Here is a 288,358-nt window from a genome sequence, read left to right as displayed (position 1 = left end):
TAACACTTGGTTCAAGAATCATAAAAGAAGGTTGAATACATGGAATAATCCTGGAGATACTAGAAGGTATCATGGTAAGAAAGAGATTTAGGAACCAGTTTTTAAATTGTAAGACATTTCCAGGGGCAGATGCGGACTGTGACCACAATTATTGGGTTATGAACTGTAGATTAAAACTGAAGAAACTGCAAAAAGGTAGGAATTTAAGGAGATGGGACCTGGATAAACTGACTAAACCAGAGGTTGCACAGAGTTTCAGAGAGAGCATAAGGGAACAATTGACAGGAATGGGGGAAAGAAATACACTAGAAGAAGAATGGGTAGCTCTGAGGGATGAAGTAGTGAAGGCGGCAGCGGATCAAGTAGGTAAAAAGACGAGGGCTAGTAGAAATCCTTGGGTAACAAAGTAAATATGGAATTTAATTGATGAAAGCAGAAAATATAAAAATGTAGTAAATGAAGCAGGCAAAAAGGAATGCAAACGTCTCGAAAATGAGATCGACAGGAAGTGCAAAATGGCTAAGCAGGGATGGCTAGAGGACAAATGTAAGGATGTGGAGGCTTATCTCACTAGGGGCAAGATAGATACTGCTTACAGGAAAATTAAAGAGACCTTTGGAGAAAAGAGAGCCACTTGTATGAATATCAAGAGCTCAGATGGAAACCCAGTTCTAAGCAAAGAAGGGAAAGCAGAAAGGTGGAAGGAGTATATAGAGGGTCTATACAAGGGCGATGTACTTGAGGACAATATTATGGAAATGGAAGAGGATGTAGATGAAGATGAAATGGGAGATACGATACTGCGTGAAGATTTTGACAGAGCACTGAAAGACCTGAGTCGAAATAAGGCCCCAGGAGTAGACAACACTCCATTAGAACTACTGACGGCCTTGGGAGAGGCAGTCCTGACAAAACTCTACCATCTGGTGAGCAAGATGTATGAGACAGGTGAAATACCTTCAGACTTCAAGAAGAATATAATAATTCCAATCCCAAAGAAAGCAGGTGTTGACAGTTGTGAAAATTACCGAACTATCAGTTTAATAAGTCACAGCTGCAAAATACTAACGCGAATTCTTTACAGACGAATGGAAAAACTGGTAGAAGCGGACCTCGGGGAAGATCAGTTTGGATTCCGTAGAAATGTTGGAACACGAGAGGCAATACTAACCTTACGACTTATCTTAGAAGAAAGATTAAGAGAAGGCAAACCTACGTTTCTAGCATTTGTAGACTTAGAGGAAGCTTTTGACGATGTGAACTGGAATACTCTCTTTCAAATTCTGAAGATGGCAAGGGTAAAATACAGGGAGCGAAAGGCTATTTACAATTTGTACAGAAACCAGATGGCAGTTATAAGTCGAGGGGCATGAAAGGGAAGCAGTGGTTGGGAAAGGAGTGAGACAGGGTTGTAGCCTCTCCCCGATGTTATTCAATCTGTATATTGAGCAAGCAGTAAAGGAAAGAAAAGAAAAATTCGGAGTAGGTATTAAAATTCATGGAGAAGAAGTAAAAACTTTGAGGTTCGCCGATGACATTGTAATTCTACCAGAGACAGCAAAGGACTTGGAAGAAAAGGTGAACGGAATGGACAGTGTCTTGAAAGGAGGATATAAGATGAACATCAACAAAAGCAAAACGAGGATAATGGAATGTAGTCGAGTTAAGTCGGGTGATGCGGAGGGAATTAGATTAGGAAATGAGACACTTAAAGTAGTAAAGGAGTTTTGCAATTTGGGGAGCAAAATAACTGATGATGGTCGAAGTAGAGAGGATATAAAATGTAGACTAGCAATGGCAAGTAAAGCGTTTCTAAAGAAGAGAAATTTGTTAACATCGAGTATAGATTTAAGTGTCAGGAAGTTGTTTCTGAAAGTATTTGTATGGAGTGTAGCCATGTACGGAAGTGAAACATGGACGATAAATAGTTTGCACAAGAAGAGAATAGAAGCTTTCGAAATGTGGTGCTACAGAAGAATGCTGAAGATCAGATGGGTAGATCACATAACTAATGAGGAGGTATTGAATAGAATTGGGGAGAAGAGGAGTTTGTGGCACAACTTGACAAGAAGAAGGGACCGGTTGGTAGGACATGTTCTGAGGAATCAGGGGATCACTAATTTAGCATTGGAGGACAGCGTGGAGGGTAAAGATCGTAGAGGGAGACCAAGAGATGAATACACTAAGCAGATTCAGAAGGATGTAGGCTGCAGTAAGTACTGAGAGATGAAGAAGCTTGCACAGGATAGAGTAGAATGGAGAGCTGCATCAAACCAGTCTCAGGACTGAAGACCACAACAATAACAGAAGTGGAAAGAGATTGCAAATACGAATTACAGCCTTTGCACATATCATGCCTATATCATGGATATGGCCAATTACTGTGAAAATGGTTAATGTCTTAAAGAAAGATCCCCGGAAAAGCAAGAACGAACACCAATACTCTCGCCAAAGTGCACGATGGGTGCAGTTAGCTGGCTGTGAATGTTAAATGTGCACAATGAAGCACTGATGCTGATTAAGTAGCTTCGTGTCCCCTTGCCTCAGTGGCAGGATATACGGTACATGCTTACTACTCTTGAACAGTTCGAGTGCAAAAGATGGCTCAATAGCGGCCGGAAACTCTGAGCCCAGCTCATCCTCTGTATTTTGTTCTAAGTTGGAGAAATCCGTCTATGCGAATGTCTTCTACAGTTGCCCATTGAGAAGCGCATTCTCGACAGTGTCCTTGAAGCAAGTGCTTCTGACTTAATTTTTATGAAACGTGGACGATTCTGCCAGCATCAGAATCTCGTCTGCCAAACGCAGGACATCTTGTAAATTCCAGCCAATAATAATGTTATAAATTAGTTTCCCAGTTTCCTACTCTCGCGGATTTTGTCATGGTTAACCAATGATGGTATGGTTTGGGACACAAGGCAGAAAATCTCTTCAACTACGTAACAGATTTGCAACCACGATCAACAAAAAGCTGTAGGTATGCAGAGGTAATCCCCCTACTACCAAAATACTTGTTGTGAGCCATTCAGAGGATTTGAACAAACATTCCTGCACAGCACAGCAGCGTCTAATGACTGGTCCTGTGATCCGAAGTCGATGTTTTCATCTGGCCTTCAGATCTTATCTAGCTAAAAAGTATTCTTTTTTGTTTCTCAAACAATGCAGTTTTTATGGAATGCATTACAGCCTCTACTACACTCGTGTGCAGACACAGTAGACTGCCGTTTCTTTGGTCTATATCTTCTTGGAGACAACTTTCAGCAACAAACAAGTTTATGATACTACAGTCCTTCTAATATAACTTCCCTGTCATGAGCTAGCTGATGAAATCTCCCAATACTGCAAAAATAGCGGGTCTCTCGTATCATATTAAAACAAAAGAGAAGAAGAAGTAGTCAGCAGTGCAATCACTGGCAGCAGTAAATACTAGCTGCAGTTTTCTTGCAGTGTTAAGGAGCTGACAATACCGACTGCTCGTAACCGCGTAATACATTACAAAAATAACCTACATGGCAGTTTGGCATAAACTCATCCTCAACCCTACTAGCAGGCGTGGTTGTGGTGTGCTAGTCCCGTAGAATCTTTTTTTATAGCTAGTTATATGTACACCGAAATTGATTACAGATGGCGTCCAACTCTCAGTATTTTTTGTCTTTTTGTTTTTGTTTTTTCAAAATGGCAAATTGCAAGTGCGTCAAATGTGATTGAAATTACCCCAGATGTTCCAAAATATATAGGTTTACATATTTTGCTCCGTTGCAACCCCTTTCCTACCCTCAGGGGATCTTGCGAAACACAACTTGCTCTGTTCTTCCATGAGATCCACATTGCTGTAGGCATCGGGGCTCAGGTTGATGCCGTGTTTCCTGATTTCAGGAAGGCTTTTGACATTGTCCCGCAGAGTCGTTTAATGAAAAATATACGATCACAGCGAGTATAGGACCAGATTTGTGACTGGATTCAAGTGTTCCTTGGAGACAGAATTCAACACGTCACTTTTAACGAGGCAAAATCGACGGATGTGAAGGTAACTTCAGGAGTACCTCTAGGACGTGCGATAGGATCATTGCTGTTTACAGTGTATATTAATGATATAGTAGAAAATGGCGGAATCTCCATGAGGCTATTCGTAGAGTATGCGGTCGTCTATAAGAAAGTATTAATGCCAGAAGACTGTAACAATTAGGACCTACAGAGGACTGGTGAATAGGCAGGGAATGGCAGGGGACTCTGAACGTAAATAAATGTAACACTGTGAATACTTTATTATATTTCTTAATTAATTTATTTATTTAAGGAGATTCTCTGCTTCTTATCTGTTTTTGGTATTTTTAGTTATGAATTCCAGTGGTTTTATTTAGGATTTAGCTTCAGTCTTTTAAAAGCTAAAGAATATAAGACTTTGGTTTTAAATACCACAGGAGAGCCAGATATATGTCCCGCAGCGTCGATCTCGCTAATACTCCTCGTCGGAATTGCTCCACCTGAAATCTCTAAAATGTTTATTTCGCTACGAAAATCGTTCGGCACAACTAGGTGCTGTGTTGTATGATGCGTATGGATTGATGTGTCTAACGTTTTTTATCAACGAAACGTTTATTGCTTCTGAGACATTCTCTCGAAGAATATTGAACGTGAAAAGATACAGGCTCGCACCATCATTCCACACTGCACCTCCGATTGATCTACGTCTCGTGATATCTGAAGAATAGTTGTCAAATCTTTTATAATTTGATAAATACTCACCTTGAATGCGTATTATTTTCTTGAATTTGTTTATTGTGCCATCGACTAACTAAACATTCACAATGGAGCTTAATGGCATCTCATAACAATAGCAAAATCTTTCCAACATAAAACACGTCTGATCTCTGTAATCGCTTAACACCGAGTCCTCAAATATACATCTTTGGTTACTTATTCTAGAGAGATGCGTCCGTAGCACGGTACGTCCAATTCTCGCAGGCAGTTCATACTACTCTTGGGATTAATAATTCGCCGCAGCTGAGTCAAGATGCAAAAACGCCGGTACGGGACTAAAAGTCCCACCGCCACACCTTCACCTGCCCATGTTAGGCAAAATTTTTCTGCCTGACTCATGTAGTACTATCACCGTGAGAGGGTGGTACGGGACTACAAGTCCCACCGCCACACCTCCAAAGTGAATTGCAGTGACGCAGTCACTGCCCTGTGGAAATTTACTGCCTCACCAACACAGTTAGACCGCAATAGACCGGTGATGCTGTACTGTAACATATCACCCCGGACTACAAGTCCATTTTAAAAGAGTCAAGATACGGGACTACAAGTCCCACCGCCACACCTCCAAAGTGAATTGCAGTGACGCAGTCACTGCCCTGCGGAAATTTACTGCCTCACCAAGACAGTTAGACCAGAATAGACCGGTGATGCTGTATTGTAACATATCACCCCGGACTACAAGTCCATTACAAGTCCCACCGCCACACCTCCAAAGTGAATTGCAGTGACGCAGTCACTGCCCTGCGGAAATTTACTGCCTCACCAAGACAGTTAGACCAGAATAGACCGGTGATGCTGTATTGTAACATATCACCCCGGACTACAAGTCCATTAAAAAAATAATTAAAAGAGAGTGAAACTGTGAATCTAGTTCCGATCTATTACAACACGAAGGGATAGGTATCCAGTATTATACAACTACACTGTTGAACAAATGAAACAGTGCAATGTAATGTTTCGATACGTTGTTTCGAAACAGTGAAACAATTTGTGTTTTGTAATCCAATAATCCTACACAATTTATCATCTTGAATGTCTACTGCATAAGTATGTCCATATAAACACAAATGAAGTGCGAGAGCGTTAATCATATGGCAGAAAGTATGAAACTATCACTTTGGCGTCTTGGCAGTTTCGTATTTCCTGCAGCAAATGCACTGCTTTCGTGTCGTGTGACTTTCATACTTTTCATTTGGCTGAGGACAGCCATAGCTGAAGACAGAAGAACCACCACGAACGGAACTGGAGGTGGTAGCTAACTGCAGAAACAACGGATATGCTACTGGGATTCCCACATTCCGTTAGTATGGATAATATACCCATCCTGCTAATTTCCATGCACACAAAGGAAATCATTGTGGATAATAGGCACAGTGACTATAGACTCACAAATAACGCTAAATACTTCGAATAAATAATAAAATATAACAAAAAAATTTTGTCTTTCAAGGTGTTTCGAACCGTTACTATAAATTCACCATGCTTCCCAACCATTCCCGTTCACCATTACTCTATCAGTGATACGTCAAACAGATTCCTTGCAATTATACCTACATCAAATTTATGTATATGTCTAATAACTGTCACTCTACGCCTTTTTTTATTCAAAATGTTGTAGGCTTACTTGCATTTCTTAATATGATTATTGCACATGAACAGAGAAGCGCATGTTATAAAAAAAGTGTAATTTAACTAAATGATTTTCACATATTTATTATTTTCAGTGTGAATAGTATGCGTTGTTTTATTGTTTTGTTAGTGTTTCTAAAGCAGATGTTACGCCATTTCGGAATAGGACAGTCAGCTAGAAACGAAGCTTTATTTTCGGATATCTTAAGCTTGATGCTATTTGTTGTCAAAAAGATTTCGACACTCTTGAAAGTGTTTCATGAAGTGGTATGTTGTGTTTCAGTACCTGTGCCGAGCCCGAATGTCGTCCGACACAGAGCGGAATGAAACATCCCTGTTTCGATACAATTAGTCCGTTCCAAGCACAGGTGGACTGAAACAGCCTTATTTTGAAACAACGATACAGTTTCTGTCTGGCTCAGATCGAATCTGGTCCGGTTATCCGACTCAGGGGCGGAATGGAACACCACTGTTTCAAAACAGTGAACCACAGCCGTTCCGAGACACTGAAACAGTTCCACGTATCGATACACTGTATCGAAACATAGAAACAGTGGCCAAGTCTATTCAGTACTATACAACTACACTATTGGTGACATATTTGTGTATAATATTAAATATATTTAGGAATGTGTACCTGGAGCGGCTTTAAGTGTAAGTAAATTAGTTGAATATTCGGGAGTGTTTACATGGAGCGGCCTTAAGGGTAATAAAATTAGTTGTAGGACTGAGATTCGTATGTAGAATCTGAAGGAAATGTAAATCATCCACTAAATACTGGCTAACAATGCGCTTGTTCGACCAATTCTTGAAAATAGTTCGTAATTCTGGGGTCCTTACCAGGTAGGACTGAGAGAATACATAAAGCAGAGCAAATGAACAGCGGCGCGCTTCCTCACGGGATAGTTAGTCGGCGCGAGAACGTTGCAGAGATACTCAACGAACTCCAGTGGCCTTGCGCATCACGGGGAGGTTCATTATCGAAATTCCCAGAGAGTACGTTCCGCGAGGAGTCGTACAACGTATTACTTCCTCCCACATACATCTCGCGAAATGACCACAACGAGAAATACGGAGAAATTATAACTAATACAGAGGTTTACCAATAATAATTGTTCCCACTCATCATCTGCGAATGAATCAGGGACAGTGGGACCAGTTAGTGGTATCTGAAGTACCCTCTGCCACACACCTCCAAGTGGCTTGCGGTGTATTGATGCAGATGTAGGGCTGTGTTATCATCACGGTACATTTCGCAGTTAGCAAGTGCTCAAATGGATGACTTCACACTTTTCATGATTTATAATCAATTTCCAATTTTTGCATCATACGGATATTCGTCTACATCATTTTGAAATTCGTTTTGATCATCTGATGACTTTAAATGACGATGGATGACAGCATCATCTGCAAACAATCTGGCCGGCCGCTGTGGCTGAGCGTTTCTAGACGCTTCAGTCCGGAATCCGCTGCTGCTACGGTCGCAGGTTCGAATCATACCTCGGACATGGATGTGTGTGACGTCCTTAGGTTAATTAGGTTTAAGTAGTTCTAAGTTCTAGGGGACTGATGACCTCAGGTGTTAAGTCCCATAGTGATCAGAGCCATTTGAACCATTTTTGATACCAGTTGATTGACGATGGGAACGAGAAAACTCTGTGCATTCATGTTAATAGGAAACTACTGATCATTTGGAGGAGTTGAGTTACTACTGGTATGTTACGTCAGTCACTTTGCTTCTATTGCTATTTTTACTATTTTAGATTATATATAGTTATTTAAAACGAAGAAGATTGCGCCTGTTTTGTTCCAAGAATAAGATTTTCCGGACACCTCTGACCTGGTGTGCGCTATATATGTAATGAACGTATGTTCACTTATCTAAACATAATTCGAGTCTAAATCTGGGGCATGACAACTATGCACTCGTATTTTCCCTTTCTTCGACTATACTAATCTATATCGAAATCAATATCTTGTGCTCTTGCTGATCATATGCCTTCTATGGTCGCAGCTTCCATCCTAAATCTCAAAATGGACTCGACTCTCCGTTTCAAAAGTAAGTCAACATCTTGGCAGGAAAATTAGAAAATTTATTGAAATTCACACTTAAATAGTTCATACATTAAATATTCAGATCGAACAATACAAATCTTAGAAACAACATGCTCAGGTGAAGCTAGTCTGTCATTTTTGTTTCATTTTTCTGTTCCGATCTAAAGCAGTGTACCAGCAAAGTTGCAGGTATGTGCTATACGCTACTAACATTGTGTCTTCCATGTTAACATGCCGAGCCCATGAAAATGCGGGATAGAGAGCAGGAGAAAGGAGAAAGAAAATGATCGCTAAATAAGTAGAGCAGCGACTTCTTAATGCCGTTGCTAGCAACTACTTTTAGCTTTTGGATAAGTGGTGAGAACGTTTATTGTGACTAATCGCTACGTATTATTGTCATGATGGTTTTCTGTCCGCTTTGTGCATGTTGCCATCGATGTTCTGGATTTTGGACACATCTTCTGTAGGATTAATGTAGTTGTATAAGAACCGTGTAAACTGTCACCAGTTTGTGAATTTTGAGGTAGCTCTGGAGGACAGGTACCTTTAGTAATGTAGGCTAAAATAGGAGGACGATAAGAAGACAAGTTATATGTTGAGTCAGTTTTGGTTATAAGTACAGGGTTCTGAGTATCACAATGTTGACAGCATTTCATCTTTGGTTCCTAGGCCTAGAAATGTGTATCATGTTGTATGGGACACATGGAGCAAGTTGTGTTATGCCTATGATGTCCATTAGAAGAAAACTTTTTAGATTTTGTCAATATTGGAGTTCTACATTTGCAGTTTGGAGTTCAAGTCCCTGTTGAGAACGACTTTTCGATATGCCGAATATTTTCTCAATGTTTTCTTGATCAACTGTCTGTTTCAACTTAAGTATGTAGTTATAAGCTGTATATACCTTATGTTTTGTTTATTGTTAGAGCAGTGGCAATATACACACATCAAAAAAAGTTTTGCATCAACTCGGTTCCGAGAGTTCCGGAACCTGTACACAAAATTGGAATAGAGATCAACATAAATATCATTTCCACCCTCTTTATTGCTCATGAAAACAACACATTGCAGGCTGTACCACCATACAGCGAGACCTTCAGAGGTGGTGCTCCAGATTGCTGTACACACCGGTACCTCTAATACCTAGTAACACGTCCCCTTGCATTGATGCATGCCTGTATTCGTCGTGGCATACTATCCACAAGTTCATCAAGGCATTGTTGGTCCAGATTGTCCCATCCTCAACGGCGATTCGGCGTAGATCCCTCAGATGGTTGGTGGGTCACGTCGTCCATAAACGGCCCTTTTCAATCCGTCCCAGGCATGTCGATAGGGTTCATGACTGGAGAATATGCTGGCCACTCTAGTTGAGCGATGTCGTTATCCTGAACGAAGTCATTCACAAGATGTGCGCGATGGGGGCGCGAATTGTCGTCCATGAAGAAGAATGCCTCGCCAATATGCTGCCGACATAGTTGCACTATCGGTCGGAGGATGGCATTCACGTATCGTACAGCCGTTACGGCGCCTTCCATGACCACCAGCGGCGTACGACAGCCCCAAATAATGCCACCCCAAAACATCTGGGATTCGTCCTTGCTAAGGCGTTCAGCCTGACTGGGTTGCCTCCAAACACGTCTCCGACGGCCGTGCGGTTCTAGGCGCTTCAGTATGGAACCGCGTGACCGCTACGGTCGCAGGTTCGAATCCTGCCTCGGGCATGGATGTGTGTGATGTCCTTAGGTTAGTTAGGTTTAAGTAGTTCTAAGTTCTAGGGGACTGATGACCACAGATGTTAAGTCCCATAGTTTTCAGAGCCATTTGAACCATTTGAGTCATCTCCGACGATTGTCTGGTTGAAGGCATATCCGGCACTCATCCGTGAAGAGAACGTGATGCCAATCCTGAGCGGTTCATTCGACATGTTGTTGGGCCCATCTGTACCGCACTGTATGCTGTTGTGGTTGCAAAGATGAACCTCGCCATGGACGTCGGAAATAAAGGTGGGCATCATGCAGCCTATTGCGCACAGTTTGAGTCGTAACACGACTTCCTGTGGCTGCACGAAAAGCATTATCCAACATGGCGTTACTGTCAGGCTTCCTGCGAGCCATTATCCGCAGGTAGCAGTCATCCGCTGCAGTAGTAGCTCTTGGGCGGCCTGAGCGAGGCATGTCATGGACAGTTCCTGTCTCTCTGTATCCCCTCCATGTCCGAACAACATCGGTTTGGTTCACTCCGAGACGCCTGGACACTTCCCTTGTTGAGAGCCCGTAATGCCCCAAAATTGAAAAGTAGTGTGAGTGGTATATGTATGTGTCATTACGTGCGTAAGTCGCCTCAATTTATTATCAAAGTGTCAATTTCGATATATAAAAATGGGTTGCTAATTTTATTTGTATTTGATTCTGAAAATGTTGTCAAAATTATGTTGTAGAAAGAGCATATGCAGCCGAGCGTGTCGCGGCCAGAGATGTCACACAACCGCAACGATAGCAGCAGCGTGGCGCGCGGCAAAGATATCGACTGATGCGCAGCTGGCCGCTATTGAAGAGGAACGAAAGCATCTAATAATGAAAGCTGTGGAAAAGAGACAATTAACGTGACATGTTTGTTTGTTCAAAAATTCTGGTTCTTGGTTTTGTCCCTTGTTTCAAGAGGAGTTACCGTTGAGATCTTGTGTATAGAGTTACATTTGAGACATCGGGGAGTTCGTCACCATTGAGGTCACGGGGTTTTGGAGTTGGCGCTCGAATGATTTAATGTCGGATTTGGGCTTCTAAAGTTATTAGGAACTAGTAATGGGATTATGGCCTATATGGGAAGTTATATGTAATTATTGCGCGAGGTGTATTGTTCGCAATCGGTAGTGGGATGTGCGATGATATTTGGAGTTTTCTTTAAAAGAGTAACGCGTTGTGAGACACTCTAAGAGATTAGTTTTTCTCGCATTTTCATGTGATTAGTGATAGTGTAAAGTTTGGTCAAGCTAACCTTGGAGTTACTCGCAATCAGGCGTTACGTATCTCGTGCTAAGGGGAGGTTCTTTTCAGTCTTGATTGTGTGTATTTGGTATCGCCTTCACGCGAAGACTTTGTGTGTGATTGGTTTAATAAGGGTAAGCACAAAGGTACATGTGCCGTTGCCGCTTGTGTAATAAGGATTTGCTAAAGCCTTGGCGTGAGTGTGCGACTGTATTCGTTGTAATTGTGGGGAAGTCCTAAGGCAATAGAATCTCCAGCTGAAAGAACTCTCAAATTGAAGTGCGGTCTGTGATTGTCGTGTAATTATTGTGAGAACGGACGTCCTAGTTTGATTAATGTAAACGAGAGAACCAATCTGTGACAGATACTTTGTGACACACGAGAATTGGTGTAATAGTAATTTTCCATTCGACGAAACTGACAGAACCAAGACCTATTAACTGAGTAGAGCACGATAAATGGTTCAAATGGCTCTGAGCACTATGGGACTCAACTGCTGAGGTCATTAGTCCCCTAGAACTTAGAACTAGTTAAACCTAACTAACCTAAGGACATCAAAAACATCCATGCCCGAGGCAGGATTCGAACCTGCGACCGTAGCGGTCTTGCGGTTCCAGACTGCAGCGCCTTTAACCGCACGGCCACTTCGGCCGGCAGAGCACGAAATTGTCTCTTTGAAATTGTGAGTGCTGAGTGTTTTAAATTTGGTATGAGGGTCCGCGTATGTCAACGCCGGAATCGGGAGAGATTTGCTTTGATTTGTGTGAATATTAATGATACTTTAAAATGGCGGTGACGCTTAGGTTTTTTGTTTCTTTTTTTTACTAGCTTCCGCTTAGTGGGGAAGTAGTTTACCACCAGCACTCACGCCTGACGCAACTTAGTGGAGACATTGAAAATTAGGAAAATGGCTCAATAAAATGATGCTCAGGCCCTGTGCATGATAAAGGAAAAAATTGGTGTCTTGTGTTATCATTCCCCCCCTCCCCCATATAACATAACTTGAAAATACGATAACAGAATCTTTGAATCTCAAGAAGTAAAAAGGTTAAAGATTATGCAGTGAATCAAAACGGTAAAGTACAAGCAGGACAAAGGATATTAAAGTGAAAGGTAAGTCACACTGAGAGTTTGTTACGATAATTACGTTAAGTTCGGCTTAAAGTATATGAAAGAGGTTTTTGTCTGACTGTTTAAATGATGTTGTTGTTGTTGTTGTGGTCTTCAGTCCTGAGACTGGTTTGATGCAGCTCTCCATGCTACTCTATCCTGTGCAAGCTTTTTCATCTCCCAGTACCTACTGCAACCTACATCCTTCTGAATCTGCTTACTGTATTCATCTCGTGGTCTCCCTCTACGATTTTTACCCTCCACGCTGCCCTCCAATACTAAATTGGTGATCCCCTGATGCCTCAGAACATGGCAATCCTATTCAATACTTCCTCATGATAAAAAGTGGAAAAGCTAAGTTATGGGGAATTAATAAACTATGAAGGTTGTGGCATAAACCATTATCATTGATAGAGTGCAAATAGCGTTACCAATTGTGTGTGTTCGTAAAAAGAAATAAGCAAGGATAGAGCTGCAGTGCAGTGACTGTATAGGATTAATAATCTCTGACTAGCAACGCTCAGTCAACACGTAAAATTACATCGCTGGGGTACTCTTACGAAAATTAAACTAACTGAAACTGGTAGCTAAGAAAGTTCAGTCTAGATTGGGTGCTTCAGTGGGGTTCTATTAAAAGGAACGCTTAAACTCCACGTTGGATAGTCTTCAAGCTGAGAGAAAGATAAGATAAATCCAAGGTATCAGCGTTGGAGTGTTGGATTACGTAAGCGAGGTTTCCGATCACTTTGCTGTGAAGTGTGGCACACCGCAGTGAGTTGGGTTTAACTGACTTAAGTAACACATCCTAATCAGACTTGTAGTTTCTGCTTGATTCCATCGACTAGTAGATTACTTTTGGTGTTAGCTTGCTGTTCGAACCTGTAAAATCTTGTGATAGTCGGATGCGTTAATTTAAATTTACAGTCGGGAGCTAACACTAGCCGATAAAACCAGAACCCGTTTGTACTAGTGGTGGTCCAGTTGCATCTTCGGCGGTAGCTATTGTGCGAGTGGCAAGCATTTGGTTAAACTTTCCACCCTCACAACTACTTGCAGATAGCTGATATAGTACACGGCGTTGCGGAACTCTATGAGTCTATGGTGTCGCTACGCTTTTTAATACACTTGATATCTCTGTGTATCAGTGCCATCCCACCCAGGTTTGACACTCTGGTAAATAGTAGTCACTTTAGCAGATGTTGTTGGCTAGCGCAGTAAATACAGAGTGATTCAAAAAGAATACCACAACTTTAAAAATGTGTATTTAATGAAAGAAACATAATATAACTTTCTGTTATACATCATTACAAAGAGTATTTAAAAAGGTTTTTTTTTCACTCAAAAACAAGTTCAGAGATGTTCAATACGGCCCCCTCCAGACACTCGATCAATATCAACCTGATACTCCAACTCGTTCCACACTCTCTGTACCATATCAGGCGTAACAGTTTGGATAGCTGCTGTTATTTCTCGTTTCAAATCATCAATGGTGGCTGGGAGAGGTGGCCGAAACACCATATCCTTAACAAAAGAAAAAATCGCAGGTGGTAAGATCAGGGCTTCTTGGAGGCCAGTGATGAAGTGCTCTGTCACGGGCTGCCTGGCGGCCGATCCATCGCCTCGGGTAGTTGACGTTCAGGTAGTTATGGACAGATAAGTGCCAATGTGGTGGCGCTCCATCCTGCTGAAATATGAATTGTTGTGCTTCTTGTTCGAGCTGAGGGAACAGCCAATTCTCTAACATCTCCAGATACTATAGTCCAGTTACAGTAGCACCTTCGAAGAAAAAGGGACAAAAAACTTTATTGGCTGAAAAGGCACAGAAAACGTTCACCTTAGGCGAGTCACGTTCATACTGAGTTGTTTCCCGCGTATTCTCAGTGCCCCATATACAGACATTGTGGCGGTTGACTTTCCCGTTAGTGTGGAAAGTTGCTTCATCACTAAACACAATCTTTGAAACGAAAGATTCATCTGTTTCCATTTGAGCAAGGATAAAATCACAGAAATCGATTCTTTTAATCTTAACAGCTGCAGACAGTGCTTGAACCAATTTCAGACGATAAGGTTTCATAACTAACCTTTTTCGTAGGACTCTCCATACAGTTGATTGTGGAATTTGCAGCTCTCTGCTAGCTCTGCGAGTCGATTTTCCTAGGCTGCGAACAAATGCTTGCTGGATGCGTGCTACATTTTCATCACTCGTCCTCGGCCGTCCAGAACTTTTCCCTTTGCACAAACACCCATTCTCTGTGAACTGTTTATACCGACGTTTAATACACCACCTATCAGGAGGTTTAACACCATACTTCGTTCGAAATGCACGCTGAATAACTGTCGTCGGTTCACTTCTGCCGTACTCAATAACACAAAAAGCTTTCTCTTGAGCGGTCGCCATCTTAGCATCAACTGACGCTGACGCCTAGTCAACAGCGCCTCAAGCGAAGAAATGTACAACTAAATGAAACTTTATAGCTCCCTTAATTCGCCGACAGTGATTAGCTCTGCCTTTTGTCGTTGCAGAGTTTTAAATTCCTAAAGTTGTGGTATTCTTTTTGAATCACCCTGTATAATTTAACAGACACACCACCACCGAGGAGCAGTACAAGCCCTTCCTGGCACAAAGTAACAATGAGGACGCGATCGAACCGCGGTATTGACCGTCTAGTCATGGTTGAACTACACACAACACGAATTGTGTACCTCCTTCCTGGTGGAAAGACTGGAACTGAGCGACTGTCGGACCCTCTCCGTCTAATAAGCGATGCCCATGCATGGCTGTTTACATCTTTGGGAGGGTTTAGTGACATCTCTGAACAGTCAAAGGGACTGTGTCTGCGGTAAAAATCCACAGTCAACGTCTGTCTTCAGGAGTTCTGGGGACCGGGGTGATGTAAAACGTTTTTTAATGTGTGTACATCACATTCAATATTACGACTCATTACTTCATACAAGTACATCTCATTGGCGAGTACGTAAATGATTAAAGCTTCAATTCTCTGTGACAAGTAGAACGACCACCATAGTGCATTAGTGGTATTCGTACTTAGAGCTGTTCCCAGGCCTGGAAAGATATAAAAGTGGCGTGAACAGCGTCACATGTTGAGGGAACTTAGTGAAGGACATGGAGATGCCGCGCACTCGTATAAAACAGCGTTATCAGCGCGTGACGCAGCTTGAAAAGGACCTCCTTGCGGGTCTCCATCTGACTGGCTGGTCTAATCGTCCAGTATCAAGATTTCTGGGGAATACAGCTGTGTCAGCGGCCCGACGCTGGACTGCATGGGAACGTGAGGGCAGGTATATCAACCACATCTTACCACCACAAGGGAGGTTCAACGTACTGTGTACCAAGATCATCGTCACCCTTCACACCTGCGCCTGCCATCCGAGAACAGGTAATGAACGCCCGGCAACAGTCTCTGTCATCCGACACCATCTGTCGGAGACTAGCAGCGGCTGGAGTAGCGAATTAACATCCCAAGCGTGGGCTGCCATTAATAGCACAAGACCAAACGGCTGCATTTGGAGTGGTGTCATGATCGGGAAGCATGGGCGTTGAAGAATGTTGGCGCATTGTGTTCAGTGCTGTATTGCGGTTCTGCACTACCCAAAATGACCATCATCATTGAGTATGGCGGTGACCTAAGGAGAGGTCCCATTCTTCCAATGTTTTGGAGAGGCACTTGGTGTTATGATGTGGGGAGCGATCGGGCGCGATGCAGGTTACTGTTCGTAGTGACTGAAGGAACTCTGGCAGCACAACCGTACGTCATGGACATACTGCGTCCTCATGTGTTACCTCTCATGCGACAACATCGTGCTGCCATTTTTCAGCAGAACTATGCTCATTCACAGGTGGCAAATGTCTCTACGAACTGGCTGGCTGATGCTGAATTACTGCCTTTGATGGCAAAGTCCCTGGATCTGTCCCCGAAAGAATATTTATGGGACCAGCTGGAACGTCGACTCCGTCCTAGTGCCAGCATTCAGAATATCAAGGACAAGTTACAACAGTTGTGAGCCAGTTTGCCTCAGGAGAGGATCCAATCTACATCTACATCTACATCCATACTCCTCAAGCCCCCTGACGGTGTGTGGCGGAGGGTACCTTGAGTACCTCAATCGGTTCTCCCTTCTATTCCAGTCTCTTGTTCGTGGAAAGAAGGACTGTCGGTATGCCTCTGTGTGGGCTCTAATCTCTCTGATTTTATCCTCATGGTCTCTTCGCGACAGGAAGGAGCAATATACTGCTTGACTCCTCGGTGAAGGTATGTTCTCGAAACTTCAGCAGAAGCCCGTACCGAGCACTGAGCGTCTCTCCTGCAGAGTCTTCCACTGGAGTTTATCTATCATCTACGTAACGCTTTCGCGATTACTAAATGATCCAATGGTTTTAGGATGTCCTTCCCAACCAAATCAGTTCGTGCATCCATTCCAAAGTGGATGCAACGTTATACCGATAAGTGGACTCGTACTGCCAAGTTCTTTGTAAATATGATTCAATTTTGAAGCCACTGAAGTAACATCACATATCCTCTCAACCCATGAAGTTTCATTCCGTTTCCTCCTCCCCTTTCTGGTGCTTCACTTTTTTTGTCAGACGGTGGATTTTTTTTTCCTACACCGCGACGAGAACACCCTACTTCTTATCAGTGGCGTAGCGTGGTTGTAAAGGTTGGGGAGACTCTGCAGTTATTACAGGGAGACAAATGGTACAATAAACAATAATTTAAACAAATGAAACAAAATGCATCAAATAAAACAACAACAACTACTACTACTACTTCTACCACTACCACCGCCACTAATAATAATAATAATAATAATAACTAACTGTTTCAAGAAATGATGACAAATTTGTAGAACTCCAGCAGCAAGAGAAGAAGCACACAAGTGCAATTCGTCTGTCTTTTCTTTCCACGAGTAAATCTATAACTCGGTCTACAAAGATCTGATCACTGGATAGCTCTCCAAACAGTGTCTTTTATATTGCTAACGTGCTCAATCACGACTACCGGATGTTGGACATTGAATTCTTTAAATACTTTTTCACTCGTTTAAGAGTACTTATGATTCGTTCAATGCTTGCTGTAGTTGCGGGTAGGGTCAAAAGCAAACGCAGGAACTTAGTTGTTTCTTCATAAACGGAGTCTAAATCATTGTTGACAATGTACCTTAAGAGGATTCTTGGAGATGTTTTTTCTCATCAATATATATGTTACACAGTTCGTTTTCAAGTTGTTCTGAATTTGGGGAATGTCTTGAAACCTTCTTTCCATCTGAACAATTTGCAAATGCAGTGTCTCGTAAGTTAGTGCCCTGAGAGATGTCTTTTTGACTGTCAGAATGATAAGTTGCCATTCAAACACAAGCTGCATTTAATGCATTCATCAACGAATGTTTCCGTTCTTAATTGTCGTAAGTTTCTCAAAACAGTTCTTATTTCGTCGTGCAAGCAGTTATACTGACAGATTTTGACTGAAGAACATTAAAGAGATGATCAACATAAACAAAGCACCCTCGGTAGAAGCGAAGCAAGTAGACAAACGTAGGATCATCCATCCGTCGTTTCATTCACACAGCACAGCTCAAAGATTCTGGGTCGCACTGAGAGTCTGTATCATCAAATAGATAATTAAAAACACTATATAGCCCTGAGAAATGACTAAATGTTGCTGAAACTGCCCTGGAACGAAAGTTCCAGCGAGTGCTGCTTGCATATGGCAGTTTAAATCCTTTCTCAATTAGCAATACAGTCCGTTTTGATGATCTGCTGAAAAACGAATGAAATGCAGTAAGATCACTTACAAACATGCGTACATGTCGTATGAGTTTGGAGGCATGCAACAGTACCAAATTCAGCTGGTGTGCGTAACAAAGAATAAACAGCGCATAGTGACAGAACTGCTTCACCAATTGTACCGTAGTCATCTTTCTCCGCCCGCCATTGCTGAAGCGCCATCATATGTTTGACTAACCACTTTTCCTTCCACATTCCATTCTTTCAATACTGCATGAATAATGTTTGACAAACCTTCAGCAGTTTTATCTCCAGAAACATAGTAAAATCCAACGAATCTTCCCCCAATTTTGTCTGCAATACAGCACCTGAATATTACACCCATTTGACTCTTGCATGACACGTCTAATGTTTCATCAGACTGAGTCGAAATGAAATTGCAGTTCTGAATTTCAGATTTTATTTTCTCATTAACTGCGAGAGTTATCATTTCTATTACATCATTCTGTATATCTGAAGAAGTTCCTTTAAAGGTTGAAGATTATGATAGATGGTCTCGGATTACCTGCTCTCCTTGAGCTAGTAAATCCAACAATTCCAGATAGTTACATTTTGCTGGAGGATTTGTCTTCTCGATGACCGCGAAAGGCTAGTTCTTCTTTACAAAGAAATATTATTGCCGGAATAAGACGAGCCAATACTCTCCTGCTGGATGCAACTTGTTCGTTGTATTTTATTGCTGTCAGACGAGCGGTTTCAGAAAGGGCGTGCTCAATTCTACTTTTGCCTAATAACTGAAATGATTCTTTGCTCTACAGGTGACGTTTTGATATTTGATGCTTTTGTGCTTTTCTGTCAAATTTCTTTATTGTAAAAATGCCCTCAATTCATCATTCCTTTTCACCACCAAACAGAAGATACGTATAACAATAAGATCTGTTATTAACTGCATTCGCAGTCAGCCAAGCATACTTTTCATACCAGGCTGTCTGAAAAGTGCGTTTTTGTTTGGCTTCACTTAAAACTACAGGAGGTCGTTTGTTCTTCAATTCACACTTTTTTCGTGCATTAATGTAGAAAAAGGCGTTTTTAATAAAAGTTCTATAAGGTGTTCAGTTGCTGGCTCACTCATGTTGGCGACACAACGCAAATATGCACTAAAATCACTCAAGAATGACTGTGAACACAAATCGCGCGACTGTTCACTTCCGTGTTAAAAAGCCAGCATAAAAGCGGCATAGACTAGTCTCGACACCTGCTAGCAAGTGCAGCGCACCGGCCTTCGTTGGAGACGGGAAGTGGAGGGGAGGGGGCGCACACAGCCAGGTAAAGGAAGGGAGGCAGTCTAGTCTCAAGCAGGCAAATACACCAATATTCAGGGCGGGCTACAAAACTGATGTCTTCGCACATTTAGTGCTCTTAGTAGAAAGTTGTTAATATTTTTGTTATGAATTACTGTTGCATCTTTTTTAAGCACGAATACAGGGGAGACTAAGTCTCAAAGTCTCCTCTCACGCTACGCCACTGCTTCTTATTTACATAGATATTTCAGTTAGGAATACTACTCGTAAATGTTCTTCGTTTTCGGTGATAAAGTACTAATACATTGTTTTTTTGTTAGTGTAAAGCCATTTGCATTATAAATGCAGGTACTTCAGCTCTGTTTCCGTCAGGATGTGATGGTCCTCCCAGGTCTGAGATACCTTAGAGCAGATCCTTCAGGAGTGCAAAAATTTTGTCTTGTGATCAATTGCTTGTAGTATCTTTGTTGCTGTTTTTTCTGTAACTTTCATTATATTCGGTTTTGCGGTAAATTTAGCAGCATTTGCGACGCTGTTGCCTCAGTTTTGCTGCTTTCAGATTTTTTACCCTTTCCACACCGTTATTTCGGATTTCAAAGTGCGACGTGACTACGCTCTCGTATGATTACACCCTACTGGTTATCTGCTGTTTGCTAGCGCCCGTTTTTCCAGCTGTCGGTTGCAGTAGAACTCCTGCAGGTCTGTTCCTTATTTAGATAAGCTCTATGAAGTGGTATGTTTGGAGAATCCTCTCCGAAATAAATTATTGTTTCATTTGCTTAAATATGTTTTGATGTGCAGTGCGTCCTTTTCATGACGGGGTAACTGACTTTCCTGTAGGAATGCAGGCACGTTAAACGTTTGTATGGCTATGTCAGAAAGTAATACGACGTTGAGTAGTTTGCCCACAATAAACACTTTTGTAAGAAAAAGAAGAAAAATTGAATCACCTCATGTTAACCTCCATATTCTCAAACTTGTAGTTTAATAGCATCATTTTGTGGTATCTGATATCTTCCTTACTGCTAAATAAATTGGTCCTGTGTAACATTTGACTTATGGAACAGTGCACTGTTCACACAGTTCGACTTTGACAGCGGGAAAGATAAACCAGAGAGTATTTGGGAACATGCCACTGTATAATGTCCCGGAATAAAAGGGCATGCTAATTAGGCACAGTCAGGCAACTCTGATCCACCAGGTCTTCTATAAGGGTTCATTACCTATAATTTTTCTCCGCTAATGATGGCGGCTTATTCGACTGGCTAGGTTATGATACAGTATTATACTAAGAGTCTTTGGGATCGCTATTTACTACTTAATTCAAGTCACAAGTTGCAAACTTTCAGCGCCAAATTAATGACACATATGGAGAGCTATCCAGACACTGCTAATGATCCATCTTCCAGGAACCTGTTTTTGATTTTGTTTCAGTACCATAAATAAAGAAGATAGATAATCAAAGATCTGACACTTTAAATAAAATGCAATGACTATCAGTCAGTTTAACTACAGCAGATCTTTAGCGAAGGTTAACAACAAACAATTCTGGAGGCTAAACATTTTTATTAAACGTAAACGTGAGCGAAGAAAGTTGAATACTTCTATTCACAAATTTAAAAATGTACCTCAGTCCACCAGTTACTTGTAATCGTACTTTGCAGTCAGTCACTTCTTGTTCTTCCATCCGCTATGAGGGCAACTTACATTGTTCAGTAACAGGATCTTCAATGAGAAACGTTCCTACTCTGTAAGAGGAGCCTAACTTATCAGAGAATGGTGGCTCCATCAGTGTATTCTTCCAGACATATTTCGGGCTGATCGTGATTTTATTTTTATTATTTATTTATTTATTTATTTATTGTTCCGTGGGACCAAATTAAGGAGAAGTCTCCATAGTCATGGAACGAGTCAATACATGAAATTATAACACGATATTAGAAACAGGTAAAATGAATATAAAAAAACATATTCAGGTGACAAGTCGTAAGTTTAAATGAAGAAAATCAACAATGTAACACTGGAATTTGCTTAATTTTTTAGCTCTTCCAGGAGCTCCTCGACAGAATAGAAGGAGTGAGCCATGAGGAAACTCTTCAGTTTAGAGTTAAAAGAGTTTGGGCTACTGCTAAGATTTTTGAGTTCTTGTGGTAGTTTATTGAAAATGGATGCAGCAGAATACTGCACTCCTTTTTGCACAAGAGTCAAGGAAGTGCATTCTACATGCAGATTTGATTTCTGCCTAGTATTAACTGAGTGAAAGCTGCTAACTCTTGGGAATAGGCTAATATTGCTAACAAGAAACGACATTAAAGAAAATATATGCTGTGAGGGCAATGTCAGAATTCCCAGATTTTTGAATAGGGGTCGACAAGACGTTCTCGAACTTACACCACATATAGCTCGAACAGCCCGTTTTTGAGCCAAAAATACCCTTTTTGAATCAGAAGAATTACCCCAAAAAATAATACCATACGACATAAGCATATGAAAATATGCGAAGTAGACTACTTTTCGTGTTGAAGTGTCACTTTATTAAACGTAAACGTGAGCGAAGAAAGTTGAATACTTCTATTCACAAATTTAAAAATGTACCTCAGTCCACCAGTTACTTGTAATCGTACTTTGCAGTCAGTCACTTCTTGTTCTTCCATCCGCACGCTATGAGGGTAACTTACGTTGTTCAGTAACAGGATCTTCAATGAGAAACGTTCCTACTCTGTAAGAGGAGCCTAACTTATCAGAGAATGGTGGCTCCATCAGTGTATTCTTCCAGACATATTTCGGGCTGATAGTGAAATACGCGTGCAATTTCTATCACTGCTGCAAAGACGACACTTTGTCTCAAAGTGAACTGATTATGAAAATGAGTCTTTCATTCCGTTGCGCTGTTCGCGTTGTTTTGAAACTTCTTGACAAATTTAGTCAGTGATCTGCATCAGTATTCGTATCAGAAATTGTATTCGTGCCGTCTTTGCTCTGATTTTGACTGAGTTGTAGCAGATCACAAGGACAAAGTAAAAATGTCTCGTGCTGAAAATGGAAAATTATGTGCGTTACTACGAAAATATTTTTATTTTTCGACACAGTAGCCTTCTACCTAAATGTAATTTATCCAAGATTACAGTTCTATTCTGAAGAGCAATTTTGGAATAATCGCAGAATACAGTACCCACCTTTGTCTTCAGTAGAATCAAAACTTTTTGCAGCCACTGATTTCATTAGATAAGTTAACTGTATGGAGGGGCGTGGGAGAGAGAGCGTCTCACTTCAAATCACTCAGTTTTCTTTTAATCGAAGTACCTTTGTGGTCAGGTTGTCGTCTTGACAGAATTTTACAATTCAGATCTTATATCACCTATTTTACATCCAGAGGAATCGTATTTCCCAGTTATTCCAAACTGTTTTCATCCTTTGCAAAGCAATGAATAAGAACAATTTTCTTTGTATCCCAGAGTATACTGGCCATGACTCTTATAACGGATGAAATCTACTTCACGTTTCTCGTGAAGCGCTACGGTTTTTCTGCTACTGCTTTGATTGCAGTTTCGTTCTGGACGTGAAATGGTGCTCCCTGGTCTAATTCGCACGACAAGACATCGCCGTGCAAACTCGATTGAATTCCTTTTGAAGCGCTGTAAACATTGCTGAAAAATTTAGTTTTGCACTTAAACAGCAATCAACAAAATGCAGCGTCCATCATGTACAAAGGTCTCTCGCAACTATTTCTTCATGTTAAACCTGCCGTATTCTTTCTATAACCGTATGGTTTCAGCTGTTTCATGTATCCATAACCTATCTCTAATTACTGATCTACCTACGCCGTCTTGGTAAATTAGACCTACAATTACACAGTTTTGCACTGTCTCCTAGTCAACAAAATACGAACCTACAGAATATCAGATCTGCTGTGTGATTTGATAGAACAGTTTCTGTCAAACAGAACACAGCATGTGATACACAACGGACAGAATTATTCAAACGTAAAAGTAACTTCTGTTGCAGATGAAGGGAATGTTACAGGGCTATTACTTTTCACAACACACGTAAATAACCTAGTGGATAAAGTCGGCAGCACCATGAGGCTTTCCGCGGACGAAGCTATTGGATACAAAGAAATCGCAACGCTAGAAAATAGTAGCGAAATGCAGGAAGACGTGCAGGGGTTAGACGCTTGGTGTATGGATTGGCAAGTGACCATCAACACAAACAAATGTAACGTACTGCTCATATATGAACATAAAAACTCTTTGTTGTATGGTTACACGATTGCAGAACAATCACTGGAAACAGTCACACCCGTAAAACACTCGTATGTAGGAGTATGAATACCGAACAGTTTAAAGTAGAGAGACCACATAAAATTACTGGCAGGTGCAACAGAAGCCAGACTGAAATTATTTGGAAGAATCCTCAGGAAATGTAGCCCATCCACAAAGAAGGTAGCTTAGTATGCGGAAGCTTGGTTTGGTTTAGCGACGAAGCCTACTTTCATTTGGATGGATTCGTCAATAAACAAAATTGGCGCATTTGGGGGACTGAGAATCCGCTTTTCGCGATCGAGAAGTCTCTTCACACTCAACGGGCGACTGTATGGTGAGGGGCTATATTAAAGACAAGGTTTACAGCAATTACCTCAAAACAATTGCCGAGCTGAAAACAGCCAATGAGGAGGTCATCGACAGAATCGACGTTACGACACTTCAGCGAGTCATGCAGAATTTCCCTATTCGTGTGCGCTACATCATCGCCAATTATAGCAGGCATATCGAACATATCATATCCGAATATCTGCAGTGACGTTTACATGTTGAATAAAGTGTGTGCATGCCGTAATTTGTATCTAATTTACGTTTTTTTTCATATAGCTGAATAATTGTGACCCTGTATATAAATAAGCCAATGGCCTTGCCGCGGTAGTACCACCGGTTCCCGTCAGATCACCGAAGTTAAGCGCTGTCGGGCTAGCACTTGGATGGGTGACCATCCGGTCTGACGAGAGCTGTTGGCAAGCGGGGTGCACTCAGCCCTTGTGAGGCAAACTGAGGAGCTACTTGATTGTGAAGTAGTGGCTTCGGTCTCGTAAACTGACACGTGTCCGGGAGAGCGGTGTGCTGACCACATGCCCCTCCCTATCAGCATCCAGTGACGCATGTGGCTGAGGATGACACGGTGGCCGGTCGGTACCATTGAGCCTTCCAAGGCCGGAGTATATAACTAGGTATAGTTAGTTTGTAGGTCGTTGGTTTGTACACAGCTGTATGTATTCGTAGATCGTTGTTGTTTATAGCTGTATATATTCATATATAGTTGTATATATCTTGTAGCTTAACAGAATGGTATCCATTTAACATATCCTAAAATAGAGCACACAATTAACACCATGTGATCAAAAGTATCCGGACAACTGGCAGAAAATGACTTACAAGTTAGTGGCGCCCTCCATCGGTATTGCTGGAATTCAATGTGGTGTTGGCCCACCGTTAGCCTTGATGACAGCTTCCACTCTCGCAGGCATACGTTCAATCAGGTGCTGGAAGCTCTCTTGGGGAATGGCAGCCCATTCTTCACGGAGTGCTGCACTGAGGAGAGGTATCGATGTCGGTCGGTGACACCTGGCACGATGTCGGCGTTCCAAAACGTCCCAAAGGTGTTCTATAGGATTCAGGTCAGGACCCTGTGCAGACCAGTCCATTACAGGGATATTATTGTCGTATAACCACTCCTACACAGGCCGTGGATTATGAACAGGTGCTCGATCGTATTGAAATATGCAATCGCCTTCCCCAATTTTCTCTTCAACAGCGGGAAGCAAGAAGCTGCTTAAAACATCAATGTAGGCCTGTGCTGTGATAGAGCCACGCAAAACAACAACGGGTGCAAGCCCCCTCCACGACCACAGCATAACACCACCACCTCTGAATTTTACTGTTGGCACTACACTCGCTGGCAGATGACCTTCACCTTCACCTTCACCTTTTATCCCAGGCATCATGAAGTCACATGTTAACTGAATAATTTCTTCATATCTTTGTCTGTGTACATTCCTTTGAACTATCCAGATTTAGGTTATGCTAACAAATAGGATCCTGAATGTGGAATTTCCGTTATCAGGAGAGGTCCTGAATGTAATATTTTCCACTTCTTGTTTATTTTTTTAACTACTAGATTTTGGATGCGTTCACAGCAGCATCTGATCTCCTACCTGGAATTCGCCATACCCACACCCGCCATCGGATCGCCACACACCGTGATTCGTCACTCCACACGAAGTTTTTCCACTGTTCAATCGTCCAATGTTTACGTTCCTGACACCAAGCGGAACGTCGTTTGGCATTTACCGGCGTGATGTGTGACTTATGAGCAGCCGCTCGACCATGAAATCCAAGTTTTCTCATCTCCCCCTAACTGTCATAATACTTACAGTGGCTCCTGATGCAGTTTGGAATTCCTGTGTGATGGTCCGGATAGATGTCTGCCTATAACACATCTTCAACTCCCGGCGGTCTCTGTCAGTCAACAGACGAGGTAGGCCTGTACGCTTTTTTGCTGTACGTGCCCCTTCACGTTTCCACTTCACTATGTCATCGGAAACAGTGGATCCAGGGATGTTTAGGAGTGTACAGACGTATGACACAAGTGGCATCCAGTCACCTGACCACATTCAAAGTCCGTGAGTTCTGCGGATCACCCCATTCTGCTCTCTCACGATGTCTAATGACTTCTGAGGTCGCTGATATGGAGTACCTGGCAGTAGGTGGCAGCACAATGCACCTAATACGACAAATGTATGTATTTGGTGGTGTCCGGATATTTTTATCACATAGTGTATGTACTTCAATTGGCTCTCATAAAGTATTGCTATCATCATCTCACAACGTAATAGTGTCCTCTATGTACATGTTTTTTATTTAGCACTCGCCCCCCGGTAATGTAAGGTCATAGCAAAGTTATATACTACGTACATAATTTTCAGGTATGTCCCCTAGTTGTCATGCGAAATGGATCTTTATTCACGTGGCTTCCTTTAGGACAATGCTCGTAAGTTAAACTTTTTACTAACTATATTTAAACTTATTATTAACTATTTACATATTTACAATCTTCTACCTTTTATCCCAGGCATCATGAAGTCACATGTTAACTGAATAATTTCTTCATATCTTTGTCTGTGTACATTCCTTTGAACTATCCAGATTTAGGTTATGCTAACAAATAGGATCCTGAATGTGGAATTTCCGTTATCAGGAGAGGTCCTGAATGTAATATTTTCCACTTCTTGTTTATTTTTTTAACTACTAGATTTTGGATGCGTTCACAGCAGCATCTTATCTCCTACCTGGAATGTGAAAATCCAGTCTAAATTCTTGTCATACGTGGCCTTCCTTTATTTGTACTTGTTCACTCAAAATAATCACAGCTCGTGTTAGTTTCTCTTTAAGTGAAATTTCACGCGCTGTTTACGTGACAAAGGTTTTGATCATTTGTCAAGTTCATTTTTCGCTAACCTTAGTTTATTGCGTGTAAATCCTGTAGATGGGTGTGATAATGGAGCAATGTACTATATAAAGCGATGAAACTCTTTGGATATAGATTCAACTGGACTTGTTTCTGAGTGAAACAGGGCTACTAAAATGTGTTTTACTTGTTGTGCTACGAGGAAGGTTTTCCATTTAGGATTTGTAGAATATGATGCATTATCAGTTAGTATGGCCTTAAGTGTACCTCTAGAAAAATATTCCTCTACTGTATTCCTAATAATTGTATCTGTTACAATGGTTTTCGTAGCATAAGCACAGCAGATGTTGTGAAGACAATGTACTTAGGAATCAAATATTTGACAGCTTCTCTCCTTCAAGAACATGGTCCAGCTGTCAGGTGACACTAATTCTAGTGATTTCGTTGCAACGATAGGATGTAATTTATTCAGGCGATACCGATTGCAGTGTCTGACCTACTGTCATATCATACATGTTTTTATTGCTCTTTGCATCTTCTGGAGCAAATTTGGAGAGTAACAAATGGTTCAAATGGCTCTGAGCACTATGCGACTCAACTTCTGAGGTCATCAGTCCCCTAGAACTTAGAACTACTTAAACCGAACTAACCTAAGGACATCACACACATCCATGCCCGAGGCAGGATTCGAACCTGCGACCTTAGCGGTCTCGTGGCTCCAGATAGCGCCTAGAACCGCACGGCCACTCCGGACGGCTGGAGAGTAATAGTATGACATAATTTTTCTCATTACACTTTTGTACTCGACAATGGCCCCATGTTTGGTGTGTAAACTTAACATAATCTTTTACATAAACCTCAGGTACACAAATGTATACAGATGCACCAACAGTTCGATTCTGGCGCTCACCAATGAAGTAGCACTCCTTTGTATACTGTTTAATCTTAACTGGATTTCCATCTTCCTTGTTATTCAGTTTCTCTTTTACCTACCCCTCTAGAGGATCTTTTCCTTATAAATTTCCGATTTCTTGACACAGTTTAAAGTAAAAGGGTCTATAATTTTCGTCTTGTACTAATTAGATTTTGAAAGCTGAGGTCTGTTCATTTGGTGCTATAAATTCATTTAATCCTTGTGGGTGTCTATAAAGTGTATCGGTTATAATGTTTCATTCGTCTTTTATACATATATTATTTCAAAACTGAATTCCTGTATTAATAAGGACCAACAAGCAATTCGCTTATGTAATAACTTGCAAGTCAACAAGTCAACATAATAATTTTTGTTTGTCTTACACACAAAGAGTATTCAGACTACCGAAAGCCTCACACTATGGCTAATGCTTCGAGTTTGGAAGACGAGTGTGATCTTTCACACTCGGTGGTCTTCGGCTAGCAAAACTAATTATACATCTTGTGCTCTTTCCATCTACTTCTCTAGTATGAAACAGACAAGCACCGAGACACTGAAACGATACATCTGTGCTTAAGAAAAACTCTTGTGTCATGTCTGGATGATGTAATGTATTTGCATTTACTAAAATTTAGTTTATGGCCTGGAAGTTTCTTTGGCTTCATCAGTCCATAATCATGTATTATTTTTCTTAACAGGTTCAGGAGGGGATCACTATTTAACAATTGTTTAGGTACGAATTTCCTAAGGAATGAAGTTAGTCCCAGAAAAGCCTTCAATTGTTTTCTGTTCTGTGTTATAGAAAAGTGTTTAATAGGATCAGGTGAAATGCCTGACTTTCCTATAATTGTAAAAATTAAATGCAAATATGCCTAGTATGATTCAGTTGATGTTAACTGAATTTTTACCCACGTGTTCCAAAGACGAGTACGTTCGTGAATGTCGTTCCCTGTAAATGTCTTGTTATATTTTTTAACTATTTATACTTTTACAAGATTCTTCTAATCACAATAAATATTTTCCGCTTATATATAGAACCGTTTTTCCATGAAATGAAAAATTGTTGGCATTAATACATCTACATTTGGACAATTGTGGAAATTTATATTCACACAATGTTCATAGTTCTGTCTGTAAGAGGTCAAAACTCTCGCGTGATTAGAATAAAAGTTAAATAATTAGAAATTTATGTAGGTCCTGTGACGTACAAGCACCACTATACTGAAATTATTCAGTATAGATAATGATACACTGATGTGACTGACCTAGGAAAATTAGACGTATGTTACAAAAATCATTATAATTGATTCCTGAGTCAATTTTGGAAGCTGTGTATTTCATTAAGGTGTTTAAAGCATCTTGTATTTTCTTACGAATGTCTTGCGCAGTGATTTTACTGACGCGCATTAGGACAATTCTTCTGACGTCTTTTTGTAGCCAAGATGTAGTACCTCTTCTTTTTTGACCGCGTCGCCTGGAATTTGAAATAATGAACATTTCTTGTTAACAATGTTTAATGAGAAAACCGAACTTAATTTTCTTTCATTTGCAACTGAACTATTGCTATAAGTATAGTTGTGATATATTACAGCTGATGTCTTTATCATTTCCGTGATACAATAACTTTTGTTTATTTTTCAGAAATGACTTTTGGTGTTGCAACATCACTATTACTCACGAAAATAGCTAAATACTGTAATATAGAATTCATAATACTTCATCCACTAACATCTTTAAGCGACTACAGCGTAATATATTTTCTCTAAATAATTGTTCTCAGACATAGAACGTTTCCCCTCAAGGTACAGCAATTTTTTTTATTTTATAAAAGTAAAGGATAAAATACTTATTTGTTTTTGTTTCTCATTTGGGATCTTTTAGCCTTTGTTAGGATAAATTTCATAAATTTAAACATCAGCCTACAACAGGTGTCGTATACTGAAATAATACATTATAAGTGGCGAGTGCACATAAAGTAACCCTAATGATGCTTTTTTTCTCCAAGTAATGTGTGCATCCGCCATATGGATGACAATGCAGCCTTGGCTAATAAATATTGAAAACTGAGAAGAAGCACATACCGCCTATGGGAAGAGATGCTATAAATTCAATGAACGTAAACGTCAAAGCAAGTAATGGCAGGAGAGAAACTCGGGGTAATGACACGGGAGTATGGAAACGAAGGTCCTAAGATAAGGAAAATCATCTGATATTGGTTGTTGTCTACTACGTGGCTGGTCAGGCTGCTATGCGAATTTGATTGACACCTACACCTGGATCCATGAAGAAAACTGAAAAGAAAGATGGAAAATGGATTGTAGTAGAAGGGAGAACAAGAACAAGGAAATGGATACGAGAATTGCTTGCCATTTTTAATAACGTTTAGCAATATATGGCTAGAGTCTGCATTTTCTGCTTCCTTTTTTTCTTTGGTTTGTTTTTGTGATTTGGGTTGCTAGCCGAGGTTGTAGTTTGTATACATTGTAAATGACCACTAACGAATCTCCTGCAAACAGATGGGTACCTGAATGAGATTTTCACTCTGCAGCGGAGTGTGCGCTGATATGAAACTTCCTGGCAGATTAAAACTGTGTGCCGGACCGAGACTCGAACTCGGGACCTTTGCCTTTCGCGGGCAAGTGCTCTACCGGCTGAGCTACCCAAGCACGACTCACGCCCCGTCCTCACAGCTCTACTTCTGCCAGTACCTCGCCTCCTACGTTCCAAACTTTACAGAAGCTCTCTCCTGCGAGAGAGTAAAGTTTGGAACGTAGGAGACGTAGGAGACGAGGTACTGGCAGAAGTAGAGCTGTGAGGACGGGGCGTGAGTCGCGCTTGGGTAGCTCATTCGGTAGAGCACTTGCCCGCGAAAGGCAAAGGTCCCGAGTTCGAGTCTCGGTCCAGCACACAGTTTTAATCTGCCAAGAAGTTTCAGATGGGTACGTATTCTAAGTCTTGGCACTTTTTTGCCATGGCCACTCAAACATAATGATATTTCTTGGTCAGAATCCAAAATTGTAACGCCCAGTGTTTACGTCATTGTGTATCAACTGCTTAGATCCATAAGAAGGCGAGACGAGTGGATTGATGACAGGGCTATGAGTTTGCTTCTCATTTTTATTCAGAAATTATTTCTTATGTGTACATAGACCTCGTTATGGACTGTTGTGTACTGCAAGTTGATCTTTATTTGACCACGATTTACCTTCACCAGTAAGAAATTTTTTAGAGTTAATTGTTATCTTAGCATTGTCATAAAGATTGTTGAGTTGATACCACAGTTAAGTTCAATGTGACTCCATGGGGAATCTGACTTTTTAGTTTCAATATGTAAAGTATCAGGTGTTAGTGACCAGTAAGTTAAGTTCTTTGCAGACAATGGAACATGGGCGATATGCACTGATAATCGACGCACGTGGTTGCCTCGCTGTCTGAGGTGCCTTGCCACGGTTCGCGTGGCACCCACCGTCGGAGGTTAGAGACCTCCCTCGGGCATGGGTGTGTGTGTGTTGTCCTTAGCGTAAGTTAGTTTAAGTTAGATTAAGTAGTGTGTAAGCCTAGGGACCGATGACCTCAGAAGTTTGGTCCCACAGGAACTTACTACAAATTTCCAAAATTTTCACTGGTAATCGTGGCAGGTATACATCGTGCGCAGACACCTGCTGGGCAGCCCGGCACAACAGGGTGCCAATCTACAACGGAGGACAAACACGTCTTTGAAGATACCCCGTGATGTGAGTCGGGTCGCTTTTCCTAACCTCCCGTGACCACAGAAAACATGCTAACTTATCACAGGCAGAGTACGGAATGTGGACTACTGCGATCCCAAGAGTCATTCTAGCGCCTTCTTATCCATGTGGAATGTAATGAGCAGCCTACTTGTTCAGTAGCACTGTGTCACAAGCGACAATCCCGTTTTCTCTTTATGAAAAATATGTCTCTCTCACCGCTGGTTAAGCAGTGGCAGCCGCGCGGGATTAGCCGAGCGGTCAGGCGTGCTGCAGTCATGGGCTGTGCGGCTGGTCCCGGCGGAGGTTCGAGTCCTCCCTCGGGCATGGGTGTGTGTGTTTGTTATTAGGATAATTTAGGTTAAGTAGTGTGTACGCTTAGGGACTGATGACCTTAGCAGTTAAGTCCCATAAGATTTCACACACTTCTTTTTTGAAGCAGTGACAGAAGCATTTCCTCATCTACTAGTACGTCTGGATAGCCTACGGTGCTCAGTAATGCTGCTCCACAAGTGACTTTAGTTTTTTCTCTTTGTGAGAACCACGTTCCTCTCACTGATGATTATACGATTGCAGAAGTTTTATCTCATATTACGATGCCCTTTGGGACTTGGTAAAGCTGTACTTACGTGTTCACTAATCTCTTTTTGAGAACTACAAGTTCCAGACCGCTAACAAGAAAAATGGCCATATAACCCATTTGCTTCAGTCACAACACCAACAACTCCGTTTTACCCTGAAAACACGGCCAAGAGATGCCTGGGCAACCATGCCCAAACAGGTTTGCGCAGGATATAGACTTGATGACGCCAAATACGTAACAGTGCAGAAGCGGATGACAGAAGTTCTTAACGTAGGTTGGTCGCTCTGAACTGAACCATGTCACCTCCCTGTGTTCATGGTTGGATTGTCTGGTTTGGGGGTGGGGCCCAAACAGCAAGGTCATCGGTCCCATCGAATTAGGGAAGGATGGAGAAGGAAATCGGCCGTGCCCTTTCAAAGTAACCATTCAGGTATTTGCGTGAAGCAATTTAGGGAAATCACGGAAGACCAAAATCAGGATGGCCTGACGCGGCTTTGAACCGTCATCCTCCCGAATGCGACTCTAGCGTGCTAACCACTGCGCGACCTCGCTCGTTCATGTATCTGTGTTTGTTAACAACAGTGTGTGTAAAAACTAAGGACATCTGGTGAGAGAGAGATGGAGGAAATGTGAAATGTGTGTACTGCTTCCTTTTCACCAGGGCTACAACTCATGGCAGAGGTGTAGGCCAGCAGTTGCAGGAAGTGCTGGGGAGTGAGTACCAGGTCACCAGCATTGTGAAGCCTAATGCAGGGTTGGCTCAGGTGACTGTTAACATAGGGGGGTTATGTAGTGATTTTACTAAAGAGGATCAGGTAGTGATTGTGGGTGGGGCTGGTAATAGTATTGATAGGCATGGGGAGTATAACATAGATGGTGACCTGGAAAAGATAGCCACTCAGACTGGCAACACGAATGTGTATTTCGTGGAACTGTTTCAGCGTCACGATCGGCCTCATCTTAATACAGCCGTCAGGCGTAATAACATGAGACTTTGGGGTGCGCTGATGACAGAAAGCATGGGTCACATTTCAGTGGTGTCGGTGGAGTCTATCAGCAGGACGGGTTTCACTAGACATGGCCTGCACCTCAACAGGTATGGGAAGGGGAGGTTGGCAAAGCTTATAGGTGACAGCACAGGTGGGATCACTCATGGGAAAATTCCTTTTTAGATTGAAGTCAGCTGATAGGTATTCCTGCTTAAGGGAAGTCTCTCTAACAAGGGAATCACTTTTGACAAAGCTTAGGTATCCGAGTAATGAGGGAATTAGTATATTTCATCAAAATATGCAAGGTATTAGAGATAGAGTTAGTGAACTGCTTATAGATGTTGACTCTGAAATTATTGGTATATCTGAACACTTCTTAAATAAGGAGATAATTCAGAGGCTTCCTTTACCAGGATACAGGTTGGCTGGCAGCTTCTCGAGGAGCTCTTTGCGGTGTGGGGGAGTAGCCATGTATGTGAAAAACGGCATCCCATTTGAGTCAATTGATGTTTCAAAGTACTGCACTGAAAAGGTGTTTGAATGTTGTGCAGGTGTGGTTAAATTTAGCGGAGATAAACGTCTAACTGTTGTTATTTATAGATCCCCAGACTCCGATTTCACAACATTTTTGCTAAAGCTAGAGGAGGTTCTTGGTTCACTTTATAGGAAATACAAAAAGTTAGTTATATGTGGTGACTTCAATATTAATTGTATAAGTGATTGTGCAAGGAAGAGGATGCTGGTAGACCTCTTTAATTCATATAATCTTATGCAAACCGTGTTCTTTCCAACGAGAGTGCAAGGGAACTGTAGAACAACCCTAGACAACATTTTTGTTCATTCCTCATTACTAGAAGGGCGTTCTGTTAGCAAAAAGGTGAATGGCCTTTCAGATCATGATGCACAAATTTTAACTTTAAAAGATTTTTGTGCTGCAACACGTGTTAAATTTAGTCATCAGCTCTTCAGGAAAGCTGATCCAGTTGCTGTAGAGACCTTTGTAAACCTTATAAAGGAACAAGAGTGGCAAGATGTTTATAGCGCTGATACAGTAGACGATAAATATAATGCTTTTCTCAAGACTTTTCTCATGCTCGTTGAAAGCTGCTTTCCGTTAGAACGTTTAAAACAGGGTACTAGCACAAACAGGCAGCCTGGGTGGCTGACTAGAGGAGGAGGAGGAGATTAGTGTTTAACGTCCCGTCGACAACGAGGACATTAGAGACGGAGCGCAAGCTCGGGTGAGGGAAGAATGGGGAAGGAAATCGGCCGTGCCCTTTCAAAGGAACCATCCCGGCATTTGCCTGAAGCGATTTAGGGAAATCACGGAAAACCTAAATCAGGATGGCCGGAGACGGGATTGAACCGTCGTCCTCCCGAATGCGAGTCCAGTGTGCTAACCACTGCGCCACCACGCTCGGTGCTGACTAGAGGGATAAGAATATCTTGTACAACAAAGTGGCAATTATATCAAACCGTTAGAAACAGGCAAAATCTAAATGCAGCAGCCCATTACAAACAGTATTGTAAGGTGCTTAAAAATGTTATTAGGAAGGCAAAAAGTATGTGGTATGCAGATAGAATAGCTAAGTCTCAGGATAAAATTAAAACCATATGGTCAGTCGTAAAGGAAGTTGCTGGTCTGCAGAGACAGGTCGAGGATATAGAATCAGTGCATTGTGGGAATGTCCGTGTTACTGATAAGTCGCATATATGTACAGTATTTAATAATCACTTTCTGAATATAGCAGGTGAACTAAATAGAAACCTAGTCCCAACAGGGAATCATATAGCGCTCTTAGAAAAAAGTGTTCCGAGACTGTTACCTGAAATGCTCCTCCATGATACTGACAAGAGGGAGATTGAGTTAATAATTAAATCACTAAAGACAAAGAACTCTCATGGATATGACGGGGTATCTAGCAGAATACTGAAGTATTGTTCTATGTATGTTAGCCCAGTTCTCAGTTATATCTGTAACTTTTCCTTTAGGAGTGGTCGGTTTTCTGACCGATTAAAGTACTCAGTAGTGAAGCCACTTTATAAAAATGGAGACATTGATAATGTTGACAATTTTAGACCTATTTCTATGCCATTGGTGTTTGCTAAAGTTATCGAGAAGGTTGTATATACAAGGTTAAAGGAGCATTTAAATTCACATAATTTGCTGTCAAATGTTCGGTTTGGTTTTAGAAATGGTTTAACAACTGAAAATGCTATATTCTCTTTTCTCTGTGAGGTTTTGGACGGATTAAATAAAAGGTTGCGAACGCCAGGTGTTTTCTTTGATTTAACGAAGGCTTTTGAGTGTGTTGACCACAAAATATTACTGCAGAAGTTGGACCATTATGGAGTAAGGGGAGTAGCTTACAATTGGTTCGCCTCTTACTTTAAGAACAGAAAGCAGAGGGTAAGTCTCCGCAATATTGAGAGTGGTAGTGATGTTCAGTCCCAATGGGGCACTGTTAAGTGGGGCGTTCCCCAAGGGTCGGTGCTGGGGCCACTGCTGTTTCTTATTTATATAAATGATATGCCTTCTAGTATTACAGGTGATTCAAAAATATTTCTGTTTGCTGATGACACCAGCTTGATAGTGAAGGATCTTGTGTGTAATATTGAAACAGTAACAAATAATGTAGTTCATGAAATAAGTTAGTGGCTTGTGGGAAATAATTTGATGCTAAATCACAGTAAGACTCAGGCGGTTTCTAACTCACAATTCAACAAGAACCGATATTTTGATCAGACAGAATAGGCATATTATAAGCGAGACGGAACAGTTCAAGTTCCTAGGCGTTCGGATAGATAGTAAGCTGTTGTGGAAAGCCCATGTCCAGGATCTTGTTCAGAAGCTAAATGCTGCTTTATTTACCATTAGAACAGTATCTGAAATAAGTGACACTTCATCACGAAAAGTAGTCTACTTCGCATATTTTCATACGCTTATGTCGTATAGTATTATTTTTTGGGGTAATTCTTCTGATTCAAAAAGGGTAGTTTTGGCTCAAAAACGGGCCGTTCGAGCTATATGTGGTGTAAGTTCGAGAACCTCTTGTCGACCCCTATTCAAAAATCTGGGAATTCTGACATTGCCCTCACAGTATATATTTTCTTTAATGTCGTTTGTTGTTAGCAATATTAGCCTATTCCCAAAAGTTAACAGCTTTCACTCAGTTAATACTAGGCAGAAATCAAATCTGCATGTAGAATGCACTTCCTTGACTCTTGGGCAGAAAGGAGTGCAGTATTCTGCTGCATCCATTTTCAATAAGCTACCACAAGAACTCATAAATCTTAGCAGTAGCCCAAACACTTTTAAGTCTAAACTGAAGAGTTTCCTCATGGCTCACTCCTTCTATCCTGTCGAGGAGCTCCTGGAAGAGCTAAAAAATTAAGCAAATTCCAGTGTTACATTGTTGATTTTCTTCATTTAAACTTACGACTTGTCACCTGAGTATGTTTTTTTATATTTCATTTTATCTGTTTCTAATATCGTGTTATAATTTCATGTATTGACTCGTTCCATGACCATGGAGACTTCTCCTTAATTTGGTCCCACGGAACAATAAATAAATAAATAAATAAATAAATAAATAAAATGTAAAGAAAAGTATTTGTAACTTGTATGCTTCGCTGCCCTTTTATAAGCTTTGACACGATTTTGTTTTGTGCGGACCTAAACTGTGACATTCTTTTTATTCATTTCCTTAATAACGTGCTATGTTGAATTGCAGTTACTGTAAACTCATACATTAAAAAAAAAAATGCACCGCCCTGGTTCCAAGAATTACTGAAGACAGATGTTGACTGAGAATATTGCATTACAGAAACAGTCCCTTTGACTGTTCATAGACGTCACTAAACTCACACAAAGATGTAAACAACCATGCATGAGCAGCGCTTATTAGACGGAGGGGGTCCGACAGCAGATCAGTTCCACTAATTCCACCAGGAAGGAGGTACACAACTCCAGTTGTCTGTAGTTCAACCATGCCTAGACGGTCAATACCGCGGTTCCATCACGTCCGTATTGTTACTTTATGCCAGGAAGCGCTCTCGACAAGGGAATTGTCCAGGCGTCTCGGAGTGAACCAAACCGATGTTGTTTGGACATGGAGGAGATACACAGAGACGGGAACTGTCGATGAAATGCCTCGCTCAGGCTGCCCAAGGGCTACTATTGCAGTGGATGACGGCTACCTACGGATTATGGCCCGGAGGAACCCTGACAGCAACGCCACCATATTGAATAATGCATTTCGTGCAACCACAGGACGTCGTGTTACGACTCAAACCGTGTGCAATAGGCTGCATGTTGCGCAACTTCACTCCCGACGTCCATGGCGAGCTTCATCTTTACAACCACGACACCATGTAGCGCTGTACAGATGGGCCCAACAACCTGCCGAATGGACCGCTCAGGATTGGTATCACGTTCTCTTCACCGATAAGTGTCGTGTATGCCTTCAACCAGACAATCGTCGGAGACGTGTTTGGAGGCAACCCGGTCAGGCTGAACGCTTTAGACACACCGTCCAGCTAGTGCAGCACGGCGGAGGTTCCCTGCTGTTTTGGGGTGGCATTATGTGGGGCCAACGTACGCCGCTGGTGGCCATGGAAGGCACCGTAAAGGCTGTACGATACGAGAAAGCCATCTTCCGACCGATAATGCAATCATATCGGCAGCATATTTGCGAGGCATTCGTCTTGATTGGCGATAATTCGCACCCTCATCGTGCTCATCTTGTGAATGACTTCGTTCAAGATAACGATATCGCTCAACTAGAGTGGCCAGCATGTTCTCCAGTCATGAACAAGCCTGGGATGGATTGAAAAGGGCCGTTTATGGACGACGTGACCCACCAACCATCTGAGGGATCTACCCCGAATCGCCGTTGAGGAGTGGGACAATCTGGACCAACAATGCCTTGCTGAACTTGTGGATAGTATGCCACGACGAATACAGGCATGCATCAATGCAAGAGGACCTGCTACTGGGTATTAGAGATACCGGTGTGTACAAGAATCTGGACCATCCCCTCTGAAGGTCTCGCTGTATGGCAGTACAACATGCAATGTGTGATTTTCATGAGCACTAAAATGGGCTGAAATGATGTTTATGTTGATCTCTACTCCAATTTGCTGTGTTGTAGAACACTTATGTACGAAACTGTAAAGTATAAAAATATGAATGAGGATGGAAGTAACAACTACTTTAAAGTTTTTCTTTAATGAATGATTAAGGTATGCAAGTTTGATTTTTTTCTCATTTTTCTTTGATTTTGTATAAATTTAAACAAAGTCTAGAGCCCAAATACCATCCCTGAGTATGAGTGAGTATTGATGGCTCTCGAGTATAGTGGATGGCAATTAACTTGAGCAAATTTGGCCTTGGCATAGATCCATTTACTCTCTAACCATCCGTTTCAATCGTAAGGACGTCCTCTAAATACAAAATTTGCTCGCTGATGTCACACTATGATTTTACTGAGTGCGACACCCTCTTGTGTCAGATGTGATGAAATGAATCGGCCAAGTGATCGGCTGACACATCTCATATATCCTTGCTTTTGATTCATTGAATCAAAATCGATATGCTGTTTCTACCGATCTATGAATATCTGCTACTGATAACATAGGTGTAATCAGTGATTCGCGAAGATCGAGCCGCTAACACATCTCTTTAATTTTTCTCTGTGTCTGTGGTTACTCACGTCTGGTATTGTTGAACTGTGTGAGCTTGACAGATTCTTGGAGAGTTCCTCACGGCATCAGGGACAGTGGCTGCTACCAGCCAGCCCTCGGAGAATCCTAGAAGAGTAGGCAGCTTCTTGGAAATGGATCATTGGAAGCCAGGACGATGACTCAGACACTGCGACGTCAAGTAGGCAGTTCTTGGACGATGTATTGCCCAAACTGGAGGCAGTGCGGTACAAGAAGTCAAGATTGCACTGACACAGTTACACACTGTGAGATTGCAGAGTCTGTCTAAAAAGAAGCCAAAAAAATGAATTACGTGCAGAATAAATCATTTTTACAAGTCGATCTCACTGCTCAAAGAACACCTCGGTTGAATGTTATTTTTCGCCGATAATGCTTGTTTTAGAAAAATGGAGGGTCCCAGTCTGTTCGGGAGATTTTCATCCGTGATTTCTTACGCGAATGTAGGCGGTGTTTGCTGATAACATTTTTTTCTTCTCACAGTGCGAGGGTGGGAGTGCAATGGCCTGACGCCACTCCACAAGGAGTAAAGAATTCTCTCTCTTACATGGCGGGGAGGTAGCCCACTGGTTGCTCTAAAAAATATCTGTAAGTTCTGGATGTCCTTTTCTAGAAATTTCTGTTACGGGAAAACAGCGCATTGGGCAAGGTAAAAGGATATCTGGGAAGTGGGGGAGCTCAGCTTTCTCAGAATTCCATGCATTGGAAGGGAGACAACTGGATCACCTATAAAACTTTCGCCAGGTGGAGAATGCGATCACTGTTAAAAAAATATGGGCATTTATTTAAGGAAGCCTTTTGACTGGCAGAGTATTCCTTTTTACGGGTTTTGTGCAGAGCAGAGAGGAAAAGTAAAATCTTTCAGACACTCTGGAGGAGAATGCTACGCGAACACTTTTGGATGAAGATGCAGAATCAGACGCTCTGGTTCTGGAGACACAGAGAAGCGGACGTTCTGCCTTTAGAGGTGCGATGGAGGCCGCATTTGTATTTCTGGGGGTCAACCGATCGTATGGTGGCTAATGATTAGTATGTGACAGGAGACTCCTCCGCACGCAGGACTAGACACTCCAACTCATCAACTATGGTGAGATTATCTGGCGGCGTAGGCTAACCGGGAGTGAAAGCAAAGCAGTTAGGAGTTTTTCCAGTTCGTTGCATCTGAACTTGATTCGACAACCGATCAGAGATTCGGAGGCTCATCCATGACCGAGCAGACTCTGTCTTTTGCTTGAGGCTTTCGTATATCTTCCTGGCACAATCGGGCTAATGACTACACCCCCGTCCACAATTATGTATTTTTGGGAATGATCTATTGAGACTTGTAGATTTTGCTAAGCCGGTCTACCCCCGATCTAAGTGCGTTCAATTGTTACGGCGTAAAGTCAAGCGCCGGCACGCCAGATGGGAACGAGGGAGCAGAGAGGGCTGTGAAAAAGACGTCAGCCATTTGCACGCTGATCGACACCTCTCCAGGACAACAATGCGACAGCAGCGGCCTCTATGCCAACAGGACATAAGCGCTGCGTCCGACTGTCCGCGGCCCAGTTCTACAGCAGCTTGAAGACTAGCAACTAGATAGAAGCGTCAAGGCTCATTACTTTCCTCGCACGTTCTATGTAGCTCAGTCTTGGAATGTTATACTGAAAAACATTGTTTATTCTGCATGTCGCCCTTTGCTTCCCACACATCTGTTTAATTCTCAAAGTTAAGTGTTGTCATTTACTTTTCGTAATAACTCATTAAAACGATTTGCTTCAATTGTTGTCTAGCGATCCGAGAAACCAGGATCCTAGACACCCCATATTCGACGACTAGGCAGGATTCAACTGTAATGTTCATAATTGATAGTCCCTGATACTTTTTAATTTATTGCTTTCTTGATTATTTGTGCATTTATGAGCAATGACTGTGTTCACTTATGAGCAATGACTGTATTAAAATAGGGTTATATTTGGTCAAGATTATTAATTCATTAGTTAGATGAAACCCCCTTTTAGTTATTAAACCTTGATACTTTTTGTAAGAACCAACACATCGGTGTCATGTATGATAGTCATTCAATTCGTATTGTTCAGTCCATTGTAGGACCGAATAAACGCCCCTGAGTTCATCGTGTTCGATCTGTTTCTTGGTCAATCCAGACGGTGCAGTTCACTTTTGCAGCCGAAAGGCTTTCTAGCTGGGTTGGCGCCCTAGAGTGTACACAAAAAATCGTCGGAAGTAAAGTTTAAGAAAATAATAAGTTCGGCCAGATTGGCGATCAACGTTCATAACGTAGTCCGTCCAGTTTGTCAGTAGTCCGAAGATAGCGGCCCATCACTGTGTGATAGACGTGAAGCGCCTATTTCAGCAGCTTAATTATCTGCGCTTTATGATATGTGGCACATCGCGGGATTAGGGACAACTCTCCTGTGTGTGATGAACGTTCATTCGATGAACAGTAAAAACCTATATCTAGGGACAGGATAACTTCCAAGACAAGACAACGCAAAAAATAAAGCTAAATGCCGGCCGGTGTGGCCCTGCGGTTCTAGGCGCTTCAGTCTAGAACCGCGTGAGCGCTACGATCGCAGGTTCGAATCCTGCCTCGGGCATGGATGTGTGTGATGTTCTTAGGTTTAAGTAGTTCTAAGTTCTAGGGGACTGATGACCACAGATGTTAAGTCCCATAGTGCTCAGAACCATTTGAACCATTTTTTGAAAGCGAAATGGACTTTTACGAAAAAAAGCAATTTCACCGTTTCCGTGTATAAATTGTTGTACATTGAAGGGCAGCAGTTTACTAATAATGGTAACTGGCATTGTAAAATGTTGTTAATAGTAATATGTCATACACACACATATATAAACATAAAGACAGAGAGAGAGAGAGAGCTATGACTTTCGGGCACTTACATAACAATAAATCTTTCTCATTTTAACCACAAATAGAAGAACGCAGACGCATATGATACCAATGACAATCATGGTCAGTGAACTGATTTTTTCGCTTTAGATAAAGGGTGCTCTCTGTCTATCCAGAGACTGACAATCATTCATTGAATGAAGATGGAAAAACATAACGTTATCGACATGTTGCTTACAACATCGTGAGCCGTTGTACGTCGGTTGAACAAAGTTAAACAAGAAATTCGTCTGTCAGATCTTATCTTGAACTTCTGAATCTGATATTTTATGGACGATTGTCTAAAAAATGGCTCTGAGCACTATGGGACTTAACATCTGAGGTCGTCAGTCCCCTAGAACTTAGAACTACTTAAACCTAACTAACCTAAGGACATCACGCACATCCATGCCCGAGGCAGGATTCGAACCTGCGACCGTAGCGATCGCGCAGTTCCCGGCTGAAGCGCCTAGAACCGCTCGGCCACCGAGGCCGGCTGGACGATTGTCTAGAGTTTTTATCCGCTTCAAGGTTTCAACTCACTACCATAAGAAGAGTTCGTCGTAAAACTGTAGTAAATACGCTACTTTAATAGGCGTATTATGATAGCTCACTTTAGTGTAAAATACCCTTTTTTCAACTGTAGGCGTGTCAGACTGAGCAGTTCGCCTTGGTAGGAAGGAACACGCACAGTCGACGGAAAGTTCTTCAGGGTCAACGTCTGTGTGTCTCGAAGAGCAGCGACGCTAGAGAACACATCACACAGTCCTGTCGCGCCGGTGTCTGTGGCCGTGCGGTTCTAGGCGCTTCAGTCTGGAACTGCGTGATCGCTACGGTCGCAGGTCGAATCCTGCCTCGGGCATGGATGTGCGTGATGTCCTTAGGTTAGTTAGGTTTAAGTAGTTCTAAGTTCTAGGGGACTGATGACCACAGATGTTAAGCCCCATAGTGCTCAGAGCCATTTGAACCATTTGAAGTCCTATCGCATAGGCCGGTATTGATGCACTGCGAACGCTGCATTGGAGGATGCAAGCGAGCCCTGCGGAAGTGACGCTACACAGGTAATCATGGGTTCGAGACCGATGTTTTGGAACAGCTCCGCACTACCGATTTGTAAATCAAATACCTGTAATGCCTGTACACGGAACATAATGCTAGGTGCGTATATTTCTGTATTAAGCTTCAGGCGAACAAAATTTGGTAGGTCTTTCCCAATGAGAAGACTTATGCACAAGCAAACGCAGCATCGAAGGTGCGCCATTGGTGCTAAATTTCGAGATTGTGTTTTCCTTGAAGAACCAACAAATGTATTGGTTCCTCCTATGTACACTACCAGTCCAAAATTTTCGACCTCCCATGAAAAAAGCCATATCCTTTATTTCAGTGTCCAAACACACCGTAAAAACTAAATTGACCAACAAAATAAACAGTTTCTCTCTCTGTCATTAACTATAACACAATATCGCTTAATTTTAGTCTCTTCATACTATCCAACCTTCACTCTCAGAACAGCTGCATAAACTCTTGGTATTCTGAAGATCAGGTTTTGTAATGATTTCGCAGATATTGCAGATCAACATGTCTGTAAATTATTCCACAGACCTTCAATATCAGATGACCTCTGTTTTCTCACTTGCCTGTCAAATTCATCCTAAGATTTCACTGGGATTTAAGTCAGATGACAGAATTAGCCAAAACTTATTATACTGTTCCTTTTCTAATGAAATATACTCTGCTCAATTTAGAAGCATATTTGGGATCATTGTCCTGTTGCAGAACGAAGCCACGACTAACAAGCCACTTCCCAGATGGAATTGCATTGTTCATCAGTATTCTGTGACCTCCTTCCTTCTTTAACGTTCCATTAATTCTCACAAGATCACTGACCTTATCAACCGCAAAACATTCCCATATCAGGACCGACCCTCCACCATGCTTCACCGTTCGCGTATCACACTTTCTTTTCATACATTCTCTACGAAGCCGACGAGCAAACATTTGACGACGGATTCGAAATACTTCAAATTTAGATTCTCCCGTGAATGATACCGTGAACCACTGCTGCAAACTCCAGTTTTTATGTTGTTCTGCTAATAGCATTTTGTTTGCATAAAAAAAGATTTTCGGGCCGATATGCAACACTTTAAGCCTTGTTCACGGAGATGCTGTTGCACTACTGAGACAGAGCTGAAGCTGCTCGTACACTACTTAGTTCCTCGCGAATTTCAAGTGCAGTACGAATCCTGCGACCTTTACTCTACACACATATGAACTGATATTCCCTGGACGATGTGACTCGGGGTCCTCCAGATCGCGAAACATTTGCATTGCTATCAGTTTGTTTGAACCGCTGCAATATGTACACCTATGCAGATTGGGCTATGGCAACGTTCGTTGCTATTGTCTTACTACAGTGGTCAAACTGATGCAGAGCTACAATTACATCACTTTTTTCAGTTCCAGTCTCCAGCTTCCGTCGCATTAGGAGATAATATGGTATGCACCTGATCAGTTACACAAAGACACAGCCAGATGCAAACTTTGTACTGTGAACCAATGCGAACTGACGGCTACTCAGACAGCATGCCGGCCGTTGTGGCCGAGTGGTTCTAGGCGCTTCAGTCCGGAACCACGCGGCTGCTACGGTCGCAGTTTCGAATCCTGCCTCGGGCATTGATGTGTGTGATGTCCTTAGGTTAGTTAGGTTTAAGTAGTTCTAAGTCTAGGGGACTGATGACCTCAGATGTTAAGTCCCATAGCGCTCAGAGTCATTTGAACCATTTTCAGACAGCAGAAGGAGTGAGGCCTGTTCGATTGGAACCGTGTTACTTAAATGTACGTCAGTCTTATTGTGAATACTCATCAGAGCCTCTCTAAGCGAATAACCAGACAAATAAGCAGCGGAGGAGCTTAGTCTTTACGTGTTTTGCTGTCAGTAAGGAAATATTACAGAATATTCAAAACAATATCCCTGTTTCAACAACAGATACGTAGTTGTGATAGCTGATCGAAAACTTTTAACCAGTAGTGCATATCTCGAGAAAAGACCATAGGCGTAAAATCAGAGAGATTCGAGTTCACACGGAGAGTTTCCAACAATCATTCTCCCTTCGAACCATTCCCAACTGGAATAGGAAAGGGTGAAAAATCACAGTGATATGCATAGCACCCTTCGCCAGACACTGCAAGCTGGGTTGCGGAATATGCAGGGTGACATGAAAGAATCGTCATAACTTCTGAACGGTGTTCGTTAGAACGTTCAAACTGCACGATTGGCCTAGGGGCATGATGGGAATTAATATGGTTTGGTTTAGCGACGAAGCTTACTTTCATTTGGATGGATTCGTCTATAAGCAAAAGTGGCGCTTTTGAGGGACTGAGAATCCGCATTTCGCTATCGAGAAATCACTTCACCATTAACGGGTGACTGTGTGGTGTGCAATGTCCAGTCACGGGATAATCGGTGTGATATTCCTTGATGGCACTGTGACTACCGATTGGTACGTAAAAGTTTTTGAAGATGATTTCATCCCCATTATCAAAAGTGACCCCGATTTTGACAAGAGGTAGTTCATGCAAGACAGAGCTCGACCCCATAGTAGCAGAAGAATGTTTGGTGTCCTAGAGGAGCACTCTGGGGAAGGCATTCTGGCTCTGGGGTATCCAGAGGCTACTGGCATGGGCCTCGACTGGCCGCCATATTCTCCTTATCTGAACACATGCGACTCATTTTTGGGGGGAATATAGTAAAGACAAGATGTACAGCAATAATCCCAAAACCATTGCTGAGCTGAAAAACAGCCGTTTAGGAGGTCACCGACAGCATCGACGTTCCGGCGCTTCAGCGGGTCATACAGAATTTCGCTATTCGTCTGCGCCACATCATCGCCAATGATGGCAAGCATATCGAATACGTCATGACCTAAATCCGGATATCTATAGTGACGTTTACATGTTGAACAAAGTGTGTGCACGCCGTAGTTTGTAACTAATTTACGTTTTCTTTTCATATAGTTCAATAATTGTCACCCTGCTAGATGTAGATGAAGATTTAGCCGAAGCGACAATATGTGTGACATGCTGTAACGAAAATGTCACTAGCACGTTGCAGGTCGAGACAATTGCGCCACGTAACCATTACAAAATATTCGTTACTCATTACTTTCGTTACTGGACTTCTTTCCTCTAAATTTAAAACATGCTGTTACAGCCGAGCAATGAGGGCGCTGATGTTTGTTAGAAAGTGAATGGTGTGACAGGAGCGGTATTGTTTGTAGATAATGGGTGAAACACTCATTCTGTGATGTCAGATACCGCGGTTAAAGTTATTTTTTGATGTCAGATTTGATTTCATAGTTCTGAATGTAAAGTTTTATATGTGTTGGACTGTGTGTCACAGGTTGAGTGCAACGAAAAACAAGCATTTCTAACTGTCAATGCATTGAAAAGCTGACATGATACAATATGCTACTATAGTAGCAGGGCAAGGGCGGCACCAGGATAATTTGTTAGTGTGGGTAGCATACATTCAGAGGCAGACCTATGGTTCTCCTATGATTGAGAGGTCCTTAACTTATTGTTCTGCTAAGAGGAAGATGACTCCCTAGGGATAATCCTTCCTTTTGATTTACAGGTCCTTAATCTATTGCACCCAAACCCCTCCCCCTCCTCCCCGAACACCTCAGGAAACCTCCAACCCTCCACCCTCCCCCACACTGACACAGGTACACATTCAGGCCTGAGTTATTCGAATAGCCCCCTCTCACTCCATTAATTTGATTGTCTACTTAATTAAATCAAGTAATTAATTTACCCCTCCCATTCTGGTAAACCCCCCAACCTTCCCCTCCCCTCCTCCTCTTCACCCCCATCCCATACCTGGAAATTCGCGGCTCTGTGCTGGAGAGGAAGTATCTCATGACAGTAAATTCAATTACATAGCAGATGGTATATTGTTTATTTATACAAAACTCTCTCTCACTCATCATCCTCTGCTGTTTGGGAAGATTCTGGTCTTGTAAAGTCAATCGAAAAGAAGTAATTAAATCGACTGCTTTTTTTAAAATCCCAATCATGCAAGGAATACCATTATGAAATATCCACCGCAAGTAATTACACTGTTAGAAAACTTTCGATGGTGAAGCATGCACCGTCAGTCATTCACTGGCCTGCACAGAACGCCTGCTCCCACCACCCACACAGACTGCACAGAGTCAGGCTGCATCGGATGCATCGGATGCCCCCATGCATCAGTCGGTGACCGCACTGCGCGCCGATGTCCAAGAGGAGGCTGCTCGGTCCCTATGACTGACCAGATGTCACGCTAATCCCCAAAGAAAAGCACCTGAGAAATTCCTGTCAAAACACATACTGTCTCTCTCTCTCTCTCTTTCTTCTCCTGTCCTGCTGGACCTGCACGTGTCATCGATTGCAGTTCGACCAAACCACAAAAAAATAGGCATTTACCCGGTAACCCCTGCAGAATACCTATGCACGTGAGACCTCCTTCCAAGGAAAATGCCTGGCTGAGAATGAATTCTGCCATGGTCTCTGAGCTGCCAGCTGTGCTGGAGAGTAAGGATCTCACGACAAGAAATTCAATTATATAGCATAGGAAATACTGTTTATTTAAATTCAATTCGCAAGGGTTGGATCTCACTTTTATTTGGTGGGAAAAGCTCACATCCAGCAACTACATGTCCGATAAGTTAATTCACTGCTGCAGATTGGAGGTGTCGTCTTATTGGAAAATTTTCATGTGTGCACATACCTTGACATGCAGGCATCGACTGAGCTGGTCCACAGTGCCACCACCAGAGAACATCCCACCCCCTACCCTTCGCCCCCTCTCTCCCCACCCCACCCAGAAAAAATTGGTAGGAAAAAACCCACTCTGTGCTGGAGAGGAAGGGTCTCACAACATGAAATTCAAATCAAAGTCAATAATATATTTATGCATATCCTTTATTTAATTAGCTTACGACCAGCTCGTCCCACGCATCCCCCGATCGGACTACGGCGGTGGCTGCCCGGGATACTGTCCACATTAAGGCTGACCCCTCACCCATGGTAGAGTGGGAGATCGTCTCGAGGTGTGGCAGGGGGCGAAAGACATTCCGGAGGGCTGAACGGAAGGCCTCTCCAGTTTGTCTGACGAACCGGTTTCAGGCTCTGTCTCCAGCTGATACTGATCTTCGGCCGCACATGGCTGCTTGTCCTGTTCCAGAGGTTGCCCCTCAGTCTGCAAGATACAGGCGGTCGCAGAGGGTGGGCTTACTGGTAGTTGGGAGCTCCAACGTCAGGCGCGTAATGGGGCCCCTTAGGGATATGGCAGCAAGAGAGGGAAAGAAAACCAGTGTGCACTCCGTGTGCATACCGGGAGGAGTCATTCCAGATGTGGAAAGGGTCCTTCCAGATGCCATGAAGGGTACAGGGTGCACCCATCTGCAGGTGGTCGCTCATGTCGGTACCAATGATGTGTGTCGCTATGGATTGGAGGAAATCCTAAAAAATGGTTCAAATGGCTCTGAGCACTATGGGACTCAACATCTTAGGTCATAAGTCCCCTAGATCTTAGAACTACTTAAACCTAACTAACCTAAGGACATCACACACACCCATGCCCGAGGCAGGATTCGAACCTGCGACCGTAGCAGTCCCGCGGTTCCGGACTGCAGCGCCAGAACCGCACGGCCACCGCGGCCGGCTGGAGGAAATCCTCTCTGGCTTCCGGCGGCTATCTGATCTGGTGAAGACTGCCAGTCTCGCTAGCGGGATGAAAGCAGAGCTCACCATTTGCAGCATCGTCGACGGGACTGACTGCGGACCTTTGGTACAGAGCCGAGTAGAGGGTCTGAATCAGAGGCTGAGACGGTTTTGCGACCGTGTTGGCTGCAGATTCCTCGACTTGCGCCATAGGGTGGTGGGGTTTCGGGTTCCGCTGAATAGGTCAGGAGTCCACTACACGCAGTAGGCGGCTACACAGGTAGCAGGGGTTGTGTGGCGGGAACTGGGCGGTTTTTTAGGTTAGATGGCCTCGGGCAAGTACAGAATGGGCAACAGCCTCAAAGGGTGCGGGGCAAAGTCAGGATATGCGGGGACCAAGCAGCAATCGGTATTGTAATTGTAAACTGTCGAAGTTGCATTGGTAAAGTACCGGAACTTCAAGCGCTGATAGAAAGCACCGAAGCTGAAATCGTTAAAAGTACGGAAAGCTGGCTGAAGCCAGAGATAAATTCTGCCGAAATTTTTACAAAGGCACAGACGGTGTTTAGAAAGGATAGATAGCATGCAACCGGTGGTGGCGTGTTTGTCGCTGTTAGTAGTAGTTTATCCTGTAGTGAAGTAGAAGTGGATAGTTCCTGTGAATTATTATGGTTGGAGGTTACACTCAACAACCGAGCTAGGTTAATAATTGGCTCCTTTTACCGACCTCCCGACTCAGCAGCATTAGTGGCAGAACAACTGAGAGAAAATCTGGAATACATTTCACATAAATTTTCTCAGCATGTTATAGTCTTAGGTGGAGATTTCAATTTACCAGATATAGACTGGGACACTCAGATGTTTAGGACGGGTGGTAGGGACAGAGCATCGAGTGACATTATACTGAGTGCACTATCCGAAAATTACCTCGAGCAATTAAACAGAGAACCGACTCGTGGAGATAACATCTTGGACCTACTGATAACAAACAGACCCGAACTTTTCGACTCTGTAAGCGCAGAACAGGGAATATGGAAGTAAATAGGAATATAAAAAAAGGGAGGAAGGTTTATCTTCTTAGTAAGAGTAATAGAAGACAGATTTCAGACTACCTAACAGATCAAAACGAAAATTTCTGTTCCGACACTGACAATGTTGAGTGTTTATGGAAAAAGTTCAAGGCAATCGTAAAATGCGTTTTAGACAGGTACGTGCCGAGTAAAACTGTGAGGGACGGGAAAAACCCACCGTGGTTCAACAAGAAACTACTGCGAAAGCAAAGAGAGCTTCACTGCAAGTTTAAACGTAGCCAAAACCTCTCAGACAAACAGAAGCTAAACGATGTCAAAGTCAGCGTAAGGAGGGCTATGCGTGAAGCGTTCAGTGAATTCTAAAGTAAAATTTTATGTACCGACTTGACAGAAAATCCTAGGGGTTCTGGTCTTACTTTAAATCAGTAAGTGGCTCGAAACAGCATATCCAGACACTCCGGGATGATGATGGCATTGAAACAGAGGATGACAAACGTAAAGTTGAAATACTAAACACATTTTTCCAAAGCTGTTTCACAGAGGAAGACGCACTGCAGTTCCTTCTCTAAATCCTCGCACAAACGGAAAAATGGCTGCCATCGAAATAAGTGTCCCAGGAATAGAAAAGCAACTGGAATCACTCAACAGAGGAAAGTCCACTGGACCTGACGGGATACCAATTTGATTTTACACAGAGTATGCGAAAGAACTTGCCCCTCTTCTAATAGGGGTGTAACGCAAGTCTCTAGAGGAACGGAAGGTTCCAAATGATTGGAAAAGAGCACAGGTAGTCCCAGTCTTCAAGAAGGGTCGTCGAGCAGATGCACAAAACTATAGACCTATATCTCTGACATCGATCTGTTGTAGAATTTTAGAACATGTTTTTTTGCTCGCGTATCATGTCGTTTCTGGAAACCCAGAATCTACTCTGTAGGAGTCAACATGGATTCCGGAAACAGCGATCGTGTGAGACCCAACTCTCTTTATTTATTTATTTATTTATTTTTTAAAAAATTCTTTATTTCATAAAATAATAATTATACAAAATGACCCACCACCTTAATGATTAGTGGGTCCTATATTTCTAGTTTTACAATAGCAGCTTCTACATTCTACTTGACTACAGACAGTACTATGATTATTACTAGGCAGACTACTTCTTATTTTACTAGTTTTAGCATAATTTCTAGTTACTACGAAAGGTTAGTATTAACTGCCTGCAGCGTTACAGTTGTGCCAGTGTTAATAATATAAACCTACTTGGATGCCTTGCTCATAGAGCTAATCCCTATGAGCATACCCCTGGCACAGGGCAGGCAAGAAGTTATTTATCGCTGCAGGTTCCTAACTTACTATCCTATTCTAATTAACTAAATCTACTTCCTATTCTACGTCATAATCGGTGCGTTGTCTCAGTTCAGGATCACCCCAGTCCCCCTGGTCCTGCACGTGGCGGATTCCAACTGTAAAGTCGACCTATCCACGAACAGGCGGTACGGGATTGGGGCAGTGGTCACAATCGGTGATTTCTATTTATCTAGTCATGAAAGTCTCTCAAAGTTTTCAATACTTTTTGTTATACTTCGTTGGCTAGCGTATTCAGTCTCTGAAAGGTCTCCTTTTGTCTTAGAAGGTCATAAGTGTTTGTACTTGGAAGCTGTCGTCTCAGTGTTTCGGCTACATCATCGAAAAGGGGGCACTCGTAAACCACATGGTCAGGAGTACCATCCGGTGCACCACAGTCGCACGCAGGCTTCGCCCTTTTCCCAAACCGACATAGATAAGTCGGATAGGGGCCATGACCAGTGAGAAAGTGGAACAATCCCCGAGTTGGGTCGAAGTATTTCATTTTCAATCTTTCCTTAACAACTGGTAGGAGCTGAAAGGTTCTTCTACCAGTTTCATCTGACTCCCATATCTCCTGCCATAGATCTACACCCCTTCCCCGTATCTCCCCTTTTTCCCTGACTGGTGCCCCCATAATTTCCTCTACCTTGGTGATATTATCTTTTTTGGCCCTGTACCATGCAGCCTGTTCCCTTATTTTTATATCCAGGGGACAGAGCCCCATTATAATTAACAGGGCTCCTCCCGGAGATGTTCTATATGCTCCCACGGACCTTAGTATCATGTTCCTTTGTACTCTTCTCACCGTCACGGCAGGCACCACACTCGTGAGCCAGTGAGCCCAGACTCCCGAGCCGTAACCCACTATTGACGTCAGTATACTATTATGATAGAGCTTGATTAGATGAGGCGGAAGGTGGAATCTCTTATGTCCGATGGAAATCAGCTTATTTAGTAGTTGTAGTGCTTTCTGGGTTACGGTTTCAATGTGCCTTGCAAAGTTTCACCTTTCATCGATGATGATTCCCAAGTAGTGCGTTTCTCGTCTCCGAAGAACCGGCGTACCGTCAATTCTCACGGTCGGGTTTCTCATTAACTGTCCATTGAGTAATAGGTAAGTCGACTTCGTTGGTGAGATAGTCATTTTGGTGTTGCGGCACCATAGTTGTAGTTTGTCTATTGCTCTCTCTATTTTCGGTTCTATGTCCTCGCGACTTCGGCCGCCGACCAGCAGGAGGAGGTCGTCAGCTTTATTTGTTCATGAGACCCAGAAAAAAAAATCCTGACTTTTCCACTAAACACATCTGGTGAAAAAAAAATTCTGACGGTCACACAAATTCGCGATCATGAGGCACGCCATCCACCGACTGCAGGGTAGCCCCGTCTGCGACGACTGGGAGAGAGAGACCCACATCTGCGCCGGCCATGCCTGCCCGTACCAAACGCATGCGTGCGCGCAATAAAACTATAGGAAACAAAAAATTGGCCAATTGGGAATTTGACGCCGCGGTTGGGTTTTTGAAAGTACTATAGACTTCCTCAATTGGTTCAAAAATGGCTCTGAGCACTATGGGACTTTACGTACCGATATAGAGACTGGAGATTATTGTGTACTGAGCGAGAGGTGGACGCACAACTACCGTTATTTCAAAGGTAAGCCATTAGTTTACTTCTGAAACTTGCGGTTTGACTTGTGCACGACTGCATGACTGTAGAGTTTAGATACAGGCTCCCAGGTAGATGCTATTTTCCTTGACTTCCGGAAGGCGTTCGATACAGTTCCGCACTGTCGCCTGATAAACAAAGTAAGAACCTACGGAATATCAGACCAGCTGTGTGGCTGGATTGCAGAGTTTTTAGCAAGCAGAACACAGCATGTTGTTCTCAATGTAGAGACGTCTACAGACGTTAAAGTAACCTCTGGCGTGCCACAGGGGAGTGTTATAGGACCATTGCTTTTCACAATATTTATAAATGACCTAGTAGATAGTGTCGGAAGTTCCATGCGGCTTTTCGCGGATGATGCTGTAGTATACAGAGAAGTTGCAGTATTAGAAAATTGTAGCGAAATGCTGGAAGATCTGCAGCGGATAGGCGCTTGGTGCAGGGTGTGGCACCTGACCCTTAACGTAGACAAATGTAATGTATTGCGAATACATATAAAGAAGGATCCTTTATTGTATGATTATATGGTAGCGGAACAAACACTGGTAGCAGTTACTTCTGTAAAATATCCGGTAGTATGCGTGCGGAACGATTTGAAGTGGAATGATCATATAAAATTAATTGTTGGTAAGGCGGGTTCCAGGTTGAGATTCATTGGGAGAGTCCTTAGAAAATGTAGTCCATCAACAAAGGAGGTGGCTTACAAAACACCCCCGACCTATACTTGAGTATTGCTCATCAGTGTGGGATCCGTACCAGATCGGGTTGACGGAGGAGATAGAGAAGATCCAAAGAAGAGCGGCTCGTTTCGTCACAGGGTTATTTGGTTAGCGTGATAGCGTTACGGAGATGTTTAACAAACTCAAGTGGCAGAGTCTGCAAGAGAGGCGCTCTGCATCGCGGTGTAGCTTGCTGTCCAGGTTTCGAGAGGGTGCGTTTCTGGATGAGGTATCGAATATATTGCTTCCCCCTACTTATACCTCCCGAGCAGATCACGAATGTAAAATTAGAGAGATTCGAGCGCGCACGGAGGCTTTCCGGCAGTCGTACTTCCTGCGAACTATACGCGACTGGAACAGAAAAGAGAGGTAATGACAGTGGCACGTAAAGTGTCCTCCGCCACACACTGTTGGGTGGCTTGCGGAGTATCAATGTAGATGTAGATGTAGAAATCATGACTGCACTGCCCCCCCCCACCCCCCCACCCTTGCTCCCCATGCCATAATAACTGTAATTACAAAGAAATGGAATGCAGTGGGGTATAGAAGCCACCATTTGGGGTCTCCTGTGCGTGTGTCTATCGTCAGGGCGCCGCCACAAAGGTCAGAACAGCCCAATGTCAAAATGGTTCAAATGGCTCTGAGCACTATGGGACTTAACTTCTGTGGTCATGTGTCCCCTAGAACTTAGAACTACTTAAACCTAACTAACCTAAGGACATCACACACACCCATGCCCGAGGCAGGATTCGAACCTGCGGCCGTAGTGGTCGCGCGGTTCTAGACTGTAGCGCCTAGAACCGCTTGACCACCCGGCCGGCCCCAATGTCCTATTTACAGATAACATTACTAAATACCATCGACCACAGACCTGATATTGGCCTCCTCTGATCTTGCAGCCCCTAAACAAAGCATCAAGTGGCGGCAACCTGTTGATCAGCAGATTCCAAACACTTCCTGTCTCTGTTGCCCTCAAGAAGTCACTCCCTGCTTCTTTGTGTGAACTAACGTCTTCAAACACGAGTATGGAGGTTTTCATCTCTCCTCAGAATACTGTATTCCTATTGGCCAATGCTGGAGACAAATTGAAAGCTGGCACAATTTCGATATCAAAAATTGAGTTAAATAATTCATTTTCACTATCCTGTCAAGTTAATTGCTTAACAAGTTACAGAAGTCAAATAGATTGTTTAAAACACTCACTTCCATCTACGATGATCCTTCTTCACGGTAATACAAATTTTCAACGTTTGAGTATCACACGCGAATATTATGCAAATCAAGTAATGAAATTTCCGTCAAAAATTGATCATAGAAATATACCCGAGGTCTTGCACTCGTCCTCCTCCACCACAACGTTTCCACTAAACATATCTGGTGAAAAAAAATCCTGACGTTTCCACTAAACACATCTGGTGAAAAAAAAATTCTGACGGTCACACAAATTCGCGATCGTGAGGCACGCCATCCACCGACTGCAGGGTAGCCCCGTCTGCGACGACTGGGAGAGAGAGATCCACATCTGCGCCGGCCATGCCCGCCCGTACCAAACGCATGCGTGCGCGCAATAAAACTATAGGAAACAAAAAATTGGCCAATTGGGAATTTGACGCCGCGGTTGGGTTTTTGAAAGTATTATAGACTTCCTCAATTGGTTCAAAAATGGCTCTGAGCACTATGGGACTTTACGTACCGATATAGAGACTGGAGATTATTGTGTACTGAGCGAGAGGTGGACGCACAACAACCTTTATTTCAAAGGTAAGCCATTAGTTTACTTCTGAAACTTGCGGTTTACCTTGTGCACGACTGCATGACTGTAGAGTTAAGAACTGTCTCTGCATCCCTGACGAATTCTACCATGTTCTGCACGAGTTCGTATTGTACAAGAATAGGGAAAGTAAATGTATGTGGCCGTTTTAAAGGGACCGTTTTAAGCGATTAAGCAGTTTAGGCAAATCACTGGTATCCTACGATGACATGGCCGGACGTTTTAAGTTGATCTTGCTTGTCTCTAAATTGTGTTCAGTCTCTCAGTCCTGCCGCGTCTCCCTTGGTGCTGTTCAAATGACATTCCCTATACACCTCACCGGAAGCTTCCTTAAATTCATCTACTCCGGTTTGTTGGTGGAGGACAGTATAGCTCTTCTTAAGTAGCTGTTATATTCGTTGGTGTGGCAGATTATGCACAACTCTTTTATTAGTTGATCTTGTGTTACCCACCTGGTGAGCTCGGGCGACAAGAATGTGCAGTACAGAATCCTTTTGAGTTGGATGAACGTGGGTTTCGGTGTCAAGATACCTGAGGAGGTGGCTTGGTTTCCAGTACGTTTTACGTCACGGTAAGCCACGGGGAGATTCATAGATCTCCTAGCCCAGAAAAGGAATAGGTGTTTCCTTTTTTTTTTCTTCCATAAACTGTTCGATGTGTGCAGTTCTGTGAGAAAAAAGGTTATTTGCAGCTCGAGGAAACATACGCCGTCTTTTAAGACACAATTTTCGTAATTTTCTGTATTAAGCTATAATGCATGGTTGCCGTGGAGGTAGCCCCATAGTCTGGGCTTAGAACTACTTAAACCTAACTAACCTAAGGACATCACACACATCCATGTCCGAGGCAGGATTCGAACCTGCGACCGTAGCGGTCGCGCGATTCCAGACTGTAGCGCCTAGAACCGCTCGGCCACCCCGGCCGGCTCAATTGGCTCACTCCGCTGCATTCGGAAGGAGGGAGGAAGGTTCTACTGTGTGACAGAATCGACACATCAGCAGATACCACTGCAAGACAGAGTCCACTGCCATGTATTTAGAAGCACTAAATATGACACACTTAAACATGATCCAGTCCGAGGAAATTAGCTGTCATGGCTAGGAGTAGGAGACAGCTGAAAACACTCTCACATCCCGTGCACTCGTGTCCCGAGATCCACATTCAGTGCGCCCGCCCCACGTTCGCCGCCAGCGCCGACGTAAATTGGTCAGTAAAAATTACCGCCGGGACCGCAGCCGCAGCCGCGGACGCGCGTGTATGCCAGGGTGCACCATCCCCGGGCCATGGAGGGCATCCAGGGTTGATTAAAGTAGTAGGAATTCAGATATTATCAACATGTCCGGCGCAAATGTCCATCATTTTGAATATTCTCTCATGCAAAGCACACGCATCCGCTTCTGTCGCGCTCACCCAGGACACTGGTCACCTCGCCAGCCCTCGCTGCCGTCGGCAAGATCAGACAGGTAGGAGCATTCTTTGTGCGCATCAAAGGCTGTGATAACCCATTACTTCCGGTTGCTGGCTCGCCATGACCGTCCTTGCAAGCAGCTGTGGTGCACTGCAAAACAAGTAGCTGCTGCTTGGACGTATACAGTAGTTCTAATCAATTCCACCCCAAGATAGACCCATCAGTACGAAAAAACTACTGTAGCCCATCCGAGGCAGCGGCGTTGTTGACCATACACCTCGAATTTCTCGTGCGAAATGTATATTCCTCCAATTTATACAAGATTTCTGAAGACAGAAAAAATCGGACAATACACACGTTTTAATGTCGATAAAGTATCGTTGCTTGTCGTGAAAATCCTGTACAGGACTATGGCATACCCTACAGTCCCTCTAAGCACTCTTTCATCAGTTAAAAAAATATCTTTTCTTCTCTGCCATGTCATGTATCACAGGACTAGAATATTGAACTCATTTTTGGTTCATAATGGGGTGTTAAGATCTACCACTGCCACAGGACACCTCATTTTCGAACTCTCTCTTAAAGTAAGCAGATGTCTCGCCACATACAAAGTCTCTTAAGGTAACAGCACAGAGAAGTTGTAAACATAAGTTTTATTCGACGTATCGCTTTATAATTTGGGCAACGCGTCTGATGTTATTACGATGATTCTCTCTCCCTGTAAAGGTCGACGACTGAAATAGCTTTAAAAGATAACGTCACAACGAAAAATACGGCAAGTGAAAAATCATATCCACACCACACACATCCATGCCTAAGGCAGGATTCGAACCTGCGACCGAAACGGTCCCGCGGTTCCAGACTGTAGCGCCTAGAACCGCTCGGCCACTCCGGCCGGCTGATACATTGTTTTTTCCTGCTGTAAACGCTTCGTACACCGCTATACATTTTGTTTTTTCCACCATGGCTTCGAGGTCTGTATCAGGTTCTCATTGACTTTAACACGCTTTGATCAATTGGCTTTCATAGAAAACTGGAAATCGCACATTGTAAGTTATGTTGCTGCTGATGATGATTGAAATAAAAAACAGGTACAGCATGAGGAAACTGGAGGAGTTTTGTGGCATTGTGGAATGTTTCCAAACTGCTGTTCAAAGGTGACTCACGACCTCTAAATTTAAACACATCTTTTTATAGTGACAGGATAGATGATGGATCCATGTTCCATTTCGATTGATTCCTCATTTTGCAGTCATGTTCGCAATTATTGTTTCAGTTCTAGCCATTGTCAGAAGATGTTGCTTCTCCGCCAAGACTCTTTCTCCATCTCAGATAAGGGATGTCAGTCAATCATTATGTGGTAATCAACAGCTTGCCAGTGGAAGGATGGGGTGGAAAAGGCATCACTGGTGTACTGTAATAAGCATCACAGTTGATAATGCGTTCAATTTTAGCAGTTGTACCAGTTTTTTACAATGCCAACAAGTGACACTGCAGCATGCTTTACAATTTCTGTATCATCTCTAAACCGCCCCTCCTCTACTTTGCGAGTACCATTGCGAAAGAAGATAGAGGACTGTGCAGTATGTCCATTCATCGTTTATTCTCGAGCATATACATCAAAGTGTAACAGACAAAGATCTACATATTGCTAGCACGTCGATCATTGTGCGTAATTTACGATCTTATCTTGCGCCCGTGGATGTCACAGAGCATTCTCGCATTCCTAGGATCAAGTTAGAGACTGAAAGATCTCCTTGCATTGTCTTGATTGGAGCCATCTGAGTCACATGCACAGACACAGACAAAGGGCAAACGGACTTCAACTGTAGAATATGTGATTGGAGGTGACTGGACGCATTCGAGTACAGTGCTATAGTCCGCCACCCGACCACAAAATAGTGCATTTGCGCTAGGTGTTGCCAGCTGTACTACATTTACAAAAATGTATCTTTCATGATCTCCTCCATAAACGTGCGCAACCTCTGCACCATCCATCTGGAGTCACCACCACACATGCCGCCATGAGAGCCCACCATTCCAGCATCACAACCACTGACCCTGCTACATCACAAGTTACAGTGTGTGTGTGTGTGTGTGTGTGTGTGTGTGTGTGTGTGTGTGTGTGTGCGTGCGTGCGTGCGTGCCTGTGTGTGTGTGTGTGTGTGTGTGTGTGTGTGTGTGTTGTATCGCAGTGGATGTGTCTTTGCATCTCAGGAGATAATGCCACCTCATTCAATGGCCACCAATAATGATCATCCTGAAATAATAAAATTAAATGCCACACCTTCACACATGCATGACCGCAGCAGCTGTATAGACAGAGATCCATTGCATGACCTGTCGCTAATTCCCTATAGGCTGAAGAGCACTCTGCAAAGGTGAAGATGCGTGTAGGGAGCCACTTATGTGGACATCATATGCAGTCTTAAATTCTAAGAATTTTGCAACTGAAATATTTCCAGAATGAGGTGTTTTTAACATTCCATCAACCTGACATATTTTTGTCCTAGCAATACATGCACAGTACGAATTTTAACATTTTATGTACTATAATTAAACGAGTAATGGTGGATATACCAATGTCATTGTGGTAGTGCACTTAACACAACCAGAAATGCTCTGGTTCCGAACACTGCCAAGTGTAATTCATCTTTTATCAGTAAACCTTATACGAAGTATGTATTAAACAAGATTCTGTAGTATAGCTATCCACACAGGAACTTTCGTTGCAGACTTTAAGAAAATAGCTGAAACTACAGTTCCATAATGACACAGGGACTGCAACGACCACTGCTAAAGTCATTGGTCTCCAATAGAGATGCTGCTGGGCTTTCTCTCGCTGATGAAACATATCTTTTATTACACCTAAGTGTCGAAAAACGTTGAATGAGCAAGTCCATTACCTACATTTCGTTCTGTACATGGAACTTCTGCTACCACCATTATTTAACATTGTCTCTTTTGCATTTGTGAATGGTATCTGGAAAGAATACTTGTCAATAAACCTACGCATTAGCTCATATTATTTCGTTGCAATCATTTTGCGAGACATTTGTGGGAGAAAGTGATTATCTCCTACAATATACCCCCTCCGATTTCTTAATGCACAGTGACACCGTCGGGAAGACATGTGTAGTTCATAATAAATGGGAGACTTTTTTGGATTTTGGCACTGCAGCGAATAAGAAAATACTAAGCGATGCATAATTCTAATTGCAGCTGATGTCACACTAATAACAGAAAGGTGTTTCAAACCAGATACAACTGAAGCTACATACAGATGAAAGCAAATTCCTATTACTCCCACTCTATAATGTTTCCCCCTTGTTAGAGTTCAGAGATACACTGTTGGTGATTCGGTAGATCAGTCCCAAATTAGTCTAGTTCAGTATTCGTAAAATCGAAATGTATTAACAGAGACACTGAAACCTGAAACATATCCAGCGCTCCAGTATAACAGAGTGCAACACACTAGCAATTTATCCATGTCAGTTGAGTACCAGATGACATTGAATGTGTAATAGAGGCTCTATCCCATCCGTTAAAATTGACTCTTCCTATAACCCTGCTGTTAACAAATATTCCAGCGCCCCAATTCCATCGACCTTACACTTCGTTCCCCTACAACACTTTTTTAAGTGTGCTTGGTTATATAGTTACTCGAATGTCACGGCTGCCAGCGTGCTGCGTGAAATTTTGAGGTAGCAAGTACCCTCCACCTTGTACAGGATGGGTACACTGTTGGACGATTGCCAAATAGTTATGTAACAATTACAAAAATAGAAGTGCTGACGATAATAAAAAAACTGAATTTCAGAATTAGGAAGACGAATTTTGCTGTATATCTCGAAGACAATAATAATTCCTCAATGACAAGATTATAGGCGAAGGAAAATTATTAATTCTCCACAGCAATGATGAAATAAGCCTTGGTACTGCACCTTCAGTTAAATATTGCTGAGTATAGCACGCACAGATGATCACTTCGTACAACATCATTCAAGAGTGGCTTTGATACCAGAAATTGACTATGGTAGATTATATCTCACCCCAACATGTGCCAGATAGTCATCCTTGGTTGCCTGGTAGTACAATGTGTGATCTACATTACGAATACAATATCTGATCAAAAGTATGCAGGCACATACTAGTGGACATTACTATCGGTTGGTCTTCCAGATGAAACGTAGACCTTATTTAAAAAAGAATATAGCGAAACACAATGCTCTGACAAGTGTGCAGATTTCGCAACCGTTTGTCTGTTTCACAGGTTATCCTGACAGTTGTTCAGACATATGCATATGCCACTTCTGGCAGGTTTCTCATCTCCGCAGTAAATGGGGTTCCATGGAAGAAGAGCAGTGTAGTTCTCGTGAAACTCTGTTGGGTAATTTTAGGGAACGTGTGTTCGAGGTAGGTTGCGCAATAATTCTACACTCGCCATCGTACATATCATGAATTTAAGTCGTTATTGAACATGTAGTTCTGGAAACAGCTCACACTCTCCAGGCATCGCGGCAAAGAGACTTATCAAACAAATTCATGGAATGTGCCACAGTAGTGTTTGGAGAATAATGCATCGCAGTGCAATGTACCTGTACCACACGAAACGAGTTCAGTGTCTTAGTAAAGTGGACTTTGGTCCTAGACTAACGTCCTGTTTGTGGATGCGACAACACGCTGTAGAAAATCGTACGTTTGAAAAAAAAATCATTTACAGATGGAAACAGAGTTCACTCGTGATGCTGTGTTAATTATCACAATTGACACATTTGCAGACATCTAGGCTCCAACCCAAACGCTGTGCATAAATCGCCACACCAGCGACGTTTCTAATTGAATATGTGGTTAGGCGTACTACGTGGCCATCTCATTGGGCTGTACATTTTACCAAACAAACTCAATGGACGAAATTACCTTCGGTTTCTCGGTATCATCTTGCAGGATTGCTTGAGGACGTTCCGTTAGAGCAACGCCAATGGATATGGTACATGCTTGATGGAGCACTGGCACATTTTGGTGCTACAGTGAGAGGACATGTAATACGCCAGTTTGGCCAAAGATGGACTGGGCGAAGAGGACGTGTACCATGGCCTCCAAGATTACCTGATACTCCATAAATTTATGTGTTTGCGGCCACTCTGTTTAACATTGTTGAAGAATTGGAGCAGAGGCTTGCCAATGTTTGTCAAGAGTTTCGAAATAATCTAGACATGTCTGAAGGGTTTGAAATTCATTGTGGTGATGGGTACAGTCCCGATTCTGGGTACAAAGAAGACACTTGGAATGCCTCCATTGAATAAGTATGTTGATGTACCTGTTCTCATGTTCATTCAAAACGCCTGTGCTTCTACCACAGTACGACTGATACCTTTTCTTAATGTAGTGTAGCATTGTTACCTTTTCCTAACTGGGATGACACTTACACAGAATCAAGTAAGTGGTGTTGGTGGCTGGTAATAACGAGGTCGAAATTATCTAGCAAACGGATCTCTTGCAAACGAAATTTTACTCATACTTCTTTACTTATAGTTTCGTGTACTTTCAGCTGTATGTGTTTGCACCATTAATTATGATACTCTCTGCACACTGATGCAAAGTGGTCACACAATGGTATCCTTGCAGAATCATAATGAATTCGAGGGTGTTTACTACATTAGGAAATATACGAAAAATCTGCCTAAAAACTACTACTCCCATTTGGATCTCTTAAGAAAGGGCGATTGTATTGTATCAACATGTGGTGGACTGGACATTGCCGTATTTTTATTCCACAGGTCTGGTGCACAAAAAGGGGGACACTGCTGAGCCTCCACGAAGATTGCGTTCACGATACGAACAACAAACAATCGGGTGTCCCCTGGAAACGACCTATTCGGCCAATCCTGCAAACACCAGAGCACCAAAACCAAAGATGCCAAAACAGCTCTCCGAAGAGCCCCAAAAAAGGCCTTTATCAAGACCTTCACTAGTGACAACTTGCTGCAATATTGAAGGCTGTAAATAAAGAAATTTTACTATCTGAAATGTGCAAACAAAACAACTGTGATGTTTTCGTGTTACAAGAAACACAGAGCACCAAATAGCCACATACCAAAAATACAGGGCATGAAATTAGTTCTTGAGACACAACACGAAAGGTACGGAAGTGCTATATTTGTGAAATCGAACTTAGACCTATGCTCATGTGCTTTGACCTGCGAAGAAAATATAGAAATTTTAACTATTGAGCTACATTTATGTACTGTAACATCCGTGTACAAACCACCCAGTGCGAGGTTCAAATTTACGGAGCCTGGAAATTTCCATTCTAAAAACATTAAAGTTGTACTAGGAGATTTTAACTGTCACGGTCTCACATGGGGCTATAAAGAGACAAATGACGATGGCGAAATGCTGGAGATCTGGGCAGACCAGGCTGAACTGAAATTGATACATGACCCAAAGTTGCCTGCATCATTTAAAAGTGGAAGACGGAAACGAGGATATAATCCAGATAACATCTTTGTCTCCGAAAAGGTATCCCTGCAAACTGTAAAGCAAATTGAGGACCCAATTCCAAGATAGCAAAACAGAGCAATAGCTTGCAGCATTACGGCAGTAATCAAATCAGATGTGATGCCCTTCAAGAGACGCTTCAACTTCAAAAAAGCTCATTGGGAACTCTTTACAGAGGTCCTTGATAAGGAGATCTTGGAAATTAAACCAGAAGTACAATCATATGAAACTTTTATAGACCTCGTCAAGAAAATCTCTCGACGACGCATACCTAGAGGGTGCCGCACTCAGTATATTGCTGGACTCAATGGTAGCAGCAAGGAATCTCTGAAAAAGTATGAAGAACTTTACAATAAGGACCCCTTCTCAGAGGAAACGATCCAGGCAGGTGAGGTACTGATGTCTGGTATCTCCGAAGCGAGAAAGGAAAAGTGGAGCAACCTCCTACAAGAGACGGGGCATGAAGCACAGCAGTAGGAAGGCATGGAAACTGCTCAAAAGTCTCAGCAACGACCCAACAGAACCACAACCAAATTACAGTGAAGTTACACCTGATCAGATAACTCACCAACTGCTCATGAACAGAAAAACTAAAAGGAAGATCAGGAATGGCAACATCACAAGAAAATTGAACGAGGAGATTAGCTTCCTAGCTCGCTCGTTCTTCATTCAGGAGCTACAAGACACCATCAACGATTTGAAAAACAATAAGGCCGCTGGCCTCGACGATCTGAGATCTGAGCAAATTAAACATTCTGGACCGAGAGTACAAGCATGGATCCTAGAGCTAACGAATAACTGTATGATAACAATGCAAATTCGTAAACTGTGAAGGAAAGCTCGGGTTGTTGCGTTACTAAAACCAGGGAAAGACCCAGCTGAAACTAAAAATTTCCGGCCTGTCTCACTGCTTTGTCATTTATTTAAAGTGCTGGAGCGAATGATCCTCAAACGCATAGCTGATTATGTGGACAAAGCCCTCATTAACGAACAAGGTGGATTTCGACCAGGAAAATCATGCTGTGGCCAAATCCTTAATCTCCCACAGTACATCGAAGACGGCTATCAGAGAGGAGAAGTAACTGGGGTTGCATTCCTGGATCTCAGTGCGCATATGACACAGTTAACCATTAGTTGCTTACCCAGAAAATGTAAAATGTTACTAAGCACTACACCCTTTCTATGTTCGTGCAATGCATGCTACTGAACAGACGCTACTATGTAACCTTACAATCTAAAAACAGCCGATGGAGGACACAGAAAAATGAACTTGCACAGGGGAGTGTCTTGGCTCCAATATTATTTAACATCTATACGAATGACCTTCCCATCAACCACCAGACACGAATGTTCATTTATGCCGATGATGCAGCAGTGGCCACACAGGATAAAACCTTTGAACAAGTGGAGGAGAATCTCACAGGAGGCAATAATCTCAAACCAAACCCTAGTAAATCTCAAGTATCCGCCTTCCATCTTAGGAACAAACAAGCCAAACGGAAACTCCGAGTCATGTGGCAAGGGGAAGAGCTGAAGCATACAAACAGCCCAAAATACCTGAGAGTAACATTGGACAGAGCGCTTACTTTTAAGCAGCACTCTCACAACACTAAAAAAAAAGGTCTGTGCCAGGAACAACATACTGCGGAAGCTAACAGTTTCATCGTGGGGAGCTCAACCACATGTTTTGCGCACCACGGGTCTGGCGCTGAGTATCTCAGCAGTGGAATACGCGGCGCCAGTTTGGAGGAACTCTGCTCACACTAAGCAAGTTAACGTCGCCCTAAACGAAACTGTATGTATTGCCACAGGATGCCTCAAACCAAATCCCAAAGACAAAATTTATCCCATCATAGGCATAGCACCATCATAGGCATAGCATCCGCAGACAAGTAGCCGCCGAGATCGAAAGATCAAAACAAAACAATGATCCTGGACACCCGGTGCATATGCACCGAAAACAACGTGTACAGCTGAAATCCCGCAGGAGTTCCATTGAAACTACTGAAGAGCTAGCCACCAAGCCCGTCGCAACGCGGCTATCTCTCTGGGAAGAAATGGTGCCACACTCCACAATGGAACTACTTGAGGAGGGATCTGCAGGATTTCAACTACCTTTTACAACTTGGAGGTCATTAAACCGGCTGAGCACTGGAGTAACTGGGTGCAAATCAAACTTATTTAAATGGGGCTACAGTGATAGCGATAGGTGTGAATGTGGAGCAATACAGGACTTGGACCATCTTTTGATTTGCTCAGATATGTCTATAGCATGCACTAAAGACGATATTTTGAAAGTCAATGACAAAGCAACCTACGTTGCTAATTCCTGGGAAGGGAAGATATAATTGGTGCATCCGGATACGGAAGAAGAGTGCACAAAAAGAAGTGCACCATATACACTAAGGTCAATCCCTATTAAATAAGTTACATCTTTAAGCGCAACTGTAAACTGCTACTTGAGCAAGAAAAAATTGTTTCCAATGTGCAAGAAAGGCTTAATTTAGATACTGTAGTTTACGTATAAAATCTGAATACGAATGGCGGATACAAGACATCCGCTTTTAAATTATCGTAAATGGTAACGGAGGGTGATCACACATTAGTGGACTTGTCAGAATTGATGACATTTACTACTATATTATGGGCCATATGAGACATCTGTTTCCAACCCTCCATTCTCCTTTGGATCTGCTTAGAAAGGATGGTTACACTATATCAGTATGTGGTGGACTTTTTGATGAGTATATTATTATTCCACAGGTCTTAAGGAAAAAAACTTAAGTTTTTCTAAAGAGAAGAACACAATCTACGTAATCAGATGCCTTGGAAAGACCACAAAAATAACAACAAGCGATATTTTATTATTTACGGCTGGTACTACTTGGTGGGTATATAAACTGCATTCTCTGGCAGGCATCCTTTCTGGAATCCAAACTATGATGTGGTAAGTAAATTGAAGAAAGTGGCCAATAATTATTTCAGTCTCTCTTGTCACCTTTATTGCCAAGGGTTTAACAACTGCATATTTTAAACTGTCTGCAAACATTTCCTGTGCCAGTGATGCATTACATATTTCACTAAGGACATGACACTGAGCTAGAACAACTTTTCAGAATGACATCTGAAATTCCATCAACACCTTATGAACTTTTGGGTTTTGAATTTTTATAATTCTATTGCTATCAGTGAAGGCTGTTCGTGTTACTTTCTTATGGTTTTGTGGTATTATATTTCTGATATATTCTCTTGTTTCTTCAACTGAACCATTTTATTCTATTTCTGCTGCTGCATTTAGAAAGTTACTGTTAAAAGTACTCACAACTTGTGAATTATGAGTCACAAAATTGTCATTATTTTAGTTTAATTGCCGTGTCTCAGGTTTCACAGTACCCCATTTAGTCTTAATCTTATTACCTGCATTATTTATTTCAGTCAGGATGTACATTCTTCTTGTTACATGCTTCTTGAGATTTCAGTGACTTCCTTAACATATTACAGTATTTTTTGTAGTATGCAAGTAATGTCAGATTCAGAGTCATTCTGGCCTTTATATAAATGTCTGTCTTTCCCTTACATGAGATTTTCATTCCCTTAGTTATCTGTAGCTTACTTCTTTTTTTAGTGGATTTTCTGGATAACTATTTAGACAAGATAATTTCAAGTATTAACATTAATTTACTATGGAATAAATTGAATTTGACATCAGCCTCTCTTTCTTATATACTGCAACATGTACCAACTGTTCCTAATGTATTGTTGAAATATTGTATCCTGTTCTCTTTATTAAGCTCCCTGCTTTGTATGAACCTGCCATAGGACTGTGAGGCGGTACATTGTCCATTAACTGTGCATTATGATCAGATAGTCCATTAACAATTGGGTGCACATCATTGCTTCAGCTTGAGTATTGTCGATAAAAATGTTTTCAATCAGTATCAAAATGTCTTGCTGCACACAAGTGGAAACTTCACTACTTAAATTATACTGAAACACCTAAATAATGATGTATATAAAATCCCAGATCACTGTAATTTGCTGAGGGGCTAGGTACAGGCTATAGCCGTTTTCTGGCGCTTGTGTATATTGACAGTGGTATAGTGTTTTTTGCATGTGCTATAATCTCTCTTATCTTATTCCTATGGTCTTTATGCGAGATTGGCAATGATTGTGATACAACTATCACACTGCCTATCCTAAATGCATGTTCCCTGAAATCACCCAACGGCGTTTCTATGTTGTAATTCTTCTATAGAACCCCATTTACTGTTAGATAATAAAACACCCCAGGGATTGCATATGCATAAGTGTAAACAGGTCGATTTGTGAAACCGAGAAATGGTCACACATCTTCCACACATCCCAGCCTTGTGAGTCGCAGTTTTCTTTTTTTGAATATGGTCTATGTTTCGACTGTATCACACCCCATATTAATGCACACTATGTTTGTCTGGATACTTTCCTCAGATAGTTTATGCATAATGTATATCACATAGCGACCTATTGGGCAACTAAATGGTGACATGTTTGTTTGTATGTATGTATGGAGATGAGATATATTCTACATTCATCGAATTCCAATGTTGAATCCTGTTGTACAAAGTGATGCTGGTCAGTGGGTACTTTACAAAGCGATTTATAATTGAAGGCGCAGTTGTACGGCTAATTCCCTGGACAACTATCAACCTGCCTCCCCCAGTGTTCTCGACATTAAAAAGCTACTGTCCTGGATATATACAGTGCACTTTGTTATCCTGATTTTGGAATACAATTTGTTTATTGTTGTGATCACTTCTATTTCTGTAATTGTTAATTTACAACTTTGGTATTCGTCCAACAGTGTACCTGTCCTGTACGTGGTGGACAATACTTGTTACATCAAAACTTCACACAGTGTGCTGGAAGCCATAGCGTTTGAGTTACTACAATGCCAAGCCTACATGTAGGTTACAGGGAGAAGATATGTAAGGTGGATCTAACTGGGCAGCTGGAACATTTATTAATGTCAAGAATGTAGGGAGACTCAGTTTTAGTGTACTAGATGCTGTCTCTATTACAATACTAAAATGTCTCCTATTTATGATTATCTCCATGTGTGTTTTGCATGGTAATGGTACACATCAAAAAGTGGTTTACTGTGCAAAAACGGGAGGGAGTATGTTGTGGGCAATATATTACTTCCTCCTACAGAAGTCTCACAAAGTGGCGGCAATAGCAAATTAGAGTTAGTACAGATGTTCGTCCAACAGACAGTCTTTCTACGTGCCATTCACAGCTGGAACAGGGACAGAGGTTAAATGCTCGTAGTAGCAAAAGTTCCATCTTCGGAACTAAATGTAAGTAATTGACTTGTTTATAAGATAACTTTTTAATATAACTTTTTTCGACCCTTGGGGTGGACTGCTGTTGAAATTGCTCGTCAATATTTCATAAAGTTTTAGTCTTCAGTTACTTATTTTAAAGTTTATTTGTGTTAATATTTGCTGTAAAAATAACTTATTAATGGATTTTTATTAATCTCAGTCTTTCTTGCTGTGTTATTGACTCGGGTGGTCTGTTGTTCGTGAGTCTGCTTACATCATTCGTTCAAGCCTCGCGCCTCAGTAGTGGGTTTACATTTTGCGACGTGCAGCTGCAACTGTAACGGTTATAAAGCTAAGTCCTGACAAAGTTATGTGGTCACAGCTATTAAATTTAATAGTTTTCAGCGGTGTTTCGTGCTGTTTGTGGCGAAATAACGATTTAATAAACTTTTGGAAACGTTCGCTCACTGCGTTTTTTTTTTTTTTTTAAGTTTTCTGTGCGTTGAAGTCGTTTAGAAAACTTCGTGCCTTAGTTTTCAGCTGACATTTCTTATTGTTTCTAGCGAAATATTTCAGTAAAATATTCATTCAGTGTTTTAACTTCGTTGAGTGTTACAGTGGTCGCTTGATGTTTTGGTTTTAGTTAGTAATTTTGTGCAGTTTCGTGCTTTCTTTGCAGACAGAGAATTTCGAAACCGTCATTGTTAGTTCTATAAAAAATTCTACTTGTGTAACTCAACTTACGTAACGTAGACGTATAGCTTTTTTCAGTAAATTTAAAATTTTACCATGAGTGAGAAGTGTGGGTTCTGTCGTAGGTTTGTTAGTTGTGCGTTGTAGTGTGGGATTTGTTTAAAAAATTTTCATAGGGGGGAATGCAGTGGGGAAGCCAGTGGGCATTCTAGTGAGATCCTCTCCTGGGAATGCAAAATCTGTGGTAGAAATAAGTTGATAGAGGAGAAGGAGCGTAAAATCTGTGCCCTTCAGGTGCAGTTACAATGCGCAAAGGAGGAACTAGATATGTTGAGGAGGATGAAGGGTGGTGGGAAATGGGAACTGGCAGTTGACAAGAAGGCAGCCAGGAGGAGGAGGTATTCAGATAGTTTTACTTTGCGTATATGCAACAGATTTGACCAAGAGAGTTGAGTTGAGACGAGCCTCCTGTAGCTGCAAATGTAGGGAACATGCAGTAGTCCTCAGCAGTTAGGAGGCCTAGGTCAGTTGCAAAATCTAACAGAAAGAAGAAGGTTGTGCTGCTAGGTAGGTCGCACGCTAGAGGTGTGGGCCAACGGTTGCAGGAAGTGTTGGGGAGTGAGTATGAGGCCCCCAGCATTGTGAAGCTTAGGACAGGGTTGGCTCAGGTGATTGAAGCATAATGGAATTATGTAGGAATTTTACGAAGGAGAATCAGGTAGTGATAGTGGGTGGAACAGGGAACAGTCTTGATAGTCACGGGGAATATGATGTAGGTGGTGACCTAGTAAAGATAGCTACTGAAACTGGTGGCACTAATGGGCATTTCGTGCAACTGTTTCAGAGTCATGATTGGCGTCATCTTAATGTGGCTGTTAGGCATGTTAACATGGGTCTATCAGTAGATCAGGTTTCACTAGGCATGGCCTGAACCTCAGTAGGTATGGGAAGGGGAGGCTGGCAAAGCTTGCAGGTTACAGTGTAGTGGGTGGAGGTGGTTTACTCATGGAAAACTTCCTGTAGTAGTTGGTGTTAGAGCTGCACATTTTTTAGACTGAAGTCAGCTGATAGGCGTACCTGCTTAAATGAAGTCCCTCTAACTAAGGGCTCACCTTCAGAGGACGTCATGTTTCCAAGTGGAAAAGGAATTACCATATTTCATCAAAATATAAGAAGTATTAGAAATAAAGACAGTGAGCTGCTTATAGATGATGACTCTGAAATTATTGGTATGTCGGAGTACCACTTAAATAATTTGACAATTCAGAGGCTTCCTTTACCAGGATACAGATTAGCTGGCTCTTTTTCAAGAAGTTCCTTGTGGGGTGAGGGACTGGCTATGTACGCAAAAAGCAGTATTCCATTTCAGTCCACAGACGTATAACGGCACTGCACTGAACAGATATTTGCATTTTGTGCAGGAGCAATTGAATTTAGTGAAACTAAATTTCTAATTGTTGTTGTTTCTAGAACCCCTAACTCTGACTTCAGAGCATTTCTTTTCGAGCTAGAGAAGGTTCTTGATTTACTTTGTAGGAAGTACCAGAAATTAGTCATATGTGGTGACTTCAGTATAAATTTTGTATATGATGGTGCAAGAAAATGGATGTTGATAGATCTCCTAAATTGGTATGACCTGATGTAACTGTGTTTTTTTCAACTAGGGTGCAGGAGAAGAGTACCACAGTCATAGACAATATTTTTATTCATTCTTCATTACTAGGTGAGCATTCTGTTAGTAAAATGGTAAATGGCCTTTCAGAGCATGATGCACAAATTTTAACACAAAAAGGCTTTTTTACTCAAACTAATGTCATATGTAATTACAGACTATGTAGGAAAGTTAATTCAACAGCAATAGAGAGTTTTTTGTACCTTGTAAAGGAATAAAAGTGGCAGGATGTTTATCGTGCCGATAACATAGATGATAAATACAACGCTTTCCTTGACACATTTTCCATGCTCTTTCAGAGTTGTTTCCCTTTAGAGCGTTCTAAACGTGGTACTAGCAGTAGTAGGCAGCCTGGGTGGTAGACTAATGGAATAAGAATATCGTGTAGAACAAAGCAGGAATTGTGTCAAAATGTTAGAAATAGTCTCAATCAAGCTACGGTAGCCCATTACAAACAGTACTGCAAGGCGCTTAAAAATGTTATTAGGAAGGCAAAGAGTATGTGGTATGCAAATAGAATAGCTAATTCACAGGATAAAATTAAAACCATATGGTCAGTTGCGAAGGAAGTATCTTGTCAGCAGCACAAGGTCGACGATATAAAGTCAGTTTGTAGTAAAAATATTTCTGTTACTGATAAATCAGGTATATGTACAGTATTTAACAATCATTTTATGGGCATTGCTGGTGAATTAAATAAAAATTTAGGTATCATAACTTTCTTGGCAACTGCCTTTTGAGATTGATGTCTGAAATACTCTGTGATACAAACAAGGGAGAGATCGAGTCAATAATTAAATCACTGAAGAGTAAGGACTATCATGGATATAATGGAGTGCCGAGCAGAATATTTAAGTACTGCGCTACACATGTTAGCCCTGTATTTTGCCATATTTGTAATTTTTCCTTTAGGAATGGTCAGTTTCGTGGACGATTAAAGTACTCAGTAGTAAAGCCGCTTTATAAAAAGGGAGAAAGGGATAATTTAGACAGTTTTAGACCTATTTCTATGCCATCAGTGTTTCTAAAAGTTATTGAAAATGGTGTGTATGGAAGGATAATTGATCATTTTCTATCACACGATTTGCTATCAAATATAGAGTTCGGCTTTAGAAGTCGTTTAACAACAGAAAATGCTATATTCTCTCTTCTCTGTGAGATACTGGATGGGTTAAACAAAAGGTTTCGAACGCTAGGCATGTTTTTTGATTTATCTAAGGTATTTGATTGTGTTGATCACAAAATATTGCTCCAGAAGTTGGACCATTACGGAATACTGGGTGCTGCTCAGAATTGGTTCACCTCTTACTTTAGGAACTGACAGCAAAAGGTCATTATTCACAATGTTGAGATTGGCTGTGATGTGGGGTTTGAGTGGGGTATGATTAAGTGAGGGGTGCCCCAGGGATCAGTGTTGGGGAACTCCTGTTCCTTATTCATATAAATGATATGCCCTCTAGTATTACGAGTAACTCTAAAATATTTCTGTTTGCTGATGACACTAGCTTGGTAGTAAAGGATGTTGTGTGCAACATTGGGTCCGTTTCAAATAGTGCAGCTTATGACCTAAGTTCATGGCTTGTAGAAAATAAACTAATGCTAAATCACAGTAAGACCCGGTTTTTACAGTTTCTAACACACAATTTTAAAAAAAATGACATTTTAATTTCACAGTAAGTGCATATGATTACTGAAACTGAACAGTTCAGATTTCTAGGTGTTCAGGTAGATAGTAAGCTGTCGTGGAAAGCCCACGTTCAGGATCTTGTACAAAGACTTAATGCCATTTTTGCTGTTCGAACGGTATCTGAAGTGAATGATTCTTCTACACGAAAATTAGTTTACTTTGCTTATTTTCATTCGCTTATGTCGTATGGTGTTATATTTTGGTGTTGCTCTTCCAGATCTAAAAGGATATTTTTGGCTCAGGAACGGGTGGTTTCTGGCAATAAGTGGTGTAAGTTCACGAACCTCTTGTCGACCCCTGTTCACGAGTCTGGGTATTTTGACATTGTCGTCTCAGTATATGTATTCATTACTGTCATTTCTTGTTAACAATGTTAGCTTATTCCCAAGAATAAGCAGCTTTCACTTAGTTAATACTGCATTTGAATCGGACTTCCTTAACCCTTATGCAGAAAGGTGTGCAGTATACTGCTGCATCCATTTCCAATAAGCTACCATTCCGATTCAAAGATCTTATCAGTAATCCACGCGCTTTCAAATCGAAACTGAAGAGTTTCCTCATGGGTCATTTCTTCTATTCTGTCGAGGAGTTCCTTGAAAAATTAAGCTGATTCTTGTTGTATTGTTGATTGCATTTACGTAAAATTATGGATTGACTTTTTCGGGTTCACAAACATTTTATTTTTATCTGTTATTACTTTTATGTTGTAATTTCATGTACTGACACTTTCCATGACGTTGGAGATTTGCTCCTCAATTTGGTCCAACGGAACTTGATGTGTAAATAAAATTGAAAGAAATTACCTATGTCACTATGGGATTGGAGTTTCAACAATTTTTCAAAATATTTTAACCAAAGTGCCTGTTTGGAGAGCTGTACTACGGAATCTTGTTTAATACATATTACACATTAGGTGTATTGATAAAAGATGAATTGCAAATGCAGTATCCAGAGCCAGTGTATCCCTGGCTGTGTACAGTGCACAACTACAATGACATTGGTATGTCTATCATTATACCTTCAACTATAGTGCAGCAAATAAAATTGCTACTGTGCATGTCTTACTGTCGTAAAAAATATGTAAGGTTGATTTAATGTTAATAACATTTCATAACACACACACACACACACATACACACACACACACACACACACACACACACACACACACACACGCACACACACACACACACACACACACACAAATGCAATAGCAGTGGCTCTGGCAGTAGAAGCACAGCAGATTGTGGAACATTTTTTTCGCTTACTTAATAAAAACAGCATTTCTCTACCATTAGGATCCTATCCCAATCGATGGTGGTAGCAATATAAGTGTGAGACGTTTGTATAATTTAACGATGTATTGTGTGTTTACATACATGTCTGCAAACACGTTCCTAGACGGGTCTCTTCATTTCTCGTTGATTTTACATGTTCACAGCAGTGTCGTGTGTTAGACTCTTCTTGGGTCACCTGATACCGATCTCTTGCCGTGTAGACTAATTTTTTATATTGAGAAATCATGAGTGATCTGTTTTACTTGGTAAAAGCTTTCTAAAGCCAAGATCACATAAACATATATTAATTTACAACAACCACTTTGGAAAGAGTTTTCTGTCATCTTCAGGTCTTAACAAGAAACATTTAAAAACTGAAGATGACACCAAAGTCTGTCGAAACCAGTTATTGTAAATAAAGAAATATTTATATGATACTGGCTTTAGAAATTTTTTACCATTTAGACCATTGTTTTAACACATTAATTATGCAGGGACAGGTTTCCCTATATTGAAACGTGCATTTGGTAGTGTTTTTTTTTTTAATAAAGCACTATGGTTTTCCGTGTTAAACATTTAAAATTCCGTATTTACGTGTGTTTTTGGATGACAATCTTGGGAAGTTGGTATTTGGAGTAGAGAGAAAAGAAACTGTAGCAAATCCTCCGTCACACATTGGAGCACTCATAGAAAAATCCATTGGCCACAATATCCTCCTGCAAAAAATAAACTCAGTTGCATAAGTCACATGATTGTTGTCTGGGGCGCTGGCTAATCTCTGCTGCTTCATGGTGATAGACCAACACAAAAGAATAAACGAAGAGCCCATCTTATGAAGGTGGCTACCATACCGCTAAGGTGGTGGGGGAAGGGATTAAATCCCACAACAGGATAAAGCCCCTAAGCTAGAGAAAGACAGGTGGGCATTTTTTGGTTCATAAATTATGGTATTTAAGATTAGACTCTTGCAAATGTTACAGCAGACATGGACCGTTCAGAGTAGGGTCGCACCCCTTTTAAATCATAACTTATGGTCCGTAAGATGATGCTAAATGCACGTGACAGTCATGTTGTTATAGAGGGGCAAAAATTATAGTCATAAAGATTAGACTAAAAGCATTTAGTCATAAATTAGACTTGTATAAATAAAACTAAGAGCAAATTTCCCACTTCGTTTACCTTTGGATCGTAAAGTACAATCAGTTGTTTACATAAGGATGCAAGAAGTGGCCAGTTTCTGTACATAAGGGGAACAAAGGACCAAAATTGGTTCAAATGGCTCTGAGCACTATGGGATTTAATATCTGAGGTCATCAGTCCCCTAGATGTTCAAATGTGTGTCGAATCTTATGGGACTTAACTGCTAAGGTCATCAGTCCCTAAGCTTACACACTACTTAACCTAAATTATCCTAAGGACAAACACACACACACACACACACACACACACACACACACACACACACACACACATGCCCGAGGGAGGACTCGAACCTCCACCGGGACCAGCCGCATAGTCCATGACTGCAGCGGCGCAGACCATTTGGCTAATCCCGAGCGGCAGTCCCCTAGACTTGGAACTACTTAATCCTAACTAATCTAAGGACATCACACACATCCATGCCCCAGGCAGGATTCGAACCTGGGACCGTAGCAGCAGCATGGTTCCGGACTGAAGCGCCTAGAACCGCACGGCCACAGCGGCCGGCAACAACGGACCATTTGAGCTCACTCTCACTGCTCCACTACTTATATGGTAGTCATATGCTTATATTTAGTTTAAGATGCCAATGTGTACGATCAAAGAATAATATTTCAGGACAGTCATTCGTCAAAGATCACCATTTCATGTATGTATCACATAGTACACGCAGAGAACTACGCCACGTGTTGAACAGTAGTATGGATTATTAGCCAAAATTTGAAAAGCTGAGATTTCCTCAGGCTGCTGTTCGATCAGAGATATTTGGATTCAATTGTGGTGTTACCTCCTGTCTAGAAGATACAAGATGGCAATACCTACAGTGACTACATTTAAGGTTCGTAGATACAAGGTAAGAGAATAAAATAATCCTCAACTCAAAACCTAGATGGGTTAGTAGTTTGATTAGAGCAAAGCGTGACTCAGGATACGAAATGTTTAAAAGAATGTCGGTTTGATCGTCAAATCATGTGAAGACATATGGTGTAGTGGCAAGTGGCACAAATGACTTACGGATGTAACCTAGAGCGTAAGTCAGAAAGATATACTCCTAGGGGTGACGCCAAGCAAGGTCAGAGAGAGTAAAGACAGATGCAGATACGGACAGGACGGGGCAGAGATGTAGACCCGGAGAGAAGTGACGTCGAATTATGTGAAGAACGAGATAATTAACCCTACTGAGACAGAATAATAAGGATGGAAGGTAGTGTTGAATATCAAATTTAAAAATACTCGAACGAGTTTAATTTTGACACAGTGTAACTTAGTGAGTATTGCCGTTGCAATAAGTAATCACACTGTAAGATAACAGCTGTTGTTCGTTATAACAGTGGAAATGATAACAGATAATTCTAAAGGAATGAATGTTGGTCTCTTATTTCAGCAAACCGTTTTCCTAAAAAATTATCTCTAGAAAGGATCGATGCATTCCGTCGCAGCGACACAACATCTCGAGATAACAGAGAACTGACTTTTATTGGACACTTGCAGTCTTCTTTTGCAGTGGAAGAAGATGGTTTAGGAATGTCGGTGCTTTTCATGTTGCAGAAGCTTTAAATAAATATCCTTACAGTCAGATTCAATAACAGGTACAGACAAATAAATTCCTTTGTGCATAAACGTTAACCTTTTAAAACCAGATAACAGTAGGCATATTATGACTGTCGATCTGTGCCAGTGTATGATAGCACACTATAAGGATTAGGCAAGGATAGTGTGGGAGAACATAGATTGGCCACTAGGATACACACATACCGTACTAAATTGAGTGACATTTGCATTTTTAGTTTTATCTTGTTACGCATAATTCATATTGACATCTATTAAGTTGAAATATTTTCGATTTTAATAATTTATTTTATATTGGAAGAATAATCTTTACTCTGGGAACAAAGTGCTGGTCACTGATATGAGGATGCTGAGTTGTGCACATGACACGTGGCTGACTATGTAACCTTCCCCTTGCTTTTTGTGTCTCTTTTATGTATTTTTATGTTACATTCATACCACGACTGACAAATTGCACCGTGTAGTGCTAGGTAGTAATATATTCGCAGTGGTTTTTTTGTTATTTGTAGTATCATTCTCGATATCATTTATGGTGTTACATTCACATAGCTGTTACATTAACGCACCTTACTATTCCTTTTCCCAATTTAGATCTGAAGAGGATCCGGTAGTGAGATCGAAACCAATCATCATCAACAAACAAAGATAGTGCTGCAGATGGTGATTCTCATTCATTATACCAACGGAGATCACAATTTCCTGAGAAGTACTGCCAATTATGAAAGTCAGAAAAGGTGTCCCCTGGGCTGTGAGCCAGGTGAGTCCGTCACCGACGCTGCCGGAATCGGCGGCGACCTCTGACGAGTGCTCTGCAGTCGCCGCAAGTTGTAGTTGGTGTGGCTGATGCCGCAGGCTCCTGGAGGCGGTCAGGACTGGTCGCGGAGCGGCGTGAAGATGAGCGGCACGCCTCCCACCGGGCTGAGCAGGAGCGAGAGCGCACTCGTCCGCAGCTGCGGAGTGTCCGGCGCCAGCGAGACGCGCAGCGAGCTGACGACGCGCGCCACGCACAGCTTCACCGCCAGCAGGCCCAGCCGCATGCCTGCGAACACCAGAGGCCCTACTCAGACCGACAGCCCGACAAGCCATTCGTCTCAACTACAGTCCCTCCTCAGTACACTCACGAGGAACAGAATCAGACAGACCTTCCTAAAGGTAGAGAGGATATAAAATGCAGACTGGTAATAACAAGAAAATCCTTTCTGAAACGTGGAAATTTATTAACACCGAATACGATATAACTTTTAGGAAGTCTCTTCTCAAGGTAATAAGTTGGTGCATAAGTACGTAGTGTTTTTGTTTTGCATATTGGTATTCCGACAGCTATGGGTTTATTTGTCGATTGTCATTTTTATTTGTAATTCACTATTGCTATTTGAGTTTAGATATTGTCATTTTTTTCATTTGGAGATGGCGAGTAGAGCTTGGGTGCTGGAAACAGAAGTGTCGAGTGGAGAAATCGGAACATTTTCGACCTATTCTCCTATTTAATTTCAATAGAGGGGAGACAGCAGAGGAGGTAACCAGAAACATTTCCGCCCTGTATGGGGACAATGCCTTTGGATAAAGCACGGCAAGCACGTTTTAAGGAGAATTGTGTAGACATACTACACTACTGGCCATTAAAATTGCTACACCACGAAGATTACGTGCTACAGACGCGAAATTTATCCGACAGGAACAAGATGCTGTGATACGCAAATGATTAGTTTTTCAGAGCATTCACACAAGGTTGGCGCCGATGGCGACACATACAACGTGCTCACATGAGGAAAGTTTCCAACCGATTTGTCACACACAAACACCAGTTGACCGGCGTTGCCTGGTGAAACGTTGTTGTAACGCCTCGTGTAAGGAGGAGAAATGCATACCATCACGTTTCCCACTTTGATAAAGGTCTGATTGTAGCCTATCGCGATTGCGGCTTATCGTATCGCGATATTGCTGCTCGCGTTGGTCGAGATCCAATGACTGTAAGCAGAATATGGAATCGGTGGGTTCAGGAGGATAATACGAAACGCCGTGCTGGATCCCAACGGCCTCGTATCACTAGCAGTCGAGATGACAGGCATCTTATCCGCATGACTGTAACGGATCGTGCAGCCACGTCTTGATCCCTGAGTCAACAGATGGGGACGTTTGCAAGACAACAACCATCTGCACGAACAGTTCGACGACGTTTGCAGCAGTATGGACTAGCAGCTCGGAGACCATGGCTGCGGTTACTCTTGACGCTGCATCACAGATAGGAGCGCCTGCGATGGTGTACTCAACGACGAACCTGGGTGCACAAACGGCAAAACGTTAGTTTTTCGGATGAATCCACGTTCTGTTTACAGCATAATGATGGTCACATCAGTGTTTGGCGACAGCGCGGTGAACACACATTGGAATCGTGTATTCGTCCTCGCCATACTGGCGTATCAGCCAGCGTGGTAGGGGGTGCCATTGGTTACACGTCTCGGTCACCTCTTGTTCGCACTGACGGCACTTTGAACAGTGGACGTTACATTTCAGATGTGTTACGACCCCTGACTCTACCCTTCATTTGATCCCTGCGAAACCCTACACTTCAGCAGGATAATGCACGACCGCATGTTGCAGGTCCTGTACGGGCCTTTCTGGATACAGAAAATGTTCGACTGCTGCCCTGGCCAGCACATTCTCCAGATATCTCACCAATTGAAAACGTCTGGTCAATGGTGGCCGAGCAACTGGCTGCTCACAATACGCGAGTCACTCCTCTTGATGAACTGTGGTATCGTGTTGAAGCTGCATGGGCAGCTGTACGTGTACACGCTATCCAAGCTCTGTTTGACTTAATGCCCAGTCGTATCAAGGCCGTTATTACGGCCAGAGCTGGTTGTTCTGGGTACTGATTCCTCGGGATCTATGCACCCAAGTTGCGTGAAAATGTAACCACATGGCAGTTCTAGTATAATATATTTGTCCAGTGAATACCCATTTATCATCTGCATTTCTTCTTGGTGTAGCAATTTTAATGGCCAGTAGTGTAACTCTTCCGTTTCAGGCAGACTTTCGCAGTTTGATGATTTTTCAAACGCATTAATTCACAATGATCCACTTCAGTGTACTCGACACCTGGCAAATGTGATAAACTCTGATCTTTCCACCAACGTACGACATTTGTATGCACTGAAGGGGTATGGATACCACAACCGCTAAGCCAAAATGACAAAACTCAGCGGGTGGCCATATGTGCGGCTCTGCTCGCTCGTCATCAATTGGTTCATGAACAACACCGACCATTCCTATCCTGTATGGTTACTGGTGACGAGAAAACCCTCTTTATGCCAACGTAAGGGAAAGAAAGGAGTGGCTGGGCCCAAAGAAAGCATCAACTCCCCGTACAAAGAGCTGCACGCATCCACAAAAGATAGTGTTATGCATTTGGTGGAACAGCGACGGTGTAGTGTAATGAGAACTGCTTCTCCGAGGTGTAACCGTCACTGCTGACATTTATTCTCAAAAACTAAGACGTCTTGCAGACGAACTCCAAGAACAATGAGCAGGAAGACTGCGTGAAGCGATGCTACTTCACGATACTGGCACCCCGCTTTCTGCTAGACTGTCAAAAAACAACGTACAGGAGTTGGGTTGGGAAGTCATTCCACACCCACCTTATTCACCTGATCTTGCGCCCTCAGATTTTCATCTTTTCCGCTCCCTATCGAACAACCTTCCAGGAGCTTCCTTTCCGGATGAAAATGCGTTCCGAACACGACTCGACAAGTTCTTCGTCTAAAAAAAGCGTGATTTCTACAATCGCGGAGTCGAAAAGTTACTCCAGCGTTGGCAGACTGTTGTAAATAGAGAAGAAGAATATATTATTGATGACAAAGTCTCAGCTACGTGTATCTCTTGTGCTTGTTAAACTTACGGAAAAAGCTACGAATTTATGCACCAACCCAGTATTCATGTGGAATGTAGCCTTATATGGAAGTGAATAGTGCATGATAAGCAGCTGAGACAAGAAAAGAATGGAAGTTTTCAAATGTGCTGCTACGGGAGGATGTTGCAAATTAGATGGAGATATCGAAGAACTAATGAACGGGCTCTGAATCAAACTAGGGAAAAGTAAATTCTTGACAGAGCTTGACTAAAAGAAGGGATCGGTTGGTAGGTCACATCAAAGAATCGTAACTTTGGTAAGTGGAGGAAGTGTAGGGAGTAAAAGTTGTAGAGACAGGTAAGAAAGATTCAAACGGATGTACACTGCCTGACAAAAAAGGGAAGTACTCAGAAGGGAAGAAGGAAACGAAATGAAACTTACTGCTTTGACAGGGTTTGTGATGTTATTTCAGTGATTACAAAATCAAGTCCGATTTACAAAGAACTTGCCTGCACGAGCACACTTATCATTATGATGTTGCACTCCCTCTGGACTGCATCCATGCTCCGATTCGAATGGGAAGGATCTCATAAACATGTAGCATCCTCTATTGAGACAAGCTGGCCTTCAAGTGTTGTAACTGGTCCTCGATCTGCTGAATCCTGTTACTGAGATGGAGTTCATGTCCGAACTGGTCCCACACACACTCTTGCTGATCACGAGAGTTACTCGACAACACCATTCCATAGAAACACGACACGTGTGGACGTCATTGTCCTGTTAAAACATGGCTCCAACATACAGTTACTTGAGATCGATCACATGAGAATGTCAGTGAGAAGACGTTGTGCTCTCAGAGTTCCCTCGTTCCCTACGAGCCGTGACATAAAATCATACCCGTTTTCTTCCCAAATCATGACCCCAGGAGTAACACCACTGTGCCTCTCCCACAACATTGGAAGAATGGGACCTCTCCCCAGATCGCCATAATCACTAGCGGAGGTCACCCATGGTACTGCCGAATCACAATTCGTCCCTGAACACAATACGACGCCATTCGTCAGCAGTGCCTGTTTCCCAGTCATGGTACCACTCCAAATGCAGCTGTTCCTCTTGGGTGATAACGGCAGCCAGTGGATGGGGCGGGCATTCTCTAGTCTGGCAGCTCTTAGTCTAAAAATGGTTCAAATGGCTCTGAGCACTAAGGGACTTAACTTCTGAGGTCATCAGTCCCGTAGAACTTAGAACTACTTAAACATAACTAACCTAAGGAAATCACACACATCCATGCCCGAGGTAGGATTCGAACCTGCGCCCGTAGCGGTCGCGCGGTTCCACACTGGAGCGCCTAGAAGCGCTTGGCCACACCGGTCGGCAGCTCTTAATCTCTGACTAATGGTCAGGGATGACACAGAATGCTGCAGAAAGTCCACTACTTCTTCTCGAATGGCAGGCTCGTATACCATGGGGCTACGATGTACCTGGGACACAATACGGCGATCCTACCTTGCGATGGGCAGACTTGATCGATCAGAATTCTGACGACGAGTATGCCCACCTTCATGTTCCCATGCATTCCACCATCAGGACACTGTCACGTTCGAATGCCACTCAAATCTTAATATTGCACGATTCGACCAGTTGGGCAAATGGACTCCCACAATGAGGCTCCTTCAAAACGCTGTCAGTTGCTGATAACGCTGTCTCACATGAGCCGCCTTCACAGTGATCACTCAACATTTGATGTTGTTTGCGCCCCTTACACGTCCTACGAGGCCTGGTAACAACACTAAACACGAACACCAGTAATGAAATCTAGTGACTTTTCGAGCTGTCACAGATAACTTTACCTCCAATCATTTACATACTCACCGATGGTTTGTGTATCTAAGAAGTTACATTGACATTTTGCCAAGTCTTCTGGGTGCTTCAGGTTTTTTTGTTAGGCAGTGTTAGTTGCAGTAGTCACGCAGAGACGAAGGCCCTTACCCAGACTAGACTAGCGTGTAAAGCTGCATCAAATTAGTCTTCCGACTGAAGACTACAACACCAACAACATTCTAGAATAATAAGAGTGGTAGAAGTTGACCTCGGGAAAGATACGTTAGCGTTCCAGAATAAGAAGACTCGAGGCAACACTTAGACTACGATGTAACTCATTAATAGATAGGTAAATCTATGTTTGTCGCATCTGTAGCTTAAGAAAAAGCTGTTTACAAGATTGACTCGACTTAAGCCTCTCTGAAGACAGCAGGGATAAAATACGACAGCAGAAAGTTATTCTCAATTTGGATAGGTACCAGGTTGTAGCTACATTATGCGAACAACATGAAAGAGAAGCAATAGTTGAGAAAGGATTGAGATAGGGTTGTAGTATATCCTCAAGGTTATTCGATCTGTATGTTCATTGATCACTGAAGGAAATCAAGAAGTTTGGAAAGAGAATTAAATTTCAGGCAGTACAAATTAATACTCTGGCGATGGCATTACAATACAAGTAGAGATGATAACGAACTTGGGAGATCAGTTGTATGGAATGGATATTGTATTAAGTTAGGTTACAAGATTAATATCAACAAAAGTAAAACAAACTTAATGGCTAAAAGTCGAATAAATCAGGCGAAGCTGAGGTAATTAAATTAGTAAACGATGCACTGGAAATAATAAGTAAACTTTGCTATTTGGGCAGCAAAATGAGACACAGCTTGTTAGAATGAAAAAAAATCTTTGCAGAAAATAATTCTCGAAATTTCTAACAAAACTTCAAGAATAATTTTAAAGGGCTGCCAAAAACAATTTGTTTGATTCAAAGACAAAACAAGTGTGAGGGCCTTAATAATATTGAAAAATGTGAAATACTTGGAAAATATTTTGATAAACGCTCAGTTGGCCAGACACAACAATTACAATTCTGAAATAAGCAAAGCCTTTTGTGAAGATTCTGTAACAGATAAACTTTCGAAATGGTCATAATCAAACACCACAAAATATTTGCAAATAATTTTCAAAAGAATGTAGATATCAGAGAAGATCCACAAAGAGTAGAAAGTCATCTTGGCACCCCAATTGCACAAGAAAAGTAATCAAAAGGTGTCAATAACTATTGAGAAATAAGTCTTCAACCAGTTGCCTGTAAAATACTTAAAAAAAACTCTAATGAACGCAACACGGGGAAACTCTTTACAAACAATTAAAATGAATAATTTAAAAAAGGTGATATCCAATTTTGGCAGATGTAAATTAGAAGTAGGTTTCACAAACAACTGAATATTAAGAATACAGTTCAGTCATTTGTGGATTTCAAGAAACCATTTCAATTTGTTGACACGTGAAACAATAAACAAAATATCTGACAGTTTGGCATCAGTTTCAAATTTACAAATCCAATACTAATTATTAGTAAAAACGTAGCAATATATTTAAAGTTTACGGGAGAAATCTCTAATATCTTTAAAGCAGATACAGTTATAAGGCACGATGACCACTTCTCTCAAGTCCCGGCCAACCGTGTATTAGAAGAATTTAAAATTAAAAATTAAAAGAATATCAAAGGTCACCAATAAAATGTGGAAAAACAAAATAATATATTGAAATAAATTACATTTGTGAATGAGTTTGCTCCGTTACCTGAAAATCTAGCAGGTGCATTAAATACAAATCTATCTCTTGGAACAGATAGCCAATAGAATAGGTTTAAGAATCGGTGTAAGCAAAATTAAATTTTAGTAACATAAAAACACACATAAGCTTTTGATGCTGCACAATGTACAAATACATAGGGTTAAAATGTTATCTAGTAGGGGGCTAACTAAATATCTAACAATATATTCCACAAAATGAGGAATTAAAAGATATTTCATTACAGTTTGATAGATGGAATTCCTCTACGCAAATATCTTACATGGAATCCATTGCCATACACATGACAAAATGAATGTATGTATGTATATATGTTCCCCATCTCTTCCTAAACCAATGGACCGATTTCAACCAAACTTGGTACACACATCACATACTGTTTCGAAAGAATCGCTGTGAAGGTAGCAACCATCTATCTATCAAAGGGGTTAGGGTACGGGTGTAAACGTAGGATAGTCCATTACGCACGAATTCCCATGTTAACTCATCCAATATTTGAGTAAGAGAGCATATAGTCACTTGCAACAAATTTTGCACGTAATTGCAAACCTTTAAAAAACTTTTCTCGATGACAAACCCCACAAAATGATGAAATGAAAAACGTTTGTCGCTTGCTACATTTTCATTGTTCATCCAGTACTTGTAAATTGCCACATTATAGCGTAGCCTCCGGAGAAAAAAAAAAGAGTATAAATTAAATAATCGATACTGTACGCGCTCTCAGAATAGTAATGTGTAGCATATTTGTGATTTGGTACAATAGAGATGAATTTTTTTTGTTTCATTGTCTTCTTGGTTCTGATGTTATAGCTGAAGGACGCTTATTGTTCACTGTCTGTAACTAATACAATTAGCTGTAGTAATGCTAGTAATATTTTGAATATGTATAAAAATAATCATTCAAAATTGTGTTTTTGTCAGTAGCAAGTACCTTTCCTGTCCATGATTTAGTTATGTATTAATTAAATGTTGCCCTGGCCATTTTGTATAGGCTCACTGTTGTAGTGACGCCTTAATAATAAAAATAATATATGCTATTTTAGTAGTCATTTAATGCTAAAAGTATTAAAAAATAATCTCAATAAATACAAAATGGCACCTTGTAATATTTTCCAATTCATTTTTGGCCACAGGTACAGTTTTATTAAGAGTAATTTCTACAGACGTGTGTGCTGCCATTGCACGTAGGCAGCTGTTCTGGAGCATCAAGCCTCACAGAAAAATAATTAAGCGTTGTGTTTAATTGGCTTATCGCGTAATATTAAAGAAAGATTCTTTTAATCCATTGTGAGCAATACGTATGATATTTCTGGCGATAGTGCCCTGAGAAAATTTAGCCGTGGCTTTTAACAAACATGAAAGAGAATTTTTAACAAAACATTTCATTCAATTATCAGAATATTCTCTTTCATCCAAAAAAAAAAAAAGGTTACGCAATAACATCACGCATGACGTTTTAATTTATTACTTCTTTACTATTAATGGTATTCACGACACATTTTTCAGACTATAGCCACACTCCCCATAGACGTTTCTGCAAAATGAAATCATTGTACGACACATAGTTCAGGAGAAACGACGTCATAAACACTGAGATGCGTCAAAAAATTCCCGCATCACGAATGACGTTTGATATATTACTTTTTTGCTGCCGACTCTATTCGCAACATATTTCTCAGACAGTATCCACGAATTCCGCTGTATGTACTTAGAAAAAAAAAATCATTTTATGACATTTCAGGAGATGTGACGTCACATATTGAGATTCTCGAAAAACTGACACGTTATTCATGACGTCTTAATTTATTACTTCTTTACTACTAACTCTATTCGCAACAAATTTCGCAGACTGTATCCATAAATGTCGTTGAATGTACTTACAAAAATAGATCACTGTACGACGCATAGTTCAGGAGATATGACGTCAAATACTGAGATGCGTGAAAAACTGCGACATTTACTTTAGTACTTCTTCACTACTAAATCTATTCATATTTTGCAGACAGTAGCCACATATACCACTGGATGTACCTAAAAATTATATCATCGTATAACACATAGTTCAGGAGATACGACGTCAAACATCGAGCTGCGTGAAAATGAAACTGCTAGAGATGTAGGTGAAAGATGTGAAATACACGTGAAAGGGAGGGACAAAATACAGGGAGCAAAAGGCTATTTACAATTGGTGCAGAAACCAGACAGCAGTTATAACAGTCAAGGGGCACAAAAGGGAAGCAGTGGTTGAGAGAGGAGTGAAACAGGGTTGTAGATTATCCCCGATGTTATTCAATCTGTATATTGTGCAAGCAGAAAGGAAACATTAAGAAATTGGATTAGGAATTAAAATCCAGGGAGAACACTTTGAGGTATGCCGATGACATTAATATTTTGGCAGAGACAGCAAAGGACTTGGAAGAGCAGTTGAACGGAATGGACAGTATCTTGAAAGGAGGGTATAAGATGAACATCAACAAAAGCAAAACGAGCGTAATGGAATGTAGTTGAATTAAATCAGGCGATGCTGAGGAAACTAGATTAGGAAATGAGACACTTAAAGTAGTAAATGAGTTTTACTATTTGGGAAGGAAAATAACTGATGGTCGAAATACAGAGGATATAAAATGCAGACTGGCGATGGCAATAAAAGATTTTCTGATGAAGAGAAATTTATTAACGTCGAGTACAGATTTAAGTGTCAGGAAGTCCTTTTTGAAAGTATTTGTAAGTAGTGAAACATGGACGATAAATAGTTTGGATAATAAGAGAATAGAAGCTTTTGATAAGTGGTGCTACAGAAGACTGCTGAAGATTAGCTAGATAGATTACGTTAGATTACGTTACTAATGAGGAGGTATGGAATAGAATTGGGGAAAAGAGAAATTTGTGGTATAGATTTCTCTCTCTCAATTTTTCCCAGAATGTGAAAGATTCTGAGACGTCAATGGATCACCAGTTTAGTACTGGAGGGAAACGTGTGGGTTAAAATCGTAGAGGGAGACCAAGAGACGAATACAGTAAGCAGATTCAGAGGGATGTAGGTTGTATTAGTTACTCGGAGATGAAAAGGCTTGCACAGGATAGAGTAGTATGGAGAGCTGCATCAAACCAGTCATCGGACTGAAGACCACCACCACCACAACAACAACATGTGAAATGTATTTGAGATATATACAGAGGCAAATTTACAGATAAAAAGCTCTTCCTAAATCTCTGGAACGATTTCAACGAAATTTGTTACACATATTAGTTTTGATGTGGAAAGAAATTCTGTGGGGCTATGAACCAGTAGCCTCCTACTGGGGTGAACATAGACAAGAGGGAGAAGGAGATAAACAGACAGTGAGGGGAAAGGTGAAGATAGATACAGATAGGGGGAGGTAGAGACTGACGGATACAGAGGCAGAAAGAGGAGATTGACACAAATTGGGCGAGAAGGAAATGGACAGACAAAGGGGGAAGAGGAAGAAGATGGACAGAGAGAGAAAGGAGATGGACACAGAAGGGAAAGAGGAGGAGATGGACAGGAAGAAAGAGAGAGAGAGGAAGAGATAGGCAGAGAGAGGGGAAGGAGGAGATGGCCGGGAGAAGGGAAGTGGAGGAGATGGACAGAGAGAGGGAAGAGGAGGAGATGGACAGCTAGTGAGGGGGGAGGAGATGGTGAAAGAGAGAGGCAGGAGGAGGTAAAATTAGGATGGGGAGGAAGACACGGACAGAGAGGGAAGGAGCAGGTGGACAGAGAGAGGGGGAGGAGATGGATCGACAGAGGGACAGGCAGGCATGTGCACAGAGTGGTGGAGGTGGAGGTGAAGTACAGAGAGAGGGATGGAGGAAACTGACAGAGAAGGAGTGAAGGAGGAGATGGACAGAGAGAGGGTGAACTGATAGAAAACTGGAATAAATATATACCCAGTCAATGTCAGGTACTCAGTTATATATAAGACAAACTTCAAGTGTTAGAGAGAGAGAGAGAGAAAGAGAGAGAGTGAGAGAGAGAGAGAGAGAGAGAGAGAGAGAGAGAGAGAGAGAGAGAGACAATACGAGGAAGAGACTGGGTCCAGTAACAACATCAGGAATCCTGGAAATTGAAAAGTAATTGTGAAACACATCAAGAAATAGATAAATCACACAGAAAGAACACGCAGGAAAAAGACTGATATTTTTTGTTTATTAATACAGAATGAATGAACATATGACAACAAAGTAGCAAGAAAGAGCTTTTCAAGCCCCTCTGAGAAACGAAGATAACTGGTAGCTGGATTTGAGGAACTATACATACATTTAGAAAGACACAACATGAAAGTAGAAGCAGCAGGAGAAGTAAATATTTTTTCGATGGAAGCATTAAAATTTAATAGGATTCCAAGTACTAAGAGGAAAGAAAACCGATGAAATTGTCTGAGCAAATATAAAAAGGTACTTAGTACCATCATAAAAGAATGTTGGAGAAAAAGAAAGCAGGAAAAATCAGAAGGGATTCAAAATGGACACGTGATTCCCAGCTAACGATAATGAACAGGAAAAAAAATCAAGAATAGTTGTAGTATTCCAGTAACAGTAAATTATGTATTACTGTGTTAGCGGGCAGTATGAGTCGTGATTCGAGTACTTCGCAGAAGAACGTAATTATTTATATGCATAAAATGGAATTAACAACTCGGCTCTCCTTATCAAACCATACTACAAATCAATCATATCGAGAAAGCCACAGAGGCCACATTCATGGGGAAGTGTTATGCGATATAAATTGTTGCAAAATGAAAATCTTGAGAAAATAGACATGTGCGATGATTGGAAAGCATTTTTAATTTTGAAAAATGTGGAATTGTCTCTTTAATGAAACGAAAAAATGTAAAAGTCGTTGTCTACATGGGGTTAATCAGTGACAACGGAAATGAAAAAGTGATGCACCTGAGAGTAGGACTAAATAGTGATATGAAGTACAAGTATCACATCTGCTCAACTGTATGTGAAGAAAATGGTTCATTCCTTTATTTTAGCAGCCTTTGCTGCGGTCTCTTGGTGTATTTTTATGATAGATATATGTTTGTCAGGACTCAGTTTATTAGTTAGTTAATTACATGTTCCATGTAAGTGTTTGAACAATTATTTTATGGAAATTATGTCGAACGAGTCAGTTTGGAGGATATGTAACATGTGATTGGAGTTAACATTAACAAACACATTGACTTTTCACGCTACTTATAAAAGTAATCTTAAAAATAGGTTCTTTTCTTCTTTCACAGGTCACCAGTTTTTAAACAAAAATTCGTCTATGAAATGAAAGGCTTTATTTGGAAGATATTATATTACGTTAAATTTAAAAATGGCTTTGCTGTCTGTCAGACATTTAACATTTTATGATGAATTTCACCAGCATAATGAAGATGCCTAACTCCTTGAAGAGCTACCTGCATGATGTCTGTTGGTGAACACTACTTGTTAGTCTTGTTACACATTGTTTTTTTTGTTTTTTTTTCTTCTGTCAGCACTTCCTTTCTAAGTGGTGAGTCACCGCAGAAAATTATTCCATAAGATATTACTGAGTGGGAAATATAAAGTATGTCAGGAGGTTCAATCGTTTGTATCCAAGATTAGCAAAGTAGCTGAAGTTAAATGTTTAAGCCGGCCGAAGTGGCCGTGCGGTTAAAGGCACTGCAGTCTGGAACCGCAAGTCCGCTACGGTCGCAGGTTCGAATCCTGCCTCGGGCATGGATGTTTGTGATGTTCTTAGGTTAGTTAGGTTTAACTAGTTCTAAGTTCTAGGGGACTAATGACCTCAGCAGTTGAGTCCCATAGTGCTCAGAGCCATTTGAACCATTTTTAAATGTTTAAGCAGCTCAGTAATGTATTTCTTCCAGTTCTAGTTTTCTTCAGTATAAACAAAACAAAAAATTTGGAGCACTCTATCCTGTTTACTGATCAAGGTTCATTTACAACATCAATTGTTGGTGTGGCTCTATTTGTTGTGTAGAACTGATTGTAGTGTGTTTTCTCAAAATTAAAAGAGAGTCTATTTTCTCAGCACCACTTAATAATTCTTTAAAAAACAAATAACAATTTTATATCTCGCTTCCACTCTAATGGAATTTATTGCAACACAAACATCGCCTGCAAAAAGTACCAATTCCACTTGATGAGTATTAAGTGGAATGTAATGTACATGAGGAATAGAATGGACCCTAAATTGAATCTTGTAGGACTCTTTTTGTGATTTCTCCCCTGTCGCTAAAATATTCTCTCCTTTCAACCTATTTTGAATTATTCAGCACAAATTTTTACTCTGTATTAGTTTTGTTAGATATGATTCAAACCAGTTGTGTGTAAGGCCTTCAGTTCCATAAAACGTAATTTTTTCTAGTTATAAGAGAATAACATGATGTATGAAATCAGATCTATTGAAAGATCACAAAAACAGCAAAAAGCCATATTGTATTATTTAAGGCTTCTAATATTTGGTGAGTGACAGTATATATAGCATTTTCAGTTGAGAAACCCTTCTGGAATCAAAAATGTGACATGCCAAGTAAACTGTTACTTTTAAATGTGAGATCACTCTCGAGTACATTACTTTATCGAGTATTTTGGAGGAAGACGTCATTAAGGAAACTGGACAATAATTATTGAAGTTTTTATTCTCACCTCTCTTAAAAGGTCTGGAAAAATTTCCTGTGCTAGTGATGCATTTAATGTATCACTAAGGACTTGATTTATTATGTTAAAACAACTTTTAAGAATTATGTTCAAAATTATGTCTGCATCTATTAGCTTTTGTAAATCTATAATTTCAGTGAAAGATGTTGGGGCTACTTCTAGTTGCTTAAGGTTTTGTTGAACGGATTTTTAAATTTATTCTCTTGCTTCTTCAATGGAACATCATAATTTCATTTTTTCTGCTGCATTTAGAAAGTGATTCTTAAAGAAATTCTTGTGAATCGTCACTCATAACATTGTTATTTAGTATAATACTGTTGTGGTATATTGTAAATTGATTGATTGTCCTGTCACCCATTTGACAATATCCCATATAGTTTTAATCTTATTACCTGCAGTATTAATGTCTGTCAGGACATGTATATTTTTGGACGTTTTAATGAATTTCCTTAAAAAGTTACAGTATTTTTTGCAGAATGCAAGTAATGTGAGATCGTGACTTATTGTGGCGTCTATACCAATGTTTCCTTTCAGTCTTGCACTAAATTTTAATCCATCTAGTTATCCATAGCTTACTTTTTTTAATGGAGATGTGGACAAATTTTAGGGAGGTCACTTTCAAATACTGAGACAAATTTACAATGGAATACACTGAAGTTGACATTAACATCTCTTTCCATGTATACCTCATCCACTGCTCTTAATCTTACTCTCACTACATTTTATACTCTTCTCATTAAGAAGCCTCCGTGCTCTCAGAGCTGTCAGGTGCTACATTGTTTATTTTCATAAATAGTACATCTTGATCAGATAGTCCATTAACAACTCGTTACACATTAATCGTGTCTTTAAGAATGTTATTAATCAGGGTCCTGCTATTTTGCTGCACAAGAATTGGAAAATTTACCTCCAGAATCAGAGTAAAACAGCCAAATAATTATTCCAATAACATCTTGCCCGTCAGAACGCTGTAAGAAATCTGTATTGAACTCTTCAAAAACTACTAACTATTTCTTATTGTCTTACGGGTTGCTTAAAAATGGATCTAGATTTCTCATAAATAGTTGAAAGCTCTCTAGAGGAGCTCTGTAGACAATTAACACCTACCAAAGATGTAATCTGCAGGTATAACTCGCAGGCACATGATTCTAGGTTCTGATCTGCACAAAACCTATTTGTTTAGTATTTTTCCTTGTGTTCAACTTCTACTGTTACAACACTTTCTTTTTTCATGTTCCTCCTACAGGAGAATGATGCTAATCTATATCTCTGATATTTAACTTCTATATCTCTAGTTACGCGTTACAGTACTGAGGAACTGAAATTTGTCTGTGGGAGACATTGCACGTAAAACATTTGTACGACTAATGCCGGCTTACTTTTCTAACATGTGGGATTCGTAATATGTTGGTTTAACGAAAAACTCTGCGATTATCAAGTAGAAGCCAGCCGGAATTGTGAGAGACGATTTCACCCGGGAGATACTGTTACAGAAATGTTGAGAAATCTTAGCGTGTCACAGTACGTAGAACAGTAGGGGAGCAGGGACTGGTTAAGCGTAAAACCTCTGGAAGATACAGTGGAAGAACTGATATCCATCAAAGAAGCAAGTGGGTGTCAGGAAAAGCTTGACTCAGATCATTCACAACATGTAATTTAATCAGTTATTATGGGAATGTCATAAGCCCAATTTTTCACAAATGCAGATTTCAATATTTTTGCATTCGCCATCTGTAGACGCATGTATCTGTGTTGAGAACGTCATGAGTTTTTGCCTTTAAAGCCAATAAAATCGTTGCCAAAATATTTAGCTGGTACGAAAATGTCATGAGTTCAGAGCTAATGACTTTTTCATTCTATATCTTCTCATTAGTTTTACGTAATAATTTTTTAAATCACAGGAAGTAGCATACGGTTTATGTCCCTACGTTAACAACAATCAGAATTTACCAATACCGATTTCATGATCTATTGTTGGCACCACCTTGTAAGACAAATCATGTTTGGTTGTTGTCTAATCTTTCATTAGTAGTGGCAATTTCATCAGGAAAGAGAGCATCGACTCAAATGAAGAAGGTATCAGCCACAACAAGAGGAAACGCATACGGGATTATGATATACACAACCCATCATAATAAAGAAGGCTATATTACGAAGAGAAGCGTACATTAACCACGAAGGACAAAACATTCCTGGAACTGCAATGGGGAAAAATTGCAAGTAAGTATTAATTAAAAAACTAAATGTTGAACACATGTTTTGTACATGTATAGTAAAACATAAAGCCTATGTTTCCCTTGTTTATTCTAATCATTGCTTTCTTCTATTCCAGTTGTAAGCCTCGGTGTTTTGATGTCATTGATGAGATCGACAGAGCCCAGGTCGTGGAAATGCTCAAGGAATTCGGGAGCAAGGATGCACAAGATGGGCATCTACAAGGTCTTATGGAAGTTATGGAAGTTACCCGCAGGCGCCGAAGGAAGGATAATCCGAAAAGTAGGTAGAAGAACTTCAAATATCATCTTCAGGTTCAGGGAAAGAGAATACTGGTATGTAAAACTGCATTTATTACTATTCATAGCCTGAAAAGTGACAGGAGGATTCGAAGATTAGGAGATCTCCTGGTTTTAGGAAAATCTCCCGTAGCTAACAGGGGTAAGAGCATGGGACGCAGAGTCAGAGCTATAAAAGGTGATGTTATTGATAAAATAAAGAAACACATTGAATCGTTTGAGGTAAAAATTACTCCCCATGTAAACAGATATATTAAGTATTTGAAGGCCGGTTTGAATGTAAAGATCATGGATTCGCTTTTTCTAGAGACGTTCCCTGATTTGGATGTAAAATATGCATTTTATTTAAAGTTTTTCCACGAAAATTATAGTTACATGTTCGGTAGACCTCAAGAAGATGTTTGTGGTTACTGCGAGGACTTAAAACTAAACTAAAAAACACTTACCTTTGCGATTCAGCTAAAAGCGTGAGTGTTGCTGAGCAAATGGTTCACATTCGAAGGACCAAAGAGTTCTATAAAAAGATAAAAGTGCAAGCAAAACGACGATGTCGAAGGCATATGTATGGATTTTATGCAGAACGTTCCACTTCCCTGCATTCCAGTGCAGGAACTGTTTTACCTATGTCATCTCTGGGTCTTTACTTACTATATTTATGACCTTAAGACTGGCAAGCCTCATTTCTTTGTATTCCACGAAGGAATAGCCAAAAAGAGAGCTCGTGATATTTGTAGTTTATTGCTTGATTTTTCGAAGAACATTACTTTGGTAAAATTATTAAGGAGATGCACATCCTCTATGATGGTTGACCGGGACAAAACTAACAATACACTAGTCCGATTCCTAATGGCATTAGTAGGGCTTGGTATGTTTGAAAAAATTTTTCAATACTTTCCTATCAGTGGGCCCTTTTTCCTACCTTATGATAGGGTGTTTGGGCGTATAAGAAGAAAGTTACGACAAACTGACAGAGTTTACACTGTGAAAGAATATATCGAACGTACTCTTCATTCTGCCAATAAAAAGAACTCACTCACTGTCAACTACCTTGAGGATAACAACAATGTTAAGAACTATAAGGACTGGTGACCAGATCTTTTTAATCGCGATTCCCAGAGTTTGGAAACAATGGGAAAAGACAGTTCAATGAAAGTCAACTTCAGTGTTTCACAGTACAATATGTTTGAGTATGACAGCCACAACCCAGGGGTATTACTAGCCTGATCATTCATTGATGGACTGACTCAAAACTCTTTCAGACTTTTCAAACCTCTAGTAAATATCAGACTCCCAACAACCTTTGGACACGGAGAGAGATGTCCTGTAAACAAAGTTAAGATAAACGATCTAAAAACCAGAGGAGCACAAAAACTTTTATATTGATTTATTCACTTGGCCTACAACAGCTGAAGAAGATGAAAATGTATGAAACCTACAGAAAATGTTGCAACAATGCTCATCTGTAATGCTGATTGTGTTAAAATGCTATTTGTAATTTGTGTTTATTAATAAATTTTCTCACAATTCTATAGCTGTACTATTATTTATTTTAATTTGGCTCATAAAGGTCATGATTCCAAGATAAATAAAATAATTTGAAGAATATGAAAATAAAAATTGATGATTTGAAGATGTAGATTTAATGGTTTTCAGGTACATCAGAGTATCAAAATCCAAGTACTTCATATCCTCTACCATTGAAGCATAAAATAGTTTTCTTTGGATATCTCAAAATCATGTTTTATGGACTTATGTCAATTTCATAATAACCAATTCAATTGTCATAATTACTAAATCATTATCGTTATTACAGTCTTCATATGTAAAGTAACCAGCACTGTCATTACCGACGTCTTCATGTAATTGTAGTGGTTTAAAGATATTAGTTTTAGTATATCGACTATTAGGTTTTTCTACATAGCAACAACAGCTGATTCAAATTGTGCGCTAGGATGGCTTTGTTTGTTACGACGAGTGAAGCTGCGGGATTGAATAGAGAGAGACTCCTGATGTCAGTTTCGGTAATTCAGGGGCTTCATGGCTTTTTTAATCAAGTGTTCGCTATTCGTAACATGTATCAGGAAAGCACCACAGATCGGATGAACATTATGTTGTTCCAGAAGGACGGTAGTGGTTCAGCGCCCAGTCTACAGCCATCTCATTAAAGACACAGTGCAACTTCCGTTAGACGATAATGAAAACAGAAAGCACAATTTATTAAGTATTTATTGAAGCCCACTCGTGCGGAATACGGATCAAGTTGTTAACCTCCTATATACACTCCTGGAAATTGAAATAAGAACACCGTGAATTCATTGTCCCAGGAAGGGGAAACTTTATTGACACATTCCTGGGGTCAGATACATCACATGATCACACTGACAGAACCACAGGCACATAGACACAGGCAACAGAGCATGCACAATGTCGGCACTAGTACAGTGTATATCCACCTTTCGCAGCAATGCAGGCTGCTATTCTCCCATGGAGACGATCGTAGAGATGCTGGATGTAGCCCTGTGGAACGGCTTTCCATGCCATTTCCACCTGGCGCCTCAGTTGGACCAGCGTTCGTGCTGGACTTGCAGACCGCGTGAGACGACGCTTCATCCAGTCCCAAACATGCTCAATGGGGGACAGATCCGGAAATCTTGCTGGCCAGGGTAGTTGACTTACACCTTCTAGAGCACGTTGGGTGGCACGGGATACATGCGGACGTGCATTGTCCTGTTGGAACAGCAAGTTCCCTTGCCGGTCTAGGAATGGTAGAACGATGGGTTCGATGACGGTTTGGATGTACCGTGCACTATTCAGTGTCCCCTCGACGATCACCAGTGGTGTACGGCCAGTGTAGGAGATCGCTCCCCACACCATGATGCCGGGTGTTGGCCCTGTGTGCCTCGGTCGTATTCAGTCCTGATTGTGGCGCTCACCTGCACGGCGCCAAACACGCATACGACCATCATTGGCACCAAGGCAGAAGCGACTCTCATCGCTGAAGACGACACGTCTCCATTCGTCCCTCCATTCACGCCTGTCGCGACACCACTGGAGGCGGGCTGCACGATGTTGGGGCGTGAGCGGAAGACGGCCTAACGGTGTGCGGGACCGTAGCCCAGCTTCATGGAGACGGTTGCGAATGGTCCTCGCCGATACCCCAGGAGCAACAGTGTCCCTAATTTGCTGGGTAGTGGCGGTGCGGTCCCCTACGGCACTGCGTAGGATCCTACGGTCTTGGCGTGCATCCGTGCGTCGCTGCGGTCCGGTCCCAGGTCGACGGGCACGTGCACCTTCCGCCGACCACTGGCGACAACATCGATGTACTGTGGAGACCTCACGCCCCACGTGTTGAGCAATTCGGCGGTACGTCCACCCGGCCTCCCGCATGCCCACTATACGCCCTCGCTCAAAGTCCGTCAACTGCACATGCGGTTCACGTCCACGCTGTCGCGGCATGCTATCAGTGTTAAAGACTGCGATGGAGCTCCGTATGCCACGGCAAACTGGCTGACACTGACGGCGGCGGTGCACAAATGCTGCGCAGCTAGCGCCATTCGACGGCCAACACCGCGGTTCCTGGTGTGTCCGCTGTGCCGTGCGTGTGATCATTGCTTGTACAGCCCTCTCGCAGTGTCCGGAGCAAGTATGGTGGGTCTGAGACACCGGTGTCAATGTGTTCTTTTTTCCATTTCCAGGAGTGTAAATAAAAATGTAAATGTTCGTTCACACAAAATCGCAAATATTCGAAAGTTTTTCACCAGTTGCTTTGAACTTTGACAGAACCTTACAATCGAATACACGCGTGTTTTTAAGGGGATATGCCTACTTGAGCCGGTAAAATCACAATATCAGGATCTTCTCGTAGGGATCGAACCATTGACCTCTTTGCAGCTGTTATATTGTTCTTAGGCACTTGAGCCCGTGTCAGAGCACGGCAAATCTCCCGCCGGATCTCTTCGGCAGATTCCCTGGGAAGTTTTAGGATGCTGTGTTGTGAATTTACCGGCTGATAAGGGAAATGCGACTGTTATCCTCTCCATGTCAATGTATCTGAGCAAGATGCTCCAGCTTTCGGACGACTCTGCATATCGCACACTAAATAAGGACCCCACAGCCAAAATTCAGCGAAAAACTTTGGAGCTCCTCAAAAACAGCACGATCTCCGATGTGGTTGCTAAGAGACTACGTACACAGGCGCCCGTACCTCCCAGGCTATACGGATTGCCCAAAATTCACAATGATAATGTGCCACTGCGGTCTATTGTGAGTAATATTGGGGCATCAAGTATAATCTCGCGAAGCATCTGGCAGCGCACCTGAGCCCTTTAGTAGGAAAATGTGAGCATCATGTCCGTAACTCACAAGACTTTATTCGTCGGCTCAAGAACTTACGACTCGCACCATCAGATATACTCGTAAGTTTTGACGTAGTCTCAATTTTTACTCGAGTACCACTGCAGGAATCGTTGTTGCTCATTAACGAGAAGCTGGATGGGGAACTTTTAGACTTATTCCAACATGTGCTTACCTCGACGTACTTTTTATTTAATGGACAATACTTTGAACAGACTGACGGCGTCGCAATGGATAGTCCCTTGTCACCCATTGTGGCTAATCTTTTAATGGAAGACTTCGAGGAGAGAGCACTCCAGACGTCGGATTTGAAACCTACGTGTTTTTGGCGATATGTGGACGACACCTTTGTTATCTGGCCTCACGGCATTGCATCGCTGAATGTTTTTTTGAGAATCTTAACTCGCCTCATCCCAACATCAAGTTCACTATGGAGATGGAGAAAAACGGCGAACTTCCATTCCTGGATGTGTTGGTACCGAGAAAAGAAGATGGCACATTAGGTCACGCAGTGTACCGTAAACCCACACACACGGACTTGTACTTACAGGCCACCAACTGTCACCATCCTTCGCAACCAAGTGGCGTACTGAGGACGTTGGTTCACAGAGCGCGAGCCATATCAGACTCAGACAGCTTATCCAATGAGCTACTCCATCTGCGTACCACTTTCCAACAAAATGGATACTCGGAAGGGGAGATTCGCCGTGCCTTACACCCGAAGCGGGTTACCCAACGTGAGTAAGTGGAAGAAGGCGAAGAACAAAGGGGAATGGTCATCTTGCCATACATCGGCGGTGTCTCTTCAAAAATAGGAAGATTATTGAAGAGGCATCAAGTTAAATGTGTCTTTCGTCCGCCGGCAAAACTCAGAGCTCTCTTGGGCTCATCTAAGGACAGCCTTGGCCTAAGAAGACCCGGCGTTTACGGGATTCCTTGTAGCTGCGGCATGTCGTACATCGGACAGACTTGTCGTACTGTAGAAGAGAAATGTACTGAACACCGACGCTACATTGGAACAACCAGAAAAGTCTGCAGGGACCGAGCATTTTCTCAGTACAGGCCATTCTATGAATTATTAACATACCAAAATTCTCGCATCGACGAGTTCGTACTGGAACAGTGTTATTAAGGACGCAGTGGAAATACGTAGCTCGACGAATCTTGTAAACAGAGACACGGGCTTTCAGCTCAGTACAGCTTGGGATCCAGCACTGGCCATATTGAAGTCGCTTCGAGCAGAGAGGAGTACTATTGTTCATACGACGGATGACGATTCGCCGGCAACATAAATATTCTGTTGACAAAGGGAGGATAATCAAGGCGCCTACGCGGACGCGCATTTTTGCTTGCGGCTTCCGACAGAGATCGCTGGCAGCGCAGAGCAGCGGCGGCGTGCGCCGAAGTCTTTGGTTCTTCATCCTGTAGATGGCGTTGCTGTCCTTCCAGCTATCGGTTGATATCGTCGCTATTGGCCATCGAATTTGGCGCCTCCACGCATGCGCATTTCCTGCCTAAGACTGGCATAAATAGAGGGCTCTGGTCCTGCCTTAGCCTTCCAGTACTTGGGCCACACACCACCATCTGAACTTAACACTCCCATCACTACACAGGACATCAGCCTCACACTCCGCACTAAACGCAACACTGCTCCCGGCCACGACTGCATTACCTACCGCCACCTCACACACTGCCCTCCCTCCTTCCTTTCAATCCTTGCCACCCTCTACAATGTCATCCTTGCCAATGGCTTCCATCCCGACCTGTGGAAAACCTCCTGTATCTCCAAACCCAACAAGCCTCCATCTGATGCCTCTTCCTATCGTCCTATCTGTCTCACATTGGTGTTCAGCAAGCTCTTGGAATCCATCCTTTCCCGGCGCATCCATCACCACCTCCGCCAAAACCACCTCCTCCCCAACACCCAATGTGGCTTTCGACCTTCCTTCTCTGCTGATGACCAACTCCTCTGCCTCACTCATCTCCTCTCCCTCCAGCCTAACTCCCGTCGCTCCACCATTTTTGTCTCCCTTGACCTCGAAAAGGCCTACAACCGTATCTGGCATCCCGGTCTCCTGTTTAAACTCCAAACCTACGCCCTTCCTATCAACTACATCCGTATGATGGGCTCCTTCCTCTCGCACCGCCCCTCCTATGTTACCATCCATAATGCCAATTCCCACACCTTCTACCCCTCTGCAGGTGTGCCCCAGGACTCTGTCCTTTCCCCTCTCCTCTACCTCCTGTACACGGCAGATATGCCCCAACTCCCCCCCCCTCCAGTACACCTCTTGCAATATGCCGATGACACCACATTCCTCGCCCTCGCTCCTACCCTCCAACGGTCCCAACGCCTTCTCCAGAATCACCTTGACCTTTTTGCTGCATGGTGTAACCAGTGGCTCCTGAAAATCAATCCTTCCAAGACCCAGGCAATCATCGTAGGTCATACCACTCGCTCCTTCCGGCTCCTGGATTTCTCCCTTACTGTCTGTGCCCGTCCTGTCCACCTCACCCCCACCCTCACCTACCTTGGCCTCACCACTGACCGTCACCTCACCTGGATCCCTCATCTCCACTCCATCCAATCCAAAGCCCACAACCGCCTCCGACTCCTCAAACTCCTCTCTGGCCGAACATGGGGGTTGCACCCCTCTACCATCCTCCACACCTACAAATCCTTAATCTGTCCCATCCACTGTTATGCCAGTCCTGCCTGGATATCTGCCCCCCCCCCCAAATTCTATAAGTCCCTCCAGATCCTTGAGCGTCATGCACTCCGCCTCGCCTTCTGTACACGCCCCCCGTCCCCCACACAGATCCTCTATGATCTCATTCCTTTCCCCCATGTGCTCCTATTCCTCGAACATATCCACAACCTCTACACCTCCCGCCGCCTTGAACCCCCTCACCCCACGGTTGCACCTCTCCTCTCCCATCCCCGCCCCCTGCCATGTCTTCACTGTTGTCCTCCCTACCCTCCATCTCTACACCCTACATCTCCTTTCCCAAGGTGGCTTCCATCAACTCCCACTCCTGGATGATGCCCTCTCTCCCTCCATTTATCCCTCCTATCAACTCTGATCCTCACTCCCCCTCCTTTCCTCTGTCCTTTTCCCGGGCTCCCTCTCCCCCCCTTCCATCCTCTTTCTTCCCCACCTCCCCTCTCTTTGCCCCGTTCTCGCCCCCGAGTCCTTTTACATTTCCCTCCTCTGCCTCCTCTCTTTCCCTCACGCATCTGCCCTTCTCCCCATTTATTAGTCCTCTCCCTCCTTGGTTCCCCCCCCCTTTTTCGTTTTTTTCCTTCCTCCCTCCCTCCTTGTTCTTCCCCCTCCTTCAGGTCTCCCCCCCCATCTGCCTTTGGCTCGGAGTGTCATCTTTCTGCCGCCACTTTCGTACAGTGTTCTACAGTGAGTGTTTTACAGTGAGTGTTCCGTGTTGTGTTTTTTGGGAAGTGTTGCGAACGGCCATCATACTGTCGCTGGATGTGCCTTTTATCTCTTGTGAACAGAAACCAGACTGTCGTCGTGTTTTTTAATTGTGTCTGTACTATGTTACTTGTCTGATTCCTGTGTCTTTTATTAACGTTGCCAACCCCTTTTGCTTTCTGTTTTAACTTTCCGCATTTTTCCGCCATTTTACACTTGACGTCACCGTTTTATCGCCTGTTTTTCTTGTTTCTTTTCTTCTTCCTTTTTTCAAATAAAAGTCTGTAGGCTGTAGAGGAGCGTACTAAGCTGCTGCCAGCCCGCTCCCTTCGGGGGGAATTGAAAATCAATAAAGGAAAAAAAAACCTGCCTTAGCAGTGTGTTCGCCGCACCTGAAGATGTCGGCCAGTTGCACTGATGAAATATTGTGGAGTTTTCACTATGACATCTGACGTCTCGACCGAGAACCATACATATAAAAATCTCATGTTCGTTTGTACAGAATCATAAATCTCTTAAACTTCTTCACCAAATCCTTTGAAATTTTAACAAAAAGTTTCGTTCGAAGACGCCCGTGTTTCTATATACCTGCTGGAGCGCCATATTGTATTTAAGTATATACTTTAGATACATAAAAAATAAGAAAGTAATACATATAATATACATAGTTACATACCATATGGTACTCCATTAGCTATATAACAACATGCATGTATTGGAATGCAACGTTGTGTAAAAATTTCAAAGGAAACGGTGAAGAATTTTCGAAAATACAAGACTTTGGAGAAACGAACATGAATTTTTGCTAACCGTGTTCCTCCTTCACATTATACATATTTAAATCCACGAAAGTTATTCTCCAATTGCTATGAAATTTTCACACAGTGTTACATTTGATTACATATGCGTTTCTATAAAACTTTGGGAGCGGTATGTGGTGTACATATTAGGAAAGAGGATATGTTGTTGGCAAAATTCTCATGCGCGTTTGTCCAAAATCTTGTTTCCGAAAATTTTTCACTGATACCTTCGAAATTTTCATTCGAGTACTTGCATCTTTTCATATACGAATTTTTAATATGTATAATTTATAAATAAATATGCAACATATAAAGAGGGAACGTTTTTACCAAAACTTTTGAAACGTTCTTGAAGATTGTCTTCAATTTTTTGCACAATACTCTAATGAACCTTCGGATGGATAATAGCTATATATTTGAATATGTATAAAATATAAATATGTATAAAGTGTACAATTGTGAAACGTTGTTAGCAAACAGGAATGCTGTATTTATGACTTATCGGCTTGTGATTTGAATAAAACTACAGAATTTGAATTTACAGCAACAATAAACAAGGCTCAAGGTCACTGAGCGGTGATTAGGAGATGGACATAAGGGTGGGAGAAAATGGCCATAGAAGGCAGAAGGGAGGAGTGGTCAGAGAGAGGAGACAGGAGGAGATAAAGAGAGAAGGGGAGAGAAGATGGACATAGAAAGGGGGAGGAGTTCATGGGTCAAGAGAGGGGGAGAGAGGGTAGGACGACATAAAGAGAGAGGAGGAGGAAAAGACAGAGAAATGGGTAGAAGGTGATGGACAGAGACAGGGGGTAAAGGAGATTAGGACTTATACCCAATTTGCACACATATTAGAATCGTGTGCTTTCTTTCTTCTTTCTTTACCACTTAAACAGAATGAGTGACAGCAACGTGTGGCCAGGAACAGCTAGTTTTACCTTATTAAGACGCGAGGGGTAGGATACTGATTATCTTCAGAAAAAATTTCTTATCATCATTTTGATTGCATTTTTCATATGTAAGAAACTTTAAAATATCGGAGTAATTGAGAAAGCTGATTCCCCTAGAAGCGTTTTTCCATGTCTTGAATATTATTAGCATGTTTGTATCGAAAGAACTGACATTAACGGTGACCTGGTAAACAACTACGTAAGAGTCGTACAAGGCGACACGGCCTGCAAAAGTCCTTCACGTGCAGAGAGATCACACTCAACTTGTTTGTATTCAGATAAAGTCAGTATTCTTCCACACTCCAGACTACGTGAACAGACATACATGAATGTAAATATGTCGCTAATTGTCTTTGTCTGGTAGACTGAACGTTTGCAGTGAAGTGGTTTCTTACACGCAACTGCTTAGTTGACTAATTCAACGGTATTGAGGCTTGCTGATACAGTAAATTTTTATGAAGTGAACTGTTTATTTTGTCTTGTGTCACATGGAATGAAGATACAAATAAAAAGCATCAGTTAAGAGAGAACTATTACAATATCGCGGATATCGCTTTCGAAGGTGGTGAATGTTGATAAGGAGGTATTACTTTGCAAACGATCTGTGAGTCGAGGTTTACAAAAATAAAAAAGGACTTAAGAGAATATTACTTCTCTCTCATTGAGAAAAAAAGAAAGAACAATCTAGTCGCCGAAACAGCAACCTGAAGCCGTTGAGGGTGTGAAGAGTAGCCTGGTTAGGAAGAACAGAAGAAAAATTTACTCCACTCAAGGTTCACATAACTCTTGCTAACATAAGCATCTCCAGCGTTATAAAAAGACGAATACTGATGTCGTCAACTCAAAAAAAAAGGTTTTTGAAAATTAATGGGAAGCATCTGACCACTCAAAATTAGTTTACAGAATTAGTCTACAGAACTGAATTCTAGGAAATGAAAATTTTTACTCACTCATCATCAGTTATTTGACATACATTGTTAGATAAAAGCTTCCTCCAAACTTCTTCATGAATTACAGCTATAAAAAATAGTTTTTAAGCGTAGTTGCATTTTAACGCTAATAACGTATACACATCCTATCAACAGACTCTTTACACACCATTTCGATAAAAGAATCATTCAAGTGACTTGCGGAACATTAACTACCTAACTATTAGCATCCATATTAGTCATGTGTATACTACTACTGTCGCTTATCCTATTTCCATTAATTTAGCTTTTCAGGCTTTCATTAGCTCTTGGAATTCAGCAAGGAGTTTTTTGCTATCTAGCATCCATTCGCCTGACTTCATGTCCCACTCATCTCCCTTTTATTTGCATTGCGACCTTAATATTGCGAAGGCGTGCTGAAAAGCACTGCCTCCGACATTTTATGTGAGATCTCTTATAGCTTTTTAAATAAATCAAATGTTATTAACATTCTACATCTTTTTTCTTCATGTTTACATTATTTGCAGTCCTCTGCCGCTAGAGGGCTCCTAATTGTAGCATGTAACATGGTGGTGTGTAATGTAACTATGTTGGTGCGTGAGAAACAACGTGTTCTAATAGAGACTCGAATTCGAAGAGTTAGTTCACTCATGGAGCACCTCTCCTTCAGCATGGCAATGCCGGACCACACACTAACGCTGCGAAATTTGCGACAATCCGACGCCTTGTGTCCACTGTCATCAATTATCCTCCATAAGTCCCGACTTGGCCCCATCTGATTTTCACCTGTTTCTAAAACTTAAAGAATACTTCAGAGGACTGGACTTTGACAATGATGAAGCGATGCAAGCAGAGGTAAGGTTGTGCCTCCGTCAGCAAAGTCAATCATTGTCCAGTTACGCCATCAACAAACTGGTCGCTCGTTGGGAGAAATGTGCTCGTCGCCAGTTGACTATGTTGTGAAACAAGTATGTGGACATGACGAATAAAAATGTAGAATGTTTTATGTTAAGGATCTCCAAGAGTTTTGATATAAAAAATCCGGACGCATTAGTTTCAGCAGGCTTTCATACTTCTTTCACGTAACTCGTTGAAATGAGTTACCTGAACCAATGATTTGTTTGCCTATATCTCCCAGTAGTTCTCACCATGCATATCTCTGCTGGCAGCTGAGAAACGCTGAGCTCTTTGACGGTTTCTGCGGTGAATTTCATTTCCAGATATCACAATTTAAACATCGTAATACACAGCAGATGTTAACGTTCCTTTTTAGACACTTAGTTCTGAAATACGCAGTTTTACGCTTCTTTTAATTTACGAGTATTTTCCAGTCAGTCATGTGATTGTATTCAACGCCCCTAAATTCAGGAATTCAGTTGGTTTTATGACTTTGTACTCAATTTCTATAATTTTCTGTTCGATATATATCTTACATATTTGACTCGCCTTATAATTAATTCTCAGGCTATCTCTCAAACTTTTTGTACCTAATTCTTCCATTACTGTCAACGCTGTTCTGTAGTAGAGATAGCCGGCCGAAGTGGCCGTGCGGTTAAAGGCGCTGCAGTCTGGAACCGCAAGACCGCTACGGTCGCAGGTTCGAATCCTGCCTCGGGCATGGATATTTGTGATGTCCTTAGGTTAGTTAGGTTTAACTAGTTCTAAGTTCTAGGGGACTAATGACCTCAGCAGTTGAGTCCCATAGTGCTCAGAGCCATTTGAACCATTTTGTAGTAGAGATAAAATGTGTAACACTGTCGTAAACAAAACGGCCCTGATCCAACTACGTTGAATTAACTCAAATTCCTTTTCCATCTCCATAGTTTAAGAATCTGAAAGCTTTATTCTAGTGCTCAAGGGAACAGTATTTGTGATATTGAATCCTCCTATCCGATTCCTTTATTTCTTTATTTACTGCTCTCATGATAAAGTTAATGTGAACTGCATCATTCACGTATTTTTACATTCGGTAACTTATTAAGGAAATCTCTCTTTAGAACTGCATAAAACCCTTCATGATTCAGATAATACAGGGCGAGTAAGATCTTGTCTGTTAGTTCAACACGTTTGCGTCGCTAGGTACGGTCCAAAAAAGAAACAAAGAGACAGATGGACAGATAAAAATAGTAACAGAGAGAGAGAGAGAGAGAGAGAGAGAGAGAGATCGATCCTACACTTGAAGAATACATTTTAAACTAGAGAAAAGACGTAGACAATACTGCCATTTGCAGCGATTTTTCTATATGTTAACGAAATCGCCAAGTTTAAGATAGAATAGATTTCTTTTACGAAACAGTTCGACCAATTTATTACGAGGTCGTTTCCATTGCATTTAACGCTTTAAATTTGTGTGACAACAACCACTGCATTCCCAACGAGCAAATTTACTTTTATTGACTTTACTTTAAGGCAGTTTTATTCACAAACATATTTTTAACAATGTATCGAGTCAATCTGAAGATGAATTCCGCATTATGCAGCGCCACGTTTTATAGTTTCGTTATTACCTAGACATCTTCAGGGTGATTTTTGTATACTTTGTTTCTCAAAAATTATTTTTACATGTTGACACTGCTGTCACATATTGCTACATGATATCGATTGATTTTTGCCACCATTTCATTGTTTATTTCATTTAGAGTGTACTGGAACATATGCTAGGAGGAAAGCTTTGCACTTTTATCAGTAGGAATGTGTTCTCTGAGTGATGTCTCTGGGTCCTCTTTGTCAGCAGAAGGCAGTCGTGAATCTCATTAGGAGGGACAAAGGTGCCCTGGGAGCTGGGAGTTTTTCACTGCAGTAGTGCCTCATCCATCCCAGGGAATAACTGAGCGCAACATTTTTGCCTATTCTGTTCCGACATCAAAGGACGAGAAACCGAGGCGCCACATGACCAAGGTGGGAAGGTCCATCGTTTTCGCTCCAAAATTTGGAATATCCAGATGATCTGAGTCGCCCCACAACCGTGTTAGGCGTGGAGACCAATCTAAGGGACACTGCTATATCCTAGTACCAACCACTTATTTGTTAGGGTGCATTTTGCAAGCTAAGAGTGGTACGTTTCTGCCAGAGTTTCCCCGTTTTTACATGAAATAAGCAATGTTCCCGTCCATCACATTGGCAACAGCATTGATTCAGCCCCTCCATATAGGCCTTTTGGATGGAGATCTATGTTTCGTGGTCGTTCAGACGCCACCCACCGTAAGGGTAACTCATCTCATGCCCGCTGTTTGATGCTGATGAGAGCATGGTTTGCTGATTCTGGGGAATGTAAGTGTCGCAATTGTGGTAGTGAAATCAATATTCTAAGTAGCTCGCTAGTTGCTTACTTTTTCAAGAAACTTGCGTACTTTGGTTTAATCTGTGACGTCTTGACGTACCTCTTGCATTGATGAGCTGCGCAGATGAGCAGATCTTGTTGTGCTTTTTCCATACAGTCTTCCACATTATTTGGTACCTCCCCACAGTGTTGGCATCACTTTGTAATTTCATTTGGGTTTCAGAGCACTTTGTTCTCTGTTAACTTATACTGTGATTTTTGTCTGTTAAAGCAAATTGATATCTGTTAATCTCAATCTTGACGTACATTCCAAGATCCTTTATACTGTGTTACAATTTTTCCTAGGTTACGCGACCCACTAATAGTAAATATAACGTGGAGCACACTTAAGCTGCTTGTTCTCACGGTGACGGCGTTGTCGTTATGCGTAGTGACCAAGCTCAGTGATCAGTTATATTAAGAATTCAGAGAAAAGAACGAGAATTTCACTCGATCGTCTTGCATGTTCAAAGATTTGTTTTATAAAGAACATTGCACTTGCGTTCTTCCAGTCCGATCCAGAACAGGGCGATCCTTTTGATTTCTTTTGATATCGCGCTTTTAGGAAGTTAAAGTAAGACATATCTTGCGAGTGCAAAAGATGTAGCAACTACTTTTGTCCTGTTTTGCAACTTTCAGATTAATCTGCAGCTGTAGCACATGCTCACACAGCGCAAGTGAACTATGTGTTATTTATGACTTACTTTTTTCCTCATGTACCTGTATTGTGAGGCACTGCTAGGTCTATCGTTCACGTTTCCCGTCTCTCTGTAATGTCTCCACACATGAGACACACCAGTTTGAGTGATATGAGTGATATGTGCCCGATCGGCTTCATCTTGATTTGTATGACTGCTCAATGGAGAGCCCCTGTCCTTACTCTATCAAAGTGTACGTGGCATGCAACTGCAGTGCTGAACACAAACTGAATGAAGCTGCTGTTGATACTGGACTGCTCGCAGTGTGCCGCTGCGGCAGCGTTTTACGTTTACGTGACTGTAAAACGGCCGCAAGGTATGCTAATAGTAAACCACCGACCGGTGTATGAGCTCTAACGGGATAATGCAAGAACTGTCTAGGTCAATGAGACCTCTAGTAGACTACATTTTACGACAGTATTCCAAGCTTTTAATGAGCAGTGTAGTAGAAATTCGGCATGTGATTCCAGACCGGAGTCAGTAAGCATGACTCGACATTGTACAGAAAACGAGGATAGATGGGGGCCACGTCTACGTTCAGAACATATTGAAATATGACGGTGTAGAGTCAACTTGTTGGCCACGATGGGCAACAGTGAAGTAGCAGTGTGTCCCAGCATAGATATTAAACCTGATAAAGTTCTTGTTCGTGTTTAGCAATAAGTCTTTATGTAATTTTTTTTATCATGACACCTACGATTGCTACAGTTTGTTTATGTTTATTTGATTTGGAGGGGGGGGGGGATGTCAGGGGTAAAAGTGTGGGTAGGTGATTGATACTAGACGCACTTCGCCGATTTCTTTTTTGATGGACATGACTGTGTATGACTGTGTGTGTGCACGTTTGCCAGTCTCAAAACTGCTTGATGAAATAATTGCAGGTTACATGAGCATACTGCCTGTTTTGCAAATGTTTTAGATAATGAAGTGCAGCTACAATCAGTGAGAATCATTATCAGATTCTGATTTTTCACGCCGCCCCTCCCCCCCCCCCCAACCAAATCGAATGTATTCCAGATGTAATTAAACGTGGCGTCAGAGTTCATCACCCCCCCCCCCTCCCCGGAATTTACGGGAATTAGGTGACTTGTGTGTTCAGATGTGGTGCCGACTCCCTCCAGCGACCTATCAAGGCCTCAGTGCTTCCATTCCACGACGCGTCGCCTATTGTTATCCGTGCAGAAGATGAACATACTGGCTATTAGAAAGGGGGTTACGATGTTCAGGCTGATCAGTGTATAATGTTTCGGTTACTGCCATCATAGGATCTCGAATTAAGTTAACGGAACATAAGAACTAGAGGTATTTGTTATACATTATCAGACTACAAAACATGAAAAATAAAAAAATTAAAAAGTTCACTTACCAAAACTTAGAATTGTAAAAGAGCGTTCAATTCAATATCAATAAAACCGATGCCTAAGTGGGATGTCAACTAGGTTCAGAAATTTGGAAGACATTTTATTTATTTCTTTGTCATAATTATGACATGATGGGCACCGTCCAAATTACAAACAATCAGAGTTAAATTATAAAAGACGATCTCAAGGAGTGTAGTTGCACATATATAAAATTAGTTTCTCAGGTAGTGCTAATTAGTCCAAGGAAAAATAAAATAAGACATCGTACCCCTGACTAGCGCCACCGCTCTTCTGGCACTTAACTAAATTTGGCGCCCCACTTACACATAGGATTTATTGACACTGACACCGAACATTGTTTTACAGGCTCTAAATTTCAATGTGAAAATTTTTTTAAAGTTTTTAACCCTTTAATTTTTCTTCTTTTGAAAGTCTGACAACGTACAAACAAATGTCTCTCGTTCTCATCTTCCTTTAATCGTAATTACTGAGCTGATGATGGTAGTAGCCAAAACTTTGTTATAAATAAAGACATATTGAGCCGAGCGTGGCCTGTGTTCATGCCATTTATTGTTTGTCATCTTCTATTACGGTACTGCCGCCTCGTTTTCTTATTCCATTTACTGGCGTCACTAGCTTCCTGCCTTACTTGCCCGTCAGCGGCAGAAGCGGCGCGTATCGATAAGTGCACTGTCGTACCACCTGTGGAGGGACCGATAGTATTTGCGGGTTGTCGTGTGTCTGGCAGTTCAGTTGGGCTCGAGTCGGACCAGCAGTGCAGTCGGGGACGGAGCCCCACTGAGGTCGGCACAGCCAGTACCAGCAGAAACGACCGTTGGTTGGTCGTTCAGTCGGTCGTCTCACAGGCGACGTGTATTTGGGTCGGTTCCCTCCTATGCAGAGACTTCGATCGTGTTACCTCTGCATGGTTAGGTCGGAGCCAGTGTCTCCGGGACCTCGTCCGCCAGAAAAAGAAAGTCAGTTGAAGACGTCCAGCAGTGCAGTTGGAGACGGACCAGCAGGGCAGTGCTGCCTTCCTGTGCAGAGATGTCGGTTGTGATACCTGTGTATGGTTGCGTCCGAGCCAGTGTCTCTGGGACGTCGTCCGTCCGAAGGAAGTCTGTGCGTGGGTGACGCACCAGCAGTGCAGTCGCGACGGAGCAGCAGTCACGCACGGACCAGCAGTGTAGTCGGTCGGTTGGCGTGGTGCAGCAAGCAAGCCCCCGTCGCGCAGGGTTGGACTGGAGACGCTGGCGGCGTGCACGCGCGGTTGGTGTGTGAGGTGCTGCTTGCGTGTGCTACGAAGTTCGTCGCCCACCGATATTGGACATTAAAGGTGAGTCCTAGTTTAACTTACTACCGAGCCTCAACTGATTACATGTCTTCGTTTGATTCTGTGTGTCGTTGTTTGAAACCTTGTGGTCGTTTTGCTGGTTGCGTCGAGCGGAATTGATTTGCTTGATTGGTCGGTCGGCTATCTGTCGGTTGGGTTGCCTTCAGATTAAGAAGTCACTGGACAGGCTGCCTGTCTCACCTAAATGGGCGTTGGTGGTACAATCCCAGGCCGACCCTTGGAAACTTTTGAGCGCCATTCCTTGTGTGCTACATAGTAATTTCCCTATTTGGGTTTTAGTTATTTGGTTGATGTGCGGCCTTCAGCCGAGTTTTAATATTTCTTAGATTAAGATTCTTATCTTGCCCTTTGTCATGAAATGTCTTAAGATAAGGCCTTCTGCCTTTTGAATTGAAATTCTTTTCTAGGCCTTAACCTGAAAACATATTTGGTTCATATGTAGCCTTCAGCCAAGTTTTAATAATTCTTAAATTAATGTTCTTGTTAATTAATGTTCTAAGATTGTTACGCTTTGTTTTAAGATAAGGCCTTCTGCCGTTTGATTGAAACTCTTTTTATTGCTTAATGTGCCTTGGATTTTGAGTGTGGCATTCAGTCGGTCTAAAGTTAATTAAAGGAGGTCGATTAAAGTTTTGAGTGTTTGCGTCCTTCTTGTAATATTGTGTTGGTGAATAAAGTTTGTATGCTGAGTGCAGCTGACAGTAATCTCATTTTGGCCCCTTTCCACAACCTAATCCGCTCTATAATGCTAGCCCAGGCATTTCACATATGTTAAGTAATCGAATGGTTTTATTGATAAACTACTAGACAGCAGCCTTTACATTTCTAAAGTGTTAATGCTGGTGGCTGTGCCTTATCTTCAACATGTCTGTGAAGTTTCCTTGAAGCAAGATGTTGCCTGTAGTACTGTTTTGATCTACCTCGACACAGAGGGTGTTTGATTGTTGCCCTGGCCAGCTCGTTTCCAGATCTCACACGCACTGAGAACATCTGGCTACAATTTGCCAAGAGACTGTCACTTCACACCTTGATAGTCACTACAGGTAAAGGTATAGAAGCGAAGCGACGTAGAATGATTTACTCATATCTGTCACTGAAGCTCGGTTCAACTTGATACCGTACCGGATTAGAGCCATTGTTGCTGCCAGAGGTAATACATTCTGCATATCCCAAATCACCTACAAATTTAATAATGCATACTTCCTATTATACTGTCCATCTCTGAAGAAAAAACGTAAATTTTCGTTATTCGCTATCCTTTCTGGTATTAGAATTTTAATGGTCAGCTCCACGAACAGAGACCGCGCGCAAAACAAATCTGGAGCGCTAAATGGTTCAACGATTTTTTCTGACTTTTTTTTAAGACCACTCCTCACTCGTCAACATCCGGTAAAGCGATACGCGACCTGACAAAATTAGAAAAACTGGCTGGACGCTATGTGTCCATCGAAGCAGCCCCCCCCCCTCCTCCCCACCCAGGAAACTGGTATACCGGCACCTAGTAACGGCGCTGATGATGGTGCTGTTGAGAGCCCCATATCCATCATCATCATCGTCGTCGTCGTCATTGGAAAAGAGTGATCGCACTAGAACACGTGACACGTGTGTGGATTCATTGGTACGTACCGACGCAGCTGCGTGGTCCGTGGCCGAAGGGCGCGTAGCAGTAGGGGTGTCTGGTGCGGCAGGCGTCCTCTGAGAAGCGCTCTGGGTCGAAGCGGTCGGGCTGCGGGAAGAAGCGCGGGTCGTGGTGCAGGCCCAGCGTGGAGACGAACAGCGGCGTGCCCGCCTCCAGGGGAACCCCCGCACCTGAACCTGCGCACGCGTCCAGGCTGCGCGGCCGCCGGCAACGCCGCTCCACGTACGGCAGCGCCGGGTACTTGCGCAGCGTCTCTGCCACATATCATGTTTATCTGTTACTGATGGCTGAGCCTCGACAGCACAGCCTCAGTGCTGTAATATTTCCCCTGAAAATCACTTTTTAATTTCAGCCCTTCATCGTCATAATAGCCTATCCACCGCACTCTGATACTGAAAAGGCAGTAGTTGTTTTCATACTCCCTTACATCATCCGACCCATTTTTTGCTACGCGAATGTTGCACAAGTTCTGTATGTTCCCCCAGAACGCCACACGCTCCGCCTCGCTTTCTGTATCCGTTTACCTTCCCCTACCACCATTCTTCATCAACTGATCTAATTTCCGCCTCTCCTTACTCATATTGAACATCTCCATACAACCTGCACTATCGGCAAAATCTACTCCAATAAACCTACAGATTCCCCACTACTTTCTAGTCCTCATATGGTGATGCGCGTTTGCCAGCACATCTCACCCACCGTACACCTAGACACCCCCCACATACTCTCCCAAAGAGACTTCAATCATCTCCCCCTCCCATATCATGAACTCCGCTCTGATGTTTACCCATCCTACCAGCTATAAGTCCACCCCACCCATTCCACCTCATCCGGGCTACCTCTCCCTCCGCTCCCCACATTTCCTTACCCCTTTTTTCCCCTCATCTACCTTTCTTTCCTCACCTGTGCCCTTTTCCCAACAACTATTTGTTTCACCAGTACCACCTCTACTCCAACCCCCTCCCCTTCTGTCCCAACAGCCACTCCTACCCCATCGACAATCTGCATCAGTCCTCCATCCTTATATCACCACATTCCCACCCTCCTCAACGATCAATCTTTTCCCCTTCGCCGGCCAGAGTGGCCGAGCGGTTCTAGGCGCTACAGTCCCGAACCGCGCGACCGCTACAGTCGCAGTTTTGGTTGTTATATCTCTACTGCTTAGTATGGCACCACAGTTTCAGCGCTCCATAGATGCAGGGACCATTCTGCATAACCACACACATGCGAAATCATCCATTGTCATTAAGCTTATGTCGGAAGAGGAAATGTTTCTACTATGCTACGTTTTTACCCCTTTTTTGCTTTATGACAGCCTACATCGGACTTGTTGTGCTTAGGTTGACCCTTTTTTAATGCTGCTATTTACGTACGCGTACGTGGAGAACATGTCTGCGCAGCAATCGCCGACATAGTGTAGCTGAGGCGGAATGAGGGGAACCAGTTCGCATTCGCCGAGGCAGATGGAAAACCGCCTAAAAAACCATCCACAGACTGGCCGGCTCTACCGGACCTCGACACAAGTCCGTCGGGCAGAGTCGTGCCGGGGACCAGGCGCTCCTTCCCACTCCGGAAAACCGTGCGTTTAGACCGCTCGGCTAACCGGGCGGCCGTTATCTATGTTACTAACTGTCTAATCCAGTTCATGATTCAAGGTTCGTGGTTCATAGTCCCAAATGCAGTTTGCGTATCTAACGGCTTCCAATACTAATAAAAATTTGATTTTCAATGTTCCATATATAGTAGTTATTGACTGAATTAAAATATTTAAAATGCTGTCATCATCTACTTATTAAGAGGTATAATCTTACGTCTACATCTAAATACACCCTTGACAAGCCACCATAAGTTGCGTGGCGGAGGGCACATTGTACTGTTACTAGACATTTCCTTTCATGTTCCAATCGCAAATACAGCGAGAGAAAAGCGACCATCTATATGCGTCCGTACGAGCCCTAATTTCTCTTGTCTTATCTTCGCGGTCATTGTGCGAAATTTACGTTGGCAGCAGTAGAATTGTTCTGCAGTGAGCGTCAAATACCGCTTCTCTAAATTTTCTCAGTATTGTTCCTTGAAAAGAATGTCGCATTCCCTCCAGAGACGTCCCTTTGAATTCCCGAAGCATCTCTGTAATACTTTTGTGTTGACTGAACCTACGAGTAATAAATCTAGCAGCTTGCTTCTAAATTGTTTCGATGTCTTCCTTTAATCCGCCCCGGTGTGGATCGGAAATACTTGAACAGTATTCAGGAATGAGTCGCACTAGTGTACTTTTATGAGGCCTCCTTTACAAGTGAACCACACTTTCTTTAAAATCCTTCAAATGAACTAAAGTCGACCATTCCTCTTCCCCACTACAATCCTTATATGCTCGTTCCATTTCATGTCACTTACACCTAGACAGTTAATCGACGTTACCGTGTCACGTAGCACACCACTAATGCTGCATTCGAACATTACAGGACTGTTTTTCGTACTTATCTGCATTAACTTACATTTTTCTACATTTATAAAAAGGTGCACTTCATCACACCAACTAGAAATCCTGTCTAAGTCATCATGTATTCTCCTATAGTCATTCAAAGACGACACTTTCCCGTACACCACAGCATCATCAGAGAACAGTCACAGATTGCTGCTCACCCTGTCCATTAGATTATTTGTGTGTATAGCGAGTAAATGGCTTAAAACACAGTATTACAGTTAGAAACATTGTATATGTCTTGAATCAGCGTAGCTCAAACTCGCAAGTAACCCCAATTATATGCATCCAGTGTTTGAGAATGACAGCACTTTTCGACTTCCAACGAACTTGAAACATAATTTCACACCTTTTCTGAACTTTTCCCGCTTACATGCTTAGCTCCAAATATACTACTGGCCATTAAAATTGCTTCACCAGGAAGATGACGTGCTACAGACGCGAAATTTAACCGACAGGAAGAAGATGCTGTGATATGTAAATGATTAGCTTTTCAGAGCATTCACACAGGGTTGGCGCCGGTGGCGACACCTACAACGTGCTGACACGAGGAAAGTTTCCAACCGATTTCTCATACACAAACAGCAGTTGACCGGCGTTGCCTGGTGAAACGTTGTTGTGATGCCTCGTGTCAGGAGGAGAAATGCGTACCAACACGTTTCCGACTTTGATAAAGGTCGGATTGTAGCCTAGCGCGATTGCGGTTTATCGTATCGCGACATTGTTGCTCGCGTTGGTCGAGATCCAATGACTGTGAGCAGAATATGGAATCGGTGGGTTCAGGAGGGTAATACGGGACGCCGTGCTGGATCCCAACGGCCTCGTATCACTAGCAGTCGAGATGACAGGCATCTTATCCGCATGGCTGTAACAGATCGTGCAGCCACGTCTCGATCCCTGAGTCAACAGATGGGGACGTTTGCAAGACAACAACCATCTGCACGAACAGTTCGACGACGTTTGCAGCAGCATGGACTATCAGCTCGGAGACCATAGCTGCAGTTACCCTTGACGTTGCATCACAGACAGGAGCGCCTGCGATGGTGTACTCAACTACGAACCTGGGTGCACGAATGGCAAAACGTCATTTTTTCGGATTAATCCCGGTTCTGTTTACAGCATCATGATGGTCGCATCGTGTTTGGCGATATCGCGGTGAACACACATTGGAATCGTGTATTCGTCATCGCCATACTGACGTATCACCCGGCGTGGTGGTATGGGGTGCCATTGGCTACACGTCTCGGTCACCTCTTGTTCGCATTGAAGGCGCTTTGAACAGTGGACGTTACATTTCAGATGTGTTACAACCCGTGGCTCTAGCCTTCATTCGATCCCTGCGAAACCTTACATTTCAGCAGGATAATGCACGACCGCATGTTGCAGGTTCTGTACGGGCCTTTCTGGATACATGAAAGGTTCGACTGCTGCCCTTGTCAGCACATTCTCCAGATCTCTCACCAATTGAAAACGTCTGGTCAATGGCGGCCGAGCAACTGGCTCGTCACAATACGCCAGTCACTAGTCTTGACGAACTGTGGTATCGTGTTGAAGCTGCTTGGGCAGCTGTACCTGTACACGCCATCCAAGCTCTGTTTGACTCAATGCCCAGGAGTATCATGGCCGTTATTACAGCCAGAGGTGGTTGTTCTGGGTACTGATTTCTCAGGATCTATGCACCCAAAATGCGTGATAATGAAAATGTAAACACATGTCAGTTCTAGTATAATATATTTGTCCAATGAATACCCATTTATCATCTGCTTTTCTTCTTGGTGTGGCAATTTTAATGGCTAGTAGTGTATTTAATACTTATACATAACCCATATGTAAGGTAATCAGATGTTGGAACTTCAAAGAACTTGGCGCATACTGACAGTGACCTAACCTGTTAATGCGGTAATTTCGAGGCTAGCCACCTGTGGCTTACAATTTCTACGCGATGTTTGTTCATGTGTAAGCTTCAAGTGCCGAACCTCCCTTCCCCTATCGTGCAGTTGCCGTCCACCGTGGAGAGCCCACCAGTACCACTGTCCTCTCCCTTACTGTGGCCTCTGCACAGGCATGGGTCAAGTTATTCTGAGCACACACTGACAACTTGCATGATACTCTCATGGTTCCAAATTGTGCATGTGGTCAACCTGTGGTAACAGTCACTCGATTCGTCATCTCTCTTACAATCCGAATCCGAATCTGCACTTGGCTTTAAAATTAATCACGTATTTTATATACCTTTCATCGTAAGGCTGCTCGAAATTGTCGTTTGACCTTTTCAGTTTTGGTGCATGTATGTGCTAGAAATGTCTCCTATTTACAAACTAATGCCGGCCGAAGTGGCCGAGCGGTTCTAGGCGCTACAGTCTGGAACCGCGCGACCGCTATGGTCGTAGGTTCGAGTCCTGCCTCTGGCATGGATGTGTGTGATGTCCTTAGGTTAGTCAGGTTTAAGTAGTTCTAAGTTCTAGGGGACTGATGACCTCAGAAGTTAAGTACTATAGTGCTCAGGGCCATTTGAACTATACAAACTGATCTTCCCCGTGGTCTACTTCTGTCAGTTTTTCCATTCTTAACATTAATGTTGTCTGCAGAAAATGCCGGATCAAAATATCGTCCCTTACATCGGTCAACACGCTGAAAACAGCCCAAAAATCTGTGATGTAATCGCCACATATCGCTGAACAATATTTTATTATTTTTCTGTTCATTTCTTGACTACGAACGGCCTTACCGCAGTGGTAACGTAACACCGGTCCCCTTCAGATCACTGAAGTTAAGCGCTATTGGGCTGGGTTAGTACTTGGATGGGTGACCATCCGGTCTGCCGAGTGCTGTTGGCAAGCGGGGTGCACTCAGCCCTTGTGAGGCAAACTGACGAGCTACTTGATTGAGAAGTAGCGGCTCCGGTCTCGTAAACTGACATAACGCCGAGAGAGCGGTGTGCTCACACATTCCCCTCCACATCCGCATCCAGTGACGCCTATGGGCTGAGGATGACACGGCAGCCGGTCCGTACCGTTAGGCCTTCATGGCCTGTTCGGGCGGAGTTTAGTTTAGCTTTTCATTTCTTGACTATTTTTGAAAGTACAAAGATTGCTTACTCTGGAGGAAGGTTCCAAATTACCTTATTACGAAATGAGCGGACCCATGTGTGCCTTGACCACAGGAGGTCTGTCACAAAGGCCGTGGAGAAGGTAAGAGTCTCATGAGGGCACTGCAGCTCGTGGAAGAACTTGCAATAAACCCCTGGCCCTCGTTTTGCTGGTGAATGCGGGTTTCTCGTTTGAAGGCACCTGCCCCTAAGCTACTGCAAGTCCTTAGAGTATAAGTGTGCATGACGAATTCACCTCTCTGTACGCAGATGTAAGAAAAGGCCAACACGGTGCTGCTCAGCAACCATGATAAAATTCGTTGCCTTTCCCTTCAAAACTCTTTACCCAACCGACTGAGTCTTGGCTGCCACAGTGTTAAGGTGCGAAGGTCTCGATCAGTGACTGGAACATGGATAGCGGCCGATACCAACTTCTTGCATTTTAAGATGCTTTGCGTAAGCCAAGGAAGGAAATTTAATGCAAGATTCCTCTGTATTCACGTAAATTAATCAAAATTCTTGAAACTTCCTGGCAGATTAAAACTGTGTGCCGGACCGAGACTCGAACTCGGGACCTTTGCCTAGGAGACGAGGTACTGGCAGAAGTAAATCTGTGAGGAAGGGGCGTGAGTCGTGCTTGGGTAGCTCAGTTGGTAGAGCACTTGCCTGCGATAGGCAATAGTCCCGAGTTCGAGTCTCGGTCCGGCACACAGTTTTAATCTGCCAGGAAGTTTCATATCAACGCACACTCCGCTGCAGAGTGAAAATCTCATTCTGGAATCAAAATTCTTGCTGGTCACTGTGGCAATGGCTGGATGTACTCTCCTCCATCTAGAGTTTTTTTTTAAAAGTTAGGAGTTAGATTTAGAAGAGAATTTCGGGCTCTTGTCGTGGGATAGCCAATTGAGGCCCTCGTGGTCCAGAGGTCGTCAGATACTGCCTTTTACAGCCGCCTATCTCGCTTGTCTTTATTCGATACCAACTGCAGCATTCCGGCACACATTTTCTAGATTTTAGTAAAAGTCGCATAATAGATTCCTGCTATGCACTTCCTAGGAAGCTCACAATTTGCTGGCTTTGGTATGCAGCTTGAGTTGCCTGATTAATTGTATTGGTTTGTGGGTCTTGGACTCGCTTACTTCGCATCAGCGAGCTGCGCAAATTAGAAAGCTTATAGCGTTTCCCAAGCAGTATTCCACGTAGATGAGGTACCTTCCCACAGTGTTAGCAAAACATTCCTGACTAAACTGAGTTTCGAGAAAGTTTTGTGTTTCAATATTTTGATGACGTTGTGCTCGTTACTTTAGAGCGTAATTCTCAGTCAGCTTTTGCACGAATTTGTGTCCATTTCGTTGGTAAGTTATTGCGAGATTTTGAACAAATAAATGACTTATTAAACTCAGACTAGATTTGAATGTCAGCACCAAACATTGTCCTACAGCCAATATAACCCCTGCATTCCTAATTTATTGTCCTCACTGTGACGGTGTTCCGTTGTAAAGCAAGCACCAACCTTTTTATTTAAACATGAAATATGAGAGCATTTTGATCTCTGATTTAATTTCTGGTTCACGAACATTGGGCTCAGCTCATCTTAGATTTACTAAACCAATTATGGTTCAGAAATTATCCACTGTTGGCATCAGTCCATGACAACTATACATGACAACTACTGCTATGAACTGCGTAGTGGTTCAAGTGTGTCGTGTTCAATGCTTATCAACACTTTGCAGTGGACTCTGTCTTGCAGTAGTATTTGCTGTTGTCTCTAGCCTATCACACAATAGGCACTTCCTCCTCCTCCTTGCAAATGTAGCTGTAAGAACCAATTTAGAATTCTATAGCGTTTCAGAAACCCAGTCGCAACATCAAATTCCCGATTGATCAGTTTATTGTTTCAGAATGTTGTACTGCAAGCACGCATCTGCCAAGCCCCTCCCATAAATTCTTTAAGGAGACAGCATGCAGTTAAGCTGAAATCTGAAATTTTCAGCTACCTCGAACGTAATGAACTTCCTACCGAATGACCTAACTGTGCCAGTATCCACCAATAGCAGGTGAGCGGAAAAAATCTGGAAGGGGGAACAGTAGGGTTTGGAAACCAGATAGCACAGGATCGAATGTCACCAAATATACCAGTCCCAGCATCCACCGATAGGATGCAAGAAAAAGACTGGCTGTGCACAAAGGGTATCGATTTAATTAATTAGTCAATCAATCTTATAGAGTAAGGGGATATTTCCAAACATACAGAGCTGGGGGGCTTTACCAGGTATCCACTGCTTTGTTCAGGACAAAGGTGAGGTGAGTGTGCCACATGGCAGACACTACCTGTTTTGTCTTAAATATCTTTGTTCCATCCGCTACAGCTACCCACAGCAGTGGAAGCAGGAGAAGGATGTCATATACTGACTACCAACGCTGGACCTGTATGGGCAGCGAAGAGGGCAGGGGAAGGGGATGGAGGTGAGGAGGGGTGAGGGGTTGGGGCATCTTGATGTGGTTGTATTTGCATACAATGGTTTACTCAAATAGCAAGTATCCACTTAGAGAGAGAGAGCATGTGTTTCAAGAGGAATTTCTCAGGTATCAATATCAAAGGGTTGCCGCCACCTGATGCCTTGTTTGGGAATTAGCATGACAACCGGTCTGCCCATCACAGCAGACAGTTGGTTGTACAGCAGCTGGCAGTGGTCGTGGGGCCTGCACATGCGGGAACACGCGAAGCGGCCGCCCGGCGAAGTTTGGGCGTGGGCGCGCAATGCCTTGTGGTCAGTGTCAAATATTTTTAACAGTGTAATTATGTGTGGTGGGTTACCTTGACTGTATTCCTTTTGTGGTCCGACACAAAAGCACTGCAATTGCTTAAATATTCCCTACTGCCTTGACAGCCTCAACATCATTAAATAAACAGTATTCCATGCACTGCAGTCAATTTTCCGACAAATTCTTTAAATAAGTAAATAAACTATATTCCAAACACTGCCTTGTATTCCATAAATTGTTTAAATATACAATATCCCACATGTTGCCTTGTCTGTGGCTTTCGTCTGCGTAGGATTCATAAAAGTTTTATTTTATCTGTTATTAATCTTCTGTTATAATTTCGTGTGCTGACTCGTTCCATGACCATGGCGACTTTGTCCTCGGTTTGATCCTACGGCACATGAAATTTAAAAAAATAAAAAAAGATACAGAGGCGCTTTCACGTCGTCTAACGAGTGCTGTCGTCCCTCAAGCTTGGGTTTTGCCGAATGATCAGCGACTGAGTTTGAATAAATACCGTTCCGGTCTTATGATCTGCGTCGATACGAACAGAACCTGTGCTACCTATCTTTACTTTCTTTTCTATTTAACCTGCCGTTAGCTAGGCTTACCATACGTCCAGGATTACCTCGGGCACTCCTGGTTTGGTAGTGCTGTCCTGGTTAATGTCTGGAGTTGCAAAAATGTTCAGAGAACGAGAACTTGCTCCAAGCAGACTGTAATCTGTTTATTACCCGTGCTATTAGCCAGTTCCGACTGTAGGTCATTTTCAAGAACATGTAATACGTTCAAAATAATGATAGTGGTTTATACACCAATAGTATACAAGCTATCGCATACACATATATTTTATAAGTCAAGTTTATTTATTTACTGTTCCGTGGGACCGAATTAAGGAGAAGTCTCCATGGTCATGGAACGAGTCAATACATGAAATTATAACACGATAGTAGAAACAGATAAAATGAAATATAAAAAACATATTCAGGCGACAAGTCGTAAGTTTAAATAAAGAAAATCAACAATGTAACACTGGAATTTGCTTAATTTTTTAGCTCTTCCAGGAGCTCCTCGACAGAATTAAAGGAGTGAAGCATGAGGAAACTCTTCAGTTTAGACTTAAACGAGTTTGGGCTACTGCTAAGATTTTTGAGTTCTTGTGGTAGCTTATTGAAAATGGATGCAGCAGAATACTGCACTCCTTTCTGCACAAGAGTCAAGGAAGTGCATTCCACATGCAGATTTGATTTCTGCCTAGTATTAACTGAGTGAAAGCTGCTAACTCTTGGGAATAGGCTAATATTGCTAGCAACAAACGGCATTAAAGAAAATATATACTGTGAGGGCACTGTCAGAATTCCCAGACCATTGAATAGGGGTCGACAAGAGGTTCTCGAACTTACACCACCCGTTTTTGAGCCAAAAATACCGTTTTTGAATCAGAAGAATTACCCCAAAAAATAATACCATACGACATAAGCGAATGAAAATATACGTTTCGTGTTGAACGGTCACTTATTTCAGATACTGTTCTAATGGTAAATAAAGCAGCATTTAGTTTCTGAACAAGATCCTGGACATGGGCTTTCCACAACAGCTTACTATCTATCCGAACGCCTAGGAACTTGAACTGTTCCGTGTCGCTTATAATATGCCCATTCTGTCTGATGAAAATCTGTTATTGTTGAATTGTGAGTTAGAAACTGTAAAAACTGAGTCTTACTGTGATTTAGCATCAAATTATTTTCCACAAGCCATGAACTTATTTCACGAACTACATTATTTGATACTGTTTCAATTTTACACACAATATCCTTCACTACCAAGCTGTTGTCATCAGCAAACAGAAATATTTTTGAATCACCTGTAATGCTAGAAGGCATTTACATGTTTTAAGCTTCACGCGTCATTTCACATATTACTACATCGCTAGTACATGTGTACAGGTATACATCATATTCTGTGCATATGTGGTACAAAAACAGTAGAATAGTGTACATGATTACGTCCATTAGCCTACACATACAGAAAGCTGCTCATATCATAGTATAGGTTCAGTTGCTACGGTATGACCAAGACATTTAGAGTTCTACGAGGGCTGTTCGGAAAGTAAGGTCCGACCGTCGCGAAATGAAAACCATAGTGAAAATCAAGATAATGATCATGAAATAAAATTCAATGAGACGAGCATCAATGTCGAAAACATTGCGTTATCATGCCTGTACGCATAGAGACTATTGAGATTTATAAATACTGTAATAATTTTAAAAGAAAAAGGAACATTTGATTAATTTATTACCACCTACCCCTCCCCTTAACTTACTGCTCTGCTAAGAGGATTATAACCGGGTTGATTTGTGACCCCCTTGGGATAATCCACCCTTCCAAACACCGCCCTCCACCCCTTACCCTCCCACCCTCCCCCTCCTCCTCCCTCAACCCTCTGGGAAGCTGCAAGCTCCCCCTCCCCCTCGCCAATACAAGCACACTTTCAGGCCTGAGTTATTTGAATAGCCCTCCTCCCACCCCATCAGTTGCATTCACCAGTTAATGAAATTGAACAATTAGTTAATCCCTCCCCTCCCATCCCCATCCCTCCTCCTCTCCCCCACCCAGATATTGGTGGGAGAAAGAAACAGTCGTTTCGCGTTTGGCGGAAAATCAATTGCAGCGAGGTGTCTTCTTTGATTTAAGTAAGGCATTCACCAGTTAATGAAATTGAACAATTAGTTAATCCCTCCCCTCCCATCCCCATCCCTCCTCCTCTCCCCCACCCAGATATTGGTGGGAGAAAGAAACAGTTGTTTCGCGTTTGGCGGAAAATCAATTGCAGCGTACGGAATATTGTTTAAACAATTTCTGATAGACAAGGCAATGAGTGAAATGATGTCTATTTAAACAGTTTATGGGATAAAGGACGGTGTATGGAATATAGTTTATTTATGTATTTATTTAAAGTATTTGGCAGGAAATCGATTACAGTATATGGAATATTGTTTGTGCCTTCTTGTATAAAGAAGAAACAGTAGAGGCTTCAGCATCGACCCCTGAGGCACTTCTCACTTAACTATGCCCCACTGGGACTGCACGTCGTAGCCATTCACAGTACTCTGGAGAACAACATTTTGCTGCCTGCTCTTAAATAGTCTAAGAGGTGAACCAGTTGCGAGCTACTCCCCTTATTCCACAATGGTCCAACTTCTGAAGTAGTATTTTGTCGTCGACACATTGGAACGCCTTACTTAAATCAAAGAAGACACCTCGCGCTCTTAACCATTTATTTAATCCGCCCAGGGCCTCACAGGCAAAAGAGAATATACACTACTGGCCATTAAAATTGCTACACCACGAAGATGACGTGCTACAGACACGAAATTTAACCGACAGGAAGAAGATGCTGTGATATGCAAATGATTAGCTTTTCAGAGCATTCATACAAGGTTGGCGCCGGTGGCGACACCTACAACGTGCTGACATGAGGAAAGTTTCCAACCGATTTCTCATACACAAACAGCAGTTGACCGGCGTTGCCTGGTGAAACGTTGTTGTGATGCCTCGTGTCAGGAGGAGAAATGCGTACCATCACGTTTCAGACTTTGATAAAGGTCGGATTGTAGCCTAGCGCGATTGCGGTTTATCGTATCGCGACATTGCTGCTCGCGTTGGTCGAGATCCAATGACTATTACCGGAATATGGAATCGGTGGGTTCAGGAGGGTAATACGGAACGCCGTGCTAGATCCCAACGGTCTCATATCACTAGCAGTCGAGATGACAGGCATCTTATCCGCATGGCTGTAACGGATCGTGCAGCCACGTCTCGATCCCTGAGTCAACAGATGAGGAAGTTTGCAAGACAACAACCATCTGCACGAACAGATCGACGACATTTGCAGCAGCATGGACTATCAGCTTGGAGACCATAGCTGCGGTTACCCTCGACGCTGCATCACAGGCAGGAGTGCCTGCGATGGTGTACTCAACGACGAACCTGGGTGCACGAATGGCAAAACGTCATTTTTTCGGATGAATCCAGGTTCTGTTTACAGCATCACGATGGCCGCATCCTTGTTTGGCGATATCGCGGTGAACGCACATTAGAAGCGTGTATTCGTCATCGCCACACTGGCGTATCACCCGGCGTGATGGTATGGGGTGCCGTTGGTTAGACATCTCGGTCACCTCTTGTTCGCTTTGACAGCACTTTGAACAGTGGACGTTACATTTCCGATGTGCTACGACCCGTGGCTCTACCCTTCATTCGATTCCTGCGAAATCCTACATTGCAGGAGGATAATGCACGACCGCATGTTGCAGGTCCTGTAGGGGTCGCAACTGGCTCATCACAATACGCCAGTCACTACTCTTGATGAACTGTGGTATCGTGTTGAAGCTGCGTGGGCAGCTGTACCTTTACACGCCATCCAAGCTCTGTTTGACTCAATGCACAGGCGTATCAAGGCCGTTATTACGGCCAGAGGTGGCTTTTCTGGGTACTGATTTCTCAGGATCTATGCACCAAAATTGCGTGAAAATGTAATCACTTGTCAGTTCTAGTATAATATATCTGTCCAATGAATACCCGTTTATCATCTGCATTTCGTCTTGGTGTAGCAATTTTAATGGCCAATAGTGTAGTATTTTCAGTTGATAAGCTATTTCTAATACCCAACTGTATATTTGGCAGCAAATTGTGTGAATTGAAATGGCCAATTGGCCTTGTATATATAGCCTGTGTGTTACCCTAGTAGAAGTTTGCGATACGAACTGCGCTTACACAGCGTTTGAGCGGCTGGGAGGCTGCGCGCGCTCACCTGCGACGACCATGTGCAGGTAGGTCATGGCGGCGATCTGCTGGTAGGAGGGGAGCGGCCCGAGCCCTTCCCTGACCTCGTGCCGCAGGCGCTCCTGCAGCGCCGGGTTGGCGGCCAGCTCGTACAGGCAGCAGGTCAGCGTCGTCGCCGTCGTCTCGGAGCCCGCTGTCACTAGGATGGACGCCTGCGCCGTGCACAGCTCCAGACCGCCCTCTGCGGGATGAAACCACGTCTCAAAATAAACAACCACGTGCCGTATCCTAGAGGCAGCCCGTGCGTCGATGCTACAGGTTTGTGTGGCTAAATCCCTGACCCGGCGCAAAGACAATGCAGAAAGTACTGTTTCTGAAAGATTCAATTCATTAGGGAGGTTGCATTGGTTGGCTGGTTGATTTGTGAGAGGGAACCAAACGGCGAGGTCAGAGTCCCATCGGATTAGGGAAGGATGGGGAAGGAAGTAGGCCGCGCACTTTGGAAGGAACCATCCCGGAATTTGCCTGGAGCGATTCAGCGAAATCACGGAAAACCAAAATCAGGGTGGCCGGATGCGGGTTGGAACTGTCGTCCTCTCGAATACGAGTCCGGTGTGCTAACCACTACGCCACCTCGCTCGCTGAGGTTGCATTGGGATGCTTTGAAACGTTAAAAGAAAAAAAAATCACACTGCCTGACAAAAGTGTGAATTTCCCAACACGGGAGGAGGAAACGAAATAAAACTTCTCAGGTTAACACGGTTGTTGTTCGGTATTCAGTCCGAAGACTGGTTTGATGCAGCTGTCCATTCTACTCTATTCTGCTCAAGCCCTTTTATCTCCGAATAACTTTTGCAACCCAAATCCTTCTGAATCTGTTTATTACATTTATCTCTTGATCTTCCTCTACAATTTTTACCTCCCCCCTCCCACTTTCAATACTAAATCGGTGATCCCTTAATGTCCCCAGTGTGTCCTACCGATCCATCCCTTCCTATAGCCAAGTTGTGCCACAAATTTCTTTTCTCTCCAGTTCTTTTCAGTACCGCCTCACTAGTTAAATAATCTACTCGTCTACACTTCAACGTTCTTCTGTGGCAGCACATTTCAAAAGCTTCTATTCTCTTCTTGTCTTAACTGTTTACGTCCATGTTTCAATTCCATACGTGGTTACGCTCCATACAAATACTTTCACAAAAGACTTCCTAACACTTAAATGTAGCTCTGATCCACAGAACGCCACTTTTGTTTCTCCTAGGGAGTATTCCCCACTCAGAGATCAAAATGGGGAACTGTTTTACATCCAGAATATTTCACACCAAAGGATACCTTCACCATTTAACCATACAGAGAGCTTTGGGTCTTCTGAAAGAATTACGGCTGAAATTTCTCCAGCTTTCAGCCGTTCTCTGTATCAGCACAGCAAGGCTCTTTTTGTTGATGCTACAAGCCAAGATAAGTTAACCATACACACTGCTGCCCCTGCAATTACTGAAAAGGCTTCTGCCCGTTTTCAGGAATCACAAGTTTGTCTGGTCTCTCAATAGGTACCCCTCCGTTGTGGTCGCACCTGTCGTACGGCTATCTGTATCGGTGAGGAACACAAGCCACCCCACAAACCGCAAGACCTATGGAGGGTGAAATAAGATGGTATATGATGTTATTTCAGTGATTACAAAAATTCACAAAGTGGTGGAAGCCCACTTATTAGTGTGACGTTGCATCCCCCTCTGGTCTGGATGTATGCTCTTAGTCCATTGGGAATGGTGTTATAAAACTGTGGTATCCTCTCCACAGCTGGCCCAAAACTGTTGTAGCCAGTACTCAATATCCTGGGTACTGCTACTGGAACAGAGCTGACGTCCGAGCTGGTCCCACACATGTTCTGTCTGGGTATCTTGCTGATCATGGGTTCACTGAGACATGTGCCGTGCGTGGACGAGCATTATCCTGTTGGAAAATGGCACCATGACATACTGACAGACGAGAAATAACAATCAGGATGTCCGTGATGTAGCGTTGTGCTGTTAGAGTTCCCTCAATTCGTACCAGTTATGATCCAAAGTCTTACCCAAGGGCTCCCCTCACCTCGACGCCAGGAGTAAAACCATAGCGCTTCTCCAAAACAATGAAGTATTTTGCCTCTCCCCAGGTTTCCACTACATTCACTGACAACGGTCATCCGGCGTAGTGTAGAGTTGCTATTCAACGATGAAGACATTCTGACGCCATTCATCAGCAGTCCACGCTTCCGGCCACACCACTCCAAACCCTGCCGTTTGTGTTCTGGTGTCAATGACACCGTACCCATAGGACTGTAAGTCCGGCTGCGTCTAGTCCCTGACCAATGGTGTGGCATGACAAAGTAGAATGTAGCAGCGAATCAACTACTTGTTCTAGGGCAGCAGGCACAGATGTGAAGCGATTACGATGTGTTTGTGGTACAATACGGCGAACCTCCCTTTTGGTGGTCAGAGATAGTCGACTGGAGCCTTGACGGCGAGTGTGTCTGCGTCCATGCTACCATGCAGTGCAAAATCGGGCTACTGTCACATCCAAATGCCCAATAAATCTGGATATTACATGATCCGATAGGGACAGAGTCTGGCAATCAGATCGCTTTCAAAGTTTGTCAGGTGCTGATAACGCTGTCTCACACGAGTACACTGCATCCCCGTGTCCTTCACAGTAATCATTCAACGTATGACACTCCTCGCACCCTTTGTAATTATACCCTACCAGGCGTAGTAACAACACTGAACAGGAGCAACACTAATTCACCCTGATGTCCATTCCACTTCAAGCAGAGAATTGCAACTCTAATTATTTACATATCTGCCGATTGTATGCATGTATATGAAGCTGCATTGGCGTCCTACCATGTTCTTGGTGCTTGACCTTTTTGGCAGGCAGTGTTGTTGCTCGTTGCTGAGTGAGCTGCGTAGGAGTCTTGTCATAGTAAATACATTTGTTCCTATCTCGCCAGTCTTTAGTTCTACTTTCATAAAAATGCACATTTATTAGCAAATCGTAGTATTATCGCAATGTACTGAAACATATTTTTAAAAGAAATAACAAATTTTTGTTTTTAGTTACTGGTCGTATGAAGATAAATTAAAATTTGAGACCGGCTTTCGAAATGCCTTATTGTTATACGAAAAAAAATTAGTTCAACAATATTGGTCAATCTCTAAAAATAAAATTATTTAATTTTATATTTGATGTTTCTCATTTTTGTAACAAATTATTATTCAACGTCAATACACACATTTTCATGTGATTAGTAATTAAAAATTCAAATATATAATTTTTATTAAAAATTATGATTCAATAATGTATCGAACATTTCCATTTGATAAAAAATATAGAATTTTAATAAAAATAGGCAAATCGTAGTATTATTGCAATGCACTGAAACATATTTTTAAAAGAAATAACATATTTTTGTTTTTAGTTACTGGTCGTATGAAGACAAATTAAAATTTGAGACAGACTTTCGAAATGCCTTATTGTTATACGAAAAAAAATTAGTTCAACAATATTGGTCAATCTCTAAAAATAAAATTATTTAATTTTATATTTGATGTTTCTCATTTTTGTAACAAATTATTATTCAACGTCAATACACACATTTTCATGTGATTAATAATTAAAAATTCAAATATATAATTTTTATTAAAAATTATGATTCAATAATGTATCGAACATTTCCATTTGATAAAAAATATAGAATTTTAATAAAAATAGGGAAAAAAATAAAAGTTCCTACTGGTGATATTCGAACGAGCGACTTACGATTAGAAATCTTTCCCTACGCATTTTTTTTTCAACTGCCGGCTCCTAGCTAATAATATTTAAATGTCTTGTAGTTTATGGTGCTTTGAAATCTTCTAATATTCAGAGATTTTTTTTTTTTTTAGAATTGCGTCGTACTGTATTAGTGAACTGATGTCTGGTGACTGAGTTACAAAGTCTTCATGTATGAAGAAAACTGAAGTGGGCCAGTTCGTAAGGCGCCTCGTAAAATTATATCTCGCCTGTTGGCTCAAAGCAAAGAATATGATGTATACTAGAGACACCTCGGACATTGACGCTGCAGATATGTGTGTTCAAATCTCTGAACCAAGACAATTCGGCTACGAGCTGTTTCTGAATGATTCACGCCTGTAAGTAGAATCGATAACGATGCTTTGAAGCACTAAATGAGGAAGAATACCAGCCACAAAATATAGGGTATCCTAAAGGCATGGAACCATACTTATAAAGCAGAATCAGATGGATAAATTGTATAAATTAAATAAATATAAATTATATAAATTTAATATCAAATGACATGAGATGAGAGAGGAAACCCGAAACGGAAGATAATTGCAGAAGGAAAAACTATAACCCCTTTCGCCTGGCCATAGCTTTATTTACCATTTGTGAAAGACGTTTCTTTCTTAAAGGTGTGAGAAAGCTGATGGCTTTAACAGAAGCCAAGCGCATCGAGATCCTCTAGATAGACGGAGAGTGGAGTACCTGTGTAATGGCAGAGACTTTCAGACTACACACTATCCACAGTGCGGTGGAAAAAATTGTCATGAAATATCGTCAAACTGATTTTGTCGCAGGCAAGCCGAAAACTTGACGGTTTAAAACAACCACGGATCAGTCATCAACCGCCGTTCTGGCATCAATCATTAAGAGTCCAGAGCTCTGTACCCACCCATCACATCGCTCAGGAATTTGGGTTTAGCCGCACCTGCAAAATGAGAATTTTGGTCATACGCAAATAGCACCTTTACAGAATGCAAATATTACAGTATCTCTCCTAAAACGATCCAAATCGTCGTTTTTAGTTTGCAGAATAGGTGACACGTAAGCTGGACGAAAATCGTCATTTCCCTTATGATGTGCTGTTTACGAACAAAGCTAATTCTTATGTGAACAGACAGGTAAATAGAATCACAGATACTGATCAGGTGTGAACCCTAACTGGATAGATACATAGAAGGTAGTTATGGCTTGGTGTGGAATATAGGGTCTTCGTACTGTTGGGGTCTTCATTTGGGATACACCAACAGTAACAGTCCGTCATCGGCAGTCGTTAGAAGATGTGCTGTCATCGCTTCTATCTGAAGACGGGACATTTACAACTTTCTTTCAGCACGATGGTTCTTCAACTCATTACAGGACAGCTGTCTGGAGGTACCTGGATATCCAGTTTTCCTGGAGAGGGATACGCCGTAGAGGTCCGGTGGAATGGCCCCCCGTTTCTCGAATTTAAGTCCCAGAGATTTCTATCTGTGCCGAGATATAAAGGAAACTGTGTGCCGTGAAGATTAGAAACGTTTAACACTTCAGCGAGTAGCTTGTTAATGCCTGAACTAGCATTCCGGTCCATATTATGTTGGTTAAAGTCCATGAGGGATGGATGAAGCGGGTGACAACAACCTTACAACGTGCTGGAAACACCTGGAGCACATCCTGTGGCCCTTACGTGTTATCGCCAGCATTTAATTTGTTGCTTAAGAAGTGTGGCATAATGATATTTTGCTCAAATGAAAGACACTATTTTCCTCCTGTAATTCTTTATGTGCCTGATGACTTCTTTCCTTTTGAACAAAACGAGTTACATCCAAAGAGGTCTAAGGAAAAGGCTTGGCACTCTGTGGGGCGGAAACGGACACGGCGACGAGAGGATGAAAAACGCAAGAAGCATTTAAGATGTGCATTAGGGGAGAACGGAGAGCATAAGATGGGTGGAAAAAGTGAAGAAGATAAGGGTCTTGGAAAGTGTTGGTGAGATGAGGTCTGCTGCAGCTTATAAGAGCAAGGAAAAAGAACTGGATCGGAAATCCGTTGAGACGGAAGTGCTTTCCAAAATACGCTTTGGAAAGTCTAATTACTCAGGCCTGAAGAGTATGGCAGAAGACAGGAGAGCATGGAGAGTTACCATGTAAGAACCTGTCTTTGGGCAGAACACTTTTGATGATGCTGATGACTTCCATTCCAGATGGCAACCTTCAAAGTAGCCGCCATATTGGTAACATAGCGTCACATTTTTCCCACTCTCACATCTCATGCTACTTTACTTTAAATTTGTGTTTCTCCACCTGTTTTTCTTTTAGAAGTTTGACTCCACATATATGGACCATCTTGTATCTTGATCGATCCCGTCCTATTATTTGCCTTCCGTAAACAATGTCGTACAGGATCCCTGTGTAGCGACACCACATACAACCTGTTGAGGCACTCTTACGACCGACACGTGGACCGCTTCTACCTTGACACACATGCATATATAAATGCCGGCCACCAGTCGAGTCACAGAATCCGGAAAGCATCAGCACGATGAAGTAACAAAGTGAAATAACACTAGAGTACGTCCTTTTCCTGAAGTTAATGTGTGTTCAAGTTGTATGTCAGCCAAACATGGAGGTTTTTCAGCTGTTAAACAGGAAATTATATTCTACGAGGAGTTGTTCGCAGACTTCTGGTTCACTTTTCTATATTTCCATTCATGCTCCGCAAATCAACGCAAGGCTCGTGATGGACAGAGTGTCGTACTAATTCAATTGACCATGTCGAAAGCGCTCTTTAATTATCACTTTGGTCTCTGAGTAATACCAATAGGGCAAGTTGGCTAAACTGTTCACATCAGATATTCCTGTACCCTAAAGATACCGTAATCGTGTTTTCACGCAGATAGATTGCGATAAAGTCCTCACTAGCCGACACATACTTTCTTTTCACAGCTTTATTAATTACAGAGACATCGGAACCAACTGTGCTTTTTCAAATGAAACTAAAGCAATGTCCTCTGCTAATATCGTAGTTATAAATGAGTGGCGCTTAAATCTTAAAAATCAGGTTCGTAGTTCCGTAGTAATTACAGTATTTAGAACTTGCGATTTCTCTGTTTGGAACATTAAACCGATTGCTGTCTTATACGGAAGTTCGTGTTGTTATATGGAATAGTACCATTAAGTAGATGGACGCTCCGTTTCACGCAGCTAAGACAATCTATTCACAAAAGTCGAGTATTGGAGAAAAGGTTAGTGCAAAATTGATATTAATCTCATTTGGATACATGTAGTTTGACCACAGGAAGGCAAAGGACCTGGCATCTAAGAATGATGCACAGTTAACTACGGTAACAGTTCTGCTCTCGCTTTTGCAGGACCTTGAAAGAAAAGTTCATTTCAAAAATTGAATGAATATTTAAACAAGGGAATTCAGGTTGTTCAGTAATAACTTCGCACCATTAATGTCCATAAATACATTTACATTGAAAACTTACATCAGAAGCTGCAAAAAAAAAAAAAAAAAAAAAAAAAAAAAATACGACATAACATAAGAATGTGGTCGTAACACTTTCTTAAAAGTGCATTCGCAGAGAATGGACAAAATAATTTGAACACCTGACATGTACAAAATATTTATTTATTAATAAGGTGGTGGGCGACCACTGGCTTTGAGAACAGCTGCAGTTCTCCGAGGAATATTCGTAGTGTGTCTGAACAGCTTCCAATGGAATGTTCTCCCATTCTAGTACCAAAATATCTGCCATTTGTTTCAACGATATTGGAGCTGGAAATCTGTTCCCCACTCTCTGCTCTAAAACTCCCCCTAACGGTTCAATGATGCTGGGTTCTGAAGATTGTGCTGGACAGGGAAAAAGTGTGATGATATTCTGATGCTCCACAGACCGCACCTCAACGTTTATGGCTGTGTATATTAGCGCATTATGGGCATTATGGTCCTGGAATACGGCAGTGTTTGGCAGCAATACGTTCGTCATAGTAAGCACTTTATTATCGAGAACGTCGAGGTATTCATTTGTAGCAATCCAGCCAGTGAGGGTAATGGTACGTAGCTGCCCAAATCATAAATGATCCTCTCCGACCTTGGCTTTAGGAAGCAAGCAGGCCTGATTGTAGGCTACTTTTGGGGTCCCCCATACATAAACCTGGCCCTTTGTAGGAAATAATATAAACCATGTTTCATCGAACCACGCCACATTCCTCCAGGCATCAGGTGTCCAAGTTTTATCGTCGTGGCACCATTCCTTCCGCAGCTTTGCAGTGGCTTCCTTTATTAAGGGTTTCGCAATTGCAGCCCTTCCATGAATGTTGTCTCTCTCTCTCTTTATCATTTTTATTTTTTTTTAATTTTTTTACTGCGAATATGTCATTTGAGGACCACTTTCCAATTTCAATTCTTCGTTCTTTGTTCTTTTATTTTCTTCCAGTATACCTTCATCTGTTCACAATGTTTCTTCTTTCTGTTTTCAGACCATTTTCAACCAGCCTTTTTAGCTGCCCTGCCTTGGAATCCTTCCTTTTTCAATACCTTTTCCCTAAAGGTTTCTCTGTTGTTTATTCTTCTATTTTTGTATTGTTTCATCCTAAATCCTTTTTTACTACGTTGACCCAGTTTGTTGTGGACTTACCCTCAAATATTTGAAAATTTTACTAGTTGCTCTACTGTCCTGCAATCGAAGTACAGCAGATAGCCAGAAAATACGAGTCTTCTTTTTCTCAATACGTTTGAAACATTTTCTGTATTTTGGTATACTTCAGCATTAGTTCGTAATTTCTAACCTTTTACTGTGTTTTCTGGTCCGAATATTTTCCTTATAATTCGCCTTTCTAGTACTTCTGATTTATCTAAATTATAGTTTAATGCTAGGCATTCGCTTGCATATAGGCATTCTGACTTCACTACTGCGTTGTAATGCCTTATTTTTGCATTTTTTGAATAGGTCCTTTTTATTGTCCTCTCCTTCATTTTTCGACCTCTTTTTTCCGCTGTTGCAAATATGTAAGTTGTATAGGTTAAATACTGTCTTTTGCAACTGTAATGAAAGTCTCATAAGACCACACGCATGTGGGTTTGTTCATCATCTTCAGTGGTCACTGTAACAATACGGTTTTGTTTGCTTGGACCATGAACAGTTTGCATGCTTTAATTTACTACTGTAAACAATATTACTTCTTATTGTTACTCACGGCCTTTTTTTATTTACGTCACTCTTCCTGCTCTTCCGCTTATATGTGTTAGATTTGAGCACACATCACGCTAAACATATTTACGTTTTTATGTTATAAACAATTGCTGTCACCTCACCATTTCGAGACGACCAAAACAGAAGACGAACACATCTCGCAATAGCGAAATAAAACACATGAAATGGCGAGATAACAGTGGTTCTTCACACATAAAAACGTGAATCTGCTTAGTATTACTGAAAGTGCAGAGTGCTAAAATCTGACGCATACGATAAGTGGAAGAACAGGAAGAATGACTGAAACAACAAAAGAACCGTGAGTAACCACAAGAAATAATACTGTTTATAGTAATTAAATAAAGCGCGCGAACTGTTTGTGATCCTAGCAAACAAAATGGTAACAGAAAGGAACAATATTGTTACAGTGACAAATGAAGGTGATTTAGAACAAAGCGAAAGGCGTTTGGTTTTAATAAGACTCTCATTACAGTTGCAAAAGACGGGTATTTAAATTATATAACCTTAGGCTTGTGAAGCTCCTGCCGTACTGTTTTTGTCGACAGAGCATTACTCAAGCGCGTGTTGAGTTCTGTTGTCTCTTTTGCCGTGATATTTTTATATTGTCTGCCTACAATCATTTTTAATGCTCGTCTGTCTCTGACAGTTAACTTCGGCTTTCGTCCACCATTCCTCTTCACCGATGATGTTGCACTATGTTCTGTTTTTTGCTGTCATTACCGTGGATTCTGTCGATGGTGAAACGTTAAAAAGCTGATCCGTTTTCGTTACAGATGCTCCAGTTAACTGCGAATCAATGAGTTCCCCTTTTTGGAAGGCTCGGAGATCACGCAGTTCACCCATCGCAATCTGTTAACCGTCGCAGAAATACTGGAAGATAACCTCGAATACTTGGCACGTCAACTGTGCACTGCAGCCGCGTCGCAGTATTTACACTTTCGCAATGGTGCCAATTTGCAACAAGATATATTGCAATGTGTCCCCACCCCCTTCCCTGTATGTCATTAGATGTTCAAGATACTGCAATATTCGTTGGCAGTGGCTGGTGCAAGCACTCCTGGACAGACTAACGAGTTTCCTTCGATGTCACTGCACATGAAATGTTTTTAAAATCAGCTTGATTCGCTGGGAAATGTGCACAGACTTCGTCTTCGAGTTTACCTAGAGGAAGAAGTCCAGTGGCGTCATACAGGCAGATGTGCAGACCAGCTGAAAACCCCTTCACGTTCTATCCAGCGATCAGGAAAAAGCTCGATAACCTCTTTCCCAGTCACAATCGAGTAGTGTAACAGGCACCCACCGTGGTGGTACAAAATGTTATTGTTTTGTTGTCTTCAGTCCAAAGACTGGTTTGACGCAACTCTCCAAGCTACTCTACTCTGTTCATCTCCAAATAAGTACTGCAGCTTACATCCGTTTGAACCTACTTACTGTATTCGTCTCTTGGTCTCCCTCTACGATTTTTATCTCCTACTCCCCCAACCCCCCACCCACACACACATTTCCCTCCAACATTTTAGTCAAGTTTTGCCACAAATTTCGTGTGTCTTCAGTTCTACTCACAAAGGAAACTCCCCATCACATCCCCCTCCCCCCCCTCAGATTTAGTAGTAAGAGGACCCAGTGGATATCCTGTCAAAAACTGAACACAGGTCAAGCACGAAAACAGGAAGAAGGCGTACTGGACCGTGAAAAGGAAAAAGCGAAATAGAAACAGCGAATGATCCAAGAAGAAGAAGTTCAATATGGAGCAGCTGAGAAGAGAGCTGGCGTCGTGGTTAAGGGGTTACGGTATGAGACTGCCAAGTGGGCGAGCCGTATTCAAACCTCCATCGAGCCTTTTTTTTTTATTTCGCTGTTCGTTTTATTCAAATTTGTGTCTGCGTCGTTGCGTAAAGCCCGTTTGCAACAGCGAGTGACCTATGACAGTTAATTCTGCACAACTACACTATTAGCAGCCGAGAGGAAGTGGCTTTCGAATGGAAACCGCAAACGTTTGATGACAAAGCGACAAGTCAACCAGAAAACACGTCTGGTATGTCATACACGGCATTAGTGACAGTATGTGTGTTTTATATAATAGGAATCGCCTATCGATGCACCTAATTTGTACGACTGGTAAGTGAGTGAAATATGCCTCCTTGCCCGATATAGGTGTTCGTATAAAAATGAATGCGATCACTCCCAAGGAAATCGCAATCATACAGTTTCTCTGTGCTGTGTCAAAACTTTTTTTAACTTTTTTGAAGTTGCATTTTGTTTTGGAAGTCTTGACTCTTGAATTCCTTTGTTGTAGCATAGTTCACACCTTTTTATTTGCTGTTTTCATTTCTGTGACATCTATGTGGTATCTCGCCTGCTCTCACTATTCATCACATTTACTTGCGACGGTAACGTATTCTTACCACGTGACTCATATTCTGTAATCGATGTGTAATATGACAACTGGCAAGACTACAGAAAGATAACGAACATTTCAATGACCGGACGGACAGTTCATAACGTGATAAATAAATAAATGGCACGGGGGAGTTTTGAACACGGCTCGCCCACTTGGCAGTCCAACACTATGGCCGCTCAGGACGCCATTGCGACGTCCGGCTGCTCTCTATTGGAATCTTATTTTTGGACCGTTCACTGTTTCTACGTTACTTTTTTACGCAGTTCATTACATCCTCTTCCTGTTTTCGTGTCTCATCTGCGTTCAGTTTTTGACTGGCTGTCCATTGGGCCCTCTTACCACTAAATCAGAGGGAGCTGCGATGGGGAGTTACCCTTGTCAGTACCTCCTCACTAGTTACGCATCTACCCATATAATCTTCACCATTCTTCTGTAACACTACAGTTCAAAAGCTTCTATCCTCTTCTTGTCTAAACTGCTTATAGTCCATGTTTCACTTCCATACATGGCTGCACACCAGACAAATATCTTCAGAATTTCTACTTCCTAACACTTAAATCTGTATTCGATGTCAACAAATTAGTCTTCTTAAAAAAAAAATTGGTTCAAATGGCTCTGAGCACTATGGGAATTAACTTCTGAGGTCATCAGTCCCCTAGAACTTAGAACTACTTAAACCTAACTAACCTAAGAACATCACACACATCCATGCCCGAGGCAGGATTCGAACCTGCGACCGTAGCGGTTCCAGACTGTAGCGCCTAGAACCGCTCGGCCACTCCGGCCGACTGTCTTCTTCACAAACGCTTTACTTGCCATTGTCAATCTACATATTACATCCTTCTGCTTCAAAAAAAAATGGTTCAAATGGCTCTGAGCATTTTGGGACTCAACTGCTGTGGTCATCAGTCCCCTAGAACTTATAACTACTTAAACCCATGCCCGAGGCAGGATTCGAACCAGCGACCGTAGCAGCAGCGCGGCTCCGGACTGGAGCGCCTAGAACCGCACGGCTACCGCGGCCGGCCCTTCTGCTTCGACAATAATCATTTATTTTGCTGCCCATATAACAAAACTCGCTACTACTCTAAGTGCCTAGTTTCTTGATCTACACTCTTAGCATCACGTAGTTTAATTCTACAAATACTACATTCCATCACCCCTGTTTTGCTTTTGTTGATATTCATCTCATATCCTCGTCTCAGAACAGTGTCCATTCCGTTCAACTGCCTTCCAAAACCTTTGCAGTCTCTGACAGAATTACAATGTCATCGGCATATCTAAGTTTTTATTTCTTCTCCCTGAGCTTTAATTCCTTCTCCAATTTTTTTTGGTTTCCTTTATTGTTTGCTAAATGTAGAGATTGAACACCATAGGGAAAAGGCTACAGCCCTGCCTCACTCCCTTCTCAAACACTGTTGGCCTTTCTTGTCTTCGAGTCTTGCAGCTGCCGTCTGGTTTCTGTACAAGTTGTGAATAGCCTCTTGCTCCCTGATAGCCCTGCTACCTTTATAATTCCAACAGAATATTCCAGTCAACATTGTCAAAAGCTTCCTCTAGGTCTACAAATACTATAAATGTGGACTTGCCTTTCCTTAACCTATCTTCTAAGAGAAATTTAATGGTTAGTAAGTAATCGCATGTTCCTACATTTCTCCGGAAGCCAAACTCATCGGTTTCTTCCAGTTTTTCCACTTTTCTGTAAAGAATTCGTGTTAGAATTTTGCAACCGTGACTTATAACTGATAGTTCGATAATATTGACACCTGACGGCACCTACTTTCTTTGGGATTGGAATCATTATATTCATCTAGGGGCCTTGCTCCGACCTGGATCTTTCAGTGTTCTGTCAAATGTTTTTTGCGGTATCATATCTCCCATCTCACCTTCATCTACATCCTCTTCCCCCCCCCCCCCCCCCCCAATCACATTGTCATGAAGTTCCTTTGGTTAGAGCGTCTATATACTCCTTCCATCTTTCAGATTTCCCTTCTTTGTTTAATATTCGTTTCCGCAATTGAGTTCCTGATATTCATGAACCCGCTTCTCTTTTCTCCAAAGGGCTTTTCAATTTTTCTGTAGGCGGTACCTATCTTTTCTCTGGTGAAATATGCTTCTAAACCCTTACATTCGTCCTGTACCCATTCCTTCTTAGCCATTTCGACATTCTGTCAGTCTCATTATTAGACGTTGTATTTCATTTCGCTTACTTCATTTGCTGTATTTTTATTTTGTATTTTCTCCTTTCATCCAAAAAATTAACTATCTCCCTTGATATCCTAGTATTTCTACTAGGCCATTTCTCTCAAGGCTACCCATTCGTCTTCTACTATATTCCTTTTCCCTATTCTAGTCAATTATTGCCTAACTCTCCCTATGAAACTCTCAAGAACCTCTCGTTTTTTCAGCTTGTCCAAATCCCATCTCCTTAATTAAATTTTTGCAATTTCTTGATTTTTTAATCTACAGGTCACAACCAATAAATTGTGCTTGATAAACCTTTCTCGAAGTAGTGCTGTATAATTATAAATCCAATTAAGCCTTCATTCTATCAATAAATTGTAGTCAGAGTCCACATCTGCCACTGGAAACGTCTTTTAATTTTAGATCTGGTTCCTAAATTTGTGTCTAACCATTACACAATCAATCTGAAACCTTTTGGTGTCTCCAGGTCTCTTCCACGTATACATTCTTCTTTCATGATCCTTCAACCAAGTGTTAGCGATGATTAAATTATACTATGTGCAAAATTCTACCAGGCGGCTGCTTATTTCATTCCTTTCCCCCAGACTGTATTCACCTACTACTTTTTTTCTCTTTCTTTTCCTGCTATGAATTCCAATCGACCGTCACAATTAAATTTTCTTCTCCTTAACAATCTGAATGATTTATTTTATCTCATCATACACTTTTTCAATCTCTTCGTCATCTGCGGAGCTTTTTGGCATATAAACTAGTACTACTGTTTCGTGTATGGGCTTCGTGTCTGTCTTGGCTACGATAATCCGTTCACTATGCTGTTCATAGTGGCTAGCCCGCATTCATATTTTCTTATCAGTTATTAACCCTACTCCTGCATTACCCATATTTGATTTTGTATTTATAACCCTGTATACTCCTGACCAAAAGTCCTGTTCTTCCTGCCACGAACTTCACTAATTCCCACTATATTCAACTTCAACTTATCCATTTCCCTTTTTAAAGTTTCTAACTCATTTGCCCGGTTAACGGATCTAAAATCCACACTCCGACCCCTAGAACGCCACTTTTGTTTCTGCTAATAACGACATCCTCCTGAGAAGTCCCTGGTTGGAGATCCGAAAGGGGGAGTATTTTACCTCTGCAATATTATGACTGTAGTTTCCCCTTGCTTTCAGCCGTTCGCAGTACCAGCACAGCAAGACCAGTTTGGTTGATGTTAAAATGCCAGATCAGTCCCAGACCGTTGCCCGAGCAACTAATGGAAAGGCTGCTGGCCCATTTCAGGGGCAACATGTTTGTCTGGCATCTCAACAGGTAGCCCTCAGTTGTGGTTGCACCTGTGATATGGGTATCTGTTTCGCTGCCGCACGCAAGCCAGCCCACCAACGGCAAGGACTATGATAATACTACAAACATCTACGTATCTCAAGTAGTACTTCCTCTAGGAGAACCGGGAGCACATCGACAATGCCCGTATCTTTTACCTGTAAACCTTTCTACAGTGAAGTAAGGACCAATCACGGATACTCCAATAATCCAACACTAGAAGTTCACACTCCATTGCCTCTGATGTTCAACCAGTGCTGATTCTCACCTGCCCAAAAATACATATTTCTAACTTCCAGTTTTCCATAATTTGTCGAGATAGCTTCATCGATAACGAGACTGTTTGAAGAAAGAACCTATTGTCCTGATTTTGCGTCAGAACCGAGTTACAGAATTCCTTGAGTCTTCTGCAACTCAACTGCCTAATACGCTGGTGAAGAGACACCTGATACGGATGGAAGCTGCTAGCGCGAAAAATGAGAAAAACACTGAGCTGTCTCATTGCAGAGGCACCCGCTATTTCTCTGGAGCAAACGTGCACCTACGAGCAACAACTGCCAGAACAAGTATTACGTTCGCTTCGCTCACTGCAGGCTTGCTCCTTACACACTGCGTAGTATTCCATTGCACTTACAAGAACAATGTTTTGCACATTCATCGAATTGTCGTTCTTGCTCGACATCGTCTGTCGCTATACATTTTTTCTGTGCATTCCTTCTGAATTTCCGTAGAGAAGCACATATCTAATTACTCTCAGTTTGTGACAGGCATTTATTATTTCAAACTAAGCAGCACTCGGCTCACGTGAATGACACAGACGGAATGAAAGCTACATTTACATTGTGCCAATTTTACACCGACAGCGGTAGCACAAAATCTTTTCCTTCTTATCCGACCAGTTGTATTTCCTTATTTTGGTATGAAATCACGATCTTCCACATACGACACTATCGATTCCCTTATCCAAGCAGATACATCCTAAGTTCCTGATATTATAATAATAACGAAACGACTAATCGTATTTTTAAAAGTGAAACGGCATAAAATTCGACTCTCTTACAAGGGAAACTCCCCATGGCACGCCCTCAGATTTTGTGGTAGAGTGGTCAAGTGGATAGCCCACCGAAGACGGAACACAGTTCAAGTATGAAAACAAGGAGGAGGTGCGCTGAACTGTGAAGAAAAGAAGCAAAATGTAACAAGGATCGGTCCAAGCTCACGATATGCATCATCGATCGAATCTGAATAGGCACGGCATCGCGGTTATGTGGTACAGTGTTGGACTGCCAAGCAGGAAATCCTTATTCAAATTGGTTATAGAATATGTGTCATGCGGTGAGAATACACCGTGTAAAACGTCCCCTTAAAAAAATTAATGAATTACTGTGCTGGTAAGCCTCTTACGTTATTTTATTTACAAACAGCTGAGCAAAACTGAACGTACTCAGACATTTCTCTCTTTACTTATTCTGATCATCACTAAACTGGCACACAATATTTTTTTAGCGCAACGCAATCTGACTTTCAATAATACCTACAAAAGAATGCCCCTAACTAACAATAACCTATACCTTCCATGAATCACTTACCTCACAAAATTCTTCGTTACTCAAACTGCTGCAATACAGCGTGCACCAATACTGTACTGCCAGCTGAATAAAAGATTCCAACTACTGAAGGCACTAACTACTGATATGCATAGTTAGCAAATGAAAGATTTTGATAGAGAACAAAAAATGTATTTACCTTAATAATGTTCAAAAGTATATATATATATATATATATATATATATATATATATATATATATATATATATATATATCAGTTCATGATATCCAGTCTTACAAATTTACTCTCTCTGATGGACACACGTCCAGATCGTCCGCTCTCAAAACTCCGCCATCTCACTCCCCACATCCACCACTGCTGGCGGCTCACCTCCAACTGCGCAACGCAATGCGCTGTTAACATTCAACTGCCCAACGCTACAATAGCGAATATTCCAACAATGCCAACCAGCCACAGACTGCACACAGCACAGACAGTGATTTTCATACAGAGCTCTACATGGCGTTACCAACGTAAAAACCTAAACAGCCTTATTACGCGTGTTACCGTTGCAAGTAAATGTGATGAACTGTCAGAGCAGGCGAGATGCCGCACAGATCTCTCAAAAAAATGTAAACAAGAAATAAACAGATGTGAACTATGTTACACAAAGGAATTCAAGAGCCAAAAACTTCCAAAATTTTGTAACGAGTGGTACTTGTGTAGAACAAGCAGAGATACGTACGTCTGGAGGTCTCTTCCTTACACCTCACTGTTTCAAACGGACGTTACACCACGATACAGACACAAATTTAAAAGCAGCGAACAGATATGTCAATGACCGGACTGAATGTTCAATATTTTTTGAGAAAAGAAATGAGGGACAGGGGAGATTTGAACATGGGTTTCCCCCTTCGCAGTCAAATACCACAACCACATAACCGCGACGCCGTACCTATTCAAATTCGCTCCATGTTGGGAAAATTGAAATTGGACCATTCACTGTTTCTGTTTTCCTTCTTTTTTCACAGCTCAGTACACCTTTCTGTTTTCATGTTTTATCTGTGTTCAGTTGTAGACGGGCTATCCACTTTGCCATCTTACCACTAAATGTGAGGGAGGTGCGATGGGGTTGTTCCCTTGTTAGAACTAAATTACGAGCAGCAGAAATTACTACACAGTGAAGACTCGGTTATCCGCATCTCGGTTATACGGATTCACGATTATCCAATTTGTCAACTGCGAGTAAATATTTTTGTAGTCTACTCCGTGCGTGCACCGACATGTCGCACTGGCGCTGCCCGCCCGCGCCGTTTCATTATTGTTTGAGTTAGACAGTTGCCAAACGCTACGCCTCTGACAGTGAGTAGCTTAGCATCTGTGCTTAAAAACGTGAAAACGCGAGAGAGTGGTGGCGGCATCGCTTTAAGAGTGGCAAAGTTGTGACAGTTATGATCAAGGTTTTCAGGTTATGTCGGATGACGAAATGTTGTAAACATATTGCAGGCAAACAAACACCACGAAATTCAAGAAGATGAAACAGAAGAAAAATTAGAAGCAGAAAATGATGCAGGAGCATCTCCTGGGGAAGCATGTAAAGCCTTGGAAACAGCTTTCAAACGGTTCAAAAAACAAACAGTGTGATTTTATTGAATTATAACGAATTCATGATGCAGCAGCAACGAAGAGAAAAAAGTGTTACAGTGTAATGACTATTATCAAATATACTAAACAAAATTACAGTGACTGTCCTATGCGGCTTTTGTTAGGTATTTCACTATTAAGGTTGCAATATTTTAGTAATTTTAAGAAAATATTTATGTACATACGAAAATTTAACATTATGAAATAACCATGTGACAACGTACCTAAAAGATTACCATACACGACCGACGCACGTCATCTTCCTAGAGTGAACTATAAAAAATCGCTTTTCTTTAGACATTCAATTATTCAGATTTTCGATTATCAGAAAGACTGACATCAGCAATTAGTCTGGTTAATCAAGTCTCCACTGTAGTTCCATTTGGAACGTAATGTTGATACGACACCTGCCGCCGCTGTGGTCGAGCGGTTCTAGGCGCTTCAGTCCGGAACTGCGCTGCTGGTACGGTCGCAGGTTCGAATCCTGCCTCGGGCATGGAAGTGTGTGATGTCCTTAGGTTAGTTAGGTTTAAGTAGTTCTAAGCTCTAGGGGACTGGGGACCTCAGATGTTAAGTGCTTAGAGCCATTTGAACCATTTTACCGACATCTTTGTAATTAATATAGTTACGAAGAGAGACTATGCGTTGTTTAGTGTGGGCTGCCTCACAGTTCATTTGGACGAAAGCAGAATTGCTATACCTCAAACGTGTCCGGAAATGTCTAAAGCGGGCAGCTTATCTGAATCAGGATGTATAAGCATAAATGGGATATGGAATTAGTATATTCTGTGGTGAACACGTGTTTTCGAAACTTCAGTAGCTTCCTCTGATTTTAGCTTTCCTTAACGGAAGTCAGGTATCTGCGTGATGTGCTCACTGCTTTTATTTATCACTAACAACCCGCCCCAACTTCGCACAGGTAGTACTAAGTATGTATGGCTGGATGACTTGTTTACAATAGGCAGAGACATGCACAAACCGTCCTCCTATGTATTGGTGAAAATCATATCAGTAGTACTTGAGATTAACCTACACAAATCACACCAATACCCAAGAAAGCAAAAGGAGTAATCCGCTGAATTACAGACCCATATCAATAACGTCTATTTGCAGTAGGATTTTGGAACACATACTGTGTTCGAACATTATGAATTATCTCGAAGAAAACGATTTACTGACAAACAGGCAACACGGATTCAGAAAATATCGTTCTTGTGCAACGCAACTAACTCTTTATCCTCACGAAGTAATGAGTGCTATCGATAGGGGATCTCAAATTGAATCCAAATTTTCTAGGTTTACAGAAGGCCGTTGATGTCGTTCTTCACAATCTGCTTCTAATTAAATTGCGTGCCTGTTGAACATCGTCTCAGTTGTGAGACTGGATTTGTGAATTCCTGCCAGAAATGTTATAGTTCGTAGGACTGACGGAAAGCCATTGAGTAAAACAGAAGTCATATCTGGCATTCCCCAAAGAAGTTATAGGCCCTCTGCTGTTCCTAATCTACATAAACGACATAGGGGACAGCATGAACAGCCCTGTTAGATTGTTTGCAGACGATGCTGGCATTTACCGTCTTGTAAAATCATCAAATGATCAAAACTAATTGCAAAAAGATGTAGACAAGATATCTGTTTGGTGTAAAAAGTTTCAACTGACTCAGTTATGAAAAGTGTTAATTAATCCAAATGAACACTAAAAATAATCCAGTAAATTTCAGTTACACAAATCACCAAAATCTAAAGACTGTAAACTCAACTCGACCAGAGGCCTCTTTATTATGCGATTTCAGCTGCCGAGGGTATCTAATTCTACAGGGTGGCGCAGGAAATGTGTTACCATTTTGTTTTTGAGTATAAACTTTAGTGTCAATACAATCTGAAAGGAACATATACTATAATGAAGAGCCGTACATGGAGATTTGTTCTAACTCAGCGCATGCTCAATATGTCCACCATTTCGTTTACTAGCTTCCTTCAAACGAACACTGAAGTTAGTGATTACCCTACGGCACATGTCTTCCGTAATTTCACTGCAAGCTTGAACAATAGGTCTTCTGAGCTCCATTAAATCACGTGGACGATTCGGGGAAATTTTTTCCTTTAGGTACCCCCAAAGAAATAAGTCACATGGATTGAGGTCTGGACTGTTGGGGGGGCCAATTTTGTCCGTCATTGAAGCGACCTGGAAATCTGAGTGAAATTATCCGCATGTCGAAATGCTCGTGTAAAAACTCCTTGCTCCATCTTCCATGAACCACTGCGTGTTGAAGGGCAAGGCAGTAGCAAGAAGCTGTGGAATGAAGCTATTACCAAGCATGCTCAAATAACGCTCGCTGTTCAGTTTCTTCAAAGAAAAAGGGTCCAATAAGTCAGTGACTGGAAATTGCTGTCCACGCTGTAATCTTTGGAGCATAATGTTGTCGTTCATGAAGCACTTGTGGGTTTTCAGTGGCCCAAAAGCATACATTTTGTTTGTTAACCACACCGTCTAAATGAAAATGCGCCTCGTCTGAAAACCAAACGTTGTTGACAGTTTCTTCCCTATCCTCCGCCCACTGAGCATACAGTAGTCTCTGCTGCTTATGTTCTTCAGTGAGCTTCTATGCACAGGTCACCTTGTATGGGTACATTTGGAGGTCACTTTTAAGAATGCGTTGAACGGAGCGTCTGGATATTCCCAGTTGCACTGCTGCCTTTCTACACGATTTCCCGGGACTTCTCTGTACAGCAACTCGTACTGCTTCAATATTCTCTGGCGAACAAACAGGCTTAGGTCGAGGTCGCTTCGCTTCCAATACTGTTCCTTCCTGTACAAATTTATCGTACAACCTGTGGATGGTCTTCTTGCAAGGGACCCATCGTGTGTTAAACTGTTGTCGAAAATGCCTATGAGTCACAACAAGGCTTTTCGTTTCATGAAAAAGTAACACAATTGCCGATCGTTGCTCTGTCGTCAGTCTTCCATTGTCAGCCATTGCTGCTTACTAGTCTCCTAGCGGCAGTATCGTGAATTACACGTCATTTCGTAACTTATTTGTTTTTCCAAGCTCTGCTGGTACTGGTGTAGAGATACCAGCTGGATATCTAATGTAAATTGTGAAAGAAGCAATTGGTAACACATTTCGTACGCCATCCTGTAGGTTACACATACTGGCAGCAGTTATCAGATGAATCCCAGGACTGTAAGTCCCCTCCCAAAGATTCCCATTTGGGATTTCCTCTGCCCCAGACCCAGCTTGCTGGGGCTATAGGCTAATAAGAACCGTGAGGATCTCGAACAGTTCGGCCTGCTCCTTGTAATAGAGAATGAAAAGTGGAATAAAAATGGGGACGAGTAACAGGCAAAACTTGCGTTTATGGTATTGCTTACCTGGACACGAAGCTACTTGAATATTGCAATTGTCAGCATCTCTCTCTCTCTCTCTCTCTCTCTCTCTCACACACACACACACACACACACACACACACACACACCTGCACGTGAGCATAAAGCCTAAACATTATGAGAGGAAGAAGTTGCCGCTGCCACTCCGGACTGCCGACCTCGATCTCGCATTCTGTGTAGCAGAGTGGGTCAAGTGTGGAGACACAAGGAGAGCGCCGCGGCTCACCTCTGCGAGCGAACGCCATCAGCATGTCTAACACGTGCGCCGGCTTGCCGGTGTCCGCCGCCGATCGCCGATGCTCGGAGAGCTCCGCGAAGGCGTGCCGGTAGAAGCTCTCGGGGACGGCGCCGAAGAATCTCGGCGCGAACAGCCGCAGCGGGCGCAGCTGCGGAGCCACGAACACCGACAGCACCTCCAGCGCGCGCCGCGGCGAGAACCCGAACACGCCCCGCACCGCGTCGTTCCAGCCCCGCCTCTCCCCCGACAGCGCGCCGCCCTCCACACCTGCACACCGTGCAAACCCCGTCAGCGAAGCACCTGACACCTCAACACTACACTAACTTAGAGGACAAAAGTCGTGGAATACCTCCTAATAATGTGTCGTACCTCCATTTGCCCAGCGCGGTACAGCAACTCGACATGGCATGGCCTCAACAAATCGTTGGAAGTTCCCTGCAGAAATATTGAGCCATGATGCCTCTATAGCCGTCCACAACTCCGAAAGCGTTGCCGGTGCAGGATTTGTGCACGAACTCACATCTCGATTATGTAACATAAAACGTCGATGGGATTCATGTCGGGCGATCTGGGTGGCCAGCTCTTTCGCTGGAATTGTCCAGACTGTTCTACAAACCAATCGCCAACAAATGTGGTCCGGTGACATGGCGCATTGTCTTAAAAAATTCTGTCGTTGTTTGGGAATATGAAATTCATGAATGGCTGCCAATGGTCTTCAAGTAGCCGAACATAACCATTTCCAGTCAACGATGGCTTCGGTTGGACCTGAGGACCCAGTCCTTTCCACGTAAAACAGACTACACCATGTAAGTAGGCTGTTTAGGTTTTTTTTATTGGTAACGCCACTTAGCGCTCTGAAAATCACAGGCTGTGCTGTGTGCAGTCTGTGGCTGCTTTGCATTGTTGTAATACTCGCCATTGTAGCGTTAGGCAGCTGGCTGTGAACAGCGCGTAGCGTTGCGCAGTTGGAGGTGAGCCGCCAGCAGTGGTGGATGTGGGGAGAGAGATGGCGGAGTTTTGAAATTTGTCATGAACTGCTATATTTATATATGATGATATCAAGGTAAATACATTGTTTGTTCTCTATTAATATCTTTCATTTGCTAACTATCCCTATCAGTAGTTAGTGCCTTCCATAGTTTGAATCTTTTATTTAGCTGGCAGTAGTGGCGCTCGCTGTATTGCAGTAGCTTGAGCAGCGAAGATTTTTGTGAGGTAAGTGATTTGTGAAAGGTATAGTTTAATGTTAGTGAGGGCCATTCTTTTGTAGGGAATTTTGAAAGTCAGATTGCGTTGCGCTAACAAAATATTGTGTGTCAGTTTAAGCACAGTCATGTATAAATGTTCAAAGGGGACGTTTCATATGTCGACCCTTAGCCGAGGATACCTCACTGGAATCTTCTGATTTTTTGCTGTAGTTTGTGTAATTAGTGTAGATTTTGTTTATTGCTAGCTCGTAATTGTAGAGAAAATCTCCTTTGTAGTTGCAGTCTTTCATTGTTGTACAGTAAAACAGTTGTGGCATGCATGTAGATTTGCACCAAGTATTTCGCAGCTGCAATTAACTAGATATTATTTTCAGTGCTATGTTAATGTGTTCTCTTATTTTTGATCTTCAAATTGTGTTTTTCTGTGTTGTCGTGTGAAATACTGTGACAATTATGGCGTGTGAAAAACGTAATACTAGGCTCCAAAGTAAACTGAGAAATGACAGTGAAAATGAAAGCAGTGTGTTAGCGCCACCGAGTAATGAATTAACTGATGTTCAAAGTAGTAATTTGATAATTGTGCATAGGGAAATGGAGCGGGCTGCAAACAATGGTGTAGACAGTGAAACAGGTAGTGAACAGGGAAGCATTATCGATCGATCGGTCGGCAACAGCTCGCCTCAGGAATCCGAAATGACAGGACACAATTTCGCAAATACTGTAGATTCAGGTTTTGGGTTATCACCGTTTTCTCAAATAAGTCAAGACGCATTTTCTGCTTGTCAAAATGTGAATGTTGCCGGTGCAAATGCACTGCCGAAAAGCGTAGAGAAACAGATTCCAGACACTAATACATTATTATTGCAATTAATGCAACAAATGGAACAAAATCAGAGACAAATGGGACAAAATCTTAAAAAGTTAGACACAGTGGAACAAAATCTCAAAAAGTTAGACACAGTGGAACAAAATCTCAAAAAGTTAGACACAGTGGAACAAAATCTCAAAAAGTTAGACACAATGGAACAAAATCTTCAAAAGTTAGACACTACACTTGAACAAACACGTGAAGATTTAACCACTGAGTTACATAACATCGAATCGAAATGTCAAAAGGTCTGTAATGACGTAAAAACACAAATTTGTGAGCATTTCCAACCTATTTTTTCGCGTCATGAAAATGTATTACAGCATCACGAAGCAGCCATAAAAGAACTGCAAACTATTGTTCATGAAAATCATGAGACCTTGCAAGCTAAATTTGACTCAGTTGCATCTACCGATTCGGTTACGCAACTTGCAAGAACTCAGGAAAACTTCACGGACACAGTAGATACCCTGAAAATTGGTTCAGAAAGACACATGGAGGAAATAAGTACACTATCGGAGAAAGTAGCCGAACTTTCGGATCAGGTCACTAACTTATCTACAAAGCTAGATGATGATCTGAATGACACAAGACCCGTAGCCTTCACTGACACAGAAGAGTATGAACAAATAAGAAAATTCAAACAAAATCAGAATCAAATTCATACACAACACCAAAGAGAAATCCGGGAAGTACAAGATCAGCTGACACAGGTAATACAAGAATTACGTATTTCAGAGGACACTGGCGCTCCAACACGGGAAGAGGGACTTAGAAACACGGAAAAGCCGCAAAATAATAACACAGGGCATTTCGGAAGTTATGAAAGAAATTGGCAATGTGCACCGAATTTTGAGATGGAACGGCCGACACGACCTAACAATGACCGATATGCGACTCGCCGACATGATGATTTTGACTATAAGCTGTTCATTACTACATGTAAATTCAAAACATTTAAGAATTCCGGCAACGACATTCATCCACAAGCGTGGCTCCATCAATTCTCTCATTGTTTTCCTCCCAACTGGTCGTTAGAACACAGATTAGAATTTATGTGTGGGTATTTAGAGAATGAACCAGCTGTAAGAATGCGATCGGTCATTCACGATTGTCACAGTGAAGGAGAATTTTACCATGCGTTCCTCTCAGCATATTGGTCTCAAGCTACACAAGACCGAGTAAAACATAGCATCATGATGATGAAACACTTTGAACAATCTGAATTTTCCAGTCTTGTCAAACATTTTGAAGACATGTTGCATAAGAATCAATATCTTTCAAACCCATACAGCCCCTCAGAACTCATCCGCATTTGCTTAATCAAATTACCTGAACATTTACGACATATTATTTTAGCAGGACGTTGCAAAGAAGACATTGAGGCTTTTCAGGGACTGTTACAAGAATTAGAAATTGACACAGACAGTTGCGGGATGCGAAAACAGGAAAACAATCACTACAGGTCACATCCGTCACAATTCCGTGACGACAGAAACAATAACTGGCCACGACAAGCCTATTCTTACAACGCAAATCGTGGCCAAAACAGACACCACCCATATGACAACCATTGGCAGAGTAATAGTTACAGAGAAAGATCGCATTTCTGTAGTAATGAATATGACAGAGATAACCTTAGAAACAGACAATATGGTAATCAGAACTATTATTATCAAGGGAGACAGAATAATTTGAGACACAACAGTTCAGCGCGCAGTTACGATTCAGGGAGAAATTCTCCACCACATGACCGACACGAAAGAAACTGTGTAAACTACCGACAAAACGACAGACCTGAATTCCATCAGAACTGGCGAGCTTTAAACAGAGCTGGGCCCTCTCGGCAAGGCGAATTTGTGGAAGTTAGGCCTCCTAATCCCAGTAACGACGCGCGGCAACAAAGAGACAGACAATGACTCGCACCGCAGGCATACACGTGCGCCGGCTGGCTCCGAGAAAAATAACATTATATCTGGTACTGCTAATGAGATTTTAATGCAACATTTTGGTTTACTTGAAAATATATTCTGGATTTAAAGTACTTTCTGTGAGATACCAGATGACACAGTGGTTAGTTTATGTGACAACTACACGGTTTTATCACGACGCTACTAATGAGTGAAAATTTACAATGTTGCTTTTGCAGTGTTTCTGTTTTATATCTGCACAGTTTTCTGTTTTATTCTGGAAAGTAAAATAGGTTTTAGTAGTAACTTTTGTGGTATAGCTACATGAGACTGCCTTTTCCGTAGCACAACAATACGTTACAGCACAGTACTTTCTTCATCATGGCAATAAGCGTAATAACTAAGATATCTATATGCAAAGCATTTCACTTTTGTGTATTATGAGGTAAGTACATTGACTTCTGCAGAACTTAGCTTTCGGAGGACGATAACTACGACACTTCCACACAGATTACGTTGCAACAAGATGCACATTTAGCGCTACAGTACACGTATTTGAGTGATTAATTTTGTACTTAAAACATTTATTTTTAAAGATTTTTGAATTACAAAGAAAGTTTTCCGTGATACATTTCATTCCATTGCTGTAATCTGTAACACCTGAGGGTATAATTACATTAATCCTCAGGGGGTTACACACTTACTTTGTGTACCATGTGTGTGGCAACCACAAGGAACCCTAGCTAATATGGTATTTACTTATACAACTTTACACATCGGTACCATATTTCTCTAACACACAAATTACACAGCTATCTGATCATTTAACTGAGAGATAAACATGTTTTTTACTACATCAGTGACACATGTTTACGTAATTACACCGTTGGATAACTTCACACTTACGAAATTGTATTTTGTCTGTACTGTGTGAACTCTTCATATTTTTTCGGAACCATTGTGATACTATGAGAGCTTTGAATGATGTATTTGGTATGAGATCATGATTTTTAAAGTACGTTTGAGGTAGATGACACTATTGAAATGAGCAGAGAATTTTTTTAGGTTTTGAAATTATTGGAGGAAGCTACGACGATTTTGAGAGTTGACTGAGGTGTTATGGTGTTATTATTACGACGACAATGTGTATTATGCTGTTGAGATATGTTTATGATCAATAAGATGATGCTACCGTATATGAGGAATAAGAAGTATGTTGGAAACCAAGAATCGTACTTTAATAGTTATGAAATGTGTGTAAATGTGTGACTGTATCACAATGCTGACGAATATTTTATTTGGACACTTATATTTATAGGATTTTCTTTCTACAGATTTGCAACGCTAATTCTTGACCTGTGAAATATTTTTATGTGAGACTGTCACTGTAGCGGAAACTGCTGTCGTAAATATTTCCGTAAGAAAGTTAAGTGACCACCTGCACGTAATGCGTCGCGGGCACCCACCTGGGCGACAACCGCCCGAAAAAAAGCCATTAGCCTTTCAGCGGCACAGGTAGAAAAAAAAAGGGAGGCCATTAACCTCGCTTCTGACATTCCTTTGTAGAAAGCATCGCAAAAACGACACGGTCGAACTTGAAAACATATGATTACACTGTGCTCTTAATTTATGATATTTACTGAAATGCTTATGAATTGATGGGAAATATTCTTACACCTGCAAACCCGATAATGACAAGTGTCTTTCTACGAGAGTTGAGAGCTACTGACTTACGAAATGCCACATAGCTATTGAATGATGTTTTTATGCTTTGGTTTGCGTAATTGCTTATTTCATTTGACATCTGTTTTCCAGCTGTGTTGCAGCATTGGTTTCATAAAATGAAATTAAATGCATTTGCTAATGTGAACACTTTCTGTCTACAGATCTATTAAATAATAATTTTGTGATCCACATTCTTCAAAAAAGGAGCACTTGGAAAGGAAAGAACAATAAGAAGGGACTAGTAACAGTAACTGCACACATAATATTCTTTTCAAGTACATGGTAATAGTTTTTTTACAATCAGTTGTTGTGGTGCACCACTTTACTTACTTAGACATTAAGATGTGATTATACATTTCCCTTATCTGCATTGTTATCTTTACTGTAATATTTTTTCTGCTTGAGCTATGTCATGTTTAGATATAAGCTGCTGTTTGCCAGGCATAGTGCTACTGAACTTTAATTTGTGTTACTCTGCTAAGCCAGATTTATTTTTTGTTTGCTGCGCATTGCCTCATATTAGTTGTAATGTTGAATTGCTTGGTAATTTAGATTTACTGTAGCTTGCTTTGCGATTTTCCATTTTTTGTATTGCTGTTTATATTAATTGTTTTATGTGCTGCTGCATTGCCCCGTCCCTTAGTTTAGCATCTGAGCTCAGTAGATTTAAGTTAGCTTAAGAGGGGGTAGACTATATAAGAAACTAACTATTATAAATTTATAAGAAATAGGATACTGTACAGTGGAGAAAAACTATTATTGACAGAGGATGTGAACAAAATACAGAAGGCAGGCTTAGATAGGACTTTTTGGGAATAATGACGAACAAAGGGAGATCTCCATGCAAAATACTGCAGTAAAACAAACCCTGTCCTTTCCCTTTTGTGTTATCCCACTATATGTTTGTGTACCCTTGTGTATTTGTTTTCTTCCTGTCTCTGTGTAGTTTCATAGAATTTTTTCTTCTTTTAATATTAAGCTACATTCACTATGATGAGGAATACTGTTATCCTCAAATATAATTTGCATTAATAATATGTTATTTACCTTGTAAATATGCTTAGACATTATTTATTCTGGTTTGTTGCTCACATGTGCAGGTGATGTTTCAAAAGTTCTTGTGATCTTTTATGTATGTACTCATGTCACAATTCCACTGATGTATATGTTAGTTTGATTCTTTTGTAAAGCCTGTACTACAAATGTTATCTGTATAGTTATGTTTTTAATGATGCATTTTGTACCTTTGTTATTGTATTCTCATGTTATAAAATTCTAATTGTCACCAGTTCATGATATTATTAACTTGTTAGTTATATTTCACTGCACACGTTTCTGTTGGTCATAGTATATGGATAATATGTGAGAAGTTGGGACTGTGAGTGTTTGCACGTGTGTTACTAATTCAGCAAGGGACTGGATAACAGCATTGCTGGTTCTAAGGACAATTCCAAAAACTTTGTGAGTGCACAAGTGGTGGTTTATGGACTTGCTATATTCTCCGCAAGACTCTTTCATGGTGAATATGCACCTGCACAATCGCAACAGATGGCTGCTGGCCATCTCTACAAGGACTACAGTGGGTCTGCACCTCTGGTGGCCCACCAATACCATTATCTCTACAAGGACTACAGTGGGTCTGCATCTATGATGACCCACCAACGCCATTATTTCTGCAAGGACTGCAGTGGGTCTGCGACTCTGATGGCCCACTAATACCGTAATCTCTACCAAGACTCCAGTGGGTCTGCTCTGTGATGACCTACCTACCAATATTCTTCCAAACTACGAATGACTCTGCTGTGGGTTTGCTCCATTGTGGCCCATTACCTGTCAGCATGTCAAGAGTCAGCACTGTCTTTCCGTTGGAAGGACAACACTACTTCTTCAAGACGGCATGGAAATCCACTACTTCCGTGTGCATTGTCTTTTACTGCTCAGACTTTGAGAAAAGAAACTGCAGTTTCACTGTGACGAATGATCAGGACTGTCTTTATAGACTGTGAGAAAATTTGAGCTTTTGACCAACATAATATCAATAAGTGTGTGCATTTGATTTCTTTGTTATTGTAATTATGAAAAATTTTATCAAATCATTATTGGCCACCGCCCAAAAAAAATTTGTAAAATTTTTTGTGGGGAGATGGGGGCTATGTAAGTAGGCTGTTTAGGTTTTTTTATTGGTAACGCCACGTAGCGCTCTGAAAATCACAGGCTGTGCTGTGTGCAGTCTGTGGCTGCTTTGCATTGTTGTAATACTCGCCATTGTAGCGTTAGGCAGCTGGCTGTGAACAGCTCGTAGCGTTGCGCAGTTGGAGGTGAGCCGCCAGCAGTGGTGGATGTGGGGAGAGAGATGGCGGAGTTTTGAAATTTGTCATGAACTGCTATATTTATATATGATGATATCAAGGTAAATACATTGTTTGTTCTCTATTAATATCTTTCATTTGCTAACTATCCCTATCAGTAGTTAGTGCCTTCCATAGTTTGAATCTTTTATTTAGCTGGCAGTAGTGGCGCTCGCTGTATTGCAGTAGCTTGAGCAGCGAAGATTTTTGTGAGGTAAGTGATTTGTGAAAGGTATAGTTTAATGTTAGTGAGGGCCATTCTTTTGTAGGGAATTTTGAAAGTCAGACTGCGTTGCGCTAACAAAATATTGTGTGTCAGTTTAAGCACAGTCATGTATAAATGTTCAAAGGGGACGTTTCAACCATTATGGAGCCACCAACATAGTGCCTCATTGACAACTAGAATCCATGACTCTGTGGGGTCTGCACCACACTCTAATCCTACCATCAGCTCTTACCAACTGAAATCGCGTCTCGTGTAACCAAGCCAAGGTTTACGAGGGTAATCTCAAAAGTAAGGTCTCCTATTTTTCTTACCAACTGAAATCGCGCCTCTTGTAACTGTGGTGTCACCGCCAGACACCACACTTGCTAGGTGGTAGCCTTTAAATCGGCCGCGGTCCGTTAGTATACGTCGGACCCGCGTGTCGCCACTATCAGTGATTCCAGACCGAGCGCTGCCACACGGCAGGTCTAGTCTAGAGAGACACCCTAGCCCCAGTTGTACAGCCGACTTTGTTAGCGATGGTTCACTGTCTACATACGCTCTCATTTGCAGAGACGACAGTTTAGCATAGCCTTCAGCTACGTTATTTGCTACGACCTAGCAAGGCGCCATATTAGTTACTACGAATGTATTCTGAACAGATAATATTGTGAATCATGTCCCGTCAAGAGCGACGTTCATCATTAATGGATTAAAGTTAAGTATCAAACTAATTACGTCCGCTTTCTGAATTCTAATTCCTTGTCATGTCCAGACCTCACGTCAGTATAGTTCTTCCCTCCTCACGCCAGCCTGCGTGAGCTAAAACGCGTGCATTTCGGTCTCCACTAGTAACACGGTGTTGGCTCTTCTGCCAACACGACAGTAACCAAGTCACGGCTTACGAGGGTAATCCCAAAAGCAAGGTTTTCTATTTTTTTGTAAATACATAGACCTGTTTACTTCTACAATGGTTTACGTCAGTTTACAGCTTCAACATTTAGCTATTTTTCGACATAATCACCATTTCTGTCGATGAATTTTTGTTGACGCTGTGGCAGTTTTTGTATGCCTATGTCATACCATCTCGCCGCCATGCTGTTCAGAAAGTTATGAACCTCTTCTTTCACCTAGTTGTCGTAGCTGAATCGCTTTCCGGCCAAATGTTCTTTTAACCTAGGGAACAGGTGATAGTCCCTGAGCGCCAAGTCAGGACTATACAAAGGATGGGTGATTATGTTCCACGTAAACTGTTGCAGGAGAGCAACGGTTTATCGAGCGATGTGTGGGAGAGCGTTATTATGGAGAATGTGTACGCCCTTGTTCAACGTTCCCCTTCTTCGGTTCTGAATTGCCCGTTTGAGTTTTTTCAGAGTCTTACAATACCTGTCAGCGTTAATTGTGGTCCCAGCGATTCAGCTCCGACGACGAGGTGAAAGAGGGGGTTTATAACTTTCTGAACAGCATGGCGGCGAAATGGTATGACATGGGCATATAAAAACTGCCACAGCGTCTACAAAAATTCATGGACAGAAACGGTGATTATGTTGAAAAATAGCTAAATGTTCACACTGTAAACTGATGTAAACCATTGTAGAAATAAACATGTCTATGTACTTATAAAAAAATTGGAGACCTTACTTTTGGGATTACCTCGTAGAAGTCGTCTGGTGTCCAACCGATATGGTCACGAGCCCAGGAGAGGCTCTGCAGGTGATGTCGTGCTGCTAGCAAAGGCGCTTTCGTCGGTGGGCTGTTGCCATAGCCCATTAACGCGAAATTTCGCCGCATTCCTCTAACGGATACTTTCGTCGTACGTCCTACATTGACTTCTGCGGTTATTTCATGCAACTCCACGCAAACGCCGCTGCTCTAGACCGTTAAGTGAAGGCCGTCGGCGCCTGCGTTGTCCACGGTGAGAGGTAATGCCTGAAAGTTGGTCTCCTGTGGGTCTCGGAACACGATTTCCGAAATGGAATATCCCACACGTCTAGTGCCAACTGACATTCCGCGTTCAAAGTCTGTTAATTCCCGTCGTGTGGCTGCAGCCCTGTCGGAATTTTGTTTACATGAATCACCTGAGTACAGGTCCGCCCCCGGTAGCTGAGTGGTCAGCGTGACAGACTGTCAATCCACAGGGCCCGGGTTCGATTCCCGGCTGGGTCGGAGATTTTCTCCGCTCAGGGACTGGGTGTTGTGTTGTCCTAATCATCATCATTTCATCCCCATCGACGCGCAGGTCGCCGAAGTGGCGTCAAATCGAAAGACCTGCACCAGGCGAACGGTCTACCCGACGGGAGGCCGTAGCCACACGACATTTCATTACCTGAGTACAAATGACAGCTCCGTCAATGCGCTGTTCTTTCATACCTTGTGTACGCGATGTAACCACCATATGCATATGAGCATATCGCTATCCCATAATGTTTTGTCACATCCGTGTTTGTCGCCAAGCACCGCTGAGCACCCACTCCTCAGCATTTCAAACACATCATACTAGTGGCACTCAGAATTTTGCCTGCATCTACTTACATAGCCTGGAAACCATTGTGCAGAGGATACCTACCGTGGTACCACACAGTAGGATTTCTTCCCATTCCAAGGGTGTATCGAGAATAATTGCTTAAATACCTCTGTGCATGCTGCAGTTACCCCAATCTTGTCATGATGAAAATGGCCATTTCAGTTGTACGATAAGTATGATAGAAATTTAATTATGAATCTGTTACTTTCGTTTTTTATAAATTGCTTTACACTAGGCACGGTTGCCGCACCCCCCACCCCCCTCTTCGTGGTCTTGTTTAGATAACAAAATTACTATTGTACCTTAGGTTCTTCTACATTTCATTTGTAAAATCATTCGTAAAGATGCTACCCGAGCTTCCCTACCACATTTTATGATTCTGTCCCATGTTGCCTCTCATTGTATACGTCCATACGAACGTGCACCAAAGTCCCTTGTCAACCCCGGCCCCGATAAACCTTGGTTGCAGTCCTGGCAGTTGCTGCGTGCCTCATTCTGTCACGATGATTTTATGCCTTTTGTATGTTTATATAATATTTTAAACTTTCTCTTTGCCTAATCCTTTCTTTATCTCGACGATGGCTATTTTGTAAGCAGCATTTTACACGGAAAGGCCAAGGAAGCTGATACACCTGTCTAATATAGTGTAGGGCCCCCGTGAGCACGCAGAAGTAACGCAACACTCATGGCAAGAATTCGACTAATGTCTGAAGTAGTGCTGGAGGGAACTGATACCATGAATTCTGCAGGGCTGTCCATAAATCCGTAAGAGTACGAGCCGGTGGACATCTCTTCTGAACAGCATGTTGCAAAGCATCCCAGATATGCTCAATAATACCCATGTCTGGGGAGTTAGATGGCCAGCGGAAGTGTTTGAACTCGGAAGAGTGTTCCTGGAATCACTCTGTAACAGTTCTGGACGTGTGGTGTGTCGCATTGTCCGTGTGAATGCACAATGGACATGAATGGACGCAGGTGATCAGACAGGATGGTTACGTACGTGTCACCTGTCAAAGTCGTATCTAGACCTATCAGGGGTCCAACATCACTCCAACTGCAGATGCCCCACACCATTACTGAGCCTCCACCAGCTTGAACAGTCCCCTGCTGACATGCAAGATCCATGGATTCATGAGATTGTCTCCATACCCTTACACGTCCATCCGCACGGAACAGTTTGAAACGAGACTCGTCCGACAAGGCAACATTTTTCCAGTCATCAACAGTCCAACGTCGGTGTTGACGGGCCCAGGCGAGGCGTAAAGCCTTGTGCCGTGCAGTCATCAAGGGTACACAAGTAGGCCTTCGGCTCCGAAAGCCCATATCGATGATATTTCGTTGAATGGTTCGCACGCTGACATTTGTTGATGGCCCAGTATAGAAATCTGCAGCAATTTCCTGAAGGGTTGCATTTCTGTCACACTGAACGATTGTCTTTAGTCATCGTTGGTCTCGTTCTTGCAGGCTCTTTTTCCGGCCGCAGCGATGTCGGAGCTTTGATGTTTTACCGGATTCCTGATATTCACGGTACACTCGTGAAATAGTCGAACGGGAAAATCCCCATTTCATCGGTACCTCGGACATGCTGTGTCCCATCGCTCGTGCGCCGACTATAACACCACGTTCAACTTACTTACATCTTGATGATCTGCCATTGTAGTAGCAGTAACTGATCTAACAACTGCGCCAGACATTTGTTGTCTTACATAGGCCTTGCCGACCGCAGCGCCGTATTCTACCCGTTTACATATCTCTGTATTTGAATATGCCCATACCAGTTTCCTTGGCGCTTCAGTGTAGTAATATATAGTTGTTGAATACGAGTTTTCCTTCAAATACTGTTGCCCTTCAAATACTGTTGCGTCAAGCTTATCACCACCAACAAGTGTCAGTGTTCACAGTTTGATCTTAGTAACACACTTGGTTTAAGATAAAACAGAGCCTCAAATAAATTATTTTCACATCTGCGATGATGGTAAGTGTCACAATGTTCTTTCCAAGTGTAAAATGTGTCCAACAATGAATCAGCAAAATAGAAAAGTGCGATGTTTCTTCCACGTGCACACATATTCTTCAGTTTAATGCCTAAAACATGATTGTGAAGTACCCCAATGTTATCTCCACATATAAATAAATACAAATAACATGATAAATTAACAGTTTACATTACAAGTTTACCCTGATAGATCTATGTCATAAAAGTAACCTGACCATGCTCGTAAATGTAGAAAATACCTGTCAGCTAAAATACTATGCTCATCAGGCAACACACTTTTTTAAGTCTGTGACGTATTTTTAATAAACAATTCAGGTCGTCTGGATGCTTTTGAGCACAGGTGAGATGGGGCTACATTGCAACTCGCACTTTCATTTTAATGTGACAAAAGTACTAGACCCCATTTGGTGTTTGTTTTTGTTTAAATTTACTGCCCACCACCATCTTTATTTTTTTTTAAATTTAGTGCTGATTCTTCAGATTTTCCACGTTCGTGTCTTGATGATATCATCAATAAACGGGTGTAGCTTGTGATATCACTGTGACGTCATATATAAGGGAGATGTGCCTTACGACGTCATCAAAAGGCCAGTGACGTGCATCATATGATATAAACACAGTGGGTCAGAGTATACAATGTAAACGAAGTGAGCTGGAGACGCTGTAGTTACACTACTTACAGCAACCATGTCATCATATGACACAGTTGTTACATGGAACAGACGTTTCTAGTGTCGTGTGGCAAGTCTGAAAGAAGAAGAACGAAGCGACAAAGCATCTCTCTGTGAAGAATCAGGAATTTCAGATGCAGTGGCAGTTCTGGTGCTCGAAGTCTGATGAACAACAATCAAGGAGATAGTAGAAAAAATGAAATTCAGTCCTACAATTTTTTTCAACATCTTGTATTGTACTGTATTGTATGGAACTGGGGACCCAGAAACGACGGAGAGGCTTCGTCCCCAACGTAGCCCTCCGTGGTTCACAATCCCACAACAGGTTACAGCAGTCCACCCATCCCACCGCCGCCCCACACTGAGCCCAGGGCTATTGTGAGGTTCGGCCCCCAGGGGGTCACCCCGGGAACGTCTCACGCCAAACGAGTGTAACCACAATGTTTACATGGTAGCGTAATTATGTTGTACTTGTACGTGGAGAAAGTATTTGCGCAGCAATCGCCGACATAGTGCGACAAAGACGCCATCATGAACACACTAAGCTTGAATAGGGTTGTGTAGTAGTGTTATGAGAACCTGGATGTTTCTTACGTGATACTGCAGAAACACTTGGCAGGAATGTATCCTCTTTACGTGATTGCTGGCAGCTGTTGTCACGAGAATGTACGGTGGCAGGAACACTGGGTTCTGGACGGCCAATTGGCACTACCGAGACGGAAGACTATCGTGATCGGTGTATAGCTCTGCAGCATCGTACTGCATCTGCAGCATCAATTTCAGCAGCAGTTGGCACAACAGTGACACAACGAACTTTTACAAATCTGTTACTTCAAGGACAGCTCCGAGCCACATGCCCTGTAGCGTGCATTCCACTTATCCGAAACCACGCCATTTGCGACTTCAGTGGTGTCAAGCGAGAGCTCATTGGAGATCAGGTTGAAGGTCTGTGTGTTTTCTGATGAAAATTGGTTCTGCCTCGGTGCCAGTAATGACCTTGTGTTGTTTAGGAAAAGGACAGGTGAATATCTGTTCAGGGCCTGCATCCAACCTGTCTGCTGTCTAGACACACTGGACCTAAGCATGGAGGTATGGTATGGGGCGCGATTTCGTATGACAGCAGGAGTACTCCGAGATCATCCTACGTGCCCTGACTGCAAATCTGGACGTGATTCTGGTGATTCGACCTGTTGTGCTGCTGCTCATGAACAGCAATCCAGGGGATGTTTTCCAACAGGATAACGATCGCCCACATAGCGCTATTGTAACCCAACAATCTCTACAGAGTGTCGACATATTTCCTTGGCCTGCTCTATCACCAGATCAGTCTCCAATCGAGCACTTATGGGACATCATCTTACGACAACTCCTGCGTCATCCACAAACATCGTTAACCGACCCTGCATTGACCAACCAAGAGCAACAGGCGTGGAAACTCCACCCCACAAATTGACGAATGGCACCTGTACAACGCAAAGCATGCACGTTTACTTACTTGCATTCATCTTTCTGGCCGTTACACTGGTTATTAATGTACCAGAATTTCACTTTCGCAATAGCTTATCTCCGCGTTCACTAGCCTGTGATCTTGCAATATTAATCATTTAAACATATCAGGTAGACAAATGTATTCCCCAAAATTCATTACTTACATCATTTATTAATTGGTGTTGCGATTTCTTTTACCGTCAGTGTAAATTCACTACTGCCAAACAATCGAAGACCCAGCCATCATAATGGCAGGCGATGCTGACATTTTTGGGATTGCCATGGTGTGTTGTTAACAGCCTATGCTCTTAAGGGGAAAACAGTCACAGCAGCCCACTACCGAAATCTCCTGACTAGGTTACGTGGGCTGTCCAATTGTAGCGTTGCCGGAAACTGTCCAAAGGGATGTTTCGGCTCTATGACAATGCCTCACCTCATTCTACACATGACACAGACAGATGCTGCTTCTTTGAACTATCAAATTTTGTCTCATCCCCCTATTCTATTGACACGGTACCAGCTGACTTCTTCCTCTTTATTCCAAGTAAGAAACCGCTCCATGGCAGCCGTTTCCAGAATGACGGTGAGGTGATTTCCGAGGAGAAACATTTCCTGAACATCCAAAATGCAGACTTCTGGAGACAAAGTCTTCCACAAGTAATTCATCGTTGGGATAAATCACTAGAACTGAAGATCGATTATGTGAAAAAGGATTAACATTGTCACAAAGTTTAAAAAATATGTAAAAATCTGCAACCGGTTGCATAGGTTTTCTATATACCTTGACCAGGTTTCGTCACCTCTAAGGGTGACGATATGTTCTTCATGTAATTACTATTTGTTCTACGCTCGTTTACATTAATGTAAACTTTTAATAGATAAGATATTTAATCTGACATATTCATTGTAGGTAACTACCTTACCTTCTGATGAAGTCACGCTTAGAGGTGACGAAACCTGGTCAAGGTATATAGAAAACCTATGCAATCGGTTGGCAGATTTTTAAATATTTTTCAAATTTGTGAATACGGTTGCTGCAAACGTCAGCCATGTTCAAAATTGTCACAGAGATTCGGGGTCACAGCTTGATGTTTTGGATGTGATAATTGAAACTGTGACCATTTATTGTAGTGTCCTGCACGTACAGGATGGCTATAAAGTCCCTTCATATGTGCAATTATTTCATTGTAAGCTCAATAAAACAGTTATTATTGTCCAAAACGTCCTTATGTGCACCATCGTTACCCCTATACAGCTTAATGTGTCACCATACTCTCCTACTTATCCACTTTAGGAGCTACTGTGTACATTTTGGAAGGCTTCAAGCATACTTGCCTGCAGAGCATCAGTGTCCACATACTGCTTCTTCCTGACATATGATTTGATGATTCACCACTGGGCACTGGTGTCGTAAGGACCAGACTTTGAGGCAACTAAGGATAAGGGCTCGGTGAATTTGGAGACCAGCGTTCCCATCCACCAACCAGGGAACAGTGCATTCAGTAGGCAATGCACAGCAAGTGCGAAGTGAGGTCACGGACCCCTCAAAGAGAAGTACATATTAAAGAAGTGTTCTTCAGTCACAGGGCAACGGCCTTGCCGCAGTGGATGCAACGGTTCCCGTACGATCACCGAAGTTAAGCGCTGTCGGGCTTGGCCGGCACTTGGATGGGTGGCCATCCATGCCGCCATGCACTGTTGCCATTTTTCGGGGTGCACTCAGCCTCGTGATGCCAATTGAGGAGCGACTCGGCCGATTAGTAGCGGCTCCGGTCAAGTATAGCATTGTAACGACCAGGAGAGCGGTATGCTGACCACACGCCACTCCTATCCGCATCCTCAGTGAGGATGACACGGCGGTCGGATGGTCCCGATGGGCCACTTGTGGCCTGAAGACGAAGTGCTTTTTTTTTCTTCAGTCATCCCCACCCAAAGTAGAATATATGGAGGATTGTTGTCAGTGTAAAATTAGGCTTCCGCAGCTGTTGTCACATCAATAAAATTCTTCTGGGTTTGAGGCCGCAACACACCCTGAGAAAGGCGCCTTGCAACAATGCGGCCTCAAACCCAGAATAATTGCTGTCAGGTTGTTGGTAAAAATGTAGGTGTTACCTGCCCATGTGTTCCACCCCTGAAACTATTTGGTCAGTGTGGCTAACTGACATGCAAGGGATCTGGTTTCGAATCCCAGTACTGACAGAAATGTTTCCTTGGTGGGAGGACTGGAATGGGCTTCACTCAGCCTCGTGAGGCCAAGTGAGGATCTAGTCTACCGATCAGTAGCAGTTCCAACGTCAAGAAACCCGACAAAGACCGGCAGATCTATGTGCTGACCACGCACTCCTCCAGACAGCATCCAATGATGCCATTGGCAGACGGTAACATGGTGGTCAATTGGGATCGATTAGACCGCCAAGGCCAGAGCGTTGAACTTTACCAACCTTACCCTATCCCGCAAAAACCAATAAATACCAACCTTACTCTATCCCACAAAAACCAATAAATAGCACCTTCATCAGGGAAAAAAATGCGCTTCAGAGCAGGAATGGTGGGGAAGGTCTCCATCAATACTCTGCATACTTCCTGTCGGTGGTTTAATAGTCCTTCAGGTCAGTGATGGCATTGACGTTAGTGATGCACTAGCTTCAGTACATGTTTGGGTTGATGGACGACCAGAGAAGGGTTCATTAAGTCCCTTACCATGTGAAAAGCATCTTCGCTCAAGGGATCAAATTCTGACGACTTGGTAATTCCTTACTAAACTGTTTACGTTACCTATCTATCACCTGTGTCACATTTCCGTCATTACGCTTCCTTTAATGGACCCAGACACTTACCGCTAAGCTTTCCTCCAAAGTGAACTTGCTGGTTTCTGCCATTGTTCGCCACCAAACACGGAAAGTCCAACAATGAACTGATAAACGACAGTATTTGTCCTCTTCACCGGGCGGTCACGTGGTAGTCACGCGGCTATCACGTGAGAAGCAGTGTTGCCATATCAATGATCAGGATGTGAGTTTCAAATCTTACAATCTAACCATCTTATACCGTTAAATGCGCTTAGTCCAGGTGTGTAGGGACTTTCTGGCCATCCAGTACAACAGATGGATAGTTTGTTGGTAGGAGCTACGAACCAAACAAGCAGCTGGTGAGTATGTCAGTGATGCATCTGCTGGCGACGTCCCGAACCTTGACGGGCTGCGTCCCGCCGGCTCCCGTCTCCAGGAGGCGCTGTACCATCGCACATGCGCACCGGTCCACCTGCGGAAACATGGCGCGCATCCGCGCTCCCGTGAAAGCGGGCGACGTGGCAGCGCGCAGCCGCCGCCAGAGCGCAGCACGCGCGCCGAACATGTTGAGGCAGCCCATCGAGTCCTCAGGCCGCGCCTCCGTGTGGCGGTCGGGGAAGTCAGCGAAGTCCTTGACCAGCAGCTGCCGCACCAGGTCGGGATCGCGCACTAGCAGGGCCGGCCTTGAAAGAGTCACAAAAGCCTGGACTGCAGGATCTTATAAGTTGACAATAATCAGACATGGATGCACTACAAGGTTCTATTTTAGGTCCTCTTGATTTGATATACACCTGTTGCAACTCCTAAGAGTTTCCAGGCGCATTTTCACCGATGTTTCAGCAGATCTTTGCAGTCTCATTCTTGCAATAGTAGTGAAGTCTCTCCAACCAAATACAATTCACCAGGTAGAAAGCGTCGGTTTGTTTCCCGTTACAAATAAAATGATTTTTAATGCTGAGTTTTATGAACATGATCGAAAGAGCGCTCCCAGATTAGTCTAGTGCGATATTTGTTTTATCTATATCTATTAACAGGACAGTAAAACTCGAAGAATAACCAGTAGTCCAGCTACTCTGACAGCGACTGAGCAGCGCTGCTCCATGACAGTAGCAGTTAGTGCAAATCATGGCAGTGCTGTCGCTGCTTTGTCTTACCGTCCCTTTTAATACGTATCGACAAAACGACTAATTTCGAATGGCTATATCGAATGGCCATGTAAAATTCCGCATGACGCCCAGTGTCAAAGGAAAGCGTTGGTTTTTATCCCTTTACAAACAAAATGAAAGATAGGATGAGCAATAGTTGGTTGGGCTGACTCTAGCCACTCATTGCAATTATCTTCCGAAACATCAGAAAAAATTCGCCTGCCGATTCCTAGGATGGAAACCCATTTTACTGGGTGGTGAGAAACAGTCTTGTAAGCATGTTGTACGGTAGGTTGTGCTGCGAAATAATTGATAAGGTAAAAATTATACACTACTGGCCATTAAAATTCCTACACCAAGAAGAAATGCAGATGATAAACGGGTGCCATGGAGAGGCGTTTTTTCTTTGTTTTTTTCTTTTTTTTCAGTATCAAAACTGTAAGGGATAGGGACTGGCAGAATCTGGAAAGGTGAAGGTTGTTGCCCCCCCCCCCCCCCCATGAACCTTGGACCTTGCCGTTGGTGGGGAGGCTTGCGTGCCTCAACGATACAGATAGCCGTACCATAGGTGCAACCACAACGGAGGGGTATCTGTTGAGAGGCCAGACAAACATGTGGTTCCTGGAGAGGGGCAGCAGCCTTTTCAGTAGTTGCAGGGGCAACAGTCTGCATTATTGGCTGATCTGGCCCTGTAACATTAACCAGAACAGCCTTGCTGTTTTGGTACCGCGAACGGCTGAAAGCAAGGGGAAACTACAGCTGTAATATTTCCCGAGGGCATGCAGCTTTACTGTATGATTAAATGATGATGGCGTCCTCTTGGGTAAAATATTCTGGAGGTAAAATAGTCCCCCATTCGGATCTCCGGGCGGGGACTACTCAAGAGGACATCGTTATAAGGAGAAAGAAAACTGGCATTCTACGGATTGGAGCATGGAATGTCAGATTCCTTAATCGGGCAGGTAGGTTAGAAAATTTAAAAAGGGAAATGGGTAGGTTAAAGTTAGATATAGTGGGAATTAGTGAAGTTCGGTGGCAGGAGGAACAAGACTTCTGGTCAGGTGAATACAGGGTTATAAATACAAAATCAAATAGGGGTAATGCAGGAGTAGGTTTAATAATCAATAAAAAATAGGAGGGTGGGTAAGCTACTACAAACAGCATAGTGAACGCATTATTGTGGCCAAGATAGACACGAAGCCCATGCCTACTACAGTAGTACAAGTCTATATGCCAACTAGCTCTGCATATGATGAAGAAGTTGATGAAATGTATGATGAGATAAAAGAAATTTCTCAGGTAGTGAAGGGAGATGAAAATTTAATAGTCATGGGTGACTGGAATTCGAGAGCAGGAAAAGGGAGAGAAGGAAACATAGTGGATTAATATGGATTGGGGGAGAGAAATGAAAGAAGAAGCCACCTAGTAGAATTTTGCACAGAGCATAACTCAATCATATCTAATACTTGATTCAAGAATCATAAAAGAAGGTTGTATACGTGGAAGAATCCTGGAGATACTAGAAGGTATCAGATAGATTATATAATAGTAAGACAGAGATTTAGGAACCAGGTTTTAAATTGTAAGACATTTCCAGGGGCAGATGTGGACTCTGACCACAATCTATTGGTTATGAACTATGGATTAAAACTGAAGAAACTACAAAAAGGTGGGAATTTAAGGAGATGGGACCTGCATTAACTGAAAGAACCAGAGGTTGTACAGAGTTTCAGGGAGAGCATAAGGGAACAATTGACAGGAATGGGGGAAAGAAATACAGTAGAAGAAGTATGGGCAGATTTGAGGAATGAAATAGTGAAGGCAGCAGAGGATCAAGTAGGTAAAAAGACGAGGGCTAGTAGAAATTCTTGGGTAACAGAAGAGATACTGAATTTAATTGATGAAAGGAGAAAATATAAAAATGCAGTAAATGAAGCAGGCAAAAAGGAATACAAACGTCTCAAAAATGAGATCGACAGGAAGTGCAAAATGGCTAAGCAAGGATGTCTAGAGGACAAATGTAAGGATGTAGAGGCTTATCTCATGAGGGGTAAGATAGATACTGTCTACAGGAAAATTAAAGAGACCTTCGGGGAAAAGAGAACCACTTGCATGAATATCAAGAGCTGAAATGGAAACCCAGTTCTAAGCAAAGAAGGGAAAGCAGAAAGGTGGAAGGAGTATATAGAGGGTCTATACAGGGGCGATATTCTTGAGGACAATTTTATGGAAATGGAAGAGGATGTAGATGAAATGAGAGCTATGATACTGCGTGAAGAGTTTGACAGAGCACTGAAAGACCTAAGTCGAAACAAGGCCCCGGGAGTAGACAACATTCCATTAGAACTACTGACAGCCTTGGGGGAGCCAGTCCTGACAAAACTCTACCAGCTGGTGAGCAAGATGTATGAGACAGGCGAAATTCCCTCAGAATTCAAGAAGAATATAATAATTCCAATCCCAAAGAAAGCAGGTGTTGACAGATGTGAAAATTACCGAACTATCAGTTTAATAAGTCACAGCTGCAAAATACTAACACGAATTCTTTACAGACGAATGAAAATACTGGTAGGAGCCGACCTCGGGGAAGATCAGTTTGGATTCCGTAGAAATGTTGAAACACTTGAGGCAATACTGATCTTACGACTTATCTCAGAAAATAGATTACGTATAGGCAAACTTACGTTTTTAGCATTTGGAGACTTAGAGAAAGCTTTTGACAATGTTGACTGGAATACTCTCTTTCAAATTCTGAAGGTGGCAGGGGTAAAATACAGGGAGCGAAAGGCTATTTACAATTTGTACAGAAACCAGATGGCAGTTATAAGAGTCGAGGGACATGACAGGGAAGCATTGGTTGGGAAGGGAGTGAGACAGGGTTGTAGCCTCTCCCCGATGCTATTCAATCTGTATATTGAATAAGAAGTAAAGGAAACGAAAGAAATATTCGGAGTAGGAATTAAAATCCATGGAGAAGAAATAAAAACTTTGAGGTTCGCCGATGACATTGTAATTCTGTCAGAGACAGCAAAGGCTTGGAGGAGCAGTTGAACGGAACGGACAGTGTCTTGAAAGGAGGGTATAAGATGAACATCAACAAAAGCAAAACGGGTGATGCTGCGGGAATTAGATTAGGAAATGAGACACTTAAAGTAGTAAAGGAGTTTTGCGATTTGGGGAGCAAAATAACTGATGATGGTCGAAGTAGAAAGGATATAAAATGTAGACTGGCAATGGGAAGAAAAGCGTTTCTGAAGAAGAGACATATGTCAACATCGAGTATTCATTTAAGTGTTAGGAAGTCTTTTCTGAAAGTATTTGTATGGAGTGTAGCCATGTATGGAAGTGAAACATGGACGATAAATAGTTTAGACAAGAGGAGAATAGAAACTTTGGAAATGTGGTGCTACAGAAGAATGCTGAAGATTAGATGGGTAGATCACATAACTAATGAGGAGGTATTGAATAGAATTGGGGAGAAGAGGAGTTTATGGCACAACTTGACTAGAAGAAGGGATCGGTTGGTAGGACATGTTCTGAGGCATCAAGGGATCACCAATTTAGTACTGGAGGGCAGCGTGGAGAGTAAAAATCGTAGAGGAAGACCAAGAGATGAATACACTAAGCAGATTCAGAAGGATGCAGGTTGCAGTAGGTACTGGGAGATGAAGAGGCTTGCACAGGATAGAGTATCATGGAGAGCTGCATCAAACCAGTCTCAGGACTGAAGACCAGAACAACAACAGAACAACAAAACTGGTATTCATTGGACAAATATATTATACTAGAACTTACATGTGATTACATTTTCACGCAATTTGGGTGCATAGATCCTGAGAAATCAGTACCCAGAACAACCACCTCTGACCAAAATAACGGCCTTGATACGCCTAGGCATTGAGTCAAACAGAGCTTGGATTTCGTGTACAGGTAAAGCTGCCCATGCAGCTTCAACATGATACCACAGTTCACCAAGAGTAGTGACTGGCGTAATGTGACGAGCCAGTTGCTCGGCCACCATTGACCAAATGTTTTCAGTTGGTGAGAGATCTGGAGAATGTGCTGGCCAGGGCAGCAGTCGAACATTTTCTGTATCCAGAAAGGCCCGTACAGGACGTGCAAGATGCGGTCGTGCATTATCCTGCTGAAATGTAGGGTTTCGCAGGGATCGAAGGAAGGGTAGAGCCACGGGTCGTAACACATCTGATATGTAACGTCCACTGTTCAAAGCACTGTCGATGCGAACAAGAGGTGACCGAGACGTGTAACCAATGGCACCCTATACCATCACGCCAGGTGATACTTCAGTATGGCGATGACGAATACATGCTTCCAATGTGCGTTCACCACGATATCGCCAAACACGGATGCGACCATCATGATGCTGTAAACGGAATCTGGATTCATCCGAAAAAATGACGTTTAGCCATTCGTGCATCAAGGTTCGTCGTTGAGTACACCATCGCAGGCGCACCTGTCTGTGATGCAGCGTCATGGTAACCGCAGCCATGGTCTCTGAGTTGATAGTCCATGCTGCTGCAAACGTCGTCGAACTTTTCGTGCAGATGGTTGTTGTCTTGCAAACGTCCCCATCTGTTGACTCAGGGATCGAGACGTGGCTGCACGATCCGTTACAGCCATGCGGATAAGATGCCTGTCATCTCGACTGCTAGTGATACGAGGCTGTTGGGATCCAGCACGGCGTTCCGTATTACCCTCCTGAACCCACCGATTCCATATTCTGCTAATAGTCATTGGATCTTGACCAACGCGAGCAGCAATGTCGCGATACGATAAACCGCAATCGCGACCTTTATCAAAGTCGGAAACGTGATGGTACGCATTTCTCCTCCTTGCACGAGGCATCACAACAATGTTTCACCAGGCAACGACGGTCAACTGCTGTTTATGTATGAGAAATCGGTTGGAAACTTTCCTCATGTCAGCACGTTGTAGGTGTCGCCACCGGTGCCAACGTTGTGTGAATGCTCTGAAAAGCTTATCATTTGCATATCACAGCTTCTTCTTCCTGTCGGTTAAATTTCGCCTCTGTAGCACGTCATCTTCGTGGTGTAGCAATTTTAATGGCCAGAAGTGTTTGCGCTGCGCCGTTTCTGAGTTAATGGTTAGCCAATTATGCTGTTGCATGCGCAAATTCAAACACCCGCCAGATACAATTCGTTGTTCTCACAGTACAGATGACAGCGCACGAGACTGCCCAACCTTCGACTCAAGTTCGATCCTTACTACCGTCCCATGATCAATTTTTGTATCGCTCTGTTGTTCGGTTTTAGGAATCCAAATGAAGAACACCTTTGGCGACACCGTCTCTGGCGAGCCGCCTGAGTTTGCGTGCGTAATGGCCTCATTAGGTTACTTCAATGCTAATTAACTCGTAAATGGCGCTACGTATCGAATTTGTTTCTTGACAATTATTCTCAGCACAACCTACCCTGTAACACCCATACAAGCTTTTCAGACTGCTTCTGAGCACCATGTACATTAGTGATCACAGAATAAACAAGGTTATTATTATAATTGAAGTGATACCACGGATTTGCTGTAGCTATATTATTTGACATATTACCACAAGGCTTTGCGCACACATAGAAAAATTAAGTTTTTTTTACATATTACAAGTGCTCCATACGTGTCAACCTACTGATTCTGCAGATATCAAGACGATAATTAGGTTCTTCTCACGTTTTGGCCTAGCATGTCCATACTAATTTGTTCTACAGCACTGTTGATGTGAGCTCACATTTCTTCTAGCTTTATGGTAAAGGAGGCTTAAACGCTGATTCTTTCACATAACCCCAGATAAAAAATCGTACGGTGTTAGATCGGGAGAGCGTGGAACCCATGGCACGAATTGCTGATCATTAACCCCAGCACGATCCATCCATCGGTTTCTTTATTTACTGTTCAAGAGTTCACGAACGTCATGATGGCAGTGGGGTGGAGCACCATTCTATTGATAGATGAACTCCATATTATTGGTCTCCAATTGTGGCATGATGCAGTTTCCAGATACATATTTCCACTTGCAAAGGCAACTTGAAGCTTTAAGGGGAGACGCTCATGAAAAACACACACTATTTAAACGATGCACCAGACCCACAAACGTGAAGATACGGAAATGAATTTTGTACTATGCTTTACATGAAGTTAACAGATTTAATGTAAAGTTCACTGGACTATACGCATTTAAATTTTTTATGGAAATAAAACATTTTACTTTCGAAAAATAATATATGTACCTTTTTCTCAGAAACTTTTCAGGAGATTTCTAGAAAATTTTCCCTGTTTAATCACTTTGCATGTACGGTAGTAAGTTCTTCTCAAGAGGTTTTTTGAATAAACCCAATAGGAGAATTTTAATAATTTTTAATTATAATTCTGTAAATGTAATATAAAATTCATGCAAAATTCCAAGCACCTTGTCACAAACTTGCATAATTCTAACCTTCATAGATTCAGAAAAAAGATACATTTTACTTAAAAACCGTAATTTCCAGGAAAATGCAGTTTAAAGTGCAACCAAATAATATTTCTTATGTCACCTTTTCAGAAGGCCCCAGGTTTGTATTCAAGGTCTTCCAAGATGTCTCTCCTGATTTCTTGTTTTCTTACGTCATTCCTTTTCCAGTTCTTGAACTGTCTTTTCAGGTAAGAGAGGCGCTGTAAATTTATTTTTCTCAAGATGTGTTGAGTGAAATTTCCTATCTCAAAGCCAATTCTCTCTAATACCTTCAACATCTCTAAGTTCCCATCATTAAACACAAGAGCTGCATCATAAGTTGCAATTGTGACATCTGTAGAAGACGGGAATGTGGTTTTAGTGCACCGTTTCCATATGAGTAAATTTGGAGACTCATTTGTTTGCAAGATACGGAACACAGTCACAGATGATTTATAAAACCAAGAGTCTATACCATGTCCTTATAGATCCATTCCGTGTCAGTTTGCTTGAAAGTAATGAACGGAATCGTTGTTCAAGGAGCTAGTATTGAAGTGTTGCCTTAGAAAGTGGGAGTGACAGGGAGATGGCGTCAAAAATTCAATTATTTGTCTGGCTCTTCGGATGCGATTTCGTCATTGCACCTTTGGGAACTTATTGTCCATGAGCTCTACTGATAAGCAAAAAGTAAATTGAAAATTGTCATTTTCCGTGGATTTCATGAACGTCCTTCTTTAAACTGTGCATCTCGTCACCGAATGGAGTTGGCAGTTGGTTGAATTTTGTTGAACTTCGTTCTGAAGCGTCATTGCACTGTTACGAGAGACATACGTGAATGCACTTCAAGCAAAAATACGACGTCTCCCCTAACTGTTCATAGAAGTTTGAGTGCAACAATACAAAACTTTTTGGTTTTTCTATACGAAAGTTGATGTAGCTACACTGAAGTAAAGAAATCACTTCAATAATTTATAATGACCTTGCAAAAATTTTGTACTTTGTGTAGATGGTACGAATATAGGCTGAAAAGTCTCTATCCCTACCATACGTCATTACACAAACAGCCCCCTCTAATTAGAGAATGGAAAAAAAACTTTAAAAAGAATGTTTTGTTTCATTTGGGTACTGAAGTTGTATTTGGGTGTTTGAGTTTGGGATTCTTCCCTAGTTTTGAGTGTCATACGGAGATATGAACAACAGAGCAGAAAGCACAGTAAAAATAATTACTACTGCTTACTGGGAACAAAACGTCGACAGTGATATTGGAACAAAGGGCTTACAAGAAGACTGTCGGACTACTTCAGTGGCAGACTTTTTCAAGTAAAATGTGTCATTTATTTTCACTCATTCCTTTTACATAATGTTTAAAATTGAAAAATTATGTTGGATGTTGCTTTTGTAGGATTCTGAGAATAAGCTTTTGTTAATGGTCTAGAGCTCTGTTGACCTACAAGTTACTTACATTGGAGAGTGCTGAAAGCTCTGCTAGTTTTTAACTAAACAGTATTTGTAATTGAGAATTATTTGTGAAAGATATCATATAGTGTAAAGTTTCCATCTTAAAATGATCTATGAAAAGGATTTCTGGTATGAGCATCCACGTAAATTTATCTGGGAAGGGGTAGTGCTTTATAATTGGTATTTTTCATATAACTATTCCGAAGAGTTTTAGAATGTCTCATGTCTTAAGAACTAAGTTTTACAAGGATCAAAAGTTAAACATATTTTATTAATATATGTAAAGTACAACTTCGAATATTATTAATATCCTAGTGGATGACTCATTTCTCACTTAATTATTTGAGATTGTATTCTCATATAATAAAATACAGCGTTTCTAACGTGTCTGAATCAGAAGATATTTTTATTCATCTCCTAATGATGCCAGGTTGACAATGAAAATTCGAAAGTTAAAACAGAAAAAATGAAAATGGCAAGAGAATCCTGTTTATTATCAATAAAAAATAACCAACAAAATAAGATGAACAGAAAATAAACTTTAGAAAACGCTTACTCAACGTTGATAGAATTGATAACGCTTCTTTTCTTGCAGAGCTACACATCCGATTATGTTAATGGATATACTACATTAGCGAAAAAGTAAGGCTAATATGGTCATGTTTATTTAAAAGATACTGATTGAAAAGTGGGGTACTAGCTCCCTCATTCTACTTTTCTCAGCACTCTTAAAAATTCTCCCAAAAATCTTGGCATGCGATTCGAGCTCCTCTTAAAGTGCTTCTCACCTCCCACCCTCACAAGCTCCCCTAACTGTAACACGGCCACGTCCGCTAGTTGCTCGTAGTCGTCCGCTCCCACTTGACCATTCTCACTCACTCTCTCAGCACAACCCACTGTCATTATCCCTTAGTGTCTCTCTGTCACAGCCACAGGTTCCTTCCTTCTGTCCTTCTACTGCTTCCTCCTCTCACTGTCTCTGGCTCCCTCCTGCGCCTTCATTGCTACTATATCATTCATTCATTCCCACTGCTGCTGTCTCTTCGTCGTTGTCATTGTCACAGACTCTGTCTCCCATCATCACTGGCTCTCACCCACTTCCACTTTTTCCTTCTCTGTACTCCATTCCCTCTAGCACTGTCTCCTTCACTCTTTTCTTGGCACTGCTCTGTCACTGTTAATTATGTTCCACTTACCGCTATGTCCCTCTGATTCTCTCACTCTGCCATTCTGTTCTTCACTACTTCCAAACCACAAAAACTGTCTACGATCTTCCAGTATTTACTACTTTTCGTCTCTTACAATTCCTCCTCTCTCAGTACAAACAAGCTCGAATATATTCTCCTGCCAAATGTTTTGGGAAAATTGTTGAAGGTTCTCAGAAAGGTAGAACGAGGAAACTGATACCCTGCTTTTCAGACAGAGTCCTTTTAATAAACAGGAGCATGTTCGCCTTTTTGTTCCTCGATAGGAGCATTTTTCCACTGGTTTCCTTCTTTTCCCTGATACAGCAAGGCACGTCACTCATACGAAAAAAAATTTATAGGTCAGTAAAATTTCAATAGTTTACTTATGCAAAATTAAAATTACGCAAAATTAATTTTACAACTCACACCAGAATCTACGTGCACAAAAATTTCGTATGTACTTCCATATTATAGTACACGGTTCCCACAATCCCATCTGATGATAACGGAGACACTTTACAACAAATTTCTCTGTGCAAATTCATTTTGTGAACTACGTTTTCGTCTCAAACCTCATTATACGTGCGTATTTTACCTGTACAGGTAGGGTAACTTCGAGCCTCTGTGTCTCGGAAATGGATAAAGATGATCCCGAGATTGGGATCTTACAAATATATCGTAAAAATTTCTGCCTTTTGCTGTGCATGAAAGTCACAAAATCCGCGTCTCGGTTTTGGTACCCACAAACCATGTTTTTGGGGTGCTTCTCAATAAGGGATAAAGATTTTTCAAACTAAAACATGGTGCTTCTAGAAAAACGCACTGGAAATATATCACTAAAATTATTTATTAGTTAGATTTCGCTTCAAGCCAGATTTTACATGCGTATTTTACGTGTGCTAGTAGAGTAAATTCGAACCAATGTAACTCGAAAAACAGGAAGATGGCACTTCTTTTTAAATGTCTAGAGAATATACCATTAAAATCTTAGCAATTTGTTGTTAGTTATTTAGATATCCGCTACTACAGTGAAAAATGATAAACATAACTCAAGCATTCAACAGCATGTACAAGAACATTCAATTCACTTAATATGAAAGTCAGAACTGAATAAACTTTTTGGACCTCATCATCACCAAGAAAAACTGTGAACACGTGCTTGTTGTTGTTGTTGTTGTGGTCTTCAGTCCTGAGACTGGTTTGATGCAGCTCTCCATGCTACTCTATCCTGTGCAAGCTTCTTCATCTCCCAGTACCTACTGCAAGCTACATCCTTCTGAATCTGCTTGGTGTATTCATCTCTTGGTCTCCCTCTACGATTTTTACCCTCCACACTGCCCTCCAATACTAAATTGGTGATCCCTTGATGCCTTAGAACATGTCCTACCAACCGATCCCTTCTTCTAGTCAAGTTGTGCCATAAACTTCTCTTCTGCCCAATCCTATTCAACACCTCCTCATTAGTTATGTGATCTACCCATCTAATCTTCAGCATTCTTCTGTAGCACCACATTTCGAAAGCTTCTATTCTCTTCTTGTCCAAACTATTTATCGTCCATGTTTCACTTCCATACATGGCTACACTCCATACAAATACTTTCAGAAACGACTTCCTAACACTTAAATCAATACTCGATGTTAACATATTTCTCTTCTTCAGAAACGCTTTCCTTCCCAATGCCAGTCTACATTTTATATCCTCTCTACTTCGACCATCATCAGTTATTTTGCTCCCCAAATAGCAAAACTCCTTTACTACTTTAAGTGTCTCATTTCCTAATCTAAAACCCTCAACATCACCCGACTTAATTCGACTACATTCCATTATCCTCGTTTTGCTTTTGTTGATGTTCATCTTATATCCTCCTTTCAAGACACCATCGATTCTGTTCAACTGCTCTTCCAAGTCCTTTGCTGTCTCTGACAGAATTACAATGTCATCGGCGAACCTCAAAGTTTTTCTTTCTTCTCCATGAATTTTAATACCTGCTCCGAATTTTTCTTTCGTTTCCTTCAGTGCTTGCTCAATATACAGATTGAATAACATTGGGGAGAGGCTACAACCCTGTCTCACTCCATTCCCAACCACTGCTTCCCTTTCATGCCCCTAAACTCTTATAACTGCCATGTGGTTTCTATACAAATTGTAAATAGCCTTTCGCTCCCTATATTTTACCCCTGCCACCTTCAGAGCATTTACAAAAAACGTGCAGTTGCAGATGTAGGTGTCCATCCTTCTTCATACAACCACCCCCCCCCCCACACACACACACACTCCTGACCTTCATTTCTTACATATTCCGACTTCACCATCGTATTCTGCGTATCAAGACGTTTCATTTGAGCCCAAACTCGATAGGGAAGAGTCAATTTCACGTATGTCCATTTAATCGATATGTAAATCTAATAAATAAATCACAAGTGTGCACCAAGATTAAAAAGTCGACGCTGGCGTACACAAACATTCATGACACGATGAGCACAGGAGTTTTTGTTCGGCGGAGGCAACGAGCCCGATGGGAAGTCTGAAGGAGGGTGAGTTAGCATGCAGCTGTGCCGGCGGGCCGACCGCCCGGGGACCAAACCAGCTTTTTGCCAAAGAAAAGGGATAATGGCCTGTGTGTTCATCTTAAAAGCAAAACCCACTGTATTGTTTGGGAGAGCCCCAGCATATGCATTTTTGACGGACCTAGTGCGCAGTTTCAGAGTTCTCACAAGTGGACACTAAACGCCTAACCCAGTAGCTATATACTTTCCGGATTGGTCAGCTTAAATGGAGCCCCATTCTCCCGTTTGTAAGAGTAACTCTGATTGGCGGACTATTTCTGATGCAATGAGCCGGAGGAGTGAGGGAAAGACAGCAGATGATACCCTTTCGCTTTTTGCGTGGATAGGAGTCATTCCAGTGACGCTCTTCAAGCGGGAACAGATAGCGGGAAACGAGTGCGCCCGTGCTTGTACGCAGAGAGCGAGGAACAAAGTCTCTACTCAGTACTGCACTGAGAGAGCACCTCTGTCGCTAGCGAATCGGAGTGATACTCTATATTGAGTCGCTCGCGATTAAGCATTTGTTCACTGTGTTGGCCACGACACTTCATGTGCGGTGTGAACACAGACAGAGTATTAGTTAGCACCTGCGAGCGAACATGGAGTGGCATTGCGGTGGACTGGTTATCTGAGCGGTGTATCACGCCAGTAGTTAGACTAGGGGTAGATTGGAGTCCTTGACTTCATCAAGGCGTTGTGAGAGTTCGATTGGCGAAGGTCAATCCAGATAGAAAGGATAGTTTTGTTATTTTTCAGTGGCGAACGACGCAGGCAGCAGTCATCGCAGCTCACAGTATTGTGCGCTACAGTGTAGGCGAGTCCCATCTTTCCTCGATTAGAAATAACATAATTCATACACGTCACTCCATCACATTTCTCACGCGACAGCCTCGACCGTACTCCGAAAAATTCAATCGGATAATTATTCAAGTTGAGTAGGCGCTGCTCTCAGCCATTCTGCCGAGAAATTAACATTCTTAAAGAACAGGGAGAAAAGAGCTTTCCCACACTTCGTATATAAATTTCATTAACAGGATTCCTATCCATAAGAGGTAACCTCCTATTCCGAAAGGAACCCGGAAATTTGTGTATTAGTTTATAAATAAAAGTTTCACTTGATTTTCTCAGATTTTACAATAAATAATAATTTCCGTTCATTTAATGTTTTTCTTACACTAGCTAGCAATACTCCAGTACCCAAATATCCCACTAGTTATGTAAGAAAATAGAATATTTTTGTATCTTTTCCTTACAGCGGACGACTCCAGAAGATATTTATTGCTGAAAGTTTTTCAGGCATTTTTTCTCTTTTTTTTTTTTTGGTTGTTAGGAGCGTCTGTCTGACTTCTGTAGTAGTGTGGGATGGAAATTGCCTCTTTCAGGAGCCAAAGGGTACTTGTCAGATCAATCCGTTGCTCATCTCGTCAACGTAACACCCACATACAATTACAATACATACATAAACACACACACACACACACACACACACACACACACACACACACACACACACAGGTTAGCAGCTTATAGATACATGTTGCACAGAGCACACCAAATCCCATTAAACTGTGCTCGAGAATGAAATTGAGGCCATCAAACAGATGTCAGCTGCAAAAGCTTTGCAACCTGCACTCACAAAATAAAAATATCGAAGAAAATTAGAAAAGGAATAAATAGACATATAAATTAAAAAAACGAGCAGACAGACACCAGGGCAGTTTGACTTCCTGCTTTGGCACCATTTCACAAAAAAATGTTAATGTATTGAGACCATACAATTAAGAGTTGCTTTCTCCAATAACAGTAAATTAGGTAATAGATTGCCACACAATACAGAAACCAATAAAGGTAAATTCTCCATCTAAGGCGTATACAAGATAAAATGCAATCAGTGCCATATAACGTATGTCGGTCAGACTGGACGAAGTTTCTGAACTAGATTCAAAGTACACATTAATGTACAAAGATACAAAACATCCAATAAATCTGCCATAGCTACACATATTCAGGACACAGGAAATCCCGTTGATAACATAGAGAACAATCTAATAACACTTCACATAATAAACAAAGGCCACAAAGTCAGTATTGACGACAGCAAAATAAAGACAGTGAACTGCCCAAGCTCAAGATGCACAACATCTAGAGAATTTGAACATCCCCGTCGGCGTGGTTATGTGGTCACGGTGTTCGACTTCGGAAAGGCAGAGCTGTGTTGAAATCTCCCTCATGCTCGACACATTTTTTTCATAAAATATGAACTGTCCGTCCGGTCATTGACGTGCCTGTTCACTGTATTCAAATTTGCAACTGTGTCGAGCTGTAACGTCCGTTTGCGACAACGAGTTCTAAGGAAGTGACCTCCAGACATACATGCATACTACTTGTTCTACACAAGTACCACATATTATGATTCTTGCGTCCCATTTTGGAAGTTTTGACTTGAGTTCCTTTGTTGTAACATAATTCACACTCATTTATTTCTTGTTTTCATTTCTGTGAGAGGTCTACGCGGCATCTTGCCTGCTGTCACTATTAGTCACAGTTACATGCGACGGCACTATGTTCTCACGACATGACTCATATTCTACAACCAATGTACCGCATGACAATTGCCAAGACTACAGAAGAACAGATACGTCAGTGACCGAATGAAAAGTTCATAACTTTGTGAAAAAAAGAGTATGGTGTACCAGGAGGTTTGAACATGGATCTCCGTCTTTGGATTCCAACACCGTGAACACACACAAAGGACGCCGTGGTTCTTACAGTTCACTCGATGTTGCACATCTTGAGCTGTTGCACTGTTTCTATTTTGCTTCTTTTTGCATAACTCGGTAGACTCCTTCCTGTTATGATGCTTGATCAGTGTTCAGTTTTTGACGGGCTTTCCAATGGCCCATCTTACCACTAGATCTGAGGAGGGTGTGATGGGGACTTTCCCTTGTAATAATGTTGGTTTAGCGGCCTCTTGAAGCTCAGTTCCCAAATTCCATTACTACATTAGATTCTCGTAAGGATGTCACGGGTGTTGCTTGTCCACAGACAAAAGGTTAACTATTGTTGAGATCAATCTTTGTAGCAGGGGGAGTGTTCTTTAAGGTTACAAGCAGTACAAGTCTTCCAGGGACGAAACAGCTGAGGGACTAAAGGGGCTTTCAGGATGCTTGGCTACAGGTTCCGGGGGCAGGATGTCGGACCGGTCCATCCTTGCAGCTCTATAAGGGCTGTATTAAAAAGCGAGAAATAAAAGAATTGAGACTATTTTGGTACTGTTTTGTCCTTGGCTGCAGGTCAACACCGCTGCCGCGCCTTAGAAACGGTATAAAATTCTGTGAATAGCGTGAAAACCAAACAAATCTTACTCGGGAAGCGTCTGCTGAAGCCAAAGTGGCCTTATCGCCCTCAAGAGTGCTAGATCCGGAGTTCAGCAGAACTGTAGACAGTCATTTCTAGATATGGGGGAGAATTCTGAACTGAATAAAATCTCTGTACCCCAAATTACAAAAGGGGTAAGCGGCCCCTCTTACACCCTCCCCCTCCATCCCCCCCCTTTCCTACGCGAATTTCCCAACGAACGCATCGGTTCACAAATTCACTACTGCAACGGATGGAAATTGTTAATACTTTATTTTTGTGGGTTCAACTGACTCCACTTGTCTGAAACAGATCGTGCACTGATGGAACTCAGTAATATTTATCCTTCATTCTTAAGTATTCGAACGACCACACTGGCCTGATAACAGATCTTGCATAATTACCTTTGACCTCGACTTTTCGAGTATGTAAGCATAGTGGTCAAAACACTCACTAGAACGTCGAAGCTTGCTGAAATCATCGGTTGGTAGGGTCTGGCGTGATCTTATTTATTTTACATCTACTTCCGCAAGCCACCTTACGGTCGACGGCGAAGAATACTTTGCATATTACTGTGACTCACTTCCTTTCCTGTTCTTGTCGAAAATGGCGTACGGGACGGACGAGTGTTGGTCTGCCTCCATGTTAGCTCGAATCTCTCCGATTTTGTCTTCATAAGTCTTTTTGCGATATATGCGTAGGAGGAAGCAGCATGTTGGTTGATACTTCTAGGAACCTAGGCTATCGGAATTTTAACAGCAAACTTCTCTGTGATGTGCAATGCCTCTCCTGTAGCGTCTGCCACTGGAATTAACTCTGTGACACATTTTTCCTTACTAAGCGCAGCTGTGTTGTAACGGGACTGGAACACTTGTGTCAGTGACATTGCTGCATAGAGACATTTCTGCGTAACTTAAGACCTATGATCACTTGTTTAACAGAGGGGATATTTTACGTTATCGAAGATGATCAAGTACTCATAGTTCATAAGTTATGTACTTTAGAGCCCGTGATTACTAGATATGTTTTCATCTTTTGGTCCGTACGACCATATCTCAAACCGGGCGAGATAGCGCAGTGGTTAGTGCACTGGACTCCCATTCGGGAGGACGACGGTTCAAACCCGCGTCCGGCCGCCCTGATTTAGATTTTCCGTGATTTGCCTAAAACGCTTCAGGCAAATATCGGGATGGTTCCTTTGAAAGGACACAGCTGACTTCCTTCCGCATCCTTCCCTAATCAGATGTGACCAATGAACTCGCTGTTTGGTCTCCCGCCCCAAGCTATCCAAATATCTCTCAAAATACGGAAAGTAAAGAGCTTGCAGTTGAGGAGATTAGTTTCACAGTATTGAAGACGAAGAACATAGCTTCTGAGCTATGCTTTTTAGAGCCTATGTTTACGGATACTTTTTTGCTTCTACACTCATGCTCATAAATTAAGGATAATTGCTGAATGTGGTGCCACACAACGTGGCACTACACAAAACTGGCGCTAATAGCATAGGCACGTAGGGAACACATACGACACAGATCTTTAAGTCCACGGTATTGGTAATAAGTTGAGAAAACCGTCCCGAAACAAATGTGCTACAAAACGCCACTGTTTCCTGCGCTTGTACCCGGACATCAATATTGGATATGATCACCATGCACACGCACACAGGCCCTACAACGGATTGGCATATTCTGGATCAGGTGGTCGAACAGCTGCTGGGGTATAGCCTTTCATTCTTGTACCAGTGCCTGTTGGGGCTCCTGAAGTGTTTAAATGGCTCTGAGCACTATGGGACTTAACATCTATGGTCATCAGTCCCCTAGAACTTAGAACTACTTAAACCTAACTAACCTAAGGACATCACACAACACCCAGTCATCACGAGGCAGAGAAAATCCCTGACCCCGCCGGGAATCGAACCCGGGACCCCGTGCTCGGGTAGCGAGAACGCTACCGCGAGACCACGAGCTGCGGACACTCCTGAAGTGTCCTAGGGGTTTTGAAGGCGTGCAGCGATACGTCGACCGAGAGCATCCCAGACGTGCTCGATGGGGATTAGGTCTGGAGAAGAGGCAGCTCACTCCATTCGCCTGATATCTTCTGTTTCAAGGTACTCCACGATGGCAGCTCGGTGGGGTCGTGCGTCATCATCCACCAGGAGGAAGGCGGGACCCACTGAACCCCTGAAAAGGCGGACATACTGCTGCAAAATGACGTCCCGATACACGTGACCTGTTACAGTTCCTCTGTCAAAGACATGCAGGGGTGTACGTGCACCAATCTTAATCCCACCCCACACAATCAAACCACGACCTCTATATAGGTCCCTTTCAAGGACATTAAGGGGTTGGTTCCTGGTTGACGCTAGATGAAAACACGGCGAGAATCACTGTTCAGACTATATCTGGACTCGTCCATGAACATAACCTGGGACCACTGTTCCAGTGACCATGTACTGTGTTCTTGACACCAGGCTTTACGGGCTCTCCTGTGACCAGGGGTCAGTGGAATGCACCTTGCAGGCGAATAAACCTTGTCTCTTCAGTCGTCTGTAGACTGTGAGTCTGGAGACAACTGTTCCAGTGGCTGCAGTAAGGTCCCGAGCAAGGCTACGTGCAGTACTCCGTGGCCGTCTGCGGGCACTGATGGTGATATATCGGTCTTGTTGTGGTATTGTACACTGTGGACGTCCCGTACTGTAGCGCCTGGACACGTTTCCTGTCTGCTGTAATCGTTGCCATAATGTTGAGATCACACTTTGTGGCACACGGAGGGCCCGTGCTACGACCTGCTGTGTTTGACCAGCCTCCAGTTGCCCTAGTATTCTACCCCTCATAACGCCATCAATATGTGTTCTTTGAGCCATTTTCAACATACAGTCACAATTAGCACGTCTGAAAACGTCTACACACATACTCGCTGCACGGTACTCTGGCATGCGCCAACACACCTCTGCGTATGTGGACTGCTGCCAGCGCCACCGTGCGACGATCGCAGGTTAAATGCACCGCATGGTGATACCCCGAGGTGATTTAAGCCCGAAAACGGCCCACCAGAGCGTTGTTTCACCAAGTATCAGCATTATCCTTAATTTATGAGCATGAGTGTAGCATCACATGCATGCAACTGTATGCGTTTACGCCATTAATTATGAAACACCCTGTATACGTAGTATATATACAATGTCCAGTCACATTAACGTAACAACTTGTCAAAAGCCCGAACAACGACGAGACATGCAGGAAGAGAGCCATTGAGTTTCTAAAAGATACCGACAGGGATGTGAAGCCATGCTGGCTCTACTGCCGTGGCGAAATGCGCTACGTTTGTTGGTTGAGAAACCGTGGGGCGAACAGCCAGAAGGAGGTGGTCCCACAGATTCTCGATTAGATTTAAATCCTGGGAGTCTGGTGGCCAGAGCAGTACAGTAAACTTATCTTGGTGCTCTTCGAACCACGCACGTACACTGCAAGCTGTGGGACACGTTCCATTGTCCTGCTGGTAGATGGCATCATGCCGAGAAAAAACAGTCTGTAGGGGTGGAGAGATGCGTACGTACGTTGTTCGACCGTGACTTCCAGAATGACAAGATCAGCCATGGAATGCCACGAAAACATTCCCCAGACGATAATGCTCCCTCCTCCGGCCTTGCACCCACCGACGATTTTTGCAATGTGTTTGGTTCGAATCGTTTCGAGCTGTGCACGCATAAAATGTGATTCATCTGAAAACGCAGTCCGCCTCCGGTAGCTGAATGGTCAGCGTGACGGATTGTCAATCCTCTGGGCCAGGGTTCGATTCCCGGATGGGTCTGGGAATTTTCTCCGCCCAGGGACTGGATGTTGTGCTGTCATCATTATCCTATCCTCCTCATCGACTGCAGGTCGCCGAAGTGGCGTCAAATTGAAAGACTGGCACCCGGCGAACGGTCTGCCCATCGGGGGCCCTAGCCATACGATTAAATTAAAGAAATCTGAAAACGCCCCTGTCACCACTCAGTGGACCCCCAGCTGCGCTACTGGCGTGCAAATTCCAGCCTTCGTCGCCGAGGAACAGCAGTCAGCATGGATGAACAAGGCGCCCACTGTGGAGGCCCATACGCAGCAACAATCGCTGAACGATCGTTGAGGAGACAGTGTTGGTAGCCCCTTGGTTCTAACGAACCGTCAGTTGCTCTATAGTTGCACGTCTATTCGCCCGTACTAATCTCCGCAACCGTAGTTTTCCCCTGCCATATATGGCCCGTGGTGCACCTCCACCACAACGGCATGCGAACAGTTTACAAACTTAGACGTTTCGGAGATTACTTCCACCCTTTGCCCGAAAGCGAATGATCGTGATCATCTGGGTGTCAGATACGTCGCTCCATCGGAAGCTCCACGACCTTGTTTGCGGATGATGCTGCTGTTCTACACACAGAAGTCGGAAAACTGTAGGTACACTCCTGGAAATTGAAATAAGAACACCGTGAATTCATTGTCCCAGGAAGGGGAAACTTTATTGACACATTCCTGGGGTCAGATACATCACATGATCACACTGACAGAACCACAGGCACATAGACACAGGCAACAGAGCATGCACAATGTCGGCACTAGTACAGTGTATATCCACCTTTCGCAGCAATGCAGGCTGCTATTCTCCCATAGAGACGATCGTAGAGATGCTGGATGTAGTCCTGTGGAACGGCTTGCCATGCCATTTCCACCTGGCGCCTCAGTTGGACCAGCGTTCGTGCTGGACGTGCAGACCGCGTGAGACGACGCTTCATCCAGTCCCAAACATGCTCAATGGGGGACAGATCCGGAGATCTTGCTGGCCAGGGTAGTTGACTTACACCTTCTAGAGCACGTTGGGTGGCACGGGATACATGCGGACGTGCATTCTCCTGTTGGCCAGCAAGTTCCCTTGCCGGTCTAGGAATGGTAGAACGATGGGTTCGATGACGGTTTGGATGTACCGTGCACTATTCAGTGTCCCCTCGACGATCACCAGTGGTGTACGGCCAGTGCAGGAGATCGCTCCCCACACCATGATGCCGGGTGTTGGCCCTGTGTGCCTCGGTCGTATGCAGTCCTGATTGTGGCGCTCACCTGCACGGCGCCAAACACGCATACGACCATCATTGGCACCAAGGCAGAAGCGACTCTCATCGCTGAAGACGACACGTCTCCATTCGTCCCTCCATTCACGCCTGTCGCGACACCACTGGAGGCGGGCTGCACGATGTTGGGGCGTGAGCGGAAGACGGCCTAACGGTGTGCGGGACCGTAGCCCAGCTTCATGGAGACGGTTGCGAATGGTCCTCGCCGATATCCCAGGAGCAACAGTGTCCCTAATTTGCTGGGAAGTGGCGGTGCGGTCCCCTACACCACTGCGTAGGATCCTATGGTCTTGGCGTGCATCCGTGCGTCGCTGCGGTCCGGTCCCAGGTCGACGGGCACGCGCACCTTCCGCCGACCACTGGCGACAACATCGATGTACTGTGGAGACCTCACGCCCCACGTGTTGAGCAATTCGGCGGTACGTCCACCCGGCCTCCCGCATGCCCACTATACGCCCTCGCTCAAAGTCCGTCAACTGCACATACGGTTCACGTCCACGCTGTCGCGGCATGCTACCAGTGTTAAAGACTACGATGGAGCTCCGTATGCCACGGCAAACTGGCTGACACTGACGGCGGCGGTGCACAAATGCTGCGCAGCTAGCGCCATTCGACGGCCAACACCGCGGTTCCTGGTGTGTCCGCTGTGCCGTGCGTGTGATCATTGCTTGTACAGCCCTCTCGCAGTGTCCGGAGCAAGTATGGTGGGTCTGACACACCGGTGTCAATGTGTTCTTTTTTCCATTTCCAGGAGTGTATATTCAAGAAGACCGGCAGAGGATCGGCAGTTGGTGCAGGCATGGCAGTTGACTCTCAACTTGATCAAATGTAACGTATCGCGCGTAAACAGCTGGAAAGACCCATTAACAGCTGGAAAGACCCATTATTTTATTGTAGCATGATTATAGAACAATCACTAGAAGCTGTCAGATCTTTTTAACTGGGAATATGCATACAGAGAGATTTCAAGCTGAACAAAAAACCAGTCTCAGGAACGGCAGAAGTGTCCACCGACGAATGAAGTAGCTTACAAAATCCTCGTTCGACACATAGTTGAATATTGTACTTCAGTCTGGGACCTGTAGCAGACAAGATTGATAGGCAATACAGAAAATATCCAAAGAAGAACAGCGCGTTTCGTTACTAAACGTGAAAGCGTCATACGATACTAATGCCAGACACTGAAAGAGAGAAGTGCATCACGGTGCGGCCTACCATGAGAATTCCGAGAGCATACCTTTAAGAGAGTGAACTAGTATGCGGGGCGTTCAATAAGTAATGCAAGACGTTTTTGTCCTTGGCCAATTTCGGTTGAAAAAATGTTGAATCTGTTGTGGGAAATCGTGAAACATTCCCACTTCAGCCCCTACAGTTTATGAAGTTTCGATAGGTGGTGGCGCAATACATAGCCTTCAGAATGGCGCCTGCAACGGAAGTGCGTTCCATGCAGAGAGCTGTCATTGAGTTTGTTTTGACGGAAAACCAGAGCATCGCAGATATTCACAGGTGCTTGCAGAATGTCTACGGAAATCTGGTAGTGAACAAAAGTACGGTGAGTCGTTGGGAGAGGCGCCTGTCAACATCGCCTCAGGGTGGCGCAAACATGTCCAATCCCCCACGCACCGACCGCCCTCACACAGCTGTGACTCGTGCAATGTTGGAACGTGCGGACACACTCAGTCGAGGTGACTGACGAACGGCAACCAAAGACCTCGTTGCTCAACCTGTTAGTAGTGCTGACACACCTGTCCATCGTTTGAGGTACTAAAAGGTGTGTGCACGCTGGGTTTCTCGCCTCCTAACAGAAGACCATGGAGAGTAATGAAGAACGATCTGTGCGGAACTGCTTGCGCGTTACGAGGTTGATCGTGACAATTTTTATGTCGAACATCATCACAGGCCATGACAGATTGTTTCGCCACTTCAAACCGGAAACAAAACTTCAACCCACGGAGTGCCGCCGCGCCACCACGCCTCCGAAGAAAAAAATTCAAAGCCGCTCCCTCAGGTGGTGAAGACTTCTGGGACTCTGAAAGAGTTTGATGTCCTCCTTCATGATGCAATGATCAGCTCTACACCTACATCTACATCTATATCTACATCTACATTTATACTCCGCAAGCCACCCAACAGTGTGTGGCGGAGGGCACTTTACGTGCCACTGTCATTAACTCCCTTTCCTATTACAGTCGCAAGCGGTCTAAGGCGCTGCAGTCATGGACTGAGCGGCTGGTCCTGGCGGAGGTTCGAGTCCTCCCTCGGGCATGGGTGTGTGTGTTTGTCCTTAAGATAATTTTGGTTAAGTAGTGTGTAAGCTTAGGGACTGATGACCTTAGCAGTTAGGTCCCATAAGATTTCACACACATTTGTTCCAGTCGCGCATGGTTCGCAGGAAGAACGACTGCCGAAAAGCCTCCGTGCGCGCTTAAATCTCTCTAATTTTACATTCGTGATCTCCTCGGGAGGTATAAGTACGTGGAAGCAAAATATTCGATACCTCATCCAGAAACGCACCCTCTCGAAACCTGGACAGCTAGCTACACCGCGATGCAGAGCGCCTCTCTTGCAGAGTCTGACACTTGAGTTTGCTAAACATCTCCGTAACGCTATCACGCTTACCAAATAACCCTGTGACGAAACGCGTCGCTCTTCTTTGGATCTTCTCTATCTACTCTGTCAACCCGACCTGGTACGGATCCCACACTGATGAGCAATACTCAAGTGTAGGTCGAACGATTGTTTTGTAAACCACTTCCTTTGTTGATGGACTACATTTTCTAAGGACTCTCCCAATGAATCTCAACCTGGCACCCGCCTTACCAACAATTAATTTTATATGATCATTTCACTCCAAATCGTTCCGCATGCATACTCCCAGATATTTTACAGAAGTAAGTGCTACCAGTGCTTGTTCCGCTATCATATAATCATACAATTAAGGATCCTTCTTTCTATGTATTCCGATACATTACATTTGTCTATGTTAGGGTCAGTTGTCACGCCCTGCACTAAGTGCCTATCCGCTGCAGATCTTCCTTCATTTCGCTGCAATTTTGTAATAGTGCAACCTCTCTGTATACCACAGCATCATCCGCGAAAAGCCGCATGGAACTTCGGACACTTTCTACTAGGTCATTTATATATATTGTGAAAAGCAATGGTTCAAATGGCTCTGAGCACTATGGGACTTAACATCAGTGGTCATCAGTCCCCTAGAACTTAGAACTACTTAAACCTAACTAACCTAAGGACATCACACAGATCCATGCCCGAGGCAGGATTCGAACCTGCGACCGTAGCGGCCGCGTGGCTCCGGACTGAGTGCCTAGAACCGCTAGACCACCGCGGCGAAAAGTAATGGTCCCGTAACACTCCCCTGTGGCACGCCAGAGGTCACTTTAACGTCTGTAGACGTCTCTGCATTGAGAACAACATGCTGTGTTCTGTTTGCTAAGAACTCTTCAATCCAGCCACACAGCTGGTCTGATATTCCGTAGGCTCTTATTTTGTTTATCAGCCGTATACAACAATGCTCCACCGACGAGTATCTACTCCTGTTAGCTTCAGCCATTTGAACGAGGTCACTCTGTTAGCCTGTGGTAAGTTGAATGGACGTATCGATGGATGGCAGCACTTGTTACGCACAATGCACAGTTTGTGTGTCGCTGCTTTCAACAGTGGTCTGCGGATCTTTTCCACATAGGAACTGATGTCACCACTGCGGCAGGGCCGTTGGCAGGTGGTCATTCTCGGCCGTAATTAGTAACCTAATTACATGCAAACACTGTGATCCAAGACTGGAACTGTAATAAAGCATATATGTTCCTAGATGGTTCAAATGGCTCTGAGCACTATGGGACTCAACTGCTGTGGTCATAAGTCCCCTAGAACTTAGAACTACTTAAACCTAACTAACCTAAGGACATCACACAACACCCAGCCATCACGAGGCAGAGAAAATCCCTGACCCCGCCGGGAATCGAACCCGGGAACCCGGGCGTGGGAAGCGAGAACGCTACCGCACGACCACGAGATGCGGGCTGTTCCTAGATGTCTGGAAACTTTTTGGTGACGGTGTTACCATATGTAGACCAGGTTCTGGACGTCTGCGTCAATATCGACGCATCTATCAGGACAATCGAACAATCGAACAACGTCCAGGGTCGATATACAGGCATATGCCTCACCTGCTGCGTCATCAGGGACCATTGGGGAACTGTTTCCTTGTAGCACGATTAAGATCACGTGTGCTGTAAACCAGGCTACTATTGACACTATGAGGCTATTCTGATGTTGTGAAGGAGTTGACTGGAGAATGGAAAGGCGCTCTTTTAGTTTTTAGAAATGAGAGTAGGTTCCGTCCGTTTGTTCAAAATGTTCAAATGTGTTTGAAATCTTATGGGACTTAACTGCTAAGGTCATCAGTCCCTAAGCTTACACACTACTTAACCTAAATTATCCAAAGGACAAACACACACACCCATGCCCGAGGGAGGACTCGAACCTCCGCGGGGACCAGCCGCGCAGTCCATGACTGCAGCGCCTCAGACCGCTCGGCTAATCCCGCGCGGCCCATCCGTTTGCAATTGATGGACGAACACGTGTATGGCGTAGACCTGGTGATCTGCCTATTCCAGAGTGTATTCGCCCAATACACACAGGTTCCACCCCTAACTTTAGGGTGTGGATAGCCATCAGTTACAACTCGCAGTCATGTTTGGTGTTTCTACAGTGTAGCGGAACCAGTCTCCACTACATTGGACTGGTTGTTATCCCCATGCTACAACCCTTTCTTCGACAGGAAGGTGATATGCGTTTCTTGCAAGACAGCGCACGTCCATGTAGTGCAGTTGAGATGCAAATTACTCTTCGTATTGTACAACAAGGTTACCCGATCTCCCGCCAACTGAGCACATTTGAGACATGATGAAGTGGGAAACTTACTCTTCTCGAGGACAGGCAAGAACCACTGCTGAATTACAACAAAAGGCGCAACGTACTTGGGACAGTCTATGACAGAATGCCATCTGGCACCTTTATGATCGCTTGTATGCGAGAATACAGGTTTTCGTTGGTGCCAGGGCAGAGTAATCTATGTATTGATGCGACTATTTGGGCACCCTTTACTATTACATAAGTGTACTATTTGGTCTGTATATGTTATTATACACTCCTACAATGATGAACTACTGGCTGGTTAATAAGTAAACTGTAACTGCTCACAGAGGTGCAGTGTGCGCTGCAAGTATCGTATGACAGCGAAACTTGGTAGATAGGCTAATGCGTAAATGCGGAACTGATTTACGCTCGAAAAAAATTTGTTCCAATTTTCGCAACCAGGTACAAATCTGGCGATGTAAAGCATCTTGTCGACATTTCCAGTGTTCATACTGAACACACACGAAGTGGGTGTTAATAATAAAATCAACATTATGCCTTTCTTACTTGTTTGTCCTTTTCTACCTACATTCCGTTCCTAAACCTTTATACATACCGAAATATTTCTACATATGTTCTTGCATTCACATCGCCAGATTTGTGCCTGGTGACCAAAATTAGAACTAAATTTTTTCCAACAAAAAACGGTTCCACTTTAAAGCATTAGTATAGCAACAGGTTTCCCTGCCATACGATTATTAAAGCCCATACTAAATCTAAGTGCAAGCTGCACTTTAATTGTAACCACCTGGTACATCTCACCTCACTTGTCAGTATAATGACCGTCTCCTTCGAATGTTGCATTTACTTTTTTTTTTTTTTTTGGTTATATAGTTCTAGCTGCCAAAGCAGTTATTTTATTTTCATTTTATTTACACGTCAAGTTCCGTAGGACCAAATTGAGGAGCAAATCTCCAAGGACATGGAACTTGTCAGTACATGAAATTACAACATAAAAGTAATAGCAGATAAAAATAAAATATTTATGACCCCGAAAAAAGTCAGTCCATAAGTTTTAATAAACGCAGTCAACAAAACAACAAGAATCAGCTTAATTTTTCAAGGAACTCATCGGCAGAATAGGACTGACCCAAGAGGAAACTTTTCATTTTCGATTTGAAAGCGAGTGGACTACTGCTAAGATTTTTGAATTCGAATAGTAGCTTATCGAAAATGGATGCAGCAGTATACTACACACCTTTCTGCACAAGAGTTAAGAAAGTCCGATCCAAATGCAGGTTTGATTTCTGCCGAGTATTAACTGAGTGAAATCTGCTTATTCTTGGGAATAAGCTAATATTGTTAACAAGAAATGACAGTAAGAAATATATATGTTGAGAGCCCAATGTCAAAATACCCAGAATCGTGAAGAGGGATAGACAAGTGGTTCGTGAACTCACACCACTTACTGCCCGAACCGCCCGTTTCTGAGTCAAAAATATCCTTTTAGAATGGGAAGAGTTACCCCAGAATATAATACCATACGACGTAAGCGAATGAAAATAAGCAAAGTAGACTAATTTTCGTGTCGAACGATCACTCACTTCAGATACCGTTCGAATAATAAAAATGGCAGCAATAAGTCTTTGAACAAGATCCTGAACGTGGGCTTTCCACGACAGTTTACTATCTATCTGAACACCTATAAATTTGAACTGTTCAGTTTCAGGAATCATATGCCCATTCTGTGAAATTAAAACGTCAGGTTTTGTTGAATTGTGTGTTAGAAACTGCAAAAACTGAGTCTTACTGTGATTTAGCGTTAGTTTATTTTCTACAAGCCATGAACTTAGGTCATGACTTGCACTATTTGAAACCGAGCCAATGTTGCACACAACATCCCTTACTGCCAAGCTAGTGTCATCAGCAAACAGAAGTATTTTAGATTTCGCTGTAGTACTAGAGGGCATATCATTTATATAAATAAGTAACAGGAGTGGCCCCAACACTGATCCCTGGGGCACCCACCATTTGACTGTACCCCATTCAGACCCCACATCACAGCCATTTTCAACATTTTGAATAATGACCTTTTGCTGTCTGTTGCTAAAGTAACAGGTAAACCAACTGTTAGCTACTCCCTGTATGCTGCAATGGTCCAACTTCTGGAGCAATGTTTTGTGATCAACTTAGTTAAATCAAAAAATATGCATAGCGTTCGAAACCTCTTGTTTAACTCATCCAGTAACTCACAGAGAAAAGAGAATATTGCATTTGCTGTTGTTAAACGCTTGGTAAAGCCGAACTGCTCATTAGATATCAAATCGTGTGATATAAAACGATCAATTATCTTTACATACACACCCTTTTCAATAACTTTAGAAACCACTGATAGCATAGAAATAGGTCTACAATTGTCTACATTATCCCATTCTCCCGTTTTATAAAGCGGCTTTACTACTGAGTACTTCAATCGTTCAGGAAACTGACCATTACTAAAGGACAAATGGCAAATATGGCAGGGCTAACATGTGCAGCACAATACTTTAATATTCTGCTCGGCACTCCATCATATCCATGAGGGTCCTTAGTCTTCAGTGATTTAATTATTGACTCAATCTCCCCCTTGTCTGTATCACAGAGGAGTATTTCAAACATCAATCTCGGAAAGGCATTTGCCAAGAAAGTTAGATGATTCCCTGTAGAAACTAAATTTTTATTTAATTCATTAGCAATGCTCAGAAAATAATTGTTAAATACTGTACATATATCTGATTTATCAGTAACAGAAATATTTTTACTACGAACTGACTTTATTTCATCGACCTTGTGCAGCTGACCAGACACTTCCTTCACAACTGACCATATGGTTTTAACTTACCCTGTGACTCAGCTTTTCTATTTGCACACCAAAAACTCTTTGCCTTTCTAATAACATTTTTAAACACCTTAGAATACTGTTTGTAATGGGCTACTGTAGCTTGATTGTTACTACTTCTAACATTTTGATATAATTCCCACTTTGTTCTACATGATATCCTTATCCAGCTTGTCAGCCACCTGGGCTATTACTGCTAGTACACCATTTAGAACGTTCTAATGGAAAGCAACTCTCAAAGAGTGTGAGAAATGTGTTAAAGAAAGCATTGTATTTACCATCTACATTATTGCCACTATAAACATCCTGCCACTCGTGTTCCTTGACAGCGTTTAAAAAATTCTCTATTGCTGTTGGATTAAATTTCCTACATAGTTTGTAATTTATGAGACATTTGTTTGAGTACAATAGCTTTTTAGTGTTAAAATTTGTGATATTCATCATTTTACTAACAGAATGCCCATCTAGAAATGAAGAATGAAAAAAAATATTGTCTACGACTGTGCTACTGTTCCACTGCACCCTAGTTGGGAAAAACACAATCTGCATCAGATCATATGAATTTAGGAGATCTACCAACATCCTTTTTGTTGCACCATCATATACAAAATTTATATTGAAGTCACCATATGTAACTAATTTCTGGTACTTCCTACAAAGTGAGTCAAGAACCTTCTCTAGCTTGAGCAGAAATGCTCTTAAGTCAGAGTTAGGGTACCTGTAAACAATAACAATCAGAATTTTAGTTTGACTAAATTGAACTGCCCCTGCACAATATTCAAATATCTGTTCAGTGCAGAGTCTTGATACGTCTATGGACTCAAATGGAATACTGTTTTTTACGTTACTGTCGGACATTGCGTATTCACCAGGAATAAAGTCAGCCTTGGAAGCTTTGGATGGAAGGTGTGGACCATGTTTTCTTCATGACCATATTGAACAGATACGACTGGCAACGATACGACTGTTATACCTGTTAGATAGTCGCTTCCTCTGCACACCAGAAAGGCCATGTGGACAGCCATCCTGCCAGGCGAATGGGGGTAAATGGTTCTCATCAACATCAAGATATTTTACTTGTATGGCTTGGGCTGTTTACCACAGAGTTACACATAGTCTCCACAGTGTCTGAGGGCGCCAACATCGCCGACAGGTAGCATGCCTGTCGCAGCAGAGTGTGCTGTCAGCAGGGCACTATTTTGTGGCACCAAGTCACATGCCCTCTCAGCACAACAACAAAAAGTTTTGCACCATCCTGGTTAGCAGAACTCCTAAAGATAGACGTTGATTGTGGATATTGCATCACAGGCACAGTCCCTTTGACTGTTCAGAGATGTCGCTGAACCCGCCCAAAGATGTAAACAATCATGAATGAGCAGCGCCTATTGGACGGAGGGGGTCCGACGGCCGATCAGTTCCAGTCATTCCACCAGGAAAGAGGTGTGGGCCTCGTGTTGCCTGTAGTTCAACCATGCCTAGACGGTCAATACCGCGGTTAGATCGCTTCCGCATTGTTACTTTGTGCCAGGAAGGGATCTCAACGAGGAAAATGTCCAGGCGTCTCGGTGTGGACCAAAGCGATGTAGTTCGGACATGGAGGAGACACAGAGAGACAGGACTGTCGATGATATGCCTCGCTCAGGCCACCAAAGGGCTACTACTGCAGTGGATGACCGCTACCTGCGGATAATGACTCGGAGGAACCCTGACAGCAACACCACCATGTTGCATAATGCTTTTCGTGCACCCACAGGACGTCGTTTTCCGACTCAAACTGTGCACAATAGGCTGCACGATGCGCAACTTCACTCCCAACCTGCATGGCGACGTCCATCTTTGCAACCACGACACCATGCAGCGCAGTACAGATGGGCCCAACAACATGCCGATTGGATCGCTCAGGATTGTCATCACGTTCTCTTCACTGATGAGTGGTGCATATGCCTTCAACCACACCATCGTCGGAGGCAAGTCGATCAGGCTGGACGCCTTAGTCACACTGTCCAGCGAGTGCAGCAAGGTGGAGGTTCCCTGCTGTTTTTGGGTGGCATTTTGTAGGCCCGACGTACACCGCTGGTGGTCAAGGAAGGCGCCGTAACAGCTGTGCGATACGTGAATGCCATCCTCCAACCGATAGTGCAACCATATTGTCGGGGCATTCTTCTTCATTGACGACAATTCGCGCCCCAATAGTGCACATCTTGTGAATGACTTCCTTCGGGACAACGGCATCGCTCGACTAGAGTGGCCAGCATGTTCTCCAGATATGAACCTTATCGAACATGCCTGGGATTGATAGAAAAGGGCTGTTTATGGACGATGTCACCAACCAATCACTCTGAGGGATCAACACCGATCGCCGTTGAGGTGTGGGACAATCTGGACCAACAGTGCCTTGATGAACTTGTGGACAGTACGTCACAACGATTACAGGCATACATCAATGCAAGAGGACGTGCTACTGGGTATTGAACAGCAATCTGGGCCACCATCTCTGAAGGTCTCGCTGTATGGTGGTACAATATGCAATGTGTGGTTTTCATGAGCAATAAATAGGGCGGAAATGATGTTTATGTTCAGGAACTCTTGGAACCGAGGTGATGCAAAACTTTTTTTGATGTGTGTATTTAGGATACCACTGGACTTCACTGAGCCAGTTACACTGTAACACCTCAAGTCGGCAGTGCCAACTGCATCAGCATTTCAGTCCCAGCAGTACAGGTTGGCAGTATCAGGAATTTCGTCCTAGTGCTCTGTGCCACCAGACCCTTCCCAGTTTGTCACGGTCTTCACCAGGAATACAACAGCCATCACATGCCAGCAGTACTGGGGCAGTAATGTCCTAGGGTTTCATGTCGCCGCCTACCACAACTGGGTTTGTCATGCATGCACATCACAGAGAATGTCACAAGATAGAAATTAGTATTTTATGAAGTGGTGTGGATATTCAGCCACGGACATTATAACTGAATTTGGTTTGTTAATATACGGTTATTCTTTCAAAGTTTCTTCAGTCACTTCTCAGTAAGAGGATACTCCAAGAATACCTGTCGAAGATGTAGAAACCGACTAGCGGGCAGTCGCGGTGGCCCGCAGGAGGGTGCAGGTGGAGGTCGGCCAGCAAGTGTGGTGGGGAGGTGACGTGCAGCAGCAGTGGGCCCAGGCTTCCCACCAGGGGGAGTGGGCGGTGGTGGGGCACGCCGGCGCGCCGCCAGTGGCCGTGTGTGCACGACAGCAGCGCCACGGCGGCCAGCACCAGAAGCAGCGTGGCGTGGAATCCCAGCAGCAGCAGCGGCGCCGCCAGCAGCACCAATAGCAGCCTCGCCAGCACCGCCGTAGGCCTCAGCGGCGACACGGGCCGCAGCACCACGTCTGCGCACACACTACTCCTCAGGCCACTTTCCACGAGAGACTTCTTTAATAACTAGTAGCATTCGATGGTATTTTTGTTCTACATACAGCTCAACAACGCGTTTCCAAAGAGAATGCTCTCACCATCAGGTTGTAAAACTTAGCTCAGAAGGTTAAAACTGTCTACCAACACAATTGTGGGAACCAAAATCATAGTCCAGATTTTTTTAAATATTATCATCAGAAGCCTGACACTGGACTAACACCTAAACACAGTTAGTGGAGACTGAAGTGGAATGGAGTATGGGGCATAACGGTGTAAGTAGGCTGTTTAGGTTTTTATGTTGCTAACGTCACCCTACCCCCATGAACCATGGACCTTGCCGTTGGTGGGGAGGCTCGCGTGCCTCAGCGATACAGATGGCCGTACCGTAGGTGCAACCACAACAGAGGGGTATCTTTGAGAGGCCAGACAAACGTGTGGTTCCTGAAGAGGGGCAGCAGCCTTTTCAGTAGTTGCAGGGGCAACAGTCTGGATGATTGACTGATCTGGCCTTGCAACACTAACCAAAATGGCCTTGCTGTGCTGGTACTGCGAACGGCTGAAAGCAAGGGGAAACTAAAGCCGTAATTTTTCCCGAGGGCATTCAGCTTTACTGTATGGTTAAATGATGATGGCGTCCTCTTGGGTAAAATATTCCGGAGGTAAAATAGTCCCCCATTCGGATCTCCAGGCGGGGACTACTCAGGAGGACATTGTTATCAGGAGAAAGAAAACAGGCGTTCTACGGATCGGAGCGTGGAATGTCAGATCCCTTAATCGGGCAGGTAGGTTAGAAAATTTAAAAAGGGAAATGGATAGGTTAAAATTAGATATAGTGGGAATTAGTGAAGTTCGTTGGCAGGAGGAACAAGAATTTTGGTCAGGTGAATACAGGGTTATAAAGACAAATTCAAATAGGGGTAATGCAGGAGTATGTTTAATAATGAATAAAAAAATAGGAGTGTGGGTAAGCTACTACCAACAGCATAGTGAACGCATTATTGTGGCCAAGATAGACACGAAGTCCATGCCTTCTACAATAGTACAAGATTATATGCCAACTAGCTCTGCAGATGATGAAGAAATTGGTGAAATGTATGGTGAGATAAAAGAAATTATTCAGGTAGTGCAGGGAGACGAAAATTTAATAGTCATGAGTGACTGGAATTCGAGAGTAGGAAAAGGGAGAGAAGGAAACATAGTGGATCAATATGGATTGGGGGAGAGAAATGAAAGAATAAACCGCCTGGTAGAATTTTGCACAGAGCATAACTTAATCATATCTAACACTTGATTCAAGAATCATAAAAGAAGGTTGTATACATGGAAGAATCCTGGAGATGGTTCAAATGGCTCTGAGCACTATGGGACTCAACATCTTAGGTCATAAGTCCCCTAGAACTTAGAACTACTTAAACCGAACTAACCTAAGGACATCACACACACCCATGCCCGAGGCAGGATTTGAACCTGCGACCGTAGCAGTCCCGCGGTTCCGGACTGCAGCGCCAGAACCGCACGGCCACTGCGGCCGGCAATCCTGGAGATACTAGAAGGTATCAGATAGATTATATAATAGTAACACAGATATTTAGGAACCAGGTTTTAAATTGTAAGACATTTCCAGGGCCAGATGTGGACTCTGACAACAATCTATTGTTTATGAGCTGTAGGTCAAAACTGAAGAAACTGCAAAAAGGCGGGAATTTAAGGAGATGGGATCTGGAGAAACTGATTAAACCAAAGGTTGTACCGAGTTTCAGGGAGAGCATAAGGGAACAATTGACAGGAATGAGGGAAAGAAATACAGTAGAAGAAGAATGGGTAGCTCTGAGGGATGAAGTAGTGAAGGTAGCAGAGGATCAAGTAGGTAAAAAGACGATGGCTAGTAGAAATCCTTGGGTAACAGAAGAAATATTGAATTTAATTTATGAAAGGAGAAAATATAAAAACGCGGTAAATGAAGCAGGCGAAAAGGAATACAAACGTCTCAAAAATGAGATCGACAGGACGTGCAAAATGGCTAAGCAAGGATGTCTAGAGGACAAATGTAAGGATGTAGAGGCTTATCTCACTAGGGGTAAGATAGATACTGCCTACAGGAAAATTAAAGAGACCTTTGGAGAAAACAGAGCCACTTCCATGAAGAGCTCAGATGGAAACCCAGTTCTAAGCGAAGAAGGGAAAGCAGAAAGTTGGAAGGAGTATATAGAGGGTCTATACAAGGGCGATGTCCTTGAGGGCAATATTATGGAAATGGAAGAGGATGTAGATGAAGATGAAATGGGAGATATGATACTGCGTGAAGAGTTTGACAGAGCACTGAAAGACCTGAGTCGAAAAAAGGCCCCGGGAGTAGACAACATTCCATTGGAACTACTGACGGCCTTGGGAGAGCCAGTACTGACAAAACTCTACCATCTGGTGAGCAACATATATGAGACAGGTGAAATACTCTCAGACGTCAAGAAGAATACAATAATTCCCATCCCAAAGAAAGCAGGTGTTGACAGATGTGAAAATTACCGAACTATCAGTTTAATAAGTCACAGCTGCAAAATACTAACGCGAATTCTTTACAGACGAATGGAAATACTGGTAGAAGCCGACCTCAGGGAAGATCAGTTTGGATTCCGTAGAAATGTTGGAACACGTGAGGCTATACTGACGCTACGACTTATCTTAGAAAATAGATTAAGGAATGGCAACGAAAGTGTTTCTGAAGAAGAGAAATTTGTTAACATCGAGTTTAGATTTAAATGTCAGGAAGTCGTTTCTGAAACCATTTGTATGGAGTGTAGCCATGTGTGGAAATGAAACATGGACGATAAATAGTTTGGACAAATAGAGAATAGAAGCTTTGGAAATGTGGTGCTACAGAAGAATGCTGAAGATTAGATGGGCAGATCACATAACTAATGAGGAGGTATTGAATAGAATTGGGGAGAAAAGCTTGTGGCACAACTTGACAAGAAGAAGCGACTGGTTGGTAGGACATGATCCGAGGCATCAAGGGATCACAAATTTAGCGTTGGAGGGCAGCGTGGAGGGTAAAAATCGTAGAGAGAGACCAAGAGATGAATACACTAAGCGGATTCAGAAGGATGTAGGTTGCAGTAAGTACTGGGAGATGAAGAAGCTTGAACAGGATAGAGTAGCATGGAGAGCTGCATCAAACCAGTCTCAGGACTGAAGACAACAACAACAACAACAACAACAACAACAACGTCACGTTGCTCTCTGTATGAAAATCACTGGCTGTGGTGTGTGCAGTCTGTGGCTAGTTGGCATTGTTGGAATATTCGCTATTGTAGTGTTGGGCAGTTGGTTGTGAACAGTGCGCAGCGTTGCACATTTGTTGGTGAGCCGCCAGCAGTGGTGGATGTGGGGAGAGAGATGCAGAAAGAGTAAATTTGTAATATGGTATATCATGAACTGACTTTTGAATATTATTAAGGTAAATACATTGTTTGTTCTCTATCAAAATCTTTCATTTGCTAAGTATCCCTATCAGTAGTTAGTGCCTTCAGTAGTTAGAATCGCAGCGCTGGATTAGCCGACCGGTCGCCGGCACGGTAACTCAGCGTGTTCGGTCAGGGGGTTCGCTGCCCTCTGTAAAAAAAAATAAAATAAAATAAAATAAAATAAAAAAAGATACTGAGTTAATGGATCAACGACGAAAGGAAACGGGTGTCTTGCGACGTCCGCCCCGAGCAGATCCAAAGAACGAAAACGAATAAAATGAGATTTTAAAAAAAAGGCGATCTAAGGCGCTGCAGTCATGGACTGTACGGCTGGTCCCGACGGAGGTTCGAGTCCTCCCTCGGGCATGGGTGTGAGTGTTTGTCTTTAGCATAATTTAGGTTAAGTAGTCTTTAAGCTTAGGGACTGATGACATCAGCAGTTAAGTCTCATATGATTTCACACACATTTGAACATTTTTTTAGTTAGAATCCTTTATTTAGCTGGCAGTATTGGCGCTCGCTGTATTGCAGTAGTTCGAGTAACGAAGATTTTTGTGAGATAAGTGATTCATGAAAGGTATAGGTTATTGTTAGTCAGGGCCATTCTTTTGTAGGGATTATTGAAAGTCAGATTGCGTTGCACTAAAAATAGTGTGTGTCAGTTTAGTGTTGATCAGAATAAGTAAAGAGAGAAATGTCTGAGTACGTTCCGTTTTGCTCAGCTGTTTGAAAATCAAATAACGTAAGGGGGTTTACCAGCAGAGTAAGGGGACGTTTCAACGGTCTTGGTCGTCTAATTTCGTCCACAAGCGCTAGGATGCGTTCGGATTGACAGACGTTTAACAAACCAATTCCTGTTATGGTTTAGTGACCTTCTTTACAGTTTGGATTCCGTAGAAATATCGGAACACGTGAGGCAATACTGACCCTCCGACTTATCTTAGAAGCTAGATTAAGGAAAGGCAAACCTACGTTCTAGCATTTGTAGAGTTAGAGAAAGCTTTTGACAATGTTGACTGGAATACTCTCTTTCAAATTCTGAAGGCGGCAGAGGTAAAATACAGGGAGCGAAAGGCTATTTACAATTTGTACAGAAACCAGATGGCAGTTATAAGAGTCGAGGGGCATGAAAGGGAAGCAGTGGTTGGGAAAGGACTGAGACAGGGTTGTAGCCTCTCCCCTATGTTATTCAATCTGTATATTGAGCAAGTAGTGAAGGAAACAAAAGAAAAATCGAAGTAGGTATTAAAATCCATGGAGAAGAAATGAAAACTTTAAGGTTCGCCGATGACATTGTAATTCTGTCAGAGACAGCAAAGGACCTGGAAGAGCAGTTGAACGGTCATTGGACAGTGTCTTGAAAGGAGGATATAAGACGAACATCAACAAAAGCAAAACGAGGATAATGGAATGTAGTCGAGTTAACTCGGGTGATGCTGAGGGAATTAGATTAGGGAATGAGAAACTTAAAGTAGTAAAGGAGTTTTGCTATTTGGGGAGCAAAATAACTGATGATGGTCGAAGTAGGGCGGATATAAAATGTAGACTGGCAATGGCAAGGAAAGCGTTTCTGAGGAAGAGAAATTTATTAACATCGAGTATAGATGTAAATGTCAGGAAGTCGTTTCTAAAAGTATTTGTATGAAGTGTAGCCATGTATGGAAGTGAAACATGGACGATAAATGGTTTGGACAAGAAGAGAATAGAAGCTTTCGAAATGTGGTGCTACAGAAGAATGCTGAAGATAAGATGGGTAGATCACACAACTAATGAGGAGGTATTGAATAGAATTGGGGAGAAAAGTTTGTGGCACAACTTGACAAGAAGAAGCGACCGGTTGGTAGGACATGATCCGAGGCATCAAGGGATCACAAATTTAGCGTTGGAGGGCAGCGTGGAGGGTAAAAGTCGTAGAGGGAGACCAAGAAATGAATACACTAAGCGGATTCAGAAGGATGTAGGTTGCAGTAAGTACTGGGAGATGAAGAAGCTTGCACAGGATAGAGTAGCATGGAGAGTTGCATCAGACCAGTCTCAGGAATGAAGACCACAACAACAACAATATATATTTATTTATTTTCGTTTTTACCAAACTCGCTTTTCGGGTGTTCATCGATCTTCAGTTGGCGTAACACATTATTGCAAAATGAAAGAGGAACATCTCAGCAGAAGTGAGTAAGGCATACCATACTTGTACAGAACTCTACGAGAGGACAGTTAATGCGATTATCAGTGCTGTAGAAAAACCAAGACCGCGTTACGAGCCGTGAAATGTTGCAAGTTTCGCAGTAGTTGTTCATCTCCAGAGCCGGTCGCAGCCAGTTTTTCGTGTCTGCAACATTGTTACCGTGCCGCAACGTGGACGTGAACCGTCTGTGCAACAGACTTTGAGCGGTGGCGGGTAGCGGGTCCGTGAGAGGCTGGGGTGATCATACTGCAGAAATGTGCTACACATGGGGGCGAAAGGTTTACAGAGTGCATCGATGTGCTTACGAGTGGTCAGCGGAAGGTGAATCTGCCAGTCTGCCTGAGTCTGGACAAGGCGACGCACAGGTGGAAGCAAGGACAGTCGCATCTTATGAAGTGCAGTGTCGGATCGCACGATAACGTCACAACAAATTAGAGACACTGCTGCTCCGAGGGTATCAGCGAGGACCATTCTCGGCCGCCTCCCAGGAGCAGGGCCACGATCCAGCATGCAGTTTAGAGCCTCTTGCGCTGACGACCCAATATCTTGCGACTCGCCTCCAGTGGTGTCGCGATAGGCACTCATGGAAGGACGAATGAAGACTTGACGTCTTCAGCGACGAGAGTCGCTTCTGACTGTGCCAATAATGGTACTATGGGGGTGTGGCACAGTGCAGGTGAGCGTCAACGTCTGGAGTGCAAACAAAGAGGCATAGAGTGCCAACGCCCGGCATCATGCTGTGCTGAGCCATATCTTGCAATGGCTGTTCTCCTCTGGTGATGATAGAGAGAACATTGAACGGTGCCTGGTACACCCAAAAAAACATCTTTCAATCCGTTGTGCTACCGTTCCTGCACCAACAATGCGACGCGCTTTTCCAACAGGACAGTGCACATTCACATATGTCCCGTGCCACCCAGCTTTCTCAGCAAGGTTCACGTCAACGACTCTGGCCAGCACGATACCTAGATATGTCGCGTACTGAGCTACTCGGGACTGAATGAAACATCTTGATCAGTCTGTAAGGCCGACAAGTGAACTGACCCAATTCAGGCATCAGGTAGTAATTGCATAGTACGCCATTCCGCAACACTAAATTCGTCATCTCTACGATCGTCTCCTTGGGAAAAAGGAAGGAATATAGGGTACTAGCGCTGACATTAGCACGCTCTGTCGACTGTGCTCAGTCGCGTGTGGCTCTGTCGGCGTGATCGTTTGTTGTATACATTCTCTAGAGTTGTCAGTGAAATTTCTCTCTTCTGGATCGATGAATTCTTGGCGTTCTCTTTTCATGTTCCAGTACTGTACGTATTGAAATCTTCAGTTAGCATATGCCGAGCGAGGTGGCGCACTGGATAGAACACTTGACTCGCATTCGGAAGGACGATGGTTCAACCCCACGTCCGGCCATCTTGATTTAGGTTTTCCGTAATTTCCCTAAAAATCTTTTCAGGAAATGCATGGATGGCTCCTTTGAAAAGAGCACAGCCGACTTCCTTCCCCATCCTTCCCTAACCCGATGAGACCGATGACCTTGCTGTTTGGTCTCCTCCCCCAAAACAACCCAATCCAACTCGGTTAGCACGTAGTTAAAAACACCGACTGCTGTTTGGATGCTGAGGGTGCCCTGCACAAAATAAAAATTTCATTTAACTACTACTCTTCACGAGTTTTATGTTTACAATATGTTGATGGTTAGATGCTCTTACTTTCTATCTGTTTGTTGTTGCTCCAATTTTCATATTTATATATATGGCACAAGCACTTTGTATGTTGCACAAAAACAGCGCTGTTTTTTACGCCGTCTGAAGATGGCCGAAAGCCCGAAACATGTTTTGGTATAAGTAAAAAAACATAAAAAGTAGCTTGCTCTTGTAGTTCGAAAAGTAATGTGAGGTGGGCGCCTGCGTTGTCACGGTGCAAGTTTCAGCTGGTTCCAAGGTGCTCAGTCGGATTCATGTCAGCAGATACCACAAGCCATTCTATTCAGCAGACTTCTGTTTTCTAGAGGAAGGACACCACGAGAGGGGCGTTGTGTTTTATTTCATTTTCGTCCTGAAAGAGAAACTCGTCGACTAAATAATGAGTGTGGGGCTGGGCTATACCAGATAGGCGGATCTTGTCCCGATGCTATACAGCTCTTATATTTCCCTCGATAGCTGTGAGAGACGTCCGAAATCCGTACATTGTATCGGCCCAAAACGTTACGACTCTGCTGAGTGCTCAACACGTGGGATCACAAGTCAGACTAGCGTTGATACCCGGATACCCCCACTCCCTTCTGGGATGATCATAAGGCGTCGAGAAAATCCTGCAATCGTCGATGAAGACTACCCAAAGTCACTGAACCAGATTTAGTTCCAGATGCTCCCTTGACCACCTCCTTTGCACGTCACTGTGATGAGGCTGCGAGTGGACGTAGGACGTTTATATCGTTAGTAGCTGAGTACGTGGCACGCCCAGATATGTATTTATTCCATTGTTCGAGTAGTCCATCTCCTCCTTCCGTCTCTCTCTGTCAGTCTCCTCCTCCACGCTCTGTCCATCTGCTCTTCTCTTTTTCCATCTACTCCTCCCCTCTTTCTGTTCATCTCCTTTTCTCTCCTCTCTCTGTCCTTCTCCTCCTCTTTCCTTTCTCTGTTGATATGCTCCTCTTTCCTTTCTCTGTGCATTTATTCCTCCTACCCATTCTGTCGATTTCCTCCTCCCCCTCTCTCTCTGCCATATTTTCATCTTCCCTCTCCCTATTCGTCTCCTCCTATTTCCTCTCTCTGTCCGTCTTCTCCTCTTCCCTTTCTCTTTTCCCCCTCGCTCTCTCTTTGTCCATCTCCTCCCTCCTCTCTGTCCATCTCCTCCTACCGCCTTCTCCCTCCACGTTGTGACCCCTGTCCCAATAGGAGTTTGCTGGTTCTAACCCCTATAATATTTCTTTCCAGGTAGTTGGTGGTATGTGTACCAAATATGGTTTAAATCTATCCAGGAGGAAATTTTTACCCGTGGCTTCGCCCGCGTTCGAACGTGTCAACATATATTTAACATATTTCACACTTATTTGCGCGCATATTTCATCTGCATCTCGACTGAATTTCGCCCTGCAATTTTTTCGCACCTCGATGTTTGTGACGTCATTTCTCGTGAACTATGTGTCGTACAATGACATAATTTTGCAGGTACAGTACAGTCAGTGGTATACTGTGTGTGAATACTGTCTGCAACATGTGTCACGAATATAGCTAGTAGTAAACAAGAAATATATTAAAACGTCATGCCTGATGCGAAAATGAACAGTGAAAATGTAGAAAGCAATAAACTTTATTTCTTTCATCATTTTGTGGGGGTTGTCAGCGAAAAAAGTTTCTTAACTGTTTGAAATTATATGTAAAGTTTGTTGCAAGTCACTAAGTGCTCTTATTCTTAAATACAGGATGAATGAAGTCAGGGTATTCGTGCTCCATTTTCATCCCCATTCCCACCCCTTTGATAGTTTGGTAGGTGTTGTCGAGTGGTTTAGGAGGAGATGTGTAACATACATACATACATACATACATACATACATACATACATTACATACATTACATACATATGTACATCTATTTTCATAATATGTATGGATCCGTAATGGACTCGTTATGAATACTGTCTACTGTGTTAACATACTCGTAAAGAGGCTTCCTGCTAAAGAAAAGCCATTCAAGTTTAGAAGAGGTGCGAAACATTTTTTGTGCAGTTTAGTCGAAAAATATAAAGGGTGGTCCATTGATAGTGACCGGGCCAAATATCTCACGAAATAAGCATCAAACGAAAAAACTACAAAGAACGAAACTCGTCTAGCTTGAAGGGGGAAACCAGATGGCGCTATGGTTGGCCCGCTAGATGGCGCTGCCATAGATCAAACGGATATCAACTCCTTTTTTTTAAAACAGGAACCCCCATTTTTTTATTACATATTCGTGTAGTACGTAAAGAAATGTGAATGTTTTAGTTGGACCACATTTTTCGCTTTGTGATAGATGGCGCTGTAATAGTCACAAACGTGTAAGTACGTGGTATCACGTAAAATTCCGCCAGTGCGGACGGTATTTGCTTCGTGATACATTACCCGTGTTAAAATGGACCGTTATCAATTTCGGAAAAGGTCGATATCGTGTTGATGTATGGCTATTGTGATCAAAATGCCCAAAGGGCGAGTGCTATGTGTGCTGCTCGGTATCCTGGACGACATCATTCAAGTGTCCGGACCGTTCGACGGATAGTTACGTTATTTAAGGAAACAGGAAGTGTTCAACCTCTTGTGAAACGTCAACCACGAGCTGCAACAAATGATGATGCCCAAGTAGGTGTTTTAGTTGCTGTCGCGGCTAATCCGCACATCAGTAACAGACAAATTGCGCGAGAATCGGGAATCTGAAAAACGTCGGTGTTGAGAATGCTACATAAACATCGATTGCACCCGTACCATATTTCTGTGCACCAGGAATTGCATGACAACGTCTTTGAACGTCGTATACAGTTCTGCCACTGGTGGAACATCAGCGACCTTGGCGGGTTAATGTATGGTGCGGCATTATGGGAGGAAGGATAATTGACCCCCATTTTATAGATGGCAATCTAAATGGTGCAATGTATGCTGATTTCCTACGTAATGTTCTGCCGATGTTACTACAAGATGTTTCACTGCATGACAGAATGGCTATGTACTTCCAACATGATGGATGTCCGGCACGTAGCTCGCGTGCGGTTGAAGCTGTATTGAATAGCATATTTCACGACAGGTGGATTGGTCGTCGAAGCACCGTACCATGGCCTGCACGTTCAACGGATCTAACGTCCTCGGATTTCTTTCTGTGGGGAAAGTTAAAGGATATTTGCTGTCGTGATCCACCGACAACGCCTGACAACATGCGCCAGCGCATTGTCAATGCATGTGCGAACATTACGGAAGGCGAACTACTCGCTGTTGAGAGGAATGTCGTTACACGTATTGCCAAATGCATTGAAGTTGACGGACATCATTTTGAGCATTTATTGCGTTAATGTGGTATTTACAGGTAATCACGCTGTAACAGCATGCGTTCTCAGAAATGATAATTTCACAAAGGTACATGTATCACATTGGAACACCCGAAATGAAATTTTCCAACGTACCTACGTTCTGTATTTTAATTTAAAAAACCTACCTGTTACCAACTGTTCGTCTAAAATTGTGAGCCATATGTTTGTGACTATTACAGCGCCAGCTATCACAAAGCGAAAAATGTGATCCAACTAAAACATTCATATTTCTTTACGTTCTACACGAATATGTAATAAATAATGGGGGTTCCTATTAAAATAAAAAAACGCTGTTGACATCCATTTGACCTGTGGCAGCGCCATCTAGCGGGCCAACCATAGCGCCATCTGGTTTCCCCCTTCAAGCTAAACAAGTTTCGTTCTTTGTAGTTTTTTCGTTTGACACTTATTTCGTGAGATATTTGGCTCGGTCACGAACAATGGACCACCCTGTATACATCTTTTAAAGAAGAATAACGAGAGTAGGTTATCGACGTACAGCCAGAACATGAAGATGGCAGAGAAGACATATTTTACCACTGCCATAGATCGGGTTGCAAATTTACCAGTGAAGAGCTGTGGTAAACATTGGTACTGGTAGTACCTTGAAATTGGCTCACCTCTTGATGAGCTGTCCACAGCTGGGGGCTCGCTTGACTGCTGCCTCATGGTCTTGCAGTGACCGCTCTGGGTGCCTGCGAACGACGTGCTGCGGCCCCGACGCTGCTGGGTGTGACGCCGATGTGCGTAGCCGTGCGTCTCCAGCGAAGGCACGCACCCTGACGACACAAGTAACTTACTAGCACTGCTGTTCTTGCTTTGTGTTAATGATCTACCGTTTTTTTTGAGCCGGGAGGTAAAATTAATCCTGTCTGCACGTGCACAAGCATTGCTGTGGAGATGAGTGAAGAACCATCAACAGAGAAAATACACTACTGGCCATTAAAATTGCTACACCAAGAAGAAATGCAGCTGATAACGGGTATTCATTGGACAAATATATTATACTAGAACTGACATGTGATTACATTTTCACGCACTTTGGGTGCATAGATCCTGAGAAATCAGTATCCAGAACAACCACCTCTGGCCGTAATAACGGCCTTGATACGCCTGGGCATTGAGTCAAACAGAGCTTGGATGGCGTGTAAAGGTACAGCTGCCCATGCAGCTTCAACACGATACCACAGTTCGTCAAGAGTAGTGAATGGCGTATTGTGACGAGCCAGTTGTTCGGTCACCATTGACCAGACGTTTGCAATTGGTGAGAGATCTGAAGAGTGTGCTGGCCAGGGCAGCAGTCGAACATTTTCTGTATCCAGAAAGGCCCGTACAGGACTTGCAACATGCGGTCGTGCATTATCTTGCTGAAATGTAGGGTTTCGCAGGGATCGAATGAAGGGTAGAGCCACGGGTCGTAACACATCTGAAATGTAACGTCCACTGTTCAAAGTGCCGTCAATGCGATCAAGAGGTGACCGAGACGTTTAACCAATGGCACCCCATACCATTACGCCGGGTGATACGCCAGTATGGCGATGACGAATACACGCTTCCAATGTGCGTTCACCGCGATGTCGTTAAACACGGATGCGACCAACATAATGCTGTAAACAGAACCTGGATTCATTCGAAAAAATTACGTTTTGCCATTCGTGCACCCAGGTTTGTCGTTGAGTAAACCATCGCAGGCGCTCCTGTCTGTGCTGTAGCGTCAAGGGTAATCGCAGCCATGGTCTCCGAGATGACAGCCCATGCTGCTGCAAACGTCGTCGAACTGTTCGTGCAGGTGGTTGTTATCTTGCAAACGTCCCCATCTGTTGACTTAGGGATCGAGACGTGGTTGCACGACCCGTTACAGCCTTGCGGATAAGATGCCTGTCATCTCGACTGCTAGTGATACGAGGCCGTTGGGATCCAGCAAGGCGTTCCGTATTACCCTCCTGAACCCACCGATTCCATATTCTAACAGTCATTGGATCTCGACCAACGCGAGCTGTAATGTCGCGATACGACAAACCGCAATCGTTATAGGCTACAATCCGACCTTTATTAAAGTCGGAAACGTGATGGTACGCATTTCTCCTGCTTACACGAGGCATCACAACTTTTCACCAGGCAACGCCGGTCAATTGCTGTTTGTGTATGAGACATCGGTTGGAAACTTTCCTCATGTCAGCACGTTGTAGGTGTCGCCACCAGCGCCATCTTGTGTGAATGCTCTGAAAAGCTAATTATTTGCCTATCACAGCATCTTCTTCCTGTCGGTTAAATTTCATGTCTGTAGCACGTCATATTCGTGGTGTAGCAATTTTAATGGCCAGTTGTGTAGTAAATGAGGTTTTTTCAAAAAGTTACTGTCTAGTTTTTACACAAATTGGTTAGCTTTAAACTTGGCAAAACACAGCTCATACAATTTTTACTGTCAAAAATAACCCACTTCGTATTAACGCAGTTCACCAATAAGAAATAATAAACAGGTGTAGGGGGTTCTTCAATGTACACATTGATGAAAACTTGATCTAGAAATACCACGTACAAGATCCATTCAATAAATATTCGGAAAAAATGTATAAAAGAACAAAACTTTCACAAAATTTGTCTTTCTAGATTATTTTTTGGTGATGTCCTAGAACTGTTATCAGATAGGCCAGGTACGTCTGCCACGCAACTGGGATGCTCGGAATCAGTGAAATAAGATGGTGGCACCCTTGCAGATTTGCACCAAAATGGAGCAGCCAAGTATCATTAGATTTCTGTTAGCCGAAGGATTGAAACTAATCGAAATTCGTCGTCAGATGGTAATACAATATGATGAAAGTTGTTTGAATCGAACACAAATTTACATATGGGCAGATACGGTCAAACTGGAAGTAACAAGTGTTGAAGATTCGCCATGCTCAGGATGCTCTGTCGGTGCAGTCACCAACTACAACATTGTAAGAATTGTAGCAGACCTCCTAAAACGTTTACATTTGGCTACTTTTGCCATAAAAATAATTGCCAACTTTGTGGATATGAAGTCAATAAGTTAACATACTTCTGTACGTTTTCATACACTGATTTCTTATAGGATAATATTAAGGGGTAACTTCTACCTTAGACTAAAATTATTGATTGTATAACAAGTACTTAGAATTCTGTGTAGGGTTCACACACGTACATCTTGGAACAGCTGAGAATATCAGCGACAGCTTCATAGTACAATTATTCACTTATAAATTTGTTATACACAATCAGTCTGTTCGTTGGAAATATCCACAAGTACAGCAGCAAGAAGCTGAATGATCTGCACTAATCTTAAATGATTCCAGAATTCGGATCAAGAACAGCTGCCAACATGAGCAACTTAGGAAGTACGAGGTGCATTCAAGTTCTAAGGACTCCGATTTTTTTTCTCCGAAATGGAAAGAGATAGAAACATGCGCATTGTTTTAAAATGAGGCCGCGTTCATTGTCAATACGTCCCAGAGATGGCAGCACCGTACTGCAGATGGAATTTTACCGCCAGCGACGAGAATGAGAACTGTTTTAAATACTTAAAATGGCGACGTTTTCTTTACTTGAACAGCGTGCAATCATCCGTTTTCTGAATTTGCGTGGTGTGAAACCAATTGAAATTCATCGACAGTTGAAGGAGACATGTGGTGATGGAGTTATGGATGTGTCAAAAGTGCGTTCGTGGGTGCGACAGTTTAATGAAGGCAGAACATCGTGTGACAACAAACGGAAACAACCTCGGGCTCGCACAAGCCGGTCTGACGACATGATCGAGAAAGTGGAGCAAATTGTTTTGGGGGATCGCCGAATGACTGTAGAACAGATCGCCTCCAGAGTTAGCATTTCTGTGGGTTCTGTGCACACAATTCTGCATGACGACCTGAAAATGCGCAAGTGTCATCCAGATGGGTGCCACGAATGCTGACGGACGACCACATGGCTGCCCGTGTGGCATGTTGCCAAGCAATGTTGACGCACAACGACAGCATGAATGGGACTTTCTTTTCGTCGGTTGTGACAATGGATGAGACGTGGATGCCATTTTTCAATCCAGAAACAAAGCGCCAGTCAGCTCAATGGAAGCACACAGATTCACCGCCACCAAAAAAATTTCGGGTAACCGCCAGTGCTGAAAAAATGATGGTGTCCATTTTCTGGGACAGCGAGGGCGTAATCCTTACCCATTGCGTTCCAAAGGGCACTACGGTAACAGGTGCATCCTACGAAAATGTTTTGAAGAACAAATTCCTTCCTGCACTGCAACAAAAACGTCCGGGAAGGACTGCGCGTGTGCTGTTTCACCAAGACAACGCACCCGCACATCAAGCTAGCGTTACGCAACAGTTTCTTCGTGATAACAACTTTGAAGTGATTCCTCATGCTCCCTACTCACCTGACTTGGCTCCTAGTGACTTTTGGCTTTTTCCAACAATGAAAGACACTCTCCGTGGCCGCACATTCACCAGCCGTGCTGCTATTGCCTCAGCGATTTTCCAGTGGTCAAAACAGACTCCTAAAGAAGCCTTCGCCGCTGCCATGGAATCATGGCGTCAGCGTTGTGAAAAATGTGTTCGTCTGCAGGGCGATTACGTCGAGAAGTAACGCCAGTTTCATCGATTTCGGGTGAGTAGTTAATTATAAAAAAAATCGGAGGCCTTAGAACTTGACTGCACCTCGTAGATACCCTCAGAGTAGCGCAGCAACTTAAATCGCTTAATAAAAGTAAATCTGCCGGTCCAAATTGTATACCAGTTAGGTTCCTCCCAGGGTATGCTGATGCACTAGATCCATACTGAACAACCATACAACCGCTCGCTCGACGAAAAATCCGTACCCAAGAACTAGAAAGTTGAACGGGTCACACCAATACTCGAGAAAGGCAATAGGAATAATCCACTGAAGTAAAGGCCCACATCATTAACGTCGATATGCAGCAAGTTTTGGAGCATATACTGTTTTCGAACATTATGAGTTACCTCTAAGAGAATGTTCTATTGACACGTAGTCAACACACATCGCTCATGTGAAACTCAACTAACTCTTTACTCACACAAACCGTTGATTGCTGTGGATAAAGGATTTCAAACTGACTCCATATTTCTAGATTTTCAGAAGGCTTTCGACGCCATATCTCACAAGGGGCTGCTAATAAAATTGCTTGCTTGTGGAATATCGTCTCAGTTATGCGACTGGACTCGTGCTTTCCCGTCAGAGAGGTCACAGTTCGTAGTAACTGATGGAAAGTCATCGAGTAAGAGAAAAGTGATTTCTGGCGTTTCACAAGGTAGTGTTATAGGCCCTCTGTTGTTCCAGGAGACAATCTGAGCAGCCGTCCAAGGTTGTTTGTAGATGATGCTGTCGTTTATCGCCTAGTAAAGTCATCAGAATATGAAAACCAATTGCAAAACGGCTTAGATAAGATATCTGTATGCTGCGAAAGTTGGCAGCTGATCTAAATAATGAAAAGTGTGAGGTCATCTACATGAATGCTCAAAGTACTTCTGCGCAGTCTGGGATCCTAACCAGACACGATTAATGGGGTACATCGAGAAAGTTCAAAGACGAGCAGACGTTTTGTATCATCGCGAAATAGTGGAGAGAGTGTCACTGACTTGATAAGGATTTGGGGTGGATGTGGTGTCACCGCCAGACCCCACACTTGCTAGGTGGTAGCCTTTAAATCGGCCGCGATCCGTTAGAATACGTCGGACCCGCGTGTCACCACTATCAGTGATTGCAGACCGAGAACCGCCACACGGCAGGTCTAGTCTAGAGAGACTCCCTAGCACTCGCCCCAGTTGTACAGCCGACTTTGCTAGCGATGGTTCACTGTTTACATACACTCTCATTTGCAGAGACGCCAGTTTAGCATAGCCTTCAGCTACGTCATTTGCTACGACCTAGCAAGGCGCCCCATTCAGTTACTATAATTACTATTTTCAAGAATGTATTCTGAACAGATAATATTGTGAATCATGCACCGTCAAGACCGACATTCATCATTAATGGATTAAAGTTAAGTATCAAACTAACTACGTCCGCTTTCTGAATTCTCATTCCTTGTCATGTTCCAGGCCTCACGTCAATATAGTTCTTCCCTCCTCACGCCAGCCTGTGTGAGCTAAAACGCGTGCGTTTCGGCCTCCACTCGCAACACGGTGTTGGCTCTTCTGCTAACACAAAAGTGGACATCATTAAAACAAAGGCGGTTTTCGTTGTCACGGAATCTTCTCACGAAACTTCTATGATCAACTTTCTCCTTCGAATGCGAAAATATTTTTTGGTACCAATCTCTATAAGCTGAAACTACCATCATAATAAAATAAGGGAAATCAGAGCTCACACGGAAAGATATAGGTGTCCGTTTTTTCTGCGCGCTGTTAGAGAATGGAATAACAGAATTATTGTGATGGTGGTTACACTCTGCCAGTCACTTAAGGGCGATTTGCAGAGCAGCGATGAAGATGTAGATGAATCTAAAGTTAGCACAAAAGTATCAAATAGCCGACATAAAACTCTTTGACAATCTTACAGTGGAAATAAAATGTCTGACAGCAGTAGCGTATGCGAAAGCAGATTAGATATGTTTCTCCTTAACAGCAACTTCGGTTCCAAAGAAAAATTCTTGTAGATACATAATTAATAATTTATAAAAAAAAACTGAAATTGGTGAGCCTGCAGCCATATACAGGTTTTTCATATACAGGATGTAACGTGTGTAAGTTCAGATACACTGAAGAGCCAAAGAAACTGATACACCTGCCTAACATCGTGTAGGGTCATCGCGAGCACACAAAAGTGCCACAACACGACGTGGCATGGACTCGACTAATGGTGAAATATTCCTGGAGGGAATTGACACTATGAATCCTGCAGGGCTATCCATAAATCCGTAAGAGTACGAGGGGGTGGAGATCTCTTCTGAACAGCACGTTTCAAGGCATCCCTGATATGCTCAAAAATATACATGTCTGTGGAGTCTGGTGGCCAGCGAAAGTGTTTAAACTCAGAAGAGTGTTCCTGGAGCCACTCTACAGCAATTCTGGATGTGCGAGGTGTCGCATTGTGCCTCTGGAATCGCCCAAGTCTTTCGAAATGCACAAAGGATGCAGGTGATCAGATAGGATGCTTATGCACGTGTCACCTGACAGAGACGTATCTAGACGTATCAGGGCCCTATATCACTCCAACTGCACACGCTTCACACCATTACATAGCCTACACCAGCTTGAACAGTCCCCTGCTGACATACAGGTTCCATGGATACATAAGGTTGTCTCTATACCCGTACACGTCCATTCTCCTTGTCCGTACACGTCCATCCGCTCGATACAATTTGAAACGAGACTCGTCAGACCAGGCAACATGTTTCCAGTCACCATATACCAATGTCGGTGTTGACGGGGCCGGGCGAGGCGTAAAGCTTTGAATCGTGCTGTCATCAAGGGTACACGAGTGAGTCGTCGGCTCGGAAAGCCCATACAAATGATGTTTCGTTGAATGGTTCGCACGTTGATACTTGTTGATGGCCCAGCATTGAAATCTGCAGCAATTTGTGGAAGGGTTGCACATCTGTCACGTTGAACGACTCTCTTCAGTCGTCATGGGTCCCGTTCTTGCACGATGTTTTTCCGGCCGCAGCGTTGTCTGAGATTTGATGTTTCACCGGATTTCTGATATTCACGATACACTCGTGAAATGACCGTATGGGAAAATTCCCACTTCTTCGCTACTGTGGAGATACTGTGTCCCATCGCTCGTGCGCCCACTATAGCACCACGTTCAAAGCCAGCCGGTATGGCCGTGCGGTTCTAGGCGCTTCAGTCTGGAACTGCGTGACCGCTACGGTCGCAGGTTCGAATCCTGCCTCGAGCATGGGTGTGTGTGATGTCCGTAGGTTAGTTAGATTTAAGTAGTTCTAAGTTCTAGGGGACTCATGACCTCCGATGTTAAGTCCCATAGTGCTCAGAGCAATTTTTGAACCACGTTCAAACTCATTTAAATATTGATAACCTGCCATTGTAGCAGCAGTAACCGATCTAACAACTGCGCCAGCCATTCGTTGTCTTATATAGACGTTGCCGACCGCAGCACCGTCTTCTGCCTGTTTACATATCTGTGTATTTGAATAGGCATGTATTGGCGCTTACATTTCGTTCTTTAATACGTACACATATCAATGCGTTAGTTGCTTTTTCTCTGCATCTTACAGTCTTCCTACAAACACCTCACAAACTCTACGACTTGATGTTTTTTTTGCAAGAACGCCCTGGTATCAGTAAGCGGAGTACGCCTGTCAGTATAGACTAACCGTTTTGCTTCCACCTGTTCACACTTCAACATCTGACCTGATGCCTGGAAGAAAACAAGCACTGGTGACTTGCTCTTGCCACTTGCACTTAGAGGTACTAACAACCTAAAAACATACGACGTGTAATGGCTATAAAATCAAGTAAATACTGATGTCATTTTGTGCACCACGCTGTGTTCAGTCACCAATGGAAGTACCTCCACTTACACCCATTATACCGTTTCTGAGTTAATTAGAACTAAAGTTAACCAATCGGCCTGTTGCGTGCGTTAATTCCAGCGGCCAGCTAGATACAGTTGGCTGGCTCTGAGCACTATGGGACTCAACTGCTGTGGTCATAAGTCCCCTAGAACTTAGAACTACTTAAACCTAACTAACCTAAGGACATCACGCACATCCATGCCCGAGGCAGGATTCGAACCTGCGACCGTAGCGGTCGTGCGGTTCCAGACTGTAGCGCCTTTAACCGCTCGGCCACTCCGGCTGGCTAGATACAGTTAGTGTCAGTGTTCTCATACCGCAGATGGTTTCACACGAGACTGCTCAGCATTTGGCTTGGATTCGATCCTTACTACCATCCCATTTCCAGCTTCTATATCGTACTTTTTTTCGATTTTCGAAAACGAAAGGAAGAACACATTTAGAACGTGTTGCTTGTGCCACGGCCTAATTAGCTGACTTCAATGCAAATTAACTCTGGAACGGCGCACCTTATCGAGTTTTTTCTTAACCGTTATTTCTAAGCACAATGTATCCTGCAACACCGTTACAAGCTTTTCATAAGTTCCTTTCCTGCCTATATGCGCAAAAGTGAAGCAGTCAGAAGACCTGATCGGATGTCAATGTAATTCTGTACACATTCACATCATCAGCAGATTTGTACTCGTCTATGATTAGAATTGTAATTCTCTGTGAGAGATAGAACAACCAACAGACTGCATTTGATTTGTTCGTATTCAGCGTTATTATCAGGGCTGGTAGAGTACGTAAGGGGTGGCAACAGCTTCAGATCTACTGGGTGATTATAGTTAAAGTTTGTAAGTAGGCTGTTTATGTTTTCTTATTGGCAACGTTACGTAGCGCTCAATATGAAAACACTGGCTGTGCTGTGTGCAGTCTGTGGCTAGTTTGCATTGTTGTCTGCCATTGTAGTGTTGGGCAGCGGCAGCTGGATGTGAACAGCGTGTAGCGTTGCGCAGTTGGAGGTGAGCCGCCAGCAGTGGTGGATGTGGGGAGAGAGATGGCGGAGATTTGAAATTTGTCATGAACTGCTATATTTATATATGATGATATCAAGGTAAATACATTGTTTGTCCTCTATTAATATCGTTCATTTGCTAACTATCCCTATCAGTAGTTAGTGCCTTCCATAGTTTGAATCTTTTATTTAGCTGGCAGTAGTGGCGCTCGCTGTATTGCAGTAGCTTGAGCAGCGAAGATTTTTGTGATGTAAGTGATTTGTGAAAGGTATAGTTTAATGTTAGTCAGGGCCATTCTTTTGTTGGGAATTTTGAAAGTCAGATTGCGTTGCGCTAACAAAATATTGTGTGTCAGTTTTTAATGTTAGTCAGGGCCATTCTTTTGTAGGGAATTTTGAATGTCAGATTGCGTTGCGCTAACAAAATATTGTGTGTCAGTTTAAGCACAGTCATGTATAATTTGTTCAAAGGGGAAGTTTCATATGTCGACCCTTAGCCTAGGATACCTCACTGGAATCTTCTGATTTTTCTTGTAGTTTGTGTAATTGGTGTAGCTATTGTTTATTGGTAGCGCGTAATCATAGAGAGAATTTCCTTTGTAGTTGCAGTCTTTCATTGTTGTACAGTAAAACAGTTGTGGCATGCATGTAGATTTGCAGCAAGTTTTTCGCAGCTGCGCTTGCAATTAACTAAATATTATTTTCAGTGCTATGTTAATGTGTTCTCTTATTTTTGCTCTTCAAATTGTGCTTTTCTGCGTTGTCGTGTGAAATATTGTGACAATAATGGCGTGTGAAAAACGTAATACTAGGCTCCAAAGTAAACTGAGAAATGACAGTGAAGACGAAAGCAGTGTGATAGCGCCGCAGAGTAATGAATCAACAGACATTCAAAGTAGTAATTTGGTAACTGTTCATAGGGAAATGGAGCAGGCGGCAAACAATGGCGTAGACAGTGAAACAATTAGAGAACAGGGAAGCATTATCGATCGATCGGTCGGCAACAGCTCGCCTCAGGAATCCGAAATGACAGGAAACAATCTCGCAAATACTGTAGATTCAGGTTTTGGATCCTCGCCGTTTTCTCAAATAAGTCAAGACACATTTTCTGCATGTCAAAATGTCAATGTTGCCAGTGCAAATTCACTGCCGAAAAGCACTGAGGAACATGTTTCAGACACCAGTGCATTGTTATTACAGTTAATGCAACAAATGGGACAAAAGCTACAAAAGTTAGACACAACACTTGAACAAAATCAGAAACAAATGGGACAAAATCTTAAAAAGTTAGACACAGTGGAACAAAATCTTAAAAAGTTAGACACAATGGAACAACACCAGAGACAAACACAGCAACAGTTAGACACAATGGAACAAAATCTTCAAAAGTTAGACACCACACTTGAACAAACACGTGAAGATTTAACTACTGAGTTACATAAAATCGAATCGAAATGTCAAAAAGTCTGTAACGACGTAAAAACACAAATTTGTGAGCATTTTCAACCTATTTTTTCGCGGCATGAAAATGCATTACAGAATCACGAAGCAGCCATAAAAGAACTGCAAATTATTGTTCATGAAAATCATGAGACCTTGCAAGCTAAAATTGACTCAGTTGCATCTACCGATTCGGTTACGCAACTTGCAAAAACTCAGGAAAACTTAAAGGACACAGTAGAAAGACACATGGAGGAAATTAGTTCATTATCAGAGAAAGTAGTTGAACTTTCGGATCAGCTAAATAATTTATCTACGAAGGTAGATGATAATCTGAATGACACAAAACCAGTAGTCTTTAATAACACAGAAGAGAGCGAACAAATTAGGAAACTGAAACAAAATCTGAATCAAATTGATACGCAACACCAAAGAGAAATCCGGGAAGTACAAGATCAGCTAACACAGGTAGTACAAGAATTACGTATTTCAGAGGACACTCGCGCTCCAATACGGGAAGAGGGACATAGAAATACGGAACAGCCACAAAATAATAACACAGCGCATTTCGGAAGTTATGAAAGAAATTGGCAATGTGCACCGAATTTTGAGATGGAACGGCCGACACGACCTAACAATGATCGATATGCGACTCGCCGACATGACGATTTTGACTATAAGCTGTTCATTACTACACGTAAATTCAAAACATTTAAAAATTCTGGCAACGACATTCATCCACAAGCATGGCTCCATCAATTCTCGCATTGTTTTCCTCCCAACTGGTCGTTAGAACACAGATTAGAATTTATGTGTGGCTACTTAGAGAATGAACCAGCTGTAAGAATGCGATCGGTCATTCACGATTGCCACAGTGAGGGAGAATTTTACCATGCCTTCCTCTCAGCATATTGGTCTCAAGCCACACAAGACCGTGTAAAACATAGCATCATGATGATGAAACACTTTGAACAGTCTGAATTTTCCAGTCTTGTGAAATATTTTGAAGACATGTTGCACAAGAATCAGTACCTGACAAACCCATACAGCCCCTCAGAACTCATCCGCATTTGCTTAATCAAACTGCCTGAACATTTACGACATATTATTTTGGCAGGACGTTGCAAAGACGACATTGAAGCATTTCAGGGACTTTTACAAGAATTAGAAATTGACGCTGACAATCGCGGAACGCGAAAGCAGGAACACAACAATTACAGGTCACATCCGTCGCAATTCCGCGATGAAAGAAGTAATAACTTGACACGACAAGGCTATTCTCACAACACAAATCGTGACCCAAACAGACACCACCCGTATGACAACCACTGGCAGAGTAATAGTTACAGAGAAAGATCGCATTTCCGTAGTAATGAATATGACAGAGATTACCTTAGAAACAGACAATATGGGAACCAGAATAATTATTATCAAGGGAGGCAGAATAAATTCAGGCGCAACAGTTCGACGCACAGTTACGATTCATGGAGAAATTCTCCACCACGTGACCGACACGAAAGAAACTGTGTAAACTACCGACAAAACGACAGACCTGAATTCCATCAGAACTGGCGAGCTTTAAACAGAGCTGGACCCTCTCGGCAAGGCGAATTTGTGGAAGTTAGGCCTCCTAATCCCAGTAACGACGCGCGGCAACAAAGAGACAGACAATGACTCACACCGCAGGCATACACGTGCGCCGGCTGGCTCCGAGAAAAGTAACATTATATCTGGTACTGCTAATGAGATTTTAATGCAACATTTTGGTTGACCTGAAAATATATTCTGGATTTAAAGTACTTTCTGTGAGATACCAGATGACACAGTGTTAGTTTATGTGACAGTTACATCCTCCTAATCCCAGTAACGACGCGCGGCAACAAAGAGACAGACAATGACTCACACCGCAGGCATACACGTGCGCCGGCTGGCTCCGAGAAAAGTAACATTATATCTGGTACTGCTAATGAGATTTTAATGCAACATTTTGGTTGACCTGAAAATATATTCTGGATTTAAAGTACTTTCTGTGAGATACCAGATGACACAGTGTTAGTTTATGTGACAGTTACACGATTTTATCACGACGCTACTAATGAGTGACAATTTACAATGTTGCTTTTGCAGTGTATCTGTTTTATATCTGCACAGTTTTTCTGTTTTATTCTGGAAAGTAAAACATGTTTTAGTAGTAACTTTTGTAGTATAGCTACAATGAGACAGGGTTTTCCGTAGCACAACAATACGTTACGGCACAGTACGTTCTTCACCACAACAATAAGCGTAATAACTAAGATATCTATACGCAAAGCATTTCACTTTCGTTTATCATGAGGTAAGTACATTGTCTTCTGCAGAACTTAGCTTTCGGAGGACGATAACTACGACACTTCCACAGAGATTATCTTACAGCAAGACGCACAGTTTAGCGCTACAGTACACGTATTTGAGTGATCAATTTTATACTTAAAACATTTATTTTTAAAGATTTTTGAATTACAAAGAAAGTTTTCCGTGATACATTTCATTCCATTGCTGTAATCTGTAACACCTGAGGGTATAATTACATTAATCCTCAGGGGGGTACACGCTTACTTTGTGTACCATGTGTGTGGCAACCACAAGGAACCCTAGCTAATATGGTATTTGCTTATACAACTTTACACATCGGTACCATATTTTTCTAACACTCAAATTACACAGCTATCTGATCATTTAACAGAGAAAGAAACTTTTTTTACTACATCTGTGACACATGTTTACGCAATTACACAGTTGGAAAACTTCACACTTGTGAAACTGTATTTTGTCTGTACTTTGTAAACTGTTCATATTTTTTCGGAATCATTGTGATACTATGAGAGCTTTGAATGATGTATTTGGTATGAGATCATGATTTTTAAAGTACGTTTGAGGCAGCTGACACTTTTGACATGAGCAGAGAATTTTTTTAGGCTTAGAAATTATTGGAGGAAGCTACGACGATTTTGAGATTTGACTGAAGTGTTATGATGTTATTATTACGACGACGATGTGTATTATGTTGTTGAGGAATGTTTATTATGCTACGTATTTCTTATGATGAAATACTGAAGAAGTGTCGACGAATAAGGTAAGGAATAATGAGTAGTGTTTAGGGACTCTGATTTGTGGAAAAGGTTGTTGGAAACCAAGAATCGTACTTTAAGAGTTATGAAATGTGTGTGTATATGCGTGAATGTATTACAATGCAGACGAAAATTTTTTTGGACACTGTTATATCAATAGCATTTTGTTTCTACAGATTTGCAACGCTAATTCTTGACCTGTGAAATATTTTTATATGAGACTGCCACGGTAGCAGAAACTGCTGTCGTAAATATTTCCGTACGAAAGTTAAGTGACCAACGGCACGTAATGCGTCGCGGGCACCCACCTGTGTCAGACGCCTGGAGAAAAAGCCATTATTGCGAGCCCTTTTCAGCGGCACAGGTAGAACAAAGAAAAAAGGGGAGGCCATTATCCTCGGAAATATTCTTACATCTGCAAACCTGATTATGACAAGTGTCTTTCTCCGAGAGTTGAGTGCTACTGACTTACGAAATGCCACATGACTATTGAATGATATTTTTATGCTTTGCTTTTCATAGTTGCTTATTTCATTTGACATCTGTTTTCCAGCTGTGTTGCAGCATTGCTTTTATAAAATAAAATGCATTTGCTAATGTGAACACTTTCTGTCAACAGATCTATTAAATAATTATTTTATGATCCACATTCTTTAAAAAAGGAGCACTTGGAAAGGAAAGAACAATAAGAAGGAACTAGTAACTGCATTCATAATTTTCTTTTCAAGTAATTGGTAACTTTTTGGTAGAATAACTTCTTGTGGTGCACCACTTTAATTACTTAGACATTAAGATGTGATTATACATTTCCCTTATCTGCATTGTTATCTTTAGTGTACTATTTTTTCAGCTTGAGCTAGGTCATGTTTAGGTATAAGTTACTGCTGTTTGCCAGGCATCGTGTTACTGAATTTTAATTTGTGTTACTCTGCTAAGCCAGATTTAATTTTTTGTTTACTGCGCATTGGCTCATATTAGTTGTAATGCTGCATTGCTTGTTAATTTAGATTTACTGTAGCTTGCTTTGCAAATTTCCATTTTTTTTCTCATTGCTGTTTGTGTTAATTGTTATGTGATGCTGCATTGCCTCGTCCCTTAGTTTAGCATCTGAGCTCAGTAGATTTAAGTTAGCTTAAGAGGGGTAGACTATATAAGAAACTAACTATGATGAATTGGTAGAAATGCATTTAGACGCTATAAGAAAATGGTTTGGCCAAAAAAAAAAAAAGTATTTTAGGTAGGATTTTCTTGGAAATAAATGATGAGGTAAGATAATGGAAAATAAAAATGAGGTAAGAAATGTGTGAACATATAAACACAGAAAGCATGCTTAGTTAGAATTTTTTTTGGTGGAAACAAAGGATGAAATAAGAGGAAAGATATATGAAGTTTTGGGTTGGACTGCAGTACCAAATGTTACACTGAAAACGAAGCCTGTCCTTTCCTATTGGTGTTTTCCCACTATATGTTTGTGAACCCTTGTGTATTTGGTTTCTTCCTGTCTCTGTGTAGTTTCATAGAATTTTTTCTTCTTTTAATATTAAGCTACATTCACTATGATGAGGAATACTGTTATCCTCGAATATAATTGGCATTAATAATATGTTATTTACTTTGTAAAGATGTTAGACATTATTAATTCTGTTCTGTTTCATGCTCATGTGTGAAATTGATGTTTCAAAAGTTATTCTGATCTTTTATGTATTTACTAATGTCATAATTCCTGTAACACTGATGTATATGTTATTTCGATTCTTTTGTAAAGCCCATATTACTACAAATGTTGTCTGTATTGTTATGTTTTTAATGATGTATTTTGTACCTTTTGTAATTATATTTTCGTGTTATAATATTGTAATTGACACCAGTTAATCAAATTAAGTAACTTGTAAGTTACATTTCACTGCACACGTTTCTGTTGGTCATAGTATATGGTCAATATGTGAGAAGTAGGGACTGATAGTGTTTGCATGTGTGTTAATGATTCAGCAAGGGACTAGATAACAGCATTGCTCGTTCTAAGGACAATTCCAAAAAACTTTGTGAGTGCACAAGTGGTGGTTTATGGACTTGCTATATTCTCCGCAAGACTCTTCGATGGTGAATGTGCACCTGCACAATCGCAACAGATGGCTGCTGGACTACAGTGGGTCTGCACCTCTGGTGGCCCACCAATACCATTATCTCTGCAAGGACTACAGTGGGTCTACATCTTTGATGATCCATCAATACCATTATTTCTACAAGGACTGCAGTGGGTCTGCACCTCTGGTGGCCCACCAATATCGTAATCTCTACCAGGACTACGGTGGGTCTGCTCTGTGATGACCTACCTACCATTATTCGTCAGAACTTCGAATGACTCTGCTGTGGGTTTGCTCTGTTGTGGACCATTACCTGTATGCATGTCAAGAGTCAGCACTGTCTTTCCGTTGGAAGGACAACACTACTTCTTCAAGACGGCATGGAAATCCACTACTTCCGTGTGCATTGTCTTTTACTGCTCAGACTTTGAGAAAAGAAACGGCAGTTTCACTGTGATGAACAATGTGGACTGTCTTTATGGACTGTGAGAACTTTTTAGCTTTTGACCAACAATGTATCAATAAGTGTGTGCATTTTATATCTTTGTTACTGTAATTGCGAAAAATTTTTGTCAAATCTGTATTGGCCAATGCCCAACACCATTTGTAAAAATTTTTGTGGGGAGCATGGGGGCTATGTAAGTAGGCTGTTTATGTTTTCTTACTGGCAACGTTACGTAGCGCTCAATATGAAAACACTGGCTGTGCTGTGTGCAGTCTGTGGCTAGTTTGCATTATTGTCTGCCATTGTAGTGTTGGGCAGCGGCAGCTGGATGTGAACAGCGTGTAGCGTTGCGCAGTTGGAGGTGAGCCGCCAGCAGTGGTGGATGTGGGGAGAGAGATGGCGGAGATTTGAAATTTGTCATGAACTGCTATATTTATATATGATGATATCAAGGTAAATACATTGTTTGTCCTCTATTAATATCGTTCATTTGCTAACTATCCCTATCAGTAGTTAGTGCCTTCCATAGTTTGAATCTTTTATTTAGCTGGCAGTAGTGGCGCTCGCTGTATTGCAGTAGCTTGAGCAGCGAAGATTTTTGTGAGGTAAGTGATTTGTGAAAGGTATAGTTTAATGTTAGTCAGGGCCATTCTTTTGTAGGGAATTTTGAAAGTCAGATTGCGTTGCGCTAACAAAATATTGTGTGTCAGTTTTTAATGTTAGTCAGGGCCATTCTTTTGTAGGGAATTTTGAAGGTCAGATTGCGTTGCGCTAACAAAATATTGTGTGTCAGTTTAAGGACAGTCGTATATAAATTGTTCAAAGGGGACGTTTCAAGTTAAACTTTCAAACCGCTGTAGAAATAACACCACTGCTCAGAATGACGTCAAATTGCTACGTAATATTATCGGAGAAGGGGGAAAACGCATGACAGACGGAAAATAAATAGTTACAAAATGTAGCAGCCAATGGCGCTGTAAGCATCATAATTTAATAGTGGTTGACTACAAATAACAAGCGAATCATACAACAATGCCTAAGGTGTACATTTGACGTTAAACAAACTGTACTACCCAGTGTGCATGAGTGTTCAGGTGTGATACTGTTACTTACGCAAGCCCATCCACCACGGCAAGTTCATATCACATCGGATGGGAAAAATGGGTTTTTAATTGTCCTGAGGCCAAAAACCGAATAAAAAGCATCAGTCAATCGATTTTTAACTGTCCTGAGGTCAAAAACCGCATAAAATGCAACAATCAAAATCAAATCGGATTATTAAATTCCGTGTGACTGGCGCAAAACTTGTTCAATATATTGTCCACCGTTTTCTGCAACAAGTTGCAATCGAGAAACAACATGTTTCACAACTGATCGAAGTGTTTCCGGGGTCGCGTTCAGAATGTGTTGACTTCAATGGTGCTAAGTTTGCAATCGGAACACTGAACACAACGTCTTTCAGATTACCCCACAGCCACACGGATTAAGAAAAGGTGATTGGGAATGCCAAACTGTAGGAAAATGGCGGCTGATAATGCTAGCATTTCCTAAACGGTGCTTCAGCAGCGGCTTAACTGGATTTGTAATGTGCTGAGGTGCGCCATCTTGCATAAAAATGATCCCATCCACACATCCTCGCTCTTGGAGAGCTAGAGTGACGTGGTTACGCAAAAGACACTCATAGCGCTTACCTGTGACGGTAGAGGTAACAGGACCGGAAACACCTGTCTCTTCGAAAAGATATGGCCCTCTGGTAAATGATGCCGTAAACCCGCACCACACAGTGACCTTTTCAGGATGAAGTGGTATTGGTTGATTTGCGTATGGATTTTCCGTTGCCCATATTCGACAATTCTGAGTATTGATATATCCTGTCAGATGGAAGTGAGGTTCGTCTGTTCACAAAATCTTCCAATCACTGTCCACTTCCATGCGAGTAAGAAATTCTAAAGCGGGTCAACAGGCAGGAAGCAACTGGTGCACATGGGTAATTTTGAATGGGCAGCAAAGGAGGATGTTTCGTAGGATTTTACACACCGTGCTCATGGGTATGTCCACTGTTCGGGCAATTCTCCGTGCACTGCACGTTTGCACACCACCACTCGTCTCCTCCTGCATTGCTGTGGCTGCTGCTTTCACTGACGTCGAATCAATTCGTTCCCTCCCTCCACCAGGTTGCACACCAAAAGAACCCGTCTTTTCGAATTTCGGAATCTTTTTCTCCAGAACCATGGCAGTCGTCGGACCAACACCTTTTTTCAAACCCTCCAGTGTCCAGAACTTCTGCAGAGCGACGTGTGCACAGTCATTATTTTTGTAACACAGCTTTACAAGCAGAGCGCCATCCCGCATAGAGGCAGTCATGGCGAACGTCAGAGACGCGAAATGAGGAAAAGCAGTGTACCGGCGTATTAAACCAACTTCATTGGGTCGTGCACATGACAGGTGTTTTCATTTACGTATTCTGACACATGCAGCGCCATCTAATGATCAATTTTCACACTTTTTTTTCTTCTCGTGGTCTTGCGGTAGCGTTCTCGCTTCCTGCGCCTGGAGTCCCGGGTTCGATTCCCGGCGGGGTCAGGGGTTTTCACTGCCTCGAAATGTTCAAATGTGTGTGAAATCTTATGGGACTTAACTGCTAAGGTCATCAGTCCCCAAGCTTACACACTACTTGTATAAATTATCCTAAGGACAACACACACACCCATGCCCGAGGGAGGATTCGAACCTCCGCCGGGACCAGCCGCACCGACCATGACTGCAGCGCCTTCGACCGCTCTGGTAATCCCGCGCGGCAAACTGCCTCGAGATGACTGTGTGTTGATGTGTTGTCTTCATCATCATTCATCCTCATTACGATCGGAGGAAGGCAATGGCAAACCACCTCCGCTACGACCTTGCCTAGTCGGCGGTGAGGGTCTCCTGCATCGTTCTCTACGCTCCTCGGAGTATGGGACATCATCATCACCACCATCGTCATACGTTTTCCCCCTTCTCCGATAACATACCGTTGCAATTTGACGTCATTCTAACCAGTGGTGTTATTTCTTCTGCATTTTGAAAGTTGAACTCTAATTATAATCACCCTGTACATCTGCATGGCTACTCCACAAGCCCTTGTACAATGCTTGGCGTAGGGTACCCTGTACCACTACTAGTTATTTCCTATCATGTTTCACTCGCAAATAGAGCAAGGGAAAAACGACTATCTATATGCCTCTGTATGAGCCGTAATTTCTCGTACCTTGTCTTCACGGTCCTTACGCGCAATGCATGTTGGCGCCAGTAGAATCGTGTTACAGTCACCTTCGAGTACGGGTTTTCTAAATTTTCTCAATAGTGTTTCTATTGAGTGGTCACTGCGATGGATATGGAGATTCAGCGTCCAGTAAATAACCAACGACTGAGTAGCGCTGCTGCATAGCAGTAGCAGCCACTCTGGAGTACTGGTTGCTCTTCGTGTTTTACTGTCCCTATTAATACAGGGTGGAGCAGAGGAAACGCATGTTTTTTGAACCGCCAGTACGCGGCGACGAGAGGGGGTATTGACTTGAATGAATGTTGGCAGACTGCCCATACAATGCAGTTTCAGTCGCTATGGAGTGTTGGAGCGTAGAGCATCGTGTGTTTGTTGTCGAGCAGTACTTTAGAAACAATGATTCCGTAGTCACAGTGCAACGTCTTTTCTGTCAAAATTTTAGAGTTGGACGCCGAGGTGCAGTGCCTGATCGAAATACTGTACTGCGATGGGTTGCAGCGTTTAGAAGTACTGGATCTGTGATGAAAAAGAAACCACCTGGTCTTCCCCGTTCAGTTCTAACTCCGGAAAATGTAGACCGAGTGAGAACGGCAGTTCTTGCTAGTCCGAAACGATCGGCTAGACGACAGGCTGTAGCGCTGGGTATGTCACGTCGTTCGCTTCACCGCATCTTACATGATGATCTTATGTTTCACCCGTGCAAGATAATGATCGCCCATCAGCTTAGTGAAGGGGATTTTGTGCAGCGCAGAGAGTTTTGTTGCGTAATGGACGAAATTTATACGGTATATGCATATACTACAATCTTCATGAGTGATGAAACACATTTTCATGTAGACGGTTACATCAACGTAAAAAATTGTCGGTATTGGCCGCCAGAGAACCCAATGAATTACATGAGAGACCTCTGCATAGTTGAAAAGTACAGTGTGGTGCTGCATTTCAGAGATGGGGATTGTTGGACCCTTTTTTTTTTTTTTTTTTTTTTTTTTTTTGGAGAGGAAGGAACTACAGTTACTGTCACATCAGCACGTTACATTAAAATGTCCATCAACTTTCTTCTTCCAGAACTTGAAAGTCGTCAAGTGAACATGAGACAAATATGGTTTCAGCAGGAAGGTGCCACAGATCACACGGCGAGAGCATCCATGGAAATGGTCCGACAAATGTTCCCAGGACATGTTATTTCGAGATATGGTGATGTTTACTAGCTCCCTCGCTCACCCTATTTGTCGATATGCGACTTATTTTTGTAGAGATATTTAAAATCAAAAGTCTACATGAACAAGCCTCGCACAATCGATGACCTGAAGAATTCCATTCGTCAGGAAATTGAAGCCGTGTCGAATGAAATGTTGGAGAGAGCCATGCGTAACTTTCGGCAGAGGATCCAAATTTGTATCCAGCAAGAAGGATGTCATCTCGAAGACATTATTTTTCGAACCTAATTAAAGTATGTACATTTCAAAACTGCATTAAAAAATCTATCACTTAATGCTTGTTTTTATTATTTTTATCAAACCATGCCCCAGTCATTGAATAGTGAAAAACATGCGTTTCCTCTGCTCCACCTTGTACCTCTCTGTCGAATAGGTATGTTGAATTCCACTTTAAAGATCATTTTGTTTGTAACAGGGACCAACTCGGCGCTTATCGTCAGCACTGGGCATCGCACTAGAGGTGTGATTAGCGTCATCTATTTGGGATGACCCTAGCTACACACTGCAAAAACTGCAAATATCTGTCGAAACACCAGAGAAAATGCGCCTGACGACACTTAGAAGAGCTGTATACTAACTGGTCTAAGCTATCTGGACATCGCTATGTAGGGGAGACCGGAGCTAGTTGTTACTTGACAATAAAAATTTCCGCGCTAGAGCAGTTTACTCTTTGCTCCCCCAGATGGTAGCACTAAGAGACCCCCTCCTCCCATCCTACCTATATCAGCCGTCAGTTGGTAATAAGGCGCTAGTGACAGAAAACGTGTTTTTCCTGTGCTGGAGTAATTTTTTTACTCTGTGTGAATTTTTTCATAGTTCACAGGAAATTGCTGATTTCATTTTAAATTTTGCAACATATCAGCGTCCAACATTCAGATACGTAGTAGTATACGTTAAACGTCCAAACAAAAAGTTTATATTGTTGATTTCGACAATAAGAGAAAATGGCGTAGCATGGGGTCAGTTGTTACAAAGGCGCATGGGCAAGTTGTTACGGTGTAACAACTTGCCCCAAATAGTTTTTGTTTCCTTTAATGTAAGCAATTATGTCTATCTACAGGTATAAAGCGTAATTATAAGAAGAAGACTGAAAGAGACACTATTCCCAAGGAAACAGATGCTGAAGCGGCAAATGAAGTTGTAAGTGGCTTTTCTTCACTGCGGAAAGCTGCCCAAAAGTACAATATAAATTTTATGACGCTGCAGAGGTTTTGTAAGCGAATGGAATCAACAAAGGGAGGTAGGCAGCTTATTTTTCATTGTCAGCGTCGCCAATTGTGGCGTTGTAGATTACTGGTGTTATATAACGTGCAAATAAATCAATATATCTAAGGAAATTAATCTCTTCTGACATAACAGATACGCGCAGGAAAACGTAGCCTATAACAGCCTATTACAATTTTTCTTGTCTGCTTACTTTCAGAATCGGGAGAGATGCTTGTGCCAAACGTTGGTTATAAGCGATCTCGGCAGGGTTTCTCAGACGAACAAGAAGCAGAGCTGGAAGGATACATTCAGAAAGCTGCTAAGCTCTACTATGGACTTTCTGCGAAGGAAGTGAGGAGTTTAGCATTTCAATATGCCGTGAACAATAATGTCAAGTTTTCCGTTGGTTGGAGCGATGTAGAACTAGCTTCCACTGACTGGTTTGGAGGATTCCTAAAACGAAATAAAATGCTTTCCATCCGCACACCAGAAGCTACCAGCCTCAGCAGGGCTACAAGTTTCAATAAGCACAATGTAGGTAGATTTTTTACAAATCTAAGTGTTTATGATCGATACAAATTTCAATGTCAAGAAGTGTATAATGTGGACGAGACTGCCGTCACCACGGTACAAACGCCAGCCAAAATTGTAGCAAGGAAAGAATTAAACAAGTCGGTGCTATAACGTCTGCTGGAAGAGGAACTCTAGTTACTGTTGCTGGAAACTCAATCCCGCCTTTCTTTGTGTTTCCAAGAAAGAACTTCAGGGATTATTTCCTTCGAAATGGGCCAGAAGGTAGCGCAGGGTCTGCAAACAAGTCAGGGTGGATGACAGGGCAAGATTTTCGCTCGTTCATGCTTCATTTCATTCATGATTCCAGGGCTATAAGAAAGCGACCGGTCCTCCTCCTTTTGGAGAACCATCAACCGCACCTTGATATTTCAGTGTTGGACGTAGCCAAAGAAAACGGGGTTGTCCTTCTCTCTTTTCCGCCACATACGTCTCATAAATTGCAACCCTTAGACAGAGCTGTGTTTGGCCCATTTAAGAAATATATTAACTCTGCATCAGATACGTGGATGAAAAACAATGCTGGAAACGCTATGACAATATGTGACATTCCATTTATAGTTTAACAATCTTTGCTTAGCGCTGCTATGCCAAGGAACATCAAGGCTGGATTTCAAGTGACTGGAATATGGCCATTTAACAGAGACATTTTTACAGACGATGAATTTTTGCCCTCTGCCGTGACGGACCACCCATACAGGGAAGATGAAACTCTGCTTTCTGTGTCTCTTACGAACACATCAACAAGTGTGGAATCAAGTCCGACGCCTTGCACCTCAACAGTTGGTTCTGCAAACTCCATACACACACATGTGCCACCTGAAGAACTAAGGCCTTTCCCAAAAGCTCCTGCCCGCAAGAAAACAGTAAGAAGGAATAAATGAGTGCGTGCTGTCCTGACTGATTCACCAGTAAAAGCAGCATTGACAGTTGAGGCAAATAGGCAAAAGAAACCTGCCTATGGCGCCGAAAAATAAAAACAAGAAAGCAAAAACGGGGAAACGAAAATGTGAGATCGTAGAATCATCTGATGAGGAAGACGACTGCGTGTGTATTGAGTGTATGGAACCATACTCTCTGTCAAGACCACCAACCACATGGCTATAGTGCACAAAATGTAAAAGGAGGGCACATGATAGGTGTGCCAAGCATGACTTTCTTTATTTGTAAAAACTGGAGCTCTGATAATGAACTTGATATTTCTTCATCATGTTAATGATGACCGTATGCCAATATTAGTACTGTGTTTCAAGTTTTATGATTTGTTACCACCTCTTGCATTAGAACTAATGATTAAATAAATCTGTGTTATGGAACCAAAAATATATTTTTTCTTAATTATTATGTAACAACTAACCCCATATAGTGTAACAAGACGCCCCACAGTGGAGTAGGTTGTTACATCATACAAGTTAGCAAAGAAGTTGATATAGAGCTTAACAATCTGAGCTTACATTTATGACAAAAATTTCATTGTGAAGACTAAATAATGGGCTAACTTTTGGCATCTGTCCAGTCGATATACGTGTTTAGTGTCGAGGTATACGAGATTCCAAAAAAATTTGTAACAACTAGCCCCGGTCTCCCCTAGTGCAGAATTCACTGCAAGATGTCATGAGATGCAGACTCCCCACTTTAAAAGCAGACGGTGGTATTAGTTTGTCAGACGAGAAGCAGTAACAGCTTAATGGGTCAGTCAAGGGAGCATAGTGACTTCGTCTACGTGGATTTACGAACCGCGGCGTTTCCGAACATATCTTAGGTGGCATACGCGAGGCCTGTCCAAAACGTATTCGACCTTCGGCCATAAAAAATATTTCGAATACCTGACGGGGTTGGGACCCTAATCCCCTTCAAAGCAGGCCCCTTGTGCTTGCACACACTTAGCCCACCGAGCCTTCTACTGCTGGAAACACCTCCGAAAGTCTTCCTTTGGAATGGTGCTCAGTTCCCTCGTCGTGTTCCGCATTCTCTCTTCTCTACTTGCGAAACAGGATCCGTTCAGTGGCATCTTCAATTTTGGAAACAACCAGAAGTCGCAAGGAGCCAAGTCTGGAGAGTAGGGAGGTTGGCGAACAGTTGTAATTCCATGTTTGGCCAAGAAATTTAGAATCAAGTGAGATGAATGTGCAGGGGCGTTGTCGTGATGCAGTTGCCAGTTTTTTCCCGTCCACATGTCTGGTATTTTGCGACGAACTGCGTCACGAAGTCGCCGAAGAACATCTTGATAGTACTCCTTTGTCACTGTTTGTCCTTCCGGTGCGTATTCGTGATGCACAATTCCACGGACACCAAAGAAGACAGTCAGCATCACCTTGATTTTGCTTCGTACCTGCCGCACTTTCTTTCTTCGGCCTTGGAGACTTGGGATGTTTCCATTTCGACTACCATCTTTTTGTTTCTGGTTCGTACCCGTACATCCATTACTTATCTCCAGTTATCACGGTATTCAGAAGCCCAGGATCAGTGTTGGTGGTGTCCAGAAGGTTCTATGCAACATCAAAGTGGAGGTCTTTTTGTTCCGGCGACAACCTCTTGGGCAATCTCCTGCACGGTCAAACGACGACCTTCCATCACCAAATTTTCTACTCTCTGGACAACAGCTGCACTCCGAGCAGTTTGGGGCCTGCCAGAAAGCTGGTCACTCTCCGCTGATGTGCGGCCATTTTTGAATCGGTTGAACCACTCCTTTATTTGTGTGAACGTTAAGGAATTAGTAATTCTCTCCGAGGTAAAAGCAATTATTCGTTATTCTCGTGCTTTTGGCGTGGCAGTAGTTTCTTGGAGTGTTATTTCTTGTTTTTCCTGTCGTCTCTATGAGTCTTGTGAGGAATCGTAGGGAAAGGCTATATAAAATCGGCTGGGCAGTTTAGACTTAGAAAGAAAGTACTGATTGCGCAAAAGCGAGCAGTAAGAATAATACCTGGTGTTCACCTACATGTAGGTATCTCTTCAAGAAGCTAGGCATTTTTAGAAATACTCTATCACAATTTGAGATCAGTGATGTCCATAAGTCCCAGAGGGAAAAATGACCGTTGCTATCGATTGTTAAGGCTGTCAGTGACTCAGAAAGGAGTTCAACCTATTCAGCGATAAAATTTTTGATCATTCGACCAATAACGTAAATGTCTGACAGGTAGCGAAGCAAGTTTTAAATCTAATTTAAAATCATTTTTCCTGGATATCTCCCTCCATTCCACTGACGAATTTCTACTTAAAAGCTGATTTCCAGTAAAAACAATGTAGTGTACAGTGTAATTGTATGGGTAGGACTAAAGATAATAATGTGTTGATTAATATTAACACCAGTCATGTATACATATCCTGTAAACTAACTCGTTCCACATCATTTCGATAAAAGAATCGTTCAAATAATCTAGGGAAAATGTAGCTAGCTAACTAACTGACTATCTATTCGTGAAATCGTGCGACAGTCAGTGGTTACCGAGGAAGCTTGCGATGTTTACATGGCCTTGGCAGCAGCTCTGACCGCCAACGATGCGAAGCAGCTTGGAAGGACTGTCAGTCTATGCGCGTGCAGCCTCTGTCGTTAAACATGGCGGATATGCACTGATCGGAATATAAACTGACGTTTTATTCAAGTAAGCGCTGCGCGTGTATCAGAATGAGGAGCTTATTGATCCGAGCCGAAAGAAACCACAATAAGACCGTCCCTGACCTAGACGCCCTCGTCATAACCGCTGCAGAGCTTTGTCCTCATATCGAGGACAAAGACCGCAAGAAATCTTAATTCTTGTCGTGCATCGAGCGATGATATCTTCCCTTCTGGAAGGCAGGTGCCACAGGGCCAATGGCTGGGGCCTACAGAAAAATACTCGACAGTACTGAAAGTTCTTTAGAAGACACGCTACAGGGATATTTAGGGTTTAACGGACAGTCGACGAGAAGGTCTTTGGAGACAGAGCACAAGGTTCAATTGGGGAGGTATAGGAAAGGAAGTCGGCCGTTATCCTCTCAAAGAAAACTTTGAGGCGTTTGTCTTAAATGATTTAGGGAAAACTACATCTGGATGATCCTATGGGGTTTGAACCACTGTCCTCCTGAATTCGAGGCCAATGTCTTACTGTTGCACCACGTCATTTGGTAGAGGAGGCGTTTTATGTGTTTATTGGTAGTTATTTTGTGACAAATCGATGTGCCAGTTCATGTTTATTCACAGCAGTTTGTACCATTACTCTTGCGTCAGTGCTTTAGAATGCATCTGTATAGCTTTTGCGTATCAGTGGCTAGCCCCGCCGCATCTCTTATTAGATCATTACTTTTTAAGGTCAAAGCTTAAGGTTGTTTTAGCGTTTTCAGAGCTATGTAAGACATCCTAACCACCATAGGCGCCAAGTATATCCTAAAGGGGCCCCAGGGCAGTACAAAAGTAAATGCTTCCCTAACGATCTGTAACAGGTATTTCAAAAGAAAAAGGAGCAGCTGCGAGTAACCGAGCGAGGTGGCGCAGTGGTTAGCACACTGGACTCGCATTCGGGAGGACGACGGTTCAATCCCGCGTCCGGTCATACTGATTTAGGTTTTCCGTGGTTTCCCTAAATCGCTTCAGGCAAATGCCGGGATGATTTCTTCGAAAGGGCACGGCCGAATTCCTTCCCCAACCTTCCCTAATCCGATAAGACCGATGACCTCGCAGTTTGGTCTCTTTCCCCAAATAACCCCCCCCTCCCCCCCCCCCCCCCAGCTGCGAGTAGGAGTCGCATTCTGAGGGTTCCGTACAAACTTAATTACATATAAAGACAGTTCACCAATTCCAGGAATCTCGATGATTTATGCCTGTTATAGACGTTGATACTAGCAAAGATATCAGTTCTGGGCTTTCAAAGACTTTCGAAAAAGTTTTCATTTCAAGTCTAATGTCGGATAACAAATGACAAAAGAAATATTTCCTTCGTGTTATATAATTACAAATTAAAAGTTTTCGATTTTTTTCTTTACGTTTACTGTTAAACCTTGCTTCTTGCCAAATTTCATGATTCTAGATCAACGATAAGTAGCCTGTATGTTTTAACGAGGGAGTTTGAGAGCAGAGTATCAAAATACATGACATAAATGATCGTCTCTTTTAATTACGTTGACTGAGGAGTTAAAGTTTACTACAACACCAAGCGGGCATAGACATCACCAGTACGTGATATCAATTTTAACTTGATGCATGTACTCGTTCCTGCTAAAGGCATCCTAACAGACGGACGAATAGAGAGAGAGTCCGATAACAAATGACAAAAAATTCCTTCTTATGATACAACTAAAAATTAACAATTTTCGGATTTTTTTCCTTTACTTGTACTGTGAAACCCACTTTCTTCCCAAATTCCATGAATCCAGGTCAGCGGGAAGTACCCTATAGCTTTAGATGCGTGAGTTTGCGAATATCAAAATATGTGACATAAATGGCCGTATCGTTTGATTACATTGACTTAGTAGCTTTGATTGTTTACACTGCCAAGGGACCGTAGATCTTAATATGTAACATAAATTTCAACATACATCTATCCGTTCCCGGGAAAAAATGATCGTAAGAATCGAACAAACAGTCTCCGCAATATCCTTTCTTCCAGGAGTGCTAGTTTTGCATGGTTCGCAGAAGAGCTTCTGTGAAATTTGGAAGGTAAGAGACGAGGTATTGGCAGAATTTAAGCTGTGAGGATGCGTCGTGGGTCGTGCTTGGGTGGCTCAGTTGGTAGAGCACTTGCCAGAGAAAGGCAAAGGTTCCGATTTCGAGTCTCGGTCCGGCACACAGATTTAATCTGCCAGGAAGTTTCGCTTTCCTGTTCGTTTGCAAATCTTAAATTCAGAATACATTCAAATTTGGGCTCGTACACTTGTGAAATGGTCGTACGTGAAAATCCCCTCTTCATCGCTACATCAGAGATACTGCGTCCCATCGCTCGTGCGCCGACTATAACACCACGTTCAAACTCACTTAAATCTTCATAACCTGTCATTGTAGCAGCAGTAACCGATCTAACTGCACCAGACACTTGTCTTATGCCGGCCTCTGTGGCCGAGCGGTTCTAGGCGCTTCAGTCTGGAACCGCGCTGCTGTAACGGCCGTAGGTTCGAGTCCCGCCTCGGGCATGGATGTGTGTGATGTCCTTAGGTTAGTTAGGTTTAAATAGTTCTAATTCTAGGGGACTGATGACCTCAGATGTTAAGTCCAATTGTGCTCAGAGCCATCTGAACCATTTGAACTTGTCTTACATAGACGTTGCCGACCGTAGCGCCGTATTCTGCCTGTTTACATAACTCTGTATTTGAATACAGCTCTTAAGCGTATTTGTCCTTCTGGACTAGAAATGCGAAAAGATGGCAGCTGGATTCCAAGAATATGTGATGTGCCTAAGGTATTTTTGGCTGACAATTCCCTTCTGGGGAGTTCGGCCACCTGGCGCAAGTCGTTTTATTTCACGCCACTTCGGTGACTTGCACGTCGATGACAATATGATAACAGCACACCACCCAGTCCCAAGGGGACCCGGTTGGGAATCGAACCAAGGACTAGTCATTTCAGCAACCCTAACCCCAAAACCACGAGCTGCTGACTGGGATCAGGTAACCTGAAGAAAAGTGAGTAAATGACATAGGAAAACATCCAGGAACAATATGTAGGGATATGGCGGAAAACTGTAATAAATGGGAAAGCTTAGAGGGAAAATGGCAACTGTCCGAGTATTTGACAATTTTCTGACATTATGTAAAGACCACTACCGTCACTGATGCAGTGAATCAGACACCTTAAATGTCACTGGTTTCTGAAACTTTTGCTCACGTACGTGAGTGCAGTGCATTGATGGGATATTGAAAGAGTCAATGAAGTGCCAAAGAAACTGGTAAAGGGATGCGTATTCAATTACAGAGATATGTAAATAGGCAGAATACGGCGCTGCGGTCGGCAACGCTTATATAAGACAACAAGTGTATGGCGCTGTTTTTAGATCGGCTGCTGCTGCTACAGTGGCAGGTTATCAAGATTTAAGAGAGTTGGAACGTGGTGTCATAGTCGGCGCACGAGCAATGGGACACAGCATCTCCGAGGTAGTGATGAAGTGGGGATTTTCCTGTTCAACTATTTCACGAATGCACCGTGAATATCAGGAATCCGATAAAACATCAAATCTCCTACGTCGTGCAGGAACGGGACCAATGACGACTGAAGATAATCGTTCAACATGACAGAAGTGCAACCCTTCCGCAAACTGCTGCAGATTTCAATGCTAGGCCATCAACAAGTGTCAGCGTGCGAACTATTCAACGAAACATGATGGATATGGGATTTCGGAGCCGAAAGCCTACTTGTATACCCTAGATGACTGCACGACACGAAGCTCCACGCCTCACCTGGGCCCCTATACATCGACATTGGACTATTGATGACTGGAAACATGTTGCCTGGTCGGACGATTCTCGTTTTCAAATTGTATCGAGTGGTTGACCGTGTACGGGTAAGGAGACAACCTCATGAATCCAAGAACCCTGCATCTCAGCAGGACACTGTTCAAGCTGGTGGAGGCTCTGTAATGGTATGGGGCGTGTGCAATTGGAGTGATATGGGACTTAATATACTTCTAGATACGACTCCGACAGGTGACACGTATCTAAGCATCCTGTCTGATCATTTGCATTCATTCGTGTCCATTGTGCATTCCGACGGACTTGGGCAATTCCAGCAGTACAATGCAACACCCCACACGTCCAGAATTGCTACGGAGTGGCTCCAGGAACTCTTCTGTGTTTATACACTTCCGCCGGCCACCAAACTCCCCAGAGATAAACATTATTGAGCATATCTGAGTTGCCTTGCAAAGCGCTGTTCAGAAGAAATCTCCACCCGCTCATACCCTTACGGATTTATGGACATCCCTGTAGGATTCGTGGTGTCAGTTCCCACTAGCACTACTTCAGACAATTGTCGAGTCCATGCCACGTTGTGTTGCAGCACTTCAGCGTGCCCGCGGGGGCCCTACACAATATTAGGCAGGTTTACAAGTTTCTTTGGCTCTTCAGCGTATATATCCACATTCTATTACTAGCGTACTGAATGTACACTGATGAGCCAAAACATTATGACTACCTGCTTACAGCTTGTTGGGACATCTCCGTAACTCAATATATCATCGCTTCTGCGTATCATCGACTCTACAGTCCATTGGTAGATTTGGGGAGCCATGTGGCACCAGGTGTCCACGCACAAGTCATGTGATTCCCATAAATGACTGGCCACTGATTTGTGTACGCGGTGATGGCGTCCGAAGGGAACCATTGGATTCACATCATGCGAATTTCGTGCCCAAGAGATTAACGTGATATCACTATCATGTTCCTCTAACGACTGTAGCACGCTTCTGGCTCCGAAAGACGACATTTATACTGCTGAAAGATGACATCGCCGTCGGGGAAGATGTCAAGCTTGATGAGATGCAGGTGGTCCGTAGCTGACACAGTATCTTCGGTTACTACCAGAGGTCACATTCAAGCGGAGGAGAATGTCTGTCACACAGCGTAATGCTGCTCCCACTAGCCCGCGGCTATGGCACGATGCACGTTTCGTTGCAGCCGTTCGTCAGGATGACGGCGTTTATGGAGACGACCATCGACCTGGTGTAGCAAAACATGATTCATCCGTCAAGCCGACACGGTCCAATCTCGATGATCCCGAGCCCACTGCAATCGTAACTGAAGCTGTCGTTGTGTCTACATGTAAACACGCAAGGGTGGTCTGGTGCAAAGCCCCTTGTTGAAGAATGTGCGCTGAATAGTGTGATCCGAAACACATGTGCTACCACCGGCATTGTGCTCTTTCACCAGAGGTGCCACAGATTGCCATCTATCCTACTTTACAGAGCAGACAAGCTTCATAACCCCACATTCTGTGAAGAGTCGTGGACGTCGAACCACTTAACCCCTAGTGGTAGTTTTACTGGCCGTCTACCACTTTCAGTAGATGCTCACGACAGTAGCACGTGAACATTCGACTAGCTTCGCCGTTTTCGAGATACTCGTTCACAGGCTCTTCGTAACAGTAATTTGCCCTTTTGTAAAGTCGCTTATCTCCTTGGTGCTCCACTTGCAGCGCTTGTTTGCGCTAGGGTAATCCCCCATTCTTCTCTGCTCGGGTTACATACGTTTCTTACTGCATCACGTGCCCGCAACGCCACTATGAGCCATCTAACCTTTTGGTTGTAAATGGTCATAATGATTTGGCTGATCGGTGTACACTACTGGCCATTAAAATTGCTACACCAAGAAAAAATGCACATGGTAAACGGGTATTCATTGGACAAATATATTATACTAGAACTGACATGTGATTACATTTTCACGCAATTTGAATGCATACATCCTGAGAAATCAGTACCCAGAACAACCACCTCTGGCCGTAATAACGACCTTGATACGACTGGCCATTAAGTCAAACAGAGCTTGGATGGCGTGAACAGGTACAGCTGCCCATGCAGCTTCAACACGATACCACAGTTCATCAAGAGTAGTTTCCGGTATTTTGTGGCGAGCCTGTTGCTCGACCACCATCGACCAGACGTTTTCAATTGGTGAGAGATCTGGAGAATGTGCTGGCCAGGGCAGCAGTCGAAAATTTTCTGTATCCAGGAAGGCCCATGCAGGACCTGCAACATACGGTCGTGCATTATCCTGCCGAAATGTAGGGTTTCGCAGGGATCGAATGAAGGGTAGAGCCACGGGTCGTAACATCTAAAATGTAACGTCTACTGTTCACAGTGCCGTAAATGTGAACGTGTAACCAATGGCTCGCCATACCATCACGCCGGGTGATACGCCAATATGGCGACGACGAATACACCCGCTCAATGTGTGTTCACTGCGATGTCGCCAAACACGGATCCGACCATCATGATGCTGTAAACAGAACCTAGATTCATCCAAATAAATGACGTTTTGCCATTCGTGCACCCAGGTTTGTCGTTGAGTACACCATCGCAGGCGCTCCAGTCTGTGATGCAGCGTCAAGGGTAACCGCAGCCATGGTCTCCGAGCTGATAGTCTATGCTGCTGCAAACGTCGTCGAACTGTTCCTGCAGATGATTGTTGTCTTGCAAACGTCCCATCTGTTGACTCAGGGATCGAGACATGGTTGCACGATCCGTTACAGCCATGCGCATAAGATGCCTGTCATCTCGACTGCTAGTGATATGAGGCCGTTGGGATCCAGCACTGCGTTCTGTATTACCCTCCTGAACCCACTGATTCCATATTCTGCTAACTGTCATTGGATCTCGACCAATGCGAGCAGCACTGTCACGATACGATAAACCGCAATCGCGATAGGCTACAATCCGACCTTTATCAAAGTCGAAACCTGATGGTACGCATTTCTCCTCCTTACACGAGGCATTACAACAACGTTTCACCAGACAACGACGGTCAACTGCTGTTTATGTATGAGAAATCTGCTGGAAACTTCCCCCATGGCAGCACGTTGTAGGTGTCGCCACCGGCGCCAACCTTGTGTGAATGCTCTGAAAAGCTAATCATTTGCGTATCACAGCATCTTCTTCCTGTCGGTTAAATTTCGCGTCTGTAGCACTTCATCTTCGTGGTGTAGCAATTTTAATGGGCAGTAGTGTATATCATCGATGGTAGGAATCGATAGCACGATATATCGGTGTCAAAAATATAGTTTTGAAATTCCGATTATGACTTATGATTGCATGTGTTATTTAAAACTGCGAGGAATGATTTTTAAGAATTAGTAAAAAATTAGGGAAAACCAGATTCAATTATACATTATTTTTCATATAAATAGAGGCTCGGAGTACCTTCCCACAATAATTGCACTTCGTGCTTTTACTGTCATATAACCTAAAAAGCTTCCACATATCACTTTTGAGAGGCATTTCCTTTTCCTTTTTTTTCACACTCTAAGATCACTATTATAAAGATGCAAAGATCAAGGAGCAACAAAAACAGGGGAGGGTTCGAGAATTACGCGTCTGGAATTTCTATCAACTTTACTTTGGTGGTTACGAAATTACACAATTGACAAAAGGAAGATTTCTCTAAAAACATCAAAGTAAAAAACTCTAGGCACCGCTCTTCAATATTAAAAAGAAAGAGTTCAGTTTTCTGAATTATGAGCTAGATAATAATGATAATAATAATAACTCTGTCTAATTCGGTTCCAAGCCCGGTTGAAAAAGGCGGAGGGGGAGGAGTAACACTTCATTAAAAAATCTTGGTTCACCTGACCTGTGTGATAGTACCTTGTAAGGTTTGTTGCCAGGATAACGGCGAAGACCTCAAGGGCAGTAAAATCGGAGATGCAGATCATCGGAACGGTGGAGCTGGCAGAAGAGGTAAGCTTTATAAAGAAGATAAAGGATATCTGAAAATCCGGACACGCCTATGTGGTAACCACCGGTAGTCTAGCCAGCGTCCATAAACCATGTGATGTGCGGCTAAACACTGAGCTCCAGGAGCTAACAACCCCTGGTTCTATCCAACCAGCATTAGCTGGAACCTCGTTACAAGCAGAATGATTCGCACAAGTAATATTAAAATTATTCCAGGTGTCAATCCACTCGCCCTGTGGCGACAACCAAGCTATCGGATCTGAGGAGCTTGGGCTCGTACGACAGAGAAAGTCGGAGTTCTCTGGTAAATTTCCTCGAAAATCTCACACATACATTAGCACTTTTAACATTCAGACACTTATTCAGACTGACAAAATACAGAAACTTACTACAGAGCTCAACAGACAGAAAAATTCAAGTCCTTGCACTTTAAGAGACTAGATTCACCGATTCGGAAACAACAGACTGCGACAACTACCGTATCTTTATAAGCGAAACAGAGAAGAAAATATGCAAAGGAGCTGTATTATTTGGTATGGCCTTTATTAGGAATAAGGACATCCTTTACTCTGCTACAGATGTTAATCAAATCAGCGACAGACTAATGACCATACGAATTAAGCACAGCAACAAAATATATAAAATTATTAACGTTCACGCACCTACTAAATTGACAACCAAAAAGAACCTGAGAAGATAGAAAAAAATTGGGAAAAACTTGAAACTGACATGTCCAAAATTCCGGAGGACGTAAAAATTCTTCTTAGTGATTTCAACGCACAAATTGGCAAAGAGAGGATATATATATAAAACAGTCGGCAGTTACCCTGCACACAAATTCACGAACAAGAATGGCGTGAGACTCATCGAGTTGTACCAACAAAACAATTTAAAAATCATGTCCACATCACTTCGAACGAACCCTAAGAAGCAAAAAACGTGGCGATCTCTGATCCTTCAGCTAGGTGAATTTCAAATAGATCTAAGATTTCCGAAAAGAATATACGACGTTCAAGTCCGTAGAGGGGAAATATAGATTCAGACCACTATCTTACCAGAGTCAAAATTAAATTCACACCAAAAAGGAAATGCCGAAGGAAAACACCACTAATTCCCAAATTTGATTTGTAAAAATCCAATAATCAGAATTTCAGAAGTTTGGGAAAACAATCTACAAACAACTGGAGAGATTTCCAAACGAAAATTATACAGGAGGTAAGATAACTGATCCCATTAAAGAAAAAATCCAAGCAACCGTGGTGGAATTCAAATTGCGATAATGTAATAAATGAGAGACAACGAGACTTCTTAAAGTATAGTTGTGACAAATCCAGAACCACAAAAAAATTTTTTCGAAGTCAGAAAACAAACAGCTAAAATACTTAGACAAACTAAAAGAAAATAATTTAATGAACAACGAAACTCGATTGAAGAAGGTTTTAGGAACCACAGAAAACACGACTTTTACAAAACGATTGTAAATCAAATCAAAGGATACATTCCACGAAATCTCTGTTTCAGGGAATAAAATCGAAAATTGGCACTAACAAAAAAAAATTGTAAAGAATTAGTCAAATATTTCTATAACTTCTAAATTGCTCACAACCAAGGACGGGATTCCTCAGATTACAACCAGAACACACGAAGGAAACTTTATTACCGCCGACTCAAGAAGAAATTTCTGGTCACATTAAAAAGCTCAAAAATAATAAGTCATCGGAAGAAGATGGAATTGTAGCTGAACTACTGAAGAATCTTGGTCCACATTCCTTAAAAGGGATCACTCAAATCATCTAAGAAATTTGGAAGACAGAAAAATTCCAGAGCACTGGAAATGTGCACTAATTCATTCATATCGCAGAAAGGAAGAGAGCTCAGATGTGAACAGCTACAGAGGCATTTCAGTTTCGCTGGTCACTTACAAAATTTCATCCGCGTTTCAGCACAGGAACAGCTACAGCATACAATTTCAGATCATCAAGCTGGCTTTCATCCTAACAGATCGTGCCCGGAACAGCTCTTTAATCTTAAAACTGTCTCAAAAATTAAAGCAATAAGGTTGAAACCAATAGTCTGTAAATTTGTTGATTTTTAAAAAAACCATACGAAGACTGTCTATAGGTAGACAGTCTCAACGCAGTATTCTAGAAGGACGCGGACTAGACACAAAACTCGAAAACTGATCGAACAAACACTGTCAGAAACCAAACCAAAAGTTGAATTCATAGATGAAATTTTGAATCATTCTTAGTTAAAACAGGAGTAAAATAAGGCGATAGGATATCGCCACTATTATTCAATATACTTTTAGACAAATTAATTAAAGAATGGGAAATGGAACTAACAAAACAAAACTTTGGGAACCAGCCGAATTAGGAGGACGTCAAGGAAAATGAACTTTCTATACTTAGCGTTTGCAGATGACTTGCCTATTCTAACTGACAGTTAAGAAACAGCAGTAAAACAAATCGAGACCCTCAAAGAGTGTGCAGAGAAGGTTGGCCTGCAAGTCTCTTTTGAGAAGACTGAATTCATGAGTTCAAGTCAGATATTCTGAAACTTAAAAAAAATTATGGTGAAATCAACAGAGTCAAACACTGTAAGTACCTAAGTGAAATTATTGAACCAACAGGACTTGAAGAAATAGCACAAAAATACAGATAGCAGAAAATCACGAAAGCGTCCAGACTTGTTTTAAACACAAGATGGATACAGACTGCAAACCATCGACGCTACAGAAAAAGTATCAGACATCGAAATTGATATCAGAAAGAGATGTATGAAGTTCTATGGATACCTAGACAGATTATCTGGAAAAAGACTAACTAAACGTCCATTGGACTATGTGACATCCCTTAAAGCACCAGTACCTTGGGTAACTGAAGTTAAGAAGAATTTGAGAAAAGTAAAAATTGACGTAACAAACAAATCAGTCAAGGATATATTCAGAACCAAAATTGATAAGTGGAAGTTTATTCCAGATATGGAACCAAACCATACCGACCAAAGTGGACCGAAGGAAGAAAGAAGACCTTCGTCGAGGAAATGAATAAATATTGAGAAAATAAGAAGAACCCTAAGAAGGATTGAAAATCACCTGCTTATCGTTCTCCAATGGGGACATTCACTAATAATAATAAATAATAATAATAATATCTGATTACAGCGCCACAAAATATCGATATTATTGATGTAGGTGGGCAAATATCGATCATAAAATCGCGTAAGTGTTCCCGATCTGTCTGATATCGCAACCCTAGCGGAGTGTCGCTGTTTGTGCCGCAAGACGCGGTCACGTGCAATCATGTCGTGCACGAATTCGTCCGAAACGTTGCTACGATATGGCTGTGAGATTGAAACTTCCACGTTTGTTCATAGAGTAACGGTAAATTATGATTCGTTTTGTTCGCGGAAAAATTGCAAGGAATTATTAGTGAAATTAGTGGACGATATAGCATCGTGGTTTTTGGTCAGTAACTTCCACTGACGGAACATATTGCTGTTTGGACATAAATGAAAAAGCTTCCATGAATAGTGACAATCTGGTAAATCAACGCTGATATGCGCTGCAGCAGTAGCTACTTCTTAGAAGATGGCGCGACATTGCAGCTAAAGAACGTGTCCTATTATAGAACAAAGGACTACGGACAATTTCTTTAAAATATAACTTACATTTTACATCTTGGAAATGTATGCCCACATATGTATATGTAACACAGGCATGTACTACATAGTTTTTATTCATTTTTATCATTATTGTGATCATTAAACATTTGTTCATGATTTACCCATTGATTTAGGAATATTTCAGTATTATCCGAGTATTTTGTAATTCGAGGTAGCCTCAGCCCCAATTAGCTCAAATTTCCGGGGCTGGACTGCTTTCTTTAGTTAGAAAGTTCTAAAGCAGAGGCAGTCAACATTTTTTACCTATCGTCTACTTTTTTAATCTCTGTTAGTACTAACATTTCCTAAGTGCCCACCAGTTACACACTAATGGTAATTTATAAAGTAGGTAGGTAATTAGTAAAACTTATAAAGTAGAGTTGCAGCAAGTTAAAGCATATAATAATAATTAATTACCAAGTTTTTTGAAAACATAATGAAAACATCTTTAAGCCCAGCCACCTACGGCCCACCACGAAAGCTGAAGAGGCCAGGATGACTTTAACTGTTCTAAACCTTACAGTGACGTGAATGTTGATATTGAAGCACATTTTGCATTTTATTTCAATGCAGGATATTACGTATCAGAAACTATATCATTCAGCTGCGCGAAAATATTAATGGTCACTTTTAAAACTAAATTCACGAATTTTAAATAAAAAGAGCAAATGTTTGAAATTTAAATTTCGTGATATTATAGTCCCATGAGAATACAGCAGTTAAGCGTGATCTCTGGTCGGTATAGCAACGGGAAAATTAACGAAACCGACTGCGACTGATTTCAGGATTGGTTTAGAAAAACAACAGTATTAACCTGGAACATTGTAGAACTGATGCCCATATTCAAACGCTGAAGCATACAGAAACCAGTCAGTATTAAATAACCTTCGGGTTTATGTGAAATAGTGTCAGCACAGGATACGGCGGCAGACACACAGTGACCAATTTTCGCTCAAAGTGCTGAGCGAGTACATTCGTTTGTTCGGAAGGGGAGGCCGTCAGTATTTGCCACCTTTCGGCCAGTTAGTGTTGACAGAATCGAAACACACGGCAATCTTTCTCAAACGACCGAACAGAGTCTATTCTGAAAAAGAAAATTATTTTTGCGTTATTCGTAGTTCTATATGATGATGTGCCCATCATTTCGTTAATGGTCATATTAGTTGTGATACACTCCTGGAAATTGAAATAAGAACACCGTGAATTCATTGTCCCAGGAAGGGGAAACTTTATTGACACATTCCTGTGGTCAGATACATCACATGATCACACTGACAGAACCACAGGCACATAGACACAGGCAACAGAGCATGCACAATGTCGGCACTAGTACAGTGTATATCCACCTTTCGCAGCAATGCAGGCTGCTATTCTCCCATGGAGACGATCGTAGAGATGCTGGATGTAGTCCTGTGGAACGGCTTGCCATGCCATTTCCACCTGGCGCCTCAGTTAGACCAGCGTTCGTGCTGGACGTGCAGACCGCGTGAGACGACGCTTCATCCAGTCCCAAACATGCTCAATGGGGGACAGATCCGGAGATCTTGCTGGCCAGGGTAGTTGACTTACACCTTCTAGAGCACGTTGGGTGGCACGGGATACATGCGGACGTGCATTGTCCTGTTGGAACAGCAAGTTCCCTTGCCGGTCTAGGAATGGTAGAACGATGGATTCGATGACGGTTTGGATGTACCGTGCACTATTCAGTGTCCCCTCGACGATCACCAGTGGTGTACGGCCAGTGTAGGAGATCGCTCCCCACATCATGATGCCGGGTGTTGGCCCTGTGTGCCTCGGTCGTATGCAGTCCTGATTGTGGCACTCACCTGCACGGCGCCAAACACGCATACGACCATCATTGGCACCAAGGCAGAAGCGACTCTCATCGCTGAAGACGACACGTCTCCATTCGTCCCTCCATTCACGCCTGTCGCGACACCACTGGAGGCGGGCTGCACGATGTTGGGGCGTGAGCGGAAGACGGCCTAACGGTGTGCGGGACCGTAGCCTAGCTTCATGGAGACGGTTGCGAATGGTCCTCGCTGATACCCCAGGAGCAACAGTGTCCCTAATTTGCTGGGAAGTGGCGGTGCGGTCCCCTACGGCACTGCGTAGGATCCTACGGTCTTGGCGTGCATCCGTGCGTCGCTGCGGTCCGGTCCCAGGTCGACGGGCACGTGCACCTTCCGCCGACCACTGGCGACAACATCGATGTACTGTGGAGACCTCACGCCCCACGTGTTGAGCAATTCGGCGGTACGTCCACCCGGCCTCCCGCATGCCCACTATACGCCCTCGCACAAAGTCCGTCAACTGCACATACGGTTCACGTCCACGCTGTCGCGGCATGCTACCAGTGTTAAAGACTGCGATGGAGCTCCGTATGCCACGGCAAACTGGCTGACACTGACGGCGGCGGTGCACAAATGCTGCGCAGCTAGCGCCATTCGACGGCCAACACCGCGGTTCCTGGTGTGTCCACTGTGCCGTGCGTGTGACCATTGCTTGTACAGCCCTCTCGCAGTGTCCGGAGCAAGTATGGTGGGTCTGACACACCGGTGTCAATGAGTTCTTTTTACCATTTCCAGGAGTGTATTTACGTGGAAGAAAGACACTGCGCGAAATTCGAAAAAGTTTGGGATGGAAAATAGAGGTCGCTACGATTTTGCGTTTGGTGCAAATTACATAATATGTTGATGCATATGAAATTTAGCTAATATACTGAACTTTTCTTTAGCCTTGGGTGGAGATCTCTATCTGCCACCAATCTTCAGAAAATTGATCTGATGTAGTGCACACATTTACCCATAGCGCCTTGCCAAAGATAAAGTCAGAGTGAAATATTCACAACATTCCTAATATTTCATAAACGGTTTGAGATATCGAGATGAGATTTTAGTAAATGATAGCTCGAAAAGAGGAGAATATTTGACCGCATGGTTATTTTGCAAAATTTAAGTTAGAAGGAACAGTCAGGATCGCAATAATATTTGCTTATTTATTGGTTTCGACTTATGTAAAAGCCATCTTCAGAATTTTTGGCCCCCTATGGCTGATGCTGGCGGCTCCTCGGTTATCACGAGACAACCGAGGAACTGCCAGTACCAGTCATTAGGTGCCAAAAATTCTGAAGATGGCTTTTACATAAGCTGGAACTGGTAAATAAACAAATATAATTGCGATCTTGACTGTTCATTCTAACTTAAATACAGCATTAGGTCGCTGTTCTCTGTAGACTATGTTGTTTAAATTTATATTCTGCAAAACTTTATTATATACTGTGTTACTCGACCAACTACAGAATTTTCCTACGAAAGAAGGTAAGGTTTAAGGGCCATCGATATCTGGTGAAACCAGAAACGCTACAGGTTTTGGAACAACATAATGAAGACTTACACGTTTAATTTATTTTTCCTCAGTGTGGCAGATTTTTCTCGGAATTGTGTCTGAACAACTTGTTAGTGAGGTGACAATGTGTAATCTCCGCTGTCTATGACGAAAGAAGCAAATCGCGACATGGCAACAAAAGAAGGTGTAGGTCTTACTCAAAAATCGCCACTCATGATGCTCCTCTGAAAGTTACAAGTGGTTAACAAGCCAGGCGAAATTAAGTCGCTGCAATTTCAGTGGAATTGTGTTTAGATACTAACCAAAGCAGTAGTAACAGATCTTTTGAATGGTCATCATGCAAGTTTGGGCGTGTAGGGGCTCTACTTAATACACTCCTGGAAATTGAAATAAGAACACCGTGAATTCATTGTCCCAGGAAGGGGAAACTTTATTGACACATTCCTGGGGTCAGATACATCACATGATCACACTGACAGAACCACAGGCACATAGGCACAGGCAACAGAGCATTCACAATGTCGGCATTAGTACAGTGTATATCCACCTTTCGCAGCAATGCAGGCTGCTATTCTCCCATGGAGACGATCGTAGAGATGCTGGATGTAGTCCTGTGGAACGGCTTGCCATGCCATTTCCACCTGGCGCCTCATTTGGACCAGCGTTCGTGCTGGACGTGCAGACCGCGTGAGACGACGCTTCATCCAGTCCCAAACATGCTCAATGGGGGACAGATCCGGAGATCTTGCTGGCCAGGGTAGTTGACTTACACCTTCTAGAGCACGTTGGGTGGCACGGGATACATGCGGACGTGCATTGTCCTGTTGGAACAGCAAGTTCCCTTGCCAGTCTAGGAATGGTAGAACGATGGGTTCGATGACGGTTTGGATGTACCGTGCACTATTCAGTGTCCCCTCGACGATTACCAGTGGTGTACGGCCAGTGTAGGAGATCGCTCCCCACACCATGATGCCGGGTGTTGGCCCTGTGTGCCTCGGTCGTATGCAGTCCTGATTGTGGCGCTCACCTGCACGGCGCCAAACACGCATAAGACCATCATTGGCACCAAGGCAGAAGCGACTCTCACCGCTGAAGACGACACGTCTCCATTCGTCCCTCCATTCACGCCTGTCGCGACACCACTGGAGGCGGCCTGCACGATGTTGGGGCGTGAGCGGAAGACGGCCTAACGGTGTGCGGGACCATAGCCCAGCTTCACGGAGACGGTCGCGAATGGTCCTCGCCAATACCCCAGGAGCAACAGTGTCCCTAATTTGCTGGGAAGTGGCGGTGCGGTCCCCTACGGCACTGCGTAGGATCCTACGGTCTTGGCGTGCATCCGTGCGTCGCTGCGGTCCGGTCCCAGGTCGACGGGCACGTGCACCTTCCGCCGACCACTGGTGACAACATCAATGTACTGTGGAGACCTCACGCCCCACGTGTTGAGCAATTCGGCGGTACGTCCACCCGGCCTCCCGCATGCCCACTATACGCCCTCGCTCAAAGTCCGTCAACTGCACATACGGTTCACGTCCACGCTGTCGCGGCATGCTACCAGTGTTAAAGACTGCGATGGAGCTCCGTATGCCACGGCAAACTGGCTGACACTGACGGCGGCGGTGCACAAATGCTGCGCAGCTAGCGCCATTCGACGGCCAACACCGCGGTTCCTGGTGTGTCCGCTGTGCCGTGCGTGTGATCATTGCTTGTACAGCCCTCTCGCAGTGTCCGGAGCAAGTATGGTGGGTCTGACACACCGGTGTCAATGTGTTCTTTTTTCCGTTTCCAGGAGTGTATTTAGAAAAAATGCGTATACCGGTTTCAGATTAGAATGGCACTTCACCTCAAGTGCTCGGCATTTCTCCTATGGCCCTTGCCAGTAACCCCCACCAACACTCTCCCCACGCGTGCTCTGCCCACTGCGCATCGGTAGATGCGATGATATTCTGTGCTGACTCTACGATCTTCATGGTTGAAACTAGCGATCTGACTAAGAGTAGGTGCGTCACCTTAGAGACAGACTGCTAGCTGGATAACGAGGTTATCCCACATTAAGAAGATCTAAGGCTGCAAGAGCTTGACCAGAAATGAAAGTGTCTGAAGTGGGAGCTCCAGATGGCCAAGTGTCTAGAGGAAATGGTATTTTGTCGGGACAGGCGAGGCATCAACTATTTATGTTAGTGCAGGTTCGAGACAGTGGTTGGCGCAGCGGTAAGAGTACTAAAAGGTGAACCAAGGGTCTTGGTGTTTAGGTCCTATACGGAAGCACTGTTATTTTCAATTTTTACCTTACTTACACTACAAATAAACCGAAATGAGTGTTTATTGATATTTTCATAAAATTAACGAAGAAAGGCAAAGAGAAATTTTGGATTGTAAATAAATGTACAGAGTGGGATTGCAAGGTGAACACGAGAACTTCATATACAAAATTACATACATTTAACATTTTTCAACTGGTGATATTCACTTGCTGTGGTGATATTCATCGTAAAAACAAGGGAAGTAATAATTTTCTTGCATGTTGCACACGTTATAAACGCCGCACTTTTACAATTTCCTGGTTCTTTAAAGTTTCTGTAGGAAGCAATCTTGATTTACATTCATAAAAGATACGCTCTCAACGCTCAGTCTGTCAGCGAAATATATATAACGCATCAAATGGTTCAGATGGCTCTGAGCACTATGAGACTTAACATCTTAGGTCATCAGTCCCCTATAACTTAGAACTACTTAAACCTAGCTAACCTAAGGGCATTACACACATCCGAGCCCGAGGCAGGATTCGAACCTGCGATCGTAGCGGTCGCGCGGTTCCACACTACATAACACTGTATAACGCATCATTTCCCGAAAATGTTGGCTAGTGATGTACAGCAGGATGTATCTGGTTGCAGTCTTCTTGAGACGAGAGGCGTTTGAAGATTTTTGATCAAATTATTTACCTGACAGTAAAAATAGCCATCACAGAGCTGCACTAGCGGAAGGCATTGGAGAGGAATCACTTTAATAGTATATGATGGCAGTCCTACTTAAGAAAAATCTCATCCTGTAATTCTGTATTTGTTTGACTTCCCAATGAGCCAATTAAAAGACGAAATTTGTTATCTTGCAAGGAGGACTTCATCACTCAGTAAAAAAAATGTATAAGGTTGTTTTAAGTTTCCCAAATTTTGGCGAAGTAATGACTTTCCAATTTTTTGCCACCCACTCATCCATCAGCTTTTGAATCTTTGGTCCAAAAGAGCCAGTACTGTCTTGTAGGCCTATGTAGACTGTTGACAATAATTTTCCTGAAAGGGTTATAGATACTGCATTGTATAAGAGTGGGTTACTTGGTTCATATTTCAGTTTATTTGCAGTGTAAGTATAGTAAAAAGTGACAATAAAAAAAAGTTTCCGCAAAGGGCTCAACCCCACGACACACATGTCTCTTCTCCTAAATTCTGTTCATTACCTCATCGTTAGTTACATGGTCTACCCATCTAATCTTCAGCATTCTTCTGTAGCACCGCTTTTCAAAAGCTTCCATTCTCTTCTTGTCTAAACTGTTTATCGTCCATGTTTCACTTCCATACATAGCTACACTCCAGACAAATACTTTTAGAAAATACTTCCTGAAACTTAAATCTACACTCCATGTTAACCAATTTTTCTTCTCTAGAAACGCTTTTCTTGCCATTACCAGTCTACATTTTATTTCTTCTCTACTTCGACCATCATTTATTTTACTTCCCACATAGCAAAACTCATTTACTACTTTAAGTGTCTCACATCCTAATCTAATTCTCTCAGAATCACCTGATTTAATTAGACTACATTCCATTATCCTCGCTTTGCTTTTGTTGACGTTCATCTTATATCCTCCTTCAAGACACTGTTCCATTCCATTCACCTGCTCTTCCAAGTCCTTTACTGTTTCTGGCATAATTAAAATGTCATCGACAAACCTCAAAGCTTTTATTTCCTCACCCTGGACTTTAATTCCTTCTCCATGTTTTTCTTTTTTCTCCTTCACTGCTTGCTCAATGTACAGACAGGATAACATCAGGGATAGTCTACAACCCTATCTCACCCCCGTCTCAATCATTGCTTCCCTTTCCCGTGCCTCGATTCTTATAACTGCCATCTGTTTTCCATATCAACTGTAAAGAGTCTTTCGCTCTCTGTATTTTACCCCTGTCACTTTTAGAATTTGAAAGAGAGTATTCTAGTCAACTTCGTCAAAAGCTCTCTCCAAGTCTACAAATGCTATAAACGTTGGTTCGCCTTTCCTTAAACTATTTTCTATGAGAAGTCGTAGGGTTAGTATTGCCTTACGTGCTCCTACATTTCTCTGGAATCCAAATTGATCTCCCCGATGTTGACTTCTACCAGTTTTTCCATTCGTTTGCAAAATATTCATGTTAGTATTTAGCAACTGTGACTTTTTAAACTGATAGTTTGGTCATTTTCACACTTGTCAGCATCTGCTTTCTTTATTCTTGAAGTCTGAGGGTATTTCACCTGTATAATATACCTTGCTCACCAGATGGAAGAGTTTTGTCATGGCTGGATCTCCCAAAGCTATCAGTAGTTCTAACAGAATGTTGTCTATTCCCAGGGCCGTATTTCGACAGGTCTTTCAGTGCTCTGTCAAATTCTTCACGCAGTATCATATCTCCTATTTCATTTTCATCTACGTCCATTTCCATAATATTGCCCTCAACTACATCTCCCTTATATAGATCCTGTATATACTCCTTCCACCTTTCTGCTTACGGGGGTATATTAGGGAAATGTAAGCCACTGATGTGGTGTCCAGTTGAAAAGCTTGCATCAACCTGTTGATCCACATTATCATTATTACCACTGTCACTTGTAAGTGTGCACTTCGATGTTATGTCGTTTAAATTATGATAAAGTCTAAGTAATTGAGTTCACTGCAATTAATCATTAAATTAAATGTCGTGTGACGTTGCTGACTGGGAAATCTCAATGGGCAATACCGGCTGCCTTGTCGGAAAGGGTATCCTTTCTCTGCGCATATCGCCCCCTTTCCCTGTGGGTGTATGAGAATGTGTCATACGAGAAGGCACAAAAAAACCGAAATAACTTTCCCGTGGGCGAGGCTTGTGTAGTACGCATTTGTGCCGCTAGGTGTATATAGCGCAACTCATCACCAGTTCAGTGCTGCCTGTGTTTTCGACCTGACTTGTTCTCTTCATCTTCAGTGATTGTTTTTGCTATCGCCTGTTTTTTTTCTGTTTTAATGTTGAAAGCAGCTTATCAAGATGATAAACTCAAGTGTACGAGTGGTTTGCTCGATTTAAAAATGGCGACATCTCGATTGATGACAAACCTCGTTCTGGACGTCCATCAACTGCGTGAATCGACGAAAATATTTTAAAAAATTCGAGAGATTGTGCTCACAGGCCGTCAACAGACAATTGAATAACTGTCAGATATCAATGGGTTACCTTGGAGCTCGGTTCAGCGAATTTGTGGTAGACAGGAGACTGGTTCTTCCACCACAAGGACGCACCTGCACACACAGCCATGGCTGTTAGACATTTTTTGGCTAAAACGGGCATGATTCTGCTCCCCAGTGCACCTTACGGGCCTGACCTGGCCCCATGTGACTTTTTTTTACTTCCATGTATGAAAAGGGACATGAAACGACACCGACTGGCAACGTTGAAGAAGTCAAAGAAAACGAGGGAGGTGCTGTCAGCCATTTCTAACGATGACTACCAAAAATGTTTCGAACGATGGAAGCACCGATGGGTCTAATGTATTCGTTGTAATGGAGAGTATTTTGAAGGGTATAAGGCTGTTTTGTAAACAACAAAGCTTTTAAAAAATAATTCCGGTTTTTTTGGTACCCCCTCGTATGCGTGTTTGTAGAGTGTAAGTGAGTGTAATCAGTGTACGTATAGCCCAATGTCGTGCTTGGGTTGTATGACGAGAAGGAGGATGATGGAAGAAGGAAGAGGAAGCCAGGTTCCGGCACTTATCCTGCTCCTCTCAAATAACACGAAGTGACCTGCCGGCCGCTGGTGGTCGAGCGGTTCTAGGCGCTTCAGTCTGGAACCGCAGGACCGCTACGCTCGCAGGTTCGAATCCTGCCTCGGGCATGGATGTGTGTGATGTTCCTAGGTTATTTAGGTTAAAGTAGTTCTAAGTTCTAGGGGACTGATGACCTGAGATGTTAAGTCCCATAGCACTCAGAGCCATTTTCAACGAAGTGACCTGCCGAGCTTAACGTCCCAAGCGATGAATGGATCAACATCAACTGTGTCACACACCCTCTTTTCATGACACACTGCGGAGAGCTTTGAAATTTAATCCATGACGTTGACGCAAAGGCTGACGCACAGGAACTTACACTACCACCTCCGTCACGTTTCCGACCGAATAGGGGCTTGAAAATTACACTCACCATCAGCATTCGAACAGCCCTACCTGGGAATCGAGCGCCGCTACACAAGCTCGCATTACCGCCCTCAACTGCGGGAACAGATGCTGCTACTATGGATCTTAACCCAACCGTGTGACAGATGTATTTCTCCGGTGTTCGGACGAATGCTTTTCAATTGACATATGTTTCTCAACTGCAAATTTATTGAATGTTCGACCCAGCCGGGAATCGAACCCGTTAGGTATGACATTCCGTCGCGATGACCACTCAGCTACCAGGGGTGGACAAGTATAATAACGTATAAATACTAAGTATGCGAAGTATTTCCATGACAGCTTCTCATACAGGTTTGGAAGGCCACAAATAGATATAAGTTGTAAATGTGAAGTTTTAGTGCACAAAAGGAGAAGCAAAAAATTTTACAGGAAGATCATTGAAACTGAAGGAAGCAGGAAGCGTGCAGAACATGTAGCAACCATTTGTTTTGTTTTAGTGCAAGATCTCCCACTGCCAAAAATTCCTGTCCAAGAAGTATTTTGCAACAGACAACTTTGAGTAAAAATCTGTAAATTCAAAAATTGAAAATTCCCGTTTCTACGTTTATTTGAGGTTTGTTGATGTCTTGTAATTCTGTCAGAGACATAACAAAACTTGGAACAGCAATTAGAACGGAATGGACAGCTTCTTGAAAGGAGGATATAAGATGAAAACCAACAAAAGCAACACAAGGGTAACGGGATATAGTCGAACATCACCTGATTTAAGGTGATGCTGAGGGAATTAGATTAGGAAATGAAACACTTAGAATAGTAGACGAGTTTTGCTGCTTGGGCAGTAAAGTAACTCATGATGGCCGAAGTAGGGAGAACATAAAATGTAGACTGGCAATGGCAAGAAAAGCGTTTATGATGAAAAGAAATTTGTTACCGTCGAATACAGATTTAAATGTTTTTGAAGCCTTTTCTGGAAGTATTTGCGTGGAGTGTAGCCATGTTTGGAACTGAAACATGACGATCTTGAAAGTGAAACATGACGATCAACAGTTTAGACACAACACCAGAATAGAAGCTTTTGAAATGTGGCGCTCCAGAAGACTGCTGAAAACGGGTAGATCACATAATTAGTGAGGAGGTACTGAACAGATTCAGGAAGTAAAGGAATTTGACTAAAAGAAGGGATCAGTTGATAGGACACATTCTGAGACATCAAGAGATCACCAGCTTAATATTGGAGGAGACTTATGAGGATTTAAAATCGTCGAGAGAGACCAAGAGACGAATACAGTAAGCAGGTTCAGAACGATGTAGTTTGCAGTAATTATTCGAAAATGAAGAGGCTTACACACAATATAGTAGCATGAAGAGCTGCATCAAACCAGTCTTCGGAATCACAGCAACACCAATAACAACAACAACGTTGACGATGAATGTCAAGCGAAAAACGGTTGTGCTGAAGTTTGCTTCTTTATAAAGGGCTGTACTGATAGTGAAATACGAATTAAGGTAACAGAGTTACATTTGTTCTCAGATGCTTCCCGGGGCAGAATCATTCAATGGTAAGATTCGTTCTGTCACTTCTAGATGTCGGAGGTTTCAAACTAATATATCATTACTTGACCTTAAGGGGTTACTTCTACCTACCATCTAACAGACAATATAGATTAATAAAGACGATAACCAGGAAATCCGACAGAGTTTACATTTCAAAAAAAGTAGAAATGATCTTTCAGCACTTACTCAAGGTACCTAACGACAGAAAAAGCAGCTTCAACATTGCCTCATTTTCATCATTTGATCAGCAAACCTGGAGCTGTCTTAACAAGAGAATACATTGATAGGCTATCTAGACATTTGTTTCCACTTCCCTTGCCATCAGTCCTAAATATCTAGCTGTGTATGGCACCAGCATATCCAGAAGGACGTGTACCGATTAATGCAAAGAAGCTAGAAGATATTAGGAAAGTAGTAAATTACATTCCGTGAAGTGTCTGATTTTTATGTTCTATTTTGGAATGGCCAACAACCTCAGACAACAATGCGTAAAATATTACAGTGCTGTGTGAAATACGGTATTTAAATATACTGCACCGTATAAAATTATATTTACAAAGTGTCTAAGGTGTGGTTTCGTACACAAATAGTGCCATACATAAAACATTTTTCTTATTCAGTTGAAGGAGGTGCTAAGCCCAAGAAATAAATTGAAGGTAATATGTCACTCTTTAACTGAAAACATTTATATTTCTTGTACGCTTTATAAAATATTATGTTTAAATGGTAACAAAAGTTTACTAATTGACAAATAGTGTAACAAATCATTATTGTGTCTTGTTCTTTCGAAGAAGGGGCTAAGTCTCACAAACAAATTGCAGGAAATATGACTCTCTTTGCTTGCAATCATTTGTTCTATTTTTATGCACAGTCATACCATAATCCCTTATCCTTTAAAAAGCATTTCAGGTTAAAATTGTTAATAAATATTAATATAAACAGTTTTATCTAATTATCTCAAAAGTAGCTCCAGTTTACATACCCCCCTTTTGATTTGATTATTTGATTAATTTTTTGAGTTCCATGGATTCTTAATCTGAGTGTATCACTTGGATATAGAATGTGTCATATTATTACAATAATAATCATATGTCAACAGTGATGAGGCTTTTCATCTAAATAATATGTAAAATCTAATTTTATTAGCTTGTTATTAACGACATTCCTCAAAACATTTCAGACCACTTGCATAGCTAACAAATATGATGAAGTGTATAAAAGAATGCTAACTGAAATTACTCTTACATGTCACCCATATACCACTAGGGGTTAGATAGATACTGCCTACAGGAAAATTAAAGAGACCTTAGGAGAAAAGAGAACAACTTGTATGAATATCAAGAGCTCAGATGGAAAAAAAGTTCCAAGCAAAGGAGCGAAGGCAGAAAGGTGAACGGATTATATAGAGGGTCTATACAAGGGCGATGTACTTGAGGACAATATTACAATATTATACAAATTGAAGAGGATGTAGATGAAGATGAAATGGGAGATACGATACCGCATGAAGAGTTTGACAGACCACTGAAAGACCTAAGTCGAAACACAGCCCCAGGAGCAGACAACATTCCATTAGAACTACTGATAGCCTTGTGAGAACCAGCCCTGACAAAACTCTACCATCTGGTGAGCAAGATGTAAGAGACAGGCTAAATACCCTCAGACTTCAAGAAGAATATAATAATAACAATCCCAAAGAAACCAAGTGTTGACAGGTGTGAAAATTACCGAACTATCAATTTAATAAGTCAAGGCTGCAAAATACTAACACAAATTCTTTACAGACGAATGGAAAAACTGGTAGAAGTGGACCTCGGGGAAGATCAGATTAGATGCTATAGAAATGTTTGAACATGTGAGGCAATAATGACCCTACGACTTATCTTAGAAGATAGATTAACCAAAGGCAAACCTATGTTTATAGCATTTGTAGACTTAGAGAAAGTTTTGACGATGTTGACTGGAATACTCTCTTTCAAATTCTGAAGGTGGCATGGATCAAATACAGGGATCGAAAGGCTATTTACAATTTGTACAGAAACCAGGTGTCAGTTATAAGAGATGAGGGACAGGACAGGGAAGCAGTGGTTGAGAAGGGAGTGTGACAGTGTTGTAGCCTATCTCTGACGTTATTCAGTCTGTATACTGAGCAATCAGTAAAGGAAACAAAAGAAAAATTTGGAGTAGGAATTAAAATCCATGGAGAAGAATTAGAAACTTTGAGGTTTGCTGATGAATTCTGTCAGAGACGGCAAAGGACTTGGAAGAGCAGTTGAATGGAAAGGACAGTGTCTTCAGAGGAGGGCATAAGATGAACATGAACAAAAGCAAAATGAGGATAATGGAATGTAGTCTAATTAAATCAGGTGATGCTGAGGGAATTAGATTAGGAAATGAGACACTTAAAGTAGTATTTAGGAAGCAAAATAACTGATGATTGTTGAAGCAGAGAGAATATTATATCTTGACTGGCTATGGCAGTTTCGATTCAGTTAGATATTTTTCTCCCATATATTCTCTCTTCTTCACATACATACATACATATATATATATATATATATATATATATATATATATATATATATATACATATACATATATACATATACATATATACATATGTATATATATATACATACATATATATATATATATATATATAATTTTAAATTAAAGCTGTATATACAACGATTTTCTGTTCTGTTTTCTTTCTCATAGTCGATGGCAACAGAGGACAGTAAAGTTTGTTGTTGTGTACATAGTTCCACGTAGTCAGCATGTACACAACTTTCCCACTAGAGCACGCCCCACTAAGTACAATAGCGCAGGCGCAGCGCTCGTCTGTCTCCGCACTACGAGATGGCGCTGCCTTAGAGACGGACCAAATTCTGCTTCCGCTGATCCACCTATTAATATGTAACGTAGCCAATGAGGTTGCTGCTAAACCTCCGATTAGTCAGTATGCATTAGTCTGCATTTATCTGCACCTGTCTGTACCAGTCTGCATTAGTATGTACCAGTCTATAGTCAAGTTTCAGTCTGCGCCTAATAAGATTATCATATTCCTGTATATAGCCATGAAGATAACTGTGTAGACACTTTGTCAAGTATCAGAGATATGTGAGAATAAGATTAACGGACCAAGACCAAAGGAACTTCAGATTGTCAGTTGTAAACAGCATCCAGAATCAAGTTACATAATGTCTATGCTTTTTATTATTTTAATAAATGTGTGTGAAAATTAATCAAGTTCTGTTTAAAGTTGGTCACCGTCAATCTGCTACTCTAAGCGTGCAAGTGGCATTTCTACCGTCTGACCTTACGGCAGAAGATAAACACGCCACGATAAGGCCACGAGACATATTGCTGACACTCGCTTACTTCGTTAGAGCGACAAGTCAAATAATCTGATGGTGTGTGTACCGAAGATCTTACAGTGCGCACACCACATTTGTATTAACGGCTTATCGGGTTATGATTAGAATACTACTACGGAATCTGAATCGTCGGAAACTTTGAAATCCTATCCGTTTAATGGCTAAAACTATGTGATATACTGTCACTGAAGTTACTATCGACACAAATCCAACAGGAGAACAGGTCTCTCACACCCCGAATACCAATGATCCGAACTAGAGATGGGTCGTTCGCGAACTAACGGGTACAAAGGAACGGGTCACCAAGTTGAACGGAATGAGCGAGGAACGAATTCTAAGGAACAGTCTTTCATAGTTCACTTCGGTCGCGGCTTTGTGCGTATAGTTCACGGGAACGGTAAACGGTCTGTCTCGTTCCCGAACGGCACGTCGGCCGGTCTCGTTCCAGCCTCGGTCCCGTTCTCGTCTGCCTCGGTCTCGCTCGGCCGGACTCGTCGTCCTTCGCGTGGCCACTCGTCGCAGTTCCACTGCCGACTGCTCATAGTTCAGTATCGAGTTGCTGTCCGTTTCGTTCGCTTCACACACTCATTCTAGATCTGTTTCAAACCTTTTTTGAACTCTGGACTTCTGATTCTTTTCGTATTCTATTCAGCGTCCTCGACTGGTAATTAAAATGTATTTTATAATTCCGTAAATTACATAAAAATTACGTGGTACGTAATACATACATCTTTTCAGGTAAGAAAACGGCGTATCCGCTTACTTCACTATTTCGACAAACAGCAGAAGAAATACTTGTAAAAAGCCAAGATATTTTTGCCGGCCACGGTGGCCGAGCGGCTCTAGGCGCCTCAGTCCGGAACCGCGTGACTGCTACGGTCGCAGGTTCGAATCCTGCCTCGGGCATGGATGTGTGTGATGTCCTTAGGTTAGTTAGGTTTAAGTAGTTCTAAGTTCTAGGGGACTGATGACCTCAGATGTTAAGTCCTATAGTTCTCAGAGCCAACCAAGATATTTTTGTTACTACACATGCAAAGGACTTTGGCACGGCACACACAAGTGGTCATTTTTCCGTCTTTTTTTATCCAAGATAAAAGAGCATGTTCATTGCAATGGAAGGCCGATCGACTTACAACCGAATGAAGCCCAAGCTTCGTAATCGAGTGTATGGCGTCACATTTTGTAAAGAGAATATGATAACGCCTACAATATTATTTCAGTGGTACAGAGTGGCGGACGAAAAATCGGCCTTGAGTGTTAGACTGCCCATTGTCGCTTAACAATCGTCATCTATTTTCCGAAGTTGTTTGCATTAGCTTATTTGTTATTTCTTCACTGCCTAATTATTACATGTTTATCTATTCTGCACGTAGCGATCAACAAATCGTGCGTAATTGGCGAGCAGTCTGTACTCGGGGCCGGTTTCCCGTGTGCCACCTTATTTCAGTTAGATCAGCCACATAACGCTACCGTTGACTAAATGAGATGTTTTGCAGAATCACGAAAATTACAGAATTCTGTTATGAATAAAAACTCTTACTCCTGGGGGGAGTCACCTATGCTACTAATTTTCAATTTTTCTTAAGAACCATATACCAAGCACAATGAAGGATGGACGAGTAAAAAAGAACGGTTCCCAAAAAAGAGTGATCACCAGTGAACGAGTTCCGAAGAACTTTGCCCATCTCTAATCCGAACCAAGTTACCCAGTCATTTTAAAGGACTTCAATTCCCAATCAAGATTTCGTTGGCAATGGACAGAGAGGGAGAGTGGGAGGAGATGAACAAAGAGAGGGTGAGGAGGAGATGGACAGAGAGGAGATGGGAACGAGATTAGGACACATATTTAATTCCCATATAGATTTAGTAATTATTTTGAAGCATCGCCGAGTTCGCTAGTGATATAATAATTTCGTGTGGCTCAATGGTCTGGGGCGAGTCTTTGAATTGTACACCAAATCGGTGACTTGCTTGCCCGTGACCTACGTCATTTATCCACCTGCTGAAAGGGGACCTGCAGTTTAACGTGGAATCCGAACTGTGTGTCGTTTCTAGCACTCCTCACATCGTTGAGACGTGACGGTTACGTTAAAACGAACACTGAAAAATCCATGGTTCGATTGAGGTTTGATGCGCGACTTCGTGGTTACTGCTGTACCGCCAGGCCCGACATATTTCTTCTTTGACGTACTATGAAACGTATTTTGGTGGGCCCTAATTATTTCTAAGCATTAATACATATGTACAATTATGCTAAATTAAGGTCACCAACAGTGCTATGACGGGCGAGCCAGATTAAATTAGTCGCTTCTTCTATACTGCTAATCAGTGCCCTGTTTCACTGCAACTGCTTTTAAAACACTGTCTGATCCGACCACTGAATTGGAAAACGACCACTGCAGGCACCTAATAAAATTTCTCCGACTAGTTTACGGTATCTCCTTCTCAAACAAAAATGGGTAAGCCTAAAACTAAGAGGAAGGGCGACACACACAAAAACACGGCAAGTTTCCCCTGGAACAACTGAATTTTTTTTCTACACTGTCCAGTCACATTACTATGCCCACCTGTTAGTCAAAAGCGTGCATAGCCACCTTTTACAGCGCAGTCCACTGCGAGTCGTTGAGGAAGAGAGTCAAGAGGTTTTGGAAGGTACCAACAGGGGTGTGGAGCAATGCTGTGGCCAGCTGCGCTAGAATTCTCGGTTGGCGACCACATAACAGCCCCATCGAGATGGTCCCACAGCTTCTCGATTGAGTTTTTCTTTCCCGAAACTGAAAAATGGCTTGAATAGGCTTCACTTTGGGACTCCGGAGTACATTCGAAAGAATGTGACCAACATGTTAAAAGCTGTACAGCTGAAGCCTTTCAGCGCTCCTACGAAGACTCGGAACGGCTATTACACCGGTTTGTAGTTGCCGAAGGAAACTATTTTGAAGGGGAAAAAAACATTAAAAACTTCGGTAGATAAAAAAATCAGTCTCATTACTATTCTCACACACCTTATATTTCACTATAGTTTTAGTGGTAGTTCTTGATTGTTGTAAAATATGTTACTTGAGTTTAGCCAATCTGACCGAAGAAACTGCAGTTTTTGTGCTTTAGTAATTACAGGTTTTGTTCTCTTTTATCCGACTGTTCCTTTATAACCTATTGCTAACGGACGCACTGCTCGTTGGATATTCCGATGTACAGTGCTTGCCACATGAATCACTGGCACGCAGCTTTAAGATATTAGTTTTCACAGCAGAGTAGCTACGAAGGGAATGACATGCAGTGTTAAGCGTACGGTGATAATGAAATACGGAAAATACGCCTCACGACTTCCATGCAGGCGTCCCTGAACCTCCAGCTACACTCCAAGTGCTGGAAATTAGATAGGCATGAGAGAGCCTAACGAATTGCGTTATCTTTTTCCAGCGAGCGTGTAGTGGGGAATATCGTCACCAATGTTAACGTAAAATAAGTGCATGGCAAATTCGACGAAATGTGATGGCGTTTTAAAAAGGTAAGACGTCTTGCCGCGCGCGAGATACAATTTTACGGCCAATGAATTTCGCTATAGCCCTTCCGCGGAGCGTAGATTGAGTCAGCGTACTGGCAAGTACTCCGATAGATGGAAAATGCTGGGGCCTCGCGACGACCGTGTCCGAAACTCGGGGAGCGGTCCTGCTCAACCCACAAATTCGATTACAGTGCTGTCGGCCAGGGGAGAACGGCAAACTCGTCCTGGTGCTCTTCGAACCAAGCACTTACACTGCGTGTAACACGTTGCATTGTCCTGCTGGTAGATGCTATCGTGCCGAGGAAAGACTACATATAGGGGTAGACAAGATCTCCAAGGACAGGTGAATACTTGTGTTGATCGATAGTGCCTTCCACAACGACGAAAACATTCCCCAGACTATAATACTCCCCCCTCCTGCCTGGACCTTCCCGACGATTATTGTAAGATGTTTACTTTCAGTCGTTTCACGCCGTACACGCCAACGGCGATCTGTCTGATGGAGCATAAATCGTGATTCATCTGAAAAGTCCACCTGTCGCCACTCAGAAAACATCCAGCTGCGGTCATGGGGTGCAAATTCTAGCCTTCCTCGCCGCTGCACAGCAGTCAGCATGAGCGCATATGTCATGCACAGTATACTTTAACCCGGACGGCATGCGAACTGTTTACAAACTAAGCCAATTCGGAAATGCTTCCCTCAGTGTCTCTAAAGCCAATGATCATGCCCATGATCGCTCAGTTTCCGCAATGCGGCAACGACTGCACTGTTTTCCGCATCCCCCGACACGTTTTATGTACCTTCCACTGCTAATGATTCCACCTGCCGTCTGTGAGTACCTGTTGCACGTCAACGTCAAACATGAGCGGGGGTCACATTAATGTGAATGGATCGTGTGTAACACCTTGCGAAGGCCACCTTGTTCTTATCAAATACACTACTGGCAATTAAAATTGCTACACCACGAAGATGACGTGCTACAGACGCGAAATTTTACCGACAGGAAGAAGATGCTGTGATATGCAAATGATTAGCTTGTCAGAGCATTCACACAAGGTTGGCGCCGGTGGCGACACCTACAAAGTGCTGACATGAGGAAAGTTTCCAACCGATTTCTCATACATAAACAGCAGTTGACCGTCGTTGCCTGGTGAAACGTTGTTGTAACGCCTCATGTAAGGAGGAGAAATGCGTACCATCACGTTTCCGCCTTTGATAAAGGTCGGATTGTGACCTATCGCGATTGCGGTTTATCGTATCGTGACATTGCTGCTCGCGTTGGTCGAGATCCAATGACTATTAGCAGAATATGTAATCGGTGGGTTCAGGAGGATAATACGGAACGCCGTGCTGGATCCCAACGGCCTCGTATCACTAGCAGTCGAGATGACAGGCATCTTATCCGCATGGCTGTAGCAGATCGTGCAGCCACGTCTCGATCACTGAGTCAACAGATGGGGACGTTTGCAACACAACAACCATCTGCACGAATAGTTCGACGACGTTTGCACCAGCATGGACTATAAGCTCGGAGACCATGGTTGCGGTTACCCTTGACGCTGCATCACAGACAGGAGCGCCTGCGATGGTGTACTCAACGACGATCCTCTGTGCACGAATGGCAAAACGTCTTTTTTTTCGGATGAATCCAGGTTCTGTTTACAGCATCATAACGGTCGCATCCGTGTTTGGCGACATCGCGGTGAACGCACATCGGAAGCGTGTATTCGTTAACGCCATACTGGCGTATCACCCGGAGTGATGGTATGGGGTGCCATTGGTTACACGTCTGGGTCACCTCTTGTTCGCATTGACGCACTTTGAACAGTGGACGTTACATTTCGGATGTGTTACGACTCGCGGCTCTACCCTTCACTTTTTCGGATGAATCCAGGTTCTGTTTACAGCATCATGATGGTCACATCTGTGTTTGGCGACATCGCGGTGAACGCACTTCGGAAGCGTGTATTCGTCATCGCCATACTGGCGTATCACCCGGCGTGATGGTATGGGGTGCCACTGGTTACACGTCTCGGTCACCTCTTGTTAGCATTGGCGGCACTTTGAACAGTGGACGTTACATTTCAGATGTGTTACGACCCGTGGCTCTACCCTTCATTCGATCCCTGCGAAACCCTACATTTCAGCAGGATAATGCACGATCGCATGTTGCAGGTCCTGTACGGGCCTTTCTGGATACAGAAAATGTTCGACTGCTGCCCCGGCCAGCACATTCTCCAGATCTCTCACCAATTGAGAACGTCTGGTCAATGGTGGCCGAGCAACTGGCTCGTCACAATACGCCAGTCACTACTCTTGATGAACTGTGGAATCGTGTTGAAGCTGCATGGGCAGCTGTACCTGTACACGCCATCCAAGCTCTGTTTGACTCAATGCCCAGGCGTATCAAGACCGTTATTACGGCCAGACGTGGTTGTTCTGGGTACTGATTTCTCAGCATCTATTCACCCTAATTCCGTGAAAATGTAATCACATGTCAGTTCTAGTATAATATATTTGTCCAATGAATACCCGTTTATCATCTGCATTTCTTCTTGGTGTAGCAATTTTAATGGCCAGTAGTGTAATACCTACAGATAGCTTCTGTCTCCATGTTCTGAGGTTTCAGTCCACCTAGCAAATTATCGCTCACAAAGTCGCTCCCTTTTCTCACAAAAACCGGAAAACAACTACCAGGTATTTCAAAATGAATATCGAGATTTTAATATTCTAAAAATTTTGAAATTGATAAATAATACATCGAATAAAAGACCAATTCTAACAATTGTATATCTGTGCTTGTGCACTGTCCCCTGTCTCTTCCGTTAGAAAGTGCACTGTCCCCTGTCTCTTCCGTTAGAAAGTGCAAATAGCAAAGATGGCGACTAGTGAATAAAAAGGATTGCAAGGACTGAAGCTGTTGTTACAATGCAACTTGCCTTCCATATTAAGTTCCGTTGTAGTCCACCAAGTGATAACATCTGTAGATGATATCATCACTTTGAAGACACCGGCTGTCGTTGCAAAGGGAAGAGTACAGGACGATCAACGGTGACTGAAGAACGTGCCGAACGAGTGTGAGAGTCTTTCGCTCGTAAGCACAAGAAATCTGTTCGCAAGGCTACACGTGAATTAACAATTCTAATGACGTCTGTGTCGAGACCTTTATAGAGACGGTTACAAGTACGTCCTTATCGTTTGCAGTTGCTACAAGTTCTACAGCCGAAAGACTACAGTGTAAATGCCAACTATGCAAACGAAATGTTGGTGGATGATGATGAAGGTTTTCTGGATAGTGTCATCTTCAGTGATAAATCATCATTTCACTTAAGTGAAAATGTAAAAAAAACATATTGTGCGTACCTGTGAGACAGCAAATCCACACAAGGTGGTACAGATGCAATGAGATTCTTCTAAATGGGGTGTGTTTTGTGCCACAATCCGGTAAAATGTTTATGGGCCTTTGTTTTTCGGTGAAACAACTATAACTGGTATTTCTTACAGAGTCATAATTATTGAACTATATGAAATAAAATCGTCATAACTTCTGAACGGTTTGCCTTAGGACCTTCAAACCGCACGATTGGTCGTGGGACATGATGGGAATCAGCTGCGCATGCGAGACAAAGCCCACATTCATTTGGACGGGTTCGTCAATAAGCAAAAACGGCGCATTTGGGGGGACTGAGAATCCGTATTTCGCTATCGAGAAGTCTCTTCATCCTCAACGGGTGACTGTGTGGTGTGCAGCGTCCAGTCACGGAATAATTGGTACGATATTCCCTGATGGTGAATATATATATATATATAGAGGATCTATACAAGGGCGATGTACTTGAGGACAATATTATACAAATTGAAGAGGATGTAGATGAAGATGAAATGGGAGATACGATACTGCGTGAAGAGTTTGACAGAGCACTGAAAGACCTGAGTCGAAACAAGGCCCCGGCAGTAGACAACATTCCATTAGAACTACTGACGGCCTTGGGAGAGCCAGTCCTGACAAAACTCTACCATCTGGTGAGCAAGATGTATGAGACAGGTGAAATACCCTCAGACTTCAAGAAGAATATAATAATTCCAATCCCAAAGAAAACAGGTGTTGACAGATGTGAAAATTACCGAACTATCAGTTTAATAAGTCACGGCTGCAAAATACTAACGCGAATTCTTTACAGACGAATGGAAAAACTAGTAGAATCCGACCTTGGGGAAGATCAGTTAGGATTCCGTAGAAATATTGGAACACGTGAGGCAATACTGACCCTACGACTTATCTTAGAACCTAGATTAAGGAAAGGCAAACCTACGTTTCTAGCATTTGTAGACTTAGAGAAAGCTTTTGACACTTAAAGCAGTAATGGAGTTTTGCTATTTGGGGGGCAGTATAACTGGTGACGGTCGATATAGAGAGGATATAAAATGTATACTGGCAATGGCAAGGAAAGCGTTTCTGAAGAAGAGAAATTTGTTAACATCGAGTATAGATTTAAGTGTCAGGAAGTCGTTTCTGAAAGTATTTGTGTGGAGTGTAGCCATGTATGGAAGTGAAACATGGACGATAAATAGTTTGGACAAGAAGAGAATAGAAGCTTTCGAAATGTGGTGCTACAGGAGATTGCTGAAGATTAGATGGGTATATCACATAACTAATGAGGACGTATTGAATAGAATTGGGGAGACGAGGAGTTTGTGGCACAACTTGACAAGAAGAAGGGACCGGTTGGTAGGACATATTCTGAGGCATCAGGGGATCACCAATTTAGCATTGGAGGGCAGCGTGGAGGGTAAAAATCGTAGAGGGAGACCAAGAGATGAATACACTAAGCAGATTCAGAAGGATGTAGGTTGCAGTAAGTACTGGGAGATGAAAAGCTTGCACAGGATAGAGTTGCATGGAGAGCTCTCCAGTCTCTGGACTGAAGACCACAACAACAACAAAAACAACAACAACAATTCACTGATGGCACGGTGACTTTTGGAAGATGATTTCACCCCCATTATCCAATGTGATCCTGATTTCGACAAGATATGGTTCATGCAAGACGGACATCGAAGCAGGAAAGTGTTTGACGTCCTGAAGGAGCACTTTGGGGACCGTATTGTGGCTCTGGCGTACCCAGAGGCCACTAGCATGGGCCTCGGTTGGCCGCCTTATACTCCGGACCTGAACACCTGCGACTCGTTTTTGTGGGACTATATTAAAGACAAGGTGTACAGAATAACCCCAAAATCATTGCTGAGCCATTCAGGAGGTCATCGACGTTCCGACACTTCAGCGGGTCACTCAGAATTTCGCTATTCGCCTGAGCCACATCATCACCACTGATGGAAGGCATATGGAACATGTCATAACTTAAATCCGAATATCTGTAGCGACGTTTACACGTTGAATAAAGTGTGTGCACCTCTGTAGTTTGTAACTGTTTTACATTTTTCTTCTATAACTGTCACCCTGTAGATTGGCGCGTTACTACTATGGTTCTTTCCTCTACTGGAAGAGGGTAAACCACGGAACTTTGTTTGGCAGCAAGATGGTACGCTTTCTCCCTGCGTAGCTCAGTATGCGGTTGGTTAAACAACTTATATCATCTACATACATGGAATAGTCAGGGCTCGGAAACAAAATATGAGTAGTACCTGCGGCATAAAGGTCAACAGAGAGATACACTTTAATATTCTGCTACGTGCAGACCATCCAATAAATATCGAGAAGAAGATGATCTTCAAAGAGCGCTTTATGTATATAACATCAGCATCCCCACTAATAAAACAAAGGTCATTAAATTCAATGGCCGGCCGGAGTGGCCGTGCGGTTCTAGGCGCTACAGTCTGGAGCCGAACGACCGCTACGGTCGCAGATTCGAATCCTGCCTCGGGCATGGATGTGTGTGATGTCCTTAGGTTAGTTAGGTTTAATTAGTTCTAAGTTCTAGGCGACTGATGACCTCAGAAGTTAAGTCGCATAGTGCTCAGAGTCATTTGAACATTCAATGGAAAATCGTCCATAAGATCTAAAATTATAATATTTGATGTAATAATGGGAAAAGTAGGCCCTTTCAACATATCTGGCTGTAACACAGAACGAAATTTCGACATTGAAAAGATCCTAAAATTTAAAGCAATCTGTAGAAGAATCAGAAATACGCTACAAAAAGCAGCCACGAAAGAGACAAAGATGGAGTTTTATAAAGTCATGGCAGTGCCCTCTAAGCTGTATGGGTCTTAAGCCTGGGTTCCGAAGCAAAAAGATATGAGGAAGATCCAGGCTGTGGAAATGAGATTTCTCTACAGTTTTAAAGATCGCTTCGTATTCAAGACATTACAAATGTACTGCAAGGTGTGTATGTATTTGTGCGGTTCGGCTCCTAGTAGCCTAGACCCCCCCCCCGCCCACGTCCCGAGAACGTCTCATACCAGACGAGTGTAACCCCAAATGTTTGCGTGGTTGAGTAATTATGGTGTACGCGTACATGGATATGGTGTTTGCGCAGCGATCGCCAACATAGTGTAACTGAAGCAGAATAAAGGGAATCAGCCCGCATTCGCCGAGGCAGATGGAAATCCGCATTAAAAACCATCCACTGGCTGGCCAGCACACCAGACCTTGACACCAATCCGCCAGGCGGATTCGTGACAGGCACCGGCACGTCTTCCTGCTCGGAAAGCAGCACGTTAGACCGCGTGGCTAGCCGGGCGGGCAATTACAAGGTCATTTAATCCTCAAGAAAATAGATCTTAATGGGGCAGATGATGGGAATATGAAAACAGAATGCATGAAAGTAGACTTCCAAAACAATTTCTTGACCGTAAATGTAGATGGACATAACATCAATACACTGGCAAGCCACCTGACGGCATGTGGCGGCGGATGCTTCTGGTAGCACCAACCTCCCCCCTCCCCCCCCCACCAATTTACCAATTTACGAGGTATGAACATCTCAATTGCTGTTGCTACTACACTCCTGGAAATTGAAATAAGAACACCGTGAATTCATTGTCCCAGGAAGGGGAAACTTTATTGACACATTCCTGTGGTCAGATACATCACATGATCACACTGAAAGAACCACAGGCACATAGACACAGGCAACAGAGCATGCACAATGTCGGCACTAGTACAGTGTATATCCACCTTTCGCAGCAATGCAGGCTGCTATTCTCCCATGGAGACGATCGTAGAGATGCTGAATGTAGTCCTGTGGAACGGCTTGCCATGCCATTTCCACCTGGCGCCTCAGTTGGACCAGCGTTCGTGCTGGACGTGCAGACCGCGTGAGACGACGCTTCATCCAGTCCCAAACATGCTCAATGGGGGACAGATCCGGAGATCTTGCTGGCCAGGGTAGTTCACTTACACCTTCTAGAGCACGTTGGGTGGCACGGGATACATGCGGACGTGCATTGTCCTGTTGGAACAGCAAGTTCCCTTGCCGGCCTAGGAATGGTAGAACGATGGGTTCGATGACGGTTTGGATGTACCGTGCACTATTCAGTGTCCCCTCGACGATCACCAGTGGTGTACGGCCAGTGTAGGAGATCGTTCCCCACACCATGATGCCGGGTGTTGGCCCTGTGTGCCTCGGTCGTATGCAGTCCTGATTGTGACGCTCACCTGCACGGCGCCAAACACGCATACGACCATCATTGACACCAAGGCAGAAGCGACTCTCATCGCTGAAGACGACACGTCTCCATTCGTCCCTCCATTCACGCCTGTCGGGACACCACTGGAGGCGGGCTGCACGATGTTGGGGCGTGAGCGGAAGACGGCCTAACGGTGTGCGGGACCGTAGCCCAGCTTCATGGAGACGGTTGCGAATGGTCCTCGCCGATACCCCAGGAGCAACAGTGTCCCTAATTTGCTGGGAAGTGGCGGTGCGGTCCCCTATGGCACTGCGTAGATCCTACTGTCTTGGCGTGCATCCGTGCGTCGCCGCGGTCCGGTCCCAGGTCGACGGGTACGTGCACCTTCCGCCGACCACTGGCGACAACATCGATGTACTGTGGAGACCTCACGCCCCACGTGTTGAGCAATTCGGCGGTACGTCCACCCGGCCTCCCGCATGCCCACTATATGCCCTCGCACAAAGTCCGTCAACTGCACATACGGTTCACGTCCACGCTGTCGCGGCATGCTACCAGTGTTAAAGACTGCGATGGAGCTCCGTATGCCACGGCAAACTGGCTGACACTGACGGCGGCGGTGCACAAATGCTGCGCAGCTAGCGCCATTCGACGGCCAACACCGCGGTTCCTGGTGTGTCCGCTGTGCCGTGCGTGTGATCATTGCTTGTACAGCCCTCTCGCAGTGTCCGGAGCAAGTATGGTGGGTCTGACACACCGGTGTCAATGTGTTCTTTTTTCCATTTCCAGGAGTGTATATCTTTGAATTTGAGCCACATCTCGTCTACATTTGCATTATCCGATTTTTAAATAAAATTATTTGCGTTTGTTTCTGGTGGATTTGGAAGAAACGGTATTGTGATCACCAATACCTGTATCAGTCATGATGCTCTCTATTAGCGGTTTTTTTTTTTTTTCATACGACAGGCAGCTGAGGACCATGCTTGTTTGGCTGTCTAATGTGTTCAGGTTATGCTGTTGAGCGATTTATGTGCAACAATGTGTGCCGACTCCAAAGGAAGCGCCTTCGAGTTAATAGGTGATTACAGACAAAAGAAACTCGTGTCGAACGCCGCTTCTAATGATTATTTGAATAAAAACTTGAGAAATGATGTCCTCAGCGTCAAGTATTAGAAAAAAAGTCTCTGATAATATTACTGTAAAGAACAAGATAGCGTAAGTTTCGAAGAAAAAAAAACAGGAAGGAATAAGCCAGAAATTTATAAAAAGTGTGTACGAAAACTGGACGAATATCCGTGCTATGGCGACTTAATTGCACCACTAAACAGCCTGACTTCTGAACAAAGGAAATGATGAGGTTTGTATAGCTCCTCAACAGACTACTACAAATAAAAATTCACTTCCAATGGATTCTGACCTCTGTGAAATTCACAAGTTTGTCGAGTCGGAGGATGTTAATCTTCATACAATATTTCGTTATTAAAGTTGTGTAAACAACGTTTTTATAAAGTAAAGTACAAATGACGTGTCTCAAGTTAATTAACTTTCACATGGAGATTAAGAACATCCATTAAGAATTTCTCAGTTTCGGGAATAATCACTGAAATGCTTTGTTTTTAAATATGAAAGAAGTAGTTCAAAATCCCGTAAGTAGCCGGCTATAACTAACGAAATTTTATTTCGAGCCTTATGGTTGCAGTTTCCCTGACAGACAATCTAAAATGTCGTTGTGACCCCCTTCTGAAATTTGCAAACAAAACGTTGCCACTTTGTATTTCTCCTTCTGCATTATTTAGACACTTCTTTACCTACAGTCGCTTTTGCGTTTTCTTTTTCTCACACCTTTTCATCGCAATAAACGTAGCACAAACTCCCAGGCAAAGAACGGAATCCTTAGCAGACTGCTTGTGCAATGTGGTAACTTGTGGACACATCAACGCCATGCATAGATGTGTTCTTTCCACAAATTTTTGTGTATGCCCTTCTATTCCCAATATGTCTGCTATTACGCACGAGGAAAGAGGCGTCATGTGGACACGCTTTAAGATTAAAAAGTTATGTGTCATATGCTACGATAAGTAAATCTGACAGTCGTAACAGATAGTCTATATATTGCATCTAATAGCAACTTACACGTGATAGTCACAGGTGGCGTGACAGAAACAAAATGTATAAAAGTAACGACTTACATACTCTCATAGACACTAGTGTGAAACAAACTACGGACATATTTCTCACGCGCAATGCTTCCGCCGTAAAATAACTACTAAGCACAGGGCGTACACATACAGGAAATATATTCAGAACCGAATTGTCTGATTATCACATACGTTATTTCTCGAAGGTGTTTTTTTCGTCGGTACGTCATATCTCCCGTATAAATTAATTACGATTAATTATTGGGAAATCATTTTCAAGATTTTGTGCACCGCTAATGACGAAAAATATATAAATAGTTTAAATTTAATGTTTTCGTTAATACACTTTATTTTGAATTTTTTTTATATAAAAACGATGTAGAAGGTGTAATCTCTTGACAATGTTTAGCTAACGTGCATGAAAGCTATTGCAGTTGCTTATATGCTTTACTCAAGTTTAGTGCCTCGAATGCGATTTCGATCGTACACGTCGATATAAAGAATTTAGAAGGCGCCATCTATTGACAATCTAATTTTATTAGTATGCATGTTTACTTTATTTAAGCAAATGTTGTATACTGTGCGAATGAACTGAATTACATGAAACCGTTAATCTGCATCACCAGCAAAGGTTAAACAAACTCATACGGCCAGGAATATCCATTTATTGTTAATTTTTCTTAACAAATGAATAATTAAAAAAATTAAAACTGTCAGAAGTCTGCTAACTTCTTCCTTCCTGTAATTCAGTCTTCCACATTCCCATGGACCGAGCGATTTGGCGCAGTCGTTAGCACACTGGACTCCCATTCGGGAGTAAGCCGCTTCAAACCCGCGTCCGGCCATCCTGATTTAGGCTTTCTGTGATTGCCTTAAATCCCTTCAGGTAAATTCTGGGATGGTTCCTGTACAAAGGCACAGCCGACTTTCTCCCCCATCTTTCCCTAATCCGATGGGGCCGATGACCTGGCTGTTTGAATCTCTCCCCAAAATTAACCAACCAACCAATTCCCACGGGGCACAACATGCAGACCGAGAGGGAGTCCTCCGATTCAATGCTCAACGGCAAGAATTAGTGCAAGACAACGACTTTGTGTCATGAACTTACTGACTTCTCCTCTATCAAAATGTCTCTGCTAGAAGACAGATACATTAACTTACAAAAAACATATTATCGTTCTGTCCGTCTTTTCCCTAAAGACTATGAAGCGCAAACACATAATTCTGGTAACGTTGACCAAAAGTGCGTTCATTGCTCTGCATGGCTGTATACAGGAGAGTTCAACGACAATTCAGCTACCATGTGTCGCCACAATGGAAAGGTTAACTTGGAGCCCATTAAAGTTTGTGAAGAGCTTCAAAAACTCACAGAGCAAAATGACGACTATACGAAGAACTACCTAGAAAATATTAGACAATTTAAAAATACTCTGGCATTTCTTTCGGTTAGACATTCCTGGTAGTGGACCATACTACTTAAAAATTCGTAAAATTCATCGGCGGGTTTGTCATACCGTTAGGAAGTTTGCAACCTCCTGCAGGATTTGCACCAACTTACGTTGACCTCTTCACTATACATTTTGATACTGCATTACGACATACAAAAAATAAAACTAATCTGAGAAACCTGTTTTTTACATGTTTTATAGTTAACCATATTGTATATGATCACATCGATGTTCGACAGTGACACTAATATCTGTTACTTCCGTTCAAAATATAATAAGTTTTATTAATAAATGCTTGCATTTACATATTTCTCCGTTATTACCTACCAGTGATTGATCAGAATACATTGCGAATTACTTGATCCCATAGACAAATAACTCGATCTCACGTAATAAACGTACGTGGCAGTTGCGTCTAGTGTATGACCAGATGAAATTTTACACAAGATAATAGCTCGTGGATATTAGCTAGTGTTTGTGTTGGTTAGGTTGTAAGCTAGGAGCGGTACCCACCTGGCGGAAGTGTTGGCTCCAGCGGCGGCTGCGGTAGACTGCGCCGGCGGTCTAGTCCTCTGGCCGCACTGTTATTATCATTGGCATTGTCATTCGCCGGAGTACCTGCTGCGAGCGCGCACGCCCTGCAAACAGCCGCCTTAACCGGCCCAGGGGGACGCCACTCAAGGCGTGCCGACTAAATTCCTTTCTCCGCTCGTAATCGGCACATTTGCGAATTGGCGTCGAGTTCCGTGACAGCAGTCCCTGACCACTGGACGTCGAGGGACATTCGCGGGGCCCTCGACTATGCGACTACGAAAGGTAGCCACTAGTATACAGGGAGGTCCATTGATCGTGACTCGTCCAAATATCTCACGAAATGAGCATCAAAAGAAAAAACTACAAAGAACGAAACTCTTCTAGCTTGAAGGGGGAAACCAGACGGCGCTGTGGTTGGCCCGCTAGATGGCGCTGCCATAGGTCAAACGGATATCAACTGCGTTTTTTTTTTTTTTAAATAGGAACCCCCATTTTTCATTACATATTCGAGTAGTACGTAAAGAAATGTTTTTTCGCTTTGTGATAGATGGCGCTGTATTAGTCACAAACATATGGCTCACAATTTTAGACGAACAGTTGGTAACAGGTAGGTTTTTTAAATTAAATTACAGAACGTAGGTACGTTTGAACATTTTATTTCGGTTGTTCCAAAGTGATACGTGTACCTTTGTGAACTTATCATTTCTGAGAACGCATGCTGTTACAGCGTGATTGCCTGTAAATACGACATTAATCCAATAAATGCTCAAAATAATGACCGTCAACCTCAATGCATTTGGCAATAAGTGTAACGACATTCCTCTCAACAGCGAGTAGTTCGCCTTCCGTAATGTTCGCACATGCATTGACAATGCGCTGACGCATATTGTAGGGCGTTGTCAGTGGATCACGATAGCAAATATCCTTTAACTTTCCCACAGAAAGAAATCCGAGGACATCAGATCCGGTGAACGTGCGGGCCATGGTATGGTACTTCGACGACTAATCTACCTGTCATGAAATATGCTTCAATTCCGCTTCAACCGCACGCGAGCTATGTGCCGGACATCCATCGTGTTGGAAGTACATCGCCATTCTGTCATGCAGTGAAACATCTTGTAGTAACATCGTTAGAACATTACGTAGCAAAACAGCATACATTGCACCATTTCGATTGCCATCGATAAAATGGGGGCCAATTATCCTCCCTCCCATAATGCCGCACCATACATTAACCCGCCAAGGTCAATGATGTTCCACTTGTCACAGCCACCGTGGATTTTCCGTTGCCCAATAGTGCGTATTATGCCGGTTTACGTTACCGCTGTTGGTGAATGACGCTTCGTCGCTAAATGGAACGCGTGCAAAACATCTGTCATCGTCCCGTAATTTCTCTTGTGCCCAGTGGCAGAACTGTACACGACGTTCAAAGTCGTCGCCATGCAATTCCTGGTGCATAGAAATATGGTACGGGTGCAATCGATGTTTATGTAGCATTCTCAACACCGACGTTTTTGAGATTCCCGATTCTCGCGCAATTTGTCTGCTACTGATGTGCGGATCAGCCGCGACAGCAGCTAAAACACCTACTTGGGCATCATTATTTGTTGCAGGTCGTGGTTGACGTTTCACATGTGGCTGAACATTTACCGTTTCCTTAAATAACGTAACTATCCAGCGAACGGTCCGGACACTTGGATGATGTCATCCAGGATACCGAGCAGCATATATAGCATACGCCCGTTGGGCATTTTGATCACAATAGCCATACGTCAACACGATATCGACCTTTTCCGCAATTGGTAAACGGTCCATTTTAACACGGGTAATGTATCACGAAGCAAATACCGTCCGCACTGGCGGAATTTTACGTGATTCCACGTACTTATACGTTTGTGACTATTACAACGCCATCTATCACAAAGCGAAAAAAGTGGTCCAACTAAAACATTCATATTTCTTTACGTACTACACGAATATGTAAAAAAAGGTGGGTTTCTATTTAAAACAACGCAGTTGATATCCGTTTGACCTATGGCAGCGCCATCTAGCGGGCCAACCATAGCGCCATCTGGTTTCCCCCTTCAAGCTAGACGAGTTTCGTTGTTTGTAGTTCTTTCGTTTGACGCTTATTTCGTGAGATATTTGGCCCGGTCACTATCAATGGACCACCCTGTATATTTAGTTATTGAGACGTTCCTCTGCTCGCCAACATAGCAATGCATTCGAAACTAAACAGTGTCTCTTCAAGATGCTCCTCCAATTACTTTGATCTTGTGCAGCCCCTTCTTCTGCACCAAAAGTTCTGATTGTCACCGATTGTCCCCTTCTTCTTCCCTCAGTTTCCCAAGCCAGTATCAGTTTTGGTATTTTTGTTTCCTTTAAATTTACCTCATACTCAGCAAGCCGCCCTGCGATGTATGGTGAAAGGAATTCTGGTATCACTAATTCATCCCCCTCCCCCCCCCCCTTTCTTATTCCGTTCGCGAACGGCGCGTGGGAAGAATGATTGTCGGTAAGTCTCTGTGTTGGCTCTAATTTCTCGAATTTTCTCTTTGTAGTCATTTCGCGAAACGTATGTTGGAAGAAGTAGTATGTTCTATCACTCTTCCCGGGAAGGACACGCTCGAAATGTCAATAGTAAACATCTACGGGAGGCACAAAGCGTCTCTTGCAGGGTCTGCCACTGGAGTTTGTGGAGCATCACTGTAACACTCTCGCGCTTACTAAGCGATCCCGTGACGAAAAGAGCCGCTCTTCGTTGGATCTTGTCTATCTCTTCTATCAGTCCTACCTGGTAAGTGTCCCAGATCGCTGAACAGTACTCAAGAATCGGTCTAACAATCGTCTCATCAGTCAGTTATTTAGTGTATGAATTACATTTCCCTTTTTCCTATGAATCGGTCTTGCATCTGCTCTTCCTACTACTCATCTTATGTCGTCATACAATTTAAGGTCGATCTGTATAGTTATTCCTAGATAATTCACGATAGTTCCTGTTTCCAGCAAACTTTCATCAGCATTGTAGTTGTACACTGGTGGATTTGTTTTCCTGTGTGTGCGCAATGTTTTACATTTATTTCCCCTTGTGGTCAAGTGCCTCTCCCTCCATCATTCATCAATTCTTTAGAGGTCATTTTGTTCAAATGTTCAAATGTGTGTGAAATCTTATGGGACTTAACTGCTAAGGGCATCAGTCCCTACGCTTACACACTACTTAACCTAAATTATCCTTAGGACAAACACACACACCCATGCCCGAGGGAGGACTCGAACCTCCGCCGGGACCAACCGCACAGTCCATGACTGCAGCGCCTGAGACCGCTAGGCTAATTCCGCGCGGCGCAAGGTCATTTTGCAACCCGTTATTGTCTTCTGGTGTTGCAACCTTCTTATGGACAACCGCATCATCTGCCAACAGCCTTAAAGAGCTTTCGACACTTTCTACTAGATCATTTGCATACACAGTAAACGGTAACGATTCTGTCCTACTTCCTTCCTTGAATTACACCCGAAATAACCTTTACATTTGTCGATTTTGTTCCGTCAACAGTGACGTGTTGAATTCCATCTGCAAGGAAGTCTTGAATCCAGTCGCTAATCACGTCCGATACTCGGTAATCTCGTATTTTTTGTCACTAATCGGCAGTGCGGGACAGTACCAATTACCTTCCAGAAGTCGAGGAATATACCATCAACCTGAGCGCAGATATCTACAGCGCTGTAGATCTCGTGGGGGAACAGAGCGAACTGAATTTCGCAAGAAGTCTGTTTGCGGAACCTATGTTGAGTCGTACACAGAAGATATTCGTTCACGAAAAACGTCACGAAACATGAGTGTAAAACATGTTCCGTAGATCTACAACAGATATATAGGTCCATACTTATGTGCACCAGTACTCCGACCCTTCTAGAAAATGTAATAACCTGCCCTTTTTGCCAGTCGCTAGGTACCCTCCGTTGCTCCAGCGACCTAGGGGAGCAAGTTCTCCGTTCTTCTTACATGCCTGTAAAACTGTAATTTTCTTCTATCCGTCACATCACACATTCCTTCCCCAACTTCCATTATCCTTATCACTCCGATGTTCATTACGTAGTCTTTCCTTTAAATCTTTGCTATTCTCCAGAAATACATCTATAACACTTTCAACTTATTTGTACGTCTCTGATTTGTTGTCCAGATCTCTGCTCCACACATGACTATACCCTCTAACATTGACTTCGATATGAATCTTTACGTTCTGATCACCATATTCCTGCTCCATATGATTGAATTCAGCATCCCAACGACCAGATAATTACTAAGGCATTGAATTTTTTATAACTAATCCGTAAACCGAATTTTTATATCATTACTAGCCGATTAAATATATAACTTGCAACCTCCAGAACTTGTTGTATGATGATATGGTTGTGAACAAATAGTAAGCAGTGCAGACATGTTCCACCTGCACTCTCTAACCCCCATTCCCTTACATTTTCGAGACCATTTCCTGATAATTTTCTATTATCCAATCATCAAAACTGTCTAAGGAACAAACTGTCTCTTAATGAAAAACCATAGGATGTCTGTTTGGAATGTATCTATCATATACCGTTCATATATTTAGTCATATGTACATATTATTTCATAGCTTTGTAACAACACTCAACCATTTCACTACATAACTTCGTAACAACGTCCAAACATTTTTTTCAGAATAAATAACGCAGCACGAGAATTATAAAGAAACAGTCACATAATTCATAAGGCCTTATGTCTCAATTGTCAATATTTTTTGGCATCAATAAATGGTAGCGCCTTCTCTTGAATTACATACAACTCGGCACATCCTTTACATTTACGAAATGAAATGGAAGGTCTCATCTTGAAGAATGTTCTGCCAGTCGAGCGAACAGCTGATCCAGATAGTGGACGTTCCCTTCATCCTCCGAGATTTTTCTTTGAAGGTTTTCCAAAGATATTATACGTGGTTTATATCAGAAGACTGTCAACTTGAATATTGTGTCTTTCATATCAATCAGACACCGCTCAGGCAATATGTGGCCTGAACGTTATCATTAATGTAGAGGAATGCAGCTATCGGAAGCACCAACGATTGCTAAATGTTTTGAATATAAGGATTTGCTCAGTGTGTTCCTCTTCCAAAAACGGGGGTTCGTTTCCCTATTGGTCATTATTCCTCCCAGACCATAACAGAAATGATTTGCTCCTTGTGTTCCTCTTCCAAGAACGGGGGTTCGTTTCCCTATTGGTCATTATTCCTCCCCAGACCATAATAGAATCTCTTTGAAATTTGTGGGGCTCCTGTACGATTCTAAGCCTTTCTGCGTCATCTGGTCGCCTCCATATGGGTACTCTTCTCGAATCTGGTAGAAAACCGAAGCGTTCTTCATCTGTAAAGAGGACTTCTCCCCATCGATCCATTGCCCAGTTTTTACACTGCTAGTACGATTTTCCATAATTAATAACTTGAAACCTTAAAGACTGACGGGCATGAAGACATCTTTCATGCAGTCTACTTCTTATAGTTCGGGTTGAAATAATTACGTTGCTTACATTTTGCAAGGCATTTCTTAACATTCTGGCAGTTAAAGTTCTTTCTCTCACGTTCTGAGGCACAGAAACCTTTCTTGCCCTTCAGTGGCAACCCTTGGTCTTCCTTAGTGCATTTCTTCTGTACTATCAAATTGTTGATGACGATTCTTCTTCCCATATTTACAGCCGTTGCAGATCAGCCTGTGTTCCGCCATTTTCAGTTATGCCAGTTGTCTTAAGCAAATCATCAAGCTTTAAATTACGGCATTCTTTCACAATTAAATCTATTTTTAAGTGTTCTCAACCGTTATTACAATGTTACGCCGTTGTTAGTTACTTATGCCTCCTGTTAAAAATACGCTTACGTACTTCTTTCGTCTGAAAACGGTAAATAACAACGTTGGGTACTACGGTAACCTGGTAGAATGACAAGTGACTGTTGCTCTGATATTCACTTCCATTCAGTAAGGGAACTTGGTAAATTTTTTAAGTGTTTTATAATCCGGATAACACTCCCACGGGTCGTCAGGCGCATTTTCTGTGGTGCTTTGGGAGATATTTGCAATATCATTTTTGAAATGTGTAGCTGGTGTCAGTCCAAACTAATCCTGCTAATCGTGTATGACATACAGACTGACAATTATTGAACTATATGAAAAAAACGTAAAATAGTTAAAAACTACGACGTGCATACACTTTATTCAACATGTAAACGTCACTACACATATTCAGATTTAGGTTATAACATGTTCCATATGCCTGCTATCAGTGGCGATAATACGGCGCACACGAAAAGGGACATTCTGCATGACCCGCTGAAGTGTCGGGACACCGATGCTGTTGATGACCTCCTGATGGCTGTTATCAGCTGAGCAATCGTTTTAGGGTTTCCAGAATGAGATTTTCACTCTGCAGCGGAGTGTGCGCTGATATGAAACTTCCTGGCAGATTAAAACTTGCCAGGAAGTTTCGTTTTAGGGTTATTGCTGTACACCTTGACTTTAATATAGCCCCACAAAAAGGAGTCGCATGTGTTCAGATCCGGAGAATATGGAGGCCTATTGTGGCAAATGCCAGTTGCCTCTGGGTACCGCAGAGCCAAAATGTGGTCCCCAGAGTGCTCCTCCTGCTTCGATGGGGTAGAGCTCCGTCTTGCATGAACCACATCTTGTCTAAATCAGGGTCACTCTGGATAATGGGGGATGAAATCATCTTCCATAACCTTCACGTACCATTCAGTAGCCACCGTCCCATCGAGGGATATCGCACCGATGATTCCGCGACTGGGCATTGCACACCACACAGTGACCCGTTGATGCTGAAGAGACTTCTCGATCGCGAAATGCGGATTCTCAGTCGCCCCAAATACGCCAATTTTGCTTATTGATGACATTTTGACGTGCAAATGGGCAGCAACAAGGCTCGTGCGCATGCACATACTGTGGTGTCACCGCCAGACACCACACTTGCTAGGTGGTAGCTTAAATCGGCCACGGTCCATTTAGTACATGCCGGACCCGCGTGTCGCCACTGTGTGATCGCAGACCGAGCGCCACCACAAGGCAGGTCTCGAGATACGGAATAGCACTCGCCCCAGTTGTACGGACGACTTTGCTAGCGACTACACGGACGAAGCATCGCTCATTAGCCGAGCAGATAGTTAGAATAGCCTTCAGCTAAGTTCATGGCTACGACCTAGCAAGGCGCCATTAGCCTTACATAGTTTGATAGTTATCGTATGAAATGTCTCATCAAGAACGTTGTAAACCAATGACGGATTAAAAGTTAAGTATTATTACAGCTACGTACTTTTCTTGCTACCATTCATTACGTATCCTGTTTCAGACCTCTATCTAGCCTACGTGAGATTACGCGTGCCTTTCGGCTACTTCAGTGTGGCGTAGCTGTCTTGTTACGCCACAACACATGCTAATTCCCATCTTACCCCCTGGCCAACGGTGCAGTTTCAACGTCCTGACGCAAACCGTTCAGAAGTTATGACGATTTTATTTCACATAGTTCAGTAATTGTCACCCTGTACGACGCCTAACGTCTGTGGAAAGCATAGGTTTGTTTCTCGTTACAAACAAAATTATTTTTAAATAGTAATTTTAACTGTAAGACCTCAAGAATACACAATGCTTCAGGAGCGACTGAGTAGCGCTGCTGCATGGGAGTAACAGTCAGCGCGGGCCAGGGGGCGCTCTCGCTGCTACAGTAGGCTGGTTGTTCTGCATGTTTTACTGTCCCTGTTAACACACGTCGATAGAACGACTATCGCACGAGATTAATTTGGGACCGATCTTTCGAATGGGCACCTAAAATTCCACTTTAAAAATAATTTTGTTTGTAACGAGAAACAAATCGACGTACGTGATCAGCAGTATTTGTCTGGGCTGACCCCAGCAACACATTGCAAAAACGGAATTTTTAGTTCTTCCTTGATGAATTTTGATGTGAGTATGCTTTGAATGGCGCAGGCGACTTGAGGCAGCCCTGTAACAAGCCTCTGCGTGTTCTAAATTTATGTGAAAGTATATTATCATGATGCACTGCCTACTATCTATACCACAGAACAAACTGCACTCATGCTCATAAATTAAGGATAATGCTGATACATGGTGAAACAACGCTCTGGTGGGCTGTTTGCGGGTTTAAATCACCTCGGGGTATGACCATGCGGTGCATCTGACATGCGGTCGTCGCACGGTGGCGCTGGCAGCAGTCCACATAAAAATGACTCTGAGCACTAGGGGACATAACTTCTGAGGTCATCAGTCACCTAGAACTTAGAACTACTTAAACCTAACTAACATAAGGACATCAGACCCATCCATGCCCGAAGCACGATTCCAACCTGCGACCGTAGCGGTTGCGCGGTGCCAGACTGTAGTGCCTGGAACCGCTCTACCACTCCAGCCGGCACAGTCGACTTATACAGAGGTGTGTTAGCGCATGTCAGAGTACAGTGCAATGAGTAAGTGTGCAGACGTTTTCAGACGTGCTAATGGTGACTGTATGTTGAAAATGGCTCAAAGAACACATACTGATGACGTTATGAGGGGTAGAATACTAGGGCGACTGGAGGCTGGTCAAACACAGCAGCAGGTCATAGCACAGGCCCTCCGTGTGCCAAAAATTGTGATCTCAAGATTATGGCAACGATTCCGCAGACAGGAAACGTGTCCGGACCTACAGTACGGGATGTCCGCAGTGTACAACAGCACAAGAAGACCGATTCTCACCATCAGTGCCCGCAGACGGCCACGGAGTACCGCAGGTAGCCTTGCTCGGGACCTTACCGCAGCCACTGGAAGAGTTGTCTCCAGACACACAGTCTACAGACGACTGAACAGACATGATTTATGCGCTCGGGGACCTGCAAGGTGCATTCCACTGACCCATGGTCACAGGAGAGCCCGTAGAGCCTAGTTTCAAGAACACAGTACGTGGTCATTGGTACAGTGATCCCAGGCTATGTTCACAAACGAGTCCAGGTATAGTCTTAACAGTGATTCTCGCCGGGTTTTCATCTAGCGAGAACCAGGAACCAGATACCAATTGGACCTGCATGGAGATCGTGGTTTGATGTTGTGGGGTGGGATTATGATTGGTGCACGTACACCCCTGCATGTCTTTGACAGAGGAACTGTAACAGGTCAGGTGTATTGGGACGTCATTTTGCACCAGTATGTCCGCCTTTTCAGGGGTGAAGTGGGTCCTACCTTCCTCCTGATGGATGATATCGCACGGCCCCACCGATCTGCCGTCGTGGAGTACCTTGAAACAGAAGATATCAGGCGAATGGAGTGGCCTGCCTGTTCTGCAGACCTAAACCCCATTCAGCACGTCTAGGATGCTCTCGGTCGACGTATCGCTGCTCATCTTCAAACCCCTACGACACTTCAGGAGCTCCGGCAGGCATTGGTGCAAGAATGGGAGGCTATACCCCAGCAGCCGCTCGACCACCTGATCCAGAGTATGCCAACTCGTTGTGCGACCTGTGTACGTGTGCATGGTAATCATATCCCATGTTGATGTCGGGGCATATGCCAGGAAACACTGGCGTTTTGTAGTACATGTGTTTCGGGACGGTTTTCTCAGCTTATCACCAATACCGTGTACTTAGAGATCTGTGTCGTGTGTGTTCCCTATGTGCCTATGCCATTAGCTCCAGTTTTGTGTACTGCCACGTTGTGTGGCACCACATTCTGCAGTTATCCTTAGTTTATGAGCATGAGTGCAGATTTTGAAAAATTTATTGAAAATAATTAAAGAAATAACTTACAGGAATGGTTATAAACCTATCCTGATTGACAACGTACTCACTAGAAAGAAGAGACGGAGGATAACAGCACTTCTTTATGCTCCTCAGACGGCTTTAAACCACGCTGCCACATGCGATATGTAGGTAGGAATGCACAGGTACCTACCAGAAAATTGAAATCCAGGAAATATACTCTAGAGTTTTACACCAGGAATGCTGTTGCCCACAGTCTCTTAAACAGTAAAGATGAGAGTCCACATTTGGAACAGAGTAGAATCTGTGTGGCAAATCAATCAGGTAGCTGCTATAACTACTACACTAGCTGGGCATGAAAGGTGTTTGGAGACTGAATAAGGAAGTCTCCACCTTTACTGAACACACTCTGAATAAATGTCATTCATATGATATTATTTAATATCACGAAAAATCCGCTTCAGTTGTCAGTAATATCTTATTTGTTGCACGATCGGTTTCGAATCCTAAAGCTTCCTCTTCAGACGCCCCCAGATAGTAATGGAAACATGCCACGCGCGTCGCGGGCGCAGCAGTTGCTGCTCCTACCCTCCCATGGGTTTGTGTGTCGTGAGCTGTCTCTCCCCATGACTGTCTGGCCCGACCTCCACACATTTGATTCCGTTTTTATTTGATGGCATCTAAATATGAAGCTTTAGGTTTCGAAACCGGTCGTGCAACAAATAAAAAAATTCTGGTAACTGAAGCGAATTGGTCATTTTGTTAATAATTTCCTCAGTTGTGGATGTTCGCCTGATCACATATGATATTAAATGTGAAGTGCTCCTTAGAGGAACTTAAGGCAGAAAACTAACATTTCTCGAAATTCTAGCCATTAATAAATGCCAGTCAGAGAATACTGACATGGTCCTTAATAATCAAACATAGTTCTATTACTCAACCTTACCATAATAGCGGCAGCAGTTAATATTTCTCTCACCAGTAGATAATATGCTTTTTGTGACTCTGCCACACACATGCCATACAATTCTTTCTCCCTTCTGGCCCTCACCCTCCTTTTGGCCTGTTTATCACATTCACTAGTTTGTAAATTACATGTTACACAGCCCGCATTTCGTGGTCGTGCGGTAGCGTTCTCGCTTCCCACGCCCGTGTTCCCGGGTTCGATTCCCGGCGGGATTTTCTCTGCATCGTGATGGCTGGGTGTTGTGAACTGTCCTTAGGATAGTTAGGTTTAAGTAGTTCTAAGTTCTAGGGGACTGATGACCATAGATGTTAAGTCCCATAGTGCTCAGAGCCATTTGAACCATTTTTTTTTTTTTTTTTAACATGTTACACAGTGGTCTGTGCCATTACTCGCTTCTACAATATATTTGTATTATACATTCATACACTTTTAAAATTTGAATATACTGTAACGTAAGATTTATTTGTGCAGAGCCCCTTTGGGTATTGCGTTGTTCTTGTGTTTTACTATCAATATCGTCATAAAATGTCACATCTTTCAAAAACCATCTTTGTACAGCTATGACCTTTCACTGAAGTCACTGGATTTATTATATGACGGTAGCCTAGAAAGTTGAAAGCAGGTTCATAACGAACTATTAAACAAACATTACTGTTGAACGTTAATTCTGTGTATTCAAGTATTTAATATATCTACGTTCCTCCAAGAACCGATGGAATATTCCATAAATCTTATATTATCAGTTTTTATTTCTCGTATATTACGAGAGGTAATCATACATTTTTTAATCATTAACTCGAAAATTCAAGCTGTCATCATGAAACTTGGTGACCGTGTTACTCCTTATCTTCTAATTCACCTTTCAACGCGACACATTTTTCGCAACGATGCAAGACTTGACGCATTCTTGGTTGTAGAAGCATGCGTTTCGGTTCCTCAAGGAACGTCACACCTCGAAAATCAATCAATATGTAAGGAGAAAGAACGAAGTCAGTGGGTGCGTTGTCCGCAGAATACGGGATTTGGTAGGCAAAATTTCATAGCCCAAAGGAGCAGAATGTACGACATGTCCAGAATGAGCCGGGGTGTTGCCGTGAAGCAGAAACATCCCCTTGCACAGCATCTCGCGACACTTATTGTTAGTATTGACTGTTTCCCACAATATCTTCCGGGTGGTACTCTACTGCGACTATTCGTCCCTCAAGCCGTCGGCACAAGAACCATGCATTCGCACTTCAATTTTGAGCGTTCTGTGTTCATGACGTCGAAGCGTGGAAAAATCACTTTCTTTTCGAACACGCAGAGCATTATCTAGCGTTTCAGACATTCTGAACGCGTGTTTAAACGTAGATCAGTGAGATGGAAGAACGCTTTCTACGTCACGTGACGCCATCCCTTTTCAGTACCGTGTCTCGAGACGCCATATTGGTTTTCAATTTAAGCCCATATGATTACAAGGCGTTCAAAGAAAAGTGTCGAGTACTTTGAGAGTTGGTAGCACTCATCGAAACAAGAAAAATAAGTCCATTGAACATGGGTCCAGAAATGCGTACTTTCTGCAACAATTCCATGTTTACAGGAGGCGTTCAACGTGGCGTCTATTCATGACAACGCACCCTTCTGCCCTTCGACATAAGGAATGACGCACCCTTTGAAAATGGAAATGAGCGTATGGCATCGTTGGCCAGGAGGCCCCTAGCCGGGGAACATCAGACGCCAAGTGCAAGTCTTTTTTCAGTCGACGCCATATTGGGCGATTTGCACGCCTGTGATGAGGATGAAATGATGATTAAGACAACACAACACCCAGTCCCCGAGCGGAGAAACTCTCCAACCCGGCTGGGAATCGAACCCGGTCCCCCTTGTATGGGCGGCGAGCACGTTACCACAAGTTAAGCAGGCGGACTGCACCCATTGAAGTACACCCGGTTCTTGTTGTACCTGATGGCTCGCACTGAAGACGCGACCCTATAGTGTCCTCACATCACTGATTGGCGTGACGTAGATCAATTCCTTCAAGTGCACCATAACAAAAGTTCTAGGGGATTGAGGTCTGGAGAGCGAGCAGGCCAAGGTTCACCCCCCCCCCTCCCCCCAGTCCTGAAATGTCTGCATCAGATGTTTGCACAGATTGTGATGGAAGTGTGCCGGTACGCCATAATGCATGAACCACATTTCTATTCGTTTGCTGCAATGCCACAACTTCCAGTAATATATTCAATACAGTAATGACGAAGTCCAGGTAAT

General features: G+C 42.7%; 1 protein-coding gene across 1 annotated transcript; it reads right to left on the bottom strand.

Annotated features, from left to right (window-relative positions):
• Positions 1–77,126: 77,126 nt before the first annotated feature.
• Positions 77,127–275,445, bottom strand: LOC126412297 (cytochrome P450 6l1-like). The gene is made up of 8 exons (XM_050081817.1): positions 275,345–275,445; positions 208,235–208,393; positions 196,564–196,888; positions 164,851–165,188; positions 146,762–147,040; positions 125,041–125,253; positions 111,879–112,145; positions 77,127–77,446 (listed from the first exon to the last, which is right to left on the bottom strand). Exons 2-8 carry the CDS (start codon positions 208,281–208,283, stop codon positions 77,274–77,276), a joined length of 1,644 nt encoding a protein of 547 aa, XP_049937774.1. The 5' UTR covers positions 208,284–208,393; positions 275,345–275,445; the 3' UTR covers positions 77,127–77,273.
• Between the last annotated feature and the right edge of the window lie 12,913 nt (positions 275,446–288,358).

This window comes from Schistocerca serialis, chromosome 7 (assembly GCF_023864345.2).
Source record: "Schistocerca serialis cubense isolate TAMUIC-IGC-003099 chromosome 7, iqSchSeri2.2, whole genome shotgun sequence".
NCBI classification, from domain to species: domain Eukaryota; kingdom Metazoa; phylum Arthropoda; class Insecta; order Orthoptera; family Acrididae; genus Schistocerca; species Schistocerca serialis.
This window is presented reverse-complemented; position numbering and strand designations above follow the sequence as displayed.

What these genes read in the sequence shown, in the direction of transcription:
- LOC126412297 (XM_050081817.1), bottom strand. Translation starts at nt 208,283, where the DNA reads ATGAGGCAGCAGTCAAGCGAGCCCCCAGCTGTGGACAGCTCATCAAGA. An exon ending in ACTCACCAGCTGCTTGTTTG is followed by an intron (nt 147,041 to 164,850) that starts GTTCGTAGCTCC and finishes CACGGTGTGCAG; the next exon opens with GTGTGGAGGGCGGCGCGCTG. An exon ending in CGGACCACGCAGCTGCGTCG is followed by an intron (nt 77,447 to 111,878) that starts GTACGTACCAAT and finishes TGGTGTTCGCAG; the next exon opens with GCATGCGGCTGGGCCTGCTG.